The 288,358-nt window shown below is 42.3% G+C and overlaps 1 protein-coding gene across 1 annotated transcript; it reads left to right on the top strand.

Moving 5' to 3' along the window:
• Positions 1 to 117,264: 117,264 nt before the first annotated feature.
• Positions 117,265 to 283,056, top strand: SLC24A2 (solute carrier family 24 member 2). Its single transcript, XM_074994104.1, has 10 exons — positions 117,265 to 118,197; positions 200,035 to 200,073; positions 201,289 to 201,397; positions 219,909 to 219,959; positions 243,793 to 243,891; positions 246,860 to 246,966; positions 267,204 to 267,338; positions 277,923 to 278,012; positions 279,974 to 280,140; positions 282,807 to 283,056. Exons 1-10 carry the CDS (start codon positions 117,265 to 117,267, stop codon positions 283,054 to 283,056), a joined length of 1,980 nt encoding a protein of 659 aa, XP_074850205.1.
• The last annotated feature ends 5,302 nt before the right edge of the window (positions 283,057 to 288,358 follow it).

Here is a 288,358-nt window from a genome sequence, read left to right as displayed (position 1 = left end):
AACAATATGCTTTATTAGGTGATGAGCTTTTGTGGGAAAGACCCGCTTCTTCAGATCTGCAAAATTACCCAGCTATCCATGAAACAGCTATTCATGTAAGTTGTTCCACTGGAATCGGTGGGACCACTCATCAGTACAAGTTTGACTCGCAGTCTGGCCCCCAGGAGCACAAGCGGAAGAAACTGGAGTTATACAAGGGCTTAGTTTGAACTGCAAATCTTGAACATTGTGGCAATGATGGGGATGGGAAAGGAAAAACAGCCTGACTTTGAGATCCTAATTAGATTTTGCCAAGGTGGCAGTTAGTGGAAAATACATCCTTCTTGTGAACTGAGTACAGCTGATCTGGAATTCACTGAGACACTGTAAACCTGGATTTCTGAAAGCCCACAAGGACATTTTTACAGTCACTTTCCAGAATGAATTGCAGTAAGGTCTGTAGGAAGGAAATCAAACTCATTCTTACCCTTTTCCTTTTAGCATTGAACATAGCTGTTGGAGGTGAAAGTGGTCCCTTTGGGCATTAAAATCTATTTATCTGAAAAGATCAGATTCTGATGTTTAAGTCAATGTCAGCAGCAGCAGCAGCAGCAAAGTTTAAGATGGTTCTTCAAGTTTTTGGACCCTGGACTGGAAATGTAACAAATGGCTCCCCGTCATTACAAGCCTTTTGTTTCCAGAGCTTTTCAAGTATGTCCTTGGGGTGGACAGGCAGTCTGTAAAGCCTACTGAAGATGATCACTGTTTACTTCCACTGCCTTAGGGAAATTGAATATAAGGTGAGAAACCATTGTGTGATTCTTCCCCCCCGCCCCGCCCCCTGTGGAAAACCACAAAATTCAAGGTGGATTCCAGCATAAAGTGACATGCTCACTTGTCTTTCTAGCAACCCAGAATCCATGAGTCAGTAGCAGCATAGCAGGACTGCAGGAAGATGATTTTCCCCCAGTCAATTGTCTCTTAACTCTGTGTGTCTGATGGGCTAGTACAGGAGTAATCAACTGGCTGATCCTTGGGAGAGGCCCAGTTAATGGCAATTGGCACTTGGAAGTCTCCCTGTCTGCCCTGGACCTAGGCCACCAACCCATTCCCATGAGAGGCCAACTGCCCACAGTCCTGGGGGGATGGGGTGAGCAGGGGAAGGCAGGAGTCTTGGTACACTGCTTCTGCCTGCAAGCACTGGCCACCACAGCCCCCATAGGCTGGGAATGGGAAACTGTGGCCAATGGGAACTGACAGATAGATGTGATGCCAGCAGAGAGGGGTAACACATGGAGCCATGTGCCCCGCCAGCCCTACCCATAGGGACACAGGGGTTTGTTGGTCCCTTCCAGAAGTGGCACATAGAACCCTATGTGGGTACAAACGTCTATGAATGGATAGACATCAGTATCTACTGATCCACAGGGTTCTGCTCCCAGGAGCTGCTGTGACCTATGTAGAGGAGCATGGTGCAGCTGCTCCTGGCCATGTGGCTTGACCGCCCCCCAGCCCTGCCACCAACCACATCTGCTATCCAGGGTTGTACAGGCCCTCAGGTGGCAGGGCTGGGACCAGTACAGCCACATAGCTGAATGGAGTTGTTGGAGTTCACCATGCTCCCCTCCCTTGGCCACAGCATATCGCTGCAGCTCAGTGGATATGCATGTCTGTCCATAGGTAAATAGTCAGAGTGGTAGCCATGTTAGTCTGTATCTTCACAAAACAAAAAAGCAGTCCTGTAGCACTTTAAAGAGTTAACAATAAATTATTAGGTGATGAGGTAGTTCCATATCTGAAGAAGTGGGTCTGTCCCATGAAACCTCATCATCTAATAATGTATTTTGTGAGTTTTTAAAGTGCTATGTGACTGCTTTTTTTGTCCACAGGTGGACATTTCTATCTGTGCAGGACTCTAATGTTGGGCCAGGGCTGGAGCAGGCAGGGTCCCGTCCCAGTCCCACTGTGCCACCGACTGGATCTGCTGGCAGAAAGTGCTGTCCTGTAGGATCCCACACCATAGTACCCAGTCTCCTCCCAGAGCATAGTCCTAACCCCATTCCCAGAACCAGCACCTCCTTGAGCACTCCTGCCCCATCCCTGACCCTGTCCCCAGGGCCTGTGTTCCAAAACCCTTCCTGTCCCCCAAACACCATCCCTGGACCCCCTTCTAGAGCCAGCACCCCACACTTCCTACTGCACCCCAAAACCCTGCCCCATTTTTATTAGGAAATTGTTCAGTTTATGGCCATGCACATACAAATGTTGAGCTCACTCTTTAATTCATATACTTTTGTGTGACTCCATTCTCTTAAATCTTAGTTTGGTTGACATCAAAGAAGCTGAATCAGGCATGCATGTCGGAATTGTTAGGACATCTCTTCCTTATCCCCAACCTATTCAAACAGCATCAGATTGTTATTCACCAGCGAGAAATCTATTGACAAAATCCAGATGTGCATTTATATCACTGTGTGTTTCGGTATCTTTAGCCCTGGCAATCAGATTGCACTTAGCTCTTTCACAACTAGAGCTTGGATGTACAAGTTTCCTCTAGCCTGTAAGCAATTGTTTTAATTGGTATAGTTCAACAAGTTGGTAGTATTTTCTCATGAGCAGCAAAAAGAAATCCTGTGTGACAGCACATCATGTTATGAACTTGATCGCTGGAGTTGGTTAAATTTGCCTCTTGAGTCCAATCACCATTACAAATGCTTTTTAATTTTTTAGAATCCATTGTATGTTTTTACGTTGGCTTTTATCAAGTGTGAGGCTGAGCAAAGATAAACACAGAGTGGCACAGAGCCAGCCTTTTTCCTGCACACACAGATTACCTGTTTTTCAAGCTCCCTTTTAGTTTGGTTGGCAAGCAAAGTCAGAGCTGTTTCTATTCTTAAAGGGAGCGTCATGGAGGGAATTGAAATGTACAAAGTTTTGTTATTCCCAAGTACAGTATTTCTGGCGCTATTTTGGCTTCCCTCAATATTGGGCCAAACAAGGTTCCAACAGTGATTATTATTTTGTGTCCAAAATTAATAATAATATTTTATATAGCACTTTTAATCTGTAGCTCTCAGAATGCTTTCTAAACAGCTGGCTGAAACCACAGCACTGTGTAGTGTTGTCAGAAGGAAGCATGAGCTTGGAAGGATTGACTACAGATGCCTTCACTCTTGCTCCAGCCCAGCAATATTATTTTTAACAGATAAAAGTTCCTAGTAGACTATTTCCTAGGTGGTGTTCTGAGGCTATGTGAAATAATAATCATTAGTAAATGCTACTGGCATCAAGCACGTGTGCAGAGCTAAAAATTAGACGGCTTTCGACCCCTTTTGCCAATTTTTATAGCTGATATGGTAACAAATGGTAAGCCTTGGATCCAAATTCTTAATATTTTCAGAGGGAATTTAGGTTCCCTGGATCTGAACCCATCTCTTTGTCTTTGGTTCTGATTCAGAACCCAAACTGGAAAAAAGCCCTTTTCCTGATTCCAGCCTATCAAAATCATAAGAATGTGAAAAATTTTAGCCCACCACCCAATTGGATATGGCCCTTCATTTTAGGCTAGCACCTCAGGAAAATATCTCATTCTGACTGAGTGCTGAATCCAAGCTCTGAATCCAAATTTAAGCAACATATGGGTGCAGAATCAAACACCGTTTCCTCCTCCTCAATGAAAAGAAGTGTCTTTTTAATTTGTTTTAACCAAGTTTTTAATCTATGTAATACATATAATCTCCACAAAGTTTCTTTGAAAGAAGAAACAAGCCAATATTTTCCACTTTTCCCTAACCTTTCCCCCAGCTCACGTGAGATGGTGTGGATTTTATAATTTTCAGATAGGCTTGAGCTTTCCTAACGCCGCTTCATCAGCTCAACTCATTGTTAGACTATTGAACTGAAGAGATTTCTGGCATATAAAAGTTCCAGATGTTAAATCTGTTTTAATGCAGTTAAATAATATTAGGTTTTTCTATGAACAAAGAGTAAATCCTATACTTTCTCTGGACAGCCTTTTTTCCATTTTTTTTCTTTGATTTTTCCTTAATCTAAACTAAGCCTCTGTGAAACTGTATAGTGAGTGTCCCTCTTGCAACTGGCTACATTAATGACAGCATCCCCTTTGTTCAAACAGATGCATTGAAATTTAACAGTACAGCACACAGAGAAAAATAAAAACCACGTATACCACTATACCACTAATAGAAATATATATGGATCTAACTGTGGTGATAAAGAAAAACATAAAAACTAGTTTCATGAGTATCCATTCATAATACTGATGATGAGCCAAATGTTAGTCCTTAGTCAGTCAAACCCTCCATTGATTTCAGCAGGGTGTATGTGTGTGTGCGTGTGTGTATTAATATAGAAAGGCATGGTTTTTGATGGGCTGGTGAAGTAGTGTTTAATGGATGGGGGACTAGGCTACTAAATTATCATTCCTATATCAACTCTCTGATGGTATGGGTAGAGGAAGATACAGAAAAAGTCAAAACATGCAATGAAAGTAGTAGTTTCAACTCTTACATCTGTTAGACAATTGGAAGTAGTATAATTAGGGTAAAGCTGTCAGAAATGGAGTTTCCGGCCTCTAACATAGCTGTCAGAATATGTAGTTAAGAAAAAAACAAATAGCATTAATCATTGATGTGCTGCCAGTATTTTAACAAGGGACTCCCACAAGTATTTGCCCCTGCAGTGATCAATGCTGGGTGGTGTGAAAAACACATGCACTCATAAACTGAAGAATATCTTCATTTATTTCCCCATTTAAATAAAGCTGCTTTCTTATAACTAAGGAAGAGAGATGCATTAATTGGCCAGAAAGCTTGTGTGATGTGGATTTCTTAAGGACTGTCTGTATTTTGCACTTGAAAGCTCAGTGTAGTGTACTTAAACCTGCTTGATTTGCAATGAGGCCAGGGGATAGATACTTTGGATGACCAGGCTAGTGGATATCCACCCTTGAGAATATATTTGCAAATGCCTAAGCCCAAGTGCGTTTTTGGTACAGTGCCTTCCAAAGGCCAATAAACTGTCCCTAATTAGTATTTTATGAGCCTCGGAACTCTTATGGCACCTGACAAAAGGAATAAATCATCACAATCTTTACTTAGGTTACTGGCTATTTTTTTTTTAAACTTGTGTCATTGTGTGGGATACCTGGGACATCAGGAATACAGGTCCATGATAGTCCTTATAAGGGGACAACAGTTGCTTCAAACCACGGCTGCCAACTCCACTACTTTCTAGTGTACTTTAGAATCACTTACAGTACAGTGCACAAGTTTTGGATTTAGTTTGGCTGCTGTTTTGCATGGCCTCTCCAGATGAGAGAGGTCCCTTGCGTACCTGTGCAGGAGTAACATGGAATCCCAAACTAAAGATTTCATTCTGCTTGTTCTGATGTCAAGAGGACTTTGCAACTGATATCAGTGCAAGTACTAACAATCCCTAATGTGCCTATGTAAGAGAAGTAGAATGTTAATTATTGTTACTGTCCATTAGCCAAATCATGGGGTCTTTCGTTCCTACTTAGTTTTTCTCAGGTAAAGTTTTCGTTTCAACAGTACTTTGCTTTACCGTGGTGTAAACACTGAGTTAAGAATCTCTGAAATTTTGTTCAGTAATAAAACTTTAGACTTTTGTAGTACTTTTCATCTGAGCATGTCAAAGTGCTTTACAGTCACAACACCCCTGTTAGGCATATTTCATTAGCCTGATCAGGGAGGAAACATTTTTTGTTTCAAACTTAACCTGAGTTACTACAATCAAGGTCAAATTCTGCCTTTTACACCTTTCTGACCTTGATAAAATATAGAGGGTGAAGTTTACCTTTTACTCTGTGTAAGTGAGATTCATGTGATGCAAAGGCCTCACCCTGGCCCTCTGAATAGGGGTTGACTTTTCCTTGTGGAGTATGAATAACAGAACATGTTTACTTAAAAATACAGTAAAAATGCTTCTATAGCAATTAATGTTTAGATAAATATTGATGGATTTTTAAATGACTAAACACAATTTGACATACAGGTTGAACCTCTGTTGCTAGGCACCCTCGGAACCTGACCAGTGCCAGATGAGAGAATTTGCCAGACCACAGAAGGTCAATATTGTCTCGCATATTACCAACACTTCATTGCTTATTGGGCTCTTAGAATACATTTGGGGTAAATTAGAGCTAAATAACAGCACAGAACACTGCGAGCCAGAACTGGTGGCTGTAAACGAACTTTTTGGGTCCACAGGAAATTTGGCCACACCCTTGGAAGCAGTCATCCAACTGACTAAAATTGTTTGCTGGATAAGAGAGCTCCGGATTAGGGAGGTTCGGCCTGTACTGCAAGTCATTCTGGCATAGTGAGTAGGGTGAATGGTCTTACAGCCAAAGCACTGGATGATGCTTTAGACATCTAGCTTCAAAGTTTAGCTATCCCATGAATCGCCTGTGAGACATTAGGCAAGTCATTTGTTCTGTAGGTACCTGCTTAGATCTGCCTGAAACAGTCCTGGCAAATATAGTTTCACCTTACCCTAAATGTTTTCCAAAGATGTAATGCTTTGAACCAAGTTTTTGAGGAGAAAGGTTTCTGAGGTGCCAAGTGGAGTGGTTGGTCACTTTTGATTAGATAAAACCTAAAATTGAAAAATGACTTTTTTGCTAATACAATTTCAATACATTTCCACAAAAGCTTTTGAAAGGTGTTTTTTGCCTTTTAGTGTGGAATGAAACCTCAAAACCTTAAGATGATTATTCTGAAAGGCATATTTCTGGACATTCAATATCTGGAAAGGCTCTCAGAAAGGGGGAAGTATTAGATTCTTGAAATTCCAAATTTAAACAAGTATTGAAATTCTAGGCTAGACAAACAGTGTCCTTATTTCTTCAGCTTTTCTATATAAGCCTATAAGAGAGAGCGCTATTAGAAATTTTAAATAGGAAAATTCCACCAGGTGGATTGCTTTTCCACATCAGACCTTGGTGTCCCTAAGAGATGTAGTGGCTATACAAATAAACAAAGAAGTAATGGCAGTGAACACAGTTTGTGCTCATGTAAAAAAATTGGTTTACTGGCAATGGCTTGGGACTAAGAAGTTCCTGGTTCAAAGCTGCCTCTAATTTTTCTTTCTTTCTTCTTTACATTCCAGCTCTAGAAAATGGGCTGTTCGGTAAATGCTGCTGCCAATCAGTGATTAGGGTGGTAAAACTGTATCTGAACATCTTGCTTATCCACAATGGAAGCTTTGGGTTGATAAAATAAAAAATGCAGCATTTTGGCCCACTGATGCTTATGCTATTGTCCATCCAAGCACATCTTCAGAACCGGGTGTTTTATTTGATTCTTTTGAAGCTGAATTTCCAAAACTAGACGCCCAGGTTTTCCTGCAAAATTTCCATGGCTCCATTCTCCACACAAATTCCACATTGAGGGACACAAGCAGATATTCATTACTGGAGAAAAGGTAATTGCGTTTGTTCTTATCTAACACTAGTTTAAGTCTGAAGTAACTCTAATAAAGTCATGGCACATTAGTGGGGTTTTCTCTGATTTAGCAGATTGTTTTTTCAGGTTTTAGGAAGACTCTACCTATACCCCTTTTACCAGAGACTTACACACATTTTTTTTAAGGGTAACTCTTTCACCTAGTTTCAAGACATTGTCTATGTTTGAGTACATGTACAAAATGAAGCATACGACTTTGTACATTAAAACTTTGTAGATTCAGATCACACATAAAACTGCTCTTATACCATTTGCATTAATCTCTATCAGCCTGATATTCAGAGGTGTTGATGAGCATCTGCAAATCAGCATCTCTGAGCATCAGGTGAACGCCATCTACTTCTGCTGATGCATCTGTTGCATGAATAAAAATGAGTATGCCAAAATGGAAACTAGGGCTGAAGACGCATCCCTAAATCTATACGAACCATGACAGAATATCCGTAGTTGTTATAAAGAAACCGCCACTGGGGCAAATTGAGCTGCACTAGGTTATAACACTTTGGAATCTGGAAGATTATGGTTTTATGTTTGTGTGTGCCCTGGACACACTTTGAAATTCTATATGCCAATAATGGAATTAATTTAAAACTCCTATGTGCCCCTCACTTGTGAAAATCAAGTCACTTATTTACCCACATAAATCCATATAAAATATTCTAACTTTAGGCTCCCATTTCTCTTTTAAAAAGCCCCCTATGTACAATTACAAGCATATAAAATTACATTTATGCTTTCATAAATTTATAAAACATATCTCCTACCCGGAAGAGAGTACAATCTAAGACACAAGATGTCAGGGGGATGCACAATTTTACTGACACATTCCTGACAAAATATTAACACTTAAATATTTCCTGTGATCAGTTTCTGCATGAAATTAAATGCATTCCCAGTTTCCAGGCTTGGACAAAAAAAGACTATACTGGTTATTACGCTGTTGATGGGTATTTGATTTATGGTGCCTTAAATGTGTGAAATTCTCATATTAGTGGAGTCTAGACACGTGAAATTTCTGTACCATGTAATGTTTACTTAGAAGAGCAACTTCACTGCTGCTGGAATGAAGCTTAGGAAAGTATTATTTGCTTTATATACTTCTTTCTATTAATAATAATTTATAATAAATATAATTAAATCCATCTGTGTTCTGACTAGGAATGGCAAGTTGATTCTAGCTAGTCAGAGAGGCTGGCTGTAGCATAATACTGATTTTTGCCATTGTATGCAGTATTCCATGTAATAGAAGGGGAACTTAGCAGTAGATTAGCTGCTATTTGGGGTGTCCTCTGCTTCATTATTCCAGGCAGTAGTAGACAGGGATTTGATTTCCATGTGGCTCACCTACCCAAGTTTGACCTGGAGACTATGGAAGAATCCTGGTTTGTACAATGGCGGAAGTAAAGTGTAGGACACATACCAAGTGAGTTCAGTTACTTGGGTGGGGCCTCTGTCCAGCTCGTTGTTTAGTGTCTAGTCACTAATTGGCAAATATCCCAAATGAAGGGCGTTCTTTTAGAATATCACAATTCAGTGTTCAGCTTCCTCAGCCACTGTTGCCATTGTTTCATTGGAATGCATGCTAGGCACTTTCTAAACACTCCCTGCTCTGATAAGTTTTCAATGTAAGGACAGACCAGTAGCAGTAGGGGAAAAGATAACAGCAATGGGCAAATTATTCATAATTGACATATGTCTGCTCCATTCGCTTGAGGCAGCGTGGTGGAAGAGGGCCTTTAACAGGAGTTTACTATGTGGATAGGGAAGTGTAGCTCAGCCAGGTCACACCACACTTGGGAAGTTTTGTGGAAGAGGGCAAGGAGGTGATTTTGTGAGATGCTGATCATCAGGGTGGCGAGGGCAGGCTCTGCACTATATAGCATGAAATCTAATAAGCTTCCTTCATCTGAATTAATAGATTTTTAAATCTAGAAGGGATTACTATGGTGATCTAATCTGACCTCCTGTAGAACACAAGCCCCAGGACTTCCCTGAATTAACTTACTTTTTCCCCAAAGATATGCTCCAATTCAAACATTCGCTCTTCATTTTAAAATTTGTAAGTTTGTTTCCCCCATGGTTAATTCTCTCACTGGTATTAGTTCCTTATTTCCAGGCTGAATTTGTCTAGCTTCATCTTCCAGCAACTAGCTTTTGCTATACTTTGCTAAAGTGAAGAGCCCATTATCAAATTTTTGTGTAGGTGCTTACAGAATGTGAGAGCACTTCCTTTTAACCTTTCCTTTGGTAAGCTGAATAGATTGAGCTCTTTGAGCCTACTGCTCTAAGACATGTTTTCCAATCATTTACACATTCTTACTGCTCTTCTCTAAACCTCTTCAATTTATCAACACCCCTCTTTGAATATGGACACAAGATCTGCATGTGTCTCTGCATATGATGCAATGATCTGCTAGGATAACTAGTTTCCACACAGCATCCCCAGGAAAAGAGGGAAGAGAGGGTGGCTAGAACTTTATCTATGGCAGCTTGGTGACTTCTTATTCACAGATGGCCCCTCACAAAGGGGTTGTAAGGTGCTGTACAAAAGGCAAAATGCCAATTGAGATGAGCTTAGTAAAGCTCCTTTTTTGTTCATCAGAAAGTCTTGCTTATTGGACTTCTGAGGAAAAATCTCCAGGGTTTGTGTTTGAGTTTCAGTTGCATTAATGTGTACCTATGGCATTTCTAGTCATAGGCTAACAGATTAAGTCCCTTCCAGTGGTTTTCCAATGGTTAGCAAACACAATAAGATTTAATTGCAAAATTCCATCTTGATGCAAATGGAAATTATTGTGAGCCTAACAGGACCACCAAGAAGAGGATCTACAGTACTATTTATACAAATGGGCCTGTGAGCCAACATGCAATTGGAGTTGCTATTATGTATCCTTGACAGTTTAACAAAGCTGAGTTTTCATTTCCTATAGTAACATCATTTCTGCTAGAAGGGTGATTGGATGTGTTTGCTCATTATCTACAAAATCAGCCTGTAGAGCCATTAGGTAGCAGAGAAAGAGAGGAAATTACTTCTGCATCACAGCAAATATTTGAATAGTGTCACTCTCCTGAAGGAATACATCCACCCATTACCGGTACCTGAACAAAAACCTTCTGCATCAAATGGGAAGATAATGATAGTCTGAGCTACTCAATGCACAGATCTCAGTAGAATCCAAAATTAGTGAGAGCTAATTTATTTGATGCCTTAATGCACACTAAGGTGCTCCTAAATGAATAATTGCTAAAGGAACAATTGTGAACATTATCTTTTGCATAGTTAAATCTTATTTCTTCCCAGGCCATTGCATATGTGATCTTAATAATAATTTGAATAACCACCATGTTATAATAAAATCATCTAGATGTATCTAAATGGTATTTAAAATTATTTCCAGAAACTGGCAGACTGCACTGAACTACAATTTTGCTGTTAATGTATCTGTAATACCACACAAGACTGGGAATAATAGAAAAGGCAGCATGGATCAAAGTACTTCCAGGTACTATCTTCTTGAAAATTTTCATCCTATTTTTTTTTTGTCTGCTGCTGTCTATCAGAAGCTGTTAAGTTTGTAACAGTTTTGGTTGCCGGTTGATTTTTTTTCTTATGGGCCCATTCTTCTGACTTCCATGCTTTTGGATAGAGCTCCTCTGCCTTTGCACTTATTCATTGTATTTCTGATCCCTTTTAGTATCATCTCATATTCTGCATCCGTTGTGAAAGTCATTAGGTGCTCATGTTATAGGTGGAGGTAGTATGTGAGCTAAGTAGCAATATAACGTTGAAGAAAAGAGTAAGACAAAAACATTGTCTGTCAGAAAAACATAAAGGCAAGCAACAATGAGAAGGAGAAAAACATTTAAGATTCAGGGGGAAAGAAGAAATAATGAGTCTGTGACACCTTAACGACAGACAGATTTAACTGGGCATAAGCTTTTTTGGGTAAAAAACTCACCATCAGATGCATAGGGTGGAAATTACAGGGGCAGGCATAAAAATACTAGCACCTGAAAAGAAGGGAGTTACCTTAACAAGTAGAAGACCAGAGATAATGCAGCCAGTTCAGTCAAAATGGCTGTGGCCCACTCCCATGAATTGAGGAGGAAGAGTAATACCAAGAGGGAAAATTGCTTTTGTAGTGAGGCAGCCATTCCCAGTCCCTCTCCAAACCCAGATTAATAGTGTTACATTTACAAATGAACTGCAACTCTGCAGTTTCTCTTGGAAGTTTGCTTTGTGAAGGATGGCCACTTTAAAATACATTACTGAATGTCCAGAGAGACTGAAGTGCTTTCCTACTGGTTTCTGTGTTACCATTCTTGATGACTGATTTGTACCCATTCCTTCTTTTGTGCTGAGACTGTCTGGTTTGGTCAATGTACATTGCAGAGGAGCATTGGTGGAACAAGATGGCATCACATTCATAGGTGTGCAGGAGAATGAGACTCTGATGGTGTGGCTGACATGGTTAGGTCCTGTGATGGTGTTGCTTGAGCAGAAATGTGGGCAGTGAGCAACAGAGTTTGTTGCAGTAAGTGGCTCCTGAGTTAGGGCTTCTATTGCATGGTGTGTGGCTGCTGGTGAGGGACTGTCTGTCAGTGAGGACTGGCCTGCCTCCCAAGGTCTGTAAGAATGACGGATCATGTTCCAGGATAGGTTGTACTTCATTGATAATGTGCTGGAAGTTTTAGCTGGGAGCTCTCAGTGATGGCCAGTGGTGTTCTGTTATTTTCCTTGTTGGGCATGTCCTGTAAGAGGTGACTTCTGGGTTCCCATCTGGCTGTGTCAATCTGCTTCCTCTCTTCCATAGGTGAGTATTGTAGTTTTAAGAATGCTTGATAAAGGTGTTGTAGGTGTTTGTCAGAGGGATTAGAGCAAATGCAGTCATACTTTAATGTTTAGCTGTAGACACTGGATTTTGTGATGTGTCCTGCATGGAAGCTGGAGGCATGTGGGTAAGTATAGCTATACTTTCAGTATAGGGTGGTGTTCGTTACCATCATTTATGTGTACTATAGAGTCCAGGAAGTTTCTGTCTTGCGTAGACAATACCAGGCTGAAGTTGATGGTAGGGTAGAAATTGTTGACATTCCAGTGGAATTCTTCACAGGCCACTTTCTCTTGGACCCATATGAGCATGTCATCAATGTAGCTGAAGTACAGAAGAGGCACTAGGGGTGAAATGATTGTGGGTGAGGGTAAAGTCACAAAGCTCAGCCATCAGGTGTGCCATGGCATCATTAGAGAAGCTGGTCCTAACAGTTTGTAGTCCATCCTCATGTGGAACATTACTTTAGAGAGCTTCTACATCCATAGGGGCCAGGATGGTATTTTCAGAAGGATCACTAATGCATTTTCTTTTCCTCAGAAATTCCCTACTGTCTTGAAGGTATCTGGGAGTGCTCATAGCATAGGATCTGAGGAGCAAGTCCACATAGCCAGGCAGTCCTGCTGTAAGAATGCCAATGCCAGAGATGGTGGCGTGTCCAGGATTTCCAGGTTTATGGGTCTTGGGTAACAGGATACCCCTGGTTGAAGCCCTGGGCATGGGTCTACCTAAATTTGTTCCCATGCTTTTGTAGGATGTTTCCTGGGCAGTAGTTTATTTTGGTTCTCCTCAGTAGTATCAGAGGGCATTGGCCTGTAGAATGTTTTATTGGAGAGCTACCTGGCAGCTTCCTGTTTGCAATCTGATCTATTCGTAATGACTGTAGCACCTTCTTTGTCGGCATCTTTGATTTAATGTCAAAGTTGTTTCTGAGGTTGTGGATGGTGTTGCATTCTTTGGTCTAACCCATTGTGGACATTCTTCTGTTCTTAAAAATCTTGGTTATGGTTTATCCAAAGTTTCACAAACCTTGACAAGCCTGACCTTACTTGTGCATTTTAAGGAGAATTTCACATCCCCTGTGCTTCCCCACCACTATAGCAGAAGAATAAATGAATGTGTAAAATACAATGATTTGAATGTTCATATTGCAATCATATGCGACTTGGAGGTGCTCCAGAGAAAATGAGTGTTATGCCTGCAGAATGCTTCTAAATTACCTTAACATCTAACAAATCCTCTGACATGCCAGCAGATAGTTCAAAGGAAAAGTCATCATAGCTCCATTAAGGCTTTTATGTTAGAGATAAATGAATATTTGAAAGGAAAACATCTCGGACACCCATAACCTTCCTTTGGTTGTACTTCTTGACAGGAGTGAAGTGTAAGTGAATGGAATGAGATACACAGGAACCTGAATTGTGTTGTCAGTGGAGTTTTCAACAATTGACAGAAACAAGCTTGCAGACTCTTGTCTGAAGTGTGTACTTAGCCAAGTTTTCAAATGCAGCTCCTGACAATGCATTCTAACAAAATGCATTCTAACAAAATGCGTATTTCCAAATGTAAGCAAGCACTGTCAGTTTTGTGGGCAAAGCATGCAGACAGTGTTCAAGTACTTGATTTTGTAAAAGCAAATGCCTGTTCTTCCCAACAAAGCATTTGTGTGTATGTGTATGTTTTCTGTTGACAGACTCTTGGATGTTTGTGCGCACAAGTATGAAAATTTGTACCTGAGCTGTTCCTTTTACATTCTGTATGTGAATGTATATATGAGATTACAGTGCAATAGGCTTATTTCATCCCACACACCTGATAATCATCCAATGGATGGATTCACTTTTGAGCACAAGATTGTAAGTAGCAAAAATTCACAGCAGTTCTGTAACAAATTAACAAGCTGATGCACAGCTGCTGATAGGGCAAAAATACAGCACTTGAAAAACTACCAAGAGTAAATTATTTTGTGAATTAATTCTCATGGTTGAGAGGGAGATGTTGAAATAATCCAATTTAGTCTTGGGGGAGAGTACAAGATAAATATCTGTACCACATGAATCAGGGCTGCCAGCATGGGGAACAATTGCTACAAGGCCTGGTGATAACTCAGCTGCAGATGAAAACGTAGGCCCTTTAAATTGCTGCCAGAGCCCCTGGTGTCATGCACCTTGTGGTCCGGGCAGCACTGAAGGGGTGTCTGTGGGAGGCTAGTCCCTGTCTTTACCCCTTCTGCCCAAGGTCCCAACCCTTCCACCAGGGTCCAGCCAAGTCTCTTGTCAGCCATGCATATGACGCACATGAAAAACATATGAACCGCTAGCGAGTCTGAGGCAGTGGTCTTGTCATTATGGAAGAGGAGACAGAGACAAGGAGATATGTGAGGTTTCTCAGGTGTGTTGAAGTCTTCCCATGTAAGCTGAGGCAGATCACTTTACCCCACGTGAGTCTATTTCTGTAAAATGGGGCTGCTAATGCTTATTTACCTTGGAGGGGTATTGCTAGGTTAGATCTTTGTGCGTTGCTTAGGTAATATGTGACATGGCCTATACAGAAAAATAGTAAGTTTTGTGATAGAATAATGGCAGAAGAAAAGAGAGTGCTGTACAGAGCTCTCTTTGTGATTGAGCACTAAAGCTGCAATGATCTGTGGATGTATTTATGCAATCAGAGGGCTAGATGAAGCTGGATATCAGAATGTGGGCAAGTGAAACCAATGCCCCAAAGTGCACTCAATTGATCTAATTATTAATAGGGTAGGCATCGCCTAGTTAGTCCACCTTTCATTGTAGGATGCACTTATTGTATTATCAGATATCATCTTTGGGCATCTAGAGTTGGTGCACAAGCACTGATGATACCTGCCTGTTGGTTTTTATGAAGGATAAGTTCTGCACCCAACTGGACAGTGTCCTGAAAGACATACCCAAAGAAGACAAGATTATTTTCTAGCATGATTTCAATACCAGGTTTGGAAGAGATGTGGCGCTCTGGTCAGACTACCATTGGGAAAGGAGGAGTCAGCAACAGCAGCTCCAATGGCTTGTTCCTCCTTACAAAATGTGTGGAGCACAAGTCATCACAAACACCCTGTTCTGCCTGGAAAACAAATTTAAGACCTCAAGGCAACATCCTTGATCGAAGCACTGGCACCTCATAGACTATGTCATTGTCCTTGCTTAAAATCGGTGTGGTATCCTTCTCACATTCAATGACTAGTGCTGATGACTGCTGGACCGATCACCACGTTATTTGATCCACAATGGTGGTTAGGATTGTCACCAAAAGGAGAAGTTCGAGGAAACAGCTGATGAAAGATCAGTGTACAAGGCTTGAAGGACCCCATCGGACAAAGTGACTTCCAGATAGTGCACCAATGGAAGCTGCCGACAATACACCCTGAAAGTGTTGAAGAACACTGGTGTCAATTGAAAAGTGCCATCATTGGAGCTTGTGGAGAAACCATTGGCTACCAGACCAGGAAACATCAGGAGTGGTTTGATGAGAACTATGTGGAAGTTGAACACTTGACTGAGGCAAAAGGGAAAGCCTTTAGGGTCTGGCAAAGTGACATAAATTGCACAACAAAGAGAGAAACACAGGCAAAAGCCAAGACAGAAGTGCAACGTAAAACAAGGGCTCTGGAAAAAAAGTGGTGGACTGAGATGGCACGAGAACTCCAGCATCTCACAGACATCAACAGTACAAGAGGTTTCTTCAGTGCTACCAAAGCTTTTTGTGGACTGAGAAACCATGGAATCAATCCCCGGAGATCAAAGGATGGTATGCAACTCTTGAGAGACAATGAAACCATTGCTTCTCAGTGAAGGGAGCACAGTAATGAGCTCTTGAACTGCCCCGACACCATGGTCCTAGAATCAAATCCCTCAGCAACAGTTTAGAGACAATCTTGCAACGCTTCCTACCCTGAGTGAGATCCAAGCTGCCATCAAAGCAATGAAGTGCAACAGGGCAACTGGATTAGATGGAATCCCCACAAAAGTCTTCCAAGAAGGTGAGCCAAAACTCCACAAACGACTCCACCCCCTGTTTCTCAGAATCTTGGATAGGAAGCAGATGCCACAAGATTTCAGAGACACGTTGATCATCAGTCTTTTCAAGAAGGGCAACAAGTCAGACTGTGGAAACTATTGTGGCATCTCCCTCCTGGCAACAGCAGGAAAAATACTAGCTTGAATCCTTGCAAACCAACTCCTGCCACTCTCAGAAGAAATTCTCCTAGAATCCCACTGTGGCTTTCAACCATTCTGAGGAACAGCAGACATAATCTTCACTGACTGGCAACTGCAAGAAAAATGTCATGAACACAATCAAACTTTACATAAGCACTTCATCAACCTGGCCAAAGCATTACACTCAGTCAGTCGTAGCCCCCTGTGGACCGTCCTCTCCAAGATTGGCTGCCCCGAAAATTCATTAGCATTTTAAGGCTGCTTCACAACAACATTCCTGCCACAGTATTGAGCAACAGCAGATCCCAACGTGACCCCTTTGAGGTCAAAACAGGAGTCATGCAAGGCTGCATCATTGCCCCATCACTGTTCTGCATCTTCACTGCTGTGATCCTTCATGGCATTGATGGTCAGTTTCCAGATGGTGTGAAGATTGTCTATGGAATGAATGGGCAGCTTTTCAATCTCAAGAGACTGAGGGCTAAAAGCAAGGCCTTTACAACATCCATCATGGAGCTCCAGTACACAGATGACAATATGGTTGTTGCTCTTTCTCCCACAGCCCTTCAGACCATCTTAAGTGCCTTCACTGAAGCATATGGGAATCTCAGCCTCACACTGAACATCAAGAAGACCAAGGTGTTCCACTAACCTTCACCGATGGGACAGTCTTATGCACCTTATATTGAAGTCAATGGAGAACTGCTGGAAAATGTGAAGCACTTCCCATACCTTGGAAGTCATCTTTCCACTAAAGTCAACATTGATGTGGAAATCCAGCATTGTCTGAATCGTGTAAGCTCTGCTTTTGCACACCTGAGACAAAGGGCCTTTGAGAATCTATCCCAAGACAAAGCTCCTTGTGTACTGTGCAGTGGTTGTTCCAACACTACTATATGCATGTGAAAGCTGGACAATATACAAGCATTGTTTGAAGGCACTTGAACAATATCATCAACACTGCCTCAGAAGAATCCTACATATCTCTTGGTAGGATAGGTGTACGAACATTAGCATCCTGGAAAAGTCAAACATGACCAGCATTGAATCCATTATCATTCAACAACAGCTTTGTTGGACTGCTCACTTGGTTTGGATGTCTGATCAGCATCTCCCAAAACAGATTCTGTTTTTTGAATTAGGCAAAGGACAGAGGAGCATTGATGGCCAACTGAAGCAATATAAGGACATACTGAAGGCACGCGTGTGGCCAGACAAAATCTCCCCACTACAGATCAGCTTTTGCCTCCCCTCTAAGGAGCCTCAGAGCACACAGGGCACTGAACAGCAGTTAAACAGCACAGTCTTTGATGCCTTCCTAAAGGGGCCCAGATGTGCTGGCTCATCGTGACCCTGAGAAACAGAAAACACAGATAGAGGGCTAGCAGGCTAACCGTTAACGAAGTGCCTCAGAAAACTGCCCTTGGCTGGCATTAAAGGAGTGATGCGCCCACACAGCCATCCCAGAAGAGGAATCTCCACCCTTGCAAAAGAATGTCCTGTACTCCCAAAATTGCTTATCTCCTGTCTTACAAGTGCAAATTAAGTAAGAATTGTCCTTGTAAAAACTGGCATCACAAAAGACAGACCAGTACAATCTGGCACCATGGATAAGAAAGAGAATACATGACCCAAGGGGTACAAAGATGGGGCCAGCAGCACTCTGACTCTGAGTGCATTCCCACCAACTACCTGCTGGTCGGGTCAGGTGATTGCCTCCTGAGGTCCGCAACTGGGGACACCCAACCTCGTATTCGTCTTTCCGCAGAATTGAGTGACCGATCCTGGCTTGGCTACGCTGGTATCGAGAGACGCAAGGAGGGTAAGATATACCCATATTAAGGAGGGTAAGATGTACCCACATTAAGGTCTCCTTTTGGTGTGCACAGTTAAAGAATTAGAGCTCTATAGATAGATGCTGTTGCATTAAGACGTCGTGGTATTGAATTGTAATGTAACCTGTTAACACTTGTACTCTGCTAGCATATAAGAAGTAGACAATAGCCTTTTGTAACCGCACGCTTATAACTGTAGCTTAATAAACTTGTAACTAGTTAAGATCTAAGCCTGACTGCTGTTACTCTCTGTCACTGTAACACAGCCGGCACAACAAAAAGAACTTTAACCGTTTGGTTATCACAGCCTGGCCATAGGTAAGAGTGCTAGGAGCTCCCTGCTCTAGCAGTAAAAGACTCGGTGTTCAGGACCCTGGGGCATCCGTCAGTCTGGCCCCAAATGCCCGCTGCGAAGGAGCCCTGTGCTCTAGCAGTTAAAGACTCGGATGGTAACAAGGGCATAGTTGGTACCTCACTGCACATTACCCAGCCACCGGCTAACAACACGTGAAAAAATGCAGCATCGGTGTCGGCACTTGGGAGAACTTGCACAAGACTGTCCCCAGTGGAGAAAGGTAATCAATGAGGGGGTGGTGCAGTTTGAAAGGTCCTGCTACAGCGAAGATGAAGACAGGTGGAGAAGAAGAAAAGAGAGTCAAAAACTGCCTCGTGCCCCTCAAATAACTCTTAACACCTGCCCCTGCTGTGATAAGATCGGGGGCTCCAGAACTGGACTGATCAGCCGTCAATGGACTCACAAATAGGAGGGTGTCATGAAGACATCCTACTTGTTATTGAGTGACCGATGCCAAGATAATCAGACAGTCTGGGTGGTGTTACTGAATGATCTAACTCATCAAATGGCCAAGAACCCGAAGTAGTCCTTCAATAGGAATATTGCACTGATGTTTTTTACTGTTAATGATTTTAATTATGATCCAAGGTTTGACTCAGTGTTAACTGCAGTGGTTGTTTACTGTACCAGCAATACAAATCATCACAGTATATGCAATAAGTAGAAAATGACTTTAATTTGCATCTAAAGGCAGGTTATCTGAAGCTAGTTAAGAATACAATGTATTCAATTGCTTATAGTTGGACCATTCTGTTAATTAAAATCTGCAAATTAAGCTGGAATATCAAACCTTGTCCTGGTCAGAACAATGTTCTTCCAGTTGAGCAACATAGTGTTTAATGGGTAAATTACTTTATCCATAAGTATGTATGCAACTTAATTTTCAAGTGAAATAGCTTGTTAAATAAGACATGTCCTTTTGAGCACAGATCATTAGGGACTTGTATCACTCCAGCATCGCTTAACAGCGTTGAACCAACACGGGAGGTAACAGATACCAGTTATGAGCTCTTGCTCGATTGGCGTAGAGAACGAGCACCAGGGGTTGCCTTCGACAGTGGGAGAGATCATCGCATCTCACTGGACAGTCACCACCCACCTCAAGCTGGGCAGCCCCCAGCCAGTAGGGTACTGTCCCGCCACAGTTCACCTGCCTCACTGGGTGCGTGAGGCTTAAGGTTCCCAAACTTGACAAGTGACTGAAATTTGAGCACCAGGCAAATCAATAAGAAAATCAACAAGAAAAGGAAACCATCAAAGTTTTAAGCTTGCTTGCTGGAATGTGCAGACCATACTGACCGGTTTGACTGAAGATCTTCAGGACATCAGTGACACCCGAAAGACCGCTGTCATCAATGAGGAACTGAAGAGGCTCCAAGTTGACATTGCTGCTCTGCAAGAGAGACAACTCGCAGATTTGGGATCTCTAAAGGAAAAGGACTACACCTTTTTCTGGCAGGGTAAAGCCCAAGAAGGACCCAGGGCACATGGTGTAGGCTTTGCCATCAGAAACACCCTTCTACAAATGGTGGAATTAGTCATGGGCAGATCAGAAAGATTCCTTCAGGTCATACTTGTGCCGGTCCTGTCCACCTGATCAGCGCTTATGCTCCAACCCTGTACGCCACATCAGAAGTAAAAGACAAGTTCTGTGACATGCTTAGTGCTTCCATAGTACAAATACATGCTCGCGAACAACTGTACATTTTGGGTGACTTCTATGCAAGAGTTGGAGCCGATCGTGACTCATGGCCTTCCTGCTTAGGCCACTTCAGTGTGGGGAAAAATGAATGAAAATGGACAGTGTCTTCTTGAACTTTGCACGTGCCACAATCTGTGCATCACAAACACACTTTTCCAAACCAAGCCACAGCACAGAGTATCATGGAGACATCCATGCTCGAAAAACTGGCATCAACTAGACGTGGTCATCACTAGACATGATAACCTCAAAAACGTCCTTCTGACATGCAGCTATCATAGTGCCGACTGCGATACAGATCACTCGCTAGTTTGCTCCAAACTCAAGGTAACACCCAAGAAGCTGTACCACTCTAAATTAACTGGAAGGCCCTGCATTGATGCCAGAAAGAGAGCAAACTCAGAGAGAGCTGAAAAGTTCAGAGAGACCCTCGAGGAGAATCTGCGCAGGAGCCCTGGGGATGCCGATGTGACATCCAGATGGCAGCGTCTGAGGGATACAATTTACAACACAGCCTTGTCGGTGTTTGGAAGAAGAGCTAGAAACACAAATGGCTGGTTCGAAGCTAACTCCAATGAGATGATTCCAGCCATCGAAAAGAAGCATGCTGCACTCCTGGAGCACAAACGCTCACCAAGCCAGAGTACCCAGCAAGCACTCAGAGCCGCCAGAAAAACAGTACAGCAGACGGCCAGGCGCTGTGCCAACAACTACTGTCTCGAGCTATGCAGCAGCATCCAGACCAGTGCTGACTTTGGTAATCTCAGGGAATATACGAGGGCATCAAGAAGGCATTAGGACCCACCCCAGAACAAGATGGCACCTCTGAAATCCAAATCTGGTGAAGTCATCACTGACAAAGCCAAACAGATGGATCGCTGGGTTGAGCACTACTCCGAGCTGTACTCATGCGAGAACATTGTGGTTGCTACAGCCCTCGATGCCGTCGAGTTCCTACCAGTAATGGATGAACTGGATCAGGAACCAATTGTGGACGAACTGAAGAAAGGCATCGACAGCATTGCAGTAGGAAAAGCCCCAGGCCAGGATGGTATACCACCAGAGGTAATCAAGTGTGCCACGGACACACTCCTGGAACCCCTACATGAGCTACTGTGCCTGTGCTGGAGAGAGGGAGAGGTTCCACAGGATATGCGTGATGCTAACATTGTAACCTTGTATAAGAACAAAGGAGACAGAAGAGACTGCAACAATTACCGTGGAATCTCCCTCCTAAGCATCGCTGGTAAACTGTTCACTCGCGTCATCCTCGGCAGAGTCCGGAAGATTGCTGAGAGGGTGTATCCCAAATCACAGTGCGGATACCACGCAGAGAGATCTACCATTGACATGGTCTTCTCTCTCAGGCAGCTGCAGGAGAAATGCAGGGAGCAGAGGAAGCCACTCTATATTGCCTTCATCAACCTGACCAAGGCCTTTGACTTGGTCAGCAGGGATGGACTGTTCAAACTTCTCCACAAGATAGGCTGTCCGCCACGGTTACTCAAGATGATCCAGTTGTTCCACGAAGACATGAGAGGAACCATCCAATATGACAGCACATTATCGGATGTTTTCAGCATCAGGAGCGGCATCAAACAAGGATGCGTCCTTGCTCCGACATTGTTCGAGATCTTCGCACTCCTCCTGAAGCACGCATTTGGATCTTCAACAGAGGGCATCTTTTTGCACACAAGATCTGATGGGAAATTGTTTAATCTTGCAAGGCTGAAAGCTAAGACTAAGGTGTGGGAAGTCCTCATCAGACATACGCTGTTCACGGATGACGCTGCTGTAGTGTCACACACAGAAGACCAGCTTCAGAAACTGCTGTATCAGTTCTCCAAAGCATGCAAGGACTTTGGGCTTTCTATCAGCCTAAAGAAGACAAATGTACTTGGTCAGGACGTTGCTGAACCTCCATCAATCAGCATTGACAACTATACGTTAGAGGTCGTCCATGAGTTTGTTTACCTCAGGTCAACCATCACTGACACCCTGTCATTGGAGACTGAGCTAAATAGGAGGATTGGAAAAGCAGCCACAACTCTGTCCAGACTCAGCAAGAGAGTGTGGAAAAGCATCAAGTTGTACACCTACACCAAAATGCAAGTCTACAGAGCCTGCATCCTCAGCACCCTCCTTTACGGCAGCGAGTCTTGGACCCTGTACGCCCGCCAGGAAAAGAGGCTGAACATCTTCCACTTGCGCTGCCTCAGGCGCATCCTTGGAATATCATGGAAGGACAGAGTTACCAACACCGCCGTCCTCAAGCAAGCTGGAATCCCAACCATGCACACCCTCCTCAGGCAGCGTCAACTCCGCTGGCTTGGCCACGTCCACAGGATGGATGATGGAAGGATCCCAAAAGACATCCTGTATGGCGAGCTAGCCTCTGGCAAAAGACCTCCTGGATGCCCCCAGTTGCACTACAAAGATGTTTGCAAGAGGGACCTCAGGGAGGTAGACATCGAGCCGGACAGCTGGGAGCAGCTGGCAGACGATCGCAGCAGATGGAGGCAGGAACTACACAAGGGCCTTCAGAAGGGTGAGATGAGGATCAGACAGCTAGCAGAGGAGAAGTGAGCGCACAGTAAGGACCTTGCAGATACCCACTACACATGCAACAGATACAGCAAGGACTGTCACTCTCGTGTGGACCTTCACAGTCACAGTCAACGCCGCAAATGATGATCCCAAATGGAACTACGAAGGCCATGATCCATAGTCTACGTAGACTGAAGGATGCTACTACTACATCCTTCTATATGTTAATGCATTTTCACAGCAGATGAGAGAGACCCAAGTTCAGACGTCACACAGGCAAAGCAACGGGAGTGATTTGCAGATTTAAACTGTTGCTCAAAGGCAAGTTTCAACCAAACAATGAACAATGCCTCTGTGACTGTATCGAAATAGGTTGGAGTGCTCAAAGATCCTACTAGTGATTTACAAATGCAGAAGTCCTGAAACTTGCACTGAGTTACAGTGCAATCAGGTTCAGCCTCTGTATGATCTCATTATCTGATCTTGCAAGGATCTTTGTTCTAATTTATAAGGATGCACAGCCGTGTTTCTGTGGAAAAAACAGAATGAAAATGAATAGTCTTCAAATAAAAGGTAAGTTTATAAATAATTCATACTTCATGTATTTAGGAGATATTTTGTAGCATTTCTGATTTTTTTATCAATGTTCCTCTTATACTGTCTAGACTTTAAAAAGCTTAAGTTTTGCTGTTTATTTCAACATGCTTTACAGTCAGATGGATCCTGTTCTCTTTGAAGAAAGTATGATGTACCTAATTGGTCATAGGGTTGTTTAGAAGTCAGAACATGGGTATCAACTGATTAAAAACATAGTTGGATAGGGCAATGCATGATAATTTATATAAAATTAAGCTCTTCCTAGGATCATTCACCTATATGAGTCTCTAGCCATTTGCATTATATTGCTTCCTTAAGCAACTGTTGATCAGGGAAAACACTCACTGAAGCCAGTGGCTCTCAGCAAATGTCAAACTATCATACCCTATAAAATAATGGTCTTCACTCTCCTGACATTTGTCGCACCTATGTGTAGGGTCTTTTAAATTAAATTCATTACAATTATGCACTCAGTTGCTTAAAGGAAAACCTACTGCTACAATGTCCTCTAAATGTTCCACTTCTCTGTCCAGTAATTTACTTAATTAAAATATTCCTTAACAAGTAATTTGGTAACATTTTAAAATTCACATCTAATCATTATAGATGTAGCAGCTGTTATCCTGTTGAAATCAATGGGTACTTCATTAGAGTCCAGTCTTGAAAAGGCTTGCTTGCATGAGTAGTACTTACTCCCATGAGCAGTCCAACTGAATATAGATTACTCATGTGAGTAAAGGTTTGCAGTGTCAGATTTTTAAAGCAGATCTCATTGCAACTCTTTCTGCAAGTTTCTCTCTGTAAATGTAAGTTAAATAGTTAACATTTTCGACAGTCTGAGATGGTGCTCAGTTCTATCTGAAGCATAACTCCTATTGAGATTAATAGGATTATTTTCTGCAAAATCACACCGTAAGGGAAACTACAGCAGTGGGCATAAGGTAAATTTGAGCCTGTCAGTTGTTAGGTCTCTAAAATTTATACTTTTACATCAGTGGAAATTACCAGCATGAACATTACCAAAAAGATATAAAAAAATTTAGATAATATTGTTGCACTCAAAACTGCTAGGAACCAGTCCAACAAAACTTTCTTTTCTATGTCTGAAGTTTGTTTATTTTTGGATTGGCTGCCTAGAATCCCTTCTTTCTTGTGCTTTGTTTTCATGCGGCATGCTTTTCTATTAGCGGCGTGAGTCCTTGACAAGGCAGCAGACTTCTATTTATTAATTTTTTTAACCTCTCCAACACCTTGGTATGATTAGAATCTGCAGGCCTCTCACAGTGTTTGTTCAAATGCCATGTGCTAACAGTTTTTGAAACATCACTAGAGGCACAAACTATGCTTCTTTCTTTGAGCAGAAAGAAAAATATACACAGGCTGACAGAATTCCCTCAAACTGTGCTATGTTGAAGTGGGAGATGGGTAGAATAAAGAGTAGTTGGAAGGTCAAGTGTCACAACTAGTCTGTCATCTGTTTAACAGTGGAATACTTTAGAAGAATTATTCATATACTTTAAACAAACTTCTTCGTTTGTTCCCCCCTTTCCTCCCCTACGTACTCTTCCCTTTTAATCTTGCAACATGCCCTGGAAGGCCTTCACTGTAGAGATATGCACTGAAAAGCACATGGTCTTCCTTATATCTGTCACCATCTGCTGGTGGGAAATCAGCGATGAATGATGAACAGGAAATGGGAATGAAATGTACGTGGACCCCATCAGCACTTTTATTTAAACTATGTTTTTATTTTAAAATTTTTTCTTGATAAAATATTTCAGTGTAGTGATTCTTCTCATTTTATATTATTCTGTCTGTTTCTCCCCTCCCACCCTCTTTTTTTTCTATGTTATACTTGTTTGGGTCTTCCCCATGTCTCTCCTGTGGTCTCACCCAGTTGATAATGGAAGGTTGGAAAGTCACTACAGATTTTACACTTGGAGTCCAGTTATTCTAACAATTTTATCATTTGGGAGAGAGGAGGTTCATACCCCTTAATAACTAAAGTTTTAGTGCTGAAAGTGGTACTGTAGACAGATTTGTGAGCATCACAAGCATCTGTTAAAAGTTGTTGCTAAAGCTGACAATGCTAAGGCATATGCTTTTTATTCCAGGGGCAATGTGTTAATTCCCAATAGCATGTCCTCTCTCTCCCTGGTCTGTTGTTATCTCTTAAAAGAATATGGTTGACACAGCAAGCTATTGTGCTGTGTATGTCAACAGATTTTTGAATGTCAAAGGAGAGAAAGCAGTTTGTGCTCCTTGATGCTTTCACCCTTGGCACTGAAGATTTATCCATCCCAGTTATTGAGCAAATCTGTTTCACAGGGATGTCAGAGGCTGAATGAGAACAGAGCTCCATGCAGAGCCATGATCTCATATTGAAGAAAGCAGTGATGAATGGAGACTGTCCTGGTACTCCACTGATCATGGCTTGTGATGTGATTTGGATATATCCTTTAAGTTCTGCAACTGCTTGGAGCATTAAACGCTATTATTTTTGGCAGCAGCATCCCAAATGCCTTCAATGTATTAGGCTGTATTTTGGCACAAAATCACCACCCTACACATATGATGCTGATGCACACAACTGCTGCTGCCCAAGTAACAGTGATGGCAGCTGGAACTCTGGGCCCCTTTGAAATGCTGAGCCTGGGAACAAATGCCCCCTTTGCCCCTCCCAACCACTCCCCCCCCGCCCAGGCAGGTCTGGTCAAAACTGATCATGTAAATCACAGGTTGACATTTGGCACATCTTTATTTATTTAGCACCTTAATCAGTCTGAAACATCTCTGCTCACTTGCCTAGAAATATATGTAAATGAATACATGTGCAAGTATTACCTGTGCTAAGTAGTTTTTCCTAATATCCAACCTACACTTCTCCCTCTGTAACTTCAGACCTTTGCTCCTTGTTCTGCCATCTGACACCATTGAGAACGGTTTCTCACCATCCTCGTTAGAGCTCCCCTTCCCACCTTTGCTCTTAGCTGTATATGCAGAGGGAAAGCAGAGAGGGTTCAAGTAGTTCAGCTCCATGGCTTCCTGAGTAAAAATTGAGTCCCTAGTCTTTCGTCCTTTCAACTGCGGATATTTCAGACTGTAGAGAACTCAAGGCTGCTTTTGATATTTTTGCAATAGAAGATATTTCACTAACATGGGAACTCCCAAAGGAACTATACTAATTAGCAGAACATCAAAATAATAAGAGGATGAGAGAAACCCTTTTGAAGTTCTCTTGTTTTTATGAAGATGATATGATATAGCTGTGAAGTAGACACAAGTGGGCAAGAATGCTTCCTTAGGTGCAGGCCTGGTAAAAAGTAAATTCCATAACAACATAGAGATGGACTCACAACTGAAAAAATTGTTCAGGCCTACATTTTAAAGACCCAGAAGTTGGGAGATGTTTATTTCTAAGATTTTAGTTTGTCCCATAAGAGGTTTCTTACAAAATTCTGATCCAGCTCAGACATAGATTTTGAGCTTGTCCAGAACTCAAGGTTTGGTTCTGGGGTTTTGGTTCAGCTCCATCTTTTAGACTTTATGACAGGCATTTATACTGAGTGTAAATTAAGTCTTTAATTTCATGTGAATTTGTTCCAGTTTATGGTTTTTGGATGCGAGATGTGTAAATCAGTGATCTTCACTCAAAATAGGGAAAACATGGCAGATTCAGGTCAATTGTTCATGGAGTTTTATGGCCCTTTGAAACCCAAACTCAGGGTTCAAATGCACACAGCCTAACCAAAGGTCAGTAGGTGCCTCTATGATGTGCAACACCAAATCATAGAATCCTAGGCCTGGAAGGGATCTCAGGAAGTCTTGGAGTCCAGCCCCTTGCCTAAAGCAGGATCAACCCCAACTAAATCATCCCAGCCAGGAGTTTGTCAAGCTGGGACTTAAAAGCCTGTAGGGATGGAGATTCCACCACCTCTCTAGGCAACGCATTCCAGTGTTTCACCACTCTCCTGGTGAAATAGTTTTTCCTAATATCCAAATGTCAGAGGGCTCTCCAGCTTGAATTGTGGTTGTAGAATAGGGAGGTGGAGATAGAATTCCTGAGTTGCACTCTCATTGCTGACAACAACTCATTATATTGTCTTTAAGCACATCACTTCAGCCCATGTTCTGATCTCAGTCACTGAACAGACTTCTACTTTACATTAGAGTGACTTCCATGGAGCACATCCTGACCCACACATGGGAGTAGAATCAGTAGCATCTTCCTGTGACTTAGTCCATATCTTGTAAATTGAGGAGAAACAGTACTGACTCACTGAACAGGGATATTGAGACTTAATTCAGATTTGTAATGTGTTTTGAAATATTCATATGATACGTAATCCTGTGTGAACTGAAATCCATGTTAGTGCCCATATTGTATTCAATGGTGTAAGGTCAGGGCCATATAGAGTGCTCAACATGCGAAGGACTACTATGCACATAAAAAACTTACCAATGTGGGTTAGATGGCTATTATTTAACTTGTAAAGCACAAAATAATTTCTTGAACAATGCAATTGGCCAGGCAACATTTTACGATAGAAAATCATTATCCTGAAGTTTCTGGAAGGGGATCTGCTATAAAAAAAATGCACTCAGTTTTCTTTCCTACAATAGAGCATGATCTCTATGGATGTGCCCCATGAAGCAACAATGTTTATGCAAACTTAGATCTCAGTCACGGGTATATAGCAAAAGAAACTTCCTTGAAAGGGACCACTTCAAATTAGACCTGTAAATGAAATAGAATTTCTGATTAAAAATTTGCCGTTCCATAAAAAAAAAAAAGAGAGAAAGAAAGAAAAAAAAGAAAAAGAAAAATATGTAGTGGAAGGAAAAGTCAGATATGAGACTTTATCAGTGGGAGGCACGTTTTCAAAATATTCCATTTTGGAAGGAGCAAGAGGGAAAAGTGGGAACCCTGGCTTCCCAGCAGCCCTCTAGGTGAGATGCCAGAGAGCCTGGAAAAGTTCTCTGTCAGAAAATTTTCAAACACTTGCTTACCAAATATCAGTAGAGAACATAAGGTTGCAGTAAACTTTCATATCTGGGAGCCCTGGGACTGGGAGGTTGCTGGACAGTCAAATTGTCTGGATAGTAGAGAGTTATACCTAGAAATGCATAAAGCTAAAGAAAAATAAGATTAGATATTAAGTAACAAACAAAAATGTATGCAGAGTATTTTATTTACCAACAACAGTAGTATTGTACACTGTAAACTCACACTGTTTCCCAAATTGTCAACATCCCTATTTACATAAATATCCATAAATCCAAACATTTTCTCACTTTGTACTATTCATTCACTACTCCAGTTGTAACAAGCCTAAATCAAAAGTCTGACTCAATGGATTCGGACTCTAAACAGTTCTCGAACAGTTTTGCTCTTACTTTGCCTAACTACGGATTTCAGTTTTTATCACTGGAAATGTATTTTCCGTGGTACAGTGAATTTGATGGTTAATAACATTCACAGATAAAAGTCTAACCCTTCCAAGACTACTTAAGCTTTATTCACTGTCTCTTCAGGGCGTATCTGATAGGCTGCTGTCAATAGAAGTCAGGTAATAAAATGTCAGGGAGGGGAAAAAAAATTCTATTTTCAAAAGACATTGTTTAACACCAGGTATCGGCCCCCTAAAAAAAGAGCCTGCAGACCAACTCCTCATGGGCAGGTCTACACCAGACCCCTGCTTTGAAGGGGACATGTAAACGAGCCAGATCGGTGAATAGCAGAGGTGCTGTGCTGCATCTGCAGCACTTCATTAGCCCCATTCCTGCCGAGCGAACTTTGAAGTAAGCAACTTAGAGTGCCAGCAAGCCATGTAGCCACAGGCACTTTGAAGTGCCCTTACTCCCAAAATGTTTTCTATTCCCTGATCAGGCTCATTTACATGCCTCCTTCGAAGGAGGGGGTCCAGTGTAGACAAGCTCCTCGTGAGATACTGCAATAGATCCTTAGCTATGGCTGAGGAGTAAACAGCACCACTGAAGAGTGAAAGTTCAAAGGTGGCCCTGTCAATTGTGAGCCCACCCAGTTGCTCTAAATTACACCAAGGTGAATGCTATGAAACCCCATGCTTGGCCAGATATAAGTGTAGCCCTTCCTGTTCACTAGCTCAGTAGGAGATTACTCAACAGAGGGGAAGCCTTGCGACTTTTTACACAACTTTGGGAGATTAGGCCTGAGGCTCCTTTGTGTGCTCTGAGGTGTGTGTTGGTGTGTGTGTGCCTCTCAGACCTGGACCATTCTAACAAACCACCAGGAACAGGCTTTATTCTGTAAGGAACATAGAACAGGGTTACAGTTCAGCAGCCTACCTGCGCTCAGCCAGTGCTGAGACCCCCGCTGAGAAAGCAGAGCTTACTTTGTACCACACAGCCCGCCTTACAAACAGATTCTAATTCCCACAGTATCTAAGCCCCAGAACAATCAAGCCCATGTTCTCCCTTTGTGTCACTTAAACTCTTCTCAGGGGGTTCTCTACCACCTTTTGGGTCCTATGCGTAAAGAACATAGACCAGGATTACAGTTCAGCAGCCTCCTTTCTGCTTGCAGCCTACCATGCTTCCAGCTCTGGGTACATTCACACTTACCAGTAAATCAACCCAGTTAGGGTCCATCTTCTGGGGTTCGATTTCACATGTCCCCACTAGGCACACAAAATTGAACTATCAGGGTCAACTGTCGATCCCTGCACTCATTCTCTTGAGGAGTAAGGGAGGTCGACGGGAGAGTTTCTCATGTAGACCCCCCTCAGTGAGGATGGCCACTACTTGTAGTTCCCAGAAGCACACTGACCTTGGGCTACATAAGGCTCTTAAGCTGGCGTCAGAAAAGGAGACTTGTGGGAGCTGTTATCCTGTCTCTTTGTGGCCAAGACTTTCCCTGCACTGGGATGATTATCTCACTGGCTGATTCCCTTCCTTGGCCAGCGAAGACAGCTTTGCAGAGGGTGCATTATAAAATGGCTGCAGTGGAATACAGAATCTGGGCCACCACCTCTATTAATTAACATAAATAGAGGTCCTGATTCTTCCCATTCTTCTCTTTTTCATTGTCACTAATGTTAGGGTAGAGCTAACTATTTTTCTACAAATGTATGATCTGTTGCAGGATTTGAAATATTCACAAAAGTAAATATACTGGTAACCTATTCAGAGGTGTAGCCATGCTAGTCTGTTGCTTGAGTGGGTCTTGTCCATGGAAGCTCATTACCTAACAAATTTATTCATCTTTAAGGTGGTACAGGACTGATTGTGTCTTGTTAACATGTCAGAAGAGAAGAAGAGTCAGTCCTGGCAGCTGCTTTTGTGGTTCATTGTGATTCTGCTGTCCACAAGTGAGTGTATGTAAGAAAAGTTGGTGAGGAGACATTATGTCCTTGACTGCAGAGAGCGAAGAACATGAGCAATATGTCAGAATGCTAGACTGGAGGCTATATTTCCTTACTCCTGTCACTGCCTCAGCCAACACCACTGTGTTTCCCCCCGATAATTTGTGTGCCAAGGCCACCGGCCAGCAGTGAAACACTACAGCCCTATGTGAGGGCTCACAGGTGCCAGGACTATCATTAAGTGGTTTGATCCAGAAGATCAATTTTACAGCCTGGCTACAGCAGCCATTTCAGAACTACCAGGGTGACACAACTTCGGTATGGAGCAGAGACAATCACACAGCTGTTCTATCCCAAAATCTGCACGTAGAAAAGCAAAGGCCACCTCTGAGAATCAGATCTGTTGAGGTTATATACAGATCCAGTCACTGAAACACCACATGCAAAATTTAAAAAATCATGTCTGCATAGGAACCTTTTGGGAGGGAGCAAGATTCACAAGAAAAAACTTGGATTATTCTTTTGATGTAATTGTTGTTATTTCAAAGAAAACACAAAGTAAGCCTGACTTTCATTAAGTTCTCCATGAACATAGATGGAAGTCATGTACTCTGAAGCCCTTATTTTCATTTTTAATTCAATATTTCTGTAACTTTCAGTAGGTTTCTATTGTATTTATGAAACAACACAGCCTTTCTCCAGTTACTAATGTGGGACGATAACCTGTTCCACACATCTGTTGTATGTAATGGATATTTGATCAGTTCCCATAATGTTAGCAAATTCTCTTACTTTTAGGTGTGATGGATTCATTCCCTCAAAGCTGTAGTTTTATTGCTCAGTTAACTCTTAAATAGTGCTTTCCATTTGCAGATGACAAAACACTTTAAAAAAAAGATAATTATCCCCATTGTATAGATGTGTAAAATTGAAACGCAGAGAGATTAAATAATGTGTGCAAAATCATGTAAAGTCAGTAAGTCAGTGGCAGAGCCAGAGAGGGACCTGCATTTCCTGACTACCAGTAAAGTAACTATGTCCATCTGGCATTAACAAATACAGCTGTCTTGTTCAGTTGGCTTCATAGACTCATAGAGCACTAGAACTGGAAGGGACTTAGAGAGGTCGTTGTAGCCAGACAGAATTCCCCTGCTCTACTCCATCTTGCCCCTTTTAGGTGCCTCTGAGCACAAAGCACAAAGAAACAGCACAGTCTCAGAATGTTTGAAACCACAGATGCACTTATCTCAAGCCCAGTCTTTTGATGCTTCAAAACATAGATGTGCTGTGTCAGCATGACCCTGGACTGAAGAATACAGACAAGGGGGCTAACAGGCTGCTGTTGACCACAGGGCCTCAAACTGCACTTGGCTGGTACTGATAACTGATACGCCCGCACGTCATCCCACAAGAGGAATCTTCCACCCATATGAAAAGAATGTCCTGTTTTAATGATATAGTTCTCTCTATCTTACAAGTGTAAATTAAATTGCAACTGCCTTGTAAGAACTGGCATCACAAAGACGAATCAGCATAACTGGTACCTTTAGATAAGGAAAAATGTGCGTGACCCAAGGTGTATAAAGAAGGGCACAGCAGACCACTCTAACTGAACTCCAATTACCTATTCCTGCCAGTCGGGTAAGGTCTTTGCCTGCCAAGGACCCAGGGAATGCCCTCCTCATATTGTTTTTCCCGAGGGATTCAGTGAATGACGTTGGCTAAGCCAGACGTCGAAGGACGGAGGGGTGAGAATTATACCTGCAATGTATTTTGTGCACATTTAATAGTAAGAGCTCTTTAGGCTGAGGTGTCTGGTCCTCAAATGGGTAACTTTTCACTTGTAATCTAATTGGCATGTCATATGTATCATCCTACTAGTAGTTAAGAAGATAAACCAATAACCTTGTAACCATTAAGATTTTATTTCTGTCTTTTAATAAAAAGTAACCATTTAAGCTTCAGCCTGACTCCTCCTAATTACTGTAACTCAGCCGAACACAAACAAAGAACCTTAGCCGGTTTGGCTATATCAGCCTGGTCAGTGGTAAGGTGCAGTAAAAGCTGAGCGCTGAGTCATGTCGCCTCCACGGGACAGACTCCTGAGGCACCCGTCAGCCTCCCTGGCTGCCCGCTGCGAAGGGACAGTCTGTCCTAGCAGTTAAAGACTCAGGTGGAATAAGCTCTCTGCACCAACATTTGGGGCATCCGTCAGCCTCACTGGCTGCCCCCTGCGAAGGGACTGCCAGTCCTAGCAGTTAAAGACTCGGATGTGATAAGGCTCACAGACCACGCATTACCCGGCCATCGGCTAGCAGTCATCGAGTCTAGTTCCCTGCCCTCTCAGCAGAACCAAGCACTGTCTAGACCATCCCTGATAGGTATCCTTCTATCCTGTTCTTAAAAATTTTCAGTGATGGAGATTCCACAACCTCTCTTAAAATGGTACACTGTCTTCAGGATCCAAAAATATTCTGCACTTAGTGAAAACACCCAAGCATCTCTTTGTTGTTGATCTGTCTCTGGGATCAAGTCTATTAACTGTAAGAATTTGTATTTTAAACAGTTATTTTATGGCCTTTGTGTGACATGTTGCATGCTACAGGTCTGATTCATTCCACAATGAAGTCAAGGGAAAGTCTCCTTTTGACTTCAGCGTGTTTTGGAGATGGCCTTGCAAGGACAGAAGTCTGTTATGCAGTCCATACGTGCAGCTCCTATTCATTTCAGTGGCAATGGCACAGTTGTATTGGAGAGCAGAACTAGTCTCTAATGAATTGCCTCAAACCTGCTGTAAAGTTTATTTTTCAATGTCAGTTTATATTTCATTGCCCCGTGTAGTGAATGAAGTGGTCCTTTTTGAATGGCTGAGTTAAGCTCTACAATTCTGCCTAATTTTTGTTTTGTGTGGGGGGCATGAGATACATCATAGAGCCTGCTTACAAGAGGCAATCGACTTGAGCTTTGTCTTGAGATCCTTCTCCTGGGCTTAACGAGACAAAATAGCTCATTCATAATGGAGCATTCCATGTCCAGACAACGGGCTGGTGTTCAATGATGACAAATTGTCACTGAGCTTAATTAAAACCCACAACATCAACTGTATTGTAGTTTTACTCAATTAATCTGTATAAGCATGACAAAGCTGTTGTCTGTTGCTAGACTGAATCATTCCATTGGGTATATTTACACTAACAAGTTTTGTTGCCAAAAATGGCCTTTTGATGAGAAAACAGTGAGAGTATTCACACTTCAATATGGCTTTTGTTGGGAGAAACAACGATCTTGGTGACAAAAATCTTCCACACTTTTGAGACTTTGTTTTCTTTTCCCCTCCTTTTGTTGTCAACAAGGAGCCTGTGTAGACCCTGCTGTCTCTTTTATTGACAGCACTGGCCTCCACCAGTATCCCACAATGCCTGGCCTGCAGGTATGAGCCCCTTCCCTGTCAAAGCTCTAGGTCCTAGGAAATATCTACGCTACAAAATAAAGTCAAATTTGTAACACTGGATTTTATAAAGTTGAAGTTGAGGGTCCACACCTGCCCCCAAAGTTGATTTAGACTATGTCTACGTTACATGATAAAGTTGAATTTAAGGCAGTTAGCTCAATTTTACAATGTCGCTGTCTTCTCTGTAAATACCATTAGAGCGATTTTAGGCAGTGCTAAGGTCAGTATTATAAGACCATGGAAAACTATGCGATGTACCATCAAGGTCGAATTTAAAAGTTTGAGTTAAGGCTAGCGTGGAAGCACCATGTATTTTAATAGACTTCATTAGCCTCCAGAGATGTCCCATATCTATCGTGCTTGTATGAGAGGCTGAGAAACTTCTTTTCTGTGGTTTATATTTGTGCAGGGCCTCCCCTTCCCCCACAAGCGCCATGCAGTCGGGGTCTTTCCTGCGCCCAACCACATCACGTGGGTAGCCCCTGACCCTATAAAGGGACATGCCTGCTGTTCAGTGCGTACCATGCTGCCAGGCAGCACCATGTCCTGGCTTGCATGGTGAGGGCTCCAAAAGCAGGAAAGATTCATTGGGGCTTGCTGCCAGCAAGGGGGGAAGTGTCCCCTGGTGCCTAAGATTTTGGGGGAGATTGCCTCGCCACCCTGAGTAACACTGAAGGCACCACTTCAATGGGCCCTTCATCCTCTGATCCCCTGAAGCCCTTCATCACCAATGGGATGGGGGGGGGTCCATCCCCTAAATAGTCAGTCAGGGCTGGGTCCCCTACCTGAGCAACTGATTGATGAAATTTGGCAAGCCCCATCCTCTGTTTTGGAGAACTGTGTGGCATAGTGGGAAGCCAAAAATCTTTTCTATTCTTCTCTTTCTTCAAGCGTTGGTAAATTGCTTATCAAATGGCCTTCTTCAGACAGGGAAAAGTGGTTGGAGGGCCATTTGAGAAGACACAGACACCTGCTGCTTTTTATAAAATCTTTGATAATTTAGTTATAAAAGCAATTCAGTTATAGAATCAAGAGATTTATCTTGTAGCATAGACATAGTCTTAGTGTTTTTGTCCCCACTAACCACCATAGTTCGACTGTTGCAGCAGTGTATTGTGGGAACTTATCCCACAGTTCCCTGAGCCCCATTGCATTCTGGATTTTTTGTTGCCACTTTATGGGGGAAAAAATTCCCTGCAAATGGTTGTGGGAGTGTGATGTCATCTTCCAATACTGTCTTGCCCTCAAAACAAATGGCCATTTTTAGTCATCTCTTTCCCCAATGAGATATTGAGTCATATGCATCATGGACCTTTTAATCTAATGTGCCCTGAGAGCATCCACTGTCATCTTCCCAGACTCCATTGCTCTCATTCCCCTCCCTTTGAAACCAAACAATCAGTTTTCAGAAGGAAATTAGTAAAAGTGGTGTTCAGTGGTTAGCATCACCCAGGAGAAGAAGAGACGGAAAGACAGAGCGCCTCACTTTCTCACAGTTAGGCTCTCTAGCCCTGTGGAAATCTGTGTGAACAGGCACCCGGTGAAAGAATACCATCAATCCCACAGTGGAATAAAGCCAGATCATATAAAGCTAGGAAGGGTGGGAATGCCAGAGGGCTTAGGTGTATAATAAAGTAACTGCTTGTGTGCAAGAGGGAAGGAAGAGAGAGAGCACACAAGCTCCATTCACAGGGCAGCAAGTCAGGGAGCTGTCAGTCCCATGTATTTGGCCATCTCTTCTCCAGATGTCTGTGCCATGCTAACAGAAACCTCAGTGGTCCCCTGGGGAAAGAACACCTTCAGTGTGAGCCTCATTTTTGTATATATGTTTCCTTGCTTTCACCTGTAAATAATTCTTATTTCTTTTTCATAGTTAATAAACCTTTAGGTCATTTCATACAGTATTGGGCACAAGAGCTGAAATACAAATCAATCTAGTGGAAGTCACTGGTATCTTGGGTGTAGCCCATAGGCCTAGTTTGACTTTATTATATTCACTGCCTTGCCTTCATTATATTTAGCTGTTGTCATTATATTAAGCCATATACAATATATTTAAGTAATATTGACTATATTGAATATATCATGTTAATTGATAATTGAATATATAATACATTCAAGAAAACTACACACCTGTATCATGTAAGATGTTAGCTGAGTTACGAGTTGGCATAAATGTGGTTAAATGAGCTGTAACCCTTGGCATATTTTAAAAATTACCTTCAGAGTTTGGGAACTAAGAAGAGCTTGCTCAACAATAGAAATTAGCATGTCCCAGTAAGTGTGACCACAAGGAATAAGAACATGGAAATAATAACTGCAAATCTCCTTAAAGAAGGGATGATGGGTATGATCATGATTTGAAATTGTAGACCAACATTTAGACCAATGTTCTAAACTACTGAAAAAGGCACTTCAGTATGAGTGGATTGTGGAAATATATATATAAGGAAAAGTGGGAAAAAAAACCACAACCTACTGAATATGCATGAGATCACTTTAACCTCCCTGGACATTCAATAATGGATTTAAAGGTAACCATTCTACTACAAAAGAGTTTTATCACAGGATTACAGAGGGAGACATCTGAACTGGAATTCATTGACAAATTTGACAACCTTAAGTGTGGCCTGAATGGAGAGCTCAACTATCTTATGCATTACAAGGGTGACTTCCCCACCTCTGATATTCTCAGGAATGAGGCACACCTTGCTTCATTAACTGCACCTATTAGTGATAGGTAACCACCTGCTTTCTACCTCCTCTGCCATCCCTGCTATATAAACCCTAGATTCTGTTTTTCCCCTCTCCATTTTTCAACTGAAGAAGAGGGTTTTATCCACAAAATCTAATGATCAAATAAAAGCGATAGTCTTTATGGTGCTACAGGACTGCTTGTTATTTGTGACACTAGCATAATATAAAAGTTGCATTCCAGCCTGTAGAGTGGACAAGAAAGTTGTAGCTCTTGGGAGGTACCAGAGTGAAGACCACTGATGAGCAGGAGGAAGGTGATTGTGATGAGGAAAATAACGGCTAACATTTCAGCTTGTTGTGCAAGGGCTGATGTAAGCATGGATGTTTAAATTAACTTTCTGTGTTATTTTTATTTACCTTCCTGAGCTGGAGTGTTTGTGACTATGCTAAAGATATTACATTATTGTAAATATAGAAGAGTTCCCATAACATGTAACATATTGCATCTGTGCACATCAGGGTTCCCAGCAAGAATCTATTAACCCTCAAAGTTATAAGTGAGAATGCTTAAGAACTCAGTATAATTAATACAAAATAGATCAGGCTATATGGGATTGACTATTTTGTGATATTAGTATAAGCAACCTTTTATCACTAAGTCCAGCTTGCCTGGGTGTCAAGATAGACTAGAGAGCATAAGGTCATTGTCTGTGACTTCGTGGTGAGACTGTAACAGTGATCAAGAAGTTCATATTTGTTACAGGTTGGTGAAATCTAATGATAGACCTCACCAGCGGTTTGGGGTGTCCGTTCTGTTTCTGTCAGTTTGCCATGAGTAGGCCCTCATGGTCGTGAGCAATGTTCCCTCTATTTTTTTCCATTCATGGGTGAAATATTTTTTTCTGTGTGCCAAGCCATGTGCAGATGTGCACAGCCAGAAGAAAAACAGGCTGCCACCTGTAGGAAACTGTGGGTGCTCTGCTGGTCAGTTGGCAGTATCTGAATATGTCCTGTGAGGCCGCCCAAGCCCCCAGCTTACAGGAAACACTGGTCATGAGCCTTTGTCTACAAGGGGCAGGCAAGTTCATCAACTATTTGGTAAGTTGTGCCCTTAGTGGGGGCTTGTTGCAGACAAAGTGTGTGGTGGTGTTGGGTGCTACCCCCTGGTCACTCACTTTGCTGCTGAGCCTTCTGGTATTCTTCTCATTTCACATTGTGTCATGCATAATAGAAGCCAGGGGAATTCTGTGGCTTGAGTCAGACTTTTTAAAAATGTGGTGATAGTGCTCTCTCCATACTAGGTTTCTTCTTTCTGGGTGAGTTTCCACCCTTCTCAAATTGGTGTTGGCCATCATGCACTCAAAACCACTATGTGCCTCTGTGCTGATAGCTGCAAACGTGCTGAGACTACTTGGGCTTTATCTGAGCTCTTAAGGGAGAATAATTTGGGTTTTGGATTTCACATGCTGCACCAGTGAGCAGACGGTGTGTTTGCAGCAGTGGTTCTTGCTAGAGCAGCTTCAGCAGTGACAGAGCGGGGAGAATGAAGAAGAAAAGAATGATACCCAGCAACTGTTTCTGCAAGAGCTGTTTCTGGAGCATTTACAAATAGTGCTGTGACATTTTGGAGCCTAGGAAATTGGGCAGGGGGGCCAGGGAGAGATTTTTCTGCAAACCTGAGATGACCAAGAGAGGCAAGAGAATTTCAGGATGGAGAAGGCAAATTTTCTTGTGATTTGTGCTGATGTACATTCAGGGCTGCGGAGTACCAACATGCCTACTAGGATGTGGGTTGCCATTGCATATAGAAGGTGGCCACTCCTAAGTATTATGGATCCACTCCCAACTCTCTTTGTATAGGGAGGCTGACTGAAGGGGTCATTGTCACATGTGCTGCCATGTACAAGGTGCTGTTGTGCAAAGCTATAAAGCTCAGTAATGCTCAGGAGATCATTGATGGTTTTGCAACCTTAGGGTTTTAAACTGCATTTGGGCATTGAGGGGACTCGTGCCTATCATTTTCCCCCTCACCAGACTTCACCCCTAGCCCCGCTGCTCCCATTGGCTGTGATTCTGGTCAATGGGAGCAGTGGAGGGAAAAGCCTCCAGGATAGTCTTCTCTGGTGTTCCCCCAGCCCTGGTGTTCCCACAGCTTACAGAACTGCTTCCTCTCACCTCCTAGCAGAACCCACAAACCTGACCCAGCCTGAATTTGCCTGGATCTGGCTCACGAGGCTTAGGGCTCTTCACCCCTCCCCCTCCCATAGCAGGAAGCTAGTGCTCAAACTCCAGCCATGGGATAGGGCCATGAGGCAGGAGCACCAGAGAGGGCTCCCTACTGCATGTGTGTGTGATGGGGGATGGTTAACCCTGAGGTCTGTGGGCCAGATCCAGGCCAGCCACAGGCTGGGACTGCTCACAGGCCATAGGTTCCCCACTCCTGTGCTACAATGACTTGGAACTACAGGGAGGCAGGTCTGGGCAAGTTTTTCCTAATTGTCTTTCTTCTGACATCTTTGAGGAGGTACCAATTTTCTCTCTCATGACACTGGATTCACTGCTGATTCCCCCAATTATGGGCCATAGATCACATGACTAGCTTTAAGTTACAAATGTAATCTTTGCGGTCACAAAAGAACAGCATTGGTGCACTTAACCGAGAATAGATGAAAGTCACTATGTAAAAAGCAAATGCTTTCATCTCACCATCAACACAGATCAAGCACATGGAACATGAATTCTCAGGCATGAAGTGAAGAGAAAGGGACTTTTCATTCTGCCAGAAAACTTAAAGCAATGTGGCAAAGCAATTAGTGTAAATTAGCTCTGAAATAAAATGCAAAGTCTCACTTATCATTGAGGCTAGAGTATGTGATTTAACAATATGATGTTTTAATATATATCATCTGGTATATAGCATAATATATCCAAACACAAGAAGGTAGAAGTAAAGAGGTACTTTTTTGGCTCCGCTTCAAAAGCATCTAATCAATGCAATCCTTGTTGCACTAGATCAGTGGATCAGTTTCATGGTGGAGTATTTTTTCTACCAAAACAAAACCTCAGATAAGGAAAAATCTTGGAAACTAAGAAAAATGGTACCTACCGCACTCATCAGTTCAAAGTTTTCAAAGCACAGGGGGATCAAAACTCAATGAAAAGTAAGAAGGCCAAAGACCTAGACCCATTGGGTACAGACTCAAAGACGCCCACGGGATATTTATCCTCAACTTCAAAGGGAACAGTGGATTGCTTTAAGTATGTGTTTACATGTTGTCAGTGCAGATTAATAGGCGAGATAAGTGTGCAGTGCAGTGGGGAACCATTGTTTTATTTTAAATTCACAACAGTTTTGCCTGCCAATAACCTACTGCCTTGGAAACCCAGGTGTATATTCCACAGCTGCAGGAAAATGGCTCTTTCTCGATATTGTTTCAATGGGAAATTTGTGATGCAGATTTTGAAAATCACTCATAAAATACGGGAACATATTATGTGTCATTTACCTTTGTCTATGGTACCCTTTTTTTCTGATAAATTTCCTACCATAGCAGCTCCACCAGGGTAGCAATCAGAGTGTTAATGTAGACAAGGCTTTAGGTAGTCACTCATGTTTAAAACACTATGTTGTTGAAATTTGCTCATCAGAAAGGAGGATAGTCAAGTTGATAGAGGTACTAAGCTGGGACTTGGGACTTTCAGGGACAGGCTTCCTGGGTGGTCTTAGGGAAGCCACTTGGTCTCTGTGCCTTAGTTCCCCTTCTTTTAAGAGAGGGATATTAGAACTTCCCTATCTTATGGGGATGGTCTACTCACCTAACGAGTGTGATATAAGTACCTTAGGGCAGATCTACACTGGACCTGAAAATCAATCCTAGATATGCAATTCCACCTATGACAATTGCATGTCTGGAATCAACTTATTGAGGATCGACTTATCTGGCCAACCTCACTAAGAGAGGTCGATTGGAGAAAACTCTCCTGTAAACCTCGTTTACTCCTCATGATAATGAGGAGTACAGGGGCCCACTGTTGAGTCCTGATAGTTCTATTTCATGTGCCCCCATTAGGCACAAGAAACTGAACCCTGGAAGATCAACTCTGACTGGGTCAATCTCCCAGTAAGTGTAGATGTACCCTTTGTTAGGGAGAGAACAGCTCTAAATGACATGGGGCCTGACTTTCAGAAGTGCTTGGTGCCTGGGAGACACAGACAAGCCTTCTGGCACACAAATGCCTTGATTTACTCACTAAGGCCTAGTCTATATTGGGAGACTAAGACAAATTTAAGGGTCTAAGGCTGATTTTATAAGACACCAGTCTGTACCACAGAGCTTAACACATAGATTTTAAGGGGCTCTAAGGCCAACTTTTGTAATGCTGAATTCCCCATGAGTAACTCCTAAAAGTCAATTTTAGAATGTTGACCTATGCAAGTGCAGAAGGCAGTGTTGTTAAAATCGATTTTTATTAGCCTCCCACAGTCCCCCTCAATGTGTCCTTTCTGATCATCGCTTCACCTCTGCTGCTCTCCAGGGCTACGTCTACACGTGCAGCCAACATTGAAATAGTCTATTTCGATGAATAACGTCTACACGTCCTCCAGGGCCAGCAACGCCGATGTTCAACTTCGACGTTGCTCAGCCCAACATCGAAATAGGCTCAGCGAGGGAACGTCTACACGTCAAAGTAGCACACATCGAAATAGGGATGCCAGGCACAGCTGCAGACAGGGTCACAGGGCGGACTCAACAGCAAGCCGCTCCCTTAAAGGGCCCCTCCCAGACACAGTTGCACTAAACAACACAAGATACACAGAGCTGACAACTGGTTGCAGACCCTGTGCCTGCAGCATAGATCCCCAGCTGCCGCAGAAGCAGCCAGAAGCCCTGGGCTAAGGGCTGCTGCCCACGGTGACCATAGAGCCCCGCAGGGGCTGGAGAGAGAGCATCTCTCAACCCCCCAGCTGATGGCCGCCATGGAGGACCCAGCAATTTCGACGTTGCGGGACGCGGATCGTCTACACGGTCCCTACTTCGACGTTGAACGTCGAAGTAGGGCGCTATTCCTATCTCCTCATGAGGTTAGCGACTTCGACGTCTCGCCGCCTAACGTTGAAGTTAACTTCGAAATAGCGCCCGACGCGTGTAGACGCGACGGGCGCTATTTCGAAGTTGGTGCCGCTACTTCGAAGTAGCGTGCACGTGTAGACGCAGCTCAGTTGAGCAGGAAGTAAGTGATAAGAAGCAGTGGTCATCAGTTTAGGAATTTTGATTTTATTTCCTTTCCTCTCTGGCCAGCATGGTGAGCAGACATATGGAGCACACCTCTGCAGCACACCTAGTATCCATGAGTTCCTGGAAGCACAAAAGAGCCCCAGCATGGAGCCAACAGGAGATCTTGGACCTCATCACAGTGGGGGAGTAGGGGAAGGAAGCTGTCTTCCTTCAGCTTAAAGCCAGCAAAAGAAATGCAGATATTTCTGCCAAGCTATTGTAAGGCGTGATTCTGAAAGGATAGACCAGGGATGCTCAGCAGTGCCGCATTAAAATCAAGGAGGTGAAGCAAAACTACCAGAAGTGAAAAGAAGCTAATGGCTGGTCTGGAGCATATCCCCAGAAATGCCAATATTTTGATGAACTTCATGCTGTTCTGGGGACAGATGCAACCTCTTCCCCCCCGCCGAAGAAATCAGCATGAAGACTGGTCTGATTTAGCAGAACTGGATGACAGTGCAGTCCATTCGACTGCAGGAGCAGATCCTGCAACCCCAGGAGCTGTTTCTCAACTTGGAGCTTATCCCATTATCTCAGGAGGAGGCTTCGGAGGCAAAGCAGGATGCTGGAGAGGGCACTTCTGGTGAGTGTGTTTTTCTCCTACTGATAGTATGCTGAAGTCCTGGGGGCGGGAGGGTCTACATCTATTTCCCTTAGAACACATTGCTAATATTTCTGGGGCCAGAGCACTGATCCTGTTTGGATAGCTCACTGAAGGTCTTAGACAGGCACTTTTGGATTCTCCTCATTTGGGAGACCTGACTTTTCTTGCTTCCAGGATAAGACACCTTACCACAACAAGTCACCATTAAATAATCTGAAATCATGGCATTCTTGCAAATTTTCCAACGCTGTACCTGGACAGAACAAGCCAGCATTCCTTATCTCTTTTTCTTATTCTGAGGAGGCTGATGACAACAGCCCCCACTGTAGATTTGCACAGTCCAAATTGCTTTCCCACTGACGAATAGCTGTCTGGTGTTGCAAACTTCTACAGAGCAATTGCCACACACACTTCTGAACTGTCAAAGCAGGTCTCATTCTGGTAGCCCTACGCTTCAGGGCATGAGACAGCACTTCACCAAGTTCCATGAAAGTGGCCTTATGTATGCGGAAGTTTTGCAGCCACTGCTGATCATCCCATGACTGAAAAACGATGCGATCCCACCAGTCTGAGCTGGTTTTGCAGGTCCAGAACCTACTCTCCACACGGTGAAGTGACTCCAGTGCTGCCAACAAATCCACGGTGCTACTCTCCAGATCTTCATGTCCATCAGTACCCCCAGCATCAGCAAACCGCTAGTGCATGTTCAGAATATACTGCGTCACAGTGTAGAAAGTCATCACGAAATTACTGCACCAAACGTTAAAGCACCTCAGGATACATGTTACTGTCTCTAATGGTGTGTGGCAGTCAATGTAAAAGGAGTGAGAAAAGTCTCTTTTTCGTTTCTTTTTAGCAGGAAGTGGGGGATGACGACATCAGAAACCCAGAACCACTTGCAGTGACTTTTTTTCCTCACAAGACTCAAGCACAAAATTCCAAAATGCAGTGGGTCTGCAGGAACTATAGGATAGGTGCCCACAGTACACTGCTGCCACAGTCAAACTTAGGCAACCTTGTGGAGAAATACTAAATCAACTTTATGACCAATTTCAGACACTCAAATTTGACTTTATAAAATCGAGTGTCAAAAAAACGACTTTAACGCATTTGAGTTTATTCCCAAGTGGAGACATACCCTAAGTGCTACTCTGATCATCTTTGGAGACCCTGCTAGAGGGCCCTCGTTTTTCATTTGATCCAAGATTACCACAATAAAGTTGGGTCATTCATAGTTTTCCCAACCTTTTACAACAAACGTATCCAGTTATCTGAATGTATCCTACCACACACAACCCTGGAAGAGAGCCACTTTGGGCATATTTATGCCATTTACAACAGCACACCCACATGAACAAACTACCAATTGCCATTACAGAAAAATAGAAGAAGTGCCTAAGCCATGAATCCAGCCCTGGACCTTGAATAACATCAAATTTGAGAGTGTTTGATTTAGAAAGTTAGTTTGGGCCCAATGAAAATTGGACCATTTGTAAAATGTGGACCTGGAACAAGATTCAGATTATGAACCCTTCCCAAAGTTTGGGGTACAAGAGTTAGCATCAGTCGGTTGTGGTGGATCATCTTTAGAGAAAACCAGCAAGACCCCCTTCCCCTTATCTCTTACTTTAAAAAAAAAACGTGGCAAAGACCTGTTGTAAAGTGACTAAGAACAAAAATTCACTTAAAATCCCAATGCAAACAACCTCTCAGTGGGTACAGAGAAACCTGGAGGAGAAGAAAAATAGCCAAGAGTTATGAGGAGAGAATGACAGGCTGACTTCAGCACAGAGCTTTGTGTGCAGGTGTATTGTTGTTTTAGTGCTAAAGGACCCTTCCCTGCACTTGCTACAGCAGCTCCAGCATTTGTCAAGTTTATGTCAAAGAACTTTCTTGGTAGTGGCCACTGCTTCCAGTCTTTGAGAGGCAGCCCTTGCCAGTGACTAATTCATCTGGGGTTTATAAAAGGCATTTTCTCTTTGGAGTGAATGTGTTTGTACAATGTGATTAACTGCAGTTTTATTCCAGCTAAACTCACCAACGTGCAGCAGAAGACTCAAGGTTGGCACGTGAGTAGTATTTGGCATGTGATCAGTATCAGGAGTGTCACTGTTAGTGCTGGATTCATCCGGTAAACTGACAGGGCAGGGTGCTGGTTCCACCTGCACAGGATGACACAGCACCACAAGCTGCTGTGCCTGCCCTGGTGCCGTTGAGTTTGCCACTGTCAGTGAACCTTCGTATCTGACTTTAAGGGTGAGATTCACTGTGACTTCTGAAATCAGACCTAGGTGTGGTAACATTTTGTGGAGTACATGAGGTCAGAGCCATCTCATCCATAGGATAGTTTGGGGATGCTGCTCTGGGACCATGGCAATACCCTCAACCATTCTGTGGATGGAACCCCTCCCAATTATGCACTCCTGGCCAAGTGTGCCAAGCTTCTCCACAGCAGCAGGAAGCGGAGTGCACCAGCTTCAGGTTGCTCTGCTTCCAGTTGCCATGGAGAAGCGAGGTGCAGCAGTCTGGAAGGGAAACAGGGCAGGGCAGATTGGAGCAGGCAGCCAGACTAATCAGACTCCTGCCCCCATGGCAAGTGCAAGGAAGGGAGGAGTGACCTGTGCTGCCACCCTATGCCAGGCCCCCATAATTCCCTGGCTTTCATGGTGTGGGGCAGAGGGAAAGGGGGTGTAGTTGAGGCAGAAAAGTGCATAGTGAGGTCAGAATGGGAGGGTTGCGGGGAAAGGGTGGAGTGGAGGTTGGGTGAGGTGGATCTGATGCTGGGTGGGGCAGGCCTGCAGGGCTGATTGCTCCAGGCCCCACACCTGGGGCACTGGGGGAGAGGGGTTGTTCAAAGTTTCACCTCCCACTAAGGACAACTTTGTTTTAGGTCTTGTGTACACAGAACATGTATATCATTACAGGTTGAACCTCTCTAATCCAGGACCCTCGGGACCTGACCAGTGCCAGATGAGAGAATTTTCCGAATCATAGAAAGCTGACATTGTCTCACAATACTACCAGCACTTCCACTGCTTACTGGGCTCTTAGAAGACATCTAGGGGTAAGTTAAAGCTAAATAACAGCACAGAACCCTGAGAGTCGGAACTGGTGACTATAAACAAACTTCCTGGGATCATGGGAAGCTTGGCCACACACAGGATCAGTGGTCGTCTGGCTAATTAAAACCATGCTGGATTATGAATGTTGCTGAACGAGAGAGTTCTGGACTAGTGATGTTCAACTTGTACAGCTACAGCAATGCAGCTCCAACCCCACCCCTGACAAATGTAGACACAATTATATCATTGTAAAAGAGCTTATATTGGTGTTTTTAACTTACCTCTGCATAGGAAGGGAAATAACTGTACCCGTACAAACCACTTTTCTTCTAGTGTACCTGCATCCACATCAGGGCCGTAACGAGGGTGAGGCAATCGAGGCATTTGCCTCTGTTGCCACACCTAAGGGGGTGCAGTTATCCAGCTGCTCAGCTCAGTCTGAGTGGCACGTGGCTCTTTAAGAGCCATTTGCAGCTCATTATGCTGCTGGTAGCTGCTGCTGCTGTAGGGACTCAGGTGGCCGCAGCTCCAGCTCAGGGGGTTGAGCAGGGCTGCCTGCTGCAGCCACCTTTGTCCCTGCAGCATTAACAGCTGCAGCCAGCAGCATAGCAAGCTGCAAATGGCTCTTCCAGAGCCACATGCAGTTCAGACTGAGCTGTCCAGCTGGCTAACTGCACCCTCTGATGTGACCCAGCCCCAGCTGCAGCTGCTGTGAGTGCTCACAGTATCCCTCTCTTCCAGCCTGGGAACTCACCAGCTAGGTTTGTAGTGGTGCTGGGGAGCTGTAGGGCTTGGGGGAGGTGCTGGCTTTGTGGGGTGGGTCGGGGTGTGTTGGGGAGTGGGGCTTGTGGGAGAAGCTGGGTTTGGGGGGCTGGGGTGGACATAGAGGGGAGGAGCAGGCTGGGGTCAGTCTGCCACCTGCCACTCCTTCCCCTTTATATCCACTACCTGTTGCCCTGGCTACTTCTCCCCGCCCTGCTCCTTGGAGGGTGCAGCTTGTTCAGTAGGCCAGCTGCCTGGGTGCCAGTCTGTGCAGCAGGCATGAGGAGGAAGCAGGCACCAGTGTCACCTGAGCTGCCTCCTGCTGGGTGTGGCTGATGCGTCTTCCTGTGACTCAGTTTACCTCCCTGCCTCCTCATCTGTAGTACAGCTCAGCTGGGACTCTTGCCTGTGAAGGAACCACACCAGCACAGTGGGGTTCAAATAACTGTTTACTTACTGTGTCTCACATGTAAGGCCCAGTCACATATGCACACCATTGCTGTGGCTGCCAGTTCAACAGGGAATACACCGAGCCCCATTGGTGTGCTGATGTACTATTTACAGTGATACTACCCAATTTTTAACACCCCACTGCCTAATACTTATTCCCTTGGGTATTGCAAGTGTTTTGCAAAAAGCTACAAAAAAAAGAGAGCGCAGGACCATACCTGTCGTACCAGCTCTCCGCCTCTTTCCACATACAAGATAGCACAATGGCCTTGTAAACCCAGGTTGTGAATTCAGTCCTTGAGAGGGTCTTTCGAGGTGCTAGGGCTGGTTAGATTTAAAACAAAAAGTGTGTCAGGGATGGTGATAGATCCTGCTGTGAGTGCAGGGGACTGGACTTGATGACGTGTCAAGATCCTTTCCAGTTCTGAGATATGTGTATCTCCTGGATAGAGTTTTCTTTGGGAGTGAGGGAGGATGTGGCAACATCTGGATGGCTGAGCTACCAGCACATTCTCCCCTAAAACAGGAGAGACTGACAGAAGTACAGTTTGGCGTTATTTATGAAGGCCTGTTTCATGTTCACGTGCATTTCAGCACTTGAAATATTGATTTTGTAACTGAAAAAATGGCGCTTCTTGCTATTTCAGTTGCAGACCTCTGGTCTAGGCTTTGGGGTAGGTAATACCCCCTTAGATAACATTCTTACACCTGTCCCCAGGGTGTCACCTGGGAGCACAGCTCAATCCCTTCCTTGTCTGAATCCTTCAGACAAATTCTGTCCCAATAACTACTCCTGGCAGGGTCATCCTGGTAGGCAATGTGTCCAATTTGCTGTCTCCCCACCTGGATAATGCACTTTCTCTGCAACTGTATTCTGTGCCAGCCAGTTCACTTGGTGTTTTGTGAGCCTCCTGCCTACCCATTTCTCCTGGGCAGGCAAGGTGCTCTCCTCAATTGCATCTGCCTTGGCATGTTTTGCACCTACTCTTTGACCTCCAGACAGATTTTATACAGCTGGCGTCTTCAGGTCCTGAGCAGGCGTGAGGCCCTCATAACTATAATAAATACCCCTGTTTTATTATAATTTATTATTTATTTAGTATTTTCCCATTTTCTATGAAATAACTACTATGAATTTATAAACATGAGGGGGCTCAATTTCATATTCTTGCCTCAGGTGCAAAATTAGCTAGTTACAGCACTGATCCACGTTAAGACTTTTACCAGCATAACCATTTCAGTTTTAAAAAAAAAAACCACCCACCCACCCAACCAACAATAAAATGTTTAAGCATAGATGAGGCCTACAGTAGTTTTCTTATTATCACTCTAATTATATCACTTTGGATGTGTTTCTTTAAGAGAACTGATTTTTCTCTTTCTCTGTCAAAGCGTGTAAGAAAAGTAAACAAGTGCCAGCAGGTCACCATTTAAGGGGAGTTTAATTAATAATTATTAATATAATTATTATATCAAAAGCATTGAGTACAGATTTGCTTCCTTTACTGAAATGTCTGGAGGTGTTTTGCCTGACTTACATTGGAAAAAGGACAGCATGAAAATGTTGCACTCTTAGGGGTGAGGGAAGGCGATTTATTTTATTTTTTTCATTTTGTTTTTCACTTTCTGTTTAGGAACGATTTTATACTACAGGAGTGAAAAGCTTCTCAGTGGCAGCTATAAATGAAAAATCTGATTGCACTGTCAGTAATTTTCCATTAGCAATAGTACCGTATGGGAATTGAATTTTTTTCTTTCCCCTAAGGTGGGAAAATTCTCTGCAGACTATGCAAAGTCAGGATACTTTAGACTAATAAACACTGTAGGTAGTAATTTTATATGCTGAAACATAGCAGAGGGCCTTCCCAAGGGTGTGTACAATGTTATGTAAGCAGTACTTGCAGGAAACATCTATGTACAAATTTTGCACTGATCACACGGCACTTTCAATTTTAAATCTAGAGGATGTGGGTGTTGTTGTTTTTCTGGGAGTAACTGGCCCCTTGAATGTTGTTTTTTGTACTGTGTATGATGGCAGAGAGGTGAACTGTTCATTTAGATTCCTCAGGGGATTCAGCCTGATCTTTCTGACCAGGAATAAAATAGCCCCAAGAAGACCACCATCATTTCACTGTTCTTTGAAGCTTGCCTTCAGCGTATCACTCTTTTATTAAACCTACTCGCATATCTCTTCCTATTCAGCTCCAGTCGTCCCTTCCTTGTCTAATTCTTAGTCAAGCATGACATGGCCAGCTGGTCATAGCCTTGCTGCAAACAATGGTACCAGACTCTGCTTAATGATGTTCTGCCCGTGCCCGCCATGGTTCCTTGTATCTACTTAGTTGGTTTCAAGTTGAAGCCCTTCCTCCTACCCCTAATATAAATGTTGGGCATAATAAGGATTAAAATCTGTGAATTGGTGTACAAAAAGTCATTGTGAGTCTGAAAGGAATGATCAATATTGTCTTTCTGAAAATGTCAGTGTCCACTTCCCAGATTGACCATCTGGGACGCTACAGAGTACTAAATCAACCACAAAGGGAAAAGAATTAAATTAGTAAAAAAGAGAACTTTTCCAATAGCTGATTTCCTGGGTCATTCAGCAATCGAAAAAAGTGGTGGGGTTTGGAAAAGGGAAAGTTCTAGAACTCTTATGTGTGAATCACTTTGTTACCTCAGGTAGCACTCATTTTTTCTTTCTCTTTCTTAGTTTTTCCAAAAACAACCCAAATGACCACAGTATCAAGAAGAAGAAAACGTAAATTATAAAAATTAGTGGAATTCCCATGAGCTCAACAGCTATTCCATATTTCTTGGTACATTTGTAGCACTAGGAGGTAGTAATTTAAGTGGAACAGCAGCATTTCCTTAGATTTCAGGTTTAGTGTATGGCATAAGTGTGAGCTCCACAGCAAGACCGAGGGTTTGGTTGAGTGGGACACTCGGACTACGTATGAAACTCTGTGTTCTACAAGAGACGGTTAGTGATGTAGTCATATCTTACTAGCATAATGAAATACTGTCTATTCATACAGTAACCTGGAAGGATGTAAAACAGGGAACACTAAAACTATATCTGGAGGACTGGGGAGGTTTGTACCTATTAGTTTTAAAGAAATTAGAAGAAGAGTTCATTGAGCCATTAGCATGTTTAAGAAACCTTGGAACACAAGGAAAGTTTCAGAGATCTGGAAAACAGCTGATTGCTGCGATATTTAAGAGCATAAATAAGATGCCCTCGGTACCTATACGTCAATTAGCTTGACAATGATCCGGGGCAAAATCATGGACATAGTGCAAACAATAAACAAATAAAGGTTAGTAGCTGAATTAATGCCAATAAACATAGCCTTATGGAAAAATAGGTCTTGTCCAAGAAATTCAATATTAGTTTTTGATAGATTACTTGCTGTTTTGGCAAAGATTGATACAGTACACACAGACTTAGTGGAGGCATTGACTTAGTATCAAACAACATTTCAAAATCAATGCAGCCCCTTAAATAAATTACAAAGTGCTAGATCACAAAAATTAATGTAAATGGCAAAACATCATTCAGAGAAGTTTCTATTGGGGATCCACAGGGATTTGTTCTTGGCCCAAGGCTTTTTAGTCTCTTTCTAAATGAATGGAAGAAAATACAACATCAGTGCTGGTAAAGTTTGCAGATGACACAAATTGGTGGAGTGGTAAATAATGACAGATCAGTTCTCTAGAGTGACATCCAAATTGATCCCCCTCGAACAGCATGTGTATTTATATAGCCAGGCATAAGGCCATGCTTTTAGGAATGGAAAAAAAAAGTTGTACTTACAGGAAAGGTTACTATATTTTGGAAAACAGTGAATGAAAGGGAGTTAGATGTCATGGCAGATAATTAAATAAGGATAAGCTTCCAGTGCAATGTAGTGGCTGAGAGGAAAACAGGATTCTTGGTTGTATAAGCAGAGGAGTATCAGGTAAAATATGGAGATGACCAGCAACTGGTGTGTCTGCATTGGTTTGAATCTCAAATGTAGAATATTATGATGCTTGACACTGAAATAAGCTCACCAGTTGCAAATGACAGCTTTCTTTGTCTCTCTCTGTTGTTTATTCTGATGTTGCTGTACTGGTTGTGAGATACTAATGATTAACTAGAGGACTCATCCTAAATAAGAGCAGACAGAACTTAGTCTGAGACTGTAAAATGCTAACACAAACCCATGGATTTCTTCCTACAAGGTGATTCAATTCAAAAAGAAAACAAGTTCTACTAGTGACAAGGTTACTTATTAAAAATAGAAGAAATATTGAATAGCTGGGTTCTCAATAGTGCATTTCCTTTATCTGATGTGTGTGTGTGTCTAGCTGCAGTCATAATTGTGGGACACGTGATGCTCCATTCAGCTTGGTCCAATCATCGGACATGTAGTATAATTTGGCAAGGAGCCTAGACTATAGAATGGGGACATGAGGGACCTGAACAAACAGCTCCCATGAGGCACTATAGCAACATAACAAAACAAAATGGTTTGGTTCAGTTCAACGAATCTGAAAGTTTTGATTTGGCTCAAACCAAGTATTTAGCTTAGATATTTTTGGACAGAAAAATGAATCAAAAACAAAATTTTAGCAGGGAACATATCTATTTTGTGGAAGTAGTGTTTTCTTTCACAAAATCCTTGTGATGGAAATATCTTCCAGTATTCTCATTGCTCCTTCGCATTTGTTTTTTACTCTGCCTCCTCCCTGCTCTGTTTCACTCTAGTTTTTCATTGGATTTTTTATTACTCTTCATTTCTTTCTTCTATCGTAAGTGGTGCATGAACTCAAGAACATTTAAATCTGAGTAAATCTTTCATTTCATGGTATGCAAGAGACACTTTAATACACTGTTGGCATCAGCAACATGCCTTCAGGGGGTTGAAACAGAAACACGCTCTTCGTAAATAATTATGTTAATGGCACAGAGGAACCTGTAAGCCATGTGTTTTGGTTTGGGAGTATACAGTGATGTTGCATAGGACTGGCTAGAGAATGTGAAAGTGGCCTTGAGGGACAGGGGAGGACATCTTTAAATCTGATCTGCTTCCAAAGCTCAGTCGGAGAAGAGACTGCTCTCCTCCTCTGTGTGCGTTTATATGTGTGCCCCAAATATCGACTCCCTTGGCTGTGGAGGGGCCAGTCTAATCATGTTAAGTAAGTTTATCTGCTGGAGGGTTGCCACAGAGAAGAATGTTCCACTTCTACACCTGGATCAGTCTGTTAAATCCATGGTCTTCACAACTGTGTGGAGAAAAATAAATTGTTTATCACTTTGCCAGGTGTGAGGAAGAGTAGGTCAAATCTGGGTGTCCTTCCACCACACTTAATTAGTTATTCAGACAACTGCCACAGAAGTCAATTTGACCAGTTCTCTTCAGTGGGAATTTGCTTCTAGTGACAATTTAATAAATAGGGAGTAGGAACCTCGAGATTTATATTTAACATTTCACTGTCACTTCTCACCTCTGATTATATGGAAAATTCCAAGGGGACTTGAATCTCTCATCGGGTGAATTAATGAACCTCCTTCTGTGACTTTTCTCCCTACAATCAGCCACTGTAATGATCTGTCTCCAGCACTCAAGAACAAGATGATTTTGTTTCAAGTTTTATTAGTTTAGCAGTTTACAGTGACTTTCACTTTGTTTCACCTTATTGTCCCCACCTCACCAACTGAGAATAGAAGAACTTCAGTGCCATAGGGATGGAACAGAAGTTAAGCTTTTCTGTCTGTTTGCAAAATCAGTTAATCTTACATTTCTTGAAATATCCTGAAAATGATCATCTAATGATTCATTTTTTACCTAAAGTGTTGGTGGTTGCTTTATTTTCTGTAGTTTCTTGTTAAAGAAGAGGTTATTGGCCAAAGAGGAGAACGCTGGCTTGAAGACACTTCAGAAAAAAATTTACATTTGAATGTTGCTGGTTTGGGGGGCAGGGGTTGGCATGTCATTGTTCAGGAAGCAGCATTGTGTAGTACAGAGGTGACTGGTGAAGGGACTCCTGGGGAGATACCAGCCATCTGCCCCCACAGCCCAGGCAAGGAGCAGAACAACCCCCCTCCACCTCTAGCCCCACATCTCTCTGCCACTGCTTTGCCCCATTCCAGCCTTTGGTCTGCCTCTTATCCCTGCTGAGGCAGCCCAAGGGACTAGCGAAGTTAGAGGGCCAGTTTCAACAGCAGGGTCTGTGCCCTTCCCCCGCACTCCCTGGCAGCAGGGAAGAGAGAAGTGCAGCAAGGTGACCCCATTCACAATGCTCTCCAGCCATGACACTCCGCTTCCTGCTGAAGAGTTGGCGAGGGGGGTGGTTCCATTCCTCTGCTGGAGAGCAGCACAAGCTGGGGCCACCTTGGTGTGCCTTCCCTTCCGCTGCCAGGTAGTCTGAGATGGGGAGGAGAGGCAGAGTGGCCTCCTGCTGCCAACATTGGCCCTCTGGCTCCACTCGGTCCCCTGTTGGCTGGCCCTTCCAGTGTCCACAGCACCCACCAGCTATGGCAGGGAACGCACAGCAAGGTGGCTCATGCTGCTCTCCAGCTGCACCTCTCCAGGGTCAGGGTGGGGCCATCCCTGCACTCCCCTGAAGCAGTGGCCAGAGAGCAGAGCAAGCTGAAGCTGCTTTCTGTACTTTCCCACTCCTTGCTGCCAGTGAGTGTGGGGAGGAGCATGTTGGGGGTGCACATGAACCCTCACGCATCGCCCCAAAGTAGTACTTTGCTTCTTTGAATCTTGTCCAAGCTTCATGAATGCAAAGCGGCCTGGACATCTCATGAGAATATTTTTATGAGGTTTGTTTGAGGATTTGGCTGAAAGATCTGAATTGTCTGACCCAGTTCTAGATGTCATTCTGTTTAATTGTAGCAATTTGTTAAAAATTACTGAGTAATTCACTCTTATTGGACCAGTGTCCAAAACCTGAGGATTCTTCCAAATCTTCCAAATTCATCTGGGTATGCAAAGATCCCTCCACCATGGAACCAATATAAATCCTGCATTTTTTCCAGTTGCTGTCACATCCATTCCTATCTGAGCCTTGCCTGGGCTGAGCTTCAAGTAGCCATCCCTTATCTATACAATGTCAAGTCATAATATGAGTTGGATGAAATGGAGGAAATTTAGGCTCCCATCCAGTAAAACACTTATGCACCTTTTTCACTTGCAGCATGTGAATAGTTCTATTGTGCTGATTATAATTATTATGTACTTTGTTTTCAATAGGAACTAACTGCATTCTTGATGTTAAACGCATACTGAATTTGCTTTACTGATTCACTGACGAGAGATCTGTTTTAGCTTCATAGGCTACATCTACACTACCGGGCTCTTTGGAAAGAAACCCTTTTGAAAGATCTCTTCCAAAAGAACTTCTTTGGAAAGAGTGTGCCCACACACAAAAAAGCGGATCAAAAGAGTGATCTGCCCTTCCAAAAGAGAGCATTCACACAGCCCCTGCTCTTTTGAAAGAACAAACCAGAGATCGAAAAATCAGGCCCCATGAGTACTGCTGTTTTGGGGGTTGGGGGGAAAGGGCTTACAGAGCGTGTACACGTTTTCTTTCCAAAGAAGCTTTTGAAATGGGGGAATCTTCCTGAAATGGCAAAGGAAGAGCGATTTTGAAAGGATTTCCTCATTCTTTCTTTCGATTTACTTTCAAAAGAATGCTTTTTGTGTGTAGATGCTCTGTGGGATCTTTTGAAAGAACCCCCTTCTTGCTAGTGTAGACACAGCCATAGCATCATAGGATTAGAAGGGTCATCTCGTCTCACCTCCTACCAAGGTGCAGGATTTGTTGTGTGATTTCTCTAAATCATCCAAGACAGATGGCTTTCATGCTGAATACCTCACAGCTCACACCTCCTCACCTACCATCTTAACTGTCCATGTGCATATTGAGTAGGCTGCCTTAGGAAACTGAAGCTGGAGGAACACCAGAAAAAGGGCCACCTGGGGTAACCCAAGGACTGTCTAATAGGGTGTTCTTCCACACCAGTCCTGAAGGGCATTGTGGGGAATGAGTTACCTAGGGAGATGATGGAATCTACATCCTTAGAGGTTTTTAAGTCCCAGCTTGACAAAGCTGTGGCTGGGAAGTTTAGTTGGGATTGGTCCTGCTTGTAGCCAGGGTTTGGACTGGATGACTTCCTGGGGTCTCTTCCAACCCTATGATTCTATGGGCATACAGTAGACAACTGAGGCCAGTTAATTGCCCAGACTGCAGCTGAAGGTGAGATAAGGGGCAGTAATGTTTAATTCAGGATGAAGTTCAACTGAACAGGAAATATAAAGCTAAAAAGCCGAGAACAGAAGGTGTCTGCCAGGTGGGTCATCCCTTGGAGGTTGCAGGGCCTGCAACAAACCCCGTTTTGCCCCTGCCTCGCTCCTGCCCCACCTCTTCCCACCCTGGCTATGCCCCTTCCCACCTCCATTGCATCTCTACCTTCAAGCCCTCCCCCTCCAACGACATGACTCAGGAACAGGGGTCAGCCCCTCCCCCCACACACACTCACCACAGTTGTGGGAGCTACAGGAAATGGAGCAAAGCAGCAAACTGCTCTGTTCCCCTGCCCGTTTCCCAGCCACATTGCTCTGCTTCATTGCAGCAGCAGGAAGCAGAGCAGCATGGTCCCAGCTTACTCTGCTCCGCTCCCTCAAGCTGCTGTGAAGAACTGGAGCAACCTTGCCAGGAAATGGGTGGCAGAACAGATCTCCGTGGGCCCCGTGATCTGACCACCCCATCCGTAGGATGGCTGTTTGGCTGCTGTGGAGACCCCCAGAAAGAGAAAGTCAGAATGATTTGGGTGTTGGGCTGAGTCACAAGAAGAAACTACCCAAAGTGTTGGAATGTGAGATTGAGACAATGGGATGAATGACCACAGGAAGGGGCCTCCAAGCACTGGCAAACTAATGACCAGATGAGCCACAAGGAGGTACAACAGTGGTTAGTAGTGAATCCCATTACCACCCACAAAGTTCCAGTTGGCAAGGAGGCTACAAGAATGGCTTGATTCTGACGTGTATTGTAGTTTGCCCAAAAATGACACGTGAGCTCTTCAGAGGAAGCTGGGTCATGCTAGTCAGTAATGTTGTAGTGAAATGTGTGTACAAATACTACGTAAAGTGTTACATATAGAGACTGCAAATATGTTCTTGGATTCAGTTTCAAGCCCTGAGTCACCCACAAACATGAATAAACAGGTTTTCTGCTAGACAAGAGATGTTTATTTGTTCATCTCTGTCCTATGTAAATCAAGCATCGGAAACTAACACAATACATATCCATTTGCATACAAAATTAAAGAGAGAGAAGCAATACACCACAGAAGGAAAGCTATGGGGTGTTACCCTATCTCTGAGCACAGACTGTGAACGCTAGGGATACATGCAAAAAGCAAAGAAGTCATTCCCCTTATCCTGAACCTGTCTGAAATACTGCAGAGCACATTTGTGGGTGAGAACTTTCTTTAGATAGGTGATTAATCTAACAGACGAGTCTTGAGTAGGCATGTTACGATTTTGTATTATATGTAACAGTTTGTTTCCAGCATTCTTACTCACTGCTGCTTGCTTCTTGTGACGGAGAATCTTTGCTCGTAAATTTATCCTTGTTTTCACTACAACTATATCAAAGTGATACAATATTAATCTAGGCGTGGAGTTTAATTTGAATTATACAAACTGGTATTTACACTAGTCCTGTGGGGACAGCAATCCTGTTATTCCTGTGACTGGTCATGAACAAAAACCTGGATGCTTCGGGGACTTGGAGTCTGAGGCACAACTGTTGTTAACTTGCAAGGCCACCTGAAGAGCTGACACAGCCTAGAGGAGAGTGTCGGTAGGTGAACGGTTGCTGAAGCACAAGCAAAGCTCACTCTTGCACGCAGGGTGTAACAAGGCAACTCTCAGCCCTAGGGGTGGAAAATAACATCTTGAATGCTAACTTTTGGGATCTTTCAGAAAGACAGTAATGGATCCACTGTCTGCTTTTGCTACGGGGTGTCGGTGAGGCAACGGAACATCAGAACTGCTGACTTTGAAAGCAGCTGACCAATCTAAATTATATGTGCACCTGATTTTCATCTCTCACCAGAAAGAGTTTCTTTACCACAAGGTTCTAACCCAACTCATGGGGGTCAAAAAAGCTAAGGTCTTTAGATAGTCTGAGGAAAATCCAGCAATATCTTCCCCATAATCATCTTCAGAAAAGGGGGAGTCAGGACAGAGCAATAACCATTAACATTGTCAGTACTGTGACAAAGGCCGGGAGCTGCAATACAGTGGGGAAAAGGCAGCTCAAGAAGTGCTCTTATTAACTGCAGAAAGGTTTGCACTGAAAATATCTGAAAATTCATCACAGAAAATAAGTGAATTGGATCCACAGGTCAGACAGGATCAGCTGAAAAGGAGATGTCTCAGGCATATTATGATCAGCTGAAAAGGGGCTTAGTTCGATCAGCTGATTCCATTTCAGGGCTTCCTGAGACCTTTTGAAACCCTCCCCTCTTCACAGAAGGGAAAGGAGGAGAGAGAGAGAGAGAGAGAGACCCAAACAGGTACTAAGGGCATGTCTATACTTATGCGCAGATTGCCACTCCAGAGGTTGATTTAGCATGTCTAGTAGGGATGTGCTAAATCGAACATTCAGGGCATTTCCACTGACCCCGATACTTCTTGCAGCCTTGAGGACCAAGGGCAGTCACTGAGAGAATTTCTTCCATTACCCTCCCACTGTGAGGATGGTGCCAAAGTTTGAATCAAGATACTTTGACTCCAGCTACACAATTAACACAACTGCAGTTGCAGATCTTATTTGAATTTATCCCCTAGTGTGGACCTGACCTAAGCTGGAGACAGCAGCACAGTGAGTAGCTTCTGGAGCAGAGGCATGGCTCCCTACCCAAAGGGAAGGCAATGAGCCTAAACCCCTCACATGAAGGCTGACTGCTCAAACGTGGCAAATAGGTGTGCTTTACCCATGGCCCATCCTGCTGGGAGGAGGAGGAGAGGTGTGGAGGCTGGCAAGGGAAAAAAAGGCCCTCGCTACAGTACAGTAAACTCTTTCATATCCGGCATTCCATCATCTGGAACTCTCAAATAACCGGAATTTTAACTATAAGTAAATTGTAGTTACATTTCCATAAGTACAGTACAGTGAAAGTAAATACAAATAAATACAGCAAATACACTATAAGCTGACAGTGTACAGTCCTGATGTGGTTGGTAAATAAAGTACTCTGAATAAATTTTTATCTGTTTCTTAATATTTAATCTTATTTTTCTTTAGTGTTATGCATTGCTAGGTGCAGCTCTCTATTATCCAGAATATTGAATATCTGGCAAACTTCCGGTCCTGGGGCTGCCAGTTATGCAAGAGTTTAGTGTACCAAGTCACTGCTTCTTGTGCAAGAATTCAAAAATAATTTGAAAATCAATTCTGCAAATGAGCCCAACAGCTCTTTATTGATCTTCATTAGTCAAAGTAGGCACAATTTTATCTCAGTGGTTGAAGCCGTCTATCTCCTGAACCTCGCTCAATGACACAAGCGTAAACTCAAGAAGGGAATATTTTGTATTCATTCTCTTTGGGCACAGCTCAGCTACTACAGAGACAGACAGCTTAGTCCAGAGTGGAGAGATTTTTACCAGCAAAATAATTTGAAAATTCCTCACAGTGAGGAATAACAGAACTCCATTCCAGATGCAAACAGTGGTCCTGAGCCAGGCAGTGTTCAATCCACAACTACTACCACTGATTGCAAAAGCTATGGTGAAGGCAAAGCACTGTTTACAGAGTCACAGTGTGCTATTCAAAGTTGCCTTCTGCGACAACTGGTTGCTCAGAGATAGAGGTCTCTGCATGGTGAATAAACCATCTTCCCTCTTATTTTTACCATTGCAGCTCATCTGAACAAAAAGGTAGCCTTTTTCAATATGTTAACTATATACAGCATGACAGTCCTACCAGCAATTCCTGACTGGCTAGATTTAAAAGGGCTACTGAGAAACAAGTATTGATTAAATCTAAGGGGTTGTTACAATAGGTCATGTTATAGGCTGATGTTTTACTAAGCAGTTGATATATACATAGATGCAATACATGACTAGGAGTTGTCCTTGTTTTGTCTCTTGTAAAATTTTTGCATATGTGCATGCACAGACACATTTTGACTTCTTGTCACGTCTCCATCAGGTTGTTTACAGAGTTTTGACTCTAATTGCTCATCTCTAGAATCTCATCATTTAAATTATGACTCTACTTCAGAACATTTTGATTCCAGAGGAAGAAACTGTCTTAATATTACTGTCAGGTTCTTTGAGTGGGATACAAGTTGTTAACAGGGGGGCTGACAGACTTGCTAGGCCCCGCAGGAAATGCGGGGCAGGGGGCAGCTCTGTGCTCCGGGAAGGGCTGGTGCCTCAAGCACAAGGGGTGGGGTTGGGGGCAGCCAGTCCTTAGTGCTTTCTGGAGCAAACTGTAGCCCCCGCCAGCCCCCTGAACTGCCCAGAGCATGCCACTCAGCACTCCAGCAGCAATCTGTAGCACCTGGGGCTTTGGCCACCACCATTCCTGTGGCAATGGCAGCAGTGGCTGGGAGCCCCAGGGCCCTTTGGAATTACTGTGCCCTGAGCCAACTGGCCTCTGTACCTCCCCCCAACCTGTTGGCAAACCTGGCTGTTAAAAATCTCATTGAAAGGAACCCATTAACTTTAGACCAGCCATAACAGCCTGATGTGTGAGAAATTCACAGGTTGTCACACAACCCTGTCTTTTTTAAGATAGTCCATTACTGAAAGTTCACCACCAAAAGTAACTTATTTTCAATGCAAATTGTTTGTAATATTTCCCTCCTGCACATTTTACAATTCTAGTTACAAAAATTTAAAAGAACCTGTTCTCGTAGTCTTTTGTAATTAAATTTTTAAGAGGTCAACTGCATAGTTCAAGATACTGGAAACAGGATGTGTAGAGACTTTCATTTCTCAGTTGTTAGTTTGAATAAGTCCTGCAAGATAGTTGCTGTGTGATGCTTGTAAAATTACTTATGTGAAAGAAATATGGTTTCAGTTCACTGCCCAGTGTATGAATATCGTAATCTCTCTCTCTCTCTCTCTCTCTCTCTCTCTCTCACTCTCACACACACACACACACACACACAGAGAGAGAGAGGGGTCGGGGAAAGAAAAAGGAATTCTCATAATTGTAGCTAATTGGCCACTCTGCTGGCATTTTCAGCAGAGTGAACAATGATGGAATAAGCCCGGGTTAACTCTCCAGATCATGGCTGAGGTACAAGGAAAGTTATGGGAAGATTGGTATTTTTGTTTGTATCTGTTCTATGGCTATACAGAAAATGGCAGTCTCTGGAGATGTAGACTCAATATAATTTACAAAGGCAAAATTTACTTAGAACACTGTATATTCAGATGGGGTGAAAGTAATTCTACATTCTTGTCTAATTTCCCTTATAGAAACCTGTTCTGAACTCTTTGTTCACATAAAACCCTTAATGACGTCTATGAGAGTTTCATATGAGTAATGAGTAGACAAACTAAGTCTATGCCTACACTAGACATAGAAGTTGGCTGCAGATATGCAATTTTAGCTACCATACAGAATCAGACCCATAAATAGACACAAAAGTAATGCAAGGTACTCAGAAGGCATCAAATCATAGAGACTGTGGCCCATATTCTACCAGTTCTGAAGATAAACAGATGATCAGGCTCGAGGATAGGCTGTCACTTTTGAAAGCCTTTAATGCAGACAGGAAAAAGCATATTCATGTGTGGGTAGAGGGCTCCCATCCTTATAATATTAATGGGTCAAATGCATCCCCGGTATAGCTCCAACAGAGTTATACTAAGGATGATTCTTGTTTTCCTCTCATTAGCTACTACTACACGTGTATGCTACATCGAAATAGCTTATTTTGATGAATAGCATCTACATCTCCTCCAGAGCTGGTGCCGTCGACGTTCAACGTCGACATTGGGCAGCACCACATCAAAGTAGGTGCTGCAGGGGAGCGTCTACACGCCAAAGTGGCCCACATCGAAATAAGGGTGCCAGGAACAGCTGCAGACAGGGTCACAGGGCAGACTAGCAGTTCCGGGGCAACAGCTAGCCCCTCCCTTAAAGGGCCCCTCCCAGACACACACACCCTGCACAGCACGCGGTCTGCAGAGCCACAGGCACGCACACCCGTCAAAGCAGTATGGACCAGCAGCAGCAGCAGCCAGAGGTCCACACACCCGCCCCTGCAGGAGCAGTGCTCGCCCTGCTCAATGCTATGCAGGAGGCAGCTGACCACCTTTCATTCGCAGAAGAGGAGCTGCCCCCAGGGGATGAGGAAGCAGCCCCAGACCTTGCTGCCCTCCGACTGCCCCCACCGCCGCACACGCTGCCAGCTGTGGAGCTACCCCACAAGCACCAACTGGTGGGAGCGGCTGGTGCTTGGCAAGTAGGACAACAAGCGCTGGCTCCAGAGCCTCCGCATGAGCTGGCAGACAGTCCTGGAGCTCTGCCACTGGCTCACCCCCACACTGAGGCACCAGGACACCTCCATGCGGCATGCCCTCATGGTCGAGAAATGGGTCAGCATCGCTGTCTGGAAGCTGGCCACTCCAGACAGCTACCAATCCGCGGGGCAGCAGTTTGGCGTGGGCAAGGCCACCATTGGGGCTGTCCTCATGGAGGTAAGAGGACCCGGGGGGCGGGGCCTGGGGTGGAGGGCAGCCCTGGGGGAGGGAGCCCCGGGGTGGAGGGCCAGACACACCCTGCACACCCCTCACTGGTGCTCTCCCATGTCCTTCCCCTGCAGGCCATCCGCGCCATCAATGCCCTGCTCCTCCACAGGCTCGTGCGGCTTGGGGACCTGGATGCCGCCATCGTGGGGTTTGCCAGCCTGGGCTTCCCAAATTGCTTTGGGGCTCTGGATGGGACCCATATCCTCATCCGTGCTCCGGAGCACAGCGGAGGATGCTTCCTGAACAGGAAGGGCTACCATTCTGTGGTCCTCCAGGCCTTGGTGGACAGCCAGGGCCACTTCCTGGACATTTATGTTGGGTGGCCTGGCAGCACCCATGACGCCCGGGTGTTCAGGAATTCGGGACTGTGCCACTGGCTGGAGGCAGGGACCTACATCCCTCAGCGGGAGATCCCTGTGGGGGACACCACCATGCCCCTCTGCGTCATCGCAGATGCAGCGTACCCCCTCCGGCTCTGGCTCATGCACCCCTACATGGGCCATCTCTCAGCCAGCCAGGAGCGCTTCAATACGCGCTTGAACCATGCGCGCCAGGTGGTTGAGCGCACTTTTGGCTCCCTCAAAGGGTGCTGGAGGTGTTTCCTCACCCACTTGATGGGGGCCCCACCAACATCCCCCAGGTTGTGGGAGCGTGCAGCGCACTCCACAACCTGGTCGAGAGCAAGGGGGGAGGCATTCTTCCAGGGCTGGGCTGTGGAGGCTGGCAGGGCTGACGTGCAGCCACCCGCTGCCCCCAGTCTCCAAGTGGACCCCGAGGGGATCCAGGTCCGGGAGGCCCTGCGGGCCCATTTCGACCAGGCTGCGGGGTGAACACTGGTAGGCCCCCCACTGCACCCCCCCATCCTCCACAACACTCCCTGCCCCCACGCCCACACCACAGAGCACCCAAGAGCACACCCCCCCGACTTTTCTTGCAAATAAAAGTGGACCTGTTGTTTTTTAAACCACAAACCGGTGATTTCTTTTATTATTAATACTACAAATATATAGAGAGAGAGCAGAACAAAAGGGGGGAACTATTTACATGGGGGGGCAGGTACCATATAAAAGAACAGGGGTGTAACACAAACTATATACACAAAAATATGATGGGGGATATGTACAAAGGGGGGGGCACGTCCTGGGCCCCGCACCCCTCTACTGTCCAGCACCCGGGGTTGGCGGGCGCAACCCTCGCCTCGGCCTGAGCCCTGGCCAAGGCTGGGTGGGGGCTGGGCGAATTGGCGGGTGTCAGCAGGCCCCAGGTCCCCCTCAGCGGAAGGCCCCCAGGGTGGCGGACAGCGGTCGGAGCGGCGGGTGGAGCGGCTAGCAGGGTAGGCAGAGGGCGGGCGGCGCGGCATGGGGGGCCAGGTATTCCGCTATGTGCTTCAATGTGCGCATGAAGGCCCCCCATGCCTCCTGGCGCCAGGCCAGCGCTCACTCCTGGAGCTCCAGCTGCCACTCCAACACCCACAGGCGCTGCTCCAACACCTCCAGCTGACACCGGAGGGTCGCGAGCAGCTGGGGGTCCGTGGCCGTCCTTGGGTGGTGGCTCCGCCGTCGCCCCCGTCCTGGGGCTGGTTGGTGCTCCGCCGAGGGGCTGACCTGCAGCAATGTCCCCAGTGGGCTCTCCAGGCCCTCCGATGGCGCAGCTGCGGAACATGGGGGGGGAAGAAGAGTGGAGACAGCCGTTAGTGTAGGCCCCAAGCCGTGACCCTTGTCCCCCCAGCCCTCTGCTGCTGGTTCCCCATCCCCGTCCCCGGGAGATGCCGCTGCTGCTGATAGGTGTCCCACCCGCTCCCCCCCCCCCGGGGGACCCTAGGTTCCGCTCCCCCCGGGGATGGGGCATGGCGCTGTCCTGCTGGGGGGCAGGGGCTGATGCACTCTTCTGAGGGACATGCCACTGCTGTCCTTGGGTCCATGGTCATCTGGGCATGTGGAGGTCCCCGGTCATGTCTCTTGTCCCCGCCCCTTAACCCCGGGGGTGTGCACTGGGGGGTACATACCTGATGGTCCGCTCCCACGGTCGAGGGACACCCTCTGGGCAGACGCCCTGCTGGAGCTCTAGGATGGCGTGGCAATGTGGAGCCCCCCGTTGCTGGAGGAGGATTCCCCCTTCTCCTCCTCCTCCTCCTCCAGCATCCCAGGGGTGGGCTCCTGGGGGGGACCCTGGGGTGCGGGGCTTGCCTCCGGGGCGGACTCCACCTCCGGGGCCTGCTGGGGCTAATCGGCCAAGGTGTCAAGAGTGGCCGGCGGGCAGGAGGTGTACCGGGGGCCCAGGATGGACCTGAGCTCCCTGTAAAGGGGCAAGTGGTGGGTGCGGCCCCAGATCAGCTGGCCACATCCCGGGCCCGGGCGTAACCCTGCCGCAGCTCCTTAACCTTACTCCTGACGTGGTCAGGAGTGCAGGCAGGGTGACCCCGGGCAGCCAGGCCCTCGGCCAGCCGAGCGAACGCATCCGCGTTCCGCCTGTTGCTCCCCATTACCTGGAGCACCTCCTCCTCACCCCAGAGCCCCAGCAGGTCCCGGATCTTGGCCTCCATCCAGGAGGGGCCCCGCTGCCTTTTCTCAGGCTGGGAGCCCTGGCTCCCCTTGGGGGGGGTGCCCTGGGGGCGCTTTGGGGGCTGGCGGGCGGCCATCGCAGCGGGGGTGGTGGCTTGGGGCTGCAGGGAGGCGTGCAGGCTGGCCACGTGTCAGTGCTGCCACCTGCACGTGCTCTCAGCTTCCTGCACAGGAACGCAGGGGGCAGGGAGCTTTAAGGGGCCACTGCACGTGGTGACCATAGAGCTCAGGGGCTGGAAAGAGCATCTCTCGACCCCTCAGCTGATGGCCGCCATGGAGGACCCCGCTCTTTCGATGTTGCGGGACGCGGATCGGCTACATGTGCTCTACTTCGACGTTCAACATCGAAGTAGAGCGCTATTCCCATCTGCTGATGGGGATAGCAACTTCAACGTCTCGCCGCCTTACATCGATTTCAACTTCGAAATAGCGCCCGCCACATCTACACGTGGCGGGCACTATTTCAAAGTTGGCGCGCCTACTTCGAAGTAGCCGGCATGTGTAGACGCAGCTATTAACTGAAGGGCAGATAGTTGTCTAATAGTCATATTGCTTGTATATGAAGGAAATAGCTAAAAGTGGGGGGTATAAAAGGAGATCATCCCATTGAAATTCTTTATTTTAAAATCTTGGGAAAGTAGAGTGTGCTACTGAGGCTGAGTGGAAGCCCTAATGATTGCCATGGCAGCTGTTCTATTTAAGATTAAGTAGTGTCATCTGCTGGTCAAAGTAGGGAATGCTTTTTAGGGTTTTTGCAGTACATTAACTGTCTGGAAACAAAACAAAAAAACACTACATGACTGCTTTTTTGTTTTGATAGATTACAGACTAACACGGCTATCTCTTTGATACTATTCAACATGTCTGGAAACAGTAAGAATCCAGGATTACTCTGGCTGCTGATTCCCTGAAAGGTATGACACTTCCCCCCTCCCCACATATATATCAAGCTCCATGAAATGTGCATAGATATGTGAGAAAGGGTTGACTCAACTTTATTATTTTAAAATTTAAACTGCTATCAATAGGGTGGAACAAAAAAACTCGACTATGAGGCACGTGTCCTAGTTCAAGGAGAAAAGCAATGTGTATAATCACATATAGCTAGGAAGCAAAATTTCTACTAATTATTTGAGTTTGTAATTTTTGTTTGCTCTAGTGTTTGTGATAGTTTATGTCCAATACCATTTATCACTTTGCAACATTCCTAATATCTTGAGTAGGCCCACTGATTTCAACAATGTCATACAAATAATATATATTCAACGACTCTCTTTCACCATCAACCATTTCATTCACAAATATACTTAGCAACTATTCAGCCAGTTCTGCTACCGTTCTGTTTTTTTCTTGGTTTTCATTCCATACCATGTGGAACTAGTGAAAGGTTTGGCCAGCTTCAATCTATTTAAAAGAACAAGTATATTCAGATCCAAAATTTGGGTTCAGGTCAGTGTCTGGTTTGCACATTTTCATTGTATATCTGTGGGGGTTTTTTTTCTGAAATTATGAATTGGCTTAGCATGATCTTTAAGTAGACTCATATTTGTTTGTTGGTTATAAACCTAGGCCAGGGTTTGGAAGTTAAAAGAGCAAGAAGAGCCATTTTTTTCAAATTTGCTGAAAACTCAGTAATTCAGGAGCTGTAATGCATGTGAATCCAAGATGGTCCTTAATAAATAACATCAAACCATACTTTTTGTAACCCCTATTTTAAGAACAGTGCACACACAATGATTTGTCATGCAATATGTGTTACTGCAGGACGTTTAGAAATATTTTGCATACGCGACTTCTTCACACTTCACGTGTGTGTGTGTGTGTGTACCACAGTCTTCCTGACTTTCACCTGAACCCACTTTAGTTATTCCTATTTTGCTTCACATTTAATTTGTTTTCTTTCTTAAAATGTGTGTTGCCCGTCAGATCAGGAATGCTGCAAGTTTCCTTTTCCTTTTCAAAATCAAGACTCTTTTAGCAACGTGATCAAAACACAGATACAGTATGATATCCCACAATGCACTGCACATATTAAAGCGGGAGTTATCCAACATTTCAAGATTACATATTGATTGTTATTTAGGTATGAGTTGCTAATTTTTGGCCTTGTAGACATTCACTGTTTATTCAAAAAAAAAATCAGGAGTTTACTTTGCAATTATAGCTTTGGGAGCCAAAAAGAAGTCCTTAGAGAGTAGCATGTGGCTCCAGAGCCAAAGGTTGCAGATCCCTGACCTAGCCTACCCGGCATGAGTTTCTAGTGTGTTACAAAAACCAGAATCAGGCAAGTTTATCCTTGTTTTGTGCTTTTTTTGCAAAGGTTCCTCATTCTATTTGTTTGAAAAATAGCTGTCATGTAACTATCCCCTATAATTGTTTGGGTTTCTGTAAGCAGTCATCAAAATCCAGTTTTTGAAAGTGTAGTCCTATGATATTTGTGTTGACTTGTACAAGATAAAAAGCATACAACTTTTTAAAAATATAAATCCATGGCATTGCTTAATGCCATTTCTATAACACCCTTCCTAAAATCCACAGGTAAACACTTTCATTCACTTTTCGAAATCAAATTAGTTCTTCACTGTTCTGTGACTAGTGGGCCTATCTGTTTGAGGAGGAAGATGGATCAAGAACTATTCTGACAGCTCTTCTAACTTTCTCAGTCCTTGAATGCAGGCTCACAACTTGGAGGGGGAAGGGAGGGGGACAAATGAGGCAGATGCCACAGGGCCCGGTGATTTCCCACTGCCACTACCACTGCAGCAGCAATAGCAGTGCTTGGAGCCCCAGGCCCTTTAAATTGCATCTGAAGCCCTGGAGGCACATGTCAGGTGGCTCTGAAGGGCTGGCTGAGGGAGGCTAGCCCCCAGCCTCACCTCTTCTGCCTGGAGGTGCCCTCTCTGTTCCCCTCCCCTGCCACACACACACAATGTGCCTAGCGCCCAGCAAAGTCTGACTACTGCCCTGCTTGAATATCTTGGGTTGTGCAGCCTTCAAATGGTGGCTATTTGTAACTTTTGCACAAAAGAAATTGTTAGTGCTGCTGCACTTGCTGAATCATGGTGGTGGCCCTAAAATGTACAAGACCTTCATCAGGTTTCTATTACAAAAAGGATGCCAAAGCCTTCTGGGGGTCTTGTGCTCAATGTATCTTGGAGAGTTTGAACTGATGTATCTTGTTTGTTCAGAATTCAGACACCCTTAGGCTTGTCTCCACCTACAAACTTGGAACTTGAATGCTCAAGGATCTAGGGGAGTCAAAATTGGTGTTGCTCACATGAGGAGGTGTGGAAAGAGAGAGCAATACATAAAACAAAGCAACCAGCAATATTTTAATGACACGTATGGTAAAGAAATCCAACAAGTGTGACTCAATCTGATTACTCAACTTGTCTCTTAAAATACAGCCCTGCTGGATTCCCTGTTTAGATTCCAAAGCATGGGATCAAAACATTCGTTCACTGGCTATAGTTTACAATGCAGAAAGAATTCCGCTAACAGCAAGCCTCCAAGCCAACCTTAATGGCTTAGTGTTTTCCTAAAACACCACGTTTAGAGAAATATCAGTTCGCTGCAGTTTCAGGTTTTTCCTGTGACACAGGAGAGATATGTCATTAAGTGAAAAGGTCTTCCAGATAGATGAGTTTAACACTGCAAAAGAAAGCAATCAACAGTAAAAGTAATCATATGTTTTGAAATTTCTTAACACCCCTAACTTGGCCAGCCTGTATATTATTTGTATTTTAGGAAATAATTACAGCAGAGTTTAAAGTTACAGTATTAAAAGGAGAGGATGGAAAATATTACATGTCATATGGCCAGATTAATCATCACTATGGTCAAGTATTTTTCCAACAAATAATCAATTGCATGATTTCCATTATAGCAGAATAAACTTAGTGTTGCTGTAAGATTGCTCAGGAAATTATTTTCATTGTACATTTTCCAGTTATTTTTAATATAAAGACTCAGTATGCAATATTCAAAGGGGATGAGAAAGGGGAGTGGGAGACAGTGTAAATATAATATTAATAAGTGGGTGTGTCCCCAAAGGAGACTGAGCTGGTGTAATTTACTGGCTGAAAGGAATGGAAGAAAAGAGTAAATTACATTTAGTTACACTCCTAAGAGTCACCTCTGAATATGGCTCCTGTATTTAACATACAGATAGTTTAGCATCTGGAATCGTCATAAGAACTGGGAAGTTGTTCTTATTTGTGGACAATTCATTTTCAAAGAGGTGCTCCTGTTGTCAGAAGCTCTTTCTACTATTCTTCTAGAGGAGGAAGGGTCCTTTCATCTTTTCTTTCATAAAGCAAAGATATTTTGTCACCTATTCAGTGAAATTGCAAGCAAAATTGTTCTGTTCTGGCACTGCAATTTACGCTCCTTTTTGCTTATTTTGACAATTATTTGCTCTATTGAACGTAGTGTTCTTATGGTGGTGTTCTATTCTTTGAGTCAAAAAAAAAAGCAACTGGGCTGGAAGCATATAATTTTTCTTATCAAAATATTTCACATTTATGAAACCATTAGTAAGAAAACACATTCAGCACTACTAAGTCTGGCCTTTTGTGACTCCTACAAAACTGACATGAATATAGATCCTATATGTAGACATGTAAATATGTATTTGCAAAATTTAATTGAAAGTTTGACTTAACTAGCTTAATTTGGTGTCATATTTAACTAGAAAAAAAGTGAAGAATTGTCCTACATTTTGCCCAACTATATATTTGTTTGTAACTAGGGTAGTTAGCATGCTCAACAAACATACTTATATGTAGTTACAGATGAAAAGGATCTATGTTATAGTTTCTAATACTGGTGCAGTACAGGCAGATTTTCTACACATACGGAAATTTAAGAACATATTCAAAACCAGTCGCAAAATGTGTATGTAAATAGAAAAGCTGGTTGAATCCTCTCAAAAAGGAGCACAATTTTGGATAGGGATGCCAATTATTCACTAACGTTTGTAAAACGGAAGCTTTCTAGTCCATAACTCGTCAGTGGACTAGATCCTTGGGTCTGTCCCTGTGTGCAGGTGTTGTACCTGTTATCTTGGCCAATAGATCAAGCCAAGGGCTCCAAAGCTAAAAGGCTGAGTTTCTACAGCTTGAGCTATAGCTCTCATGGAAGAAAAGCAGCTGCAGCATACTCTCATCTTCTGCAGACTGGCACAGAGGGGAGCTTCTGTAACATCCTTGTTGTAGTAGGTTACCTCAGGTCTGGTGGAGAGGGATAAATAGTGTATTTTGCATTCATTCTTAGTTAGGTCTAGGTTCAGCCCTGAGTCCAAGTTATGGCAACTCAGCTACCATGCTCTGTTTTGGATGCTACAGATTATGGGAGTGCAGCAAGACACTGGACATACCCCTGTGCCATGGCTGGCAAGGCTGTGCTCGTGTTGCAGCGCTGACAGCTATCCCTTACCCACCTGCATATTCCCCTACAGGTGCAGAATCACCTATGCTTCAAGATAATTTTGTGCTGCGAAAGAGAAACAGTTCAGGGACCAGGAGTTGGCTCAGTGTGTCTAGATTATTACTGAAAAACCTGGTGAGTTGTAGTTATGTATTCTGCAAATAAGGTATAACAATAGACGGGATATTCGTGTATAAAGACGTGCTGCTGCTCTTCTTATATTAGCCAGTTTCTCCTTGTATTGGCCAGTTTCACACAAAAGGCACCAGAATACAGATCAATGCAGTGTATTTCGGTGTCACACATGGGCTAGATCCTAAGTACTCCTGGGCATCTCCTGAGATGTCAGTCCTTCATCTCTCGTTGATTATGACAGGGCTGTTCATGTGAGTAAAGATCACAGGACTAGCCTCCAAAAGGAGTATATGGGTGACGTAGCACCTTAGAGTGATTCAAACTGTGCTCTCTGGCCCTCACTGTGCACACAGCTCCCCTGTGGCACTAACTAGCTATAAGTATACAACAGTGGCCACACCCTGGTGAACTTCCTCCTCAGGTAACCTAAACCAGCTGAGGGTAACCAGAGTGTGAAAACTAATGGTGACGTAGGGATTGGCCTCCTAAGAAACTCTGGTAGCTAAGGTGGAAGAGAGCATATATTGATCCAATGTCTCGAAAAGTAGTGCAGCAACCTATTGTGGAAGGTGGAAGGCATGGTGGGATGCTACAGAAGTCATGGCTATCTACTGCAGCTAAAGAAGCCTCAGGTTGTAACAGCCTTTATGCCACTGGCCAAACTTGAACAGCTGAGAGAATGGAATTTGACTCTTCAATTTTAATCAACCACACATACACACACGTCATTCATGCACATCTTCAAAAGCCCTGTGTCAATGGGGGAGTGGTAAAGCAACGGGGACATTGATTACTGGCGGTCAGAGCCACAAGCCTGCACACAGGTGGCCTGGGACATTGGTCGCCCAGCCTTCATCCAAGGACAGGAGAGAAACATGGCAATGCCCAGGTGACAGACCTTTTCAGGATGGCACTGCTCTCCCTTTGTAAAGGAAGGGGCTAAGCAAGGTTCTTCAAATACTACCTGCCCTAATTAAACCCAGCCACTTTAGTTATGCTGGTGGATCATCGTCAATGTGGTTAAAAACCACTGATAACGAACAAAGCACTAAAGATTGCTGCTTGGAACATTATGGTAGACAAAGGCAATATCTTTGATTTGAAAGAAGTACAGCTCTCCTTTCAAAAGAGCCTGCCTGGTATTGACATTGCAGCACAATGAAAGACATAAAGGCAACTGTGCTTAACACAAGATAAATGGTGGGAGAAGGTAGCAGCAGACACTCAGATGTATGTCGAAACAAATGAAACAAAGGAGGTCTTTGATTCCTTGAAGCAAATCCATGGGCTTACAAAGGTGTGCACAGGTTTGCTCATGATGCCTGATGGCAGGACAGTCATCAAAGGCAACAATGTCATGGACCAGAGGTGGGATGACCTTTTCAGCCAACTACTGAACAGATCGTCTTCCATTGAAACAAGTGTTATTAACCAGAGATTATGAACTGGATACAAAAAGCTTCTCAGTCATTAGGAAAGCTACAAATCAACATCTTGAAATTCCACAACAGAGCCCTCTCAATAAAGTAACACTTCTTTGGTGCTCACATCTCTCCTCTACAGCTATGAGACCTAAAGACCTTACAAAGAGCATGTCAGACAGCTAAAGGCTTTCCACCAAAGGTCTCTGCATGCCATTATGGGGATCTGCTGGCAGGACAAAATTACCAACCTGGAAGTATTCCAAAAGTCAAATGCCATATCCATCAGCACTGGATTGGACACATCATTAGGAGGCCTGAACATTGATTCCACAGAAATATTTTCTGTAGAGAATTGGCACACACCCATCAGTATCAGGGCCACCCCCAAAAGCGAAACAAGACTAGCCTGCATTTTTAGTGCAATAAACCAAATGATCTAGAGAAGGCTGCATTTAATAGATCAGTATGAAAACATACAACACTCAGAGTTTTCCAAGCCTTTGAAGAGGAAAGAAATAAGCAATTGTTAACTGCAAGGAAAACGTGTCATATTATTGTTAGAGCTACCAAGACATTATCCAATGTCTTCGTCTGATCTGCTCATGAGCATGTGTGTCATGCTTTGGACTTGAGTCACTCCAGAACCCACAGAAAGCGAATGAGCACTTATCATCAAACAGACTGACTATACGCTCAGAGCTCATGAATGTAAGTTGTGTTCCGCAGCATAGACTAGCGCTCAACATTACCAACATCTCGTCAAAAGCAGCAAGAAAAGTGCTGTTTGGTGCTACGGAATTCCTTCAGGGTGAAAGGTAAGGATGAAAAAACTGAAAAAGAAATGTGCATTTGTTCTTGCTAATACTATAAGAGATGATGTATGAATATTACTTGAGCAATGATATACCTGCTACTTTTTGCCACCCCCCACCCCGCGCAATATCTGGGCACACGACAATATGACATTATTTAGTTTGTGCGTTGTGTTAAAATGCTATGCATATCTCACAAATGTGGTCCATAGAGGTGCATACCAACCACAGACCTGGTCCTCAGCTGGTATAAATTGGCACTAGTTCTTGTGACAGAGGAGGCTCTGGTTTGTTCTTTTAAAATTGGATTCTAATGGCGGGTTTAAACAGATGTCCTGATGGGCAAAATCAGAACTATTGGACAACATAATTTTGAATTAGCAAAAGATGTGGAGATTGACAAAGAGTATTTGTTTATTAATAAGCAGCCATCGCAAGGGGAGACCCCAAGAATAAAATCTTCACAAAAATCCCTTTAGAAAGTTCCTCTCTCTTAGTAGCAGGGATTGTCCTCCACAGATAAAGCTCTGGGCCTCAACCCCTAAATATGTTAGCTCCCCAATTCTGATACCAAGTTCCCTGCTTCCAATCACCCACTCCTCTATCATATCAAAGCTCCAGTTCAGGGACTTTGCTAAGATCTGCCACCCCTCTTCTCAGTACAAACACAGAGAGTCCTTCCTCTCCTTACATGATAATATCCATGTGTGGACCTCAGGAGGACTACAGAGGCCAAAATCATTAAAGCATGAGGCTCTGATTAGTGGTGAATGCAACTGATTCAGATTCTGAAGATCTAGATTTTGTTCCACACTCTCATTTCCTGCATAATTTTCAGGAAGTCTCTTAAACTGTCTGTTGCTCAGTTTTGCATCTGAAAAATGGGAAAAATTACTATCTGCCTTCATAAAATGCTTTGTGTCTTTGGATGAAAGGTAGCATGGGCCTGATCCAAAGCCCACTGACATCAGTGGCAAGCTTTTCATCTGTAGAGGTGCACAGTATTGCTGTTTTATTGTGTTATATCAATGACAAATAAGGCAGAGTCTATTAATATCATCTATAAAAGGAGGCACTTGATTTTACTCTTTGGCAATCTGTCCCTCTACTTAATCAACATAAAACATCATGGCTGGGTCTACACTTGCCCCCAGCTTCGAAGGGGGCATTTTAATCAGGGCGACAGGAGATTACTAATGAAGTGCTGCGGTGAATATGCAGCACTTCATTAGGCTAATTCTCCCCCGGGGCAACTTCAAAGCTTCAAAGTGCCAGCATGCGTGTAGGAGTAAAAAGGCACTTCCAAGTGCCTGTGGCTACACGCATGCCGGCACTTTGAAGTTTGGCACTTCGAAGTTGCCGCAAGGGAGAATGAGCCTAATGGAGTGCTGTGTATTCACTGCAGCACTTCATTAGTAATCTCCCATCGCCCTGATTAACATGTCCCCTTCGAAGTTGAGGGCGAGTGTAGACAAGCCCAAAATGTATAAAAATTAAGTTTATGGTGTTCCTATAGGTTGAGAATTTTGATTGGAATGATTTTCACAATTCACTAACTTTAATTGGATTCCAGCTTGGAGAGCTATGCATTTATTTTCTAGTAGTCTGAATATACATTTCCATGGCGTGGTGCCCAATTTTGACTTGGAAAAGTGTGGAAAGCAAGTGAATGGAGGTTTTGCATTACTGTCTCCATGACAAGCTGTCTGTTTTGAAAGTGCTGCATCAAAACAGGTGATGACAAAACACTGGAGGTGTGGAGAAGTAGAAAGAGCATATAAAGCTTCACTTTTGATTCCCAGAATAGGTGGACATTGCTGCTTTCATTTCAACTCTTATTTTATTTATTTACTTATTTGTCCCTGCTGCACAATACAGATTGGGCGAGCAAAATCTGTCCCATGTTGAGGAGGGAGTATAGCCAGTTGTACATTTTATATGAATGAGTATGCTGTTCTCTTTAATGGTGAGAGTAGTGTTTTATGCCTCCAATCTCTCCTTCTGCTCAGACCATGCACACCAGCCTCTAAATCCTCCCTCCCCACCTTTGAAAATTTATAGGTGACTTCAGACAGGCTAAGCTTAAAACCATTGACCTCTGTGGCCTATGTTATTGACCAGAACACAGCAATCTTCTGCCCAAATAATATATGTCTCTTCATCTCCCTGCAAGAAAAGGAAATGGCTTTCAGAATGACCAGAAACACAATAAAAACTGAAGCAACCTTCTCATTTTCCCCTGCACTGCTGGGCTTCACAAGAGGATGACATATGGGAGCAACATGCTCATTAGCCAACAATTTGAACCATGCAGCGCTTTACAATGCACTTGGGAATGAATCGTAGTATTTGTACTGAAGTTCTACCTGAACAAAACTGCCATTTGCAGAACATGTAACTTGAATATCATTGTAGTGAAGGGCACTGTTTCATGAGTAAGCAATATCACGCCACAGGTTATGTAGATCAGCAAGTAATATGCAGAATGCCTAAAAAGACATCACTTTGAAAATTAAGATTTACTGTGAAATGGATTCTAAAATACATTTGCAAAATGTTTAGAGCCCTACACACACTACAGCTGCAACAATTTAAACACGATACCCTCTACAACAGCATAAGTAGCTTTTTTCTTCCTCTTTCTTTCTCCTTTCCAGATATTCATCAGCACCCTCTAAAATCATGCAGTATATCAATCCTGCTTATATCTATAGGAGCTATTCTCAGTAAAATTATGCTTCTAGTACTCCAATCTGTACGAAACAGACAAACAACAGAATATATATAAGATCGTTATAGATTTAAGGATTTATCACAGGGTCCTCAAGAGGCTGGGCAGAAGAAAATCATGAGGAGGTTTGACTTTCAGCTCTTTGGAATATGGGGGTCTCTTAAGGGCTATGTCTACACTAGCCCCTTGTTTTCTGAAGGGGCATGGTAATGAGCAAGTTGGGAAGATGCTAATGAGGCACTTCCATGAATATGCAGCACCTCATTATCATAATGGCAGCTGCATGCTATTTGAAAGTGCCACTTTCAAATTGTGCACAACCTGTGCAGACGGGGGCCTTTTAAAAGGCCACCCTGGGACTTTGAAAGCCTCTTCTTCCTGTTTGGTTTTATGAAGAAGGGGCTTTTGAAGGCTGGGGGGGGGTCCTTTCAAAAGTACCCCATCTACACAGGCAGTGCGTGATTTGAAAGCTGCGCTTTCGAATCATGCACAGCCACCGTTATGCTAATGAGGTGCTGCATATTCATGGTAGCATCTCAGTAGCATCTTCCCAGCTCACTCATTACCATGCCCCTTCCAAAAGGAGGGGGCTAGTGTAGATGTGGCCAATAAGTATTTATACCGTACCTCTGCAACAAGGATCTGATTTAATTAAGGGCCTCTTGACACTGCTGCAGTACAAACAGATGAGAGAGTTTGTAATCTGTAACAAGTTAAAAGCCAAAACACATGATGCTCTTGCCATAACATATGGCACGTCCCACCCCAGAAAAATATTGCTTTTGTAGAGGATGAAAATGTGGATATAGAGGACAGTCTGGGGTGGAATCGTTCTGTCAACAGTGCAGTTTACAACATGAAAAACATGATGAAGTGAAAGCAAAATGAAAAAAAGACATGCTATTAAATTCTCATTAATATAGTGTGTAAGTGTGTTTATAATATGCACAGGGCTGATTTTGTTCTTATTTATACCACCATAAATAATGTGCTACTCCACTGAAGTCACTAGAGTTGCAACAATTTAAAACTGGTGGAAAAGAGAGCAAAATCCATTCTTACCTATCAATCTAAATATCTCCAAATCAATATATAGATAAAGGCCTAAATCAGTATTATGCATATATAGATAAAATACTATAAAATAGTCAAAATGGGGGATTCACAATTTTTCCATTTTTAACTTTTATTTTAATTGAACATTTGAAATTTGAAATTAAAAACATTTCAGCCAGCTCTGAAGTTGGCAGAAAAATATGTGAATTTTTGCAAAATTAGTCATTAGTCTCCATTTTTTAAATTTGGAAATGTCGGAATTTGCAGAATTTTGAACATCTCTAATACAGAAAGAAAATGAACATCTAATTTGCCACATACTAGCAGATGGGGACAAATTAGGCTAGTATATGAAAGGGTTTTTTTTTTTTTCTGTATTAGAGCTGCTCCAAATGTTTCAACTTCAGGAATATCACTGTGTGTCTGTAAGGCAAGAATGAAACTTAGTTTGTCTATATTGCTCTGTTCCAAATGGAATGCTTCCTCTCCCATAGCAGCTGCTGCTCTTTTTTGCCTCTTTAGATGCCTGAGTATCTTCTCTACCTGCATCACAACAGCACAGAGCGGATGGTATGCATATTAGTTTGTCAGGCTTCACACCTCTCCTGTGGCCCTCAAAAAGCAGGCATTTGCAGATGTTCCAACTGATGGTTCCAGGTGGCCTTCTAATACCTGGATAGTCCACAAAGAGAAGATGCGCAGAAGGTAATGGAACCTTTTTGCTTTTACTCTGGAACAAAAAAGCAGTGAAGTAGCACTTTAAAGACTAACAAAATAATTTATTAGGTGATGAGCTTTCGTGGGACAGACCCACTTCTTCAGACCATAGCAATACCAGAACAGACTCAATATTTAAGGCATACAGAACCAAAAATAGTAATCAAGGTTGACAAATCAGAAGAAAAAACTATCAAGGTGAGCAAATTAGAGAGCAGAGGGGCGGGGGCAGGGAGTCAAGAATTAGATTAAGCCAAGTATGCAAAAAAGCCCCTATAGTATCCCAGAAAATTTGCATCCCAGTTCAAACCACATGTTAATGTGTCGAATTTGAATATGAGAGAGAGTTCAGCAGTCTCTCTTTCCAAAGCAGAGTGAAAATTCTTCTTCAATAAGATGCAAACTCTTAAGTCATTAACAGAAAGGCCTACTCCGTTAAAATGTAGACTAACTGGTTTGTGGATCAGGAGTGTTTTGATGTCTGTTTTGTGCCCATTAACTCTTTGTCTGAGAGAGTTTGAAGTCTGTCCAATACACAAAGCATCTGGGCATTGCTGGCACATGATGGCATATGCGTTTCTCTGGAACATATAAGGTAAAAGACACACACTGACTAGCACATAATGCAGTTCAAGCCTGGCTTTAAGTGAACAATAAACCTGGTAGTTAACACAATTTCAGCAGTTCTAATCAGCAAAATCATTAACCTTTGCGCCTTCAGCCTAGACTAGTCTGCATAACCAGGAGCAAAACACAGACATATTAATGAGTCTTTCTCAAATACTCATTCTGTGATCAGTACAGTAAACCCTCCAGAACCTCAATTTCAATTTGCACAACTCGCATTAACAAGAGTTAAGTGCAAATCTAAACCAGCCCCCAAACCCTCTCAGCCTCCAGCTCCCCCAGCTGGGAGAACCCAGCAGGCACACAGCTGCTTGCAGTGCAGTTTCTCTCAGCTGGGAGAAACCATGCTGCAAACATCTGTTTGTGCAGTGGGCTCCCCAGCTGGGGAACTCGGCTGGCACACAGCTGCTTGTGGCACTGTTTCTCAAGCAGCTGTGTGCCCTCCAACTAGGAGAAGCTGGGGGTCATGTGGCTGCCCCTGCCATTTCATCTACCTGCCGACTCCCCCAGCCATGGGAATTCCAGGAATCTCCCTACTCCCCCCGACCCCCAACAAATTACATGATATTCAATTTACACAGAGGTTGTCTAAGATTCAGCCTCTGTGTAAATCAAGGAATTACTGTGACCTTATTTCTGAAAGGTGTGGCGGGGGGAAGTGATAACGTGTTAATGAGTGTTCTTGTTCTCTGCATCCAGTTATTTTAGTGATGGACATTCTGTGTATTAAATAGAGACCCATCTCATCCCATTCTCCCCTAGCAAGTGGAATGCTTGATCTCAGTACACAGATCCATGCATGTTCAGCAACTTTCAGTGGCATTGGAAGTGGCTTGTTGGCTCATTAATGATTATCCATTCACCTAGAGCAGTGGTTCCCAACCTTTTCACTAGTGCACACCCCCAATCACCCTCACAAACCATTTGTGACCTATCAGTCACCCCTCCAAAACATTTGCGGACCCCCATCAAAGCCAACTCTACCCGGTATGTACACTTCATTACATGAAAAAGGAAACAACATTATAGCTTTTTGGAAAACAACTAATAACATTATTGGAAGATACTTAATTTAAAAATATCAATTGATTGTAACTTTGCAATTTGTTTAAAACTTATTTTCTATGATCATTTTTATTTTTTTCATGGACCCCCCTGCAATAGCTTGGTCCACAGACCCCAAGGTGGGAACCATTGGCCTAGAACTTAGCTGCTTCCTCTCTTTTATTCTCCTGTGGAACAACTTATAAAAATCGGAGATGTGCTACAGAGTTCTGAACCTCCCAACTAATCAAAGGCAGCGAGATCAGATGTTTTAATTTAGTTAATTTTAGAGGTAAGAGCAAGCTGCAAAATTCAAATCTGAAATCATAGTTGGAGCTGAACTTCCATATATACAAGGCTGTTTAATTTTTCTTTAGATTCTGGACTATCTAATAAAACTGATTTGCTTGGAAGGCTCTACTCAAGGCATTTCATCATCAATTTGTGAACAATCCCCAGGATGCAGTGCAAAGCTACTGTATTCTGATTTTTGAAAGGATGCATCCTTTTGACATGTCTTCAAGAATTCCAGTGTGACAGGCTGGTAAAGTTTTGACTGAACTCTCCAAGGAAAATTACCTTTAAAAGAGTTAGAATAAGCAATTTTCTGGTCTTGGACTCAGTATTCATTTCATCTTCATAACACAGTGAGAGTTAGTTAGATCTGCTGTCATATTGACTGGTGACTAATACCTGTGGAGAACCACTCGTGATGGAATATTACTATGGTTTAGTATTTAGTTTGTAAAATCCCCAAATTCTGCTAGTTGCTTTCTGATCACAGAGAAACTCTGAAAGAAGCAGAGGACTTAGTCTGTACTGATACTTGTGCCAGCTTGAAATTCTCATTATATGGAGCTCTAGGAATAACTAAACCTAGTGGCATCCATTGTGATCCAAAAAATATCACTAGATCCCATTCCCTAACCCTAACCCTAACCCATTCCCTACTTCCTCTATATCATGTATTATTGTTTCTATTTGCAAACCACACACACACACACACACACACACACACACACGGCAAGGCTCCCATTCCAAAGAGTTTACAACTTTCTACTTCTCATCATTTAAAACACATTTTTTCATTTGGGTGATATGGGACAGAATGTATGGCAGATTGTTTTGGTAGAAATTTTACTGTATCTCAGGAAACCAAACTCAAAAGGCACTGGTTGTGATGAGGATTGTATTTCAGGTACAACCTCTGGACGCATGGCTAAAGCCTCTGACAGAATCAGCATACGCTCACCATTCCAAGCCACTGGCCTACCACAAACACTGGTGTAGGCACTATATTTTCAGTGTTTGGACTGTCCAGGCCTGGAAGACTGGCTAGGGTTGAACAGTCCCACTTGTCCTCCTGTAGTGCTGGCCACAATCAATCCTCACAGTAATTTAATGTAGTCTTAAAAAAAATCTTGCTTTCTTTCTGGAGAAACAGATGAAAGGACCTCTTTACAGAGACCTGTGGAAAGGAGTCAGCATTTCCGCATAGTTTCAATCCTTTTGAAAATGTATTTGTAGGGCGTACTCATTTTTTTAAAAATTACATTGAGTCTGTGAGGTAAGAGCTCTGATAATATATTGCCCTCATCTTGAAAATTCTGCCAGTTGAAATTGAGTGTGTATTAAATCAGAGCTACTCCTGACTTATGTGATGTTAAGGCAGCTTTGTTGTCTAACTTACTAATGGACTCTGATGTATGAAACAGCGCTTTGTAGTGGGGCTCATGTTTCTTCTTCGTTGCACTGTTTTGATTTCAACATAGTTTAAATATTTTTTCCCCCTTGCCATGAGCTAGCTGTTTGCTTTGACACCACTTAAAATCCTGTCAGTTTTGATGCTTCAGGCCTAAGTTGGTTTATTTGAACAGCATCCTAGAATAGGGAGTCATACTTAACTTGAATATATACTAGACGGGAGGCTTCACACGAAGATCCCACATGGAGCCCTTTGAGCTGCTCTTCATAGGTGTGAGAGAAGAAAATAATGATGTTCTGTACTACTAAACATTTCTCAGTGAAAAAATTATTGCTGATTGGATGCTGTAAAAGCCTTGCATCAAGTGGTAGCTTTTTGTCCAAGAGTGAGTAAATGGTGTTCCCTCTTGTGGCTGGCCAACAGAGGGGATAGAGAGCGTGCTATTGCTACTAGTTAATGCCCTGATTCTGGGAAGCATTGCTATTTACGACTGTACCTAAGCTCCTACTTAACATAAAGCAAGTTTGTAAAGCCAAAGTTAAGATGCTTAAGGTTCTTCTGAAGCAGGGCCCAAAACATCATTTTGTTAACTCACATGGTAGAGACCTTTGTGTTAGGAACAGAGAACCATAGTTCTGGCCTCTGTTCTCTGTAAATGTTTGATTATATAAAGAGTGTCCTTTGTACAGCACATATTTTTTTTAATATCCGAGAAGAACCACTTTCTACAGATGACACACATGTTCCAGATACATTCAGAGGGCACCTATAAGACGCCATCCATATTTGCCATGAAGAAATTTTTATCTACATATAGAACAACCCATATCAGTTAGTCAATCTGGAACTAAAGTTGTGCAGAATAGTGATAATCAAAAAAGTGTATTAAGTCAATATGCAGCTAAGAAACTGTTGAAAGAATAAGCATAATGCTTTGTTCAGGGTTATAAATGTTTCAGCATTACAAACAACCTCCATTTCTGCGGTGCTCATAACTTAAGTTTTACAGAGGATGACAGTTCTGCGGCAAATACTGGGTTCTGCCTGTATAAACATGCTCCAAAAACTTCTGTGAACCGGTCTGTATCTAATACCTTTGCATGACGATACGGCACCACACACTTGTGTATCATAGCCTGAGCTCACTATAAAAGTATCACCCCCTAAACATCGTTTTTCCCTCTGTATTTTACCTGCAAAATCCCCGTGAACCATAAATAGCTCAGAGTCCCAAATATGCCATATTGTATCTAAGGGCCATGTTCTGTGTTTCTTGTGAGCTACATTAAATGAAAAAGCAGAGGGGAGCTAATCCATCTTTATGCCTCCCATACGGTAAATCATTCTGGGTCCTGGTACTCAGAATAAGTTTAAGCATCCCTAGGGGTGTTCCAAAATACACTGGGCTGCAGCAACTCCTGGGCAATACCAAAGAACAGATGACGCGTACAGCATTCCCCTATCATGCCCCTTTTATCTTGGCAATGACAAACTCAGCCCCAATATACCTCCTGCTCCAGGAAGTACTCAGCAGGGCAATGTAGAGCAGTTCTGCTGGCACTGTGCGTTTGTGCAGTAAGATCCTGGTTAGCTTCACAGCATTGCATTTTAGGAAGAAAGGGTAAGATTTTGAGGGATATTCCACAAGCCATGGATTTACTGATGACGGTTTAAAGCATTTAAATAGGCCAGGAGAACTCCACTGTGCGCAACCTGTTGTAAGTTACAGAACTTATTGATGCAGTAGCGGAGAATCTGGTTTATAGAAAAGTTCTATAAAAAGTTCTATAAAAGTTCTATAAAAAAGTTTATAGAAACATTGTGCAGGATGGCTGTCTGAATCCATCACTGCTGTGCACTTTGCCATGGGGCAGATATCTGATCACACTGGCATTGTGATTGGGCACCAGGCCATTGTAAATAGATGAGTATGAGCACAACTACCAACAGACTATGGTAATGTTTGCGACAAGAGCTGGAATATGAGGATATGGCTCCCACACAGTGTACGTTTCCACAACTAGATGAAAAGGAATGGACGACTCCTAATTTAACTCAGTGCTGAACTGAAGCAGATTTGAGAAATCTAGACTAATGTCAATTTCCATAGCCCATGTAATTTTCCTGGAAATAAATTGTTATGCTGGCAGATCATGTGACACCTCATGCTAAGGCCATTAGTGATCACTGAGTTCTGACAAATGCAAAACTAGAAACCAATCTGGCTCACTTGTATGTTGACATTTTAAAATGGACATTAAATTGAAGATAATGTATTTAGACTCAATAAAATACTTGCCAGGTGCTTAAAGGTATTGAGCTCAATTACAACATCTATAGCCCACAGTTTTAAGTTACACACATCTCACAGAACTGGAAAGGACCTCGAGAGGTGAAGCCCAGTTCCCTGCACTCACAGCAGGACCTATTACCAGCCCTGACAGGTATTGTTTTTAAATTTATTAGTCCCAGATCACTAAATGGCTCCCTCAATGATTGCACTTGCAGCCCTGGGTTTACAAGCTCTAACCACCAAGCTATTTATATTATGTGTTTCCATTATAATGCTCTGTATCTTTGTAACTTAAATAAGAACAAAGTAATAAAAAATGCTTGCTCTGTACACAAGAAGGCCCATGGAAACTAAATGAGCCGTTATGAGTAAAAATTCCTGACCACAAGATACAGGATTACTATGCTGTTTGGAATTTGGAGAGGACAGTATATTTTTAATCTTAAATATATTTTAGGGTAAGACCTAAAGAAAATATAAAGTGTGCGTATTACAGTGGCTACTATTACATTTTGAAATCTAAAGACTAACTCATTTGTACATGTATGCTTACCTGCTTTAGCCTTGTAACAAACTCTCATGCCATTTCCATCATTAATAAACTAGCTACAAAGTAGTTATAGGATAGGCTAGAAGCCCTGTCTGTGGTGAGAGAGAGAGAGAGAAGGTACAACTGAGTTAGGGTAAGTGACTAGTCCTTTGGGATAAAGAATAATCTGAATATTGTTGGGATTTTGGGAGTAAGTGACCCCATTTATCAAAAAAGGCAATGTCGCCTAGATGGCAAGAAAGACCAGAGTACCCCAGGAGGCTGACTGTGACTCCAAGACCATAGCACTGCTTGAGTTCACACTTCACATTTGGCTGGTGAAATCTATGTATAGAACAGATCCCGTGCTCTGCGTCATAAGTCTTCCCTGAGTTTGGCAGTCACTTCACACAGTTTGACAAGGTTCATAAGCGATTTTGCTCCATTGCCTCTGCATGTGGAAAAGTAACGATCTATTCATTGTTCAATGTGAGCCTTATTGTCCTGTCAGTGAAAGTGTGTAAATCCTGTTACTTTCATAAGAAATTATATTCACACACAATACAGGGGAGAATAATTGCATAAAACTCGTGGAAAGTGAATCTCTACTTCTCCCCACTGGATGGCAGAAAAGCGCTACATGTACCAGCGGCTTAACTATCTCTGAACTGCATCTCATAAAAAAGAGAACAAAATTCTGTTGGGGCTTGTCTATACTTGCCTCCAACTTCGAAGGGGGCATGGTAATCAGGGCAATGGAAGATTACTAATGAAGTGCTTCGGTGAATATGCAGCACTTCATTAGGCTAATTCTACCCTGCAGCAACTTCAAAGCGTCAAACTTCAAAGTGCCGGTGTACATGTAGTCACAGGCACTTCGAAGTGCCTGTGCTACTTCAAAGTCCATTTACTCCCCAAGTAATGTTGGCACTTTGAAGTTTGACGCTTTGAAGTTGCTGCGGGGGAGAATTAGCTGAATGAAGTACTGCATACGCACCGCAGCACTTCATTAGCAATCTCCCGTCACCCTAATTACCACGCCCCCTTTGAAGTTGGGGCAAGTGCAGACCCAGCCTTGGTATAGTACATTTTCCCAGTGTGAGGTCTAGTTGGCAGTAGTCAGCTGATAGTTCTTTGATGAGAGGCTTAGGTGTACACTACTGCCTGTTTTGTGTATAGTAGACATATAGCCAACCCCAGTGGATTGCACTCAGTATAAATGGTTTGCAGGATTGCCTCTGCTTTGCGTCTTAGATTCCAAACCAAAACTGGCGAGTGGCAGTTACATTTGTTCCTTGCGCAATGAAGTTGTTCACTGGTGGTGCCATTTTGCATTCAAAGGAGAGCTGGCTTCCTACCGCAAATCTTTGTAAAGATGGGAATGACTGAGATATTGTCCAGTATAGTAGAAGATCTCCCCCAGCATTACTTCCAAGGAAAGGTTTTTAAAATGAGAGAGTTGGATACTGAGAGAGAATCATTTGGGAGGAAGGGGACATTGAAGGAATTTGAGCTGCTCTTAACAGCTATGCTGTCAGATGGAGAGACATTCAGGACATCTGTAGTTATGGTTGGTGTTGGACACCTCTCCCTCACTACAGCTCAGGTGCTCATCCCACCTTGGGTTTGGGCTTCAGTTGTCCCTTTCTCCACCCATTATTTTTGGTAAAAGTCAGACAGGTCAGGGACTTTGGTAAATTTTTGTTTACTAGCAGTGACCTGCATGTGACTTTTACTAAAAACAACCTTGATAATATCTGAACAATGATCCGGTGGAAGAAAGTTACATTGCCAGAGCATTGGCTGTAGCTGTTCCCTGCAGCCAAAGAGGTGGTTATCAGGATTAGAAGTGAACAGTGGATGTATATAAGGCTAAAATTCCATTTGAGGAAGCAAGAATGAAAACATGAAATCAGTGCAAATCTCATAGTTACTTTTGTGGTCAGAAGTCACCAATGTGGTGTCTTGACAGGTATCTTGCTCTCTCAAATATTGATAACTGTGGCTGTGTGTGTTAGATCGCTCTGTGTGCTGCCCTGGCTCTGCAGAGACGGACAACACAGACAATCTCCACTGACCACACAGTCACATAAGGTGGGAAGGCATCAGGACAGGTTTACTATCAACAAAGCACATTATGCGTCACTCCAGATATATCAGTTTGACACACACTGACGCACATGGTTGCCACTCTCAGATGGAGCACTGTCACAGAAGAGCCCTGGGGAATGTTCCCCCAGGTGCTGATCATGCCACTGACACCCGCCTTCTTGCTCTCTCAGGATCCCCCCGGTCCCGCTGGGCCAAATTCTCTGGCCTTCCCCTGCCAAGGCACAGAGTTGGGGTCACTGCCCCTTGCAGAGCAAAGCAAACACTGACTTATTTCAGCTCTGGGAAGACGCAGCTTTAGCGCATAGCATTGAGGAGACTCCCCTACCCCACCCCACAAAAAGGGATCAAACCCCCAAATAAACTAGTCTCTCTCTGTGCAAAAATCTTCCAGAGAGAAGACTCCTTAGGTAAGCCCTTTATCAATGAAAGGGAAATATGTACAGTGGTAGTCCTCCCCAGGTAATAATTATTTATACTTGATTATAAACTAAAGAATCTATGCTTAATAAAAACAGTAGGATTTAAGTGGTTGTAAGTGAACACAGAGAGCTCAAAACAACTTACTAAAATTAAACGAAAAGAAAACTCGTGTCTTGTGATAACTTCCCTAAGAGACTTATTGCATGCAGAGTCTTACCTTAAAGAGTTGTTCTCATGTCAGCTAAAATCTTCAAATCAGAGCTGCTGTTCTCCTCTGATTTGGGTCAAAAGCCTTTCATAGTTCTTTGCTCTTCTTTGGGTGTGTAAGACAGATCCCAAAGCAGCCTGAAGACAAAAAACTGGCAGCTTCCCATTACTTAAACAGACTTTTTATAGGGTGGGAAAACTCCTAATGCACAAACCCCTAAGCCAGCACTTCAAAGGAGTGGGCCATTCTGTTAATGACCTGAAAGTCTGTGTTTTACTGAAAAGGAACTTTAACAACTGTTTACAGAAATAATGCTCAGAACTGTCATTTACATTCAAATTTGACACATTAACACGTGGTTTCAACTGGGACAGCAATTACCTGGCCCATTATAAGGACTCTTGTACATACTTTGTTTTATCTAACTCCTAATTTCCCCACACCACACCACACCACACCACACCCCTCTCTCCTGCCACCCCTCTGCTCTTCTGATTTGCCAACTTTGATAACAATTTTTGGATCTCTGTGCTTTATACATTGAGTCTGTAAGGCTATGATCTGAAGAAGTGGGTCTGTTCCACGAAAGCTCATCACCTAAGAAATTATAGTCTTTAAAATGCTACATGACTGCTTTTTTGTTTTGATAGAATACAGACTAACACGGCTATCTCTCTGTCACTATTCAAAGGAGATGGGGGAGGAGAGAATATTTTTTCTTAATTTTCTCATCTTTACTGTGTTAATTTGACAGTCCTTTGGGATATCATTGAGATATAATGCCCATGAGACTTGATGGAGACATTTGAGGTAGAATCAGAATGGATCTTTCTGCTCTAAAAGAACTGAGGCCTGACCATTTCAGAAGTTCTACTTTTATCCAAACTCCACCATGAAGCCACTGAGAGCTCCATGCCAGTCCCAAGCCTGGATGAAGGAGGAGGGTTGGTCAGATGTGTGTCGATGCGCTGACCATCAAACAGCAATACGAATGAAATCTGATGCCAGTACAACCAAATGTTAAGAGATGCCGGCTCGGACGTCACCCGGATAAACAAGGTCCACGATACCAATCAAGTGATCGGGGTTGGGTTGATAAGTTGGCTACCAAAAGAAAATTACACCTAACACATATGCTATCCATTGGAACATGGAATGTCCAAACACTGTGGGCAACTGGAAAATTAGAGCTGCTTCGGAAGCAAATGGAGAGATATTGATGTGATATACTTGGAATGGCAGAGATGCATTGGACAGGATCAGGAGAGATATGCAGTTGCGAAGTCATTTGGTCAGGAAACAAAATGAAGCAGGAGTTGGATTCCTTCTTAGGAAAACAGCTAGAAGAGCATTATTAGGATACAAACTGGTGAGTGCAAGAATGATGGTCACGCGATTTGAAGCAAACCCGTTCAACATCTCTGTCATTCAGGTGTATGCACCCAGGTCGGACAGTATGGAGGAAGAAATTGAGCTATTTTATAAAGACTTGACAAAGATGGTGGAGGAGATACTGAAGAAAGATGTGTTGATCATCAGAGGAGATCAGAATGCGAAGGTTGGAACACATAATGAAGGTTGGGAGAGAGTCATGGGAAGGTTTGGATCTGGAGAAAGAAACAAACAAGGTGAGAAACTGTTAGAGTTTGCTACAGAGCATGAGATGGTGATTTGCAACACAAGATTGCAACAAAAGGACTGTAGGAAGTGGACATGGCGATTGAATGATGGGAAGTCCAAGAACACGATAGATATGATTTTGGTAAGAAGAAGATGGATAACATCAGTACAGCAGTGCCAAACTTTCCAAGGAGCGGATATAGACTCAGACCACAGTCTAGTGATTGCAAACATCAAGATAAAACTCAAAAGAAAATGTAAGACACAGTTTAAGAAAAGAAGAGATGTGGCGAGGCTATGTGAGGAAGAAACAGGGAATGCATACAGAGCAGCGCTCAAAGAGAAGATTAATAATATCGCTGCAGAGAAAGACCTAGATAAGAGAGTCACAGGGATAGCCATCTCTATAGAAGAGGCAATTGAGCAGACTGTTCCAGAAGAAAAGATCAATAAGAAGTGGATTACGAAGAAGGCACTGAAGTTGGTTCAAGAGAAAAGAGTGTTGAAGATCAGAAGAGATGTTTCTGAGATGGGAGAACAGCAATATAGGATGAAATGCAATGAGGTAAGGAAAGCAGCCAGAAAGGATAAGGAGAAATGGTTAGAGGAGCACTGTGAAGATACTGAGAGGTGTTACGGCGAATGTAAGACCAGGGAGGTGTATAAGACAATTAGGAATATTAATAGGAAATGGCAACCGAAGCAGATGGCAATCAAAGATGAGAACGAAGAAGTGCTCATGAACAGGGAGAAGATTGTGCAGTGATGGACGAGATATTGCACTGACCTATACAAAGCACAGGTGGACCCGAGTGTCTCAGAGAGACTGACTGAAGAACTGAAAGAGTTATCTCCCCTGAGCATTGAGAGCGAGACCGATATTTCAAAGGAGGAAGTAGAAAAAACAGTGAAATGACTGAAGAACAACAAGAGCCCTGGAAATAAGATCATGGGAGAGATGATCAAATATGGCGGAGAAAGCATGATTCAGGAAATACACCGACTATGTAATATAGCATGGAAAGAAGGGAAGGCACCTAAGGAATGGACAAGATCTGTGCTAGTGAAAATACCCAAGAAAGAAAGTACATTGGAATGCAAGAACTACAGATCAATTGCCCTAACAAGTCATCTAGGTAAGGTGCTTATGATGATACTGACTGAGAGCTTAAGATTGCAGATAGAAGAACATATAGCAGATGAGCACACAGGGTTCAGAAAAGATAGAAGTACCATACAGCAAATACTGGCACTAAGACTGATAGTGGAGAAAGCTCAACGAAAGAACAAAAATCAGAAAGTGACTTGGGCGGTGTTGGAGTCATATGGAGTGTATAGAAGACTAATACGGTTGTTGAAAGATACCAATGATAATGCGGAGGCAGCGGTAAGAACATGCGGGGAGTTGGGAAGTTGGTTTAAAACAAGTAGAGGTATGAGACAAGGAAATCCAATATCGCCAAGTATCTTCATCTCACATCTGGAGAGAGTGATGGACAAGATCCAGGAAGAGGTAGAAGGGATATCTGTGCACAGGAAAAGAATTAACAACTTGAGGTTCACGGATGATATAGTTATCATTGAGGAAGATGAGGAGAAGCTAGCAAAAACTGTGCGGGTGTTAAACGAAGAAGGGAAGCAGTACAGACTGATTATGAACATCGATAAAATGAAAACAATGGTATTTGGAGATAAGGAAATAGGAAGGAAGATCAATGTGGATGGTATTGAACTACAAAATGTAGAGAAGTTCACATATCTGGGGAGCAACATAACGTGATCTTGACTGTAAGAAGGAAATAGCGACTAGAATAGCGAGAGCAAGAGCAAGTTTGAAGGCGATGGATAAGATCTGGAAAAGCAAAGCAATTAGCTTAAGAACGAAGCTGGGAGTCTTGCAAATATGTGTATTCAGCAGCATGTTGTACGGATGTGAGACATGGGTGATAACAAAAGATTCAAAAAGAAGAATGTTGGTGTTTGAAAGGAGTTGTTATAGAAAGATCCTGAGAATAGGATGGATGCACAAAGTTACCGATGAGGAATTATATAGGAAGATACAGCCAAAAGAGAACCTGCTGCAGAAGGTTGTAAAATGGAAGCTACAACTATTTGGACATATTTGCAGAATGAACGACAAACGAAAAATCAAGACCCTAGTATTCAGCATAATGGATGATTCGAATAGGAGAGGCAGACCCCACAGAGAATGGATAGATGATGTAGTAGATTGCTGCGGAGCTAGTCTACAGAAACTAAGCCACTCTGCACCGGATAGGGAAAGATAGAAGGAAATAGTGAGAGAGGCATCAGACACCAACAGGCGCTGAGTACATGGTTATTGATGATGATGATGAGTTTTATTCAAGAAAGGAGGGACACACACAGTTTCACTGACTTCTTTATAGAATACAGAACCCTTTATACATAAGGGGTAGATACTCAGCTTGTGTAAATTGTAGCAACTCCATTAAAATCAGTGCTTTAAGTGATGCTTATTGACCTCAATGGAGCTATGTTAGCCGATGGCCAAGGATGTTTGGTGAGGTGCCAGCTATGCCCGTTTTATACCATCCGTGACTTTAACCGCTAGGACTCACTGTCCCTTCGCGGCGGGCAGCCCGGGCCAGGCTGACGGATGCCCCAAGGTCCTAAACACCCGTGACTTTAACTGCTAGAGCTCAGAGCCCCTTCGCAGTGGGCGGTCAACACTGACTGACAGGTGCCCCAATGGCAGCACTAAGAGCCTTTCCACACCCGTGACTTTAACCGCTAGGACGCACTGTCCCTTCGTGGTGGGCAGTCAGGATTGACTGACAGGCGCCCCAAGAGTTTGCTCCGTGGAGGCGGCACAACTCAACGCTAGGCTCTTAGTACTCTCACCTCATGGCCAGGCTTTATAGCCAAAATGGCTGAGGTTCTTTAATTGTGTTGGCTGCTTTATAGTAACCCAGGGAAACAAGTCAGGCTTATGCACAAACGGTTACCAAAATTTATTAAACTAGATTCTAATCACGTGGTTACAAAATTGCTAGTGCCTACTTATTTAAATGTATAGATGTTACACACACAAACAAGTTACAAAACTGAAGCCACGATCCCAAAGAAAGAAAACAAAGTATAGAGCTCTATTTCAAAATATGTGTACACTAAAGATAGGAGATCAGGTGTGGGTGCTTCTTACCCTCCTTGCATCTCTCGATTCCAGCGGTGCCAAGCCAGGATCGGTCACTCAATTCCGCGGAAAGACGAATAAGGGACAAGGCTTAGGGACCCCTTTAGCTGCAGAAGCCTTGGGAGGTTGTCACTTATCTGACCAGCAGATAGATAGTGAAAAGCACTCAAAAATCATGGTGCTGTAGGTCCCATACTTATACCTCTGTACTCCTTTATTATGCCAAATTGGGGCTGGTCTGTCTGGGTGATGCCAGCTCTCGCAAGAGTAGTTTACACTTGCAAGGAAGAGAAACAATAAGTTTCGACTACTGGACATTCCTTTTATTAGGGTAAATACTTTGCCACCTAGGATGTTGGTGTGTGTGCATCAAGTTATTTAGTAGGGGCTAAGAGCCATGTCTGTCACAGCTTCTCTGTCTGCTGTGAGCCTAATCGTTGTATATGTTCCCAGAGGCACATTGTAGCAGCACACCTGTGCTTTCTCACAGCTTCAAAGGCTGTGCTGGAATTTACGTTAAGTGCCCTGTTGTTTTGGCTCCCTTGTATTCCCAGCAATGCTGGTCTGAGAGGGGGCTGGCTGTCTGGCTACAAGCTATGACAACTTAAACTAGCTACTTCATTCTCTTTTTTGCATACAATGATTTTTTAAGCAGATAAATGCTCCTCTATGGCGCCATCGAGGTGTGCAGTGGAGTCAAGTCTCCCTTTCTCCTTTCTTTGTACTGGTGATCAGAGCAAGGGCTATTGAAGGGACAGAAGAACACCTGCAAGAAGGACAGGCTCCATATGGATATGCTGAGCACCGGGTTTCTCTCCCTACCCTGTGCCCCATAGAGACACTTATTTGGCATACATGTCTTGCTTATTGTTTTTTGTTTGACTTATGCATCTAAAGATTTGCTTTTGATGATGATTACAGCTGTTTTTATTTCTGCAGTCACCCCACCAGTTCATAATAAGGCAGGCAGGTAAGGAAGCAAATGATAAAACTATGATTTATTTGCAAATTTCTCAGACAAAAATGTTGACTTAAAATAGTCAGTTTAATGTCAGCTGGAGGAGCCAACATTTCACATCAGATTCTGATCATGATGGCTGGGTTGAATAACAATTGACATGCTACATGATCTTGGGCAAATCACTTAACTACTTTTTGCCTCAGTTAACTCATATTTAAAATGGGTGCTTCACAAGTTTCTTTTTAGTCTTAATCTTTATAAAGCACTTTGCCATCTCCAGGATCAAAGATGTGGAATGGAAAGCTTTATCAGGTAAGCTATTGGACCTCTTCAGAACAAACATTGCCATCTCATAACCCAAGAACTTTTATCTGAAATATTTGAAGCAATAAATCCTAGGGTTGACTTTTGCCCACAAAAAGCAGAATGTCATGAACTTGGAGCTAAGTGGATAAGCAGGATATCAGGGTAATGTGATCCCAGTATTCTGTGATACCCTAAAATTCATCAATTACCTTTCCGAGTTGATGAGGTTGTTTGTGAAAAAGAAAACATTCAGATGTACAGCCTATTGCTCCCAATATTCTCTTAAATTCAATTGCAGACGATGGTCCAGGAAAGTAGATTCAAAGTCATTTTTAGTTCAGGCTTGAATTATTGAACATGCTGTGTAAGTGCTTTAACAAGCAGCAAAAACAGTTAAGAAAATGCTTATAAATGAAAATATTAACTTTCAGTGGAGACGAGGGAAAGTACTCTTTTGTTATTTAAGGGCTGACATAGCCTCAAAATAAATAAGAATCTGCTTTCTCTTGCAATAATTTGTTTCAGAGTGGTGAGGAAAACGATCATAGGAATCTATCCCATCGACCTCCCTTACCCCTCACAATACTGAGTAGAAAGGTCAGCTGCCAACCCCAGATAGTTTGATTTTGTGTGTTTCTACCAGGCAAGGAAATTTGAATCCCTGTCGACCCCTGACCCGGTCAATCTTCTGCATAGTCTAGACATACCTTCCATTTGTCTCTTTCACCAACAGAAGTTGATCCAATAAAAGTTATTGTTGACCCAAGTTGCCTCTGTAATTTGTTTTAAAAAAAAAAAACTCATCTAAAATGTAAAGTTCATTAGTCTTTACCTCTCATCCCAAATACGGAAGAGATAATGGGCCTGATTCTTCTGTCAGTTAAACTTGTGACCTTGTTGACCATAGAGGAGTAATTCCAGATTTATCCTTATGTAGGAAAATGCTTGAACCCAATGCCTTAAAGAGCGTTAATTTCAGTAAACAGGTTTTAGATTTGTAAGCGGTGAAAAGTTTGAAAGTGTAACACCCTTCCCCCAGCTTTTAGAAACACCATGTTTCATAGTGTGGTCAACTAGTGATAGAACTAAGCAGGGAAGGCAAAAAGCTCCATGTTGTTCTCCACCTTCTGGAAACCGCAGCATCCTATGTGGCCCTTGAAAATAGTAAGGTGGCTCTATCTCTACCTACTCCCTCATTACTGGTATGGTCAGAGGAACAACATTCACACATTTACATGGTCAAATCGCAAAGCAATGGATATTCAGCCTTAATGGTGGTTCTGTTCAAATAGCGAAAGAGATTTTTAGTAGCTTTTGATGACTCATGGACAGTCCCTATGTGGTACTATAAGTAATCAACATTTTGATGTGCTTAGAAATCATTTAAAGGTTACTCATAATTCAAAACACAGTCCTGACTGCCAAGCTCACATTTAATTAACCTACAGTAACTTATGTAACTTCTTTTTAAAACTACTGTCTCACCTCAGTGTTGAGCTGTGCATGTGAGAGGGTCCATGAATTATACAAAGGCTTTGGGAATCCAGCTGTACAACAAAAGAGGAGTGATTATATAAGCTCCCTTTTTCTGAGAGAGAGAAAATTGCCTGTTCTCTCTCTTTTTAATAAAGTTCGCAGGAGGCAGTTTCCCAGGTGTTAGAAAATGTCATAGCTCCATTGTAGACATAATTTGTGCGAGCTGAGGGTTTGTTCCATGATTCTTTACATTTCCACAAAGGCCAAATCATATTTCCTGTGGTAAGCCTAAGTAAATAGGCTTCAGGCAAGGGCTTCCTGCAGATGAAGGAAACCCTTGAGGGCTGGGGAGTACCTGTGAAGCCACATTCCAGCTGCAGCTGCAGGGGGCTAGACCTAGACTAGCCTTTGCCGTCAGAGCTCCCTTATGCAGAGCAGAGAGTTTGATAGGTAGAAATGTATGTTGCAGGTCCAGGATTCACATTTGGATCCCTCTCAAGAGCATCCTCTGCACTGCAGCAGAGAGACTCCTGTGGAGTAAATAGCTGTGGTATGCAGGGCATGTAAACCACTATACATAGTGGCCACATCCCAAACATCTGTTTAGGTGAGCCTCTGTAGTTCTGTTGCCTGTCAAGCCTTCTGCATTCTCAGAAGTGTTGGGTTTGCTCTATGATGATAAAATTATAAGATGTGGAGGGCTTGAAAACAAATAAAATACATGTTAATGGCTAGTAATAAAGAAGCACTTCTCATTTTATGCTTTAGAGCACTTTTTGGTGGTCCAGGGAGAGCTGGCTACTTAGAGTTCTATCATTTTCTGTTTCCAGCTGTTTTTGAAGGTGTTAAATTAAGCTGGAAACAAGGGTGGAGGGGCCAAAGTACTTGTTTTTGTTGGGATTCTATTGAAGCACAGGAGGAGAGGTATTTTCAGAAATAGGAGCCACCCCTAGGGCCAACATCACTAAGGCGAGGGAATGTTCCTAAGGAAGGGCCAGGTGGCTAGACAGCATGTCCAGGAAAGAAGAATCCTAAACAGTGAAGAATAGTACTGTACAGATTGTACAAGCATATATATTCGGGTAAAAAAAATGTATGGAGAGACAGGAAAGTAAGAATTAAAGAGACTGAAGATACATAAATGCATATTGTCTTTCTATTTAAGCAATTGCTACAGCTATCGAGTGAAGTCAGGCTTCTGTGTTGGTTTGTCACCTTTGTTTAACAGGGAACCTCAGAAAATCTGGTTTAGTATGAAAAAACATCTAAAATTTGCCTGAGCTAGTTTAAATCTGCTTCCCTCCTAACTTGGAACTATAATATTTTCCAGCACAGGTATTCCATTAAACCAATGAGATTTTCCTCAAAATCTGTTGACACATATTTTGATCCAGATGAGTTACTGTTTTGCTTGAAGTGTATTTCTAGTTTTAAAGAAGCTGTTTTGTAAAAATAGCATCATCTTAATTCACAGTTATTTTTCTTGTGTAAACTAAGTATCAACTGATATTAGGGACAAAATTACTGTTTTTATAATACTTTTTAATCCCCCTTGGAAGTGCAGTGCCAATACAGCTACAAGAACATAACCAAGAGTCACTAGCGGAACATTTTGCCAAGTTCCAGTTGCAGGAATAATTTGTTACACTGGTGCAAATTCAGTGACACAATGCTGTTGCACAAGTGTAATGAAGGGCCTAATTTGGTGTGCAGACCTTCATTAGGAAAGAAGTGGGCTTGTTTCTTAGATCCCAGGATGAGGACTGGATCAATTAGGAATCAAAATGTCCAGTAACACCTAAATTTGTGAGCGTTTAAGTCACTTTTGTAAATCAAACATAACCTCACTTGGGTGCTTCTGAAAATTTAATGTGCAGTAGAAATAACTGCTTCTACTTAGCTATGAAGCCATTTTTAAAAACATACCCGATGCCAAACAAAATATGACCAGACAAAAATCTGGAAGTATTGACTGGACATTTCTAATGCAAGGCCTCTGTAACTCCTGCATTCTGAATCCATACCATTATTTATTCAACTATATGCGGTTAAAAGATGATGTTAAGACTATTGTAAGTATATCTTCTTTTTTATTGAACAAATCAGTAATAGGTACTAAATTTCAGGATTTGTGCCATAGGCTATTTAAAAATCAAGAGGTTCGATAGATCTTTGTGCTGTCTGTGTGCATTGCAGACAGACTCCAGTCACTGATCAGTTCCTGATAGCATGGTAAGTTTCACTCAGTGGAAGGGTAAGCAGTTCCATTAATATTTCATGGAAAGAAGCTGCTGCTTTTTCTTCGTTATTTTTACTATATAAAGCAAGCAGCAGCAGCCAATAAAAATTCCTGGTGAGGAAGTGAGGCATATACTACAGGTTGCATCTCTCTTGTACAGCAACATCTGTAATCTGGCATGATTTTAGTTAGCCAGACGACCACTTATCATGAGTGTAGCCAAGTTTCCCATGGTCCCATAAAGTTTGTTTGCAGCCACCAGTCCTGGCTCTCTGAGTTCTGTGCTGTTACAGGGTGTCCCTGTTATGTCGCCTTGTTATGTCATTTCACATATAAACTGTCAATTAATTGTGGGGGTCCCCGTTATAACTTGCCTCGTTATAAGTCGTTTCACATATAAGTTGTCAATTAAGGAAACTAAATTAAATTATACATTGCACAGATCTCCACTTAAGTCACTTTTCAAGGGAACACAGTCTTTTTGACCACTCATCAGTGGTGACTAGGAGCATTAGAGAGAATCTATCACTTGCTACTGAGAAATATTAAAAGCAAAACAAAATGTAGGAAAGCAGACAACCCTTGAGTCTTTAAAAAAATGAAGCAACCACTCCCTGATGAACTTGAAGCAGGACCCTCTGGGTTTTAAGGTTAAAATCCTTTAAAATGTATGTTTGAATTTATGATATTTTACATTAAATATCTTTTACTCTATGCTGCATGTAGTTTGTTCCAAACAGACATTAAAACAAGAAAACAACTTAAACGACTTGGTCCCTATCCCGGTGTATTTACATTTGTTCTTATTGAAGAAAATTCCCCTTTATAAGTCATCTGGGCGCTGTTTACTGCATGTGAGGTCCCTATCCCCCTGTACGTACATGTATTCTTATGGGGCAAAATTCACTTTTATACATCGTATCACTTTACATTGCGACTTCATGGTCCCTAGCCATGATGTATAAAGGGGACCAAATGTATTTAGCTCTAATTGACACCAAGTGTCTTCAAAGAGCCCAGTAAATATTCCAAGTGTTGGTAATGCTGCTAGACAATACTGACCTCTATTCTCTCATTTGGAACCAGTCAGATCCTGAGGGTGCCGGACTAGAGAGGTTCAACCTGTGATTCAAAAACAAAGGGCCAAAAAGACACAGTGTCAGCATCTGATTTTCATTTCTGCCATAAACTGATATCTGGGAGTGACATGGCTACAATTACACTGCATAAAATTCTTCTGCCTTTTTAATATTTGATTTATTAATGTTAATATAACATCAACATCTATCCCAGTGGGAACTGATCCTGATTGGGGCTGAATGCATTGCTACTGTAATATAAATGGTACAGAGAAGGATTCAGAAATGACTGTTACTGTCCACAGGCAGACTTGATCATGAGACGACACCCCAAGGGCCTTGAGACAACAAAAATTAGGGGATGGGGGCATACCCATAAACTTCTTAGCGTGGGCATGGTCTTAGGCAGACACAAATAGCAGCAGCATGTCAATGAATGCAGTCAAACATTTTCTCTCTGTTTGCAGCAAGAACCTGTTCGATCACTCAAGCTTCTGTTTCATTACAGAAAATCCTTCATCCTGCGCTAAAGTCTTCACCCATTTCATCAGGCTGAAACTATGGTTTGTTTAATAATAACTGCTATTGAATACCAAAGAGCATTTTAATGCCATGGTGCTCAACAGTACTCATCTCGTAATGAACAATTTACAGGCTGCATAGGTAATGTATTCCTTTTTTTTCCTGACAGTATTTTAAAATAATTGCACATTATTGTGGGTCATAAATTGCTCAACAAAATGAGAAATGATTAGTTTCTTATCTAAACTTAACGGCTGAAAATGGGACTGCAAGATAAGATAACTGATAAGATAATATTATTGCCAAATTTCCATATTATCCAAGTCATGCCAAAAGTTTTCACTTGCATTTTTCACAAATATTGTGATTTGTGTTTACTTTTTTGCTTCAAACACATATGAATCTAATTCTACTAGGAAAAAACTCAGAATGACTTCCTTCTATCTTTCTGTACTTTTGATCTAACATAGGTTTGCTTTCTTAGGGGCACTGTTGAAACTAAAATCTTACACAGCTTTCTGTATCTTGTGCTCTCAGGAAAGCTAGTTAGGGCATATGTAAATTGGACCAACCTATTGTCTTTAGGGAAAAGGCCAAAACATCATCCAGCTTTGTTTTCAGGAGTTGTGGTACTATTGATAAAGCAGAGACCTTGTTTCTGAAATCACTTCCCAATAATTACTACTTCCATTTCTTGATCATTTTCGCTTTTCTGTGCAAATCAGTCAGCCAGGAGAAAATAGGAAACTCACGCTTGGCTAGTATGTTGTCTTGATTAAAAGCAGCTTGGAGTAAGACCTGCTTCTGCCTTCCCATAGGGGCAATAGGCTGTGGAATGCATGAAAACTGATCATCTGCAGTATAATGCCAGGAGTTGCCATGTTCCTTTTGGCTGCCACATGAGCCTCTGACTGCTCTGAACAATACCGCAGGATGCACACTGCCCTGTCCCAAGAAAACATATGCTACTTTGACTAGCATCATATGCACTTATTTCCAAAGGACACGTGTCCCCATAATCCTCTCGTCCAGCTGGATCTGCTTCCTTTCTCCATTATAAAACAGGAGCAGCTAATAATTTTTATTTGGGGCCATTACAAGAGTTTAGTAAGTGCCTAAGGGCAGTACTTTTCTGTGGAGGGTTGGAGAGTGAGTGCTAAAACGAGCTTGGGGTAGGGGATTGGAGTGCAGGAAGAGGTGTGGCGTCTGGGAGGGAATTTGGGTGATGGAGGGGGGTTGCGACCTGGGGCAGGAGATTCGGATACAGGGGGGGAGTGCAGGCTCTGGGCAGAGCTATGGGTGCAGGAGAGGATTCTGACTTAGGGTGAGTGGTAGGAAGGGGTGCAGAGCCTGAGAGGGGGTTGTGATTGGGGCAGAGGTGTGTGCTGGGGTGAAGAGGGTTTGGGCTGTGAGCAGGGGCAGGTAATTGAGGGGAGGGAAGGAGAGGAAAGAGACGGGGGGCCAGAGGTAGGCTCTGGCTGGGAGGCACTCATATAGGCAGCTCCCAGCCAGCAGCCCAGGAGGACCCTCGGGCAGTTTCCCTGCCTCCCACTCCCCTTCATACCACTCAAAGTGGCCAGCTGCTGGGGCCATATGCATCTCTGCATGGCATGGCATGGCGGGGGGCACTCTGCGAGCTGCTCGCACCTGCATAGTTTCTAGCCAATGGGAGCTGTGCGGATCGTTCAGAGGGTGAATGCAGTCTCTTTCATGGTTCCACTGGACAATAGGATGTTGGTGCACCAGAGGATCATGGTGGTCCAGATGCAGGAAATATACGCACTTTTCCACTCCTTGCTCGCCCATTTGCTGTGGATTTTTGCTTACCTCTTTACTATGGGAAAGGGCTTTTGCAGAGCAGAGAGAAATAGTGAAGCTGAGCACTGAGCAGAGTTTTAACAAAAGACCGTGTTGATCTCTGTAACAAAAGACAGTGTTGATCTCTGTAACAAAGACTCTGGAAATAAAAGGTAAAGATGACTATTACTCAGCAGTTTAATAGAAACAGTGTATTTTTAAAAAATCTGACAAAATGGGAATTGTGTCTAAGCAAATCCAATAATTAGTGTTTCCATTAAGAAAACACTTTCAGTTTCTATAGCCAGATGAGGCCTTCTATTTCAAAAGCAGCATCCCAGCCAACAAAATCCCTGAAACAATAAAACACAAAGCTGGGATAAAGCTGCTAGTTCTAATCAGGCTGGAAGTACTTCGAACCCAGACAAAAACCAGGCAACTCATGCAAATCCCATGACTGCTTCATCCATTTGATCTCCTGGACTAAGCAGGCCACAAATTGAATAACATTTACACTATATCTCATGGGTCTCTTTGGATGTTATACAAATAATTCATAAATGGTTTTACCAAAAATATGTTTGGTTTGCACATTTTGCAAGCCCAAAGTAGCCATTTTAATAAACAAGACTTAGAGGGGTAGCTGTGTTAGTTGATATTCACAAAAGCAATGGAGAGTCATGCAGCACTTTAAAGGCTAACAGAATTTTTGGGCATGAGCTTTCACGGGTAAAATACCCACTTTGTCAGATATGGAATTTTGCCCATAAAAGTTTGTACTCAAATAAATCTGTTAGTCTTTAATGTGCCACAGGATGCCCAATCATCTTAACTGAATTTCCCCAGTCTTGTATGCCTGGCAATTTTTAAAAACTGTTCAATTTACTGTATTGGAGCCTATATTTATCTGATATGCTTGAATTTCAAGCCTGTGTAGAAGCAACAGGAGATGAATTTTCACAGCTAGTATCATCTACTTAAGTGTTCCTTTAGTTACAGGTTTTTATAAACAAGGCCTAAACCAGCAAATGGATGTTTATTTGTGGATGGACCAGAAACCACAAAGTTAACAGCTGGAGTAAACTAGCTTTATGTAGAGGATCTTCGTAGGAGTGACAGGAGCAGAATCCTCTCCAGTACTATGTAACGCCAGTGAAGTATATCTTGGTGGCTTGCCCCTTATATACTAGCTGTCTGTGTCCAACACACCCTAAACAGTAAGGAGGCATATCAGACCAGGAACCACCTGCTTTCCCTACAAGAGCAGTAGGATGCTCAGTTACTATAGAGAATTCTTTCCCAGTTATCTAACTGGTAGATCTCAGCCACTTGCTCAGGCTAGCACCCCTTCCACCAGAGCATCCCGTCCATAGCACAGTTTGGAGTGGCCGCCCTGGGATCTGCACTTTGGAGATGCCCCATGGTGGCCCTCTCAACCATCGTATGGATGCGACCAGTCATATTACTGGGGGGCATGGCACAGCGTGGCTGCAGAAGTCAGCCCTCTGATCTCACATTCACTGTGGTGGGGGGACCATTTCTCCAGTTTGTCCAGATCATCTGGAATTATGACCCTATCCTCCAAAACAGTTGCAACCCCTCCCATCTTGGTATAACCTGCAAACTTAATAAGTTTGGTGAAGATATTGAATAGAACCAGTCCCAAAACCAGACCCTGCAGAACTCCACTTGTTATGTCCTTCCAGCATGACTGCAAACCATTAATAATTACTCTCTGAGAACAGTTATCAGGACCAGTTATGCACCCACCTTACAGTAGCTCCATCTAAGTTGTATTTGCCTAGCTCATTGACAAGAAGATCATGCAAGACTGTACAAATACCTTACTAAAGTCTAGGTATACCACATCCACTGCTTCTTCTTTATCCACAAAATTAGTTATCCAGTCAAAGAAAGCTATCTGATTGGTCTTACGTGATTTGCTCTTTACAAATCCATGCTGGCTGTACCCTATTACCTTATTTTCTTCCAGATGTTTGCTGATGAATTCCTTAATTACTTGCTCCATTGTCTTTTCCAGCACAGAAGTTAAACTGACTGGTCTGTAGTTGCTGGGGTTGTTACTTTTCCCTTTTTATAGATGGGTGCTATATTTGCCCTTTTCCAATCTTCTGGACTCTCTCCCGTCTTCCAAGGCTTTTCAAAGATGATAGCCAAAGGTTCCGATACCTCCTCTATCAGCTCCTTGAGTGTTCTAGGATTCATTTCAAAAGGCCTTGTGACTTTTAGACATCTAACTTTTCTAAGTAATTTTTAAATTTTCTATTTTATTTTATCCTCTAAACCTAACCTCTTCCCATTAGCATTCACCATGTTAGGCATTTCTGCATCAGACTTCTTGGTGAAGACTGAAACAAAGAAGTCATTAAACACCTCTGCCATTTCCAAGTTTCCTGATAAATCCTCCTCTGAACCTCTCCCCACCCCCATGCATCTGATGAAGCAGGTCTTTGCCCATGTAAGCTTATGCTCCAAAATATCTGTTAGTCTATAAGGTGCCACAGAACTTCTTATGGTTTCCTGATATTGTTTCTCCCTCCTCACTGAGCAGTGGACCTACCCTTTCCTTGGTCTTCCTTTTGTTTCTAATATATTTATAGAATGTTTTCTTGTTACTTTTATGTCTCTAGCTTGTTTAAGCTTGTTTTGTGCCTTTGCCTTTCTAATCGTGCCCCTGAATACGTGTATTGTTTGCTTAAATTCATCATTTGTAATTTGTCCTAATTTCCCTTTTTATATGACTCCTTTTTGACACAAAACAGAGATCCTGATAATTAAAGATCACAGGAGTAACTGTCATCTCTGGCAAAATTCCAACTGTGGTAATTACATTCTGCCTTCATAAATTGCTCCTAATGTAATACACTTGCTACAGTGGGCTTTGGGGTATAAAATGAATGATGCACATGAGCTTTTGGACACGTTGGTTCCATGTTTGTTCATTCCTGTCTGAGCAAAAACACTGAGTTGCAATGTAATGAAGTTGGAATTAGTTGAAGTATGCAGGGATTAATTTATTGTATTTCCCCTGTAATTTCAACTGGAGAAGTTATTTTCACATTTTGTCTTGAATTCTAGTATAGCATTGCTTTGTTTTGTTAAAACGATTATTGTAATTCACCCCATGGACAGTGTATTTCAGTAGTGGGCAAAAATTTCTCTATGTAGAATATGTACACTATTAAAATGTTGAATGGCATTGGTTTATATTTGGATAAAAGGCACTGTGTAAATGCAAGATAACTGAATACCTCTACCTTTCCCTATAATTTGGTTTATTGTCTACAGAGACTCTGGGTATTCAACAGCTTGACATTTGACTATATCTTGTAAATATCCTTTTCTCTCTCTTTATATTCTGTTTGTGTGTACCATAGCGTTCCTATCACTAGTTTGCATTTGCTAGCTTTTGTGGTCTAGTTTTGTGGGATTAATTTCATGTGTCACATGTACTGTATGTATAATATTAAATATACCTTTTGTTGCCATTGATCAGTATTATGTCAGGGTCTGGCCCTGAAAATACTTATTACTGGGCATAGTATTTACCAATGTTAGTAGTTCGCAATAGCAAGTAATGTGCCTGATAGTTTTGTTGTAAGGTTTGGGGCCAAAGGAACTATTATCACAAGAAGTCATAAAATTCCCATCAAGAAATAATTACATTTATAGCAGGTTCTTTAATTTCTCTGCTTTGAGATTTCCTAGTTTTTTCCATTTACTAAGTAAAACTTTTGTGAACTCTGCTGAGAACCCAGGTTCTTGTTCCACGCGACTTCTGCATATGTCCACTTGTGGTTCACGAGTACAAGCTTAGGATCCAACTTTGCTTAGCTCCACCACACCTCCACTCCATCATGCAGAGTTATACAAATCTAAAAGGAGAGTGGTCCCAATCACCTTGACTGCTGTCATTCACGTTCACTCAGTGTCCACGATGCTTTGCTCAGCAGTTTTTCTTAATATCTGTCCCTTTGAGAACCATTTTTGTTTATAATTAATTAGCTAATCAGGATGACAAATAATCATGAGTTATACTATTACAGGGCAACAAGAAGTCTTGTGGCACCTTACAGACTAACAGATCTTTTGGAGCAACTTCTTGTTGTTCTTGAAGCTACAGACGAACACGGCTTCCTCTCTGATACTTATTACAGGGCAGTCTTTTTCAGATGAAACTGAAAGATGAATTGAAGAGCAGGATGTCAGGCGGACATAGTATAAAATACATTTAATATAAAGAATGCAAGAAATCTGCACAATTGAATGTGTTTGTTGGAGATCAACAAAGGAGAAAAGGACAATTAATGCGTAAGGGAACAGTGGTGAAGTTAAACATATTTGTCAGGGAGGTAGGGTTTGATCCAGTTTTGGTCTGCATGCTGACAAGGAAATGCCTTTTTCAGTCCAATGGTGATTTTTATGAGAAATCCAAATGTGGATATAAGTAAGATTGCAGTCTCTAATGAGGACCTGGCATTGTAAACACCAGCAATAAAAAAGAATTCCAAACAAGAGTTCTCAGTGAATTAAAATGTAAAGTAGCCAAACTATTGATGACAGTATTTCAATTTATCCATAAAAACAGCAAATGCTCCTGAAGACAGTTAACAAGTTTGCTCAATGACTGAAATCAAATGCAAAAGGAGCTCAGATGCAGATAAATCAAATTAACTTATAAATGTGAATTAATATTTGCAAAGTATTTTGCAGTATTTGCTCAGCTGTAATGACCTCTGTACTTAAAACTAAAGTTGATATGAACATGAATAATGTAACTACATTTCCACTCATATAGCCACAAAAGTGTCATTTTCAGAAGATTCTGGTCATGTGGCTTTATAGGGTGTGAAGACATAGGGTATTGCTAAACATATCCCTTTTCCTGAAAACACAGCTCCAATTCCTTAGCTTGTGTACAGTGATATCATTGTATGGATCTACATTGCTTTGCACCAGCTACAGATTAGGCAAACCAACTGACACAGTGGCAAGTTGCTCATTTAACAATGATATGATGTGAACACATCTTATCAGTGGTTTGCAAATTCTATTGGCACCCCATTCTCTTCACTGCAGAGTTCAAAGTATTGTTCCTGATCCGCAAGTAACTTAAACAGTGCTTTAGGGTGACTACGTTGCCCTCTGGCAAGTATGGGACACTGGCTGCCAGGGATGGGGGGCTGCTAATCCATGTCAGGGCTCATCAGCTATGGAGTGAGACACCAGGAATGGGGGCTCCACAGACTCCTGATGAGGGGGAGTGGAGGATGGGGGCTCTCCAATCTTCCAGCATGGGGCTGCCAGGAAATGAAGAGGCTGACCCTTGGCAGAGCTCACCAACAGTGAGGGTTGCTCTATAGGGTGCCAGGAAATGGGGCAGCTGCCCAGCGCAGGAGCTCCCTGGCAGCAAAGGCTGCCATCTTGAGACACCAAGTGTCACGTAACAGGAGCTTCACAAAAAATGGGACAATTTGCCCATTTTCTTAAAAAAGTTGGGATGCCTGTGAGACAGCATAAATAAGGGACTGTCCCAGAAAAAATGGTATATTCAAATAGTCATTTCTCTGGTCATTTCTTCTAGGTATTGAAACATATTTGTGATTGTGGAGGCATCCAGTAAACAAGATCAAAATTGGATTGTTGCATTGCATATTGTCAGCATCTGAGTCCGTGGCATATCTCTGAGCAGCCTCATGTAGATGCAGAGAAGGAGAGAAAAGAGTATTCAGCTGCTCACTAGTCTCTGGGCTCTGTCTGAACGGAAAGAGGGATTCCAACATAATAATATCTACTCACTCAAGAATCCATGTGTGTACCATTAGCGCTATATGATCTCCATCTCAGGGACAGTTCCTCCTTCTAATTCCCTTTACAAAACCACCTTATTTTAACATGCAGAAAGGGCTCAATATAACCCACAGAGATTAATAAGAGGGACAAAGATGTTAGCATTAAATGACTGCTGTTCCTTATGTAAGGATCCTTCCTTGGTGTGCTTAACTAGTTTGACGCACTGACTAGTAAACTATACAAAAACATAACTGCTAGCATTACACCCAATAATCAATTATAATAATTGACATAAAGTGGTGGTGCCCAGAGAGATAATTGTGATAGAAATTATCTGTTTATAATTTAAACCTGACATGTTAATGTGAGAATAGTGCTTAAACCCCACAATTGGATGCAACTTTTGGGTTGATCCTGCTGCTGCTGCCATGAAGGCAAAGTTGTCTAGTGGTTAGAGTACAGGACAGCTAAAATGACCTGGATTCTAATCTTGACAGTGACATTGTATGTCACTTCATATCTTTTCATCTTGGTTTTGTCACCAACAAAAGAGAAGTAATTTGTAGTGGGTGATAAGATTTACTCAGTATTTACGAACCATCATAGGATCTCTGGATGAAAAAGTTTCAATCCATTGCCATAAATCCAACATACAAATTTTAACAGTCTCTAGCATGTAGTCTATTGAAAACTATTAAATAAAATAATTGTAGATTATAAAATCCTTTTAACATCTTTGTATACCATCCTAGAATATAATTACCAGTTAATATGTGGCCTTTGTGTTATATGCCAATTTATTATTTTGATCAAGTAAATAGTCTAATATATCATTCTTTCTGTTTTATTTCAGTGTTTACATTTCTCCTCCATTTTAGGCCTTTCCTTACACTAAATGTAAGTTGTAAAGTATTGAAAAAGAGTTTGCCATTTTAGATGCCATCCATTCTCCAGTTACAATTAGCATTTAAAAGACTTAACATCAATTTTTATTCAAATATACCACCTTTGTAGCCATGGCAACCTCCACCATAAGCACCTTTCAGCTTCAGAATTTGCTGCCACAATACTTCTAGATGCTGCCATTTAGGTTTTTTCACTTGGTTCCCTCCTACCTTCTCCTCATGCACAAAAGACATACACTTTCCCTTGCAAAGTCTAAGCTGTGTAACAAGAAGAAAAGAGGGCAAAATAAAAATGTGAAACAAAACTAATAAGCACCACTTTGTGAATCTTTCTGGAGATAAATCATCCTCCTTCATTGCTTTCTGTCTTTTGCATGACTTAGTTGGTGTCTACACGTGGTACAGTAAACTAAATATAGCAAATCCTTTCTCTTCTGTTCTTATCTATATTTACACATACCAACGTGCAGACACATGATATAATATTTATCATCATGATTTAGCAGACTGCTGGTCAGGTCATTCATAAGTTATCTCTTGTCTTTTCACTTAAGAACAATGTTACATCAGACTCTAACCCAAGTGTATTTTATTTGCTGTGCATAACATCTTGGCTCTGCTTAGACACAGCAAATAAAATACGGATTAGTCAACAAAACTGGTGGAATGTCCACACATAAGCATTTTGTTGACCCTGTGTGGACAAAACTCAGCGCTTTCGCCCGCAGAGTTCTGCCTCAAGGCCATGAGACATAAAGCTGCTGTTGACAGATTCTGTTGACAAAAAAAAGCTGTGAGGATGCTCTGGGGTGCCCTTCTCTTGACAGCCCTGTCTGCTGTTCTTCGTGGTGCCTGTTTTGTCAAGAGAGTAGCTGTGCAGTCCAGCTGCTCTGTCGACAGAGCAGAGCGTTCTCCCAATTTGCTTTTAGGTGTAGCTGCACTCTGTCAACAGAAATTTTGTCAGGAAATCTCTTCCAATAGTGACTTCTGTCAACACAGCGCTGTAGTATAACCACAGCCTTTATGTTTTCTGACCATGTGTTTTGCTATTTTATACTGGGACTAGAAAAAAAATATAGAATTTTGTTAAAGATGTTTTCTTGAGAATATTTTTCTAATTATGTTACTTAACTATGTTCCTGTCGTTTATACGATGTTATAAATGTGTCAGAATGTAATGATTTGATTCAGTGTATTCAGGCTGCTAGCTCTAATTTCTCTGTAATTTGTGGGGTTAGTAAGAAGCAGAATTTTTACAAATCTAAGAATATAGTTAATGGCTACCATTCAGGTGTATTACTTTTGTTCACATAGCGCTAGCATTTTTCTTTTCCACAGCCTATTGGATAATATTGTAACAATGAGAGATTTTTTTTTCCCCTGGGGTATGCCTTTCTGATCAGTATACAAGACTTGCATTATTCCACCTTGTCTTTCAGGATTCACCTGTACTGGGACATTACATGAGCATTCAGGCTTGTTTCCAGTAGTTTATGAAGTCCAAGTGTCCTTCACACCTTCTTTACCCTATGTCAACATATACAAATTGTGGGCCTACTATACAATTGCATATATACTTGCATATCAGCTTCAGAGAATCCCCCATTCACTATAGAACCCCTGAAAAGTATCTGATCAAACCATGCCTTACACACTTGGATCTTGTTTCTAGCTCTGTATAAGCATTACTGACTATTGTAATTAGTTTTTATTTCTGAGGTGATTCTATACAGCCAATCAAAATGGTATACAAGTGTGCCTTTGTATCATGCTGAGCCTCTGGAAAATTTGGGTGATCAGCGAGGATTGTCAGTAATAGGTTTTCTGCCAATCAGAAGATCCCTGGAGTGTATTTTTCAATAGATTAAAATCTCAATACATGAGCAAACTAGCATCAAGGGTCCTATTTTTGGTATCTTTTGTAACATTCCTATTTTCTACATTGTTTATTATGTTGTATGAACAGTTCAAGCTCTGACTCTAACTTGAAATTATGAAGACTCCATAAATATATTATGAACTGCTTGCATGCCTACATACTCAAATATTCCTCCGTTGATTGGTGTACCAGCCTTGGCATATGCTAGCTATGTAGAAAAATATTCTATGGTCTTCCATAGTCTTTATATCCCACCTTGCTGTGAGCTAAGTATTCATGTGGACAGGCCCTCAGATTCACAGTACAGATCTTAAGTTTATAACTTTGGTCCCCCAACATAGATATCATCACTAATATTCTGATTTCTCTGCAATACAAGGGCCTGACTGAGCTCTACTCAAGTTAAGAGGTCCTTCCATTGATTTTACTGGGTACTGGAAATGATCCCAAATGAAGAAGTTAGAGGTTCTCCGCATTCTGCTCCCTTTTCGTTTTTTCAGCTCCAGACTCCCTGCCCTAAAAATACATACTTGGTAATGGTGTTAGTTTGGAATGCTGAAGATATTATGTGAATAATGTAATATTCTAATGTGTATGTTGGAAAAATATGAATTACTATATTTACATACTTTCATCTACCATCAAACATCTCAATTCTTTGCTCCTCCTCCTTCTCAAATCAGTATCTCCTCCCAGTCAAACTGATGGTTTCCTCATGTAAGTGTGGAAAAATCCTCTTCTGAGGTGATTTATATGTCCCTGTCCATGAGCCGTGGTGTCTGTGTGGTTGCCCTGCATCCTGACCAAACAGCCTTTAAGATGAGCATTTAAAATGTATAATCTGCTTTACCAGCAGTGGTGACATATTTCCCTCACAAACCACATCAAAATTAGATAAATTGTAAAATATATTTACTGTCAAAATGGTGTTTAGATACACAAAATGGCCGCTGGAAAATGACAGTTGCAATTAATATTCGGCAGGCTATGAATATGTATGAAGTTATGGTTTGAAAGGTTTCAAACTGATTGGTTAATTTAGAATCCTTATACATATGTAGTAGTCAAATGCCCCTTTGATACATTGTGGCACTAAGGAGGACCTAGCAGGCAGAGGTTGTCAAACAGGTCCACCCAGGCTGCATATATTCAGGAGAGCAGCCCTGCTTGCGGCATTCCGGACCAGACCTCGGAGGAGAGCAGACAAAGAAGAAAGAAGACTACAGAGAAGGACTGAGCTAAGAGCTGGACTGAGCCTGTAGCTGAACATCACTGGCGGAAAAGCCGAAGCTGACCTGCGTGTCAGTCATCACTCGCTAGCCGCCGTGGGCCGACGAAGAACAGAAGAGTTCCAGCCAGAAGACCAGAAGAGCTCCAGCCTATACAGAGCAAAAATCACTAGTAAGGCTCCGGTTCTTTTATCCAGAGGGTTTGCCCGGCAGACCGCACCGCCTAAACAACGGTGCCCTGCACGGGGAAACCGCAGCAGTGACCCTGCCCTTCCAGTCACCAACCTTAGCTCGGGCCGGTGTCTGAAATATCACGGTCGTTCCTGAAAAGACACAGGAGGCTTTGTTAACCAAGCTGGTTTTTCCTCCTGGCTCTCTTTTTCTTCCTTCCTCCTTTACTATCTGACCTGACGCGGCTGCCGTACAAGCGCGCCGTGAGGGTCATAACTTCCTAGCTCGAAGAGAACTACAGGCCCAGCGCCTGGATTACAGAGCAGGAATAAGGAGGTATTTGTGGTCTGGGTTTAAGGCTAATATAAGTAATTAGGTGAGCAGTTAATGTTTTTATATAGTTTTGTAACAGAAAGTGGATTGGGACTTCCCCAAGTCCATGATCTGCGTCTTAAATTTTGTATCCCTTGTCTCTTTGTAAAGGCACAGGAGGCCAATGCTATTGGTCTAGCCTAAAACTATTACATGCACACAGAAGAATAGTTAGGCAAACTGCTTTATAATTAAAATCCAGAGCTATAAGCTCCCCCCTATTTAGGAGGGTAGAGTGGTCAGGGATAACCCTATATAGGGAAAACCCTGGTGTTCTTAATAACCCTTTAAGGGTAATGAAGGTCTGTAATAAAGGGCTATCATAACAAGGTGGTCGAAATAGGCAGTACCTTTTTGAGGGGATAACCTTTAACTAGGAAAACCCCACCATTTAACTAAGGGGATAACCTCTCAGAAGGAAACCCCGCATATACTGGGCTCTCCCCTGCTTGGCCAGCAGGGCAACCCACTTAACTAGAGAATTGACCTACCTTAGCGCAGGCAAATTCTTATTCTAAGTGAGATCTGCTCCCCGCGGTAGTCGGCCAAGGGTTGAGCGACCTGGTGAACCTCAGGAAGATCCAGGAATAAATAAATACAATATTCAGCTCTGAAGTTATCCTTTCCATTTTACAGCACGCATCGAAGGCTGCACGGCCCGTCCCGGAAGCGCAGTAAGTAGCTAAGGGGTTAGATAGCAGTGCTGTTATAGCAGTTACCTATTGTTTAAGGCTATAAACCAATTAGTATTCAAATCCTGTGCTTATTTCAGAAAAACAAGGGTCCACATATTTTGTGTCACCTTGCTTATCATAATCCACACTTTTACTTTGTTAAATAAACCCTTTCTCCCTGTTTAAACCTAACACCTTGTCCGTATTTCTTCCTTGGGCAAACACACCACAGCAGCACAGTTCACACACCGTCAAACCCCATTGTGATTAGACCCACCGTAGATGGCGAGCAGGGTCGCGGGGTAAAATCCTGGGAGTATTGGAAAGGACTTAGTTTTAGTCCAGTCCATTGCTCTGGTGTGACTGACTTAGCCTAATCAATATTCAAATTTATTCTTACGTCACTCACATCCTCGATAGTAAGTTGATTCTCTGATATGCCCTTTGCATATCTGCCACATTTTGCTCTTCAAATTTCCATCCTTGTCTCATCTCCTTTCCTCAAAGTCCTCTCCCTCTCTGCATCTACCTCTACCACCATATCCCTCTATCTCTGACTCCCCACATCCTGTCCTTTGAGTTTCTCCCCTCTGTCTGGCTGTATACAGTTCCAATTCAGGATAATTAAACTATTGCTTAATGAGTCCAGGAGTCCCATAGAAATTGGAAGATTTAAGAGATCAAAAAATATGAATAGGCTGAATCTTGGCATTTCCAAATGAAACACACCCTTCCCTCCCGCCCCTCATTCTAACTCTTCCATACTCACTAGTCAATAATATGACTGGGCTGGGGAAAGCCTTGAAATAATGTGTCAGGGATTTTTTTTATTGTTTTGCTCATTCCAATGACATTCTGCCTTTACCATTCTCCACATACAGTAACAGTGCAAGAGGTATCTAAGAAGAGATTTGTGTGTATGTGTACAAATGACTGGCTGTATCTATTATTTAATTTGTAATAGGAACTATTTATAGTATAAAACTAAAGTGCTGTTAAATTTCATTTAGAGGTAATTTATTTTAATGTTGCATACATTTAGCAATTGCCTAATATTGCACAATAAGGTGTTAGAATTTCTTGGGAAAATATGTATATTAAAAGAAAGTGTTTCAAACTACACAATTGGATCTGGATCTGAACTTGCCATTGTTTGAGGGATCTGGAATTTTGGTTCACACCCATATCTGATTAGCATATGGGCAAATGTGTATTAGAGCCATTTCTGTTCTTAGATAAATGGTTAACAATTGATAAATTTTCACAAACGCATTTTTGTTCTAACACTTCATCCACAAACCTCAGATTTCACCATCAAGAAAGTAAATACCTTCCCAATGTGGCAAAAATTGAGAAAGGTTAGCAAATACAAAATCATGACCATTACTTTGGCCTACCTTCTTGATAACATGTTCTCTCTCAATGTGAATGGTAAAACTCATTTACTATCGGAATGCTTCCTAAATTATCTGAAGACAAGGATCAATTTTTTAACTTTAAAAAGTGGCTATTTTATGTCATATGCACTTCTCCAGCTTTGTCAGACTGTAGACGATTCAAGTCCTTGTCTGTGTGAAAAAAGTTATTATCAAGGAGATGACTGCCGAGATTGTCAAAAATAAATTGCCTGAAACTGAATCTTTAAGCCCTCATTTTGGCACTAAAATAAGTGATCCAATTTACAAAAGCGCTGAGCCACCTACAAACTCCCACTGGTTTTAAAGGGAGCAAGTGGATGCTCAGCACATGAGATGCCTAAATATGGATTTAAACACTTGGCTGAAGAAAATAAAACATTTTTATTGAAATGGGTATAGCTTCTTGGTTGAGGCTTTCTCACCTCTCTGTGCACTTTTCATTTTGTATCTGTGCTGTTTTTTTCCTGCCTCTCCCTGATTGTTGTTTATTTATGTAGAATACAAAATGTGGTAGGCACTTTGAAAAGGTCCCCCCACAAAGACTTTATAAACAAAATACCTGAATCCAGATAAAATCGTGCATCAAATGTAACTAATCACAATTTTGTCAAAAGACAAAAAGGTAACAAGGAAAATCCAATAATTTTACAAAAAAAAATTAAGTGAGCCCAATTTGGTAATCCTTATCGCATACTTTTTTATATTTTTCATCTTTGCATGGATAATTGCCAAGATATTTGTGTATCTAATAAACACACCTACTGATCTGGCTTCCTCATTTCATCTGAATCATTCAGCAACAACGCACAATTCCAAGTCTTTGAACAGCTGGGAAAAGAATGGCTTCCATGGCTGATAATGTGCTAGCCCAGACCACTGGAATATGGCATCCCTGAGTGAAACAGAAGACAGTTAAGTACAGTATGGGAGAGCTCGTAGTTCTAAAATAAAAAACCCAACCAATCAAAGACAAAAAAAAAAAATCTAGAATGACCTTAAGATATCTTTAATTTAAATTTGAGCCAGGGGGTTTTAAAATATCTTTAAAAATCTGCTTCTCAATTACATTGGCATGTCAATTTCACTGTTTTAGTAGCAAAAAAGAAAAAAAAAGTTACCAGTATTTAACTAGTGGTGCATATGAAATAAGGAAATGCTATGGTTTTTATCACGCATCCAGAACTCCAAATCACCCTTGCAATTTCCATTAAATAGGCCGTCTCAACAGACTGGTCAATGGGTTGCAGACAAACTTTTTTTTCCACCATGTTTCTCTCAGGTTGGAGCTGAGGCATGTTGATGGTGAGGGATAAATCCTGTTCCCACTGTGACAAAGTCCCTTGTCAGCCTCTGTGGGTCCCTGCACTTCCTGGCAGATCTGTGCTGCCTCAGAGACTCACGGAGGCCCCCCTTTTGCCCAGACCTTTCCAAAGGCAGGGGTCTCCACTTAGCAAGCCATCCTCATCATAGGCAGGACCAGTACAGGGAGAATAATACCAGTCCCCTTGCAGGCCCGAGCCTGCTCCAGTAAAGTGATCCCTCGGGGGAAGGGTGGGGGGGAGTCCAGACCCACCCTCTACCCTGGACTCCGGCCCAGGGTCCCCATGAGAACAAGAGGCAACCGGCAGGACCTTTACCCCTGCCCCAAAGTAGTAGCCTCACCCTGGGCCACTTCACCCATCACTTCCCCATGGTACCTTTTCACTCTGCTCCTCTGGTGCACCTCCCAAAACCTTCCCCCTTGCTCCCAGATGGGGAGCCTTTTATAAGGAGCACAGGGCCTATCTGACTAATGAAGAGTTGTGCCTAGACAGGGACCAGAAATGTATGGGCCCACCACCCAGTATACTGTCCTCCTCGAAGGCTCTGGAAGCTTCCACGTAAGGGTCTACCACCGGGTTTACCACACCACTATTTATGTTGGACCTGTTCTGTAGACAGAGATCTTTAGTCGAGGTGGCGGGGAATTTTTTCTCGGGCTGTTCTCATTCCCCCCCACTTCCCTTTTTCAGGCAAAAATGAAAAAACCAAAAATATTTATCAGATAAATTTATAAAGCAGTGGGTTTCAAAAAACCTCCAGATCCCCGCAAATGGCATATGTTGATTGTCAAAATGTCCTATTTTGACATTTTAAACTGGAGAGTTTGTTTTTCAAGTAAAATTACTTTTAGTTTTGAAATTTTAGGAAGTTTAGACAAAAACGGTGAAAGGGAGAAAGGTCAAAAACAAATGAAACTTTTCAAAATCATTAAGATATCTTTTGACTGATGTAAACTGAAATTTTCTTCATATTTTTGGGTCATGAAAATTTTTCCAATTCTGACTTTTACTCTCCCTTCAGGGTGGGAGGAAAATCTTCGCACGTTGAGAAAACCCATGGGCGCTATGGCTACACACAGCGCGAGGGCTGCCATGTTGCTCCCAGAATAGTAAAGAGAGAAGAAAGGTGAGGTGATATCTTTTAGTGGATTAACTTCTCCTGGTGAAAGAGGCAAAATTTGGAGCCACACAGAACTCTTGGCCTCTGGGAAAGTCTCCGGGGCCCCCAGTCTTTCCCCAGCCCTAACTTCCTTCCATGGAGCGGGAGGGAGGAGAGAAGAAAACAGGATGAGCTGGTGGCAAATCTCTCTCAGAGCAGAGAGGCAGATCATACCGGGAGGTGCTAGGCCTGGATTGCGGTGACTTTGTGTCACAACCTTCAGCTGGCACACACCGCTAGGCACATGTTCCTCTGGTTGCAGAGGAAGACGAATGTGGGAGGGGTAGCCTCCCGCTCCTTGCCTTGCGGTGTCCTCTGTGGGCGAGCGAGGGCGGCAGAGCGGGGGTGGGGGGAGGGAGGAGCGGCGGAGGCAGAGCAGGGTGGGGAGAGGGCCGGCCGGCAGTGGATGCTGTGCGGCTGGCACAGGTCAGTCTTCCCCGGAGCGCAGCCTCTCTCCTGGCCGGGTGCGAGGCGGCTGCCAGCAGCGTCCAGCACCAAGTAGTCTCCGCTTAGCCCGTCGCTTCCAGGCGGAGGGGCCGGTCCCGCTTGGAACAGCGGCGGCGCCGGTCGGGCTCCACTCATGCCAGCCACTTTCTGCCCCAGCCCGGCTAGGGAGAGCGCGGCACCCCGGTAAGTGCTGGGCCCCGGGCGCGGGCTGGGGCGGCGGCAGCGGGGGGAGGAAGGGGCCCAGTGGGGAGCTCCCGTTGGTCTTCGGGAGAGGCAGAGATTGTGGGGTGCAGGAAGGGGGTGTAACTCCCCCATACCAATAGTGCGGCATCTATTACTCCCCAGTCCTTTGCCCTGGTTTCTTTGTGGGAGACACACCCGTTCCTAATGGGAAATTGGGGTGCCCCACTCCCTGGGGGCGATAATGTTCTCCATTAGGGTACCTTTCGGAATGAACCACCCAGTTACAGGGGGGGGACACCTCCTGCTGGTAGAAGGCACATCCACCCCAGATGCTTTTCCTACCCTGGGGGGGTGCCCCCGCTCATGGGACAAGATATTTCCCAATACTCCATCCCCCCACCATGTCCCATGAGCTCTAAGGAGACAGTGCAGAAGTGTGAAGCTGAAGTGTGAAGAAATAGGAACATAGTTCCCCTTCCCCAAAGACCTCACCCTTTATAGGGAAGAGTGTTCTGAGGCTTGGCTTTGCTTTCCTTTCGGAGCAAGGCAAAGTTCTGCAAAGTTGGAACTGAATTACTGGCGCCTATTTGTGCGTCTGAGACGCCTTTGAAATGACCCAGAGGAAAGGTATATATTAGAAAAGAAAGTCAGGTGAATGGGCATTTTTGTAAGTATGTTTTATGTGCAGATATGGGTTATCGTATGGGCTCACATCTCTTAAGTGTGTGTTGGTTTATCAATTTATCTAAATAGTAGAGCTATCAAAGTTGGAGAGGTATAAGGTGTATTTTGTCCTTCTGTTCCTGCACCTAGAATTAAATTTCTGATTTCCCTTTATAAATATCTCAAGAGAGAGACATTGTGATCATTTGTTGTTTAAATTGCAAACGCTGCCACTAATAATGTTTTTTTTAATCTTCACTGTTTTCTGTAATTTTTGGCAATCTACAATAGAACCAATTTAGAATGGAAAATAAAATATTTCCCCTACGTTCTGTAGTCCAAAAATTGTATCTCTGGCATCATCTGGGAATGGAAATTTTGTTAATAAAATCAAGAGAAAGCAATCTGACTGTGCGACTGCTATATGCACAAATGTGATAATAGTGGAAATTCTTTATTTAACAAGACTGCAATTACTGGTTTTAAAAATTATTTCAAATTTATTTTCAACATTTCATATAGTCTGCAATAATCAAACATGCTAACATCTTAATGTCCTGGATAAGTGGTATGGAATAAGGTCTTTCACCGAGCATATTCAATATGCAGTAGAAGTATTAATTATTTTTATTGCTTACAGCATGACTGTATAATTTGTTTTCTGTGTTAAAATATACTTTTAAAAATGTTTAATTCACTCTAAACAGCCATTATTTACAGCACTTTTGAGTTATACTATACGCATAATACACGCTAATGGCCAATACTGCAAACTCTTATGTGGAGGAGTCCTTACACACATATAGTTCCATACACGTCAGTGGCAATATTTTAGTTTGCTTAAGACTTTGCAAGATTGGGCACTCTGTTTTTAGACTATGTGTGTCATATGTTCTTTTACGTTATCAACAAACAAACAAAAAAACAGAAAAATAATGTCTGGGATAATCCAAACACTTTAGGGTGTCTGAGCCTGATCCAAAGTAAATTAACATCAAAGGGAGCCTTTGTCTTTTATTCGGGGAACTTTAAATCCATCTCTTAATGGAACATATAGAAGCCGTAGATGTTTGATCTTTATTTTGATATTATTGTCATCAGTGTTACCTAAAATTCAATTATTGTTGTCTTTAATGTTTAAACCAAAACTACTTGAGCTGCATAGGTAGTTTGAATAGGGCCATATTTGCCCCGTGTTTGTTTGTGCACATGTGTATTCATTCCCACAATATTTGGGACTTAGGCGTTGTGTAATCAGAGTGACAGATAAGGATGAAAAGCAATACTTTTAGTAGTATCCACTGACACAATAGTTTATTCATGTTTGCCCTTGTTTTGTGGACAGATTTTAACCTCCCCTGGAATTATTTGTCATCTACTGAAAAGTGACATAGTTCTGAATGCCATGAAATGGTCTGGTTACTGATGAATGGATTTTCCTCCTATGCAGAATTTATTTTTGTACTAAAACAAACATTTATTGCTATGTCTGCTGGAAAGCTTAATTTTGATTGAATGCAACATAATACTACATTGGAATTTTTGTTTGAGGAGTTACAGCCATGTTGTTTCCAGGGTATAAGAGAGGCAAAATGGTGAGGTAATATCTTATATTGGACCATCTTCTGTTGGTAGAAGAGAGAGCCTTTCAAGCTTCACACAACTGTTCTTCAGGTTGGGAAAAGGTAACCAGAATGTTATAGATAAATAAAAGTTGGGACAGACAGAAAGGTGTAATGGGTTCACACATGTAGAAGGAGACTACTTAAAGAAAAGTAGGCAATTAAAACCTGTCGAATCATAGGGAAAGTGTTTAATATGCTGCGTGAGGCTCTTTGTTTAATGGTGTATAGTAAAACAGCTTTTAAAAAGTCAGGTTTCTAATCGTGTATTGTTATAATAATATTAATAAAAGTTATTTTTCTTTTTTAGCATGAATGACGGATATAATCCATCTGAAGCATAAAAATACTTGATTCTGGAAAAGCACATGAAAGCACCTTTAGCACTGAAATCAGGAAGAAGTATGAAAGAACAGTCCATCTGATTCTGAATTTCTGGGCCACATCATCTTGCAGAGAACAAAAAATGGCTCTTTCTAGAAATATTACTGCAAATATTCTTGAAGAATGGTGTTTGAAGGAACCACTCTTCGGGTGTAGGAGGCATCAGAATGTCAGGAAAAAACTGAGACTGATACGCATAATAGGTCTTTTCATAAGTATAATGGCCATTAGCACTTTCTCTCTTTCAATTAGTGCCTTTTTCAAGATGGAGCCGCATAGCACAGAGATGACCAGTATTCTAGATAGCCAAAAGTCAATGCATGCGCATCAAAGAACTCTTATGGATTTCAAAGAACAGAATCAAAATGATACTCGAGATTCACCTATTTCTATGAAATATGAAACTGAACAGAGTAACGCAACAGAACACTCCAAGGGCGAGTATCCAGAAGATCTTTTTTCTCTTGCAGAAAGAAGAAGAGGGGCAGTAATCCTCCATGTCATGGGAATGATTTACATGTTCATAGCCTTAGCCATAGTTTGTGATGAGTTCTTTGTTCCTTCATTGACTGTCATCACCGAAAAGCTAGTCATCTCTGATGATGTGGCTGGGGCAACGTTCATGGCTGCTGGTGGTTCAGCTCCAGAACTCTTCACGTCTTTGATAGGCGTCTTTATATCACACAGTAACGTTGGCATTGGAACAATAGTAGGATCTGCAGTATTCAATATCCTGTTTGTCATTGGAATGTGTGCTTTATTTTCTCGAGAGATCTTGAACCTTACCTGGTGGCCACTCTTTAGGGATGTGTCCTTTTACATCATAGACTTGATTTTGCTAATAATCTTTTTTCTGGATAATTTAATCATGTGGTGGGAGAGCTTAACACTGCTGACAGCTTATTTTTGTTATGTGACTTTTATGAAATTCAATGTTCAAGTAGAAGAATGTGTGAAAAAAATTTTAAACAGGAACAAAGTTGAGAAGGTAACAACCACAGATTCTGAACAAAAGGTTAGTTATTTTTTCATCTGTATATAATTCTGAAATGTTATTGTGTCTTAAGGGTTCTTGATGTGGTAAATACATGTGAAATGGAGGTTTCTAGGTTTTACCAAACATTTCTGTGATTACCATTACAGTCCACAATACCAATCAACTGGAACATAAGACACGGAATGTAGCTTTTTACTCTACAGTAGTCCAAGCCACATGGGTAGTCATTCAATAGCCAGCATTTCCCATATTATAGTGTTTGAGATACTACACCTTTCCCCCTATACTGTTAAACTTTTCATTTTTCTTTGCAACATATCAGTGGTATAGTATGAGTGGGCCCATAGTTTAAACAAAAGATATCTTTATTGCACATTATCTGTCTAGCTGAACATACTGCAGTTATAAGCCTCATACTTTGGCCCTGTGATGAAAGGTGGAGATGTCTGAAATGGTATTCAGTTGTTCTGGTTATCATCAACTTGATGGATGTAAATAGAAAGAGAGAGTTTCTTAAAATAGGAGATATTTGAAATAATTGCAAAGGAGAATTCATAAATAAATACTGCATATAGATTGTGCAATTTTGTCTCAGGCTTTCGAATACTTGTGCAAATTTGGCACGATGGCGTCGGGGGGTTAGAGCTTTTTTATACTGTGGACATGAGATGCTGGCATGGGAAGATTATTTATACATCGATGGTACAATCAGATTTTTTTGCATTAGTGAAAATTATGTTGTTCAGTAAATTATAATAGAATTAGCCACCATTTTGTATATGTCTACAGCAGTCACAAAATGGTGGTATAGAATAGAAAGAGCAATCTTGATCTCTTGGTAGCTCTGTGTGTGTGTATTATATGCACAAAGGGAGAAAGGGGAAAGTGCACAGTTTGCTGCATTTCTTACTCTGTCTGGGGAAAGCAGGAGGCAGCTGAGATGGGCACTTTGCTCTCACTCCCTGAGAGGGACAGGAAGAGGAAGAGCAAACAGCACTGGTTCAAATCTTGGGGAGGGTGGCTTTGACTCCCTTACGCTACCTGCATACCCCCTCCAACACACACACACACACTTGCTTTATCTACTAATCTGTTTATAAAAGACATATGCTGTTATAATTTGTCATCAACAAGCATGAACCATTTGAAGTTTTCTCTCATCCCAATAAAAATTGAATCTTTCCATTGATTTTAATTATCTAGGTTGTTCTATTTCAGGCCGTAAAGTAACAGAACCTATGCACATCATGATAAGGAGTTCAGCAGATTGGTATAGTGGACTATAATGGTAATCACAGAAATGTTTGCTAAAATCTAGAAACTTCCATGCCACGTATATTTACTGAACAGAAGAATAAAATATTTGAAAGCCAAATGAAATGTTCTGAATGCACACTAAAGTACTCTTATTAGACTTGACGAATTAGACAGCAGCCATTTTGCAAAATTCACTCGTACTATATTATAATAACTAAATCGTTTTCTTAAAGGTGACTCCATACCTATTTCAGCTTGTACATTCCAGTGGTTCACTTTTGTGTGTGTATAAGTAAAGTAAGAGGGATATTAACTAATGATAAAATCGTTCATTTTTGAGCAAAATTAGCTTTGCACCATTTTTGTAAAAATATTGGGAAAATGGATTCTGCTAGAATAGTGACATGGATATTTTTGAATGAGTCATGCTTTAAAAGATTTTGGAAATTTCTATTAAGACTTCGAAACAATCTATTCACTATCAATTCTTTTGGTATTCTTATTAAGAACAATAACATGGATGTAATATAGTACGTGCTTCAAGAGGAATCCTGCTGTAGTTTTGCATTCATTATTTTACCATTAAAAGTGTTAAATAACTGCTTTGTATTAATTATTAAATGAAAGAAAAAATGGTATATGCATATGTCTCTCCTATAGAAATGTTGAAGGGGTTCACTTCATGCAGTAATTTCTTAAAGCAGAGAATAAAAATGCTTCTGTACTGTACTCTGTATGCAGTATTCAGTGGTTAAGCTCCTGGCATAAGGATGATTACTGTCCAAATAAAGGAGATTAAAAGAGGTGCAGAGGTGGCAGTCTTGATCTTTGAAGGCAGAACTGCCTTATTTCTATTACTATCCCTCACTGACTGTAAATCCCTGCCAAGGAGGAAAGAGCCGTGGTATCCAAAGCAAAATAATATTGCACATTATAAAATTAGCATATTTATGTTCACAAGCAACAGATGTACTTGTTCCTAATACAAAATTGGCTTTTCTTTGATGTTTTTCTGTGGGGCATTGAATAGTGACACAGTTCTTTGAAATTTCTTCATTGTGAATCAGGATGTTTTCAGGGATTCTAGCTACAAAGTGGGTTTTTTGCTTTGGAGTTCTGCAAGATTCAGTAGATTATTCTCTTATTCCTCCTTGTTACTTCTTCCAATTGTGAAGTACCAGCTCTACCATGGGTAAGTTGGAAAGTGGTCAGCCAACAAAACTGTTGTTTGGGGTATTTATCTTTAAGACTTTGTTGTAATCTGACAGCAGGTCAACAGAGTTCTGAAAGGTCTAAATAAAGAATCATAAAGCTGGATGGGCAAAGGGTTAAGTGGTTTAGCAACAAATCTCAACTTCAAAGAGTAAAAAGTGTAGCTGATTATGGTGATACATGGAAAATGTTTGAAAAGGTTAGAAGTCGTGTTGAAGTAGATGACAATACTCTGATCATCAGTATCTTTCAGTAAAAGTCTTCAAGAAACTTGCTATGCTGTAAGAGGCAAAGTCACCCCATTACAGGAGCCTGCATAATTAAAGCTAAAGCAGGGCTTACATGGTGTATACTGCACAGTGAATTTCACCCTGTAAAAGAATGGTCTTCTGAGCCTTTTGATGTTTTTTTAGTCTTAAATCATTTTGTTTGTCCATTTAGCTTCTTGCAAAGAGATGGTATAGGTCACTTTGTCTATATTTAAATGTCAATCAGTAATATCTCCTATCAAATTAAAAATAGATCTTCATTACATATGAAATCATGTCTGCCTGCCTGCTAGTATTTCTCAGAATAGTTCTAATGTTTATGTCACCATTCTGTGTCTAAGTGCCTCTTGAATTTCACATAGTTCTGAGCAGTATAGTTGCTACCAGGAGATGGTTGGCACTGAAATGCAAACAGAAAGCCATTTTTGTGGTGCAGCCTTCTTTTATTTTATGAATTATCTATGTAAGTGCCTTTGCCTCTGGACAGGAACATCTGAATATTGAGCAGTTTAAATTTAATGAGGGTTTACCATGATCCTTTCTGGTTTTCTGAATCTTGTTCTTTAAATTTAAATATCCCTTTCCCCTTTAAGAAAATCTGGCAGAAGTAGAGATGGACCAAGGCATGCTAACAACAATTTAGTGAAATGGATGAGAGCGGTACAGACTGCCAGCTCCTTGGGGTACAGCCTATGCAGTCCTTGGTGTTTTCTATAGCATCAAACATGCCAACAGTGCGCAGTGAAAAACAGTACCGTAATCAATTCCATTTTGCCTTTAGGCAAGTGGTCATCTTCTGCTGGTGAACTCTGCAGGAATGTACAAACAGGATGGTAATGGAAAGAGGAAGATGCGGGGGGAGGTCATAGAAGAGACACAGAACAAAAGTGGATGGACAGATGGGGAGATGAAGGGGGGAAGAGTGAAATATTAACAGCACATTACAGTTCAACCTTTACAGTTCAACCAGACCCTGCGGCATGAAAGCTCGTTACCAAATAAATTATTTAGTCAGTCTTTAAAGTGCTACAATGACTGCTTGTTTATTTCATCCATATAAATGGATCTAGCATTAGCTGAGGTGCCATGGCTGCGTAGTCTGTCCTTGCCACTGAAAATGCTGAAACTTTTTTAAAGCTGAAAGTCTTCAATCTGTTCTTGAGATGGCAACTCCCATCCAGTTAAATACAATTATATTATTCATTACAGACTTCCCACAGCAGTGTTGGCTCATAAGGCAGAAACTAGTCTCACCCATTCCTCTCTGTCATTTGCTGCTGTTTCCATCAGCTCCATATTGTTGAAATCAAATGTTGTGCTCTCCCTGCTAAGGGTTCTTCTGAAAGTTTTTTCTGGGAAGCCTTGTTTCCTCAAATATGTTAGCTTCCACTTGACAACTTCATGTAAACGTCATTGTGTTGGCATCTGGAATAGATGTTCCAAAGGTGTCCAGCCTTTCCATCTGATTCTTCTGGAAATCGACTGCTGGTTGGTATTTTCTCAGATTTGTTCCTCAATGATGACATCTTTCTGAAGAATGCCCAGAATTTTCTATAGGCACTTGTTTTTGAAGTTTTCTATTTTTATAGTTTTAGTAGATCACTAGCTCATGAGCTCTGAGGTTATTTCTGAATTCACCATCATCAATAACCGTGGGCTCAGCGCCCGTTGGTGTCTGATACCTCTCTCACTATTTCCTTCCATCTTTCCCTATCCAGTGCAGAGCGGCTTAGTTTCTGTAGACTAGCTCCGCACCAATCTACTGCATCATCTATCCATTGTCTGCGGGATCTGCCTCTCCTATTCGAACCATCCATTATGCCAATTACTAGGGTCTTGATTTTTCGTTCATCATTCATTCTGCAAATATGTCCGAATAGTTGTAGCTTCCATTTTATAACCTTCTGCATCACGTTCTCTTTTGGCTGTATCTTCCGATATAATTCCTCATTGGTGACCTTTTGCATCCATCCTATTCTCAGAATCTTTCTCTAACAACTCCTTTCGAACTTTTTGTTATCACCCATGTCTCACATCCGTACAACATGCTGCTGTATACACACGTTTGCAAGACGCCCAGCTTCATTCTTAAGCTAATTGCTTTGCTTTTCCAGATCTTATCCATTGCCTTCAAACTCGCTCTTGCTTTTGCTATTCTAGTCACTGTTTCCTTCTTACAGTCTAGATCATATGTTATGTTGCTCCCCAGATATGTGAACTTCTCTACATTTTCTAATTCAATACCATCCACACTGATCTTCCTTCCTATTTCCTTATTTCCAAATACCATTGATTTTGTTTTATCGATGTTCATAATCAGTCCTTACCACTTCCCTTCTTTGTTTAACACACGCACCGTTTTCACTAGCTTCTCCTCATCTTTCTGAATTGAAAGTTCTCATTTTTTTCTGGTGCCAGCAGCTAACCTAATGATAGGTCTGCCAGAGGTTTCCCACCTCCGATCTAGTCAGGGGAGATGCTAAACAATATTGGGGGTAAAATGCAGTCCTGTTTCACACAAGTCTGTTGTCTGGTTATTCACCCTCAGCACATTGTCTTTTGTGCATAGCATTGGTAATGCTGATCACGTTAACTGGGAGTCAGTAGGACTGAAATATATTCCACAATGTACATCTGCATAGATTATCAAATGCCTTTTGAAAATCAGTGTAATTGATGTTGAGGGGAACTTGCCATTCTATATGTTCTTTTATGATGGTTCTTTGTGTGAATAACTGATCTACACAGGATCTCCTGGACCTGAATACACCTGGTTCTTTTCTAAATGTTGTATCCAATGCCAGATTCATCCTGTATGGTATCATGCTCTATTGAGCTTTTTTTTTTTTTCCCCTATAGAAGAGTTGTGTAACTGTTCTCCAGTTGTTCCAGTCAATACAATCACACATTTTTTGGTATTCTGACAATGATTCTGTGTTTCCTCTGATCCAGAGGGGTCTCTTTTTCCCAAACTTAATTGTGCATCTATGTCAGTTTCATTTGGGTGATAGTTTCAGGTGCTTTTAGCATTTCTGCTGTTATTTGATCTCCTTCTGCTGCTTTCTTATTTGTCAACTTCTTGATTTCAGCCCACTTATGACATATGCGTTGGACTCCTGTTAACAAATTGATCAGGTTCATATGTTTCAAAATCTGATATTAGAGTGCGCTGTGACTCTGGAGGACTTCTTTGAAATGCTTTTTCTTTCTGTTCTTCACTCCAAGCATTTTGCCATCTTTGCTTCTTTTTGGTCCATTTCCTGTTTTGAAATTTCCACAGTGTTTGGTCACTTGGTCAACAGTTCTATGGTTTCCTATTCGCCTTTGTTTTTTTTTCCAGTATGTAGTTGGTCTTAGAATTTGGGAATTTTTCTTTAAGTTCTTTGCTTTCCTTGATGAGACCGCAGGTCTTTTTCCACCTGTTTTGAAATCCAGCTGTGAAATCAAAACCATGCTATGCATGCTGTAGCTTGCATCACATTGTCTCTTAGCACTGCCTATTTTCTTCAGATACAGTCTGTGTCTCATCATCTTCTGCCTCAACTCTGCTTCTTAGTTCAAATTGGAGTGTCTTGCAGTATTCTCGTTTTCAATTTTAAGTCCACTTAAAACAGCATGGCTCTGGCTACGCTAGCCCCCACCTTTCAGAAGGGGGATGCTCATAAGCCACTTCAGCAAATGCTAACGAGGTGCTTCTGTGAATATGCAGCACCTCATTAGCATAAAGGCGACCGTACATTTTTCAAGAGTGCCACTTTCGAAATGCATGCTGCCCGTGTAGACAAGGGCCTTTTGAAAGGACCCACTTGGACTTCGAAAGCCTCTTTATCCCAAAACCAAATGGGAAGTAGGGGCTTTCGAAGTCCGGAGGGTCCTTTCAAAAGGCCCGTGTCTACATGGGCAGCGTGCTTTTCAAAAGCGGCACTTTTGAAAGGTACGCTGCTGCGATTATGCTAATGAGGTTCAGCATATTCGTGGCAGCAGCTCATTAGCATCTGCTGAAGTGGCTCATTAGCATACCCTTTCCAAAAGGCAGGAGCTAGTGTAGCCACGGCCCATGAGCAAAAACTCATTACTTTAGGTAATGGACCATTTGGCAGGCTGCAGTTCAAGTTTTTAGTACAAAATTTTGTGACAACTATATTCTTTGTTGCTGAAAGACTCAAATCTCATCTCTGGGTACATATCCAAAAAGAGCTCCATTTGGCAACTAAAACAATATATAAGTGGCACAAGAATGTTGTGAAAGGACAGAGGGAGGGTAACAGTGTTGAGAAACAGACTTAAAGTTATGTACTAGTCAATTTTAAGTCATCATCTGAATATTAAGATAAATTATGTTTAAAAATAAATTCTTATCAGTGAGACATGGTTTGAAATGATCTTATTGCTGACTTTCTAGTTTTGAAAAGTCTTAATAAATTACATTCGTTGTCACATATGCTGCTATAAGGCGTACTGATCCATACAGATTCAAAAGACTTGGCACATTAAAAGTGTGAGCCTTTAAGGTGCTACAGGTCTGCTTTTTGGTGAAGCTACAGACTAACAGGGCTACCCCTCTGAGACTATGCACTGTAAGTGACATACAATTGACAAGGGAAACTTTCAGATATCTTTAGGCAATGCCTAAAAATTATAAAAATTATCCAACTTAATATTATCCAGTATACAACTGTTTATAGTAAAATATCATGCACAGCCACAATAAATGTGGAACCTAGTACAGCCTTGCATTTGTAATAAATGTTGTGGCCTGTTGAGTTCACTTTACTCAGGACTTTCACCCATGAATCCACATAGTTTGCAGACCTTCTAACCATGAATCTATCCTATCCCTATCCCAGCATATTCTTTCTAGTGTAAGAATGGAGAGAGGAGAGTTTATGAAGTTTTATTTTGTGGTTCATAGGAAGTTTATCTCCTTCTTTAGCCTTTCCAGAGCTGGCCAGTCCGTTTCTCCCCCTCCACATATACCAGTCCTGCTTCATTTGGGATCTCAAATGCCTTCATAATGAGGAGAATGGATTTTCCACACAGTTTGCAAATATTATACAATTAAAATTAGCAGGGCCACATTCTGGCCCCATTAAGACATAATCATTGTGTTTAAACCTTGGCGGCGTCTACACTAGCAAGTTCTTTCAAAAAAGTTTTCTAAACAAGAGGGTCTTTTGAACAATCCCGTGGCGTATCTACACACAAAAAGAATTCTTTTGAAATTAATAGAAAAAATGTGGCGCTCCTTTTGAAAGCGCTCTCATTTCCAGAGAGCATCCCCTTTCCAAAGCTTCTTTCAAAAGAAAATGTGTAGATGCTCTGCAGGGCTCTTCTTTCGAAAGAGCAGTCCTCATGGCATCTGGTTTTTCGATCCCTGGCCCATTCTTTTGAAAGAGAAGAGGCTGTGTGGATGCTTTCTTTTGAAAAAGCAGATTGCTCTTTTGATACCGTTTTTGTGTGTGGATGCACTCTCTCGAAAGGGATTCTTTTGGAAGAGATATTCTAGAGGGACTTCTTTTGAAAGATCTCTGTAGTGTAGCGGTAGCCCTTATTTGCTTGTATTTGTCTTAAAAATGCTGAAACTTCTATGAGAGCTATTAAAGTTCTGCTAAGTCTTTGGAATGGTGCTAAACCTTAGGATTCTCATTGACATACATGATTTTTATTAGTGTTTGTAAGCAGTAGTTGGAACCATTATATAGGCATTATTTTCAGTTCTCTTCCTAGCATCTACTATTAATTGATCCTCAGAGAAGCAAAGATTATGAGGATTTTTACCCTCAGATTATCTTGTTTTTTTGTGTATTCCTTTGAGTTGGCAAGCTAAATGTGGCAGCGTGAAAATGTGAGACAAATTAAATGCTTGTACATCATGGCCACCCACAATTTTTTGATCATGTAGGCACTGTTAACTGGAAAGGGGAAAGCGAAACTAAAGATTTAACACCTTTAGTTACAACAGATCCATCATTTTATTAAAACAATCATGCATTAAAATCACCTCAGGTAATATTTCTTAAAGCTTGTATAATAATGATATTGCTACTTAATGTGGACACGTGTTGTTAAAAATTTGTTCATTTGATCTTTTGAAAACAACACATATCCTGCTGTGACTTCCTATTACAAAATGCTTTGCCCCTTATTGTATCATCTTTGCACAATCACAAATAACTTACGATGGTGGTGTCAGTTATATTACTGTAGCCTCCAGAGCCCCCAGGTTTGATCAAGACCCCATTATGTTAGGCTCTCTACAAAGTGCGGGATGTAATGTCTTTCATTGGCCCGTCTTCTGTTGGTGAGAGAGAGCAGCTTTTGAGCTTGTAAGGAGCTGTTCTTCAGGTTCTGTATGAACACACATGAAATCACTGTCTGTGCCCTAAAGAGCACTATAGTAGCAGAAGAAAAATGGCAAATGAAGGGTTTGAGAAATGAGATGTGATCCAATGTATACAATTTTCATATACTTCTATGTATGTACCTATTTTTATTATTATAGATAGTGACAACTGTGTGGCTGATTTTTTTTCCTTGTGGCAGAGGTACAGAAATTTGAAAGAATTGTTATGAATTTCTGTGTTATGTAGCAGTAAGCTGACATCCTCCTGTTCTTAATTTAATAAAAAATAATCTTCTCTTGTATAACAGGAACTAAAACTAGCAAGTGGAATGTGCATAGTTGTGCTTGGGAATAGACCAAGAGATTTTTTTTAAATGCTCATAGATTTTAATTCTTAACTCTAAATTTTAACTAAGAGTAATTTATTAGGGGTAGGTCACAGTTGGTCAGTCAGAATCAGACTGAAATATTCTTAATTACACCAGTATTAATTGGTTCTTTCATTTCTTGATAGGAAAAATACTGTTTGAGAGTATGAATAAATTGTACATGTGCCTGCTGTAAAACCAAACACAATCAACTAGTAGCTGTTCGTTGACCTCTGAAGATGTAGGATCTGATGGGATACTAGATGGGAACGGCTCTGGTGTTACTACAGAGAATTCTTTCCCAGGGGTCTTGCTGATGAGTCTCACACACATGGTTAGAGTGTAATTAAATGCAATATTTGGGGTCAGGGTGGGATTTTCCCCTGGGTAAGATCAGAAGAATCTCTGGGCATTTTTTGCTTTTTTCTGCAGCATGGGTATGTGTCAATTTCAAGTTTAAACTAGACTAAATCGTGTATTCTCTGTAATTTTAAGCCATGATTTGAGGAATTCAGTAATTCAGCCAGAGCTTAGGGTCTGTTACAAGAGTGGGGAGGTTCAGTGGCCTGCATTGTGCAGGTCAGACTAGATGTACAGGATGTTCCCTTTTGACTTTAATGACTGTGAATATATAATATCTGTTACTAACCAATGAGCAATTATTTTGCTGTCAATTATAGCTGGGCAGAGCACGGTAATGCTGTTTGTGATGGTTTGCCACGTCTAGGTTGCCAGGTGAGGTGATTAAGATACCACTGGACCCATCTTCTCAGTCAGGTTGGCCCTGGTCTTGCTGAGCTAGACTCTCAGGCCTCCTCCAGTGATATGCACAGGCAGGGCCACAACCAGCTGCTGATACAGACACTGAGCCTTAATCCACACTATCAAGTTTAAAGTGCTGCCATAGCAGCTCTTTATTGTGGTAGTGGGATCACGGCAACAGTGCTCTGGTAAACCACCTCTTTGAGAGGACTGGGGATGTGTGTGTTTTGTCTCACCCCTGAGAGAGGAAGGTACAGCTACGTAAAATGGCATTGTAGACAAGCCCTTAGACTCTGCTTCAGCGATGTACTCCAGCACCCGGCTGCTCATCTCTGCTTGGGGTACAAACCCAAAGTTCCATGAAGTTCACCTCCTTCCTCAGTGTGAAGGAAGGTATGCACAGTCTCTTGCTCTTCTTCCCAGTTAGAAATTACATGAACTGGGTTGTGTTATAAATCAAAAATAAGGTGATTAACTGTGAAAATGGGGTCAAAGAGGAAGCATGCAGAACAAAGCAGATTTACTAAGAAAACAGTACAAAGCACACAATCTAAGCTAGTTTCACTAAAAAACTGGTTACAAATAATAATCTCTCACCCTCATTATTGTTTCATGCAGAGTTCTTCACAGGCCAGGTAACTTGGTCTGACTGCAGCGGTTCTTCTCCTCACTCCTCAGATACAGTCCTTTTATTTCCAGGTGTTTTAAAGTTCCTCTTTGGGGTGAGGAGGCAGAGGTAACGCAAGCTGACAACCATCATTGTTTTCCTCTGCCACCTTATATAGAACTGCCTTAAGGTGGGACACTTGTCCAATTCCTCCCTCTACCCTGTGGTCCAAGATGCAGCTTAGTGTCAAGTGTCCTGGTCATCTAACTCTGCCATCCATGAGTTAGTGTCCACAGGAAATGCAAGCCTATTCACAGTCTATCATACTACCTGATGGGCCACCAGCTCTCTCTGACCTTATGCAATCCCTGAAATGTCAACAGCAGGTGGGATGCTGAAGAGCCAGGCAGGAAAGAGGGCAGGTGTTTTTTTATGGAATCTTGCATGGGTTCTGCCAGAACAGCAAATATGCAATACAAATATAGGGGGTTGATATTGTATTTCAGATAAAAAAAGGATGCATGCATACAAATAGGATAATCATGTTCAGTAAATCATAACTTTTTCAATGACATCTTAAATAAACCATTTTGCCTAAAATATATCTCATTTATGTCATTCATATCATAACCATATTTTCATAAAGAGTATGGAATATAATGTCATACTGTTGTGTGGATGGATTTTGATTTTTCAGAATTTGGTTTTGTGTCAGTTAGGAACAAAACCCAAACATTTCAGCATTCTCTACAAAGGAGAATGGCCCATCCCAAGGTAGCACACATGGCAGGGTGGTCATGGGACTGTGGACCCTGGAAGCAGTTCACATGCATGGCCACCCCAGAGCCACAGACCCTGAAAGGCTGGCGTCACCAGCAGCACACCAGGTAGTCATGTTTCACATGGAATCTTGTATGGGTTCCATCAGAACATAACTGGGCTATCACCATGAAACATTTTGATTTGGCCAAATCATAGAAATCCAAAGAAGCAATTTCCCTGCCAGCTCTACAGGCAATATAAAACAGTGCCTGTTTGAAGATAATTAAGGTTCTGTATTGGCAGTCCCACTGATGAGGGTGTGAGGAGAGGCAAAGGGGACAATTGCCCTACAGCCAAACAATGCAAAGGAGCCTGGGGCTCCCAGCTGCCACCACTATTACTGTGGCAGTGGCTGGAGCCCCGAGCCCTTTAAATTGCTGCCGGAATGCTGTATCAGGCTGCAGGCAAGGGGAAGCTAGCATGCACTCCAGATGGCACCAAGATTTAGATACTCCTGGCTCTGCTCCTTCCATCTGAGACTCCGCCCCTTCTGAGGTCATGGAGCCAAGCTCCTCCACACCTTGCCCAGGGTGCATGGAAGCTGTTGGTCCCCCTGTATATTGGGCGAGCCCTACATCCCTTGGTGGAGGAACAGGTGCTATGTCTTCACAGGTCAAAGGGGAGTTATCCTTTTTGATTCTGTTTGGTACCACTTCCAAAGCAGCTTTGAAAAAAAATCCACTAGTGCTCTGGAATCAAGTGTAACTGAAAGTTTACTCTGGCAATTTTGCAGTCCCACTGAATGCACAAAGAGAGACAGTTTTATCAATGCAATTTTGTCAATTACAATAGTGTGCTTTCATCTATAACTAATCTACTCTTCTCCACTCAGTTACAAATATATTCATATAGGTGCCAAACCATAAATACCTATGACCTTAGCTGACTTTTTTTTTAAAGGAGAGATGTGGGAATAGACTTAGGAGACATATGTTTGATGGTATTAATAGCTCTAAAAAGCACTAACACTTAAAGAAAAAATAGAACAGTGTGAAATTGTTTTATGTTGAAGGAGAAGTAAATACATCAGGAAATATTACTCAAGCTTCACTGGCAATTTAATCACAAATTATGCTCAGGAATTAAGCCTGCTTTATCACCTCTTAACTGCTTACTGCTGTGAGCTAGCCTAGAGTAAATGGTATTACCAGTGACATTTATTGCATAACCAACTAGTGTCAACATTTTACCCTTTTACATTGCTGTAGAACAGCTGTAGCTAATGTAGAACACCCTTTAAGGAAACAGGGCTTGCTAACAGACCTCGTCAAGTCCTATTTACTTGCACAGGCTTTTTCTTGAAGAAATGTTGAGGAGGAACGTTTTTGGGGGTTGATATTTGATATTATAATTTTAATTGTTTAATCAATCAACTGTGCAGGTGCTTAAAGATCAAATAAATAAGATGAAAGATCCAGCTCCTTTCAATTTCCAGTCCTATTCAGTTCTGTCGCAGTTGGTTAACATGATCAAGTTGCATGTTTAAAGCAAAGCTACTTTTTTACATATCTTGCAATGGATTTTGAAATTGCAATACCACTGAACAAAGTAGGGTGTAGAAATAATTCTTATTATCCAGATACACATCACAATATAAACCTCTCACATAATTTGAAATCATCATGTTATGCAATAACTAATTGATATATCTGGATGATTTTATTGCTATTACTCTAGGCCTCACTGTCCCTCTTAATATTGATTATAATCACTTGTTGTGTCATGTTTCAATTTAATGTACGTGCTCTTTACGGTAGAGAATATGTGTGTGTATATGTTTGTGTGGTGCCTGGCAAACTGAGACCTTGATTTGGCTGGAGTGGGTGCTATAGGAGTACAAACAGTAATTAATCATGAGAATATTGATCTGAAGAGCATGGATTAATTAAATAAATTATCGTATGCCTTCTGTGTTGGACACCAGAAAAAAATGTCTCTGTAGGATTTAAATTTACCAACTCAAGATGCAAATTCAAAGCAAGTTCTTTATGAGAATGAGGAATAATGGAGCTAGCCTGAGTGGCATTATTAGGTACAATGCCTGTACCTACTCCCGTTGAAATTAATGGTAAAATTCCTATGGCAAGGTAATAGGAGAATGGTCAAGGACCTTAGTGGAATGAGGGCACTGAGCAACAATGCACAATCAATTTTCAAAGATAAAAATAATGCCTAGAATCCCTTAGGATCAGGATCAATAACGTATAATAAATTCCATATATCATATAACTTTCACATTGTATTCAATCTGTTTATTAATTCTTATTCCGTGTTACTTCAAAAACATGATTCTAATGACTGTCACATGATTCCACAATTTCTCATGCAAATATCACCTGCTTCTATGCTGAGTAAGTGTGTATATATGTGTCCATGTGATAATTGGAGAGCCATGTGAAAATTGTATTTATCATGTATCTTTTATCAGTTCAGCTGCACTGTGCCCACTAATTCCTGGGAATTTTTCAAATATTTCAAATTCCTGAGCAGTCTCAAACTGTGTTTTTAAAATCAGCCTTCCTGTGAACATAAGAATGGCCACACTGGATCAGCTCAACACTCCTTTTAACTCAGTATACTGTCTCTGACAATGGCTAGTACCAGGTACTTCAGAGAAAAGGAACAGAATAGGACAACTTCAAATGGTCTAAATTCTGTTGTCTAGTTCTAAGTTCTAGCTGCATGATATGAAATATTGCCTTCTTTCCCCCACCCCCCAACACCTGGAATCCATCCAATCCACAAATGAGCCTCTCTGGCTGTGTCTACACTACAAAAATAACTTCAAAGTTGCTTACTTTGAAGTACAACTTCAAAGTAAGCAACTTCAAAGTAGAGCATCTACACATACCCTACTTCAAAGTTAAACTTCAAAGATGGGCACGACTCCATTCCCAGGAATGGAGTAAGGACTTCGAAGTTGGGCTCTCTGCTTTAAAGTTAACTTTGAAGTAAGGGAAAAATGTCTGTAGACTCTCTGCTGGCTACTTCGATGTAGTACCTAACTTTGAAGTTAGTTCCTAGTGTAGACACGCTCTCTAGCTACGTCTACATGGGTATGTAGCGAAATCGAAATAAGCTATTTCGATGAATAGCGTCTACACATCCTCCAGGGCTGGTGCCGTCGACGTTCAACGTTGACGTTGGGCAGCACTACATCGAAGTAGGTGCTGCAGGGGAGTGTCTACACACTACAGCGGCCCAAATTGAAATAAGGGTGCCAGGAACAGCTGCAGACAGGGTCACAGGGCGGACTAGCACTTCCGGGGCAACAGCAAGCTGCTCCCTTAAAGAGCCCCTCCCAGACACACACAGCCTCCACAGCACGCGGTCTGCAGAGCCACAAGCACGCACACCCCATGGAAGCAGCATGGACCCCCAGCAGCAGCAGCAGCAGCAGCAGGAGCCAGAGGTCCACACACCCGCCCCTGCAGGAGCAGTGCTTGCCCTGCTTAGTGCCATGCAGGAGGCAGCTGATCATCTTTTATTTGTGGAAGATGAGCTGGCCCCAGGGGATGAGGAAGCAGCCCCAGACCTTGCTGCCCTATGACACCCCCCCCCCCCGCCGCACACACCGCTGGCTGTGGAGCTACCCCACAAGCATGGACTGGTGGGAGCGGCTGGTGCTCGGCGAGTGGGACAATGACCGCTGCCTCCAGAATTTACGGATGAGCTGGCAGACATTCCTGGAGCTCTGCCAGTGGCTCACCCCTGCCTTACGGCACCAGGACACCTCCATGCGACGTGCCCTCACCGTCGAGAAACGGGTTGGCATCGCTGTCTGGAAGCTGGCCGCTCCAGACAGCTACCAATCCATAGGGCAGCTGTTCGGCATGGGCAAGGCCACCGTCGGGGCTGTCCTCTTGGAGGTAAGAGGACCTGGGGTGGGGGGGAGCCCTCGGGGGAGCCCAGGGGGGGGGCCAGACACACCCCACACACCCCTCACTGGTGCTCTCTCATGTCCTTCCCCTGCAGGTCGTCCGCGCAATCAATGCCCTGCTCCTCCACAGGCTCATGTGGCTTGGGAACCTGGATGCTGCCATCGTGGGGTTTGCCAGCCTGGGCTTCCCAAATTGCTCTGGGGCTCTGGATGGGACCCATATCCCCATCTGTGCCCCGGAGCACAGCAGAGGACGCTTCCTCAATAGGAAGGGATACCATTCCGTGGTCTTCCGGGCCTTGGTGGACAGCTGGGGCCGCTTCCTGGACATTTATGTTGGCTGGCCTAGCAGCACCCACGACACCCGGGTATTCAGAAATTTGGGCCTGTGCCACCGGCTGGAAGCGGGGACCTACATCCCCCAGTGGGAGATCCCTGTGGGGGACACCACCATGCCCCTCTGCCTCGTCGCAGACGCGGCGTACCCCCTCCAGCCCTGGCTCATGCACCCTTACACGGGCCATCTCACAGCCAGCCAGGAGCAGTTCAACACACGCTTGAACCATGCGCGCCAGGTGGTTGAGCGCACTTTTGGCTGCCTCAAAGGGCGCTGGAGGTGTCTCCTCACCCACCTGGATGCAGGCCTCACCAACATCCCCCAGGTTGTGGGCGTGTGCAGCGCACTCCACAACCTGGTGGAGAGCAAGGGAGAGGCCTTCCAGGGCTGGGCTGTGGAGGCGGGCAGGGCTGACATCCAGCCACCTGCTGCCCCCAGTCGCCAGGTCAACCCTGAGGGGATCCGGATCCAGGAGGCCCTGTGGGCCCATTTTGACCAGGCTGCGGGGTGAACGCTGGCAGGGCCAGCTGCGGGTGAGCCACCCACTGCACACCCCCATCCTCCACAACACTCCCTGCCCCCACGCCCACACCACAGAGCACCTGAGAGCACACCCCCCCCAACACTTTTCTTTGAAATAAATGGAAATGTTATTGCAAACCAAACAGTGCAACCTCTTATTAATAACATAGAAAAAAAGGGGGGAACTATTTACATGGGGGGGCAGCTAGCAAAACGGGGGTCTAACAAAAAGTATATACAAATGGGGGATATGTACAAAGGAGGGGGGGGCCAAGTCCTCGGCCCCGCACCCTAATGTCCAGCGCCCGGTGCTGGAGAGCACGACCCTTGCCTCGGCCGGAGCCCTGGGCGAGACTGGGTGAGGTCCGGGAGAACCGGCAAATACGGCCGGCCGGTGTCCGCAGGACCATGGTCCCCCTCGGTGGCAGGCCCCAGGGTTGCTGACAGTGGAGGGACGGCAGGCAGAGCGGCAGGTGGAGCGGCGGGCAGCGCGGCGGGGGGGGCCAGGTGTTGCGCTATGTGCTCAAAGGTGCGCATGAAGGCCCTCCAAGCCTCCTGGCACCAGGCCAGTGCTCGCTCTTGGAGCTCCAGCCACCACTCATCTACCCGCAGGTGCCGCTCCGACACCTCCAGCTGACGCCGGAGGGTTGCGAGCAGCTGGGGGTCCATGGCCGTCCGCGGGTGGCTCCGCCGTTGGCCTCGTCCTGGGGCTGGTCGGTGCTCTGCCACGGGGCTGGCCTGCTGGGATGGCCCCGGTGGGCTCTCTGGGACGACGGACACCCCGCCAGCGCTCTCCGGGCCCTCCGATGGTGCAGCTGCAGAACACGGGAGGGGCGGGGGAAGACGAGTGGAGACAGCCATTAGTGTGGGCCCTGACCTGTGGCCCTTGTCCCCCCACCCCCCTGCTGCTGGTTTCCCATCCCCATCCCCGGGAGTTGCTGCTGCTGCTAATGGGTGTCTCCCCACGGGGGACCCTACGTTCCGCTCCCCCCATCCCCAGGGATGGGGTATGGCGCTCTCCTGCTGGGGGGCAGGGGCTGATGCACTCTTCTGAGGGACATGCCACTGCTGTCCTTGGGTCCATGGTCATCTGGGCATGTGGAGGGCCCTGTTCATGTCTCTTGTCCCTGCCCCTTAACCCGGGGGGTGTGCACCGGGGTGGGTACATACCTGACAGTCCGCTCCCATGGTCGGGGGACACCCACTGGGCGGATGCCCTGCTGGAGCTCCGGGACGGGAGGGCAATGCGAAGCCCCCCGTCGCTGGAGGAGTCCCCCTCCCCCTCTTCTGGCATCCCAGGGGTGGACTCCTGGGGGTGCTCCTGGGGTGCAGGGCTTGCCACTGGGGCGGACTCTGTCTCCGGGGCCTGCTGGGCCTCGTCGGCCGATGTGTCAAGAGTGGGCACGTAGGAGGAGGTGTACCAGGGGCCCAGGATGGCCCTGAGCTCCCTGTAAAAGGGGCAAGTGGCAGGGGCGGCCCCAGATCAGCTGGCCGCATCCCGGGCCCGGGCGTAACCCTGCCACAGCTCCTTAACCTTACTCCTGACATGGTCAGGAGTGCGGGCAGGGTGACCCCGGGCAGCCAGGCCCTCGGCCAGCCAAGCGAACGCATCTGCGTTCCGCCTCTTGCTCCCCATTACCTGGCGCACCTCCTCCTCGCCCCAGAGCCCCAGCAGGTCCCGGATCTCGGCCTCTGTCCAGGAGGGGCCCCACTGCCTCTTCCCTGGCTGGCTGCCAGCCTGGGAGCTGGGGTCCCCTTGTTGGGGGGTGCCCTGGGGGCGCTTGGGGAGCTGGCTGGCTGCCATTGATGCGGGGTGTTGGGCTGCGGCTGCTGCGGGCGTGCAGGCTGAGCACGTGGCATTGCTGCTGCCTGCACGCGCTCTCAGCTTCCTGCACAGGAACGCAGGGGGTGGGGAGCTTTAAGGGGCTGCTGCACGCGGCAACCACAGAGCTCAGGGGCTGGAGAGAGCATCTCTCAACCCCTCAGCTGATGGCTGTCATGGCGGACCCCGCTATTTCGATGTTGCGGGATGCAGATCGTCTACACGTGCCCTACTTCAACGTTCAATGTCGAAGTAGGGCGCTATTCCCATCTCCTGTTGGGAATAGCGACTTCGACGTCTCACCGCCTTACGTTGATTTGAACTTCGAAATAGCGCTCGCCATGTGTAGACATGGTGGGCGCTATTTCGAAGTTGGCACAGCTACTTCGAAGTAGCCGGCTCGTGTAGACCCGGCTTCTGAGTCCCAAGATATGCTGTGCTAGTTCATTTTATTATACATAAATATAACTGCAAAAATCTCATACCCTACAGAGATAGAAATAAGAACTCCCCGTATCATTGGAAAGGAGAGATTCCAAGCTTCCCAATGAAAGACATTTAACACTTATTTCTAGCCAAGGAAAGGTCCAAGACCTGTGACATTTTATGCACAAAAAAGTCATTTTAGGTCACTTGTGGAGGTATGGCTCCTTCTGATGCAATGGGGTCTCATGGCAACTTAGGCACCTGGATTTATGGGTGGGGGATAGAAAAATTCCAACTCTGTAAAGTTTTATAAAACATTTTTCTGTAATATATGTGGCATGTTCCAAATATGTGGTGGTGCAAGAAGAGATGCAAGAGGGGTGGTCTGCATACAGCAACTTACTTATGACTTTTCCATGCATAAATTCCCTCCACAACAACATGAGAGCAACTGTCCACTTTGATGGATTCACTTCAGACAGCTTTGAGTTGAAAAGCCAAGTGAAGCAAGCATGTGATTTTTGCCCCTCTTTGGAATCATCCTCTCAGTATTCTTGAATTATGTATTTAAGGACATGAAAGATGGAATATATCTCCACACAGAATCAGACAAGAAAACGCTTCAACTTGGTCATGACTTAAGTTAAAGACCAAAGTCAAAAAGGTGCTGATCAGGGAACTTCTGTTTGTTGATGATGCTTCCCTCATAGTTCATGGTGAAGACCTACTGTAAGAACTCCTGGATCACCTTTCAAGACCTTGTCAAGCATTTGTTTTTACCATCAACATTAAGAAAATGGTTGTATCAGAATGCAGGTTCCACAAGATCTTTTAATCACCTTAAAGCAAACCAGCTAGAAGTACTTCAAAAGTTCAGTTATTTAGGTCCTACAGGGACCTATCTCTGGATGAAGAGCTAAAAGTTTGCACTGGGAAGGCTCTATTAAACTAAGAGAGTATGGAACGAAAAGCTTACTGCCAAGACAAAAATGCTAGTGTACCAAGCTTGCATCCTCAGCACTCTCACATATGGTGGGGAAACATAGACAACTTATGCTCATCAGGAGAAAAGGCTATATGGTTTCCATCTATGTTGTTTATGTCACAGACTCAACTCCAAATGGCAAGATAAAGTCACTAATGCAAAGGTTCTTCAAAGGACAAATTTTCCAAGCATGACAGCCCTGCTCAAGCAAAGATAACTGTGCTGACTGGGCCATCAGATAGTTTGGAAAATGGGCACGTACCCAAAGACAAGTTATACAGGGACCTATTGGGGAACAAGAACAGCAGGACATCCCAAGCTTCACTATAAAGACATATGCAGGTGAGATATGAAGGAGTTTGGAATTGATCATGACCAGTGGGAGATCTTGGCAAGTGATCCTAAGTAGTGCCACCATCTCCATCAGGGTATAAGAGCCTATGACAGAAGCTGGAGCCTACAGCTGGAAGAGAAAAAAACCTCTAAGAAGCAGGCAGCTCCCAGTCAAGATGCATACCTTCAAAATAATTGTTTTACAATAACTGCCATAGAGCATGAAATCTTGACTACTCAGTCACAGGAGACATTGCAAACCACCACCTCTCATTGATGAATGATTGCTAATGAATAATTGTAGATCCCTGGTGATATAACATTTGCACAATACCATCAAATGAGAAACAGACAATAGGTAAAAAAAAAAATTATAATGACCACATAAGGCGTCATTGTGGTCATTATGGTGCACACCACAACTGCGTCAGAAACTCTTGGCAACAGCAAGACTACAGCTCAGATCCTCCTGCTCCAAAAGTCATGGATCTTTACTAAGTGGCACTGGCATTAGTGCAAAGGGAAATGAGGGGAGTGCCACCTTCCTTCTTCTGCAAAAAGCAAGGGGAGCTCTGCCTGCAGGACTTGGCTTGCAAATGCAGTGCTCACACACAGCTTCTCTCCCTCCTCCTTGGCTCCCACTCACTGCTTGTGCTGAAGGAGAATTATTGAGCACAGTTATAGGATCTGAATGGAAGAACAACCAGAATTTTTTAAAGGGAGTTCAGAACCCTGTCCTGTCCTCCCCAGAGTTCACTCACTCTCTACATTTTCCCCTTCAACACAGCCCCATACATACTGTCTTTGCACCCAATTCCCTGTTCTCTCATATTGCCTCGCAGCTAATGCTTAGCTCTCCTTCCTGCACCCAGCACTGCAGTCTGCCTGCCTCATCCAATTTCTCTGAGCTCTTACCAGGGAGTTGGCTGAGCTGAAGAGTACCATCCTCACCAAGGGCCAGGCAGTTCTGGGAGCTCCAAGCTTCATCCTCTTCTTGAGTCACTGCTTCCTTAAGAAGCACCAAAAAAACTGAATCCAGTTCTTCCATTGTGCAGTTTCGCAGTGCCCCCTGCTCCATTTCGCTCCATTGCCAATAGAAGGACAGCAAATTGGCAGATAAGCAGGTTCATGGGTTTGCAACACCACTCAGGTTTGGCCTGGTTGTCCTTCTATCCCCAGTACGGTTGCCAGACATCCTGAAATGTGTGGGACAGTCCCGAATTTCCCTGACAAGTTCTGCATCCCACATTTATGCAAAAATATCCCACCAAAATTTTTTTTGCATAAATGCAGGTTGCGGGATTTGTCAGGGAAGTTCCCCACCCAGGGTTCCTGCAGTTGAGGCTGCATGGTTCACATAATTGCAATTTAGCAGGCAGCATGTGTCCAGTTAAAGGTACTTGTTCCATGAGGGGTCCAATTCTCTGACAAACAGGAATTGGCTGTGGATTAAGGGAAAAGGCATTCCCTGAAGAAGCTTGGTGAACCAAGCTAGGGCTCCCATTACCTGGTATGGTGAGTCCCAGATTGAGTACCCCAGAGATAAGAAATCCATTTTGTCTCATATCTTATCCAGTCTACAGCTGCATGTTTAAGAAGTGTGAGTTTGTTTGGCAAAAGCCATACAACCTTTTCTGCTACAGTGAAGACCATGATGAAAAAATATCCATGCATAAATACAAACATCAAGGTAGAGCTGAGAGCTTAAAAAAGCATATAACAGCAGACAAGTATGCACAGTATCAAGCAAGAAACAAATTGCAAACTCATGCTTCAGTTTAGGGTTTAAGAGTCTAGATGTGGTTATCTGTCATTTAATCTTCTTAGAAACCAGTAGCTTTCAAGCCTGGTAGAACATTTTACAGTAAGCTGTAGGAAGCTTTATTTCTGCTTGCCTGATTGGATTAATGTCTGAAAGTAAATCAATGGGCAGCATATTGACTGCAAAATAATCTTGACACGAGGTAGCAGCCAGGGCATTTCAAAGAAGGTGGGAGATGTTTGTTACGGTGCAGCATAGTGGGACTAACAAAGAAATGCCTACAAAAACAGAAGATGCTCATCTGAGTGAGAGGCCATTTTTCAAATGCTACTAATGTAGATTGACAAGATGGTGAGGTAATATCTTTTATTGGACCAACATCTCTTGGTCAGGCAGACAGGCTTTTGAAGTAGCTCAGAGTGTTCAGTTGTTTCCAAAGATACCAGTATATATCGGGAAGAACCTGGAAAAATTTCTTAATTCTCAATAATTTTCCCGTGTAAGAATATTTTTGTCATTAGCACCATTTTCTGCAAATAATATCTTTCAGAGTAGTAGATAATCAAACCAGAGACCACAATTCTTTTGTGCTTAAAAAAATTTAAATTACTGTTATGTGTTAATGACAAAAAAGGTTTATCTTGCACTTCCTGAAACAAGTCAGAATTTTGTCATTGATTCCAGTGGAAGCAGAATCAGCGAAAGGCCAAAAAGTCAGGTCATTCAGCATTATGATTCTAAATCCCTACCCCGCTCTGTCTCATAATTCACAAATGATTGGAATGATTTTCTGCAGACTCGTGCAAACAAAACCACAAATGCACCAAGACACCATTTCTGGACTGAGAATAAGCAAAAAGGATTTCATTCTGAACTTGCAGTAAGGGCGCTTTACATTGGACATTAGAAAAAATTTCCTACCTGTCAGGGTGGTTAATTACTGGAATAAATTGCCTAGGGTGATTGTCAAATCTCCATCAATGGAGATATTTAAGAATAGGTTATGTAAATACCTAACAGGGATGATAAAGATTGTGCTTGGTCCTGCTGTGAGGTCACAGAATTGGATGTGCAGGTGTATGAGCCCCTGCTCGTGTGGCTGATGCCCTTGGGTCCAGTGATGATGTCTCTAGTATAGGTATGTGGATGGAGCTGGCAACAGGGTTTGTTGCAGGGATAGGTTTCTGGGTTAGTAAACCCCTGGGTTAGCAAACCCCATTGATGGCTCTGCCATCATGTGCCAACAATGTCCCTTTGCCATGTACTGGACAGTCCCTGCATCAAAGGATTCATGGACATAAATCAGATATCAGGAACTGGAATACACATAAATCTGTGGGGAACACTTTAACCTCCCAGGCCATTCAATAAGGGATCTTAAAGTCGCTATTCTTTTACAAAAGAATTTTACCACAAGGTTACGAAGGGAGTCCTCTGAATTGGAATTCATTTGCAAGTTTGACACATTTAACCTGAAGCTTAAGAGAGATTTCAGTTATCTTATTCATGACAAGTGCCATTTCCCCACCTTTGATATTCACAGGAATGGCATCCATCCCACTTAATTTACTTCTTCCACCTGTCTTATTAATGACAGGTGACTTCCTCCCCTTTTTCCTCTGTCCTTCTCCACCCCCCCAGCCCTCCCCACTATATAAGCCCTGGATTCTTATTTCTGTTCCACATCTGAAGAAGTGGGTCTTTACCCGTGAAAGCTCATTACGTAATAAATAAATTTGTTGGTCTTTAAGGTGCTACAAGACTGCTTGTTTTTGTGACGCTACAGACTAACACAGCTACCCCTCTGAGACTAGTGTTGTTGTTATAGCCTTTAGAAACAGGAGGAGGGTATCAAAAAGGGACTCCCTTTGCCTGCTAGTTTTAGTCTGTTATCTTATTCTTAATATTAAGTTATTTCTTGGCCATCACTGATTGTGTAGATCACTTGAACCTCTGTGCTCTGGGTAATCCTAATCCAGGAACATCCATGGTGTGGAGGAAGAAGCAGTTCTGTGCACTCCTGCTCTCCCTACTCCACAGCTGGGGGATTGGCAGCACAGTGATGTGCTCTGCTAGATGCTTTCCCCTGCTACTCCCATGGTATCTGTGTGTTGCAGTGGAGAGTGTGCCTGGGAGCAGCAGGGGATGCAGAGCCACACGTCCACCCTAGATTCTGCTCCCAGGGAGTTCAGGGCTGCTCTGTTCCCTAGGTCTCCTCCCCTGCAGAGCCACCTCTATGGATGGGTTTGCTGTACTCTCAGCAGTCAGGTTCCCTGGGCCCTGGTGTTCAATGCATCCTTACGGCTTAACCCCTTCCTGACTGACAATAGTCAGCTAGGTTAAGTTGGTGACCAGCAGCAGTTTGGAGGTGTTAGCTACTTTTCTACACTGTACAAGTGGGAAGGGACAAGCTGCTTTTAGCCATAAGGAAGCGGGATGGTGGGAGAGAAGAGATGACCTCTGGAAAAACATTGGCCGTTTCATCCTTACCCCATTCAGCTGGAAGCAGCTCCTATCCCTTTCTTCCTGAACAGTGCCAAAAGGCTGCTACTTGTCATGTTCTGGTGTGGTCCCAACAGAAATCTGGGAATGGGGGCTGGTGACCCTGCACGCCCTCCACATGTTGCCTCGCAGATGCAACACCAGGTACCAGGAGAGGCAGGTCTATCCATAGGATCCAGCCAGGCATGGAGGGTTGTGTCAGGTCAGGTCAGGTCAGTCAGTCACCCCAATCCCCATGTCAGAGAGGTACAGGAAAGTGTGTGTGTGTCTGTCTCCATGCAAACCTTAATGGTAAAAATATATACAGTCATATTTTTAACAAAGGCTCAGTTGACTTGATGTAGATTTCAATGTTTGCACTGCATAGTTCTGACTGATCACCATTGAGCTTATTTGAGTACAAGTAATTTTACCATGTATCCCATGTTCAGCACAGGGAAATATGGTCAGTTTATATTAAGGTAACATCCAAGCTAATAAAATAATTTGTGACCACTGGCCTGTTCTGTAGAAGTTGACTGGTGTTGAGGGGGTGGGTTTCCAGGATGGGAGGTGTAAAACTTGGGGATGAGGGGGCAGGTTTGGGGGCTGAGGAGGATAAAACCTGGAAATGAGGGTCCACAAATTCTTTCAAGTTTAAAAGGGTTCCATGGCTAAATAAAATTGGGAAAACACTGTTTTGTAGATTTTTTTCCTAAAAGGTATTTATCTAGAATTTTCCATATAGCATGAAAGTAAATGGAAATTGTTTGTTTCTTCAAGTGTGTACAGGTGAACCTCTCTGATCCAGAACTCTCTCATCCAGCAAACTCTGTAATCTGACATGATTTTCGTTAACCAGATGACCACTTACCGTGGGTGTGTCCAAGTTTCCTGAGGTCCCATAAAGTTTGTTTACAGCCACCAGTCCAGGCTTTCAGGGTTATGTGCTGTTATTTAGCTATAATTTTCCCCTGACTGTCTTCTAAGAGCCCAGTAAGAAATGGAAGTGTTGGTAATGTGCTAAAAAAATATTGACCTCCTGTCATCTGGCAAATTCTTTCATCCGGCACTGGTCAGGTCCTGAGGGTGCTGGACAAGAGAGGTTCACCCTGTACTAAAATATCTGTGGCATCTTATAAGCTTTGTTTAGGTACACCTGGTTGTTATATACATTTGTGTTTGTATATTACCCTGACATGTACTTCATAAAATATGGCACCGTGCTTCTCAAACATATTGTTTTTGTGGGCAAAGATAACATATCTAACACACAAATTTACATCCTGCAAATATACAAGCTGCGTCAGAGAAATAAATATTTTAGAAAATGTGTGTTAGGAGTCTGTGTGGTATTAATAGGCATCATTAAAACTAACAGAAATATGATTCCTTTGATCTGTGATAGAGTTCCTGTTGGCATCCGTGGCAGTTATGTGTGTAAATCAAAGGAGGTGTGTCACCTTTAGAACATAATTTAGGAGAAATAAGATAAATTGATGCTCCTGCAATAAGATTAGCTGTGCAATTGCAATAGTCAAGCTCTGTTCTTATATGTCCTTTCCAATCACTTTCTCTAATGAGATTTGTTATATGTCAGAAGTAGTGTATGCAGATGATACATTTGTCATCATAAAAGAACTTTGTATTGAATGCTGTTTTTACATAAATCACATCCAAAATATTAGTAGTTCAAATCAGAGTTACTCTTGGCCATTCTAGCTTCCTCTGTGAACTAATGGGTAATTCACTGGAGTTGCAGCAATATACTATGTGCACAAGGGAGTTGGGAATCATATACTGTAGCGCTGATACCAAAGGATGCTGTGTTTTCTGAGCTATTCAGCACCTCTGAATATCACATTACATGAAGGCCTGGATTTATGATTGCACATGCTTGACTCTAAGGCTATATGTACACTTGGAGCTAGTTGTGTGATTCCCAGCTTACATGCACAGGCTCACGCTAGCTCTCATTGAGCTAGTATGCTCAAAGTTGTAGTGTGCATCGTCAGTGGCCAGAGGCATTACAGGCGAGTACAAATCTACTTGGGGTACATATTTGGGACAGCTAGTGCATGTTGCCACTTACCACTATTAGGCTACCACAGCTACATGACTATTTTTTGCACACTAGCTTGATGAGAGCTAGTGTGTCTGTCCACTCAAGCTGCGAATTGCACCTCAGTCTGATGGGATTTAAGAATATGATTAGCAAGGGGTGTCTAGACATAGCTGTAGGTGCCTAACTGTAGGTAGCTGAGTGTGAAAAGTTTGGGTTTATGCCCAGTTCCTGATCCCATTTAAGTAAATGTCAAGTTCCCACTTTTCTATCTACCTCACCTCAAGACTATGGCTAGGGTTGACAGGTGTCCAGTTTTTGACCAGAACACCCGATTGAAAAGGGGTCCTGGTGGCCCCAGCTGGCCCCCAGAAGCAGTTCCTTTACCTTCCCTGATACTCTGTGTTACTCCCAGAAGTGACTGCCAGGGCCCTGTAGCCCCAAGGAAGGCTCTGTGCACTGCCCCTGCCCTGAATGCCACCACCACAGCTCCCAGGAACTGCAACCAGTGGGAGCTTCAGAAGAAGGATGCAGAATATCTTTGTGTCTAGGGGCTGCAGGGACCTGGTGGCCACTTCCTGGATTCCATGGTTAGAGCCACCAGGACCCCGCTGCCTTTAGCTCCTCCTGCACCCCTGCCCCCATCACACCCCTGAGCCCCATCGTACATTCCAAGCACCTCATCCTTGGCCCCACCCCAAAGCCCATACTCCCAATCAGAGCACTCATCCCCACCGTCCTCTAAACCCTTGCTCCAGCTCAGGGGCCCCGCCTGTACCCAAACCTTCTCCCAGAGCCCTCAACACTCGCCAGGCCTGACCTGTCTTCTGCAGCCCAAACCCTTCATCCCTGGCCATCCCTCAGTCCACACCCCCAGCCAGACCCCTCACACACCCCCCACACGCCAGCCCTCTCCCTCACCCTGAACCTCTCATTTCTGGCTTCACCCAGAGCCTGTACCTCCAACCCAGAGCCCATAACTCCCCACATCCAACTCCCCCTTTATGCCATTTTAAAGATGGCAACCATATATCAGACACTTTGACATTTTACCCACTTTCTAAAGCAGTTTCAAGCCTGGTTGACAGAAAACTAAAATGTACATTGCTCGTATGATAAAATTTTGTGTGTTATTTCCAATAGTACATTTATCTTCATTTGTAAGGAGGAGAGAGAACATGTTCCTGACTGTGTAGCTAATTAGTTATCTGTCCTATTTTCATTCCTGAATATAAATGTCAGGACAGAGATCAGTCTTCATGTGTGCCCCCACTGAGTTTATTCAAATATGTGTGACTAGTTTTCAACAAGTTATACAACCTGGATATAGAAATACAAGGGTGCAGTTCAATAACTAATTTGAACACACAGTATTACTGGTGCGCATACATATTGGTTTATGTTCACAATTCAATTATTTGCATGTACAGGTAGAATAATTTCTGTATAAAGAGACGGAAGATTGCATGAACATTTCACATGTGCAGTTGAATACTGCACTGTTTAAAACTCAGGCTCATTAAGTATATTTAGAGATCTTGAAAGATGACTTTTAATTTTATTTTTCAGATTCTTTTATTGAGGGAACTTGGTGGTATATACAGTCTCCCTCTGTTCGTATAAGTCACAAAGAGACCCACAGAAGAGTTTATTCAAATGAATTCAAATCATTTTAATATATATATTTTAACAAAGTTCTACTCTTGGTATGTGTAGTTTATGCTCCCAGATGGCAGCTTGGTTTACTCCGGAACCAGAAGTTGCTGGTGACTTGCAGACGCCTTGTAGAATTGTAGAAATATGTGTGAATTTTAGAGTGTGGTATAGGTTTTGAGTTGTGAGCCCTGAGATTCTCTCTTGACATGCAGAACAGGCACAGTCAAGGTAGCAGCAGTACAAGCTGCATAACCCTTTAAGGTTAAAAGGCTAGTTTTAAAAGTCCATTCAGTATTTTAACATCTCTTTGGAGACTGCTCACAAGGTTGGCAGTTGTAGAGTGCTTTTTTTTTTGTTTGTTTGTTTGTTTTCCCTAAACTGGTTACTCATCTGTTGTGGCCTGCTCTAACCAGTGTTTCTCAGCCAGGGGTAGATTTACCCTTGGGGATACAGCAAGGTCTTCCAGGGGATGCATCAACTCATCTAGATATTTGCCTAGTTTTACGACAGGCAACATAAAAATCCTAGTAAAGTCAATACAATCTAAAAGGTCATTCAGACTTGTTTCTAATTCTTCATATGCCTTACACTAAAATGTAATTACGGTGTCTCTATTCCAATTCACTTATTTGATAATAAAATGTCAGAAAGTCAGCAAGTTTTCAGTAGTAGTCTTCTGTGATATTTTTGCATGATTTTGTAAGTAAGTAGTTTTTAAGTGAGGTGTAACTTAGTGGCAAGAAAAACAAATGTGACTCCTGCAAAGGGTACAGTAATCTGGAAAGGTTGAATGGCACTTGTCTCAAGACCTCAGATTACATTAGAACCATGTTTCTCAAATGGTGGTACATGTATGGGCATACAAGGGCTTGTGTACACGACCACCTTCCTTCGAAGGAAGGATGGTAATTAGGGTGTTGGGAGTTTACTAGTGAATGCTGCAGTGCATACACAGCACTTCATTAAGCAAATTCACCCCTGTGGCAACTTCGAAGTTTTAAACTTCAAAGAACTGGCACGCGTCTAGCCGCAGCTCACCTGGCGGTACTTTGAAGTTGCCCCAGCACTTTGAAGTACCGGAGTGTGAGCCACGGCTAGACGCGTGCCAGTACTTCAAAGTTTAAAACTTCAAAGTTGCCGCGGGGGGGGAATTTGCTTAATGAAGTGCTGCATATGCACAGCAGCATTTCATTAGTAAACTCCCAACACCCTAATTACCATCCTTCCTTCAAAGGAAGGTGATAGTGTAGACAAGCCCCAAGAGAAGTCTGGCAGAACCTATAATTTTTAAAGGGGTACTTTATTAAAAAAGTTGAGAAACACTGCTCTACCCTCACCATCCATCAGATGGGAATTGCATTTCAGTGCTTACCAACACAGCCTGGAGTTGAACCAATAACCCCAGTTTGAAACTTGTGTTCTACCACTGGTTCTCCAAAACACTCAGTCTCTTTGATCAGTTTTGTTTTTTAATTAACACTTAGAATATCGCCAATATAGAAATACTGATCACTGGTGCAGAATAAGTGGAAAGCTGTTTGACACAGGCATTTATAAATCATTATCTCTTGGATGGGAGATAGGAGCAAAGTAATTTCATAGGATTCGCTCATACAAACATAACTTTTAAAACTGTTTAAATACAGTAGGGTTTAACAAAATAGAATAAAATGGCTTTCCAATGCCAATAGCTAAATACCTTCTAGAAAAGGCTTTATACCCAAGTGCAAATGATATAGGCAGGTTCTAACAATTGACACTTTCCTTGTGCAATCACACCTTAGTACACAGAACACCGAGGCAAGAGAAGGAAGGGCTGAAATAAATACTTGCTTCCAGTATTAATTATATTTACATCATGGTTTATTTTGTGCTACCTTGATTCTGAAACATGCAGAGTGGCAAATTAATATCTGCTGAATTTTTGAACCTATGTAATGTAAAGCCAGCTGAAACAGTATGATTATTTTAAGGAATAATAATGAGTTGGCATCATTCATTTTTAACAATGGATACCAAATACAAACATTTCATGAGCAGCCTTTCTTTAACAAATATCAATTTAAGATTTTTGAATGAAGCTTTTTGCAAAGGAGTAACGTTACATTGAGTTCCAGGAATTCTAAGCTAATTATAACACAAATTGAAATTCTCTAATCTGGAACTTTCTTGTCAAGCAACATCCGTAATCCGGCATGATTTTAGTTAGCTGAATGACCACTTATCATGAGTGTAGCCACTTGCCTGGGATCCAATAAAGTTTGTTTGCAGCCACCAGTCCTGGCTCTCAGAGTTCCATGCTGTTACTTAGCTGTAATTTACCCCTAAATGTCTTCTAGAGCCCAGTAAGCAGTGGAAGTGTTGGTAATACTGCTAGATAATATTGATCTCCTGTAGTCCAGCAAATTCTCTCGTCCAGCACCGGTCATGCCCTGAGGGTGCCAGATTAGAGAGGTTCATCCTGTCGTTGCTGTTCTTGACCTGATCCTTTTGTTTTCCTAAGCCTCAGTTTTCTCCGTCCTAATCATTATAAGCTTTACTTAATGCTAGATAATGTCTAATTAATTTCTAGGCCTCATTTATTTTCATAATAATGAGGAGACTCAGACTTAATTTTATCATGCATGCTAAAATCCCCAGTCACCACATTGTGCTGCCTCAGTGAACAATGCTACATAATACTCTTCAGTTTGTTTCTTTGGCTTAACTTGAATTGTTATTCTTGTTTTACGAGGTACTTGCATCTCCACCCCACCTCTCCCCGCTATCCCATATATCTTCTGACAATTTTCCCTCAGTGGTGAGAAAACACTGAAACTCAGGTTTTTCTTCAGGCTGTAGTAGTACAGTATTTTTAATTGCATAGGACATGGCAGAGTATCTTAAATGACATGTCTGCCAATGGTCATTTACAATAAAGTCTTGTCTACATGGCAAAGCCATTATGAAATAAGATAGGAAGTGTATGTAAAGAGCAATGCCTATTCAATGCTAGCTCTCTGTGTGAGCACCCTCATCCTGCACTAACAACAGAAAAAGTTGAACTGCACAGTGGCAATTTTAGTCTGAAATCAGAATGTCGGCATGGGTGGGATAGCGCAGAGTAGGACAAGTCTCTATTTAGACTGACCAACCTGTTGAATTAATCTGGGATCTTCCTTCAGGCTACTTTTATTGTTCCTCTATATTTCAATAATTTTTAAACTGTTAAATGTTTTTTCTAAAGTGCAGAGGAATCTGCAAATTAGTGAACCTGAACATCAAGCTGTCATACCATACTTGTCATGCTTCTTGTCTTTTTTTCAGGAGAAAATATGCCCTGCCTGACCAGCCTATTGGAATTTAGAATTCTTGTAACTGAGTGAGACTACAGCATTTTTACAGTTGTATATAAATGGGTTCTATTGTAACCAATTGTGGAGAGTTAAGTTACATAAGCAGGTATCCTTTGACCATATAATTATTGAGCCATTGGGGTAAGCTTAAGAACAGAATTTTTCTTTGAGCATTTATAGGCTGTTAAAAAAACCCTGAAGCATAAACTGACAATTTATTTGTCCACTGAAAAAGTTTCTTTGATGCAAGCATAGTACAGGTTGCACCTCTCTGAACTGGCATGGTTGGGAACTGACCAGTCCTGAATTTGCCAGACCAGGGGAGGTCACCTACCACTGGCCTCCAAGTGCTTGCTTGGGGTCCCCCCACCCCGCCACCTCCTTGCACATCTGCTATGCCCTGGATGGCCTAGGCTTGCTTTGGGGCTCCAGCTAGGACCCTGTCCCTGTGCTGTTCTGGTCCCGCACTGCCATGGGGTTCCAGTCCTGCATTGCCACTGGGGCTCTGGCTCCAGCCCCCACAGAGATCTGGCTGCAGCTCCCATGGACCTCTGGCTCTGGCCTCAGCTCCTGTGGGGCTCTAACCCAGCCCCAGCTCCTGCGCTGCTGCTGTGGGTCTCCACTCTGATCTGCCCTGCCCTGCGTGCAGGACTCCAGCTCTGGCCACATGATCCTCAGGCTGCAGTGAGGCTCCACTCTGCCCCTCGTGTGATGTTCTAAGCCCAGCCCCAGGCTCCCCAAGGACTTCATTGGCCTTCCACTCCAGCCCTTGGCCCCAGCCCCCACTAGGGTCTGGCTTGCAGCCCTGGCCCCTCTGGGGCTTTGGCTTCCAGCCCCATGCTGCCATTGTGTGGCTCCATCCCTGACCCTTTGCTGCTGTGGGCTTCCATAAGGCTTTGGCCCTGGACTGCCCACCTCTTTGCATCTAGCAGCCTGCCCTTCTGTTCCTGGGCTGTCTGGTCCAGGAGCATCTATGGGCCTGTTGGACCATGGATTTTGCCAGACCAGAGAGTGCCAGTTTTCAGAGGTGCAACCTGTATAATACAAGTAGGTTCCACTTCCAGTCTGCTCTAAATGTGGCATCCATGTATGTGATCCCCTCCTGGGCTCTGCCCTTATTAATTTTTATTTTAAAAAAACAAAAACAAAAACCTAAGAAAACTTCAGCTTGAGCTTTCTCATGAGCCTATCTGTGTCTAGGATTTTTCATCATCCTTAGCTCCCTTTGCCTCACAGAGACGATCCAACCCTTCTTATGTGCTATGGTGTGGTTAATATGATCCACTGGCAGGAGAAATAACTCATCATATTTATATAGGTTTCTGTCGCCTGGCATTAAGGTCAACAAGCTCTAGAATCTGTCATTCTGTAATATGCAATATCAGTTTTATTTGGTTTACTGAGCTCACTCCTGAAGTTTTTAATGAGCCAATAATCAATCAAAGCTCTTAACTGGAAGCAAGTATTTAAAGCAGCCAGTGAGGCATAATGTCAGTTGTCTTTTCTACATCCTCTCTTCTTTTTGTTCTCCATGTAGTAACACCATCATAATTCTGTCCATGTGGCATCACAAATGGTTCTCATGAAAATGACTAATGTTAGTAATACAGGATTGACCTCGCTGACTTGGAGTGTTAAATCCTGCTATAGCTAGCAAGAGTGGCTAGGCAGGACAAGCTTTTCTCTCTAGTGCATGTCAGGTATTAAAAGAGCAAAGCTCTGTAGCCTCACAGCAAGTTTTGTTTTGGTTATTTAAAGAAGCCGTTGCTTACTTCTGCAATCCAGACCTATCCCCATGGCAGATGAAAACATATCGCAAGCATAGGAGCAGAATATCATAAAACAATCAAACTGCAGAAAAGTGACTGTCAAATGCATTGTATATTGTAAAGAAAAAATCCGTTATAAATCTTACTAGAAAAGGTGTGGCTTCATGAAGAGTTCAATTGGATGGTCAAGTTTAATTAATTATTGGCTTAATACATTCAAAATGAGGAGGCAGAAAAAGGCACATGACACACAAGAGCTTTATTGAAATACACATTTTCACAGATGTAGTTACCTGTTTTAAAAATGTTTCTGTCCCATGCTTCGTGCACATGTACAAATCACAAAGGCAAAGATCCATATGATAAACCCTTTTAATACCATGTATCCAGCACCACACTCTTCAAGCTGGAACTTGCCAGGGGAAAATGTTTCACTCAGTGCATCTATATTGATGTTCTATTCAGCAGCTTCTCTTCTGCTGAGTGCTGTGCATCTTTCCAGCCACCAGCATAATCAGAAAGAGTGTGGACATTCCAGCAGGCAAAGTTCATTGTTCTTTGAGTGTGACATTGCTTTTGCTGCCTAGTTGGATGACCAGTTGGTCACAGCATACCAGCGCGTCAAGGTTCATGCAGCCTTTTCTCCCCCCAAAAAAGCACTCTCCCTAAAGAGGGTTGCTCTCATGCTCTGGTGCGTGAGAATGATATGGATGCCAATGTTACTCTGAGTCAACAACAGATGGCCATCATTCTTGTACCATCTGAATGCAGGGTTGTGATGAAGGGACCCTCTTCCCCCCTGAAGCATCCTTCACCTGTCCCTCACCTCTTGCCCATTGCCACAGGGCTGTTGAAGAGCAGCACAAATGAATAGATAGCCCGGAATAAAGACTTTAGATCTGCCCAAAGATTTGCTTAAAGGAGTATGAGGTTGTGCATGACTAGTCACACACTCTTAGTTCTGTTGGCCATTTTGTCCACTGGTTCCATAGGCTGCGATGAACAAACAAAGGTACAGCGCAATACCAGGTGTAGGCAAAAGAACATGAGCCAATCATAAGTAGAACCTACTAAAGACCAAAGTAATCTCCTGCAGCATTGTTAAAGCTTGTAGACTGAAGCAGAAGGAGCAGCTCCAAAAAAGTCCATGGGCCATGACTGGCTATCGGGCCAAACAGCCCTGTTTGAATAGAGACCTTTCTTTGACCACCTGCCTACTGGGGCTAAGGAGTCTGGTCTACCCCAACAATGAGCTACTTTGTATCCGGTCCTTATTCTGCGATGGCAGCTGATATGCAGTTGTTCGTGTCTGACAATGGGCATGCGTATTGACTGATATGTAGTGGTATTTTGCCACATCTCTGTATCTGGGTAGTATCAGGTATATTGCTCCCACATTGCTTCTGATGTACAGGAGCAACAAGCACATGGCAATCCTGAAGATGGGGACCAAATGCTTTCATAATGCTGGGCATCACTCTGGTATAATTGCCTTTCTGATGTTTATCTTGGTGGGAAGTGTTTTCCTTCCATCTATCAAAGAGGATTGATGGATTTTCCTCTGACGTGAACCTCAAACCCTAACAGAAGATGGTGAGGGCACAACAATCGTTTGTGTATTTCCTGGATCAGCACCTAGAGTATATTTTTTCCAGGCTATGTCTATACCAGTGAGTTTTTTCGAAAAATCTGAGGCTCTTTCAAAAAATCTCACAGAGCATCTACACATAAAATGCAATCTTTCTGTATTAAATTGGAAGAATGCAGCACTACTTTCAGCGGCCCTCTTCCTCTCCCAGATGAGGAAGATCTCCTTTTTCTAAATGATTAGTTTGGAAACAAACATGTGTAGACACCCAAGGAGCCCTTTTATTGAAAGAGCAGTCCTCGTGGTGCTGGATTTGTCAATCACTGGCCCGTTCTTTTGAAAGAGTTGTGGCTGTGTGCACGCTGTCTATCAAAGGAGTGGATCAGTTTTTTGGATCTGCTTTTTTGTGTGTGGATACACTCTGTTGAAAGAAGTTTTTTTCAGAAGAGATCTTCCAGCAGAACTTCTTTTGAAGAATTGCTATACTACAGACATAGCCCGAGTGGGCATAATACTATCATCATGCAGAATACCTGCACTCTGACCAAGATCAGCCCTATTTTTTTCTAGCTCATGCATCCAAGAGCAATTTTCTCAGAAACAGGGATGAATAGTGCTTCTCTACCCTTATGGTAAATGTGATGTTGCACAGTGGAATTCAGTTAACCCCCATAGTGAAACCTGCCCTGAAGCAGTATGCTTTCAAATCACTTTGTATGCCTGTCTCACAAAGGCCAATACAAAAGAAGATGACGCTTTGTAACTAAGTAAAACATGACTGAAAACATTTGAAGAAAATGATTAGCATTCTTGAACAAGGGGTATTATCCTTCCTTCTGTGGAAATTTTTCAAAAGTTTTTTTGAAGGAGGTTGTTAAATGATTGACTGGATATTTAAAAGTCTTGTAGAGAAATTATAATTCCTTTCCTCCCCACATGCAGTGCACTATCACCGTCAGTACTGTATATGGGAAGATGATAATAAAATAGAGAAATCAAAGCAAGAGTACAATGGCATGTGTCAGTAGGCTTTAATCTTCCTCAGGTCCAGCAGTAAGTTGTGAACTGTGTCCAGTAAACTCATGCAATGCAAGAAGAGAAATCTAACAGCCATCTAACTTTACTTGCAAAGACAAAAGTCAGAATCTAGCCCTAACTGACTTTATTGCATCAAGAATAATCATCTCAGTGGATCTATGCAAAAATGTCCCATAAGTCAATGAACAGTGAATGCTTTTTAAACAAGCTAGGCACCTGTGACAATGCTTCCTGTATTCTCTTTAAAGCTTAGAAATCAGTAAGTACTTGAAGTGAGCAATCAGCCGGAGATCTGAAGAATATGTACAGCCAAACTGTTTTATTAGCAGGTGCTCAATTATCAATGTGAAGGGAGAGAAATCACTTTTCACACTGTGTTGTATGCTGAAAAGGTCAGTAAGGTCCTGCTGATTCAAATCAAAACCATCTCTTAACAATGTGGCCATGCTTTTTCAGTAAAAGTGCCATTTCTTATTATTTCTGCAGGAAGGCAATGGCTTTGTCTACTCTGGCAATTGAGCAACAAAGCTTTTGTGCTTCACAGTTGTTGAACCTGCCCCAGTAATATAGCAGGTTTCTGGGGGTGTTAGCCGGTGGCCAGGTAATGTGCGGTGAGGTACTCCCCTGGGTCCTAAGCAACCCAGTTTTTTACTGTTAGAGCAGGCAGCTCCTAGCACACTCACCCACGGCCAGGCTGTAGTAACCAAACGGTTAAAGTTCTTTTGTTGTGCCGGCTGTGTTGCAGTGACAAAAGGGTTAACAAAATAGTTAGGCTTGGATCTTAACTAGTTACAAGTTTATTTAAGCTACAGTTATAAGCATGCGGTTACAAAAGGCTATTGTTTACTTCTTATATGCTAGCAAAGTACAGGTGTTAACAAGTTACGTTACAATCCAATACAAAGATATCTGTTATCATCTAACACAATGATATCTTGATACTAGTTACAGAGCTCTAATTCTTTAGCTGTGCACAAAAAAAGTCAGAGACCTAGCATGGGTGTATCTTACCCTCTCTGCGTCTCTTGATACCAGCGTAGCCAAGCCGGATCGGTCACTCAATTCCGCGGAAAGACGAATACGAGGTTGGGCGTCCCCAGCTGTGGACCTCGGGAGGCAATCACCTGACCCGACCAGCAGGTAGTTGGTTGAATGCACTCAAAGTTAGAGTTCTGCTGGACCCATCTTTTATACCCCTTCTGGGTTACGTATTCTCTTTCTTATCTATGGTGCCAGATCATACTGGTCTGTCTTTGTGACTCCAGTTTGTTACAAGGGCATTTCTACTTAGTTTGCACTTGTAAGACAAGAGATAAACAATTTAGGAGTACAGGACATTCTTTTGTGCGGGCGGGGCACGTCCCCTTCTGGGTGATTGTGTGTGTGCATCATATTGATCAATGCCAGCTGGGGTGATTTCTGAGGGTCCCCCCCCCGCCCTCATGTTGACAGTCTGGCCTGTTAGCCTTCTAGCTGTACTTTCTGCTTCTCAGGGTCACGATAAGCTAGCATATCTGGGCCTCAATGAGGGCATCAAAGACTGTGCTGTCAGCAGCCGTTTCCGTGCCCTGTGTGCTCCTCAGTGGGGGGGTGGGCAACGAGCAAGCTGGCTTGTAAGGGGGAGACTTTGTCTGGCTACAGGGGGCACCCCTGAGAGGGTCAAATCAGGCAAATTGCTTAGAGACAAAGATACTTACAGTCCAAAACTGGGGTCCTCTGTTATAAGGCACACCAAACCAATCACAAAGAGCACTTCTGTTCACCACACCACCTAGCAAGAAGTCATACAAGCAGTCCCCTTAGACATGCCAGGTGTTCTGTGCCAAAACTAATACCACTCTATATACAGATAAGGGCTGTGTCTAGACTAGTCCCCAACTTCGAAGGGGGCATCATAATTAGGATGTTGGAAGATTACTAACAAAGTGCTGCGGTGCATATGCAGCACTTCATGAGGCTAAATCTCCCCCGCAGCAACTTCAAAGTGTCAGACTTCCAAGTGCTGGCTTCCATGTCAGTCACGGGTACTTCAAAGTGCCTGTACTACTTTGAAGTCCCTTTACTCCTTGAGGAGTAAATGCACCACAGCACTTCATTATTAATCTCCTAACATCCTAATTACCATGTTCCCTTCAAAGTTGGGGGCTGGTCTAGACACAGACAAGAGGTTATGAAAAACAGTCTCACCAAATCTGAACAGGTTCTTCTAATTCCAGAGTACCAGCCACATTCAGTGCTAACAGCTGGGTAACGTGGGCACAGCCAGTGAAGAAATATCTGATTTAGCTGCAATTCATGATAGGCAAAGAACGAATATCATTTTCAGGCAATGGGTTAATCCTACATGCCTTCAGTACAAAGCTCTCAAGGAGTCACCGGTATTATCAGTTTTAATATTTAATTTGTAAACTTTATCTTACAGAATTGATACCCCATGAAGGAGATCAGATTGCAGAGTTTTTTAGGTTTAATTTGAGGTTGTTGGCACTCAAGAGACAATGTTGTAGCTGTTTACGTTTGGAATGTTTTATTCACAACCCTAATGGCTGTATTTGTTTGTTTGTTGTTTATTTGGGTAAACAAATAGATAGATACTGGAAAACAAGTTTCTGGTAAGTTTGTTTCTTTATAAATTGCCCAGCTGTAAAATTATGAAACACACTGTTCCCTTAATATAACAATTCCAAGAAATTACAGAACAAACTTTCCTTTCATTAAAACTGGTAAAATACCAATGGTTTCAGTGGGGTTGGAATATGTCAATAAAGGGAGATTTTTGTCCCTGCTTATTCAGTACATGTGCTATTTAATCGTAGAATCACAGAAATGTAGGGCTGGATGGGACCTGGAACAGTGATCAAATCCAGCTTCTTGTGCTGAGGCAGGACCAAGGAAACTTAGATCGTTCCTGACAGATGTTTGTCCAACTTCTTGTAAAACAGATCTTAAAAAATGAGTCAATTCCCTACATTCAGTAAATGGTATAATATTTAAAGACAGATATATATTTTTATTAAATGTCCCTTGGGTACTATTTGACATGGGAATTATCTTGGAGAGAATTAAAACATAATAATCTGATTTAAAGTGAGACTATAGTAGAACCCCACTGAACCATGCATCACTAATCCTACAATTGGCAGTGCCTCCATACTTCTTAGCAAATATTTAACAGCAGATTGTAGTAGTCAGGACAATAGTCAGCCAGTATTTTAATGTGTCAGTTGTAGTGTAGTTAGTGCATTCTGAAGTATCATCATGAATGATTAGTGTTAAACTACGGTTGTCAAATAAGTAAAGGATATTTTAAATGTTTTATCCTTTTCCTTGCATTCTTTTAACTTGAACAGAGGCAACTCCTACACATGCTCCATGGCTGCAAATGCTCCCATGGATAAGGAATTGTTGCCATCTCTGTCAGCAGAGGATATATACTTCCTGTGTAGAGTGGAGTCCCATTGCATGGGGGTTGTACCAACCTGTATAGAACTTGGTGGGAAGTGCACAGGTGGCCTGAAGGAAGAATTTGAGAGATCTTGTACTGACCAAATAGAAACTCTCAGAGGAATCATAAAAGTCTCTTGAGTGGAACTCCCCACCCCGCCACACCCCGTGCATAACCTTCACAGACTTTGAAAAAGCCTTTTACAACATTGATAGAGACACTTAGTAGAAACAGCCGCAACACCATGGCATCCCATCCAAAATTATTAGCTTGATCCGTTCATCGTACAAACCTGCAACGTGCCAACTTGTTCACTGTGGTGTCTTGAGAGAATCCTTCAGCAACAGGAATGTCTATTGTCACATTTCCTGGTCTTGATCACAATGGACTGTATTATGAGCAGGACAACAGATGGCCGTCAATGGTGCATTCAGTGGACACTTTTCAAACAGCTAGAGCACATTGATTTGGCTGATGATTTTGCCCTCCTTTCACAGCAACATTAAAGCATGGAAGAAAAGGTTGCAACACTAAACAAAACTGCCTCAATGACTGGACTGAGCATTAACAAGGGAAAGACCAAGACAATGAGAATGAACCAGTCCAACAACACCACCATTACAGTGGGAGGGGATGGCCTGGAAGATGTGGAGCAGTTCACCTACTTGGGGAGTATTATGGGCAGAGACGGAGGAACAGAAAAGGATATTAATGCCTGGATAAGGAAAGCAACAGCTGCATTCAAGACTCATCATCCCATACGGAGTTAACAAATAATATCTGTGCAGATCTGCAACACAAATGTGAAGTGTGCTCTTGTATGGATGCAAGACCTGGAGTACTAAAAAGTCTTCAAATCAGAAGCTTCACACATTCATAAACACATGCCTGAGGTACAGCCTTTGCAAGGATGGCAAGACTTTGTCCCAGATGAGGCGTTTTAGAACAGGGCAGGAGAAGAACCACTTGAAGTTCAAAGCAAGAGAAGAAAGTGGGAATGGTTAGGGTGTTTTCTGAGAAAACCATCATCCAGCATAGTCTGTCAAGCTCGCAAATGGAACCCTCACAGAAAACGCACAAGTGGAAGACCTCGAACAACATGGAGATATACTGAAACTGAAGGACAACAGCTGGGGTACTCCTGGAGTCAACCAGAAGTTTTGTCCCAAGACAGAGTAAAATGGAGGAGACTTGTAGATTACCTGTGCTCCACTTGGAGTACCAGGGTTTAAGTGAAGTAGGTCAAGTCACCAGGAAATCAGTCTGAGTGCACAGAGCTAGAATGCTTGGTGCAGTTGCAGCACTTGTGTAAATAGTTATCAGAAAATAATAACTGCTACAATGGGCCAGACCAGGCTTTCTCTTGACCATTATTCTGTCTCTGACAGTGGCCCAATATCAGAGCTTCAGCAGGAGTGTGCAGAACAGTTATGGAGTGATCCATCTCTCTGTTTCTCTCCCAGCTTCTGGTATTCAGAGGGTTGGGGTGCCCCAGGCATGGGACTGCTCCTTGACCTTCTTGGCTAATAGGCATTGATGGGCCTATCTTCCATGGACTTATTCTTTTTTTTTTTGTAAAAAAATGGTACTTTGGCTATCATGACATCTCATGGCAATGCATTTCACGGGTAAGCCTTGAGTTGTGAGGAAAGTGCTTCCTCTTCCTTTTGTTAAATCTTCTACCTTGTTGACTCTTTCCCAAGAAATCATCTTTAGATACATGTCTGATAATTCTGTTCTTTACTATAGTTTCTACCAATTTGCCTGCTCCTGAGGTTAGGGTCACCAGTCTGCAACTGCCAGAATCTCCCCTGGAGCCCTTTTTAAAAATTAACATTACATTAGCTACCTTTGAGACACGTGATACAGAGTCTGATTTCAGAGATAAGTCACATAGCGCCATTTGGCCCTAGTGAGTTATTACTGTTTATCAATTTGTTCTAAAACACATTAGTTCAGTGCAGTATTTCATATTTGTCTCCTAAAAAGAGTAGCTCTATTGTGAATCTCTTCCCCTACATCCTCTGCAGTAAAGACTGGTGGAAAGAATTCATTTATGTTCTTTGAAGCTTATTTGCCTTCCGTGAGTGCTCCCTTAATACCTTTTGCCATTGAGTGGCCTGCTTGGCAATCTTCTTGCTTCTGATGAAATTTAAAACTATCGAGGATGTGAGTGACGTAAGAATAAATTTGAATATTGATTAGGCCAAGTCAATCACACCAGAGCAATGGACTGGACTAAAACCGAGTCCTTACCAATGCTCCCAGGATTTTACCCCGCGACCCTGCTCGCCATCTATGGTGGGTCTAATCACAACGGGGTTTCAGGGTGTGTGAACTGCGCTGCTGCGGTGTGTTTACCCAAGGAAGAAATACGGACAAGGTGTTAGGTTCAAACAGGGAGAAAGGGTTTATTTAACAAAGTAAAAGTGTGGATTATGGTAAGCTAGGTGACACAAAATATATGGACCCTTGTTTTTCCTGAAATAAGCACAGGATTTGAATACTAATTGGCTTATAGCCTCAAACGATAGGTAACTGCTATAACAGCACTGCTATCTAACCCCTCAGCTACTTACTGCGCCTCCGGGACGGGCCGTGCAGCCTTCGATGCGTGCTGTAAAATGGAAAGATTAACTTCAGAGCTGTATTGTATTTATTTATTCCTGGATCTTCCTGAGGTTCACCAGGTCGCTCAACCCTTGGCCGACTACCGCGGGGAGCAGATCTTACTAGAATAAGAATTTGCCTGCACTAAGCTAGGTCAATTCTCTAGTTAAGTGGGTTGCCCTGCTGGCCAAGCAGGGGAGAGCTCAGTATATGTGGGGTTTCCTTCTGAGAGGTTATCCCCTTAGTTAAATGGTGGGGTTTTCCTAGTTAAAGGTTATCCCCTCAAAAATGGTACTGCCTATTTCCACCACCTTGTTATGGTAGCCTTTTATTGCAGACCTTCATTACCCTTAAAGGGTTACTAAGAACATCAGGGTTTTCCCTTTATAGGGTTATCCCTGACCGCTCTACCCTCCTAAATAGAGGGGAGCTTATAGCTCTGGATTATAAAGCAGTTTGCCTAACTACCCTTCTGTGTGCATGTAATAGTTTTAGGCTAGACCAATAGCATTGGCCTCCTGTGCCTTTACAAAGAGACAAGGGGTACAAAATATAAGACGTAGATCATGGACTTGGGGAAGTCCCAATCCAGCCTCTATTACAAAACTATATAAAAACATTAACTGTTCACCTAATTATTTATATTAACCTTAAACCCAGACCATAAATACCTCCTTATTCCTGCTCTGTGATCCAGGCGCTGGGCCTGTAGTTCTCTTCGAGCTAGGAAGTTATGACCCTCACGGCGCGCTTGTACAGCAGCCGCCTCAGGTCAGATAGTAAAGGAGGAAGAAAAAGAGAGCCAGGAGGAAAAACCGGTTTGGTTAACAAAAACCTCCTGTGTTTTTAGGAACGACCGTGATATTTCAGACACCGGCCCGAGCTAAGGTCGGTGACTGGAAGGGCAGGGTCGCTGCTGCGGTTTCCCCGTGCAGGGCACCGTTGTTTGGGCGGTGCGGTCTGCCGGGCAAACCCTCCGGATAAAAGAACCGGAGCCTTACTAGTGATGTCTGCTCTGTATAGGCTGGAGCTCTTCTGGTCTTCTGGCTGGAACTCTTCTGTTCTTCGTTGGCCCACGGCGGCTAGCGAGCGATGACTGACACGCAGGTCAGCTTCGGCTCTTCCGCCAGCGATGTTCGGCTACAGGCTCAGTCCAGCTCTTAGCTCAGTCCTTCTCTGTAGTCTTCTTTCTTCTTCTTCTCTCCTCCGAGGTCTGGTCCGGAATGCCCCCAAGCAGGGCTGCTCTCCTGAATATATGCAGCCTGGGTGGACCTGTTTGACAACTTCTGCCTGCTAGGTCCTCCTCAGTGCCACAGTGTATCAAAGGGGTATTTGACTATTACATATGGATAAGGATTCTAAATTGACCAATCAGTTTGAAACATTTCAAACCATAACTTCATACATATTCATAGCCCGCCGAATATTAATTGCAACTGTCATTTTCTAACTGTCATTTTCCAGCGGCCATTTTGTGTATCTAAACACCATTTTAACAGTAAATATATTTTTTAATTTATCTAATTTTGATGTGGTTTGTGAGGGAAATATGTCACCACTGCTGATAAAGCAGATTATAAATTTTAAATGCTTAGCTTAAGAGCTGTTTGGTCAGGATGCAGGGCAACCACACAGACACCACGGCTCATGGACAGGGACATATAAATCACCTCAGAAGAGGATTTTTCTACAAAAACATTGTTAGTTTTAGCACCTTTAGCGATTTTTTTTCTCAAATTCTTTCTTGACCTGCCTTATACCTTTATGTTTTATTTGGAGGCATGTGTGTTTCTTCCTATTTTCCCTATTAGAAGTTGACTTCCAAATTTTAAAGAGTGCCTTTTTGCTTCTAGTAGCATCTGTTTCTCTGTGTTTAGCCATGCTGTCATTATTTTGGTCTTTCTGCTGACTCTTTTGGTTTTGATATACATTTAGGCTCTATTATGGTAGTTAAGTGGTCTCCTTGATGCTCGCAGAGATTGTACTCCTGTGGCTGCTTTTTTTACTTTCTATTATCCTCATTCCTGGGTACTTCGCCTTTCTGAAGTTAAACTTTATTATGATGGGTTTTTGTCATTTGGAATTTTTTTTGGAGTTACCTTCCTGCTAGGATGCTAAATTGAATTACATTACCGTCATTGTTGACAAATGGTTCGTCTGTATTTACCTCTTGGACCAGATCCTCTCTGTGCTCACTTTGCTGCAGGACTGTATGGGGGAGGGCAGACAAGGTCATCATTCGTGTTGCTGTTGATTCAAAGAGTAGGCGCTAAACTAGGATGGCCTTTGTTAAATAACATGAAAGTCATCGTGCACTGAAGCCTTTGACTACATAAAAAATAATGAGGGAATAATAGGAAGAATGCTGGAGTTCTGTCTGAAGAATACAAATTGTAAAAACAGTTATTGTGTATGTGCTTTAGCTAGTTTGAATCATTGGGAGAGTAAAGATGGAAATTTATGCAGCTGTAGAATAAAGTCTTGTATCAATAGTTTCACTGCAAAGTGGGGAGTTGGATTTGTTTCTCAAATTACTGTTTTAAAGAGAATTTACACTTAAAGCTCTTTCTAGTAATACTTAGTAATTTGTCTGCTAGATAGATCTTAATAAAACTAGCTGTCCACTTCAGAAAAATAAAGGCGCAAACTAAACAAAAAACAAACAGCATTGATTCGATAGGTGAATTAGCTATTTCCTTTCCATTGTACATCTGATGTTTTAACTTCTCATCAAAGCCACAGCAAAGTACCTGAACTTGCATAGATGATATCTTCTGTAAAAGCAGAATGTTTCAGATATATTTGAGGGAATTTGACCAGTGTTAGTGGAAGATGGACACATTCTGAAAGTTAGATGATATGACCATGTGCACGATAATGGAGCACCTTGGTATGCGCACATCTTAAACTTTGTAATCAAGTTATATAAACTGCCTGGGAATTGGTTTAAGATGGCTGCAGATGCTAAGGTATCTGAGGTTTCAAGTGTCTTCAGCAACCTGGATGCTTTCCTGAACTATCAGGATATACCATGTTTAACATATCAATTGGCTTCAATAGCACAATACTTGTCATAGACTGGGGGAGGCTTGTAGCAGAATGCTATGTTTCAATATTTTCCAGTGTTTGTGAAGTTTTGTAACTATAGAATCATAGAATCATAGAACAGTAGGACTGGAAGGGACCTCGAGAGGCCATCGAGTCCAGCCCCCTGCCCTCATGGCAGGACCAAGCACTTTCTAGACCATCCCTGAAAGCCACCTATCTAACCTCTTCTTAAATATCTCCAGTGATGGAGATTCTACCACCTCCCTTGGCAATTTGTTCCAGTGTTTGATCACCCTGACAGTTAGGAACTTTTTCCTAATGTCCAACCTGAACCTCCCCTGCTGCAATTTAAGTCCATTGCCTCTTGTTCTATCCTCAGAGGCAAGGAAGAACAAGTTCCCTCCCTCTGCCTTATGACACCCTTTTAGATAGCTGAAAACTGCTATCATGTCCCCCCTCAATCTTCTCTTTTCCAAACTAAACAAGCCCAGTTCTTTCAGCCTTTCTTCATAGGTCATGTTCTCAAGACCTTTGATCATTCTCGTTGCTCTCCTCTGGACCCTCTCCAATTTCTCCACATCCTTCCTGAAGTGTGGTGCCCAGAACTGGATACAATACTCCAGCTGAGGCCTAACCAGCGCAGAGTAGAGCGGGAGAATAACTTCTCATATCTTGATCACAACACACCTGTTAATGCATCCTAGAATCATGTTTGCTTTTTTTGCAACAGCATCACACTGTTGACTCATATTTAGCTTGTGGTCCACTATAACCCCTAGATCCCTTTCTGCTGTACTCATTCCTAGGCAGTCCTTTCCCATTCTGTATGTGTGACACTGATTGTTCCTTCCTAAGTGGAGCACTTTGCATTTGTCCTTATTAAACTTCATCCTGTTTACCTCAGCCCATTTCTCCAGTTTATCCAGATCCTTTTGAATTATGACCCTATCCTCCACAGCAGTTGCGACCCCTCCCAGCTTGGTATCATCTGCAAACTTAATAAGTGTACTTTCTTTGTCAATATCTAAATCGTTAATGAAGATATTGAACAGAACTGGTCCTAAAACAGACCCCTGCGGAACCCCACTAGTTATACTTTTCCAGCAGGATTGAAAACCATTGATAACTACTCTCTGGGTACGGTTATCCAGCCAGTTGTTCACCCACCTTATAGTAGCCCCATCTAAGTTGTATTTGCCTAGTTTATTGATAAGTATATTATGTGAGACCGTGTCAAATGCTTTACTGAAGTCTAGGTATACCACATCCACCACTTCTCCCTTATCCACAAGGCTCGTTATTCTATCAAAGAAAGCTATTAGATTGGTTTGACATGAACTGTTTTTAACAAAGCCATGCTGCCTGTTCCCTAGCACCTTACCACCTTCCAAATGCTTGCAGATGATTTCTTTAATTACCTTCTCCATTATCTTTCCTGGCACAGAAGTTAAGCTGACTGGCCTGTAGTTTCCTGGGTTATTCTTGTTCCCCTTTTTATAAATGGGTACTATATTTGCCCTTTTCCAGTCTTCTGGAATCTCTCCCGTCTCCCATGATTTTCCAAAAATGATTGCTAAAGGCTCAGATACCTCTTCTATCAGCTCCTTGAGGATTCTCGGATGCATTTCATCAGGCCCTGGTGATTTGCAGACATCTAATTTTTCTAAGTAAATTTTAATTTGTTCTTTTCTTATTTCAACTTCTAAATCTACCCCTTTTTCACTAGCATTCTCTATGTCAGGCATTCCTTCAGATTTGTCAGTGAAGACCAAAACAAAGAAATCATTAAACATCTCTGCCATTTCCAAATTCCCTGTTACTGTTTCTCCCTCCTCACTGACCAATGGCCCTATCCTCTCCTTGGTCTTCCTCTTGTTACCAATGTATTTGTAAAAAGCCTTCTTGTTTCCCTTTATGCTTGTAGCTAGTTTGAGCTCATTTTGTGCCTTAGCCTTTCTAATCTTGCTCCTGCATGCTCTTGTTGTTTGCCTATATTCGTCCTTTGTAATTTGTCCTAGTTTCCATTTTTATACGATTCCTTTTTTATTTTGAGATCATGCATGATCTCCTGGTTAAGCCAAGGCAGTCTTTTGCCATGTTTTCTATCTTTCCTATGCAGCAGGATAGCTTGCTTTTGGTCCCTTAATGTCCCTTTGAAAAACTGCCAACTCTGCTCAGCCATTTTTCCCCTCAGTTTAGCTTCCCATGGGACCTTACCTACCAGCTGTCTGAGTTTACCAAAATCTGCCTTCCTGAAATCCATTATCTCTATTGTACTGTTTTCCCTTCTACCCTTCCTTAGAATTGTGAACTCTATGATTTCATGATCACTCTCACCCAAGCATCCTTCCACTTTCAAATTCTCAATAATTTCCTCCCTATTTGTTAAACAGGGAGGACAGCTTCCCCCCGGTAGCTTTTTCAACCTTTTGGAATAAAAAGTTGTCTGCAATGCAATCCAAGAATTTATTGGACAGTCTGTCCCCTGCTGTATTAGTTTCCCAACATATACCTGGATAGTTGAAGTCCCCCATCACCGCCAAATTCTGGGCCCTGGATGATTTTGTGAGCTGTTTAAAGAAAGCCTCATCCACCTCTTGCACCTGGCTAGGGGGCCTGTAGTAGATTCCTAGTAGGACCTCATCCTTGTTTTTTACTCTTCTGAGTCTAACCCAGAGACTTTCAACCCGTCCATCTCCTACGTCCATCTCCACCTCTGTCCAAGTTTGCACATTTTTAATATACAAGGCAACAGCTCCTCCCTTCTTTCCCTGTCTGTCCTTCCTAAGCAGGCTGTACCCTTCAATACCAACATTCCAATCACGAGTATTATCCCACCAAGTTTCTGTGATGCCAACGATATCATACTTGTATTCATTTATTAGTACTTCCAATTCTTCTTGTTTATTTCCCATACTTCTTGCATTTGTATATAGGCATCTCAGACATTGATTTGGTCTTGCCTCCCAGTTTTGCCCTGGCCCTCTTTTTACTCTCCCAGTGTAGCCCATACTCCCTCCCATTTCAAGTTCATCTCCCAGGTATCCACGCTCTCCACTTACCTTCAGGCTTTGCTCCCCTGCCCCTGTTGAACCTAGTTTAAAGCCCCGCTCACTAGGTTAGCCAGCCTGTGTCCGAATATGGTCTTCCCCCTCCTCGAAAGGTGAACCCCATCTCTGCCTAGCAGTCCTTCCCAGAAAAGGATCCCGTGGTCAAAGAAACCAAAGCCTTCCTGGCGACACCATCTACGCAACCAAGCATTCACCTCTAGGACACACCTGTCTCTGCCTGGCCCCCTACCTCTGACAGGGAGTATCGAAGAGAATACCACCTGTGCCCCAAACTCCCTGACCCGTGCCCCCAGAGTCCTGAAGTCACTCTTGACCTGCTCAGCATCACACCTCGCAGTATCATTAGTGCCCACATGGATGAGAAGCGTGGGGTAGTAGTCAGAGGGCCGGATAATCCTCGACAATGCCTGCGTAACGTCTCAGCTACGGGCTCTCAGCAGGCAACACACCTCCCGAGATGAAATGTCAGGGTGACAGATGGGCGCCTCTGTCCCCCTCAGAAGAGAGTCTCCAACCACCACTACTCTACGTTTCCTTCTTGCAGGGGTGGCAGTAGACTTCCCAGCCTTGGGGGTACGAGGCTTCTCCTCTTCTGTACGGGGTAATTCTTGGTCTCCTGTATCGAGTACAGCATAAAGGTTTTCCAGTACCACGGTGGGAGGGTTCTGAGCAGGGGTGGGACACTGCCTGCTGTGAGAAGTAACCAGCTGCCAGTGTCCACCCTGGTCCACCTCCTCCAGTGGTTTATCAGCCATCCTGTGCACTGGGACAGTTACCTCCGCAGTCTTCACCTGAATACTATCCAGGAACTGCTCATGGACTCGGATACTCCTCAACCTGGCCACCTCCTCCTGTCGCTCCCCCACCTGCCACCTGACAGATTCCACCAGCAGGCACCTTTCACACTGAATATTCCCCTCAGCCTGGGTATCAGTAAGTGGGAACAGCAAGCCACAGTCCTTGCAGAACCACACCAGGATCTGGGTAGAAACATCCATGGTCAGGCAGTCTGTCTGGCTACAGGCACAAGTGGAGGAGAGAGCAGTAGTGCTGGCACAGGTGTTGCAGGTCTTCCTAACCATTATAGTCCTCTCTGTCACACTCCCTCCCAAACTCCCTCTTAAACTTCCCTGTCTGCAGCTCCCTGTCTGCTTTGCTCCCCTGGTCTCTCCTGCCTCTGGCTTTTAAGCCTGCTGGCCTCTCTCAGGCCCTCCCCCTATGAGTCACACAGGGGAAGGCTGATCAAGGGAGCAAAATGACCCTATGACTCTAACTATTTTGGGGGGTGCAGAATAGAGGGAGCAGAAGATTTAAAACAATTGAATTTTTGTATATTTTTGTTGGATTTTCCCCCATCATTGTAGTATCTGAACACATCCCATTTAATTAGATTCTCTTAGCAAGAATCTAGCAGACTTTATAACTGCCATATTCTAAGGATTTCTCCCTTAAATTATTGATACGTACTTACAATCTGAACTCCATTTGACCTAAGAGTTTCTCTTCTGGAATAATACTTTTAGGCCATTTCTAATACACGGAGTGAAAGATGCTAATGAGGCATGGGTGCAAATTCCCTGTACCTCATTAGCATAACATCATGTGATTTGGAGTCTGGAACACCGTATAGAAGTGCGGCCCCGGAAGGGCTTCCAGAAGGAAGTCCTCCTTCCGGAGGCCCCTTCTTCCCAAAAATTAGTCTGTATTCTATCAAAACAAAAAAAGCAGTCATGTAGCACTTTCAAGACTAACAAAATAATTTATTAGTTGATGAGCTTTCGTGGGACAGACCCACTTCTTCATCACCTAATAAATTATTTTGTTAGTCTTTAAAGTGCTACGTGGCTGCTTACCTTAGACAGTTGTTCGTATCTCAGGTAAATTGCTTCAAGTCAGTTGATCTTTATTCTGTCCTGGGTCTACAGCTTTTTTTCAGAGTTCTTTAAAGTCCTTTTCTCAGATTTCTTTATGTGTATTCTCTTAGAGTGGGTGAGGCAGTTCAAAGGCTGGCTGAAGGCAAAGACCTGATTGCTTTCCACTCCTTAAATAGACATTCCCCAGGGCAGGAGCCCTTTGTTCAGATTCCCCATCCCCATAGAAAAATGCAAGCTTCAAGATGGATTCCAGTACCAGATAGCATGGGCACATGGCTTTCTAGAACCAACCACAGTTTTGGCTTGCTGGGAAAAATAAAACCATTCATAGGTCATTAGTTTGAGCACCGAGACATTGAGTTCCTAGAGTAGCATATTTAGAATTAAAGCATTAGAATATTTAAAATTAAAACCAGTTTCACATTTCACCCTTCTAACTTCATATAAAAGAGTGATACATGCAGAAAAATAGGATATACATATTCAGCAGACTGTAATTTTAAAAGATACATTACATGATGCATTTTGCATAAAGCATCTTCAAGTTATGCACATTTATAAGTCATTTTTTGTAAAGCATAGGTGGGTTGAGACAATCTAGTTAAACATCTCTCCATTTCAAGCACAAATCTGTGGAGCCCAGTTCAGAACACATTGTGACAAAGTTATGCTAGATGGCTGCTGGGAAAAGGCATCTCTAGAAGACTAAAAGGCCCACCCCCCATTAACTAGGGCAGTGGAGCGCAAATTGGAGGGTGTGAAATTTTATAGCGGGGGCACAGCATGATCAACTCACTGCCAGTGGCTTACCCTGATGAGGTGCATACGGTCGTGAGTCTCAAGTTGCCCACCATTCACATAGATGCCTGCAAAGACCAGTAGCTTCAATACATAAATAGAACGTGTTCTGATGCTTTAGGTATCTAGCAACAGTCAGTATGTGTAGTACAGTCACATATTTTCCCAAAGTCCAGAGCACAGTGGTTAAATCAGAGACTGTTTTCTGAAGCATATTTCTGAGTCTTTTTTTATTTCACTTCATTAAACAGCCAATTAACTCCTTCTGTCTTTCATATTGATATGATACCAATCACCATAGTATCTGAGTACAGAACCTGGAATCCTCAAAGGTCTCCCTTCGCCTCTACTTTTAGAGTTCCTGCTTTTAGGTCATAGGCATATGGTACCTACATACAATATCAATAGAGAACAGACGGGGTGAGACAGGTAATATCTCTTATTGGACCATTCTCTGCTGGTGGAAGAAACAAGCTTTCGAGCTTCACAGAGCTATTTTTCAGATGTGAGAATGTTATTCACAATGTCATTGCTAAATACAGGGTTGGACAGTTTTAAGTACCAGAGGTTAACACATTGCAAGAAGCCAATTAAGTGAATGATTAACATCTTTGCATAGTATGAAGGAGTATTAGGTTAAAAATGTTATATGCAGCCATAAAAGCAGCATCTACTAAAGCAAAGATTTTTAGTCTATTATTAATGAATGTAAGCTCCCAGGCTTATTTTTTGAAGATGATGTGTACATTTAGAGGATGAGGACTGAGAGGTGAAATATGGAGTGATCGCTCTGTGAAAGGTGTTCTTCCACAGGTCATACAATGTGTTTGGCTTTTATCATTGTTACATATGACCTCTTTTGAGAATGTAATGAATGTCTGACTTCACCCACAGTCATTATTGGGGATTTTGTGCCCTGACTTAGGAACACCCCATTTTGTGGTGGATATTTTAGGACTCGTGAATCTTAAAAGGTGTGTTGTGGAGGTTGTTGATCACTCTAGCAGTGGAGATTTGTCTGCAGGTTTTGCATCTGTTGTTCTGACAGAGTGTGGTACCCCTTTGAGCTGGTGTGTCATGGTCTCTGGGGAACTTGTTTCTGATTAGCTTGGCAAGATCGAGGTGTTTGTTTAAAGGCCAGAAGAGGAGGTTCAGGAAAGATTTCTTTCAGGATGTCGTCTCTATCATTTATGGGTTGTAAGTTTGAGGATACCCTTCCCGATTCTAGTACGGGGTTGGAATATGATGACTATGAGTGTGCGTTTACATTTTTTCCTTGTATTGAGGCAGGTTCTCTCAGGTTATTTGGGTGGGACATTCAATGATGATATATACTTTTCTGGTGGAGTGTCTTTGCTTGGTCAGGGACATTTTCAGTGCGCTAATCTCAGTCTTGTTTTCCTTGCAGAGTACTCTGTGTTATCTGAAGGCTGTTGGTAAAAAACAGTTTTTGGTATGTCTGGCATGATTACTCAGTCAAGTGTGGTGAGACAGGGGTTTCTTGTATATAGTTGTCTGTTGGGGTCCATTATTGAAGCAGACTTTGGTAGGACAGGATGAATATGTGTTGGTTGATACTGTGGTGGAAGTCTATGAGGGATTTTAGGTCATCTGTCCAAAGGATGAAAATACCATTTATGTATTTCAGGTTTATCATTGGTTTTCAGGTGCATTTTTCCAGAAAGTCTTCTTCCAGGTGGCCCATGACCATATTATGGAGCTATCCTAGTATCTGTGGTTGTTCCCAGGGTTTTGGACAAAGTTTTTGTTGTTGAATGTAAAATTGTTATGAGTGAGCAAAAATGGATACATTTGTTCAGTGTTCAGGGTGAACAGCTAAATGTTGTCCACTGGTTGTAGATATCTGAGACAGACAAAGGTGCCATCATGATGAGGGATGTTGGTGTATAGGGAGGTGACATCCCTGGTGCTTAGGATAATGTTCTAAGGAAAGCTTTTAATGTTTCAGAGTTTTTGGAGGAAACCAGTTGTGTCCTGGAGGCAACTGCTCTGTGTAGTAGGGTCCATAGCTTCACAATGGTTTCTGTGAATCCTGATATACCTCCTTAGCAGTGCTCTGGTCAGAAATGATGGGTCTGATTAGTTTCCCTTGTTGTGTGTCTTGAAAAGCATGTGGAAAGTCCCTGGGATGATTTTGTGGGAGGTGAGGTTGTAGAGATTCTCTTGGAGTTGTTGGGGGAAACATTTGATGTCTTACAGTTTCTGAGTAAACTGGGGCTTGAGGGTCTATTTTGGCTACTTCACAGTAGATGGTGTTGGAAAGTTGTTTGCTCATCTCATTGGCGTGTTCATTACAACTCAGGATTACAATGGTGCCCTGTTTGTCTGCTGGTTTTATCATTGTCTAGTTATTGGATTTCAGGGACTGCATGGCAATCATCTTGGCAGTGGACAGATTTTGTTGAAACAATCATGAGAGAAGAACAGACTGCAGTGAATGTCAGACTGGCTGCCTCATCCACAGTCAGAGACATACTGTGTCTCATGCAGGCAGATATTCAGATTGATTTCCAATGCCCTGTTGATATGCAGAGATTCTCAGACAATCAGTGCACCAATATTGTCATCCATAGAATTGAGCCCTTGGTGTCCTGATGAAGCCCAGTTAAGCATACAAATTACAGGGAGAAGAGTGAGAAATCTGCAAATCAATGTCCTGTGCTACTTAAATAAGGGAAGAGCGTAATGTGGGAACTTAAAAAAAAACTCATTAATGTCACATTTAAATAAGGGTGCTACTGAGTCATTCAAAATCACTGTAAGAGGGTCTGAAGTCAGAGGGGAAGATACAACAGGCACATTTCATAACAATACCAAGACTACGACTCTTCTGAGTAAGTTTTCAACTTGTGAATTTGATGAGAATAAGGCAATTTAGTCAGCCACTAATGACTGTCAGAAAATAGACTCATAGAACCATATGGTTGGAAGAGACCTCTGGAGGTCATCCAGTCCAATCCCCCACTGAAAGCAGGATGGCAAATCATCCCCAAGTGTTTTATTCTGTTACGTGCAGTTCTGAATATCAATGATTGAAGGTAGTTACGGAATTTTAAAATATTTAGCACAATCAAGGTTTTATAGCCTGCACACTGCCCAGAGATAGCTATGAACTCAGAAATCTAGAAGGATAAATTCCTTCATCATGTATTTAGTATTATTGCAGTAGGACTACCATAGCCATGATTCTGATCTTAATGCAAGGGAACAGAGAAGACTTGTGATACTAATTACTGCTCTGTTTTACAAAGTCCACACCAATCTTGCCCTCTCCCCCGTACAAAGTGGAACTCACTAGGCTGAGTGAATAAATAAAATTGTAGCCTTTGTTTTCAGGGCAGAAAAGCAGACATAATGGATATGAATTCACACATATGAGTATTACAGCCACGATTGGCATTGAAAGACATACTGGCTCACTTCTCCAATTTTCAGAAACAAAATATATAGGGTACATAATAGAGAATGAAGGATTAGATCCTTATAGATATGCTGATCTGACAAATAATAGATATGCTGATCTGACAAATAAATAAAATTCTTTTGTATAGGCTGTAGTTTTCTTGCATAAAGGCCTATGTACTATCTTAGCTATAGGTTGAGGGCTGGAGTGGGTGCTATGTGCTATATTAGGCTGAATTTCACCTAGGAGTCAGAACAGCTCTTTATCCAAATAACAAACAAACAAAACTCTGGTGGAATAGTAACAAATTTAGGTATAAGGCATAACTGAAGCAGAAAGAGATTTCATTCATTTAGATATACAAAATGTGCTGATTAAACAATTTTCTCTACCTATGTACAAAAACAAAGAATTATTAAACAGTCCATTCCCAATTAGCACAATAACAACATAAGTCTACCTCAGACCTAAAAAATATTCCCCGCCCTGATGAAAAACAAACAGCCCTGCATAAGGACTGAGGATCACTTGCATATTTTACTATTTGGTTTTAATCACCAAAGGAGAGGCCTACCATAAAGCATTCCAAGGTATTGAAGCACTTCTTAGGATTCAAAAGAAGCTAAGTTTTTGTGATCATCATAATTCTTCACCCCATCTGTAAGACAAATTATGAGTGCAACATAAGGTAGCTAAGATGTATTTACTATGAATACATTTCACAGATTAACTCCGTGGGAAAATTGAGAACAAAAGCCCAATCTCTTGGCTACTGGGTTGTACTAAATCTCTTATTTGCAGAGCTTTGAAAACTCTTCTTTTAGCCTCTTGTAATTTCAGAATCTTCAGTGCTATGATATCTGATTAAAATTACTTCATTTTGGTTTTGCTGTGTATGTTGCTGTTTGTTGTTGTTTTGGTCTGACAACAGTTTTTTGAAGGAAATTCTCATAGGTGTTCTGCATTAAAAATGTTATTGTTTGGTGTGCCATGGTCTCAAAAGCTACGTCTACGCTAGAGAGTTTTGTCTACAAAACCTCAGTTTCGTCAACAAAGCCTCAGTTTTGTCAACAGAACTTGAGGTGTGTCCACACTAAAAATGAATTCTGTTGACATCCTGTTGATAGAACTCGGCACTTTTGTCAACAGCCTTCTGCCTCTCCCCCACAAGGTAGAACACTTTTCTCAACAGAATCTGTAAACAAAAAAGCTGTGTGGAAAAAAGCTGTGTGGATGCTCTGGGGGAATCCTCTGTCAATAGGCAGGGCTTCTGGGACACCGGGCAGCCCTGTCTCCTGTGCTTTTGTTTGCCCATTCTTCTGAGAGAGTGGACAGGCAGTCTGGCTGCTCTCTGTCGACACTGATCCACTTTCATGTGTTGCCGCAGTTTGTCAACAGAAGTGTTGTTGGACGATATCTTCCACAGTAACTTCTGTCAACAGTTTGCTGTAGTATAGGCATAGCCAAAACATTCAGGAAACACTGCTATAGAGAGTATTTTCACAACTCAAGCTCTTTATTAATGGTGTTTATTCCCAAATATTTTCATTAAAGTATTGAAAGGGAAGAGTTTAATTTTATGAAGCTAATATAATCAACAGAAAATAATTTCAGCATTTAAAATTTTGATAGATTCCAAAGATGTTTGGCATTTGGATGTGTTTAAGAATTTAAATAACAAACAGTAGCCTTGAGCATCTATAATAATAAGTACTTAAAATGGTGACACTTGAAATGTGCATGTATACAACATGTCAGAGAAAAGCCTCAAGAATGGATATACTATCATTAAAAAGAAATATAACATTTGACAGGAGGGTAGTAAAGGTACTGTGTGACTGGAGTAAATTAAATAATTTTTATTGCACTTTTCATCTCTGATTCTGAAAGCACTTTACGAAGATGGGTAAGCATCATTTCCCTCAATTTGTAAATGTGGAAATAGAGACAGAGAGAGCGAGTCTTTTTCTCCTGTAGGCTAGTGGTAGAGCCCAGAATACATCTTAGTCCTCCTGGTTTTCAGTCCTGTGCTGTTTCTGCTATATGAGACTAATTCCCAAAATGTTTGGCTGAAGTAATTCATTTATTTCAATGTTCATGGGCTTTGTTCATTTTGGTTGCAAGAAGCATCTAAGTGCAGGCCTTGCAAACCATCAATCATTTCACACTTTTTTATTTTATATCTAAGGATTCTACTAAATCCTCAGGTTTTGCCACATATACTGCACAGTGTTTTCAGTGAAAACTCTGCCTGTGGATGGGGAAAATTTTCCTCAATAGTGACTATATTTTGCAATCATTCAAAAAACAACAATTCTAAGTAGTCATCCTGTTTGTCAATTGTTCATGCTTTTCTGTGAGGGCAATTGAAATTGCTACATAGACAGCCCTATATGGGGCTGCATCTTTCTTGCATAATTAAAACATTACACTTCCACGTGGTAGGCGTGACAGAGTTGTTTAAATCTCAATTTTTTAAATGCGTAAACTCTAAAAAGAGCTTTAAGCAGTAAAGTCTAAGGCTCCCAACAGTCCAAAAAGTGCAGCTGTATTGCAGCCTTCTGTGGAAGATAAAAACAGGAAGAAAAGGGTAATCTCTTATTCTGAGGACCAACTGACTCCACCTGGAATTGTGAGTTCTAAAAGTCAGTCTGCAGGAGTCCGTAACTGAGACGTCTAAAAATGAAGCAAAAAAATGTAACTTTTGGAAATGTCATCCCAGGAACTGCAAGCCGTTCACCAAGACTGTTATCCACACTCCGCGGACATATTTGAAAGCCTGGGCCTGCTCCCTTTATATTTGACAGTCCTGTTTCAGGAAACCATTCAGGAATGCCCTTAAGTGCATACTTGTATATCAGTGAAGAAAATGGGACCTCCTCACATTCTTCAGATTTAGGGCATACTTATTACTGACTCCACGGCAAAGGGAGAAATTCTGCCCTATGCACACGTAACTTCCATTGACAGGCACACAACTTGCACAGACAGAATTTATCCCCAAAGAAATATTCTTGTCACAGTAATATGTTTTCTCTTTATTTGAATGTTGAAGCTTTCTCTATGTCTTCAGACCTCTGATATTACAGACATTGTTGTGTTATATCAAAAGTACTTGTAAGCTTCTTTGAGGTCCTTCCTCCCTCACCTCTGGTAGAACTTGCTAAGGTGATCAGCGTCTTAGCTGATTTAATGAAGCTAAGCACCTGATAATGTAGGACACCATTATCCTTGCAAAGACTGGACCAAGCTGTTTGAAAAAGTTGATAAACATGCAGTTTAGTGATTTATTGCAAATGGTGAAGAGTTAATATCCCATTATGTATTTGCTGTTTAATGATAGCATTTAATTGTAGCATTCATCATAAAAAAATCATCCACAGATTAACAAAGGTGCCCATTCAGCTATCAGTGAGAATCGGACCATTCTGAACAGAGCCCTGGAAGCTGTTTAACAGCACACAGTGGTACTGTCCATTTTCAGCATTTAAAGTTTCTGAGTTGCTGCAATTCACTTCAATGCTGCATAAATTTTAGCCTGAGTTTCATCCCTCCCTAGCTTGGTTTTTCCTGCAGTTTCCCAAAAAAGCTCCTCTGTCCTCATCACCTCTGGCTTAAAATGTTACCCCCATCATCCACTCCATAGCCTAGTTGAAGCCCCCCACCTGCTGGCCATCATGACCCAGCAGTATTACTAAGAAGTTTACTGTAGGGTTTCAATGCTGGAGCTGTTGTGACTCAGCAAGAAAGTGCTTCATTTTTCTAGATGGAGCCCTAACATTTGACACTCATTGCATACCGGTAGCTGAAAACTTCAGTTTTAATACACCAAATGTGAATCTCCTGAGGGTAGAAATGGAACACATGCCAGGGGATGCATGAACAGACTTTCCTAAGTTTGCTTTCAGGATGTTTTTTCTGAAGTAGCAATGCGGCAGCATCATGTGTGTCGGTTTGTTTTTCCTGTGGTGCTGGTTTGTTTTTTACTTAAAGAGAAAGAACACATGACTACATGACAGCAGAGGGCTCTCTTTCCTTATTAACTTGGTTAACTGGAGAAACACCTGACTCAAAATGTATTCTCCAACTGGGAGATGGATTAAATTTCACACCAGAATTTTCGTGACTCCACTAAGATACTGTTAACTAGGGCACTCAGTCTTTACTCACCCAGTAACCAAAGATTTCAACTTTGCCTGATAATTCTAGGCTAGATTGGTCTTTATTAGGCACTGCTCTGCCCTGAGAGTAGCATGAAGCTTCAGTGCCAAAGGGGGAGCTCTGGAATGCAGTGTGCCATGTGAGACACTCTAATTCTTGGAGCTCCCTTACATGCAGCAGGGTCAACAGCCACCCCGGGCCCTGGGGCAAACTGGGAGGGGAGGCCTAGCTCCATGTCCCCAGAAGGGGCAGGACCTAGGGCAGAAGGGGCAGGGCCTAGGGCAGTCAGCCCTAAGCACTGCTCAGACCACGGTGCTGTCCCCACTCATTCCCTCAGAGATCCATGGTACAGCACTACTGCAGCATTTCAAAGGGGCCCTGTGCAACTGCCCCCTTTGCTCCTTCCTTGTTGGCAGGCCTGCTTACACACGGGAGGGGAGTAGGCTATCTGCAGTTCCATTTAAGAGGGTACAACATGTATTCCTCTTTGGTTTGGGGTATTCAGCGCCACTTGGGGTGCTAGCAGCTAGCAGTCCTTGTGTTCAAGAAATCATGAAAACTAAGCATCTGCCTCGTTTGCAGTGGGTCACTTCTCATGTCCTAACCTTGTGTTTGTGCACAGTGGGATCTGACACTACTTGTCCTCTTTAACTAAGTCTCCTGAAACTGCCTTAAGATTGCGTGTTGTGGTTTCACCTATTATTTGATCTTTATTAACAGTTTACAGCTTGTTTTGAAGAAGTTAAATTCATGCCTTGTTTGGTGCCAAGGAAATCTGAATTCCTTAGAGCTCTCAAAATGAGGGCATATCTACACTGGCAGATATAAAGCACTATCAGTTACTGCTCTGCAGGGAAACGGCGGTTGTGTGGTCACACTGTTAGCTGCCAGCACGGTAGCTTGACCACACTTGTAGGATCATTTGGAGAGGTACACTCTAGGCAGCTATTCCACAGAGCCTCTCTTGCTCTTCTGATGCTGTGGCTTGTGGGAAGGTGGAGGGGGAGTCTCAAGGCATCCTGCTTCCTGTCCCAGTACTGTGTGATGCATCACATCACATCCCAGCAACCCCCGTACTTCTGTCTGCATTTGGTGCCGGCTTTCAATGGTTTTTGTGCTGTGTTGTTGAGATTATATGTGAGAGAAGGGTTACTCATGGGGTCGTGGGGCAGGACTGAACTCTCACCTATTGTATTTGGGTGCAATGTGTCAGTCAGATCCAGAAATTCTTAATCAGTCTTTAGTCAGGGAATTCACTATGGATGAGAAGACACTTTTAAAACATTTTCTTTATAAGAACCTAATAAGATCTGGTATAATAGGCCAAATTCTTGTCTTGCAGTGGAGTAACTCTGTTAATATGAATAGAGTTACTCTGAATATTTCTGAACACAGGAAGCAGAGTGCTGAATAAGACTCTGTAAAGTGGTGACTAGCTCACTTTTTAAGGTCTGGAAATCTGGGGCTTGGTAATTTAACCTGAATACAGAATGAGCAGCACCTAGGAGACATCATGGTGACTGCCTTAAAGCAGTATTTCTCAACCTTTTTTTTTTTTTATAAAGTATCCCTTTTTAAAATAAACATGTACCACCAGACTTCTCTTGCGTACCCCTAAAGGTACACATACCATCAGTCAAGAAACATGGTCCTAAAGGTAATCTGAGGTCTTGAAACAAGTGCCATTCAACCTATCCAGATTATGTACCCTTTTCAGGAGTCTGATTTATTTTTCATACCACCAAGTTATGCCTCAGGTAACAACGTACTTCAAAATATGCAAAAATATCACTAAAGACTATTGAAAACTTGCTGACTTTCTACCATCTCATTATCAAATAAATGAATTGGAATAGAATTATTATACTTACATTTCAGCATACGGCATATGGAGCAGTAGAAGCAAGTCATTGTCTGAATGAACTTTTAGATTGCACTGTCTTTAGTGGTATTTTTTGTGTTTTTAACCTGTTTTAAAACTAGGCAAATATCTAAATGAGTTGATGTACCCCCAGAAGACCTCAGTGTACCCCCCAAAGGTACACATGCCCCTGGTTGAGAAACGCTGCCCTAGAGCAGCCTCAGAGTTTAATGAAAATGTGGATACTCAGAGAGCTGTGGTACAGGGCTGTCTAGAGAGGCTGGTAAGTCTGAGAGAGAGACCTGTTCAAGCCATGGGTGGAACTGTAGAGTTCTTGAGGTGGTGGTGGGCAAGGAAGCTGGGAAAAGAAAGAACTTGAAGTGTGAAGTTATGAATGGACTTTGCTTGGCGGGTGGGGGTCTTGACTTTTATTTACAGTTTATTTTGTATTTGTAAATCTAATCCCTGTGCAGTGGTGCCTTTTCACTAAGAGAGAGCCTCAAGTGAAGTTTATGTGAACAGTGTGAGAAGGAGAAAGTAAGGCTGCCTGGCTGCTGTTGTGTGATCCAAGGCCAAGAGCGGGTGCATGGGAGGTAGCTGCCATGGCTACAGGCCCATGCTTTGTTTGAGAAAGAATATAATTTAAAAAAAATGATGTGTTATGAGGGAAGGGAATTCCCTTACTACACTGCTGCAATTAGGTTCCATCTAAAATAGGATTGCATGGTAGGTACAATATCATTCCTAGTGATATCATTTAGTGGTTCCAGATAGCTGTCACAAAACTGGATATAAGGGGATATTCTCTAAAGATGCGCTAAGAACCCCTCTGACATGGTTATTTGTGTCATTCCACATTGATTTCTTAAACTGCACAGTTAAAAAAAGAACCCCAATATCTTACTGTGAAGGTTTCCTTTTAATAAATTGGCCTAGATATGAAGTTCCCTCCCACTGTACTGCAAGCTCTACTTAGTAATAAACAAAGCTGTAGTTTAAAATGAAAACAAAATGTTTCCCTTGAGTACTATAGGAAGGCATTTAATTAATAATCATAACAGAGCTCTAAATCAACAAAGCTTTATGAGCAGATATTCACTTGCAGTCTGTAATCTCTGTTCCACAGGAAGAATACTCTGAGCCAAATCTGAAGCCAGGTAGAAAACAATATAAGGTCCTGCTGTGTGTATGAGGGGTGAGGATGCTCAAACAGCAGCAATAATCGATAAAAGAAAGTGGACAAGGAGTATTGTCTGGTCTTGCTCTGTTGTACTGTAAATGAAAGGTATGGTCCCAGCTGTGCAGCAGATCATGAGGAAGATCGAGATGTGGGTTTAGTCAGATTGCATGACAGATCCTGCTTATCTTTTTCATTTGCATAAGGAGAGCACAGCTGGTTTAAGATAGCTATAAAGCACCTTTGGTAAGAGTGATTTGGGCAGTTTAATGATCTTTTATTTAAATACAATTTGCATCTGGTTCTAGTTTTATTCCTTTTTAAAGCAGACAAATGTCTGCAAAATGACTTGGGTGTAATCAGAAAAATACATTTCTCTATGTGCAGGGGGTATATATTTAACTTTTATCTTCTTGAGTGCGTCCCTGGACATGAATATTTTGAGATTTTAAAAGAACACATGGAAACAAAACAAAGTAAACTTAAAAATACCAATGGAAGTTAAATTTGATCAATGTTGCCACTAATACTTTTGAAGCTGGATTGGCACTGCAACCTTTTCCAATAATACAGATAGAAAAGGATAGGAACCATGCAATAGTATTATAACAAAAGTACTAACAACATATTGGTGAAGGACCAATTTCAAACTGTCACTCATTTTTACTAGTGCCTAGTCATTCAAGTAACTTCATTGGTACCAGTGGAGTACCCACATTAAAAATATGACTCAGTGATGTGACTAAGGATTGACAAAACAGGTGCAGATAAAGGGCCCACAATAGCCATCCAGAGGAAACTGAATATGTGAGTTCTTAATATCTGCTGTCTCAGCCTGAGATTTAACTATCTATTGCTCATTTACTTGTCTGCATCTGATGTGGTTTATGGTGACTGAACATCACACAACATGAAAGCTGAAATCAAAGAATGAGAAAAAACAAAAATAAATCTGTCATACAGCATGTTTAAAGATCAATTCTGATCTGATGTTGACCTCTAAAGAAAGGTGCCTTCTTCTCAGTTTCTCTATATTCCTGCAGAGTCCCTTGTGCTGTAGGTATATTTTGCCATGGAAACAGACTCTTCCTTTCTGCTTCTTACTGGAACAAAGGTTATTTGGTTAGTTCGGTTGCAGTGCATTTCCAGTCTTAACCTGTGAATTATAATTAGAAATATGTTTCTGGGCTTGAGGAGAGGGGAAAGAAGGCTAAAATTAAAAAAAAAATACAATTAACAAAAATGGAGATTGTACATTCAAGGAACAAAAAGTGAATTAGGTTATGATTACATCTTTACCAGATAGGCACAGTGTCTTTTAAATGATATTTTTATTGCAATCAGATACTAAAAAAACTTAAACATTTCCACAGTGCAGTCTTGGACACATAGTATAAATTGTTACCTAGTGAGATAAATCCACGAGTGCTTTTGCTCATGATTGCATGGTAATGGATTTTTTCAAGATACATTTGTGGGTTGTCATATTTAAGGTTATGTCTTCACTATGCTGGGGATCAACCTGGCAAGGTTTGATCCATTGGGCATCAATTTATCATGTCATTGAAGACACAATAAATTGATATCTGAACATGTTCCCATTGAGACTCGTACTTCAGCACAACAAGAAGAGTAGGCGGCATCAACAGGAATGCAGCCCCCATCAACCTTACCATGGGGAAAATGCCATGTCGGCCAGCTAAGCAACCTGCATAGCTTAAGTAGATTGATGGTACTGGTAAGTGTAGGTAAGGTCTAGGTATCAGGGTAGTTGAAATCCCCCATTACTTTTGAGTTTTTTTATTTTGATAGCCTCTCTAATCTCCCTTAGCATTTCATAGTCACTACCACTGTCCTGGTCAAGTGGTCAGTAACACGTCCCTACAGATAGTAATCCCTATGGATAGGAATCCATAAAGATTCTAGTAAACATTTTGATTCCTTTAAGATGTTTACTTCATTTGATTCTATGTGTTCTTTCATGTATAATTACACTCCCCTACCAGCATGAGCTGTTCTATCATTCCAGCATATTTTGTACTCAGGTATAACTGTGTCCCATTGATTATCCTCATTCCATCAAGTTTCTGTGCTGCCTATTATATCAATATCCTCCTTTAATACGAGGCACTCTAGTTTGCTCATCTTATTATTTAAACTTCTAGTGTTTGTGTATAAGTACTTTAAAAATTTGTCCTTATGTGTCTGTGTGCCATTTCTTGATGTTAGAGTCTTTTTCATTTGCTTGTTTATCTGACCTTATCCATATTTTATCACATGCAATCCTCTCCTCCTTACTAGAACATAGAGAATCCCTCTGAATAGACCTTTCCCCAAAAGATGTCTCTGTCCAATCAATGTGCTCCTCTATACCCAACAGCTTTCGCCCAGCCTTTAGCTTAAAAACTGCTCTATCAGCTTTTTAATGTTAAGTGCCAACAGTCTGGTTCAATTTTGGTTAAGGTGGAGCCCATCCTTCCTGTATATGTTCCTCTTTCCCCCAAAGTTTTCTTAGTTACTGATGAATCTGAACTCCGCCTCCCTACACTATCATCTTATTCATACAGTGAGATTCTAAAGTTCTGCCTGTCTACCTGGCCCTGAATATGGAACTGGAAGCTTTTCAGAGATGACTACCAGAGAGGTCCTGGATTTGAATCTTTCTTAGCAGCCTAAATTTGGCTTCCAGAACCATTCTCCTACCCTTCCCTATGTCACTGGTACCTACATGTACTACGACCACAGGCTCTTCCCTAGCACTACACATAAGTCTTTCTAGATGACTGGAGAGATCCACAACGTTCACATTTGGCAGGCAAGTCACCATACCATTTTCCTAGATTTTCCCTCCGTTTCATCACAAACACAGCTGTCTATGTTTCTGACGATCAAAATCCCCATTATTAACATCTACCTTTTCCTAATGACTGGAGTTCCATCCCCTGGAGAGGTATCTTCAGTGCAAGAGGATACCACAACATCATCTGGAAGGAGGGTCTCAACTATGGGATGGTTTGCCTTTGCTCCAGCTGAATGTTCTCCTTCCCTGAGTCTATCACCCTCCTCAAAAACACAGGGCCTGTCTGAATGGAGGTGGGACGGTTCTACAGTATCACTGAAAGCCTTATCTGTATACCTCTCTGCCACCCGTAGCTCCTCCAATTCAGCCACCCTGGCGTCCAAAGCCCATATATGGTCTCTGAGGGCCAGGAGCTCCTTGCATCAAGTGCACACATATGCCACCCATCCATACATCTACATTGAGTGCAATAAACAGGATAACCTCCTCTCTGCTGCTGGGCTTCTGCCTGGATTTCCTCCTACAGATAATTAGATTCTTGATAGGGGTTTTAGTTAAATCAGGTAGTTTTGGTTTTAGTTTAGTTTAAAAGAGGTTTTAAAGAATGTCAGATGTATCTACCCCCCTCTAAACTCCCTGTTATCTGCTCTTGTTCACTAACCTCCCTGATCGCTCACTAGCCAGCTTTATACAATGCTGGCCTTCCTGATAGGTCCACTCCCTTATTAAGGCTTGACCAGTGAACAGAGGGTTATGGATTTCAAATCCTTGTTAAGAAGCTCAGAGCTTTCAACTGCTAGACTCAGCACATGCTCCCTCAAACAAACAGCTCAGAATATGGATCTCCAAACTGATAAACACAAACTCAGCACGCTATCTTTCAGGCAACCAACAAGTAACCCTGAAACACAGCCACTTACCTCAAGGATCCTTTAGGCACTCCTCGTTCACCTGGAAAACTCCTGCAAGAAAATCCCTGTTAGCTGCTCCTTCTGTTCACTCAATATGGGTACTAACATGAGTTTTATTGATTGTCATATTATTGACTCAAATCTTGTGGGCAATGCAGAACTGAGTCCTTAAATTGATCTTGAACTTAAGATAGGGCTGTGGACCTCCGAAGCATTTCCAGAATGTCTCTTCCAAGATGTCTAGGCATTGAGGATCCCTGCCTTGGCCTGGGCATAGTCCTGAGCCACTATGGGCTCCACCGCACAGCATATGGTCTGCGCAGCTCCAGTCAGATATGGGGCCAGCACAAGCTACCTGCTGAAACATTTTAAAAAAGTCTCTGTATCATCATCAGGCCCCATTTTGACAAGCTTGATGGGGCAGACACAGGTACTGGCAGCTCTGCTGGGGTTGTGAGTTACTGCATAGAGCCACCTGTTGCACCAGCTACTACTGTTGATTCACCAATTAGCTCTTGCTGAACCATTTGCTGTAAGAGCTGCTGCTACTGCTGCTGCTGGTGGCCATTTTGCTCTGCCATCCACTTCATCAGCATCTCCATCTCCCTTCTCAGCTGGGCTTATACCCTCTTCTCTGTTTATTTTCCTTTGGTAAATGCCTTCAGCAGGACAAAGTCTCTGCCCACTTTCTCCATCATGTGTGTCTGGGACCCCATTGGCTGGGGACCGCAGTGGTGAAGTCACTGAGTAAGTAGGCAGAAGTGAGTCCCTGGCCTCCTGAACTTGTACTGCTGGACCAGGAATACTGAACCACTTCCTAATAAAGTCCTTAACTTTGGGGTCTGACTCCAAGAGCCCAGATTCCCCTTACTTGGAGTTTCTCAGTAGGTTCCATCCTTTTCACCAAAGGGCAGGGGTGGGGGATTACTTGCTCTGCTTGGTGGACAGGCTCTGGTTTGTGTCCTTGGACTGCTGAACTGGGCTCCTGCCTCCTTTCAAGTCAGCCTCAGACTGCGCCAGGCTCCTTTCTTTTCTCCTCCCTCCAGGCATGGCATTGGTTCCAGATAAAGCAGGACAGGACTACCTGGGTCCCGAGGTTGCCTTTGACCCCTGGGGTGCCAGGCCCTCCTTTCTCCAGTCACTCACAGATATTCTTCAGATGAGTTAGAATTTGTATGTAACTTGTTTGTGTCAAAGTATAAATGGTGAAATCTTAAGAGGCACAACTTTGTATTAGCTTAAGGGACAGTATCATGGTGTGCTCATTTGTCCTTTACCTTGTGGTGGACTTAACTGTGTCAGTGCTCCTGTGACCCATGGGATGGGATACTAGTACTGTACTTTGCTGAACATAAACTTGGCTGAGCACCTTCACCACCACACCAGGTGTGTGGCCTTTCCTTATGAGTAACACAGAATCATAGAACTGGAAGCAATATCAAAAGGTCACCATGTGCAGTTTCCTGGACTCATGACAGGACCAAGAACCAACTAGGTCGGGGGTGAGGAACCTGTGGTTCTCAGGCTGGATTCAGTCCCCAGCTCACTTTCATCCAGTCTGTGATGGAGGCTCAGGGCTTCCGCCCACAGTGGGGCAAGCCCCACAGCAAATCCCCAAGCTTTAGCACCCCTCCCTGGGGCTGGAGCATGAGCACAGCCCCAGCAGCTGGAGCTGAGTTAAGTGAAGTGAGTGTCTTTTTATTCTTTTTTTTGCTTTTCAATTAGGGGTCAGGTCAGTGAGGTTCTTGTCACTTGTATGTGTTCCCCAACTGATTTTTCTGTGGGTCTGTGTTCCTGACCGAAAAAAGGTTCTCCACCCCTGACCTATGCCACCTCTAAGAGGTGTTTGTCTAATCTCTTAAAAAATCTCCCATGATGGAGATGCCACAGTGTCCGTAGGCAATTTATTCCAGTGGTTAACCACTCTCATAGGGAGTTTGTCCTGATGTCCAACTTAAATCTCCCTTGATGAAATGTACGCTTATCGCTTCTAGTCCTGTCATCACAGGTTAAGGAGAATAATTTTTCTTCCTTCTCCTTGTAGCAACCTGTTAGATACTTGAAAGCTGTTATTATACCCACTTCTCTTTTCCAGACTAAACAAACCCAGATCTTTCAATCTTCCCTCATAGGTCTGCTTCTTGCGTATTTTCTGTTACTGTTTTTACCTCTGCACTAAGGTCGACAAAAGATACGAGAGTAGCGTAGCTGGAGTCGAGGTACCTAAGGTCGACCTTCTCCTAAATGGGAGGTCAATGGGTCTTCCCTTATGTCTCACAACTGCAAGGAATACTGGGGTCAACAGAAATATCCTGAAAGCTCAATTTAGCGTTTAACTACTAGAGGCATTAAATTGAACCACAGAAGATTGACCTCCAGAGCACTGATCTTCCCATAAGTATAGACGTGCCTTGAGTAAGGGGACTACCCTGTACTTAGTCCTTCTTTTTCTTCTAATGTATTTTTAGGATGTTTTATTGATACCCTTTATGTCTCTAGCTAGTTTGAGCTCATTTTGTGCCTTGGCCTTTTTAATTTTGCCCCTACATACTTGTGTTATTTCTTTACATTTATCCTTTGTATTGGACCTAGTTTCCACTCTTTGTAAGGCTGCTTTTTGATTTTTTTGATCATTCAAGATCTCCTGGTTAAGTGAGGATAGTCTCTTGCCATACTTCCCCTCCTTCCTACGCAGTGGAGTCGTGTGCTCTTGTGCCCTTAATACTGTCTCTTTGGAAAACTGTCTTCAATTGTTTTTCCTCTTAAATTTGCTTCCCAAGATCTCTTACCTTCAAATTCCCTGAGTTTGCTAAACTCTGTCTTCTGGAAATCCAATGTCTTTGTTTTGCTGTTCCCCACCTACCCTTCTTAGAATCGTGAACTCTACCATTTCCTGATCACTTTTACCCCAGCTGCATTCCACTTTCAAATTCTCAACCACTTCCCTGTTTGACACAATCAAATCTAGAACAGCCTTTCCCCTACTAGCTTTCTCCACCTTCTGAATTAAAAAATATTTGTCTCCAGCACATTCTAAGAACTTGTTGGATAATTGCCCTGCTGTGTTATTTTCCCACAGACATCTGGGTAGTTGAAGTCCCCCATCACCACCAAGTCTGTGCTTTAGCTGATTGTGTTAGTCATTTTAAAAAGTCCTCATCCACCTTTTCTTCCTGTTTAAGTGCTCTGTAGTAGATCCCTGCCATGACCTCACCCTTGTATTTACCCCTTTTATCCTTACCCAGAAACTCTCAACAAGTTTGCCTCCAATTTCCATCTCAACCTCAGTCCAAGTGTATCCATTTCTAATATACAATGCTATATTAAGCGCCTGTCATGTTTTTCAATGAGGATCCTACAGCTCAACAGGGAAAGAAACTATGGAGTAGCAAGAGATAAGTGCTATTTTCTCTCCTGCCATGAAATAGCCAGCTTGCAAGGAAGAGACACCAGCTGCTGACAGCACACCCAGTAAATGTCATAGCTGCTCAAGGAGCTGCAGGAAAACAGATGCAGATGCAACACCTCCTACATCCTCCACGTAGCAAAGGTACTGATTCAAAAGACTTCAATTTAAAAACTGCAGACATAGAACAGGGAGCATATTTTCAGTTCACATTTAAGCATGTTGCTTCTTAAGAGTCACCTGCAAGAGCCATAATTCAGTGCCTTGAGGGCCACAAATTGAACACTGTTGCAAGCAGAGGGGGTGCAAAACTGTTTGCCTCTGATTTCTTAGGTTTTTACAGGAAGGGAGGTCACTCTTTAACACGTTCTGCTTTCCCTGTATGTCATCATGACTTTTTGCAAGTCACTGCATCAAGTGCTTCTGAAAAAACAGGTGGAGGATACTGTTGTCTGCACAGCTGCTGCATCATAACGTCTTCTAAACTGTACCTCTATTTTTAGTAGTAGGTGACTCATTTGTCTGGGTAGAGTCTGAGAGAAGAATTTCCCTGGTGACTTTTTAAACTCTTCCTAAACTGATTGTAATTCCAAGGGCTTAACTGCACATTTGATGATTGTTGTTTCAAAATATCCGGCCCGGAAATGTAGAATGGCCACTTCTGCATCCCCAGAATGCTGGGCATTCCAGTACTCCCCACCTGTGTGACCCTGCCCCCACTGACACCATCTCACTACCGCAGTGTGTAGTTTCAGCAAAACAAGCTCTGCATCAGTTCTTCCCAGCTAACACACAGGGGGTTGGAGGGTGCATTGCCATAAGAATTTATGATTCAGTTGTTTCTGGCTACATATCAGCCCCCAAGGGGCCTGTACAGCTTGGATCAGCAGGACATAATGGCAGACCCACAAGTCTAAAAACAAATAAAAGTTCTTAATGACAGGCAAAAAAAGAGACTATTAACAACATTATGATGCTGTAGGACAAGAAACTTCTTTTCCCTTCACTGTCTTGTTTGCAATAAACATGTTTTTAAAGAAATAAAATAGCAGCTGCAACCGAATGGATCTTAGATCAGTTGCCATTTTAATGTGAAAAGGACCTTTAAGTATTTTTGGATAGGTGCCCAGAGAAATTGTAAATGGTAGTTTTTCAATTCGGTTCTGAAAACTAACAATTAGGTTTCCCCATCCTTTAATTTTCTCCACAAAATGTTTGTAAGTGTAGAATGCATTCCTGCAAACTTTTCAGTTCCACTGGAACTGAATGTTTAAAGATTGCTCAGGTGAGTTTTACATTTGCTAGACCTGGGAACTGATCATATGTTGCAGATGTAGTTAATTACCACCTTATACTTTGCACCGGCTGGTTTGCAAAAACATCCTCATCCTATCATCCCATCTTGAACATACTAGGAGTTCCCCTTGTACTATCTCTGAGGAATTTGTTTGCATGGCTACTTAAGAAGGCTGCATGTGCCTGTACTATCCTCTCAGGTTAAGAAAGTCTTTACTTGTTTAGCTATTACCTAGTGCTATTAGTTTACAAAGCCTCATATGGTGCACTCATAGCCATGAATACACTTCCAGCAAGACCTTCAGTATTCTTGGTGCTATAATATTTATCATGGATGTGATAATTTTTATTACATGGGAGTGTTTGTTCATACCAATATATGTGAAATAATAGTGAAGGAATGATAGAAACATTCTGACTAAAAACTCTTTTTTTATTGGTGTTCTCAACTTTTATGTTCTCTCTGTTGGAAAGTATTTCTGTAAGTCAGCATTGATAGGTCTTTATGCAGACACAATTTGTGAGAAATATGACTTGTATTTCTGGCAATCAGGAGAAATTAGCCACATCTAAATCAAGCTATGCTCAAATTCAAAACAGTTCTATATAAAGATTCAAAACCTGACTAGAAGAGGTAAAATCTTGGAAGTTCTGAAGTTTGATCAGACTTACTTTTTGTTAGACATTCAAGCTGTAGGGTAATAGAACTATAAAAATATGAACATCTGTCATCTTTCACTCTCTGATAGTGATTTCTAAAAAGCAATCAACATTATGAAGTGTCAGTCTGATTGTCTAATCTGGAACCTGAACCTGATATCCTGGGACACATTTCAAGAGCAGTAGACAGAATTATATCTGAAAATTTTGCAGGTGCACCAATTACGTGGCTATCACATATGCACTTCAACATGATTTTTTCCTCATTCTCCTACATGTGTACCTACACTCCAAACATTACCAATTACTTTCCAGCATGTTCACACCACTTGGCTTCAGTCTGGATTGTCAGATTGTTCAATGTTTGTACAGTACTTAGTACAATGTAATTCTGGTCCACAACTATGGCTCTTAGTACCATCCCAATACAAATAATACACCTAAGGATTTTTGGGCAAAAGACAGTAGGGTGATTTTTGGGATACATGCTAAACTTAGCCAACTCATTTTACATTAGCATGATTGCAGGATGGGGGAAGATCTTTGGGTTCTCTTTTCTTCTTCCACAGTTCTGGTGCAGAGGTGAAGTCCAGCTGTTTGTTCTTTCTGAGCCTAGTGACTGGTTTACATCAATTTATATAAGCTTATGTTTTCAAGGCTATCCTCACAAGGAAAAGAGCTCAACATTTTTCTAAATAAATGAAAGTTGGACCACTACTTTGGTTCCCCAAAAATCAGATCATCCCGTTGCCATGGGTGTGATAAGCACAAGATGCAGATACTTGGTAGCATCTCGGTTGCCTGAGTGCTTAATTGGCCTGTATTTCAGAGAAAAGAGATAATCAGCAAGGTAAAATGATCTTTTGTCAGGTCGTCAGTGAGGCACAGCCAATATAGTTAAACTACAGAGAGACTGGATGTGTTTTGTTCATGAAAAAGAAAAATGCCTTAAGAGTCAAGGAAAAGGGACGGGCCTCCCAATGGGGAAGTGTGCGGGGGTGAAAGGGGAAAGCAGAGGTGGCCAAAGTGCCAGGCCCTTTACAAATGCCACTGGACCACCAGGCAACATAGTCTGGGCAGCTCTGAGGCATGCCTGTGGCCAGAGGTCAGTGTGGTGCACTGGGAGTGGCACAGCCCCACTCCATCTGCTGCTGGCGCCCGTGAGAGGGGATATGCTTATTCCCATCAAGAAGCCAGCCGACACAAATGTCAAAATAAACTGTGACGTCCTCAATGAAAAAGAATAAGGTCGAGATGATGCTAATGCTCTGTTCTGTTCAGAGGTTCACAGCATGATAAATAAAATTTGAGAAATAATTCAATTAAGTGGTATTGCAGTCCCCCCCTAGAATCAATACACTTGATAATGAAGCATTTCCTGTAAAGACTTTGAATTGTTTCATTTCAATTTCGTAATAATAACGAGAAGTCCCGTGGCGCTTTATAGACTGACAGATTTATTGGAGCATAAGCTTTCGTGGGCAAATACCCACTTCATCAGATACTTTTAGTAATAAACATGCTATCATGACAGTAAATTCCCCTGGAAGTGATAATGCCTGAGACATTTATTTTCTCTAACTAAACATTATGTAAGGTGATTCAGAAATATTACTATGTCAGTTTGCTAGATTATGTTCCACAAATTTGTGTATAATTAGAATCAGTTCAGCAGTATCTTTTACGCTTTGTTTTTATGTATGTTTTGCCTTCAGTATTTGGTTATCTTTTGTTTCTTTTGGATACTTCATTATTTTTGTCTTTTGTTCAGCTGATTTCCTCTATTTTCCATTTGCTTGTCAGACATGTAAGGATTCCATTTATTGACTCTTCCACTGTTTTCATTCTGTGGCTACTTCTACACTACAAGATAAATTCAGATTTAAGGCGGTTAGCTCGATATTACCATGTTACTGTCTTCACTGTAAATACCATTAGCTCGATTCAGGGGGCATTAATATCCATATCATAACATTGTTGGAACCAGCTGGTTATAGCATGAAGTTTGAATTTAAAAGTTTGAATGAAGGCCAGCGTGGAAGCGCCATGTCTTAAAATTGAATTGATTACCCTCCAGAGGCGTCCCATATGTCCTCCTCAATGACCCACAGTACTCCGCTCTGGTTGCTTCCATCTCTGCTGCTCTCCAGGTGCGTAGGAATTAGGTAACAGAAAGACTGAATTTCAATTCGGGACCAGGAAGCCCATGGCTGTGTGGTCATGTTTGTCTGAGAGACTGAGAAACGTCTTTCTTTCTTTGCTGTTAGTGCTATGAGTGCATCTACCCATCAGAAATAGCCCCAACGTGGTTCTGTCTCTACCTTTGCTAGCTGAGCACTTGGCATTTTTTTCTGCACTATCTGGCACCAGCCGCTGTCCTGATGCACTGTGTGGCAGCAAGGCTGTTGCGGGGCTCGTGCTTGTACAAGAGGCCAAGAAACTTCTCAGCAGTTTACATTTGTGCAGGCCCCAGCCCTCCCCCACAGGCACCACAGTCAGGGTTTTTCCTGCACCCAACCACATCATGTGGCTAGCCCCAATGTGCCTGCCGTTGGGTACTGACCATGCAGCCAGGCAGCACCACGTCCTGGCTTGTGCGCCTTGAGGGCTCCAAGGGTAGAAAAGATTTTTGGGGGCTTGCAGCCACCCAGGGGGTGTCTCCTCCCACTAGCTAAGAATTTTGGGGTCTTGCACCCACCCAGGGGATGGCTCCCCCAGCAGCTAAGACTTGCAGGGCTTGGCTGCCACCCAGGGGGAAATCTCCCCCAGCAGCTAAGATTTTTGGGGGCTTCAACTGGCTCCCCACCAAAAATATTTTTGGGGCCTTGCTATTGCTGGGAGGAAGTCTCCCCCAGTGGATAAGATTTTTGATGGCTTGCAGCCGCCCATGGCAACTGCTTCAACTGGCTCCCCACTCAAACCCCTCCATGCTCCCTGTGACAACAAGGACCCGGGGAGGCTAGCTGCAGCCAGGGGGGAAGTCTCACCTGGTGGCTATGAATTGCAGGGCCTGGCTGCTGCCTGGGGAGGGAAACCATTCAAGTGGCTCTTGAGCCACGGACCCCACACCCTACTGCCTAAAAGATTATCGGGGACCATGTCAACTGGCCAGTCAACCTCCCAAATACCAACCACCCCACAATGGCAATGAAATTTGGTGAACCCCATCCCCTGTGCTGGCAATGTCCATGTAGCAAAGAGGGAAGGCAAAAATCTTTTTTTCCAAGCCTTTTCTATCCTCTTTCTTCTAACTCTGGACCACTTCACACAGGGAGGAGTGTGTAGAGGGCCAGCTGAAAATAGAGACTGTTCACAGAAGCCGTATAATGGGCTGGGAAGCCAAATACCATCCCCTCAGCAGCTCTCTTTTTTTCAAAAACTTTACTACCTACTGTTTCTTCATACTTTGCATTGTCCCTGTATTATTTTCAAAGATCAGAGGTACTCAAGGGAGGGGGAACAGTGAGTGGAGGGCCAGTTGAGATGAGACACACCTGCTGATTTTTATAAAATCTTTCATAATTCAGTTACAGCTACAGTTTTAAAGAGGAATTCAGCTACAGAAGGAATAGATTTCAGTGAATTTGGTGATCTGTCTTGATGCACTAGTTTTCTTCTCTCCATGTGGGCAAATGGACATTTGCTTACCATGGGAGGGGAAAGAGGGCAGTGCACTGTGAGAAGATGATGTCCAATACCAACAATCAATAGTAGGGCATTTTTTTCCCATGCTGCACCAGTGAAAATACCCACAGTGTTATGAGGATGAGGGAACTGTGGGACAGATTCCTAAAATGCACAGCAGCACCAGTCACTGTTTGACAATTGAGTATGGCAGCAATAAGTCGACTTTGTGAGGGGCATGTGGGGAAGTGAGGATAGTCACATTCGAATTTTTAAAATCCAGTGTTACAAAATCAATATTAATAAATTTGAATTTATCTCGTAGTATCGAGAAAGCCTGTGTGATACTATGTCTGTGGGCCCCTTCTCTGAGCCAGAATGGCATGGCTGAGTGATTTTATCAATGTTTTATGAGCTCAAAGTTTTGCCTAGAGAAAAGACAGGGGTTCCAGGACCCGGGTCATCTCTTTCTTTGAAGTGACTGTTGCAAGAAGTTAGTCAAGACTTCTAAGTTTACCTTAGATGACAGAATTGCGCCTCCTGTTTCTGAGGTCTACATGGGAGAAGTTAGAGTGCATCCCACAGATTCTAATGACTGAGAGTTAGAATTCTAGCCACAGCTATGGCATTTTCTTGGACTAACAGGGGAAGTTTTAACAGATGAAATTTACTCTCTCTGCCCATACAATATGTCTGCCCATATTTGATAAAGGCTGTATTCTGGGGTTGTTTTTGCTTCTGTGGATACACTGTTTAGTTTGGGGGAGGCTGACAGACTTGCCAGTCCTCTGAGCAAGGTGGGGAGGGGCCTGGCTCCGCACTTGCAGAAGGGGCAGGACCTTGTGTGGAAGGGGCAGGGTTGGGGCAGACAGTCCTCAGCACTACCTGGAGCCCACCATGCTGCCCTCCTCCCCGTCCAGCCCTCAGAGCCACCCAGAGAACACTGCACAATGCTCCGGTGGCAATTTAAAGAGGCTGGGACTCCAGCTGCTGCTCCTGCAGTGGCAGCAGCCAGGAGCCCCAGTCCCTTTCAAATCCCCAGGCCTCAGGGCAACAGCCCCCTTTGCCCTCTCCTCCCTGCATCAACAGGCCTCCGTAGTCAGAGTGGAGAGATTTTGTTTTGTTTTTTCTGTGTTTAAAAGAAAATTCTAGTCCTGTCCCTTCAGTTCAGCATGACTCAGAGTGGAGAAAGTATTTTTTAAATGGTTGCAGTGTTGCACACAAATTGGTTTTATTCTGTTTTGAAATGTTTTGCAATAATGAGTTCCGGAAGTAGGTGCCTCTGTGCTGTTTGTGTCTTTATTATTTTAAAATATGTGTATACATATGATTTGCAGGTGAAACTGGAGACTGAGAACTGTTGTACAAAGGAAGGTGTGGAATGGATGCTACATCCTGAGCACTCTTCCAGACAGTATGTCTCTGTCCTGTTGGTGAGAGACCCACTCAGTCTCCTTGCTGGCTCAGTCTTATATCTTTTTGCTCCGATGCCAAATAAGGCCAGCTGCTATGTCCTTTGTTTTGAGGAACTGTATTCCCTAGGAATTAGAGAGAGGTCAGGTTGGAAATTAGAGCTGAAAGGTTTTGCATCCCCTTATTTATTTTGTTTTGTCCTCTTTTTAAAAGGGACTAGTTAGTTGCTTTTGTTTTATGTTTTGGATTTCGTTGTTTCTTTTTTAATTTCTTATCTTTGAGTCTGAATGCAGTGGAAGCCAGTGGGGAAAGAAACAAAGGCCCAATGTACAGCCCTTCAGTGTAGAAAAACCATCTTAAGCAGGTTTTGTTTTTAAACTGCTACAGGTTGAACCCTCTCTAATCCAGAACTCTCTCATCCGGCAATATCAGTAATCCAGCATATGGTTTTAGTTAGCTGGATGACCACTTATCATGGTTGTGGCCAAGTGTCCGGTGGCCCCATAAAGTTTGCTTACAGCCACCAATCCTGGCTCTCTGTGTTCTGTGCTGTTATTAGCTGTGATTTATCCCTAAATGTCTTCTAAGAGCCCAGTAAGCAGTGGAAGTGCTGGTAGTGCTGCTGGACAATATTGACCTACCATAGTTTAGCAAGTTCTCTTGTTTGTCACTGGTCAGGTCCTGAGGGTGCTGCACGAGAGCTGTTCAACCCGTATTGATAAGGCAGTTGGCTGGTATGGATGGGACATAATGTTAACTGTTTTTCTGAAAATGTTGTGGAGCTTGATCCTGTTAGAGCAACTGAGATAATCCAGTCTTGGATCCAGTTGGGTCTTGTTAAAGCAAGTGACTTGGGCCTAGATCCTCCAGTCCAGCTAAGCTGTACTTGGCACAAGACCACGAGGTGGGGAGACAAATGTGGCTTTAAGACATTTTAGGATTTCTGGGCCCTGAGTCTGCCAAGTGACAGGGACAACCTTGAGGCTTTCCAGAGCACTGACACGCCCTGACCACATCCTTTTCCCCAGGAATGGCCTCTGAGCCGAGGGAAAGCAGGGAGGGCTAGGAGCTCCGGGGTCAGTTCTGTTCCATCTGAGGTTTTCACTAGGCTAGGGCTGAGCAATAAGCCGCCCATGGTCAGACACAATCTGTCAGGATTAGCCCTGGTAGTCTGCTGGATGCTATCTTTATCTGAGATCTGCAGGTACAGTCACTCAGAGCTCCCATTTGCTGCAGTTCAGTGTTCGCAGCCAATGGGAGCTGCGGGAAGTGGCATGGGCTGAGACATCACTTCCCACAGCTCCCATTGTCTGGGAACAGTAAACTGTGGCCAACAGGAGCTATGAGTGGCCATAACTGTGGACCCACAGGTAAATAGTGTCTGATGGCCCACTGTGGGCTAATCCTGGCAAAGTGCATCTAGACTGCAGGCTGCTTATTGCCCACCCCTGCTCTAGGCATTTCCTCTGGGAAAACTGTAGATTACCAGGGCCAGTAACATCTAAAGAAAGATAAAAACCCAAGAATTGCCCAAATGTTAGTTGTTTTGTTTCAGTGACGCATGACTCATTAGCCTGTAATGTGTTGAAGATGTAAAAATAACATCTGTACAAAAACACAAACTACAAATAAAAATTATCTTTGATATAATTGTATTTGGCATTGTTTAAACATCAATTGCTGATTCTGATCTCACACTTAGTTTTGCATCACTGTAACCTTTCGAATGTCAATGAGGCTGCAGGGGTGTGAGGTCATAATCAGAGCTCAGATGCGTCTTTACCAAAACAGATTTTACCTGGCCTCCCTTACCTTTGTCATGTAATTGCTGAGCCTCTGGGACCTGGAAAGAACAGGTTCTGATAAATAATTTTCATTAACCAAAATGCTGAAAAATAATTGAAATTCTGAATGTGTATGACATGAGGAGGCAAGTTCCATAATTAGCTATAAAAGAGTTCAGATATGCAAAGGGGACACAATGAACACAAATTAGTCATCAGTAGTCATGGTGATTCTTTCCCATTTAATAAACCCAGTTGCTGATTATAAGACAAATAAATACAATAAAGCACTTGTCAGATATTGGCTGGTGTTCTGAGAAGTCCAAACAGAAACACAAATATAATTTTTTCCAATGTTTCCATAACATATATAAATAAAGGTATTTCCTATACAATTACCGATATGAAGCCCATGGTTGGAAACAGGACAGCATTTAATCTGCTTATTCTCCACATTAGCTACAGACTATTCTATACATAGATAGACAGTACTGCTCCAAAATGCCAAATGTCTTTGTTTCACGAAAACATGTGTTTGCTCAGCAGGGTTAGCAAAGACTCTGGTTAATGTAAAATCCCTGTGTCTAAAAACACTGTGATTTATACTTATCAAAACTGATTAGAGCCCCAGAAATTCTTACTTGAGAGTATGACTTTTCATGATAATTTAGCTAGATAGAAATTGCATCTTAAAGTATAGGTGAAGACTGTGAAAAGAACAGTCCTTGCTGTATGCATGAACAATGACTGCTTTTGCATGTTTATGGGGTGATTTGAGAGCTGGATGTATCATTAATAGCAATGGGAATACTATTTTATTTAATACAGTGAAAGACTTTTTCATGGAATACTTCCAGGCATATTAAAGTTGCAAAAAGCATAATGATTTCAGACTGCTTATCTTATACTTTTCTTTGAATGATTAATTCAACAAGGGCAAAAGATTTCTCTTAGCTAAAGAGAGGGATTTTTTTAACTGAACTGACCAGACTTTTGTAGGTGCAACAGTATGATACATTCAGCAGCTCAAGTAGGCTGGCACAGTCTGGTACACAGTTCATCTGTAGCTGGTGTAGCATACGGGAAAGACACTGTAATGCTCCCAGCCCCTCCACAGAGCTGCTTCTCCTCTGGCTCTATCTGTGTGGAGCCCCACAGGAGAACAGGGTGGGAGAGTGGGGGTACATTGCAAGAAATTGTAGACATTTGTACAGAAACAATGAGAAGTTATCAGAGCCAGTGACACACTCATCTAAAACAAGGCTGCAGAGGTCAGGGTTTGATTATTCAAACTGCAAAGAATTTGCTCATTCATAGTGCAAATTTAAAGGTATGATTTCTTTTATACTGCCCTCCCCATGTATTTCAGTGGGAGGTCTGGTCTGCTATTTAGATCTCAAGTTTGGTTTTGTACACTTCCCATCCCCATTACAGTGAACGAGAATCTGGATATGAGTCAACAATGTGCCCTGGTTGCCAAGAAGGCAAAGAGCATATTGGGCTGCATTAGTAGGAGCATTGCCAACAGATTGAGGGAAATGATTATTTCTCTCTGTTCTGCACTGGTGAGGCAATATATTTCTACATCCAGTTTGGCCCCCCACTACAGAAAGGGTGTGGACAAATTGGAGAGAGTCCATGGGAGGGCAGCAAAAATGATGAGGGGGCTGGGGTGCATGCATTAAGAGGACAGGTGGAGGGAACTGGGTTTATATAATCTGCAGAAGAGTGAGAGGGGATTTGATAGCAGCCTTCTACTATCTGAAGGGGGATTCCAAAAAGGATGGAGAGAGCCTGTTCTCAGTGTAGGTGCATGACTGAAGAAGGAGCAATGGTCTTAAGTTGCTATGGGGTAGGTCTAGGCTGGCTGTTAGGTAAAACTTTTTCACTAAGTGGATGGTGAAGCACTGGAATGGGTTGCCTAGGAATCCTTAGAGCAGCTATTCAGGGGCCAGGAAGGCCCTATAAAAAAGGCTGCAGCACCAGAGCTAGCTCAGTGTGGTGGAAGTTCTGCAGCTGTGAGGTGCTACAGGACTGGCTGCTGGCAGTGAAACAGCACCTTGGAGAGCTCACTGTGGAGAGGTGATGAGAGACTTTAATGCTATTGATGTATTTGTTGGACTGATGGTAGAGCGCTAATCTGAGGGTAAGGACTCTGCCTCCAGGAGGGGAAGCCCTTGAAGCACCACTCCCTCCTGAAATGAGGAGCAGACTGTGGTAGAACTTTGGTGAGAACACTATGGTAGGTCCCCGTTAAATGTGTACCCTGGAAGGGAATTGTTGTGGCTGAGTATCTGTATGACTCGGCCAGAGGGCTGAGTATTCTAATAGACTGGGACTGCATCAACGCTGATGTGCACATGTGTCCATACAGAGGTGGTCATGAGCACTTGAGTGCCACTCCATTACTGGACCCTGTTACAACTCAATTAAAAGGTTTTAAAATAATTGACCAAAATATCCGAGCTCAGTGGGAGTACTGATGTGAATAAAGTTAGTCGTGTGTAAGCATTTGCAGGTCAGCCCCAAAGGGTTCACTCAGTTTATATAAGATTTAGAGATAATGGATCCAACCCTGCAAGATATGAAATGTTCTACCGACCACTGTAGTCCATGCAAACTGACAGTGGTCAGTTTGTCAAATGTGGACTCACTGTCTGTATTGCTGCTGTAAGGTTTATGTGAACATCTTCATCCCAGACCTCTACTTAAATTTTTGTCATTAATTGTTCTTCTGAAGTTTCAGCTCAGGAACAAATATATTATTGACCACATTAAAAAGAGTTATTTAACAGTGTTATACTTTATATACGAGCCCAAGACCAATTCATAGCTTTTAAGCCCCCAGAATAGGCTGAGTTCACATGGGTAGCCCACCACATTCAGTGAGACTGTGTTGGGGAGTTATGAGTTATTTGTGTGGTCTTGGGCTGGTCCCTCTTCAGGTAAAAATTTCACCTCAAATGTTCTCTGGCATGAACAAAGATCAGGACAGGAAAGAAAAATACATGAACAGCTACTGAAAATATATATGATTAATATATACACATGTACAGTAAACTCTTTCATATCTGCCATTCCATCATCCAGAACTGTCAAAAAACAGCATTTTAACCATAAGTAAATTTTAGTTACATTTTCCATAAGTACAGTATAGTGAAAGTAAATAGAAATAAATACAGCAAATACAGTATAAGTTTAGAGTACAATACTACTGTTGGTAAATAAAATACTGTGCATACATTTTTGTTTGTTCTTTAATATCTAATCTTGTTTTTCTTTAGTGTGATGCATTGCTAGGTATACCTCTCTATTATCGAGAATACTTGAATAGTTGGCAACCTCCCAGTCCCAGGGCTGCCAGATATGAAAGCGTTTACTATATAATGTGCATACCATTGTTAAACAATACTCCATTAAAATACCATCTAAAGATAAATGAGCACATTTTATGAACCTTTCACAGCAGAAATTTTCTTATTTAAACTTCCAATAAAAATCTCTCTTCCAATGTGCCATTTCAAGTTATTCGCACTGAATCAGCCTGGCTTGAGAGAGAGCGTGGAACCAAAAGGTAGTCTTTTCTCACATAATCTGTTCTCCAAATTGATGTTCTCAGTTGGGGACATTTTGGACGTGACTCAAGTCCTGTTCTTCCTCTGCTCACTGTAGAACAAAAATGGACTACTTCAGTATCAGTATTTGCTCATAATTATTGCTCTTCTACTTAACCCCCAAGGTCAAAATCGCTAACTGGAAAGGAGGGTTGACAGTTAATCTCAGCATGTGTCAAAAGCTGAGCTCATTGCACTGGATAATTCCCCCTGGCAACTGTGCAATAGAACACAGCACTATTTATTGAGCTTCTTTGAAGGAAAGGAAGAAAGCTTGGTGTGGAGGAAGTGGTTGCAACACCATTTTTTAAGGGAATGGGCACCATAGTTCACTATTGCTTTTGTGGGTATTTTCTGGTAAATTAATCCTGTATTGAGGGCTTCGGCAAATTTAAGGAAGATTTTATGACTCTGTTTAATGTCAATTATCATAATGCTTCCCACAAAATATTTATGGAAACAGTTCTGTAGAACCACAAAACACAATCAGTTAGCCATCAGTGTATCAGTTGGACTGCAGAGAAGAGAAACTGGAAGTCTTTTTGCTTAGAAGACTGAAAGAAACAGCTGTGTGACACATTATCACCTCTTTTGTAGTTTGCACTGTCTTTAAATTCCACTTGGGAGTCTCATTCTGGTACAGGGCAAAGCAATACTCTGCTGCAGTTCCATCTCTTCTTAACTGTTAGGACCACATGGCATTCTGCTGAGTGCAATAAAGATGGGTGTGGTGTGGGGATTTTTTTAAAGTTTATATAATAACTCATAACACCTCTTTTTCAAAGATATCAGGATCATTATTTGGAATCATTATCAATAATGGTTTAACCTTACTGAGTTTATTAAGCTCAACATTCAGGCAAAATCCTGTCAAAGCCAATGTAACTAAAGACTATAAAAATGAGGACTTCAGGAGTCAGTCCACTGGCTGTATTTGAGGCCCTGAAATTCAGTGATATTTCCGTGGTAAATTATGTAGCCAACAATAATAGATTTCAGGAGTGTTTTAGCCTGAACCTTTCAAAAGAATCTGCTTTTGCCTACAGAATTTCAAGGCTCTTTAGCATCACATAGTTCTAGAGCTGTGAAATCACATTCTAGCCCTTAGAATCTATGTCATTCAGTTCACAAGTATGCGCTGTTTAACTATCTCTTCCACTGTTTGATAGTCTTTTCTGAACATGTATGTGTGCACCATGTGACATTTCTGGTTTGGTTTTGTTTTTTTCCCTGTGCATGCAGCCACCAAATGCTGGGGACAAGGATGACCAAACACTGACGGTAGGCAGCAGTTTGTATATTCATGTCTGGGCATGTATTTCTGGAAGATGTGAGACAAATCTTCCTTTGCTTTGGCACATTTACGCAATCTAACAATCATCTTTCCCCGTGCCAACCCCCAATGCTGCTATCCAATTAAAAATAATTAAGTTGCCGTGTTTAAGTGATGAATTAATTCTGATATTCAGTTTTTACCATTTTTTTTTTGTCACCCAAGATGAAGGTATTTGCCCGAGAGAGGCTTTCATTGTAAACAGCCATTTTGTGGAGCTGTTTTTTTTTTTTTTTTTTTGTAAATGATTCAGGTGGGCGTTGTTAGTTTTACTAATTATTGGCCTGGTTATTTTTTTAATCCAACTGAATGGAGAGATTTATGCACATTGCCATCTACAAAATGGCTGCATTCTCTAAGAAACATATGGCTTACAACTGCAGCTGCTGTTGTATAATTACTGGCACAGGAAGGCAAGTCTCTTCTCATTCTTTATAAGACTATTAAAATACATTAAAATCTTTTATTGTAGCTCCATTTGTGTGGGAGTGCACATTATTTATCACTACTCTGGGAGATTTTGTTTTTTTGACCTTACCAACAGTATTCGATGGAAAACCTGAGGCAGAGGCCCAAATCATTATTATAACTGACCTAAGGCCAATCTAAAATGCCATCGTATAAATGAGGTTTTAAAAAATCTCTTTCTCCATCATTTTGATGATGTCTAAAGATCTGTAGTGGACTGTAGGCATTTGAAACGAGAAGATTGTGTGTTCCAGAGACACAGATGGATGGTTCCACATTGAAACTAAAGATTGTCATGACTGTCAGATGCTCTCTCTCCCATAAAAGAATCCCCACAGGTTTTAACTTGAAAAATTTAGCACATAAAATCTACACTGACTTGTCTACACTAGACAATAAGAACATATGCTATATGTTCCAACACCAAACCCTTAAATCCTAGGTGGGACAAAGTCAGAGGGGTCAACTGATTTGTCCAATGTGTCAGAAGTCTGTTCAAAACCAGGAACTGAAGCCATATCTCCGGAGTCCCAGTCTACTGATGATGGATGAAAGGTGGGGGGCGGGGGTTGTATATGCCTAGTGCAAAATTTGACTGGTGAAAATCAGAAAAGTCACTGGGAGATGAATACAGCTCCCAATGTACCTGGTGCTGTTATTGAGAAAATGCTAAATTCTGTTCCTTTTTTATTCAGACCAAGCCACGTCTCCAGCGAGGCGGGAGTTCTGCATCTCTCCACAACAGTCTAATGAGGAACAGCATCTTTCAGCTTATGATTCACACACTTGACCCACTTGCCGAAGGTATCCCAATGATTTTTTTTCTTTCGCTGCTGTATGAAACCGAAAAAGATTTTCCGCTTTATTCACAAAAGTGTGGTTTGTACCTGAACAGTTTTCACCAGTGATGTTCTCTTTCGTTTTGGTTTTGCTTATTTGTGTGGGGGTGGAGGGGAGGTTGCATTCTTCAAGAGTGTTTGCACTCTAATGCCACAGTAAATACTATCTCAAAAATGATTGTGACATAAAGGGATTGTTTTCACTGTGGTATCAATAATAATCATGACTATCTGACGTATGTACTGTAAGTACTAACATGCTTTCTAGTTTTTTCTTCAACGGATTTCTTGTTGGGCACAGATGTAAAAGATTAGGTGTTCTTACTGCATAAAATTTTCTCTTCCCAGTTTTAATGCAGTATATCAAAGGAAAGCTAAACATGGAACTTACTTGTAATATGGAAAGTAGGCAACCTTGACACATTGCAATTTTGGCTTCAGATGGTTCTTCACTGAGACCAGATAGAATGTGATTATCCACAATCAACTCAGCCATTATTGTTTTGCAACCCTCTTTTCCCTGCTTATCCACCCTTATACACTCTCTCTCTCTCTCTCTCTCACGCACACACACACACACTTACTTTTGTTGCTGTTATCAAAGTGCTCAGTAAATGATTCTCTAGGTGGAAAACATACCTATATATTGGTTTGGGCTGAATCTGACTATCACCTTTTCAACCACTCCTTTCGGGTGGATTTGCAAAAATCCAAACCCACATATTTATTAGTGCTGTGTGTGTTCTGATGACATGACTTGTCCCTGCTGCATGAAGATATGTCTTCTGCAGTCATGTGTTTTTTCAAAGTGTAATTCCTCCTTAGAGACACAAAGGGCTGAAATGGTCCTAAATCTCTAAGAATACTGAAAGCCCTCACCACATCCAGACTTGAGTGATTATAAAATATATGTAGTACCTTAATACATTTGAATTGATCTTCACAGGTCACAGCAAGAAATCAGATTTCACTAGTTAGGTCTTTAAATTGCAAACATTTTTCACACAAGCTTCTCCAGTTCTGCATCTCTCTGAAGCAGTAAATCCCCCTTTCCATTTCAGTCTCCAGATGTGCAAGTTAACACTCATTATGCAATATGAAAGTGTCATATTTTTAGCTTCTGTGTTATTCACACATGAATACCTCACTCAAAAGGGTTTATAGAGCAGTACAAATCCAAATCCTTCATTTTGTTTCCTTCCAAAATATTCTTTTTCATGTTTGTTAGCATTATAGCATTACCACAAGGACACTGAGAACACAAATCACATAATCTTTCCACCTGAAAGCAGCCTCCGTTGCTTTTGGTCTGACCGAAGACCTGGGGTTTTCCCTGTTGATGCAGTTGAGGTGGCTGTACTTCTCAGTTTAACAGGCACTGTATTATGTAACTTCCAAAGCCAGCCCTTTTAAGTAGCATAGAGTCAGTCACATGCCTATGCAACGGGCTCATAGGAACCACATTGTGGCAACTCACTTGGCAGCCTCCATCTGAATAGCCATCCAAGAGGATACATAAGAATCTATTAATATCAAAGCAAGCAGATATTCTTCTCAGTGTTGTAACTCCTTTCCCAACTCAGGTCCCATTAGAATTGTCAATTGTCTAATTGCACAAACCCAAAGACCCTTGCCCTGCCAATACCGCTCCTTCTGTGAAGCCCCAGTTTCCTGCTCACTCCATCCCTCTTCCTGCATCGCTCACTCTCCCCCACCCTCACTCACTTTCACAAGGCTGGGCCAGAAGCTTGGGGCATGGGACAGGGTTTGGGTGTATTCTCTGGGCTGGAGCAGAGGTTCAGTGCACAGTATAGGCATGGGGTGCAGGCTCTAGGAGGAAGTTTGGGTGTAGGGTGCAGGCACTTAGCTGGAGTAAGGGGTTGGGTGCAGGAGTATTCAGGGATTGGGCTCTAGGAGGGAATTTGTGTGGTGGGTGTGCACTATGGGCTGGGGCAGGGTTTGGTGTATGGGAGGGAAGGTGATGTTTATCTTGGGCAGCTCCTGAAAGTGACCATCACATCTCTCTGGTAACAGCACATAAGTGGGGAGGCCAGAGGGTCTCTGTGCATGGCTGCCTGTAGGCATGGCCCCTACAGCCCCTACTGGCCACAGTTCAAAGTGCCTTAGCCCTACTACTGTTAGCACTCAAAATCTCCCAGAGATAGAGCATGAGTTCAGGAGGCTTCATGAGAAACCAGGAGGGTTGGCAACCCTAAGTCTCATTTCCACCCACCTATGAGGAAGGCCTCCCATCTTCCAGAAGCTGGATATATCACCTACCTCAACTGGTAAACTCTTTTCTTCCCCCACATAACCCCTCTATTTTTCTCTCCCATCCTTAGAGGTAAGCTTCAGGCCCATACGCAGGGGAACGTGCAAAGGGTGCAAACACACCTCCAATCAGGTCTGGTTTCTGCCCCTTCCTCCCTGCTCTGGTGCGCAGGGGGAGCCTGCAGGGCAGGATGGGGGAACCCAAGGCACTCTGGGAGCTGTACATGAATACAGCATGAGTTGGCAGATACCAATACAGGTACACTCCCACTCAGAGGTGTCCTCTTTTTTTTATATGGTAACCCTAGAAGTGCTCTGCTAAGTAAAATAGTTACTCTGACTTATGTGACCTAATATTTGATGCGCTTTGTCACAGTAATTCACAGATTGTGTGAGTTACTCCTCTGTCCCTACCCCTCAGCAGGCAGGAGTGAGAGGCATGCAAACCACTTACTTTCCCCTCACATCCTGATAGTAAGGGCTATGGGAAGGGCAAGCAGTGTCCTGGTACCAGGAATGCTTCCCCTCCTCCCCCCAACACCCTGGCACATTTGATGGGAGTATTATTATTCACAGCTACTCAGGTCTGTGAGAGATTTTGAGTGCTCTACTATGGATTTAAAAGCTCAGTTTAGGCTTCTGCTTTTGAAAATCTTGGTCACAGTGTGGATGTTCACTCTTATCAACCATTCTAACTGGCAAGGATACAGGACTTTCATTAGCTAAAAATCATCTCCGTGTAGCCATTGACATTGCATTACTAAAACAAAATTAATGTGCCATTGTATTTTTCCTATTTTTGTCTTATTATAGCAATAATGACCTTGCAGCAGGACATTTCCTGGGGATTAAGATTAATAATTGGCTGTGCTTCAGGCCTTCAGCTATTCCCAGCCAGTCTTTAATCTCCAGGATATGTCTTGTGCCAAATGTGTTACTGCTCAAGTGCTGACCTTGCATCACTTCCTCACTCAATAGTCCTGCTGAAATCAAATGAACTACTTATATTGGTATTATACATGACTTGCAGGAGCCCCAAAATCAGTCTCTGTGCACTGACTTGCATATAATTAGGTTCTGATCATAGAGGTCAATGGAAAAATTCCTATAAATATTAATGGACTTTGGATCAGGGCCTTACTGCTGGGTAGCTGCAGACAGTCATCAATTTATCTTTATTAGGAGCAACTTACAGCTCTGTGCATAGTCTACCCCTCCTCTTTACTTGTGTGCTAGACTCCTACTAATCACTGCTGTTAAATGATCACAGTGATTATGCAGCTCAAGCCATCTACCATGTTTATTGATTTTTGGGTGTTCTTATTGTACGTGCCATTGCAGCATGTAAGTGCTTCACAGATGAGCCATCTTTGTCTCCTGGACGCCATACTACCATGGCTTCTTCACTTTTCTGAGAAAGTGGGGGGCTATGTTTGCAAATAAAACCCTGCCATTCCTCTTTTCAAGATCTAACTGCAAAGACTTCTAATATTTTTCATATACACAAGTATATGCAAAATATGCACTTTTTCTTGCCTTTTGTACGTTATATTTAGAAATATAGGTCTGATGCTAAGGTAACTATAAGTATTTTAAATTCTGATCCTTCACCAATTTAACACAGAGATATGGGGGTATTCTTTGAATATCCAGTTTTAAAAACTAAGATTGTTGCTCTTTCCTCCAGAAAGAGATTAAAAACACTAAGCTCTATGGAAAAGCCAATAGGATTTAAAAGAGAATGTTTTGTTTCTATAGAAATTTTAAATGAACCTATAACATTTATAACAAAGATATAATTTTATATTTCATTCTACAATGGTTTTAAAATTCTGTAGAAGGGGTATCATCCGCTATTAAATCCTGCACCATGCTTAGTGATTTCAATACATTTTATTGGTTTCATCCCTACTAAATTCTGTAGAACATTTCTTGGAGTGTGGCTGCTTCAGATCTTTCAGTAAGAGCTAGCCTGCCAGCTTTATCTATTTTAACATCAAAAAGTCTGTTCAGGTGTTACATTTAATAACATCCAAGTGTATAATGTCTGCCCACCTACCAATTCACAGGATAATTTAGGTTGGCTCATAGTTATTCTGAAGGAGTCAGGAGCCTACACGCCCATCACCTTTCTGTTAGGACAATGAAGAATATAATCCCTACCTCTCATCTTTATTTCCTTATAAGAAAAGCTACCTTTTAAAACATGCTCTGTCATGGACTCTCACAACAAAAACAAAGAAGCGCGTAGTGGAATTTTGGTGGCAAGCCAAATGCAAGTGATACATAATTGTTCGCCTACATCATCCAGACATGTTCTAAAGGGTAAAAATGATTAACTATTTCTAATCAGCTCCACATGGAAAAAGAAAACCCCATTAAAATATGCACCAGTTGGTCTCCAGCAAACAACATGAGAATCTATGACCTTTGCTGACTTTTTCTCTTATGAATGTCAAACCTCAAGTTCTGTAAGGGTCTAGGTTTATCTAGAATGACACTTCAATGTCCAAAGCAGTGTTGATGAGGCAAAGAGTGGTTTCAAATAAGTATGGAATTAATCTCCTAACCTGCCGCTAATGGGCGTTATGTTACTGAGGGTATCATCGTTTGGGTGAGATCTCTTCTTTGTCAGTAAACTTGCTGGGTCCATTTGAAAGGATATAAGGCTGTTTGTCTCAATGGAAGATGAGAAGGAAATATCTGCACAGTTCTCCCTGTGAATATTTCTCACAAATTGTACTATTGAGATTCTGGGTCTACCCTCCCAAACTCTACAGGGAACAGGCTGTAGAACCTACCCACGATCTCACAGGTACCATGAGAGGCACACCCATCTGTGCAAAGGTCCTGTTCCTTATGGGCTCTGTGGCTTTCAGACCTATGTCCTATTCCTTGGCAGTGTAGATGTGTTGAAACCATGCAGCTGTGGTTTCTGCTGCTGTAGCTGCCCCAGGTGTTCAATTCAAAGTTAATAGAGCTTAAGGATATATTAATTTTTCTGCTCTTTGTGGGGGTACTTGGTGGACAAATCCTTCTTTTCTAGCTCATTCATTTCCAGTGTGTTGGCATTCCCAGACTAACAAAGGGTTCTGACTGGGGTCTGGACAAAGATAGAACTCTCCTACATAGATGGCTGACTCCCCCTTGCCGTGTGAGAAGGGTGTGACCCATACACAGCGGGAAATCTCTACCTGAAAATCACAGGGAACAGTTGCATCCAGCATCCAGTCCATCATTCCCAATCAGAGATTTATATCTTGCATCTTTTTATTTGGATGAGTTACTGTTTCCTTACATATTTCCAAAATATCATATTGGGTAATGTACTGCTGCTGGAAGGCTGCCATTTATTTTATTTGCTCTTTTTTAAAACTACAAAGGTATCTGCATTTTATTAGTTAGAGAGTTAATGGCAATGTATATGTAAAACTGAGTTGTGGGGAAATATTTGCAGTGTGAACCTTGCAGCTATTCCCTTCCCCTGCTGCCACTGAGAGAAACATTCTCTAGTGGCTTGACTCACTGCCACAATGCCTCTTTCTGGTTAGTCCTAGATATAAGCTTTTTGCAGCTCCAGAGTGCCCTCTTCTGGGTGGTATCCCCCTGCCATTCCCTGCCTCTCCTTCTCCGCCGCCTATAAGGATCTATGTACCTCTCAAGACTTGGTGCTCTTCTCCTGAGTATTGCCACATGGCAGCACCCATATTCTAGAGCTTCTCCTCCCAGGGAACCCTGTAACCCCAAAGCCCATGTGCCTCAGTGACTCACTGCCATCTTTTATCTAGCCCCTAACCTCAGGGATAAACTGCTGCCTGTTCTGATCCTTGCTGCCCCCTCTGCAGCTCTAGTGCCTCCTCAGGCCCTTAAATAAGGCTTCAGCCTGGGAGCTGGCCAGGTTGGAGCTTCGCTGTTCCTCCTGCTCTGTCCAAGATACCCCTATCTGCATAAGCAATAAGTTCTGTCCCCTAAGCTAGAGTGAGACTGACCTCCCACTGCTCTGCAGCCCTTTTTATATGGCCTAACCTGGCCCTGATTGGCTGCTTCCTACCCTTTCCTGTTTGGGTCCTGGGATAGCCTTATCCCTTTATGCTCCCGAGTAGGGCAACTGCCCCATCAAACACCCTTATAATTTTTAAAATGTACCAGGGGAATTGAAAAAAGAAAAGATCTCACTAAGTAAAGTATTCTGCCACTCTTTTGCAAAGATCTGAAGAGATCCCTAGCATCTGAAGCTAAGAAGCTGATGCAGGAAAATGCTTTCAGTGTTTCTAATGTCATCAGGACCACCAAAGCAGGGAGAAGGGCAAAGTGAGCAGTTGCCCTACGGCCCAGCACATTGAAAGGGCCAGGGACTCCCACCCACCACCACTGCAACTGCAGAAGCTGCAGTGGCAGGAGTCCCAGGCCTTTTAAATCACCATCACAGTGCAACAGGCTCCACATGACTCAGGGTGGAGGAGGAGGTGCAGGACACACCAGCACTGAGGGCCAGCTGCCCTCAGCCCCGTCTTTTCTACCCAAGATCCTGCCCTTTCTAAGGAGCATGGAGCTGGTTTTCTCCACCTTCCCCAAGGGCCTGACAAAGCTGTCAGCCCGGTGAATGTTATCAACTCTTGTAGACCAAACACAGAAGCCTCATGTCTTCTCAGGAAACCAAAGGAAAATGAAATTCTCAACATTTTACTTTAATAGGGGATTACTGGAAATTGTTGGCTCTAGAAATAATGTTACTGATTTAGGATCTCAGTCACTTTTTTAAAAAAACAAGTAAGATTTTGTGGGAAATGCTTGTAGTTATCTTAACCAAATGGTGAGCAACAGTCTAGCAAAAACAGAGGTCTTTGTGTGCAAATGTATTTGAATATCTAGAGATGGTATTTTAGATATGTATTAACAGGGCTATCCTAAAACAGAGAAGAAAACTAGCTAAATAGCTCATCCCCCGAAAGCTGATGCTCCAAAATATCTGTTAGTCTATAAGGGGCCACAGGACTTCTTGTTGTTCTCAGAGATACAGACTAACACAGCTTCCTCTCTGATACTCATCTCCTCAGGGAATCTCAAAGCATTACTGCTGATTTCAAAGCCAAAGATAATAGAAAATTGAATATCCAGGTTTCCGTGTGGTACACATCAGAAATCTGACAACAATTATCTAGATGGTGCTTGGTCTTACCATGAAGACTTGATAGCCTCTCAAGGTCCTTTCCAATTCTAGTATTCTGTGATCCTAATAAATCTCATTTGACAGTCGAGAGTTTGAACTTTCTGCAGAAATAATGCATTTGATGGAAGGCAAATGATATTTTAGACTAGCACAGAGATTTTTTGAAATAATATTTTGTGTTGATTTATCAATTTGTATTTTTGTATTTGTTCAGGTTTTTTTGTTTTGTTTTTAAAAGTATTTATGAAAGAAAATAGAATGTCAAAAATGTCATTGGTTACTTGTTTTAGCATAAAAGCAGGAGCCATATGAATGATGTGTCCTCAGGATTTTGGGTTCTGATTCTGTTTCCACTGAATACAGTGATAATATTCGCTTTGACTTCAGCATGAGCAGGATCACATCTGCAAGTTCAGAGTCTAGGAATAATGGGTTTGTATTTCGTGACCTGGCACAAGGAATAGACTATCTGATATCATTTGTAACTAAAAGAAAAAGAGGATTAGCGTATTGTTCTCAGTGCCCTTAAGTACTTTTGCTTAAATGTATTGCTAAGACGGCATTAACATTATCAGTGCAAAAAAGCTGTATTTACAATTATTTGTATTGAAATAGCACCTTCAGGTTTCAGTCATTAACCAGAACCCCCTCTCGTATTCGATGCTGCATAAACACAATAGGAAAGTCTGAAGTTTGCAAAAGAACATCATGGAAGCTTGGAAGTCTAACCAAAAATTTAGGCTTCTGTATCAAAAATTTCTTTTTTTTATTTTCAGTACTTCGGCAAATATAAAAAAAGTGTCCTTTTCTTCTCCATTGTATGGTCATCATGCATTCCAATCATACAGCAATATGAGAGTTATTGTGATTATGCCATCAGATGGGAAAATGAACAAACAAATAATGGAAGGTTTAAGATGTTCATAGAATATATAGAAGATGGGGAGTGGGATCATTTGGTATGAGGTCTGACAAACAAGAAATTCTTTCAAAATAATTCCCCTTTAAGTTCCAGAACGCCAAAGATCCCCTTTTTAGTAGAATATATTGGCTTTTTCATTGCCTCTATTTTTCAATATACAAAAGTATTATCTTTATTAAATCCCTAGTAGAGGTTTAGAACTCTCATTTTGCACTTGTGCTCTGATAATCTGTTCTGCTGCTAGATCTTTCACATTTTTTTCAGCAGTGTTGGTTCAATGTTCTAAATCTAACATCTGTGATGAGACTAAATCCAGCTTTGACTCGAATTTAGGTTGAATAGCTTCTAGAATTTCACCTGATAAAACTTTGAAGTGGCATCTATTACCATTTGTTCAGTGGTAGATCTCTGATCAGCTAATTGAATTTCCTCAAAAGCAGTAATGGCTAGCACACACTCCACAGGGGATTGGGAAGAGAGAGAGAGAACCCAATTCCCTTTGTAATCATGATATGGATTTTTCTGTCACTCCTCACTCTCTGATCTTCTGTCTTTTTTAGGAAGCATAAATAAAAGGTGAAGAAGACTGCATAAAGCATTTAAAAATAAAAAATCAGAAAACTTGCAAAATCAGAAAACTGTATGGTAGGCTGAGCTGGGAAATCCACCTCAAAACAGAACCATGAAAAATTTATTATTATAAAATCAGATCTTGATTACTAATCCATAAACAATGTGACGAAGGTAAAAAATAGTTATCTACTTCCTTGAAGTCACCTCCAAATATACAGTTAATCAAAATGCAGTTATATATTTTCTGTAAAAAAAATAATTATAGGACACTGACACACACACACAGATTTCCATTCAGGACAGACTTTTTTCAAAACTCATCACATTTCATGTGCCAAACTTACCATCTTCTCTCTATCGGACACGTGAATCCAAACCAAATTATCAAGCTAAATGGTTGAAAGTTGTCCATTCCAGTCTTTTGTTGTTCAGCTCTCTCAGTACATTTTCATTTCTATTATCAGTCATAGAGCTATAGTCATCTGAATCACACTGACATGAACCTGACTCTGCAGTCTATGAAGCCTAGGCTGGATTAGAAGAAAAGGTGCTTTTCAGTTAGCTCAACTGAGAGTTTGTCTCAATTTAAAATCCCAGTTAACACTAATATAGACAGTTTAACAGCTTTAGCCTAATTTCTATCAGGTCACATTAAAGCACAGGCAAGGTTCTAGCTAGTGGGACTATGTAGGTGCATAAATTTACTTGATGAATTGGCACCTTAGAGCTCAGAGCCCTAAGGATTTGTATGCACACAGATTTTACACCAGTATAACTGTTTAAGTTAGAGGCGTGATTTCCCCCTTCTCCCACTCAAAAATAGTTATACTGATACATTACCTGGTATGGATGCAATTAAAGGTGCCTTCCACAGATATAGCTTTTTCTTATTCTTCCATCACTTCTGGTGTGGCGTACAGGGTTGGAGCATAAGCGCTGATCAGGTGGACGGGACCGGCGCAAGTTTGAAGCGTGATCCGAAGAAGCCTTTCGGATCCGCCCATGACTAATTCCACCATTTGTAGAAGGGTGTTTCTGACAGCTAAGCCAGCACCAAGAAGTGAAAGACAAGTTCTATGACGTGCTTAGTGCTGCTGTAGTGCAAATACCTACTCGTGAACAACTGTACACCTTGGGTGACGTCAACGCAAGAGTTGGAGCTGATTGGGCCTCATGGCCTTCCTGCTTAGGACACGTCGGTGTGGGAAGAATGAATGACAATGGACAGCGTCTCCTTGAACTGTGCACGTACCACAATCTGTGCATCACAAACACATTCTTCCAAACGAAGCCCCAGCACAGAGTGTCGTGGAGACACCCACGCTCGAAGCACTGGCATCAACTAGACGTGGTCATCACAAGGTGTAATAACCTCAAAAACATCCTTCTGACATGCAGCTATCATAGTGCTGACTGTGATACAGATCACTCGCTAGTTTGCTCCAAGCTCAAGCTGAGACCCAAGAAGCTGTACCACTCTAAACCTACTGGAAGGCCCCGCATTGACTCCAGAAAGACGGCAAACTCAGAGAAAGCTGAAAAGTTCAGAGAGACCCTCCAGGAAAATCTGTGCAGCGGCCCTGGGGGCGCCGATGTGACATCCAAATGACAACATCTGAGGGATACAGTTTACAACACGGCCTTGTCGGTGTTTGGAAGAAGAGCTAGAAACACAAACGACTGGTTTGAAGCTAACTCTGATGAGATGATTCCAGTCATTGAACAGAAGCGTGCTGCACTCCTGGAGTACAAATGCTCACTGAGCCAGAGTACCCAGCAAGCACTTAGAGTGGCCAGAAAAACAGTACAGCAGACAGCCAGGCTCTGTGCCAACAACCACTGGCTCCAGCTCTGCAGCAGCATCCAGACCTGTGCCGACTTTGGTAATCTCAGAGGAATGTACGAGGGTATGAAGAAGGCATTAGGACCCACCCAGAACAAGATGGCACCTTTGAAATCCAAATCTGGTGAAGTCATCACTGACAAAGCCAAACAGATGGAGCACTGGGTTGAGCACTATTCCGAGCTGTACTCACACGAGAACGTTGTGGTTGACGCAGCCCTCGATGCCGTCGAGCTCCTGCCAGTAATGGACGAACTGGATCAGGAACCGACTGTGGATGAACTGAAGAGAGCCATTGACAGCATTGCAGCAGGAAAGGCCCCTGGCCAGGATGGTATACCACCAGAGGTAATCAAGTGTGCCGCGGACACGATCCTGGAATCCCTACATGAGCTACTGTGCCTGTGCTGGAAAGAGGGTGAGGTTCTACAGGATATGCACGACGCTAACATTGTAACCTTGTATAAGAACAAAGGAGACAGAAGCGACTGCAACAACTTCCATGGAATCTCCCTCCTAAGTGTCACTGGTAAACTGTTCGCTCGCGTCATCCTCGGCAGACTCCAGAAGATTGCTGAGAGGGTGTACCCTGAATCGCAGTGTGGATTCCGCGCAGAGAGGTCTACAGTTGACATGATCTTCTCTCTAAGGCAGCTGCAGGAGAAGTGCAGGGAGCAGAGGAAGCCACTCTACATAGCCTTCATTGACCTGACCAAGGCCTTTGACTTGGTCAGCAGGGATGGTCTGTTCAAACTTTCTCCACAAGATAGGCTGTCCTCCACGGTTACTCAAGATGATCCAGTCGTTCCACGAAGACATGAGAGGAACCATCCAATATGACGGCGCTTTATCGGATGCTTTTAGAATGAGGAGCAGCGTCAAACAAGGATGCGTGCTTGCTCTGACATTGTTCGGGATCTTCTTTTCATTCCTTGTGAAGCATGCCTTTGGATCTTCAACAGAGGGCATCTTGCTGCACACAAGATCTGATGGGAAACTGTTTAATCTTGCAAAGCTGAAAGCTAAGTCTAAGGTGCGGGAAGTCCTCATCAGAGACATGCTGTTCGCAGACGATGCTGCTGTAGTGTCTCACACAGAAGACCAGCTTCAAAAACTGCTGGATCGGTTCTCCAAAGCGTGCAAGGACTTTGGGCTTACCATCAGCCTAAAGAAGACGAACGTACTTGGTCAGGATGTTGCTGAATCCCCATCAATCAGCATTGACAACTATACGTTAAAGGTCATCCATGAGTTCGTTTACCTCGGGTCCACCATCACTGACACCCTGTCGTTGAACACTGAGCTAAATAGAAGGATCGGAAAAGTGGCCACAACTCTGTCCAGACTCAGCAAGAGTGTGTGGAATAACAACAAGCTGTACACTCACACCAAAATGCAAGTCTACAGAGCCTGCATCCTCAACACCCTCCTTTATGGCAGCGAGACTTGGACCCTGTATGCCCTCCAGGAAAAGAGGCTGAACGTCTTCCACTTGCGCTGCCTCAGGCGCATCCTTGGAATATCATGGAAGGACAGAGTGACCAACACCGCCGTCCTTGAGCAAGCTGGAATCCCAACCATGCACACCCTCCTCAGGCAGCGTCGGCTCCGCTGGCTTGGCCACGTCCACAGGATGAATGATGGAAGGATTCCAAAAGACATCCTGTATGGTGAGCTAGCCTCTGGCAAAAGACCTCCCGGACGCCCCCAGTTGCGCTACAAAGATGTCTGCAAGAGAGACCTCAGAGAGGTAGATATCGAGCTGGACAACGGGGAAGAACTAGCAGACGACTGCGGCAGATGGAGGCAGGGGTTACACAAGGGCCTTCAGAAGGGCGAGATGAGGATCAGACGGCTAGCAGAGGAGAAGCGAGCGCACAGAAAGCACACTAAGGACTTGCCAGACACCCACCACATCTGCAAGAGATGCAGCAAGGACTGTCACTCTCGTGTGGCTCTTCATAGGCACCGTAGACGCTGTAAATGAAGTCCTCAATTTAAACTTTAAAGGGCGCGATCCATAGTCTATGCAGACTGAAGGATGCCTACTACTATTCTTCCATTCTGGGATAGCTGAAACAAGGGGCACTTTTGTTTGTAAACAAGGCCTAGGAGCTCTAAAAGAATAGAAGGTGGACTTTCTTCTCAGTAGGATCAGAGCAATGGAATTCCCTTCCCCCCCAGCCTCTGTTCTGTCACTACTATCATAGCCCACTGCTGTGCCTTCAGTCCCTGCCTCTCCAATCTCCTTCCATATACATCAGGTAGTTTCAGTGTTAGATGTGTTTTGTCACTAAGCCTCCAGCCTTCCCATGGTGCACAACTCTGCAACATATAAAGGAAGCTGAACCTCTTATTTTAGTTCTCTGTGGCATCCCTTTTACACAGCTGAGCAACATCAAGACACTACAGAAAACGTCTTTGATGTTGAGAGGACCAGCATGATAAGAGAAAGTGTCTAGTGTTTAGGTATATTAGGTCTTCTCTATTTCTGTGGCTAGCTTTAAGCCACATACAGTCATGAGGGCACAGGAGAATACACGCAGGCTACCTCTGGCTTCTACTTCCTACTTATTGAGAAGGGCTGTCAGCTACTTGTTGATTCTCATACAGTGGAACTGCGGGTATATTCTATTGTATGAAAAATGTCTTCAGTTTCTAATACCAGACTGAGTTCCATTTTCTGAGGGGTATTTATTTGTTATTTGTGCATAATTCTCAATATCAGCAGGGAGGCCCAGAAACTGGAGATGGACATTTTTCATAAATGTTTATGTTCTCCAGGAAGTAGGAGCACAAAATTTTGAGAGGTAAAGGCCCATTAACTGCATGCTTATTTGCAATTTCACTAGCTGAGTCAGGTACCATTTTCCCATCACGTATCACTTTTCTTTCTGCATACTCCTTTCATCGCCTCCCTTCTTTCTTTCATTTCAGAATCTTGTAGTGCAAATGGCACAATGTTTTGGTTCAAAGATCAATTCTGCTGTAAGGATAATTAAGGCGAGATCTATGTTAATTATATTGGCAGGTGTGATCCTAAGCAAGTCAGTAGGGACTATAGGTCTCTGAGAACGAGGGTGCACCAGTCAGGAGTGCAGGTGATGTTTTTGTCCATTCTGTCAGTTGAGCATAAGGAACTAGGCAGAGACAGATGTAACATAGTGTTGACAGCAGGACTTTGGCTGCCTGGTATGCCTTCTGTGAAGGAGGACTGCTGAGAAGTGATGGTGGTCCACCTGATGAACAGGGGGGCAAGATCTTCAAATACTAATGTGCGAATCTAGTGAGAAGGGCTTTAGAACTAGGTTCAAAGGGGATAAGTTACAAAAGCCCACATATAAGAATAAAAAGCCCCTCGACAGAGGCCTGGATATTTTGCAGAAAATGGAAAATTACAGTAGCGTCATAGGATGTCCATACACAAAAGGGGAGTAAATAGAAAGAACCAGATGTCTCAGTACACAAGCAAAATTGTGAATTAAGTGGCATCACAGAGAATTGGTGGGTTAAATCTCATGACTGTAAGTGTATAGTGCTCATCTTTCTGAAAGGGAAAGAGGAGGATCCAGGTCTACATACTGATCAGCCGCACCTCAGTACCTGGAAAAACCATAAAACAGATTTTACTCAAGGGATTTTTTTGGAAACACTTGGAGGAGAGGAAAGTGGTCCAGAATAGTCAACATGGATTCACCAAGGACAAGTCATACTTGCCCAACCTAGGTGCCTTCTGTGATGAGTTAACTGGTGCTGTGGATATGAGGAGAAGGGTAATCATGATGTACCTGGACTTCAGCGATTCTTTAAATCTGGTCTCCACAGTATTTTTGGCTTAGATGAATGAACTGTTAAGTGGGTAGAAAGCTGGCTCACATTCAAAGGGAGAAAACTTGGGTGACCATTCAAGAGAGATTCAAATTCTGCCCAGCTGATTAGCCAAGTACCCATCCCATCCACAGCCAGCAACATGTGTTTCTACTGGTGTTGCACATCTGCACATGCCTTGGTGCACATAAAAATTTATTCTGCATGTGGATGGAACACTGTGCCACAGAAGGTGATCCCTGGGCTAGTTTTGTTCAACATCTTCGTTAGCCATCTGGATAAAGGGCTAGATTGTTCCCTCAGCAAGTTTACAGGTGACGCTGAGCTGCGGGAAGAGATAAGTCTGGTGGAGGATAGAGCTAGGGTCCAGAGTGAGCTAAGCAATTGGAGGATTGTGACTAAAGAAATAAGCTGGGGTGCAACAGGGACAAATGCGAAGTCATTAACTTAGGACTGAAGAATCCCAAGCAGTGCTATAGGTCAGCAAGTGACTGACTAAGCAGCAATTCTCTAGAAAAGGACTTGGGGATTACAGTGGACAAGAACCTGGATGTGAGTCCACAAGTTGCCCTTGTTGCCAAGAAAACTAACAAAATAATGGACTGCATTAGGAAGAGCACTGCCAGCAGATTGAGGGAAGTGATTATTTTTCATTTGGCCCTGGCAAGGCCACATCTGGCGTATTGTTCTCAGTTTGGGGGGGCTCCCACTACAAAAGGGATGTGGTCACATAGGAGTCCAGCAGAGGGCAACAAAAATGACTAGGGAGCTGGGGCACATGACTTATGGCAGAGGCTGAGGGAACTGGGCTTAATTTAGTCTGCAGAAGAGAAAAATGAGGTGGGATTTGATAGCAACCTTCAACTATCTGAGAAGGGGTTTCAAAGAGGATGGACCCAGGCTGTTATCAGTGGTGGCAGATGACAAAACAAGGCGCATGGGTCTCAGGTTGCAGTGGGGGAGGTTTAGGTTGCATGTTAGGGAAAACAGTTTCACTAAGAGGGTGGTGAAGCACTAGAATGGGTTACTAAGGGAGGTGGTGGAATCTCCATCCTTTAGATTTTTTTAATTCAGGCTTCACAAAGCCCTGGCTGGAATGATTTAGTTGAGGTTTGTCCTGCTTTGAGAAGGGGTTGGACTAGTTGACCTCCTGATGTCTTTTCCAATCCATATCTTCTATGATAAGCTAAATTCCATGATGTCTAGTATGCCTGCAACATGGGTTCTTATTGTGCGTGTTCCTTCTTTCCTTCTCTCTTATTTCTGTTGTTTGACTTTTTTTCTTCCTATGTCCCTCCTTTCAGTGGGGACATCAGCAAACACAGATCTAAACCTGAACCCCAGTGCTTCTCCTCTCTTGCCATTCTACTGTGATTTTGTTTTCTCCTGCCTGGGTATTTGGCTCTATGTTCTTTACCTTCCGATATAGGAAGTCTCTGATCTCATCCCATTCCCTACAGGTCCCCTGTGTTACACTGGGGCCTTTCCACTCTATTGTTTCATCAGTTCCTCGAACCACTTTTGGGTAGATGCCTTGTTTTGGGTAGATGCCTTCTTTCCCACATTGCTGTGTTTTCTTCCTAGCTTCTGCTCTATTTGTCCCATCTTACTGGTTCCTTCTTCCTGATTAGTATATCCATTTCTTTATCAGCTGTCTTGTTCCCGTGGGTCTACTTCCTGGTCCCCTTTCACTGCTCCTTTTTCTCTTGGGGCTTTGTTTTCACACTCTGTCCTGAACCGCCTTTGGCTTGTCTCCCAAGTCTTTGTTGCATCTGATTCTAAGGAAATTGGGAGAAACATCCGGGAGAGTAAGTTTGAAAGAGGAAGAATAGTTACAAATTAATGTGAACTCCATAGTTAAAAAAACAAATGTTGTAACTAAACAATATGTCCAGTCCCGAGCTCCTTACTCAAGGACAATCCACTACAAAGTCAGTGTGAATTTTGCCTGGGTAAGAAATTCAGGTACTAAACCAGGTACTACCTTTATTTTTTAGGATTAAAACCAGTATGTACAGACAAGAACATCCTTTGCTGTAGCTTTTTGCAAAATTCTGTAAAAATATTTTCTTTAGTAGACTGCTGTCTGTGCTCCAAATGAGATTAAGAATACTATTTCTGTATGCGTAAATATGTGTGTGCATTTACTTTCTCATGGGGAAGAGAAGAGACTGTACAAATATGACAATATATCATTACACATGATAAAATTTTAATATTTAGATTATGCATGTAACACAATCTTTTACAGTGAATAATTGTAGAACACTAAAAATCATAGTGATAAGGAAAAGGCTGTATGCTCCTTTTGTCATAAAGTTTTCCATTAGTCACGTAAGTGGACTCAGAAACGTTCATCTAGCTAACAGAATCAAGTGTTTGAAATTAACAGAAACGAAGGATCTTTTTAAATACCAGATTTGCATATCATCATGATGTCTTAGAATGAAAACTAAGAGTAAGATGTCTATTGAAATGTATCCAAATGAAGACAACCCTTTGAATGGAACATGCAATGCATCAGCTCCAAACAATGAGCCAAGAACAAAATAATGGGCGAGCATTTTTCTGATTCATTTCTTAAATGTTTTCATGAATATGAGAGAAAAATAATTGATCTGAAAAATCACATTATCAGCCTGTTAAATCTTAGCATTGCTATTGCTGCCAAGTGTTGGGTATTCAGAAGTGGAATTATTAAAGTTTTATGTTAAAGCTAGAACTGAGTGAAATTGATGAAAATGTCAGATTTGTGCAAAGTTTTTCTCTGGTATATTTTTGTATGATTTTGAGCCTGTCAGACTTCATTTTACATAACATTTTGGAAGACTGGAAATTATTTACAGTGAATAATAGAAAAAATTGGAAAGAAACAGTTTCACAGAAAAATGAACTTTGAAAAAACTTCTGAAGGTGATACCACACAAAAGCAGTATTATCTAGAGGAAAACATAAGCTTGAGTGTCAGGAGGGTCCTCCTAAGTTGTATACCTGCTTCTGACACTGACACTAAATCAATATTAAACACACTATGGAGTAGTAAAATATAAATTCTCTAGCTTCAGATGATAAAACTAAGGTTAAATTATGTGTCCACATTCAGACAGCAGGGCAGCATCAGTGCCACCAGCAGAATTTTTGTTTTAGATTCTAAGTCTACAGACACAGTCCCCTTCATTAGGTCATACATTTTCAAAAAGTGACTGGTCATTTGGAAGGCTTCAGTTTTTGGATGCCTAACTTGAAACACAAAAAAATACTTGATTTTCAAAAAGCAGGTTCTTAGCACTTCTGCAAATAAGGCCTTGTTAAAGTATCTAAAATAAACTAAGGTACCACAAATCACACATCTCTGAAAGTTAGGTGTGTCCCACTGGCACTTTTGAGGGCGAAACTTTTGTCAGTCAGCATGTGAAAAAGCACAGCCTGAACAATCAGAGTTTCATGGACAAAAGTGTCATTATGGACAGCACTATGGCAGCAGTAGATGCTCTCCCTTCGACATGAGTACTGGTGCTTATTGCTCTTGGCATCACAGAGTGTCTCCATAGAAGATCTTATGTCAGTACAACTGCAGCAATACGGCTGTGCTGCTGTAAGGTCTCCAATATCAACATGCTCTTAGACCTAAACTACAGTTCTCATCCGCAAGTCCTATCCAGTCCAGTCACTTAACCATAAAAAACAACTTCTGAAATTTGCAATGAAAAAAACTCACTCTGCACCTGTTCAGCCACCCGTGTATGCCTATAATTGTGGAGAAACTTTGCATAAGCCCACTGAACTTTATTAAGCATATGTGCAAACATTTCAATTTCTTAAGTGTCTGCTGGTTCCTTATCTTTGTGTCTTTTACTGTGATGTTGTAGAGCTTGGATCATATGGAAAACTAAAATATTATGACACAATGACTGAAGAAGGTAAGAAATATTTTAGAATTGTTTGTGTTAGCTTTTTACAGTCTTTTTAGTGCCTTTTGTGCATTTGCTTTTTTTTCTTCCTTCTTTGTGGGGATTATGTATTTTCTCTTTGCATGATTTCATTGGCAATAGTGTAATCTGTCATCATTCTTTTTTGTCATTTGCATTTGCAGTTTTGTTTCTTTCTAATGAAGAAATACAACACATTTTTGCTAAACAAAGTTATATATATGTACTAGTAAGTATATACTATTATGTAATGTATACTATATATATTTTATATTGTGATTTGGATATAATACATTCAATGGAATGTATGGAAGACATAGCCAAATGTCTGAAAAAAATTATTTAATGACCTCAGTCTTCTGAATTATTGAACAGCTATGAGTTAATCTGATTTTTTTAAAACATCTTCCAATTTTTCTAGCATAATTTTGAGGGCATAGCTAACTTCAACAGATGTTCACATTAAGAGCCATATCCTGCAAGCATTTATAAGCAGGAAGTACTTAGAATCACATTAATGCCTAGTGAAATCAATGAGAGCCTTGCAGTTAACTTCAAAACTCAGTTGATTATTGCCCTGACTCAGCAAAGCATGGAGGCACATGCCTAACTTTAATCACATGCTTGAGTCCTAATGCAGACCTTCATTGGGATGTTTCCCTCGACTGGAAGTAAATGTTTGCAGAATCAGGGTCTGTTGTTTAGTTAGCTGATTGGGTGGTTATAGTGGCATTTGGCCTTGTAAATTGATTGCACATTCAAAGTTGAAGACCAGCTCGAGGCTGCTGTAAAAATTGGTCCTTTGTTCTTACTCATGTCTGATGCTGCATATATGCAAATAGGTCATTTATAAAAATGACATATTTTTAGTATCTATAATCAAGCTGAATTTTAGGATTTTGTAAGAGAAGGCTTCAAAACTATTTGTTTTGTTATAATTTGTTTTTGTTTCATTTATGTGCATTAGTTCCTCAGAGAAGTAAAACAAGTAGCATCCCATAGCCAAAGGCCTGCTCCTGCAACTCATTGTCTACTTTCAGATTTCACTAGCTTCCCCTCCCAGGCAGCAAGATGCTGCCCTTTTTCTTACATGGGGATGTCTGCCAGCTTGTATGGAAGACCGTGAGAGTTAAAGCTTTGCTGGCCTTTGCATGGTTGCCCAGCTGGTATACTTAGAGCTAGTCTACACTGTAGTTACACAGTCATAACTGTGTCTCTCTGGGGGGTGAAAAATCCCCATCCTTGAGAGCTCTAATTAAGTTAGTTTAACCACTGATGTAGACAGTATTGGAATTTGTCTGTCACCCTAGCTGTGGCCTCTAACACAGGTTAATTATCTACAACAAAGGGAGAATCCTTCCTGCTGCTGTACTAAGTGTATGTCAGGGTTGATCTTCCAGGGTTCGATTCCACCTGTTTAGTAGGAATGCACAAAATCGAACTATCGGGGTTGACAGTGAACCCCCGTACTCCTTCTTCTTGCGAAGAGTAAGGGAGGTTGATGGGAGAAAATTTCCTGTTGACTTCCTTCAGTGAGGATGGCCAGGTAAATTGATTGTAGATAAGCCTATTCCATCTACACAATTGCTGTGGCTGGAATTGCATAACTACAATTGACTTTAAGGTCTAGAGTAGACCTGGCCTAAGTATCTACATTTCAGTGCATGACACAGCCTTATACAACGCATTGTATGAATTCAAATTACTTTCTTCACAATAGCATAGACCTATTTGAAATAAAATAATCTCTTAAATTAACCACGTAACTAACTACAGTTAGGAACATAAACGTTTGCTCACCAGGGTTAGCCCCTGACAAGCTGCCAGTCACTTTATTTACCTGCACGTCCACTGGTCACAGCTCCAGTTGGACACAGTTCACCATTCCCAGACAATGGGCGTTTCAGGAAGCAGTGCAAGCTGGTCGGAATTAAGATGTCAGATCCTGCCTCTGTTAGCACAAATATCCCACATGTACGAAAATGTGAAATGAGGAGAAAGGAACTTCATTTCTGACCTTTTGGCAGTCAACTTTAAGACCTGGAGCATAAGATTGGAGCATGCTTCTCATGCATGACTATAAATTTTAGTTTATTAATAGTCAGTACACTTTCTAACTGTCCCTCCATCCCTTGTGCCTCCGACAGTGAATAAAATACCCTTAAGAAATTGACAATGGCAAATATAGTTTTACTGTAGGACCATACTAATGGAAAGCTATCATACAGTTCTGTCTGAAAGGTATCCCAGTGAGTAAAGAAACATCTGATTTTTACTGTTACCCAACCAGCTGTGGTGTTGGATATAGTCAGAAAATGAGGGGGGGCGTTGAATTTAATGCAGAAAATTTTAAGTTTTCAGCAACAAAATCAAAACCTACAATATTTTGACTGAAATTGAAAATATTTGGATTCAGAAATGCCACTGTTGTATCTTATGGGTGTTGTTGTTCAAGTGCCTCATGTCCACATCCTCCTCGAGAGCGGGGTGAGCAATAAGTGGCCCACAGGCCTGACACAGTTCACACACACACAGGCTGCCAGTTGCTTTATTTACTTGAGTGTCCATAGGTACTGCCAGTCGCAGCTCCTGTTGGATGCAGTTCAATGTTCTTGGCAACAAGAGCTGCAGGAAGCATCACAGGCTGAGCCACCGCTTCCTGCAGCTCCCAGTGGGCAAGAACAGTGAACTGCAGCCAATGAGAGATGCAAGTGGCCATACCTAGGGACACTCAGGTAAACGAAAGTATTTGGCAACCCGCCAGTGGCCAAACCTGGTGAACCACATCCAGTCTGCGGGCTGCTTATTGCCCACCCCCAACTCTAGAAGCTGGGTTCTCTAATCAAATAACATATCCCATGTTGTACCATGGTCCCCCTCTTCTTGAGTAGTTGTGGTGCATCATGCGAGGTAAAGTCTAGCTGGGATCGATGGCCCATAGAGAAGAATGAGGCTGTTCAGGAGCTAAGAAACAGCTTCTGTGAGAGAACATTATCGCATTTGCAGAATAAAATATTTTGGGGTTTGATTTTTCTTTTCAGACTTCCTGATTTTTTCGGTTTTTGGTTTTTCAACACAAATTGGATAACCAAGTTTTGCATTGAAAAACAGAAACAGAAAAAGCATGAAGCTCATTACTGACCCAGACCAATCAAACAGTATCGTAATGCTCCACTTTAGAATAGTAAAAATGCTTTATCTATTTCTCTCAGAAAATGTCCAAGCTAAGGTGCTTCATGAATTCATCACCTACATGCTAATGTAGTGCTCTGTAACTGGGTCTAGGTAAGAAGTTCAAGAAGAAATTATGGCCATAGGTGGCCCATGAATTGCCCGGGCCATGGGGGAAGAGAAGGAACAGTCATGTACCTTGGGAGAGAGCACAGACAAGGCTATCCGCGGATGTTTGGGAAAGCTAAACTTCCCCTGGCCTGTGATACAGGTTGAACCTTTCTAGTCCAGCATTCTTATCCAGCAACATCCATAATGTGGCATGATGGAAGTTAGCCCAATGACCATTTACTATGGTTGTGGCCAAGTTTCCTGTTACCTCACAAAGTTTGTTTACAGCCACCAGTCCCGGCTCTGTGCTGTTATTTAGCCGTAATTTACCCCTAAGTGTGTATTAAGAGCCCAGTAAGCAGTGGAAGTGTTGGTAATGCTGCTACACAATATTGACTTCCCATGATTTGGCACATTCTCTCATTCAGCACTGCTCAGGTCCCGAGGGTGCTGGACTAGAGAGGTTCAACCTGTACCTGCCATCCATAACTATGGCTGTTACTGAATATGACAGCTTGACTCCTATAAAGGCTGAGTCAAAGACAACATATTATGGACCACAGTTTATAATGCCTCCCCAGTCAAGTTTCTGATTTACAAAGCTCTAAGTGAAATCTGCCCAAGTTATCTCAGAGACTTCCTCTCCTTCCTGTGGTCATTTGTACTACACTTAGTAGAGTCCAAATATATATTCAGTGAAACTGTAGGTCATACTTTCTCAACACCAGATACAAGGCTCTTCATTAGCCTCTAAAGAATATTGAGAAAAATCCTTCCTGTATCTCCAGGTCATATAGTAAAACATACTTCGTCGCTATACCATGCCTCAGAGAAGTGGAAGAATATTAAATAATTCTTCCAAGATTAATGATACTGTAGCGGGTGTAACGTGGCATCTCCTGCTGGTCACTCAGGAATTAAGTCAATCCACCCTTCGGAACACCCTCTTCAGGGCAATATCTGACCCACTGTTACCTGCTAGCCATTCTCCACCTTTTATGAGAACCCACATCCCTCCCAGGCTGCAGTGCCCTTTTCTGCAGATGCTGCCCCATGGCAGTGCCCAGCATTCTGGGTTCCTTCCCTCTACGGACCCCTAACCTCCTATAACCTCCTTGCCTCAGAGTCCCACTTCCAATCATCATCTAGCTCCTGCCTCAGTGGCAAACTGCAGTCTGAAATGGCCACTGATCATTGACGAGGGGTGTGGACCTTCTGCCTTGTCCTGCCCTGGCTGCCCCCTGTCAACCCTACTACCCTCAGGCCTTGTCTTAGGCTCTGCAGACTCAGTGTGAGATCAGGCCAGAGCTCTGCACCTCTGCCTGACTTTCCCCAGGCCTACTCTGTCTTGGGGAGCCTCTATAGCTTCCCTGGCAGCCAGCTCCATCCTACTCCACCACAGGAGCAAGAGTCTTCTGTCCTCTTCTCCTGGACCCCCTATTTATACTGCCCCATATTTATACTGCCCCTAATTGGCAGCTACTTACCTCAGATGCTGGCTCCACAGTCTTAATCCTCTCTCAGGGCTGGGTTTAGCACTTGTTCTTCCAGTGCAGGGCAGTCGCCCCATGACAGATACTTGATTCTTTGAGGACTTTGGACTTCATTTGTAGAAGAAACAGGAAAACTTAATTGTAACTAGCCACTCATTAATCTCTGTACCTCATTATGAAGTTAGATACAATAACATAAATTACCTAGCTTGTATTCCAGATAGACTGGGAAGGTAATATTGGTGACATTAAGACCAAACTGAATTCACCCATCTTATTCAGTGTTCCAATTATAAGAAAAATTCAACTGCCAATTTGGGGTGGGGGTAGGAGGGAAATGTCAATTTTTTAGCTGCATGTTGCCAGTGATGATGTGTGATTGTCATAAAATATTTGTTTTGATGCTTAGAAAAATCCAAGTCAATATATACACAGCATTGTAGTATGTGTAGGTTAGCATAAGAAGTAATATGATAGTTGACTGAAAGGTTTTTAACATTACATCTTCCCATAATACAGCTGTTTTAAAATCACAAATGTAAATTTTTAAAGTGTCTGCCAATTTATGTTAATTGTATTGCACTGCTGATCTTTCTCTTACCTTCTTTCCAGTGTTGGACCATATGACTTTCATATTTCTATATTTGTTAAATACTGACTCTCACTGGGTAAACGTGACTTGTATTCATTGAAAATGTTATTTGCTGTTTATTTTGGAGCTCCTCCCTTTACAGTAATGAAATTGTTTACAACAGCACTGAAATTAGTGGAAATAATCCAGTTGGAGAACCGAATCTACCCCAAATGACTATAAACCATCATTACAACAACATAAATGGATATACATTCCCTCCATCCCCACATTCTCTCCCTCACACATTCAAACATCCTTGAATGAATGATCTGTCCATTTCAAAATGAAGCTTATGCTTTTGTATATAAGGAAATTCCATTATCTCTTTTTCTGGAAGAAATTTCCCATTTTAATGTCTTGGCAGCTGATTCACGCTGATGTTTCTAATTCCGCACAGGCATGTTCTGATCTTCCTTTTTAAGGTTATATCAGGATATTACTGCATGTCAAAGGTGTTGTGCTAGTCACATCGGCCATTGTGCATCAGCCGCCTGAGGCGGCAAGCAAACTATTAAGGCACTTCCTATCCCTTTTTGTAGTGGTTTTTCTTGCAGTTGGAAGGAAAAGTAATAAGAATGATCCCTGGCTATTAGACTGCTCTCTACATAGCTGAATGGTGATGCTAAAGGGGCAGAGCAATTTAAACACTCTTCTCTGGTACCAGTTCAGATAAAGGGTGCCCTGAATTACCCAACTGATTTCCATGAAAGCAGCAATTTTGGAGGCCATTGAACTTCAGCAGGCAAAAACCCAAATCTGCTGTCGTAGCTAACTCAACTCCTTCCTGGGTGCTCAGCATTCTATTGTCTCATCACAACGTGTTTTAAAGCCCACAGAGAATATTTAAAGGATTCTGTAAATGTTTAAGCTCCACTAGCCTTTATTAATTTTCATGACATCTGGTAGGGTATATCCCTGCCTGCTTCTGCCTCAGATTCCATTTCCAGCTGCAGAGAACATATCTGCACTTGATAGCAGTTGTGTTTCCTCACTAGACATATGTTTATGCTGCTGAGTTTTGTCGAGGAACTAATGTTGACATGCAGAAATTGATGACAGCAAAGTCGCCAATGTACGTTCACACTCGCCCCCTCCGTTGACAGATCATGTTCACATTGGGAATTCCCCTGGTGACAGCAGAGTAATGCACTGTGGGTATGTGTCCCACAGGCCTGGCAACACCATCTGTGACTAGGTGTCGTTGGACTACAAAACAGAGAATGGGGCATCTTGGAGTCATGCAAAAGGTCCCATCAGGCACCACTTCAGGGGTTTCCAGCACCCTTTCATGCCTTTTTTCCAGCAGCGTTCTTTGCTGTGCACTCTGGAATCTTCAGTGAGAAAGAATGGATCCCACACTTCTTTTGCATGATCTGTTAACTCTCATGAGGACCTTGAACATGGCAGCAGTGGTCATTTTAATGTTACTGACAGAAAAAGAAGATTTGGAGGAGCCAGATAGCGTGTGTGATCTAGACAGCAACAACCTCTCATTGTGTTTGCCACTCACAGAGCAATGTACAGTGTAGAGCACTGTTATTCGACTAAGGAAACCAGCATTGTAGTGGGATCATATTGTCGTGCAGGTCTGGGATGAAGACCAGTGGCTACAGAAGTTTAGGATGCGTGAAGCCACCTCCCTGGAAATATGTGCTGAGCTGACTCCTGACCTGCAGTGCAAGGACACCAGAATGAGAACTGCCCTCTCGGTTGAGAAGCAGATGGTAATTGCTGTTTACAAGCTGTCAATCTCTGATTGCTACTGTTCAATTACAGATCAGTTCGGAGTGGGGAAGTTTACTGTTAGGGCAGCAAGTGTGCAGGGCACTAAATCGCATTTTGCTGCCTAGGGATGTAATTCTGGAAAATGTGGACAACCTAGTGGCTGGCTTTGCAGAAATGGGCTTTTCAGCCTGTGGAGGGTCAATCGATTACACACATTCCAAAGCGCTTGTGGATCACTGTGGGCATTTCAGAGACATCAACACAGGGTGATCTGGAAAGGTAAATGAGGCACACATCTTCAGGAGCACTGGCCTGTACAGACAACTGCAGGCAGAGACTTTCTTTCCAGACCACAAGATTACAGTGGGATATCTGGAAATGCCAATTGTGACCCTGGGAGAACCGGCTTACCTCTTGCAGCCCTGGCTCATGAAACCTTTCACAAGGCACCTGGACAGTTATAAAAGAGTGCCTTTATTCATCACCAAACAGTGCAATGAAATGCAATAAAGCATCCCGACAGCCGATAAGGGAGGGGCTGGCAAAAGGTTACACTCACAAAGGTATGTAGGTCTAGGTTTCATAATCCAAATTGGGAGACAAGGGCAGAATACATGGAGAAATGAGGACTCCCACAGAATGAAAAGGAACATGACAGCAAAGAGGGGGTTGCTGAACACAGATTTTTGAATCTGTTGCAGGGGAGGCAGAGGTTGAACCTGTGTTGATTCACACTGCTGCTTGACTCAACACTTGAGGATCCCCATCTGTTCCTCCATCGCCCTGATCATGTGTTCGGCGACCTGCGTGTCATGCAGTTTCGCAGCTCCCTTTCCAGTCAGTGTTCCCGACATCTGCACTCACTCACTGATCAATTTAGCACTTCACAAATATTATCCTCCCAGTTTCTTTTAGGGTGCTTCCTTATCTGTTGAAAACTCTTCAGCGTGATCCCTGTTCGGCACAAGGTACAAAAAGGAATCAGTTAACATTAAGTTCTACATTGTTACATTTCATTTACAAAACACTTTTCCAATATTTCTTCTCACTTCCCTGATGAATCTTGTGAAGAATCCATCTTGGCAAACACCATACTTATGGAGAGTCAGCATGTCCAGTGCTCAGGCACCGTGATTTGTAGTCATCCATTGACTCAAATGTCTCAGCAACCCTGTGGATGAAACCAGACGGTCAGTGTCCTCTCCACTGAACTCCCATAGAAAAGCCAGCTGGCAGGAAATGGAATTTAAAACCAGATTGACTGGTTGGGAATTGCGGACCACAGTCCAGAATCAGTGAAAAACACCTTAAGGTTTCTATGCCACGTGTCTGTCAACAATAGAGGAACAGAAAAAGAAGAAAGTCCCTCATGGAGATGACATTTTTGTGGATGGAAATGTCCATTTTTCCCCAAAAAAGTCACCTTGCAGCATGAATGCTCATGCAGTTTTGTCACCAAAAGACATCTTTCCTTGGCAAAACTGGCCAATGTAGACAAAGCTTATGTAGCAGAACTTGAGAGGCAATCTTTCCCAAAACATCTGATTCTCTCCTGTCTTTCATTTAAGGTTGTCGCTACACTACAGACCTCTGCCAGCGTAGTTGTAATGGTCAGGGAGGTGAACAAGTGTAATCCCTCACTGTCATGCTTTACCAGCAGAAGCTCCTATTGCAGACATATTCATAATGGCAAAACTCTGATTATTTTGTTTGTGTTTTTTACTATACCAGTGAATATTGCAGGTTCGCTGGGAGTTCTTCATTCACACCTGGAGTGCCTTGCTGGTGTCATAAACCAAAATTTCTATACCAGTAAAGCACTTCCAGTACAAGCATAGTCTGAGGAATTACCTCTGTTCTTTATAATCTCACATGAACCTGAGCCTGGAGTCTCAAGTTCATTTTCAAATCTATACCCAGTGACCAGAAAGAAATAATACTCAAGTGCCCAAACCCATAGACTGGAATTGAACTGTACTGTATTTCATTCATTTATCATTTCACTTCTTTAGCATGGAATGTGTGCCAATGGAAGTTCAGTTTAAAATTGGTCTCTACACAGAAATATGACCAGCATCACTAAAAGTGCAATTCTAGGCTTTTCAGGTTCCATTTCATCACAATTATCAACGATGCAAGCAACTGACAGCAAAATCTGTAGAAAGAGTATAAAATAACCAAAAAGCTAAGCATGACCTTTTTGCCTTAATGGGAACATATTCTGCTTGGTAACAGCCAGAGGTTGCTGTTGTAGTTGCCTTACCAATTCAGACTGTTTGGCACTTACCCTTTCTGCTGTTGCTCATAGTAAGTAGGCTGTTGCTATGTAATGTTCTTAGTGAGAGTGAAGAAATAGAGTTATTTCTAGACTACGCCTAGCACTGCAGCAGAGTAGCTAGTTCTCCACTTTTGGCTGCCTCCCTTTCACAGTAAATAGACCCCACAAATACTGTGGTATTTTCAGTGCTGAAAATGTTAGCTCACCATAAGGTCTCAACTTTAAGATCTACTTTCTGGCTCCTTGACCTGTCCTGCTGAGTCTCCACCTTTGGATAGCATGAGGATAGTCAGGGGTGATTGCTGTGATTAGGTTGCTCATTTGCTTTTTCCCTTCTGCTCTATTGGACATCCAGGGTATGTCTACGCAGCAAAGTTATTCCAGAATGGCTTATTCCAGAGTTATTATTCAAAAATAAACTGTTCCAGAATAATGTCTCTGCACTACTGGAAAGCCCTGGACTAAGCAAAACTTATTGGCTACATCTACACATGCCCCTCCTTTTTGGAAGGGGCATGTAAATGAAGTGAGTCAAAAATGCTAATGAGGTGCTTATATGAATATTCAGTGCCTCATTGGCACAATGGCAGCCATCCGGAGCATCAAAAGTGCTGCTTTTGAATTGCAAACTAGCCATGTAGATGGGGTTCCTTCAAAAGGAAACCCCGATTTTGAAAGTACCTTCTTCCCAAAAACTTTCATTTAGTTGAAAACCCCTTTTCTGTTCAATAAATGTTTGAGTCAAAAACTTTGACCAGTCCTTGGGTTGAGTAGCCAGCTGAAGAAGGGAAGGAGGGAGATGTAGGTATAGCTACTGCAATTGTTAAGGCAGGAGCACTCAAGTAATTATTCAGGCTGCTTCTACACTCTCTTTCCTGTCGCAGGTAGCATGGTAATGGGGCAATTGGAAGCAGGCTAATGAGGAGCTAACGTGCACGTTCAGAGCCTCATTAGCATAATGGTGGCCGCACAAATTTCAAAGTGCAGACTTCTAATTGCAGATTGACAGCGTAGATGGGGCCAGCTTCAAAATAAGTGCCCTAACTTTGACATTCTCTTACTCCCACAGAACTAGATCAGAGTAAGGGAATGTCAAAGTGGGGTGCTTATTTTGAAGCTGCCCCCATCTTCACTGGCAATCTGCAATTCAAAGTCTGCACTTTGAAATTCACGTGGCCGCCATTATGCTAATGAGGCACTGAATATTCACGTTAGCACCTCATTGGCCTGCTTCAAATTGCCTCATTACCATGCCACCTCCAACCAGAGAGTGAGAGTGTAGAAGCAGCCTCAGTGAGAATGCTGAGGGGAGCAGGAACTGAAAGGGGGTGCCAGAAGGTATGTGCACTAATTTACTGCAGGGAGAAATAAAATCAATATTTAAGAACAGCAAAAGAAAGAAAATTAATGTGTTGGGAGGAGTGAGAAAATTAATGAGGGGAAGGAGAGAATGGATGTACTTATGTGGAAGTATTTATGTATCCATATTCAAAATAAGTGATGGACTGAGGGGCAAGTATGTGAACAGTTTACCTACTTCAGAACTTTAAAATGTGCATAATACTTACATTTGTAATCGTTTTAAATGTTTTTGCAAGGCTTTCTGTTGCACTAATATACACAAGCTTGGTAATAGTTAATATTCTGTTTGGAGTGCCGCCTACCAAATTATTATCTTGTCATAGCTTCTGAGAAGCTAGGCTTCTGGAGAAAATTATTTCCTTTCTGGAAGAGAAATGAGCAGACAAAGAACTGGCATATGCCAGTACTTTTTATTTACAGTGTCTCATTGTATGTGAGTCTGGTCTCTGGGAACAAAGGTGAAAAATAGACACTGTGCCTCATGAGGTATGTCTCAAAGGCTGAGTCTACACTAGCAAGTTCTTTCAAAAGCTCCTACAGAGTGTCTACACACAAAAAGTGTTCTTTCGAAAGTAAATCGAAAGCATGCAGTGTTCCCTTTGAAATTGCTCTTCCTTTCCTGTTTCAGGAAGAGCACCTCTTTTCAAAAGCTTCTTTCCACAGAAAATGTGTGTAGACACTCCGTAGGCCCTTTTTTTCAAAAGAGCATCCTCATGGGGCCTGATTTTTTTGATTCCTGGCTTGTTCTTTCCAAATAATGGGGGGAGAGGGGGCTGTATGGACGCTCTCTATTGAAAGAGCAGATTGTTCTTTTGATCCACTTTTTTGTGTGTCAATGCACTCTCTCAAAAGAAGTGTTTTTGGAAGAAATCTTTTGGAAGGGTTTCTTTCGAAAGATCTCTGTAGTGTAGGTGTAGCCAAAGTGTGTTAACCAACGCCCCAAAGTGTTTGATTAGACTGGGATTTGTTTGACACAAGTTTGCTGCTCATGGCCAAAGCAGGCCTAGAGGAAACAATGACCAACTAATACATTTTTTTAAAATGTGGTTCTCTGTCTATACCAGGTGCAAAAGCTTGCTCAAATTGCTCTTAAGTAGAGTGTGTGTTAGTGTGTTTGCAAAGCTGATTTATTTTCTCAGACAAACCCAAGCACAGTAAACTCTGCTACTGAAGATACCAGTATAGCCCCATGTCTAGTCAAAGCTAGCATCAAGATGCAGTTAGTGTATATGAGATTGTCTAACTAACAAGGATTTATATTATAAACCACTTTGCTCTGAAAGAAGCTTTTACTTGATATAAACTGATGGCTAATTTGTTTAAATACACCACCCAATTTTCTTCAGTAACTCATTAACCCTGTCCACTCAGCTAAGGCCTTTACATTTAAGCCTTTTGCAGAAAATTTCACCATAGATACTTGTTTCAATAAAGTTATTTACTTCAGTTCTTTTTATGGCTGAGGGTTGAAGAGGTTGGTGGGATTTTTTAATCCTAAAGTGTTTATTAGCTGTATCTTTTGAAAAAAATACTACAATTAATTAATGATCTTCTGATTTTTCATGAGAGAAATTATTCCCCTGGAGTAAGTAACTGAAAACTATTATCATACATATGCTTCACATAGAGTTAAGGGTATTAAAAGAAACTGGAAATAATACTAATGAACTACATAATGAACGTTCCATCCCAAAACTTCAAGTAGATAATACAGACATAGATCCATAGTCTACATAGACTGAAGGATGCCTACTACTACTACTATTGTCTGAGACCATACTATTCATTTTCTACCAATAAAGTAATGAAATAAGGAAGTTTTTTTCACTATATCTATATTAATACTGATGAGATTCTACGTTCCGATTTTGCAAAGAGATGTCATCATCATTTCTGCATAACGTTCCCACCCCCCAAAAAAAATGCACACACAGACCAAACAGGACACAGTATTCTAGAAACTTAATTTAGATATAAGTATGTCATTTTAGAGCTTTTCACTTAGATTTTTCACAAAGTAGGATCTCCACTAATTCTATTTTATATCACCAGATCCAGAATAATTCTTCGGGGCCTGGAACTATTACTTTTTCTGGGGCTTTTACGCTCTTGGTGAGGCCAAAAAAGAGGGGTGAAGTGTGCAGGGCGGGGGTGTTGAACCAGGAGGATAGGAACAAGAGGAAGTGAGAGATCTGATTGGGGGTATGAGCTCTGTGGTGGGGCTGGGGATGAGGTTTTGGGGATGCAGCAGGGGCTCCAAGGGAACAGTGTGGGGTGCAGGATCTGGCTAGGACTTAGGGTGCTGGAGGGCTAAGGATTGGTGTCTGGAGTCTAGGATAGAGTTAAGGACTTAGGACAGGGGAGGGGGCTCAGGGCTGTGGCAAGAGGTTGGAGTGCAGGGTGTAGGAGGGACTTAGGGGGTTGGGGGAAACTTAAGGCTCAGGGAGGTTATTGAGGTCCAGATCACTTAGCTGGGAGAGCTTCTGTTTGTGATTCTTGTCCAATGGGAGATGGTGGTGGTGGTGGAACCTGCAGGCAAGAACATGACGGGAGCTGCAAGACTGCGTGATGTATGAATAAATTATAACACATCAGTCATGTCAGGCCGGAGCACCAGTGACTTAAAGGCTTTTACCCAGCGCTCCCAGGATTTTTACCCTGCAACCCTGCCCTGTATCACGATGGGTCTGATCTCAACGGGGTTATTCAGGTTGTGTGACTGGACCGTAATGCAATTAAGCGAGTTGCCCTGGAAAGAATGACAGACCAGTTTATTCTTGAACAAAAACAAGGAAATTTATTTGAGCCAAGAAAAGAGGGTATGTGGAACACTACTATCCTAGCTTACAAATCTAAGGTTACCCCTGCTATTCCAACACTAACACAGGACTTCTTATTCTTTTTCAGCGTTTAGCCCTTAGACAATGTGTAGTGATATTAATATGATCTATCTAACCCCTTCCTGTCGCTCACTAAAGTGAACCGAGGGGAATGGTCTTCTGGTTGTGCTAGAAAGGGCAGAGATTACAACAGAGCTAATACTTTATTTATTTAGTTATTCCCAGCTCTTCCTTAGGTTTGCTGGGTCGCTCAACCCTAGGCTGACTACCTCAGGGGAGCAGATCTTATTCTTATAAGAGAAATTTGCCTGCCTTTGGCTAAGCTATTTATCTCTCGTTTATTTAATTGGGTTGCCCTGCTGGCCTAGTAGGGGAGAGCCCTGAAAATAGTGCGGGGTTTCCTTCTGAGAGGTTGTCCCCTTAGGTGCTGCCTATTTCGACTGCCCTCTTATGAACAGCCCTTTATCGCAGACCTTTTTATCCCAAAACGGGATTAAAGTTTTACCAGGGTTTACCCTTTATTGGGTTATCCCTAGCCACTCAACCCTTCTATACAGAGGGGAGCTAATAGCTCTGTTATTTAATGTAGTTTAATAATAACAAGTCATGAACCTTTCTAGTCTTCTATTTGCATGAACTGTTCTTAGGCTAGGCCATTGAATTTGGCCTCCTGTGTTTTACATTAAGTATTAGAATACAGGGTTTACAGAATGTAAGCCGCAATGAGTAGAGTCTGGGGAAGTCCCAGCCCACTATACTATAGTCTGCTATACAAACACTTAGCACATATAACAACATGCAAAAATACAGCAGCAGCAATAAAAAATACACATTAGCTTACTCATATTCTACAACAACTTAATCACTTCTATTTCTAACCAGTATTTTTATACCTTTCTTCCCGCTCTGTGTCCAGGCGCTGGGCCTGCAGGTCTCTTGGCACAGGAGCTAGGAAGTGATGGCCAGCACAGGCGCGCTTGTACAGCGCCGCGCAAGGCCTGACAGAAAGAAGGAAAAAAGCCAAGGGGAAAAAGGCCAGCTTGGTTTAACAAAAAACCCCTTGGAAGAGAAAAACAGCCTTAAATTCAACCACCGGGCCAAACAAGGGTCGGTGGTTTAAAGGGCGGGGCTGCTGCCACAGTTCCCCCGTGCAGGGCACCGGAAGGTGCGATCTGCTGGGCGAACTCTCCAGGCGAACCACTGGAGCCTTCAGTGATTTTTAGCTCTCAATACTGGAACTCTTCCGGTCTTCTCTTCTTTTCTTCGGCTGCCCACAGCGGCTAGCGACCGATGACTGACACAACGGTTCAGCTTCAGCTCTTCCGCCCAATGGTTTGGCCACTGGCAAAGTCCGGCTCTCAACTCAGTCCTTTGCTGCAGTCTTCCTTCTTCTGTTCTTCTCTCCTCCAGGGTCAGCGTCGCACTGCCCCAAGCAAGGCTGCTCCCCAGAATATATGCAGCCTGGGTGGACCTGTTTGACAACTTCTGCCTGCTAGGTCCTCCTCAGTGCCACAATGTATCAAAGGGGCATTTGACTACTACATATGTATAAGGATTCTAAATTGACCAATCAGTTTGAAACATTTCAAACCATAACTTCATACATATTCATAGCCCGCCGAATATTAATTGTAACTGTCATTTTCTAACAGCTACCCTCTATGCTTTTGCCTATACAGTATTCTAAGGCCTATTGTAAACCTATTAACAAATGAACTTTGAATAAATTCTTTGATGATTTTATTGGAGTTTGTAGGGGAAGCATGTCACCACTGCTGACAAAGCAGATTTTTTAATTTAAATGCTCGGTTTCTTGGGCCATCTGGTCAGGGTGCAGAAGGACCACACAGACACCACAGCCCGTGTACAGGGACATATGAAGCACCTCAGAGAAGGATTTTTCCACAGAACAATGCAACAGCACTTCTGCCAGTGCTTATGGTGACATGGCTGCAGCCCAGCAGGGAGGAGGGGGGCTGGTGGGCAGAGGAACTGCAGCACAAAAAGCCACTCCCCTTACCCCTACCGTACAGGGCTGGATAACATGCAGGGGTTTTAGTGACTCCAGCCTAGGGTCTCTGATTAGGGGCCCTCACAGAAACATCTGGACTTCTGGTGAACAGATCTTTTTCCATTGTCCCACTCAACCCTGGGCTGCAGCCTCTAAAGTTCATTTGTTAATCCAGCTCTGTATATCGTATCTTTTTTTGTTGTTATACTTTCCTTTTTTTTTAAGCTGAGCCTGACATATCTAAATAAAACACAACAGAATGTGTATTATCACATTGCAGGATTCCTTTTGCAACCCACTACTGTGTGTAGTTTTAGCTGTTAATTTGGGAAATTTCTTGTGACTGTTTTATTGGCACCCAACCTGATAGAGGCTGTTAGAGCATCAGCTTTTGCTGTAGAGGACTCAGATAGCAACAGAGAGAGGTGAAATCCATTTTAATCCCACAGGTGTCAGAAAGGCACATGGTTTGTAAGTAGCTTTTTGTGCATCAGAATCTTTTCCCCACCACGCCCTTGGTATTAACCCTATTTTGGGTGTTTTGTATTGTTTTTTTTTCTGGGTTTTGTCTTTTGTGGTCACTTCTCCAGTGCATTTATGGCTAATTGCAGAAATATTTTTTTACTATATACAAAAAGCTTCCATTTCAGATGATGCAGAACAAATTTTGTAGATCTGTCCCAGATGTAGCTTCCCGATATTGAGACAAGTGTGACAGTTGGATATATTTTAGACATGTGCTGCAATTGGACTTACAAAAGAAGATCAGTTATGATTCAGTTGCAACTTTTGGATTGGATTCAATGAATATAAGGATTCCAGCACTTTGACTGTGATAGTAATAAATAAATATTTAGAGGTGGTTAAGGCTTTCTAATAAATTAAGAAATGAGTGAAAACAATCCTCAGTAGCAAATACATACCCTTGTTGCCTTTGGTAGTTAATGGTATTTTAATGATATCTGCCACAAACCTTTGGGAGAGTCTTGTAGAAGACATATGTTTTGTAATTTGTCTGAACCAAGATTCAAGGTCTGGATAGGCAAATAGCATACTGAGTATAAAACTGGGCAATAAATTTTCCCTCTGATAGCCCAGTAGCAGATGTCTAAAATATATTGCAAGCTTTTTAGTTATTTGGGGATGACCATGACCCACTCCCATGACAGCACAGTAAGATCTGCAGGACTGGTTCTCTCTGTGGAGAATGCCAAACTACATGACCAAACAAATCTTTGTGTAGTGTGCAATGACAATCGCCTCAAAATGTGTACTGCATGCCTGGAAGTAAAGAGGTATTACAGGTATCCAGAACAAAACAGGAAAAGCAGTCATGTAGCACTTTGAAGACTAATGAAATAAGTTATTAGGTGATGAGCTTTCATGGGGCAGACCCACTTCTTCAGATTTGGAAATAGTGCCGTACTGGAAATGGCATGACAGTTTTATAACACAGAGATACAAAAAAAAAATTAAATAAAAGCTGACAAATCAGGTACATAAGACAGAAGCTGGGTGGGGGACAACAAGGGGAGAGGATGTTTTGAAAAGGACCCCCATGTAGACAAGCCACGGGCAAGCAAAATGTGGCACTTCCAAAGTGCTGCAGCCGGCGGCATGCTACTGAGGCACTGAATATTCATTTCAGAGCCTTATTAGTATTCTTCGATTTGGCCATTAGCATGGCCATTTTGAAGTTTTTTGTGAGTGTAGATGTAGCCTAAGTGTCCTGCCTGACATCACTACAAATATCAAAGATGGGGAAGGTGTCCTTGTCATGTGTAAGGTAATTGCAATTTATGCTCAAATTTGATACACTGACACTTGGGCTACATCTATACGAGCACATATCTTCAAAATGGCCATGCAAAACCCACCAACTTCGAAATTCCCTTATTCCTTTCAGATCGTGGCTTTTCTGTCTAGGGTAGAATGTAGTTCTTTTTTCATGTCTGAATAAGGCATTGTGAGCTGCCATAATGAGAGTGGCCATTATTTAGATACAGAAAACCAGTCAGAAAACACTGAGACGTACGAATCCACATTACAAGAAGAAAAGTGTACATCAGCATGGCTGTGTCTACACTGAGCCCTAGTACTGACAGTTTGATGCAAAGAAGGAGTCTTGAAAATGCAAAACTGTGTCTCATTTGCATGTTTGAATGACTAATATGCATACTCATGATGCCAATTTGCATATTCACAGAAGAACTCAAGCAGTGTAGATATGGTCCTGCCACCAAAAATCCCCTTTGTCGACAGCCCCTTATGCCTCATAAAAATAAGGGGCTGCTGACAAAGGGTGTTTCTGCCGACAGAACTACGTCTACACCACTTGATTTGTGCCATAAATATGTAAATTAGCCTCATGTATGTGCATCTTAATCACTTTTGAGACTGGTCATTTGCATCAAACTGTTGGCACTAGGGCTCAGTGTAAACACAGCCTATAAGTACTTAGAAACACAGCACTCTGCTGGGGCACGTCTGACAAGGAGGTGCCATGTGAAAACCACATCAATCATGTGTCCCTGAATCTGGTTCTGAGTAAAATTGTAATGGTACCGAAAGTGATATAAAGCATAAGGTACCCCTTAGTGGTTAAATATTATTTATTTGTATTATGGTAGCACCCCAAGTCTCCAAACCCATTGTGCTAGGTGCTGTACTAACTATAAGATCTTCCCTGCCCCAAAGAATATAAAATCTTCATAATCCAAGAATTTGTCTGTTTGGGAGATTATTCTGGAAAAGGTATTCTTGTTTGATGCTATATGTGAATGCTCTTGTTATAGAATTCCATTGATTAAGATAATTCAGAATAAGGATCCTTAATTCAGAAAAGAGCATTTATACATGGTGTTAATCAGGAATAGTTAATCTTTTCAAATTCCAATTCTGTCCTATTCTGGATTAATTTTCATGTGTAGGCAAGCCCTCACTAAACTGTAATCTAAGCATAATGCTTCATTATAACACTTTTACCCCATGGCCCACAACTTAATGTCCTTGGTCAGCAACAGACCTCTGAGTAATGTCAGCTGAAGTTATTTGTACAGATTCAGGCTTGTTTGTATTATGTATTTATTACATATTTATTTGTACTTATTTATATTTATTAAAACATGTATGCAGTGCTCCAAACTGAACTTCTTTCCCTTCATCCTCCTTCCTTCTGTCTCCCTTTCCATTCTAATCAACATCCCTCACCCCATGGGAAAATGTCCAAAAGCTGACAAACCACTTCAGCTTTTCCGGTAGGTTATTATCTCTGGGCTGTATCAACCCAAAGAGTGGGGAATGATTCCTAGAGCCCCTTCTCCCAGGGGTCTGTGAACTTGTGCATTTCAGCTGATTTCAGCTGTCATAAAATGGCAGGAGGAGAGAGACAATGTCTTACATAGTTAGTCCCACAGCTCCTAGTTTTTTGTAGTGCAAACCTTATACCTTAAACTCTCCCAGAAATAATTTGGCAGCTAATGCAAATCATGGACCACAGGTATATATGAACCCCATTTGAAGAGTACTGCACTAATCCAGACAATGTGAAAACGGCATAATTAACTGTGATAAAATCCAGTTTTAAACATTTTGCCAATTGCAAATGGTTATACAGCTCTGGTTCAGTCAGGATTCCTTGTGGGGCTCTGTCTCCCTGTGTATATTGCATTCTTTCTGTACCCATCAATCTCTCTAGACTGGTGTGGGTGTGTGGGTGTGTGAGGGCATTGCCCCATCTTCCTCCCACCCATACTCAGGGCATGGGTGCTCATCTGAGATAATGTCTCTGCTATGTATTTACAGCCTGTGTCCTCCACAAAGACCTCACTCTTCCCCACTCCTTGGGCATCAGTGCAAGGCCAGTTATACTGTAGACCCAAGGACGGAGAAAAAGGAGGTAGAGTGATATAATGATGATAATTAGGATTACTGGGCAAAAAGTAAGAAAGACAATATTTTCTGATAACATTAAGAATCGTTTCCTTGACCATGATCTATGGCTGTAGAATAATCTTGCAAAGGGAATGCTGGATATTTTATCTCTTTGAACATTTAAAAGTAGGTTAGAAAATGGAGAGAGAAACCCAGCTCTGGAACACAGATGGGCCTAGTCTACAGAAGAAAGTTGCACTGACTTAATTTAAATCCATTTTTAAATTGGTATTTAGCTAGTGCAAATGTGTAGGCATCTTTAGTTCTGTTTAAGAGTGCCTTAATTTGGTTTGGTTTAAATCTATTCCTAACTGGCAAAACCCAAACCTCACAAAGCCATCCTTGCACTGAAATAAGAGGCCGCGGCTTGTGCTAGTTTAAAAACATACTTTAAATTAAATCAATTCAGCCTTCTTATGTAAATAAGCTCATGGGCTAGATGACCTAATAGGCTTTATCCACCACCAATTTCTGTGATTCTTGAGGAAGGAACAAGCATAACATAGCATGAACATCAGCAGGACCACTGGATCTTGGTACACAAGTAAAAATGCTAGTGAAAAATAAATCTTCCGCACAGTCCTTTTAAAAGGCCTCTACCTTTCATTCACCCATGTTGCCAGGAATGTAATAATCTACCTGCAACATTACGGGTCAGATTTTCAAAAACAATTATGCACCATCTTGGATGCTGTGACCCCCTTCCCCATTCATGTGTGCAATTGGCATGTCTCTGTAAGTGCAAGCACACACTCTGCCACCACTTGTGTGCACACCATGGTTTTTCACTCAAATCAGGAATGCACAAAACTGTGATGATGCCTTCAGTGTTGTAAATGGAAATACTTGACTTTTGCAGCTTTACGTTAACATGACTGCACACTCCTCTTTTTCTTTTCTTCCCCCCCACCTTCAATTCATCTCACACTCCAGGCTCTTTCCTTGCTATCTCCTTTTTCCTTTATTCAATATTCTGTCTCACCTTCCACTACATCTTTGAATTATGTTCTCTGGCATTGACCCCGCACAACAAAGTGGTGAGCTGAGCTCTCACTTTTCATTGCTGCTCTGTTCAGCAGCTGTTTCCATTTCACCTACTCCACTATCTAGTAAATAATTTCAAACTTCCAATACACATTTTTTCAGCAACTGAAAATGAAACTGCCTATGATATTTCCTATGGTTCTTCTGGCTGAACACTTATTATTTTGCCATGTGATGCTTCTGGAGTAGTACATCCAGCTAAGAGAGCAAAGTTCATGGCTTTTCATAGTATTCTTTTATTTTTCTTTTTTCATCAGGAGGATTGCAGTTTTGCAGCTGACCATTCCAGCCCTCCATAAATAGTAGATGCTGGCCTCTTGGTCTGTTAGCTTGTAATTTATTCCGTTATGGTATCCAGGTTTCTAAACAGTCCCAAGTTGTTTTGAAGTAACATTTATTTTGTTTTATTTTAGACCTGTGATTCATTTGGCCATTTCATTTAAACACCATGGCTGGACTTTAACTGTGACTTACATTTAGAAAAACTGGTATTGTTATCTAAATCAAAGTTTGTTTAGGAATGGCTGCTCTTAACTTTCTGTAGTTAATTGACAGAATGTATCCTTTGGGTAGTATTGTTTTATTTTAATTAAGTATGTTTTGTCCTATACCAGGCAAGTCTTTGCTTCCCCCAAAACTTCAATTGATTTCAATGGGAGGTTAGGGTGGTGAACAAGGAATGTAGAATAGGACATTCATGTTATAGGACTGCTTGGAATTAGGCCAGCATTCTACTTGATCAGTAATACTCGCAATGAGGCTATGTTTACACTTGCATTCCTCTTTCAAAAGCGGTGTGCAAGTGAGGTGCATTGAAAATGCAAACGAGGTACAAAGTTGCATATCTGACACCTCAGTTGCATATTCTTATTTTGAAATCGCTTCTTTTGAAAGAAGAAAACCAGTGTAGACACTGCTCTTTTGAAAGTAAACCCCATCTTCAAAAGAATCCTTCTTCCCATAAAAAAAAAGGGAAGAAGGATTCTTTCAAAGATGGGGTTTACTTTCAAAAGAGCAGTGTCTACACTGGTTTTGCACTTTTGAAAGAAGTTATTTTGAAATAAGAATATGCAAATGATATGTTGATATGCAAATTTGTGTCTCATTTGCATTTTCGATTTACCTCATTTGCATACCTCTTTCAAAAGAGGAATGCACGTGTAGACACAGCCTGAGAGAAGAAAACATCAGAAGAGAGAAATCATAAACACATATATTAGGATACAAGCTCCCTGGCTCTACTAGAGAGTTTTGTTGACAAAACTTGTGGGGCATCTACACACAAAGACTGTGTCTACACTTACATTCCTCTTTCGAAAGAGGCATGAACATGAGATACATCGAAAGTGCAAATGTGAACAAATTTGCATATCTTACACCTCGTTTGCATATTCTTATTTCGCAGTAGCTTCTTTCAAAAGAAGAAAACCAGTGTAGACACTGCTCTTTCGAAGATGAGGTTTCCTTTTGAAAGAGCAGTGTCTACACTGGTTTTCTTCTTTTGAAAGAAGCTATTTCAAAATCGGAATGTGCAAATGAGGTGTCAGATATGCAAATTTGTACCTTTTTTGCATTTTAGATTTACCTAATTTGCAATACCTCTTTCGAAAGAGGAATGCAAGTGTAGACACAGCCAAAATGTTCTTTGTTGACAGTCTGTTGACAAAACTCAGCATTTCTGCTGACAGCACTCTGCCTCTCCACAATGAGGAATGGTGGCTTTGTTGAGAGTCTCTGTCAAAAAAAAAAAATGCCACATGGACGCTCTGTGGGGGCCCTCTGTCAACAGACAGGGCTTCTGGTTCACCGGGCAGCCCTGTCTGCTGTGCTTGCAGTTGGCCCATCTGTTGAGAGAATGGCCAAGTGGTATGGCTGCTGTCTGTCGACAGAGCAGTTTTGATCCACTGATCTGGATGTGATCTGTTGACAGATGTTTTGCCGAAAGATCTCTTCCAACAGTTACTTCTGTGGGCAGATTGCTGTAGTGTAGAAGTAGCCACAAGGTATCCAGAGAACTGTTGTGCAAGATGGGAGCGAAGAATGTAGCACTAACTGGCAGAGGTTTAGAATGAAATTAGTCTATTTGAAGGTTACTTAGCCATTGTCCCTTATGGCAGAGGTTCTAAAATTGTGCTCTGCAGACCACTAGTGGTCCAGAGCTTCATTCAGATGGTCCATGAATAGTTCCTTCTAAGGTGCGCACCTTGGCAGCTGCACACAAAAGAATGAAGGACTACCTACCTAATTAGAGTAGCCGTGAAGAAGTGGCTCCACTCTTTAAGTGCCTGGACCCTGGAGAAGATGTACATGTAAGATGAGGTGGTGGCCTTGGGAGAAATAGGATGTATGTGGGAGGGGTCAGTGGGGTGAGATGAGGGAAATAGGAGGAAAATGCAGGGGGCAGAAAGGTGGAGAGAGAGGTTTGGGGGGAATTTGGGATGTGCAGAGCTGTGGTTGCCAAAGAAAGACAGCCCTCCTTCCCAGCCCCAGCTCTGTGGGTACTGTGGTGCGGGAGAGATCACCTTACTTCCCAGCTTGCGGGGTACTGTGGCCAGGGAGAGAGGCTACATCCATCACATTAGAAGTGCAAGAATACTGATGTTAAAATATGAGTTGTGTGCTTTTATTTTTACAATTAAAATATTACTTTTTAAATATATAGTGCTTTTATCCACTGTGCTTTACAATAGTTAGCTAGTGGTTCAAACAACGTTTTCAAAAATCAATAAGTGGGCTGTACAGACTCAGGAAAAAGCTTGTAAACCTTTGCATTATTGGGATTCTTACATGTTTTTTCTAAGTATCTGGTAGTGGCCGCTAGGACGACAAAATACTGTGCTAGATAGAATGCTGGTCTCATCTAGTGTGGCAGTTCCTGTGTTTCTACACCAGACCAGAAGGTGTGTATTTATTTATAGCATTTTTGTTTATTTGCTATTCATCTTGCACTTTTGTTATGTAAACTTGATTGACTGCATCACCAGAAAAAAATCTTCTCTTTGGGTTTTAGGGAACAAACATCTTTTAAATTTTTAACTCTGTGAGAAACAAAAATATGCATATGCATGAATGTTAAACAAAGTTTAATAATGAGTTAACTATTTGGGATGGATAGAAATTAATTAATGGCTTTGATTTATAGGACAAAATCTGGAAGCTACTGGAAAGAAATGTTATATCTCAGAACTGCTTCACTTGAACAATGACAATATTTTCTTTTAGGAAAGTTCAAAGAGAAGGCCTCAATTCTTCATAAGATTGCCAAAAAGAAGTGCCAGGTGGATGACAGTGAAAGACGTAATGGGGCTGCTAATCATGCTGGTAAGTATAGGAATGCGGAATTATTTTTATTTTTATTTTTTGGGGTCTGTTTGCTACGTTTTACTTTATTTATTCAAGAAAATAAATGAACCCTTATTTAGACCCAAAGTTAGACGTCTAAATCCGTATCTGGATTCCCAAATGGGAGTCTTATTTTCAGAGATGCCTTAGCACCTGCAATTGCAAATGGGTTGGATTGGTATAACCAAGTGAAAAATTTGTCTCATAGTTTGCTCAATTGACTATTTCATACAATGGGTCAGATTCAGCTCCAGATTACAAAAGTATTACCAGGGCCATTTGAGTATGGCATTGGGTTCCTCTGTGCATATGGAGACTAGTCAGAGAGGTCCACCAGGTGTGCAGTTTGGACACTTACATCTTTCATAGATCTGAAATAAATTTGCATTTTATGTGGGTCGTGTAGTTCCATACTTGCCAGGGGAAAAGAATATGGGATATGAAATCTACTATGTGGATCTAAGAGCAAAATGTTGCCTTCTAAGAGGTGTTACGATTGTTGTGGCAAGGAATTCAATCTGTCAGAGGCAAATCCTGCCTATCTTGCTTTGGCACACAAACCTATATAGTGATGGTTCTGTTGGGCAAAGGGGAGACCGCAATGAGAACATAAAAACAGCGGTACTGCTGCTCAAGGGTCCATGTAGCCCAGTATCCTGTCTCCTGACAGTGGGCAATAGCATCCCAGAGGGAATGAACAGAACATGTAATCATCAGGTGAGTCAAAGCTGTGCCCATTCCCAGCTTCTTTCAAGCAGAGTCTAGTGATGCCATCCCTGCCCATCCTGGTCATTGAGGGAATGTATCCTCCAGGAACTTATCTAGTTCATTTTTGAACCCTTTAGAACATCTTCTGGGAAGGAGTTCCACAGGTTCACTGTGTGTTGTGTGAAAAAATACTTCCTCTTTTTGTTTTAAACCAGCTGCCTATTAATTTCATTTGGTGACCCCTAGTTCTTGTATTGTGAGAAGTAAATAATATTTATGTACTTTTGCCATGCCAGTCATGATTTTATAGACCTCAATAGTATCCCCCACTTATCCAAGCAGAAAAGGGGTTCATGGACATAGCCTGCTGCAGTGCCCTTCTCCTAGGTAACTTTCTTATGTGGAATGGATTGGGCTGGGCCACCAGGAGGAGCAACTTTATGATCCATAGGTTTGCACACACTGCTGATCTACAGGCCAAAAGGCTTGTGCACCGGTTATGTAGTAAGCTACTGTTATCTTCTGTCTGCAATAGCAGTTGCAGACATATCCTAACCATGAATTGGAAATAGTCCATCCTTCCCAGACCAATATATTATCCGCTTACAAGCTCCTTTTTACTCTTTTTATTCAGCTCAAAACTTATACATTGTTAGAGCAATAGCAACTTATGTTACCTTCTCATTTCTTTCAGCCAGGGCTTTACCACCAACTGTTCATTGCAGTGGCGGAAAAAAAAACCCCAAAAGCTATTAAATACATCTGGTAAAAACAGGAATCAGTTTTATCAGTTTGACATTTGCCACAACCTTACTCTATATTCTCTGGTTCTATGATATCTAGATGCTCTTTGTCCACTAAGTTGAGCAATTGGATGGAATACTCTGTTAATAAAACTTAATGCTGAGGAAGAGAGTCCACAAACAGTTAAAGTGTCACATATATACTGCATTCTGCATTGCAAATACGATCTCAGATGTTAACTGAAGAAGAATCTGAGTGCAGCAGAAATGCAGCAGCACCACTGCATTTACTTCTTTGTACAGCAACATGAGATAAAAAGTGTCTCATTGTAATAGCTCTTGCTTTCTCCTGACTTCTGATTGTTCATGGGTTTCTGACCATTACCATGTCTATCTAATAATAACAGCTGAAATGCTGACACACTTATTATTTAGACATTTCGTAGGATGCTCATGGGGACAGAAATTCCATTACACAAAAGTAAGGACAGATCCTGGGTTCTCTCTCTAATCTCTCCCACTTACCTTACCAAGATTTTAACATGAACCACTGCAGAATCAGGTCTTAGCTTTATAAAATTATTGAAAGTCCTGGCCATTGTTCTGTAACTTGCTGGGGGGGAGGAGTTTTTCATTTTTAATACAAATAAAAATCCGATGATAAAAGTGAACACTTCTTGAAGTAGAAATTACCACTCCAGCAAAAGTCTTTTTAAACTGAACCCTGCATTCTCTATTTTGAAAAGTTATTTCTTTTTTTTAACCCAGGAACAAAATTATGTCCCACTAAGGAGACTATAGCTTTGCTTGATCATTGTTGCTGAGACAAGCCCAAAATTAACTTGGAAGCTTTGGTCTAGTAAAGTTGTACCATTCCTGTTTAGCTATTATTGACACAGAGAAATATATTTCAAAAACTACATGACAGTCATAAAATCTGTGACTTTCAGAACAGCTGTAACAGGACTTCAGTTTTCTTAATAACAGATGGAAAAAGTTCGTTAGTTAAATTTGTGTCTGTGTATGAGTTTGTCAATATGTCAATACAGAACCCTGTTTTGTTTTTGTTTTTGTTTTTTTACTTTCTGGTAGAATGGTTTAGTGTCAGTTTTGACTTAAAAGTTTTAAACTTCTCCTGAGATAGGTAAGGCTTTTGCATGAGTAAGAAGTCCATAAGTTGCAATTAAGAATGTAAGCATTAAAAAGAACATTTTAAAAACACAGCCACTTTTAAAATAAACTCAGCATTCCTTATTCAGAAGCAAAACTCTCAGTGGTCAAAATTTGGCTCTAAATTACATCTATGAAAATTCGTTGTTTCTATGGGTTTGCAGTACACCATTGTAAATGAAGCCAGGGTATGTCTTTCTCTCTAGCTGTGTAAACACTATTTACACCTGATAATTCAAATGGGCTGAAGTAGGAGTGGAATATGACTAACAGGTTTGTTATGTTTCTTTGTTCTATTTTTTTCCCACGTATGGGTGATGTTACAGAAAAAATTGAACTCCCAAATGCAGCAAAAGTGGAAGTTGAAGTGACACCACCAAATGATGGTTCAGGACCCATGCAAAATGGAAACATTGCCCACGGAATTGAAGAGGTTACTGTATTTTATTTTCTTTCTTTCTCTCTCTCTCTTTACCCTGATAAATGTATTCAAGCCTGGTTTTACTGTATTGGAAAGCTAGAGAGTTGGCTTTTACCAAGTAGAATCTTGCTCTCACATGCTCTTCAACCAGAACCTATAGCTCATGGCACTATGCAGAGAGAAAATGGTGTAAAAAGCAGTTTTTGGCATTGAAATTCATAACATGGTTAACTTTAAGTTTAAATTATACCGTCAAATCCTTATCATTTTCCTTAGATAAGCTCTAGCAAAAGTTGCTCCACATTGGCAAACTGAAGGTAAATACCCTCCTTCTTGTTATCCTTGTTTTGCTTTTAGTTATAAATTATCCATTAAATCTCTACTCTGCTACTGTTTCAGACCCTAACCACTTCAGCCTTAGTCTGGCAGCTATTTTGTGCATTTCTGTAATGCAAGCACACTGAAATTTAAATTCTTTCAATTTTGAAAGCATTATCCATTCTCTGACAAGTATGAAACATTTTATTTTTACAAAAAATAATTAAATTTTGAACATGGGACCATTTTGAGAAGAAGTTAAAATTATCTCTGAAGTGATAATTGGCAGCAGTTCACAATTTCCGTATGAAAATAGTGATTTTGATGAAAACCCAAATGTCAGGGGTACAAAATATCCTTAACAAATGCCAAATATTTTATGAAAAATTTAAAAAAAAAGTTTTAATGCACAGCACAACTCAAGAGTTTGTTTTTAAGAAGAATGCATACGTGGCCTCAGTCCTGCAAATACTTAACTTCACACATTTTGTAGTCCCATTAAAGTCAGTGAAAATGATGTATCTGGATAAAATGTATGTGATTGAGGCCATAGTCAGACCTCTTATTGCACAGAGTAGTACCCTTCCTAAAAGATTATTTCAGGGCTTGGAGACAGCTAATACATACCTATATGCTATTCCAACAACTCTCTGAAGGCATTATCATTTTTCCCAGAATCTCACTTTTTACCTCAAAAATGAAACAGTCTCTAGTTGTGATGGTGATGAAAACCTGAAGTACATGAATCTAGTGTTGCTCTTCAGCGCAACACTAACACCATGGTTAATTATTTCATCCCTCACGTTAAAAAAGGAGAGGGAAACTCACAGACATACACATTTTACTGGTCTGGGGGTGTGACTCAATTTGATACCCCAAATGGATGATATCATTTGGATTGCCATATAAAAAAGGTCATATATAGCAACCCTAGATGTTGTGTATAAAGATGCTTATCACCCCACTCCCCATCAAGGATATAGGAGTTCCCATAAGGGTAAAGTAACATCGCCACTGAGGGGAGCGAAGCTTAGAGAGCTGCACAATCGTATTTGAAATGCCTGCTCAATCTATTGTGAGAGACATTTCATTATGACAGTGCAGATGGGTGGAGCTTGTAATGTGGGTGGCTTTTGGAACAGTATCACCACCTGTTACTTCTGCTGTGAACTCTGTTGCTTATTTATAAATCGAAAACAAAGGCACCTTTTTAGTTTTTCATTAGGGGCTTCATCCAGCTCTCACTGATGACAAGGGCAGTTTTTTCAATAGGAGCTAGTGGAGGCCCTAAGTGAAACATTTTTAACAAAAGAAATAATTAAGTGACCAAAAAAATCCAATTTAGAAAAAAACAATCTCTTAAAGAGAAAAAAAAGTGTTGCTTATTGTCCGGGTTAGCTAGACTGTGGATGGTGGAAGTTGAATGTCATGTCAAAAGAAGAGGATGCTGGCAATTTGCACAGTAAATTGCAGTTTCTGTGAACTATGCCATCCCACTAATGGTCCCATATAGAATCAGCAGCAACCAAATAAAACATGCCTGGTAAGCAAAGTAGTTGTGTATCATGCTTCTTACAGGAGTCCTTGACAAACAACACATTAATTCATTGAGAACATCTAGCTTTCCTGTAGTAACTAGGATCGCTATTGTCTACACTTGAAACACTACAGCAACACAGCTGCACAGCCATAGCGCATCAGCATAGACCAGGGTTGGCCAACCTGCGGCTCTTAAGACGCATGCAGCTCTTTGAGCAATGAAACATGGCTCCTGCTCGGAGCTGCATGCCGGGAGTGCTTACTGCCACTCTGCACACACACCCCAGCACTTGGAGGGAGAAGCACTTGGTAGAGCCCTGGGGAGACCCAGGCCTTGGGTTAGAGTGGGGGAGGAGAGCTGGAGGTGCCTGGCTCTCGGGGAGGGCATTGTGTTAGAGCAGGGAAGCTGGGGGTGCCTGGCTCTGGGGGGATGGGGAGCACATTGAGCCGTGTCTTCTATATTTAGTTTTGTCTCTCTGTCTATATGCATATACAGATATATAATATATATCTATACATAGAGAAAAATAAATATGTAATTTGAGGCTTTTTGCACTCTATCCACAACCATTTTGGCTCTTTGGCTCTAGCAGGTTGGCCATCCCTGGTGTGGACACTATCTACATTGACAAGTGGGTTTCTCCTATTAGTGTAGGCCAGAGGTTGGCAACCAAAACAGCAAGAGCCCTTTTTCTGTTAAATTTGGTGAAAACTCAGTAATTCAAGAGTCTCAGTGCATGTGAATATGAGAAGGTCTTTAATAAATAATGTCAAACCATACTTTTTGTAACCGCTATTTAAGAACAGTGTACACCCAGTGGTTTGTAATGAGATACAAGTTGACTGCACAAACTTTTTGCATATTGTTTCCTCACACTTCTCATTGTTTGTACTACTCTCTTGCTGACTTTCACTTCCAAACCCACTTGAATTATGCCAATTTTACTTCACATTAATTTCAGTTTGCTTTCTTAAAATATATGTTACCCTTCACAGCAGGAATGCCATAAGCTTCCGTTTCCTTTTCAAAATCAAGACTGAATTAACAACACAGTCAAAACACAGATACAGTATTATACCCCACAAGGAACTGCAAATATTTAAGAGAGAGTTATCCAGAATTTTGTGATCACATATCATTTGCAATTTAGATATGAGTTGTTCACAGTTGGGCTTTTAGACGTTCACCATTTATGAAAAATAATCAGGAGGGGGTTTTTGTTTTGTTTTGTTTTTTTTATCCACTTTGCAATTATATTGTCAGGAGCCACAAAGAAGTTATTAAAGAGCTGCATGTGGCTCCGGAGCTGTGGATTACAGACTCTTGGTGTAGGTAATCCATCTCCCCAAGAGGTGGGAGCCTGGTCAATGGAAGAAATTTTCTGTTCACATAGCAATGACTGCACTAGGTCATTAGGCCATCCTAACTATAGCAGTCGGGTATATGAATGTTTCTCATTCCTGAGCTACATGGCTATGGCAATGTAATTTGCCAGTGTAAATCAGACTTATTCAGTGTCCACTTGAGACATGTTCTGAAAGTCTGAGTTCATTGTTGAACCAAAGTAAATGTTGAGGCTGGTTTTTACATAACGCAAAAATGTGTATAACAAGAGAAAGAATCCAGGTAATTACATTAATAATTTCATTCCAGTTGACTATTATAATCATTGGCACGCTGTTAGGTTTTATGATCCTGCTATAACTTTAGCACTGAATAACCTATTGCGGTGTGCATGAGTAATAATTTTGTGCAGTATATGAATATTCTAGAAGAACCAGTTTGCAATAGCTTAGTTAGGAAATCAATCCTGCCTATAATTCTGGGAAATTATTCTGGAAGAACAGTGAAGGAAGAGCAATGGTTATCCCGTAGAAGAGTTCACATGTACATTGTTTTGCATTATAATAAAGTAGATTTTAAGCCTATTCAAAAACAGCTTCCTCATCCAAGACAGAACATTCTGATGGTTTCATTTCAGATTACTGCAGCACAAGCAGATACAAGTACTGCAAAGTTACAGTATTGAAGAAAGCTTAGTTTGTTTGTTTTGATTTGATTTCATTTGTGTTCCTAAACATTTAAAACTTTCAGTGGTTCAGTGTTGGAGGCTTCCATTTAAGAGCCAGCAGACATTAGTATATTCTTAAAATGCACCGTGCAGTAGCAGTAGAGGTGGTATGTGTTATTTGTTCCAGTCAAAAGTAGAGAAGCTTACAACCTAGCGAATGCATGAGTAATTCTGCACCTTCATCCTGGAAGAAAATTTTTAAGGGTTCACTTGCACAGGCAGAGAGCAACTAGAGTGACCTGGCCTCAGTTATCCATGCCTTTGTCACCACTCAGCCTCTGTACTACCCCTGGAAGTTGAAGCAAAACAAACAAATTCAAGCTGGAAATAGGATGCAAAATTTAAACAGCAAGAGTAATTAACCTTTAGAACAATTTAGCAGGAGTTGTGGTGGATTCTGCATCACTGATGATTTTTAAATCAAGATGGGATGTTTTTTCTAAAAGATATGGGCATTGTATAAGGTTAAACGAGATGATAACAATGGTCTCCTCTGGCCCAGGAATTTGTGAATCTATAAATACTATCAAGTTACATTTTGAAGTAGTTTGAAGTAGCTTTCCATCCACAGTCTCTAATTTTCTTCTTTTCCAATGATTGCCTCATGATTGCTTGTAATGTAGCTGCTTCTACTTGAAGGCGTCACTGCTTAACTATTCCTATACATATGGTTCGATAAATATAAAATCTGTATATTGTGACAAAGTCAGACCGGCAGGCTGTAACAGAGTGGGAAAAGGCAGCTCTAGATGAGTACAAGGCCCATTCCTCTATCTCCAAGGGAATCAATTCTACTGCAGATCAAGCAGGATCAACTGAAAAGGAATTGTATGAGGCAAATTAGGATCAGCTCAGACAAGGCTACTTGGGACCAACTAAGATCAGCTGTTTCCATTTCAGGGATCCCTGAGATCTTTTTAAACCCTCCCCTCTTTGAAGAAGTAAGAGGAGGAGAGAAAGAGAGAGATCTACATACACACAAGTAACACAGAGATAGCTGTGCTAGTCTATATATTATCAAAACAAAAAAGAATCTTTAAAGTGCTACTGGACTGCTTTTTTGCTTTGATACACACAAGTGGCTACTAAGCTAGAGACAGCAGAGGAATGAGTAGCTACAGGAGCAGAGACTGAGCTCCCTACCCAAAGGGAAGGTGATGAGCTTAAACCTCTACACAGAGGAAGGCCAACAGCCTGGATATGTCAGGTGGAGCCGGGGGGGGGCAGGGGGGAGTTTCACCTCAGGCCATCCTACCAAGGGGGTGAGAAGTGAAGAGGCTGGCAAGCAGAAGAGGGGCCCTTGCCATAATAAGCTGAAATTTTAAAAAATTGTTCTGTTCCTCTAAGATAGTCAAAACATTATTTCTGTAAGACTCAGGGAAACACTAATTCTCTTTTTTCCACAGTGACACATATCCAACATACCCGTGCTTGTCTTGGGCTACAACTCTGTTGAAATATTTATCCTAGCTGGGCCTGACTGTCCCTGTGTCTACACATGCCCCTTCCTTTCGAAAGGGGCATGTTAATGAGCAGGTTCAAAAAATGCTAATGAGGCACTGCAATGAATATGCAGCACCTCATTAGCATAATGACGGCCACAGCTATTCAAAAGTGTGGCTTTTCGAATCATGTGTCGCCCATGGAGATGGGACCTTCTGAAAGGACACCCGCAGTTTTCAAAAGCCCTTCTTCCGATCACCAGGTAGGAAGAATGGCTTTCGAAAACTGGGGTGGAGTCCTTTTGGAAGGTCCCGTCTCCACAGGCAGCGCGCAATTCGAAAAGCTGCACTTTTGAATTGCTGCGGCCACCATTATGCTAATGAGGCGCTGCACATTCATTGCAGCGCCTCATTAGCATCTTTCGAACCCGCTCATTAACATGCCCCTTTCAAAAGGAAGGGGCATGTGTAGACCCAGCCTGTGGTACTACACTGAAACTAAAGAACAGGAAGAAGGAATAGGCCTCCCTGAAGTGCTTAATCAGTGTCAGGAAAAGTAGAGTAGACCAGGCAGGAGGAAGCAGGAGAGAGGCATGGCATAGAGTGGAAGGAAAACTCAGTGAAGAATAGGAAATGATGAAGAGGATAGGCAGAAATGTACTTGTAAAACCCACTTCCTCAGATGAGGAAGCTTCTATTGAAGCTCATGCCCTCGTAAATTCATTAATCCCGAAGGTGCTACTGGACTGCTTGTTATTTGTGAAGCTACAGCTACCCCTTCTGAGGCTGTATGGCTACGGCTACGCTGTAGCCATAACTTGAAATACTTTACTCAATTTGAATAGTAACAGAGAGGGAGCCGTGCTAGTCTATATACTATCAAAACAAAAAAGCAGTCAAGTAGCACTTTAAAGACTAACAAAATAATTTATTAGGCGAGCTTTCGTGGAACAAACCCACTTCTTCAGACCATAGCCATACCAGAACAGACTCAATATTTAAGGCACAGAGAACCAAAAACAGTAATCAAGGTGGACAAATCAGAAAAAAAAATGTCAAGGTGAGCAAATCAGAGAGTAGAGAGTTAATGGGCACAAAACAGACATAAAAGCACTTCTGATCCACAAACCTGTTAGTCAGCATTTTAATGGAGTGGGCCATTCTGTTAATGACTTCAGAGTTTGCATCTTACTGAAGAGAAATTTTCATAACACCCTTCAAAGAGAGGCTGCTGAACTATCTTTCATATTCAAATTCAACACATTGGCTACGTCTACACGTGAAGCCAACATCAAAATAGCTTATTTCGATGTAGCAACATCGAAATAGGCTATTTCGATGAATAACGTCTACACATCCTCCAGGGCTGGCAACGTCGATGTTCAACTTCGACGTTGCGTGGCACCACATCGAAATAGGTGCTGCGAGGGTACGTCTACACGCCAAAGTAGCACACATCGAAATAAGGGTGCCAGGCACAGCTGCAGACAAGGTCACAGGGTGGACTCAACAGCAAGCCGCTCCCTTAAAGGGCCCCTCCCAGACACAGTTGCACTAAACAACACAAGATCCACAGAGCCGACAACTGGTTGCAGACCCTGTGCATGCAGCATGGATCCCCAGCTGCCGCAGCAGCAGCCAGAAGCCCTGGGCTAAGGACTGCTGCCCACGGTGACCATAGAGCCCCGCAGGGGCTGGAGAGAGAGCATCTCTCAACCCCCCAGCTGATGGCCGCCATGGAGGACCCGGCAATTTCGACGTTGCGGGACGCGGATCGTCTACACGGTCCCTACTTCGACGTTGAACGTCGAAGTAGGGTGCTATTCCGATCCCCTCATGAGGTCAGCAACTTCGACGTCTCGCCGCCTAACGTCGAAGTTAACTTTGAAATAGCGCCCGACGTGTGTAGCCGCGACGGGTGCTATTTCGAAGTTAGTGCCGCTACTTCGAAGTAGCGTGCACGTGTAGACACAGCTATTAACGTGTTTGAACTGAGATTGGAATTTTCTGGGTCACTATAGGGGCTTGTTTGCATAAGTGACTTAATCTAATTCTTGACTTCCCCTGACCCCTTCTGCCCCTCTACTCCCTGATTTGCTCACCTTGATAATTTTTTTTCTGATTTGTCCACCTTGATTACTTAATCTAATTCTTGACTTCCCCTGACCCCTTCTGCCCCTCTACTCCCTGATTTGCTCACCTTGATAATTTTTTTTCTGATTTGTCCACCTTGATTACTGTTTTTGGTTCTCTGTGCCTTAAATATTGAGTCTGTTCTGGTCTGGCTATGGTCTGAAGAACTGGGTCTGTCCCACGAAAGCTCACCTAATAAATTATTTTGTTAGTCTTTAAAGTGCTACTTGACTGCTTTTTTTCTTACTCGATTTGTTATTTCAAGTTAGCTTATTTCAAACTTGGTGCAGTCCAAATGGCACCAAAGTTTGAAATAAGTGTCTATTTTGAAGTTTCAGCTACCCCTCTCAGGAGGAGGGGTAGCAGAAATGGAATACCATGCTCGAAATAGCACTGCTGTTTTGAGCGCACAGTTTAGCTGCAGGGTTGCTATGTCAGGATACAAATGTATCCCGAAATAGCAAGCACAGTGTACTCATTTTATTCAGTTCATATATCAAGAGCACACAGGTCCTATGTCTGACAGTTTTATCCTTCATTATTCCAAACTGTGGTAGTACAAGCTAAATCTCTAAGTCAGAAACATAATATTGTGAAGTTCTGTATTTGATGCACATTTGCCTGAAGTGAAATGCACCCTTAGTCTAACTACTGGAATTATCATTTTCTGTATAACAGTCCCAGAAGTGTGTATAGATGAATTCTTTCTTCTTGTTTATAAAGCCTTTTTTTAATTAAATGAGTGAACAAAGACTTCCTACAAAGGAGAGAAGGGGGGCTTCTTAGGGTGAGCTGAGGCTAAAGCTAATTTTGTTTATTTTATTAAATTTTGAAATTATACTTTGAACTGTAGCTCAGTTTGACACCTCTCTCTGTGTTTTTCCTTCTTTCCCTTTCCTTTTCCCTTCTCCTTTGTTTTTCGTTTCATTTTCGGTATTTTCATTATATTTCTCTTTTTTTTTTTTTCAGTGTTGTACTCTCAGGGCTGAAATTCACTTCTGCTTGTAAAAGGCTGGATGATTTACTCATTCCTTCTTTTGTACTAACACGGCTACCCCTCCGATACTTCATTCCTTCTTTATGTCTCGTGTCTTCCTCATTAATCTTTCTCGCTTCTCCATCCTCAGTACAGTAAAATCTGCATAATTCAGCAGTCCCAGGGAACTAGTAATCAAATGTGCCAGATATTGGAACAGGGCCAGTGGCCAGCTGGGTAACCAGCCTCATTCCAGCTGGCCCTGGGGCAGCTGGCCCCAGCCATGTAACCAGCTCTATGGCAGCCAGCCCCGGCCAGTCAGCCAGCCTGTGGCATTCTGGTTAACACAATGTGGCAATTATCCGGGTGCCAGATACTGCGGTTTTAGTGTGTCTTGATCCTTCCATTCTTCCCAGGCCCATTTTTAAGCTGTCACCTCTTGACCCCAGTTTTCTCCAGCAAAAGAGTCTAAGTTCTGCTGGACCTCTTGCCAGAGCAGAGATCCAGTCCCTGGGATAATCGACAACTCTGGTTACACTACCACTGCCTGCAGGAGACTAAAGAGGCCTTCCCTTGTAGCCCTGTCCACCAACCCAAGACAATTATGTTAATTTTGAGTCCAATCTAAGGTTACTGAAGTAAAAAGCAATGACTCCTATTGATTTTAGTGAGTGTTGGTTCAGCCCTCTTGAGAGTGAAAAAAATACCTTGGACTAAGTTTTTTTCCAGTCCAGTCTTTACAAGGTTCCATTTTTGTCCCAGACATCGTGTTTTCTCTTGACTTGCAATGCATTCCGTCTTATTTTGGATTTTGTCCTAGTTACTATATTTTTCCTCTTAACCTTTAATGGATTTCCATGAAGGAGAAAGTTCTATTATATAATCTGGTGTATTTATAGCTTTGTCCTGAGCATTTCTGACAAAAGGAGAAGGGGACTGGAAGGACAGTGATGGTGTCTCCTTAAATATTTTATGGGCTGCTAGCTAAGGAAATGATCTTTCTGAAAGTTCTCTCTCCCCACCCTTCTTAACAAGTACTTGATTAAGCAGCTTCAGATGTAATCATCCTAAGCGGTGGCTTCCTAAAAATAACATCCAATTTCAAGTTAACATCTTCTCCTCCCATCTCTCTCACACATATACACACACACACAGGCTCATGCACACACACTTTCTCTAGTTTCCATGGAAACCTAATTGGAAAACTTATATCTGCCAACCATTTCAAAGATAACTTTTACTGAAAAGAAAAGGCACCTTGGATGCAATGCGAACACATCTCTACACCTTGTTTTCAGTGTGATTATACTAAACAGCTTACTTGAACAACTGTGATAAAGTGGATTTAGCTTTCTTCACCAAAGAGCAGCACATGGTTAGTGCATTTCAGGACAAAGCACTTGTCTGATACATTTATCCCCTTCCAAAGAATGCCTGGTCCTTTACTCAAATGAGCGTGATTTGAACTTAAGCATAGTGTGGTCTCAGTCACTGGAAGCCTTTCCTGAAATATTTTAAATGCTTCAGTTTGGGAAAGAAAGGGAAAGAGATGACAAAAATATTTGTTGAAAGGTAATAATATATCCCAAAGTGTGTGATTCTTTTGATCAATGAGCATATTCTTCTGCTGGCTGAAAATCTTCTCCCTTAATATTTCATTGAGCCTGAAATAATTGTCCAGATTGTCAGCTCAACTTTTGTGTAACTTTGAGGTAGTTGCTCTGCCATGAAAATTGATTGATGACTGTATTCCCAAGTCTATTTACTGATGTGTGCTACGTTTTTTCTGGCATATACCTTTTACACTTGTTCTGAAAATAGGCCAGTGGGAAAAAAAGCTATGGGACAGCGTCTTACTCGTCAGTTGTATCTCTAGATCACAATGACTGTTATTTCCATTGGCAGGTTGGCTAAACATAGTGGCTATGTCTACACTTATGAAAAACTTTGAAATGGCCATGCTAATGGCCAAATCAAAGAATACTAATGAAGCACGGCAATGAATATTCGGTACCTGATTAGCATGCTGCTGGCCATGGCACTTCAAAAGTGCCATGGTCCACTCACCTGTGGCCTGTCTACACGGAGGAGTCCTTTTCGAAAGGACCCTGAAAACATCAAAATCCCCTTATTCCTATCAGCTGATGCATGCTAATGAGGTGCTGAATATTCATTTCAACACCTCATTAGTATTCTTCGATTTGGCCATTAGCATGACTATTTTGAAGTTTTTCATAAGTGTAGACACGGCCAGTTTGTTACAAAGCATTCTGCGTCTTTAGCCATCCCCATCAATGAATGCTGCAGCATAACTTTGAGGAAAATAAATGGACCCACATTCAGAATTTTCCAGGCTCCCAGGATTCTAGCAGTAGATTCAGAAGGTGTACAGATTGCAGCAGCTACAGATGGGTTGAAATCATCTCAGAATCATATAATTCTAGGGCTGGAAGGGACCTCAGGAGGTCATCTATTCCAGCCCCCTGCCTAAAGCAGGATCAACCCCAATTAAATCATTCCAGCCATGACTATATCAAGCCAGGACTTAAAACCTCTAGGGATGGGGATTCCACAACCTGTCTCACTAAAGCATTCCAGTGCTTCGCCACTCTCCTGGTGGAATAGTTTTTCCTAATATCCAACCTACACCTCTTCCTCTATAACTTCAGACCATTGCTCCTTCTTTTGCCATCTGTCACCACTGAGAACAGCCTCTCTCCATCCTCTTTAGAACCCCTTTTCAGAAAGTTGGAGGCTGCTATCAAACTGCCCCTCAGTCTTCTCTTTTGGAAACTAAATAAGCTCAAATCTCACAGCGTCTCCTCATAGCTCATGTGCTCCAGCCCCTTAATAATTTTTGTTGCCCTCCACTGAACCTGCTCCAGTGCATCCACATCCTTTCTGTACTGGGAGGCCCAGAACTGGATGCAGTTCTCCACATGTGGCCTCATCAGTGCCGAGTAGAGGGGAATTACAGCTTCTCTAGATCTGCTGGAAATGCTTCTCCTAATGCACCCCAATATGCTGTTAGCCTTCTTGGTTACAGGGGCACACTATTGACTCACCTACATGTTCCTTGTCAGCATAAAATTCAGACAGAGAACTCTAGCTTCTGATTGGTGATTTCACGCTGTATGGAGGAGTTACATAGAATCTCATCATTAATGTGAGTTGTCTGCTATGTAAATGGAATGTATCCTAAGAAGAGTGCTTCAAACAGGGGGTGTTAAGGGCTAATTGCCCCAGGACCCAGAGATACACAAGGGCCCTGAGCTCTTGGCTGCTGCTGCTGCAGTGATGCCTGGAACCCAAGGTCCTTTAAATTGCTGCTGGAGTGCCACACCTCACACTATGGGCAGCACTGAGAGCTGGCTGCCCAAACCCTGCCCCTTGCACTTGAGTCCCCGCCCCTCCTGGGGCACAGAGCAGGGCCCCCATCTGCCTTGCCCAGTGGGCCAGTGAAGCTGTTGGCTCTGCTGCCTGAGAAGAAATAGGCGTAGGGTAGTGTAACGTGGGTTTTTGTGACATAATTCCACATGGAAAGGCTGCTCTTCTCTTTGTCTTTGCTTAGGTATTTATATGGCCATTGTTACTGTAAGAGCTCAGCACCTCACAAATTTTAATTTATTCAGCCTTACTTCTAGTAAGTAGAGAGAAATCATTAATTATTATTAATCTCCCACTTTACACATGGGGAATTGGGGGGAAGGTTAAGAAACCTGCCCAAGGTCATCCAGAAAGTCTGACAATCCAGCACACTAATCCCACTTAACTGTCCTCCCGCTCTCTCTTACTGAGGACATAAAATAGTCTGAGATTTGCTTTTTCAAAGAACAAAAACAGATTTTAACACTGAACAATGAGATATGAATTTGAAGCTGGTGATCTTTTGAGATGTCATCCTATTTTGATCTTAATTCCCTCGTTCAGAAATGTCATAGTGATGAGTGTTATCCACTGGCTAGAAACAAATAGCCTCAACAGTCTTTTGGAACATTAAGAAACAGAAAATAGGTAGTAACACTCTTATATGTGGCGTGATATCTGTCCTTCAGCATGATCACATTGAATCATCATTGGTCCCTGTCTGTCTGTTTACCATTTTCACAGGAAACCTGATGCTAATTCTGTGCTGATTACCTATGTCAGGAATCAGTACAGGGAGAAAAACACAAACAGAAAAATACATAGTCCTTGTCTAATTTAGGACAATATAGTGAGCTTCAAGTTTAGTAGTTTAACTCATTTGACATATCTATTGTCAGTGCTTTTTCTGTTTAAAAAAAAAAAATAAAAGAGGAGCCCATACTCAGCTGGCTTCCTGACCCCCTCCCCCAGCCAGTCCCATGGCTGGGGCTGCCAAGGTGCTAGTACTCAGTTTCTGCAAGTAGTCACACGAAAGCACTGTCTATTATAAATGTAATCAATTTATTGTGAACAATCAATAAGTATATATCATATTTGGGAAAGCTGATAAATTTGGGGGTTGGCTATTTTGTTTGTTTTTCAGATTTTTTTACATCCAGAACAAAATGGATATAGTCCTAGATGAACAACTGTTTTTACTGAGCAATATATTTTGAGCATAAGCATCTAAACAGACAATTATTCTCTGCTGCTTGCCAGAAGCAGTGAAAACACTCTGACTTTGGCAGATGGGAATTGTTATAATCTGTTGGTTATAAACAAAAGAGTTACTGATGAAATGTCACCATCTGTTGGCATTGTTGAAATGATCTCAGTCATGCAGTCATTCCTTTTTTCTGTAAAGCTTTCTTAGAAATGGCCTGATTATGAGCCTCTCAGGTAAAGAAAGTTACTGAAGTTGGAGAAGAGTGTCATTTTCATGGATTGTAATGTGAAGCATGCAAGAGCTTCAGTGTAGAAGAATCAATGTGGCTTTATCCCAAGAGCTTATCTCAAAAGACAGTGTTGAAAGTAAATTTGTCATGGAAATTAAAACAGGAGATACAATCTAAAACTGTTTTTTCAACCTTCATTCCTGTAAGATAAAGACATGCTCGTTGTTGCAAAAATACCCTACTGACCCACAATGCAATATGTAAAGAGTATATCGATCTACAGTAATTCTTAGTATTTATTTATTTGTAGGTATGTACTGCAGTAGCACTTATAGCTGTGGTCCCCAAACTTTTCCTGGTGTGCCCCCTTCCATATTCATAATGGAACAAGGCTGGGTTCCTTTTCCCCAGGAGCTGTGGTTGGGTATCACATCCAAGAATGGGGCCAGAGCTGCAGTCGCAAGCCAAGGCTTAGAGCTGGTGCCCATGGTCAGGAGCCCAAGCTGGGGCTGGGGCTGGGGCTGGAGCAAAGCAGGTTGGCTGGCACTCCCACCCCACACCCTATGATGGATGGCCAGGGCCTTTCAATAACCCCCAAATTTTCCACTAGACCCCATGGTGTGGGAACCACGGATGCAGAGGCTCAGTCAAGGCTCTGGGCACCACTGTATTATGCACTTTTCATTCATGCATAAAAGAGATGGTTCCTGCTCTAAATAACTTACTGTGTGAGTTTAAGATGAGAGAAAGCAGGTGAATACAGCTCAAAGAAAAGGACAGAGAACATAGCACAAAGGAATAGTCAGAGGATTAAAATTAGTATAGCAAGTAAACCACACAAATTACCTTTCCATGTAATATCTTTGTTACAGTTACTGCATGAACAACTGTTGAGAGGTCACGTGTTTCTTAACAAAAAGCCCACTTTATACTTGTCGCAGTATAGCAACTTTAATGGGGGAGACTATAAAAATATTATGGGAAGTTATTATCTTCGCTGATACTAGACTGAGGCAGTCAGTCTGAAAAGAACAGTATTAAAATATTCGGATGGTTGTCTAGAACACTAAAGTATTAGTTCTATTTATAACATGAACAAAATGTGTAGTTGTGTTTTCCTTGGCAGATTGTGATCCACATTTTTAAATAAGGCCTCTAAAATACACCTTACAGAATAAATGTGCATTTCTGTGGACAGGTGGATACATACACGTGCTCTCATTTTCAACTTAACCATAATCTGACCTCTGCACAGCTGTTATGAGGGTGAGTTTAGGAATCCAGGCAATCGTACCTCTGTACTTTATAGTGTCCACAAATGTGTCCTTTTGACATTCTTCCTTGGCAGTGCCCTTGGTGCAAGATTGGTACCTGCTTAAATTTTTCTCACCCATATTGCACCAGAGAATGAACCTTTTTGCCCTACTTGGTTTGTTTTTGGTGTAAATTCACTAGAGAAACATATGTAGCTTTGTCAGAGTGGCACATTGACTTCTGATACAGAGGTATCCCAAAATAGCTTCTCCATGTCTTTGAAATGCACCCGTTATTTTGAAATAGTTTTCGAAATAGCAGGCACGCTATTTTGGCACCCTTGTAGTCCTCGTTGCTGGAGGAGTAAGGGATGCTTCAAAATAGCACATTATTTTGAGATTTGGCACTGTTTAGCTTATTTTAAAATAAACTCGATACAAGATATGCAATTTGATATAGTGCGTATTGCATATCTTACTTCAAGTTTAGGGTGCTGTGTAGATGTAGCCTGAATGTTAACGCTAATGCCTCTAATTTTTTCCTCCTCCTCCTCTCCAACCTCTTCTGAGTAACTCAGTATTGCCTTGAAATCCCCAAAGATGCTGAACTTCTTCAGCTTCTGTTCATTTTGTGACTTGTTGGAGCTCATTAACTCTGAAAACCAAGTGCTGATTCTGCATCCTAACATAAGAACTGTCATACTGAATCAAGCCAAAACTCCTTCCAGCCCAGTTATCTTTTCGTTCCACAGTGCCCAGTGCCATGTGCCCTAAAGTGAATGAACAGAGCTGACAATCATGACTTCCCTGCCCCCGACCCCTCTGCTCTCTGATTTCCTCACCTTGATAATTTTTTTCTGATTTCTCAACCTTGATTACTATTTTTTCTCCGTGCCTTAAATATTGAGTCTGTTATGGTCTGGCTATGGTCTGAAGAACTGGGTCTGTCCCACGAAAGCTCACCTAATAAACTATTTTGTTAGTCTTTAAAGTGCTACTTTACTGCGCTTTTGTTTTGACAGTCATGAAGTAATCCATCCCCTATCACCCATCCCCAGCTTCTTGCCAACAGAGGCTGGATACAGCATCCCTGCCCCTCTTAGCTAATAGCCATTGAAAGTCATATCCCCCATGAACTTAACTAGTTTCTATTAAAACCCTTTTATAGTCTTGGACTTCACAATGTATGCTGGCAAGGAGTGCCACAGATTGTGTGGTGTGTAAAAAATGCTTCCTTTTGCTTCTTTCAAATATGCTGTCTTTTAATTTCATTTAGTGACCTGCAGTTCTTGTGTTATGAGACTGAGTAAATAACACTTTCCCATTTACTTTCTCCACACCAGGCATGATTTTATAGACCTCTGTTACATCCGCCCAACCTTCTCCCCTGTTAGCAGTCTCTTTTCAAAGCTGAAAAAGGATTTACCAGTCTTACTCTTGTAAGTTAAAAATTGAGGATTAGAATCAAAAGACTAAATTGCGCCCTCTATAATGTCTGCACAGCTTCCATTGTTGCCATTGGAACTTCTGTGTATATGACTGAGGGCAGAATTCAACCTATTATAGTAATAATTACTTTTGATATGTACAGTACCCTCCAACTAAGTCTTTTGCCCAGAATAAGAGACCTGCACCCAATTGCACTGTTCTTTACTGCACTATCTGCAAAATCTCTGCTTAGAACCCAGAGTCACATGATGAATTACCGAAGCTGCGACCTGCTCAGAATTCCATAGCCATTTAGGCCTGGTCTATGCTAGGGATCAAAGTCGAACCCATATACTCAATTCTAGCCACACCATTAGTGTAGCTAGAATCGATGTATCTGGATTGACTTGTACCCTAGTGTAGATCAGGGCTCTTCAGGTTCGCACCGATGTCCCTTATTCCACACCACAGTGTGGAGTACCAGGGTCAACAGTCAAGCCCAGAGAGATTGATATTGCCATGTCTTCATTGACACAGCAAAATCAAACTCTGGCAGATCGATCACAGCATGTTGAACCGCACTCAGTATAGACATACTCTGTGTCATGTGGTTGCCTTGAGATTCTTTGTATTGTTTTATAAATGTCAGTTCTTCATTGTTTCTCACATAAACTGCAGACTTGTGTCTCAACTTGATGAAGAGGAGCCAGAGACTAAAATTATACTGTTTTCCCACTATATGCAAACAGTGAAAACTTTTGTTTTGTATTGAAGGGACTTTGATTTCATTCAGGTAACTCACGCTTCATGTCACCAGCTCCAAATTTGTCACTATAAGTAGCCTCCTTTCCATCCCTCTTTAGATTGATGTGGCAAGTTTCTGATGTTTCAGAGTTTGTGACATTTTATGCCCATGTAAAACACCATTGTGCCTGATTCTGAGTATATGAATATTCGGGTAAATTGGGAGCAATTCTGTTAAAAGCCAATGGAGTTAGTGCTGATTTACAAAGAAGAAAGATCAGGAACAAAAGTTCTATGATCAGAATGAACAGTGCTGCACATGGGAAATGTGTGTTTAACATCCACAGGTTCTACAAATGTATGTATGTCTAAATACAGATAAATATAAATACAGACTATAAATTCAAAGTTGTCATGATTAAAGAGAATTGTAAATTACAGATAATCTCTAAATATAATTCAGAAAATACTTAGTCATTCAGTGCTGATTTTAAAACTAGTGTTTCTGAAGGTTTAGTCCTGCTAAATCTGCTGCTTACAATATAAGCAGGCCACTCAGAAAGAGTTACCTTGGCAACCTTTCGATTACTTCTTCTCAGCTCATATTTTACCTCTGTAATCATTATTTCAAAGCTAGTATCTAGCCCTGCCTATTTCCCCTTGCCCCTAATATCTTTTTGCCACAGTCTGGAGATGGAGAGTGTAGATTTGGTTTGAAGGAAGTAGTCTTAGAAATCCTACACCCTGCACAGATTTTCTGAAGAAACAAACTGACATAGATTATGGAAATGGAGTGCAGAGCATCTGCGTGCTTTGGCAGTGTTCAGAAAAGTCAAAGGACATGCCAGTTCTCTTAAACTGTTCAGATACATGAAGTTCTGTAAAGAGCGTGTGCCCTAATCTGTGTTTGTAAAATCTTCTCATAATAAATACTTATGACTTTTCAGTTCACTCTAAATTTTTAACCACCAGATTAGTTTTAGTCTGTAGAGGTATAGAGACTAAGAAAATAAGGGCTTCTAAGGTGTGTATAATTGGTAAGGTAGCTGTAGTGATGAACAGATCAAAAGGAGACTCTGTTTATGGGCTTGATTGTATTTGTGTAAATCTGAAAAAAATGCTAGGGAAGTCAATGGAGTGATAGAAATATAAAACTGGGGAGAAAGAGATCAGAATCACGCTTTGTGTCTCTAAGTGTTGATAAGAACATTTTAAATTCTGGAGACTACAATATTGAGCTACTTGTAGAATAATCAAATTGATGATTTTTCTAGTCCTTCCAAACATTTGGACAATTAGGAAAGGATTTTGAAGCAGAATTATCAATGAGCCCCCAAAATTACAAAGCTGTGCAATTAACTAACCAAATCAAGTAGGCTCTGAAAAAAGACTCTTGAAGCACTTTTAAAAAACTTAGCCATGTCTACACTAGCCTAGAAAACTGACCTGCTCACGCTCAATTTTCCAGGGTTCGATTTTGCACATCTGGTAGGGATGTGCAAAGCAACCTCTCAGGGGTTGCAGTCGACCCCTGTACTCCTCGTGAGACACGAGGAATAAGGGAGGTCAACAAAAGAAACTCTCCTGTCAACCTTGTTCAGTAAGGATGGCCAAGTAAGCCGAGAGCAGATACGTCAATTCTAGCTATGCAATTCCCATTGCTAGAATTGTGTATCTGCAGTTGACTTACGTTGCCTAGTGTAGACATAGCCTCTGGTAACCACTTTTAACATGGGGTCTTAGCTCATAGAAAATTGCTGCTAATATTCCATAGCACTGGGTAGACTTATTGGAAGAACAGTAAGTAATTTGCAGAAAGGTCAGAATCTCCATTCTTATCTCTTTTTCATATAATCTTTAAAAGAGGGCACAATCTCTGCATGCTCTGAGGAAAATCTAACTTATACTATACATTGTTTTTGGATGTCTCTTAATGAATACAATGGGAGACTTTCCAGTGGATTCAGGAGGTTTGTATCATGGCCTTTATGAGGACAGTACCATTCAGGCTGAATGATGTGTTGTCTCACACCACAATGTAGGTTGACATAATCCCATGGACGTTAACTATTTGAGTTACATCAAGAATGAATTTGCTTTCTTGTGCAGATAGCTAGGGAACAAGTGTGAGTATCAAAGCAGTATAAGTCATGTCCATTACTGGCATTCTTTGATAGTCCTAAAGGGTCTGATGTTACCTGCATGCAGAGGAGTGAAAGGGGAGCAGAGAAACAGGAAAAGACTGAAGTGGCCAGCCACAAAGATCTTCTGTCATAGGAGAACTCTCTCCAAGCTTATCCTGTGGTAAAGTAAGTGGCTGAAAGCCAATTAGTAGTAGGTTGCAAAAATAAAAAAACCTTTATGTGTAGAACAACAAGCAGTCCTGTGGCACCATAGATAGTAACATATTTATTAGGTCATAAGCGTTCGTGGGTAAAATCTACTTCACCAGAGACTAAAATATAGGAGTGAAGATCTGTCATGTGGGTGAGAGAGTGTTTCCCTAAAGTTTTGCTGGTTAGTTGCTAAAAAAATTGATGTGCTACTGGCAGGTCAGAGGGCAAAACATTATGGGTGGTCTTGATTCAGGCCTGGGTTATTTTGTTGTTGGCCACAACCACCCAGGATAGAGGAAACAGTGGTTGAAATCTGCCTGGAGATGTTTCAGCCACATAAGATGAATACAATCCCCACTCTGCCATAACGCCTAAGGCTGGTCGGTGCAATCCCAAAGAACATCCAGCACTGGCAAGGGATGGGCTCTCAATTCATTGCATTTGCATGCAGTCTTTGCAAGAAGGATTCGTGTGATGCTCCACCTGCAGTTTAATGCTTCATGCCCTCATACCTCACCACTGTTGCTTACAGAATGGCAGCGTAAATGTAATCTGCCCTTGCTTGGGGGCAGAATCCATTGAAGGCACAGACTGGTGCAGCTTGCACATTCCTGCACCAACAGTGGCAATTCAAGGCCAATAGTTGTAATATAGTTGCATCCAATGAGTCTTTCTTTGGCTACGTCTACACGAGCCCCAAACTTCGAAATGGCCACGCAAATGGCCATTTTGAAGTTTACTAACGAAGCGCTGAAATGCATATTCAGCGCTTCATTAGCATGCGGGCGGCCGTGGCACTTCGAAATTGACACGCATCGCCGCCGCGCTTCTTGTCCCCACGGGGCTCCTTTTCGAAAGGACCCCGCCTACTTCGAAGTCCCCTTATTCCCATGAGCTGATGGGAATAAGGGGACTTCGAAGTAGGCGGGGTCCTTTCGAAAAGGAGCCCCATTGGGACGAGCTGCGCGGCGGCGAGACACGTCAATTTTGAAGTGCCACGGCCGCCCGCATGCTAATGAAGCACTGAATATGCATTTCAGCGCTTCGTTAGTAAACTTCGAAATGGCCATTTGCGTGGCCATTTCGAAGTTTGGGGCTCGTGTAGACACGGCCTTTGAGGCATGAAGTTTGCATGACTTTCTCCTAAGAGATCACCAACTTTATTCACCCAATTCATCATTCTGTTGTCTTACATTTTTACTATAGAATTCAGAAGATGACGATAACGAGCAGCCACTCAGCCTGGCATGGCCTGACACCCTACGCAAGCAGCTCACCTACCTTACTGTTTTCCCTATTGTTTTTCCATTGTGGATTACCCTGCCAGATGTTCGAAAGCCTGTGAGTAATACACTGTTGTTTTAAGTAGATGTATTTTACATGGTGGGATGGTTTACTTGAACGGATTCAAACTGCTCTGTCTTCTTGAACATTTTAAGACCCTTTGGCATAGTTTTAATATAATTTATGAGCCCTCTATTTTAAGGGCAGGTCTACACTACAGCAGAAGTTCGAGTTAAGGTACGCAGTAGTTTGGAGTCGACATGCCTTAATTCGGGATTCCGTGACCTCTCCACCAAGGGCGCTCAGTGGGAGCACACGCTCCCATTGACTTCTCTTACCTCTAATGAGGGACTGGACTACCGGTGCTATCACAGGCACCCTGTAAAATTAATTTAGCATGTCCCTACCAGGCACGCTAAATCGAACTCCAGAAGATTGACTGCAGCAGGGTCAGTCTTCCCTGTAGTGACAACATACCTTAAGGCAAAGGTGTGATGAAGAACTTTGTGGGGTTTACAGAACCTTGTAGATTAATGCAAAAGTAGAATTGTGATTTTTCAAGAACTTCTCTCGTGGAGAAAAAATAGCACCAGAATTCTGGGCTTGGGGTGCTTATCTGGTTCCACTTACAGAGGGGAATGGGTGGCTGCTCAAATAGAGTGATGGGGGTGGAGCCTGCTTGGGAGCTCTTACCTGCACTGATGTTCCACCAGCTGGAGGGAGGCAGGAACAGCAGCATACAAAACATTTCTCTCCCTCCCCTTACTGGGCAGAGCCAGCAATGCAGGGGCTTTAATGGCTGCATTCGAGGGCCCTGGGTTAAGGGTGTGGGGCTGCAGGCCCTAAAGTCTCTTTCATAATCCATCTCTGACAATGACAGCGTCTCACCCCTGAATGCCATGAGGAGATATTGGTTCAGTATTGATTCCAGGGAAAGATTGCCACCTATTGGATACCTAAAACCACTGCCTGCAGCACCTCGATACTCCCTCAAGTACAGACCTGGCCTGACCCTGCTTAGGTGATCTGACCCTACTTAGCTTGTGACATCTGACAGGGTCACTGCACAGCATGGGCTCACCACACAACACAGTACAGCTGAAGATTAAACACTTAAAGTTGAATTCAGTTCTGAGACCTGGGCAGGCAAGTTGTGCAGATCTAACTGAAAGGTGGATTTGGCCTCTACAAATCAACCTTTTATAAATAAAATCTTATTTTTAAGATATTTTAATGCCAGTAAAATTGAATTTTACTAATACCATGGTGTGGAATCTGAACAGTTACAAAAATGAGTTAAAAGTAGTTACAATCTGCCCCTGACTCAGCCCAGACAATTTGCAGCCCAGGTTTGCATTTTATTTTATTTTTGTTGTTTCAAAAATTTTATTTCAGTAAGAAATAGAAAAAACAATGCATACATTTCTTCATCATTTAGCATTTATGGCCCTGATTAAATGAGAGAGAGTTAAGTACATGCCATATGATAATTATCAGTCATCTCACCAAACTAAAGTGAAAAATATTTCAAAGTATATTGTTTTAGATGGTCTTTTACAGAAACAGTAATCTTAATCATGACTTATGAAACATTTTAAAACACAGCTTTGATTCCTAAATATAACTGTCCCTTGAGTGCAATTATGTTCATCCTTACTCAAGCAAGCCTTAATTAAGAAGGAGTTTGGCTTGAGTAAGGACTGAGTAAAAACTGAATAAGGTGGATTTAGAAGTTGGCCCAGTATTTACATTATTGGTTACTGGCATTTACACTATTAGTTATTAATTTAGCAGTGTTTTCGTATGTGGACCATCCATTAATTTCATCCTGAGCTTTGTGCTTGCAGTCACTGAAAGTTAGATATAAATAAAAATGACTGAACATAATGGTTTGTCATGTCCTAGCTTTCTCCTATTCACATATACCATCAGTAATAGCTGATAGACTTGTGAAAGCTAAAAAGTCAATAGCTGGATTAATACCTCAGTAAGTGTTCTAATATGTTCTTTTCAGTTCAAAAATAGATTTAAAACTGCAAAGAGAGGTTGCACAAATATATAAAGGTCTAAATTCTTCTTCCTAGTCACATTTCCCCTGCTGGTCACTGAAAATCTTCAGTCCAGAATGAAGAATACAAGCTAAAATAGGACTGTCAATTTGTTCTGTTAATAAATATTGCTCAAAAGGCATACATTTTCGGTTGTTTCTTTGAACTTTTGTGCTTTCATAGGTTTTTCTTTTTATTTTTAAACCACCATTTTACAATGTTTTGTTTAGTAACATATAATAGCATACAGTGTGAGATAAGTTTCAGTTTTGTATTGGTCAGGATCAGGATCTATAAAGTTATACACATAGGCTACGTCTACACTACAGAGATCTGTCAACTGAATTTCCTCTCGGAAGAGACCTTGTGGCAAAACTTCTGTCGACAGATCACATTCACGCACAAAAGTGGATCGAAAGAGCAATCCATTCCATCAATCCACTCCACACTGCCCAGCCAGTCTCTTTACAGAAGGGCCAACCAAAAGGTCAACAAAGCAGTGAACTGGAAGCTCTGTCCGTCAACACAGGGCCACCTGGAATGTCTACATGGTTTTTTTGTTGACGGAAACTATCGACAAAGGCGTTATTCCTCATCGCAGAGAGGCAGAATGCTGTCAGCAAAAGCACCAAGTATTGTTGACAGACTGAATTTTGTGACAAAACTTTCTAGTGTAGACATAGCCAAAGGGTTTAAAATTCCATTCTTAATTACACCAAGCCATTGGTAAATAGTGCAAAAAAAAAATGAGATACATTGTTTTGAATAAAAATCTCAAACTAACTGCAACTCTACTTGCAATCATTTTTAATTCAATTTGCTTAAATATTTATGTTATATAAGTGAGAACAGTCAACAGAAATGCTCTTTGAAAATCAAAAATCTCATTAATATTTAAGTGATTGCAAAAGTCCTGTGAAGGTTTTCATCAGAAGTGTTCATGACAGATGTAGCTCATTGACAAAAAAGATTTGATCCCAGAATGTCCAGCAGGATATGCCATAGCATAATATAGACAATGAAGTAGACACCTATATCCTGAAAGTCAGTGAGCACCAGAGTCTAAAGAATTTGATTCACAGAAAGGAAGGCTTGTCACATAGGAATAAGGGGAAAACACAGCTGAATATTGCATGCAGTTTGTAATTTTGTGTATTAGCAGGAGACATAACAGAATGTATCAATCTGACAAGTTGTTTACTGACTATTACTGTGAAATAATTAATCAGATGATTGAAGAAACATTTGGTGCCCAGCTGTCTAACTTGTCCTGGATGCTTCAGTAGTTTGTGTCTAAAACTCTCTTGCTTACTCCTGCCTGTCACACCCATCCCTACTAACCAAAGTGTGGTTGATTAGAACCATTGAAAGTGTGCTTCCAAAGTCAGATTACATGTACAGTGTGAATCAAAGATTTCAGCAAACCTAAAGAACTTAAAACGGACACAGTGGGTCAGACCAAAGTTCCTTCCAGCACAGCATTCTGTCTTCTGAGTGTGGGCAATGCCAGGTGCCCTAGAGGAAATGAACAGAAAAAGGTAATCATCAAATGATCCATCTCCTGTCCCCCATTCCCCAGTTTCTGATGAAGAGGCTAGAGACACCATCCTTGCTCACCCTATCTAATAGTCATTGATGGACCTATCCTGCATGAATTTATCTAGCTCTTTTTTGAACCCTGTTATAAAACAATATTCAAATTGATTTTGAAGGCAAGCTGAACACTTTGGGCATAATTTGCAAATGTGATCATTTTAAGAGGAGATTCAAATTCTGCCTTTGGAGGCTCATGTGAGCACTTGGGCACGTGTAACAAGGGCTTGTGTGCTAAATGAAGACATGAGAGTCCATGTGGAGCTTCGTGTGGGTGCCCACTTCTAAAAACTGTCCTCCCTACACCTTTCTTCTGAGCCTTTTTCCTTTTCTCCTTTTCCTTCCTTTGAAGTCTAGTTTAGCTGATCTAAAGGGTAGGGAGCATTAATAGTGTTTACCAGGACTGGAACAAACTATAGTCAGTTCTATAAATTTTTAAGGTTTAATGAATGCCAAGTTTAGCAAAAACTCTCTAAAATTAAACATGCAATTTTTAAATAAGTAGAGTTCCTGCCGCCCTTGTTTGTTATTTTTCCTGAATTTTATCCAATGTAGAGATAATGATTTATTAAAAATTAAAAACATCTATGGTCTCTATATTAGTTGAAAAGCAGCTCCATAATTAAATCAATAAATGACACATTTTAATAAGCATTTGCTACACTAATAAACTGTTTACTTAAGACAGCTGTCTAAGGAGCTAGACTCATCTTTATTGTTATGCTGTTGAAGTAACTTACAGTACACTAGGGATGGATTTACTCCATGGGGATTCACTGATTGGCTTTTTGTTCAAATTCCATTATTATTATTTGTATAGTGCTTTCAAACAATAGATCTCAAAGAGCTTTATAAAGGATGTAAATCTCATTTCCCCCATTTCACAGATGGGGAAATTGAAGGACTGAGTGGTGACTTCCTCAGGGTCCCTCACCAAACCAGAGAGAGGGACAGGAATAGGGTGACCATCCATCCCATTTTTACCAGGAGAGTCCCTTATTTAACCTGTCTTACGAATTGTCCTGTATTTTGCAGGGCTCCTGTTCCACAGCACCTGGTATGTTGGGACTGCAGCCCCCACTGCTAGAGAGCTCCTCCACAGGGCAGCTGTCCTGCTCCCAGATGCCCTGCACCTCAGGGCAGCAGTCCTTGCTGCAGGGGAGCTCCTCTCCGGGGCAGCTGCCCCACTCTCTGGCATCTCATGGCAGCAGCCTCTGCTGCTGATGCGCTCTGCCATGGGATGGCTGCTTCATCCCCTGGCATCCCACACCTAGGGGAGACAGCTCCCACTGCCAAGGAGTCCCTCCAAGGGGCAGCTGCTTCGGTCACCAGCGTCCCACACCTCAGGGTGGCAGCTCCTGCTATGTGGAAGCTTCTTTGCAAGGCAGCTGCCCTATTCCCTGGCACAGCAGCGCCTGCTGCCAGGAACCCCTATCTTTCATTCCTCCCTCACTGGAAGGCTGCAACAGCCCCCATCACTGAGGATACATGACATGGGACAGCAGCCCGCCTATCTCTGAAGGCCAGTGTCCTGTATTTGCCAAAGAGCAATGTGGTCACCCTTGACAGGAATCAAACCAGGGATCTTGAGTCCTAGTCCAGTGCTCAGGCTTCCAGACCCCTCCCCTGCCCCTGAATACTTCTCTGCTTTCCACTCACAACAAATAATAAGGCCAGTCACTGCAGGCCCTGGGATGAAGAGAGAAGGGGACCGGCTCTGCACCTCTGGAAGGGGCAGGGCCAAGGGTAGTCATCCTTAGTGCACCAGGACCAAAGCAGTGCCCCCTCCGCCAGCCAAAATAGCACTGGCCGGAGTTCTGGGCCCCCTTGAAAGGCCAGGCTCTAGGGCAACTGCCGCCTCTCTCTCTCTCTCTCTCTCTCTCTCTCTCACACACACACACACACACACACACACACACACACACACACACACACACACACACACACACACACACACACACACACACACACACACACACACACAGAGCAAATCATTGTGCCCATGCAGAGTCTCATTAACTTCAAGGAGACTCCATATAAGTGAACACTACCTTCCATGACAAGAACCTTTGTCATGTACAAGAGTCTAGAGGGACAAACTTCAGGATCAGAGCCTAAATGGTCAAAATATGTTGAATGGTAACCTATACAACATACCTAGAATATTAGAGAATTAAAAAAAAATCACACAAATAAACTTAAATGGTTTAAATACCCTTTATTGTTTGCCAAACAATTAACAGCTCAGTGCCTTGAAGCATTAGGCTTTAAGAAACAATGTCTTTGCTGAAAACCTTTTTGTGATCATATTCCTATTTATTTTAAACTCTGATGTTTTTCAAATACCATTACGATTTCTGTACCAGTGTGCCCCAGGAAAAATATGTAAGCACAGAAGGCACTTTGCATCAGCAGCTGTAGTCCAACAAATCTAGATTCATGTTACTAAATTCAGTGAACAGCTCTTAAGTGGAAGTGGTGTATGTACTGTTGGACCTGTGCTTTTTCATTTGGCCTGTTATCATGACCACAGCAGAACCACCTGATAATAAAATTGGATGTTTAGATTTTATTAAGCAACCCTTACAACAACTGTCCACTGGAAGGAAATGTTGAGGAGAAAAATTGCTGTCTGACAGCTCTGATTAATTCTTCCATGAAAATTTTTAGAACTAACAGCTCTGTTTGTTCCCATGAGCTTGTGAATTACTCATAGGGATGAATATCCAAAACTTTGACAATAATTACAATCTAATTTTTTAAAGATCCAGCCTCTGAAAAAACAGTACTCACTCTCTTTTCTATTTCAAATTTATCTGTATGCAAATTATTAAAATATTTGTTGGATTTGTATATGATTTCAGCTGCTGTAATTGGCACAGAATTTACAATTTGCACTTTTTCAGTTATAATGTTTTCTCTTTTAAAAATAGATAATTAAACTGTAAAATCTGTTAAAATATACATAGCCTTGACCTAGTGTTTATCAGCTGATTATACCGGAACAAAATTGGCTCAGACAGTCAGGGTACATGTACACTATAAAATTACTGACGTAAATCTCAGCTATTCAATTTCCTTGATTATGGCTGATTGTGGGTGTCTGATTTCCATAAATACTGTATCATTATTTTACAATACCCATATGGCATGGATAACCCTGTACTCTGGTTGACTGACGGCCATTTTTTGGCCAATAATTGGAAGATGAATAATCCAACGTATTGTTATTTCTTGAGAACAAGAATATGCAAATTTCTGTGCTCCAGTTGGCTCTCCTGTTTAGAATGTTAGAGCTAATTGCCAGCAACATACATACCAACTCATCGTCTCACTGCCTTCAGCTTGTGAAGGAAAGACCATAAATATATACAAAATAAGATGATGATACAATGAGTTGAAGCAAAAAGGACTGTGAAAATACTGAATAAGAAAAAGAAACTGATGTCTTTTAATAAAATCATGTTTTAACTTATTTGCCCCATTCAGGTTCAATCATACTACCATTGAAGTAAAGTCGCCTATACTAGTGTCAGCAGCCATCTTAAATTTGGCCTATTAGAGAAGCTGTTTGTTTGTTAATCAAGTTGGTCCCAGGATATTCGACTGAAAAGGAAGGTGAGGTAGTATATGGGGGGCATCATCCACCGGTGAAAGAAACAACTTCCAGTTTATGCAAAGCCCTCCTTCAGGTCTGGGAAAGACAGGCCTGGCCTGCACTGGAAATTTATTTTTGTACAGCTATATTTCTCAAGGTGTGAAAAATCCACACCTCTGAGAGATGGAGCTCTACTGACCTAACTCCAGGTATAGAACAATACTAGATCAATGGAAAAATTCTTCAGTCAATTAAGCTATCACCTCTTACGGTGAAAACTTACAACACTCTTGAAAGAGAGACTGCTGAACTCTCTTTTATATTCAAATTTGACACATTAACACATGGTTTGAACCGGGATGGGAATTTTCTGAGTCATTATAGGGGGTCGTTTGCATACTTGGCTTAATCTAATTCTTGATTCCCCCTCCCCATCCTTCTGCCCCTCTACTCTCTCATTTGCTCACCTTGATAATTTTTTTTCTGATTTGTTAACCTTGATTACTATTTTTGGTTCTCTGTGCCTTAAATATTGAGTCTGTTCTGGTCTGGCTATGGTCTGAAAAAGTGGGTCTGTCCCACAAAAGTTCACCTAATAAATAATTTTGTTAGTCTTTAAAGTGCTACTTGACTGTTTTTTGTTTTATTTATGCCAGTGATTTTCCGCCTGTGCTCTGTGGACCCCTAGGAGCCTGCAGACTATGTTTAAGGGGTCCATGAAAGGTAGTTATTACCATAGAACAGTTGTTTTCAGCCTCTGGTCCATGGATTGTGCAGGTCCACAGACTGTCTCAAATTTCCTGCCCACGCCTCCATATTCAAATATGTTTAGGAGGTCCACACATTCAAAAAAGGTTGGAAACCTTCCATTGATACAAGTAGTGTCAACAGGCACTCCATTTAGATTACAGTTATCCATGCAAAACAGTCCATGAACATTTTACTGCACCAAGAGAATGGCTGTTCTGCCTAGGATGGGTGGGTTGAATGGGTTCTGGTCTGTGAGGAGAACTGGTGTTGAAATTAATAGTGTAGCAGAACTGGCCTTGAATTTCTGTGAGCTCCCTGGAAAAAGAAGTCCTTCGACTGATTTGGGCATGCTGAATTGACAATATTCAAATAGCGCTTGCTCTTCAATTGCAGTCGTATTCAGGAAAAGCAGTGGGAACATTTGGTGCATTTCTGAGCCAAATTCTTTCCCTGAAGCTGGAAATTACTCATATGCCTATGTGGGGAGACCTGTCTGAATTCCACAGAAAGGAAGAACTGACAGAGGCTGCATGTATCCGATATTTTACATTTTGAAATGATAGTTCAAACAGAAGCTGCAGGATCACCTGGGATCTCATGCTTTGACCTTAGGAAGTTATTGTTGGAATAGTTTTGCTAAGCAGAATTACCTGTATTTAAGGCTAAGATTTCGTCCCAGTTATTTTTAGTAAGAGTCACAGGCCTCCCATCACGGCAAGGAGCACACTTTACCTGCAGTACCTACAGCAGGGGTGCAGCCACATGGGCACACATCCCTCACTCTGGAACTGGCTGCAGCTTCAGGGCTGGAGCACGTGGCCCTGGCTGTGGTATGGCCCCCACTCCATTCCATGGCAGAAGGCCACATGCTGGAGCTGGCTGCAGCTGTGAGATGGGGCTTAGTTGTCCGCCCCGGCCGAGCCCCAGCCATAGCCAGTGGGCACACATCCTGGGACACCATTCCCCAGCAAAGGCTACAGAGCCAGAACCCAGCAAGGGCCACAGCCCGGGACACAGCCCCGTGATTCAGAGCTGGCTGTAACCCTTGACCAGCCCCAGCCCCAGCCTCAGCTGTGGGAGGGGAGCACATGGACCTAAGAACCTGCACGGGCGTGCAGAGGCACCACTGCAGCCACCCACTGTGGGGCAGAGGTGTGCAGCCCTGGAAGCAACTCTTGCTGCAAATCACTGGGCAGGGGCTGCAGGTCTTCGTTCAGCCTCGCTTGCATGGTAGTGATGCACAGTCCCACCTCCAGCCACGGTTTCAACCCCTGACAGCTGAAGCCAAAGCAGTCACAGAGATCCAGCAAAGTCATGAGATCCGTGACTAAATCATAGCCTTACCTGTAGCTCACGGCTTCAAATGTTCAAAGTGAAGTTAACAGGAGTTTCACAGATGGAAGTGCTGTAGAGTCAAGCCCAATTACAGGCTAGACTGCATTCACAATGGAGAGTATTTACTCACACAAGCACTCCTGTGCATCATTCACATAAGCTTGTCAAACGTTAAAAATGATCTGAGGTCAATGAGAGCCAAAACAAGAAGTGACAAAGCATGTTTGCTCTTTGAAATTTGAAGCACTCACTCACAGTACAAATTTAGTTTTGAGGAATAGTTTGATTTATATTGTGATTATCGCAAACAGAAATCCTAATTAAAAATTAGTCTGCTTAGGTGTGATATTTTGGAATGCATTAGTGGGCTTCAATAAGATCTGTTTGTGTATGAATTTGCTTTTGTTTATTACCAACCTCTCTAAAAAACAAAGCGAGGAGGTTAACAGCACATCTTAACTGCATCCTACTGTTTCAGTGAAAATAAAAAAAGGGTTATTTTTCCAAGCAAAAGATGATGAGCTAAAACTTCAAAATGCATTCTTTTGTCATTCTGAACTCTGCAGCAGCCATTGTGGCACTGACTGTATAAAATGCATTCTCACTAGAGAGCTTGTTGGCAAAAGAATAACCTTGTATAGAACTTGTACCTGGCACATTCTGAGTGTGTGCAAAGCAGTGTGGCCTTGTGCGTGAGGTACTAGACTGGCATTCAGAAGACACAGTTTCAGTTCCCTCCACTAGCCTGCTGGATTACTTTGAGCAAACCGTGTCACCACCCTGTGTCTTAGTTTACCGCTTTGTAAATTAGGACTAATGATGGCTGGCTTTTAGCCCTCAAGATAAGGACTAGCTTAAATATTAATGCCTTTTATTCCCAAGGAATCACTTAAAAAGTGGAAAAATGTCTCTAAAGAAAATCAAAGTCTGCTACGGCTATCTTCCACTTTCAAACTGATTTCTTGTGAATAAAAGTTACTTAAGAAATTTGAAGCCAAGCTTCTGATTCAGTAAAGCAGTGAAGCAAATTTGGTTGTAAGAATATACAAAATTAATGGCTAACCAATATTTACTCTTCAGGATGACCCGGATCACTGCAATGGGTCCGATGTTCCACTTCTAACATAGGCTATTTTCCACTTGAAGTCAGCAGCTTTGCCTGTGTAAGAACTGGAGGTGCGGGCATGCGGCTACTTGACCATCTTCTAACTTTCTTAGATCATCTTATGTTTGTAATTCTGAGTTTGTTTAGGACTGTATGTGCTTAGTCAGTATTTAGCACAAATGCACACTATTGCTGTATTATTTCTCTTTCAGTCCTCCAGGAAATTTTTTCCCGTCACATTCTTTGGTGCGATCAGTTGGATAGCAGTTTTTTCTTATTTAATGGTCTGGTGGGCACATCAGGTAAGAGAATGATCAAGGTGTGTAATGTGTGTGTCTCAGTTTGTGACTAGTCATTTAGGGGCAAGTTCTGCAACTCCACCAGATGCTGAGCAGCCCTTTTTTCTGCACAACGGAATGATTCTCAGAGTAAGGTACTACGCGTGAGTGGAAAGGTGTGAGAAGCTGGCCCTTTAGGGGGTGGGTTGTTCATATGTTGCTGACAAATGTTTGATCTGTTAGCAAGAGAACCAGCACCAATCATGCACTGACAGTGATGGTAAATAATGCCTCTTTGAAAATCTTCTGTGAATCTTATAAAATCTTTTTAGCCTGGAACTATGAGGCATAGCACGTATAGTCCCTCCTCAGGCACACTGCCTGTGAGCCCTCTGACCTGATAGTAACACCATAGGAGTTAAGTGGAATAAAGAACCTTGCAAAGACCCTGCATACTTGCTCGCTAGAATTTCATCCCTGCCAGTCCCCCTCAGGCAAAACTCCCATTGAACTCAATGGAGATTTTTGTCTTTTTGCAGGATTCAGCCCTAATGGAAATACATTTGAGTGAGTTGAATCCTTGTAAAGGTGACCTACACAAGGAAATATCTTTTCCATAGTGATTATTTTTATTCATTTTTCCTGTCTTCTTGCCTGTTTCCACATTGTCTAATAATTTTAATGTCATTTTCCTTGTCCTCATATTTTTCCGAAGTGTTTATTCTTGTTTAAAACTAGAGCTGTGCATATCATGTAGTGTTCTGTTTCTGAGGGGTTCATCAGCTGAACCATGTCGCTTGACTCCCAGTGGTTCAGAAGGGTTCAACCTCTGCAAGCTCCTCATGAAATTCTATTGTAGAGCGTGATGCTGGAGTTAAGGAGTGCATTTGCCTTATCAGAACTACAGAGTTGGTCACACAAGTAATGTCTTATCTTTCATCTAGTGCAGTAGGTTTATATGTCACTGTACTTTAATAAACCTACACACAACTAAAAGCAAAGGGCAGGCCTGCACTAGACCTTAAAGTTGATTCTAGATATGCAGTTCCAGCTCAGGCAATCGCATAGCTGGAATAGACGTATCTACAATGAATTTATCTAGCCATCCTCACTGACGGAGGTCAACAGGAGAGTTTCTTACTCCTCCCTTACTCCTCATGATGATGAGGATTACAGGGGTCAACAGTCAACCCCGATAGTTTGATTTTGCGAGGCCCTACTAGTTGCACAGAATCAAACCCTGGAAAATTGACCCTGACTGGGTTGATCTTCTGGTAAGTGTAGATGTACCCAAAGTCTCTGCCTGTACAACTTTGCCACTAAGGGCTGCCCTTAGCTGCTGAAGCAATGCTTGTCGAGGAGGAGGTGGGTGCTAGAGCCATCTTGTCAGCACACGGTAGGAAGTCTTAGGGTAGAATAGGCAATGTGCCCTTAAAAACAACATTGTGCATATCCTGCTTGCACACCCAGCATGCTGCAAAACACATTAGCCATCTGAGGATCTAACTGCATCCCCATACTGGCAGAAAATGCTCATTTGGGGCGTCAGAGTACCAGCAGACACATTAGCAATGGAGTCTCATAGCATATAAGTCTCATGTCCTGCTACCAGATCCCTCCCCTCTTATCTCCCCAGAGTATACTCATGCAACACAGGGCACTGTTTGGCCTTTAAGAAGCAACCAGTCACTTCTCCTGTACCGGCCAATTCATTAACAATGAAAAACACATTCTTTTCCTCTCTACTAGCAATACGCATTAGAAAAGCCACCAAGTCAGTAGTGTCATATTTCATTCCAAAACTAAAAATGTCACGTCCCAAAGACATAGAAGCATATTCTAGTCTCTGTCCACTGGCATTTTACTCATGATTGGGATGAGAATATGTCCCTCAGCCATTTTCCATTTTAACCAAGTGTTCAGCAAAGAATGCCCATTCCTCTCATGACCTCTGCATTCTTTTGTATTTTCCCAATGCCTTTTAGGTTGGTGAGACCATTGGCATTAGTGAAGAAATCATGGGCTTGACTATTTTAGCTGCGGGCACCTCTATTCCTGATCTAATTACCAGCGTCATTGTGGCACGAAAAGGCCTAGGTGATATGGCTGTATCCAGCTCTGTTGGAAGCAACATCTTTGACATCACGGTGGGGTAAGTACTGCAGAAAGATAATTATAGTTAAGTTATACAGTGTTTTGCCAATGTTGGCTACTCTTATTTTCAGCTCTTTTGCATGTAACAGGAGAAGATGATTCCAAAATACAGCAGTTTACACACACAATGTGCTGTCGTTTTTCTTGATCTGTATCAAGGTTACAGTATAGCCAGGTCAAAAGTGAATGAGTATTTGTTAAATAAGCATGTTACAAATCAGTGGCATGAGCTTCCAATTTGCTCTGTTTGTTTTGTTTATTTAAGGAACCATTCAGTCAATATTTAAAAATATTGTTGCAGGTATAGCAGTTTGTTTTAGTTAGCAGTTTTGGACCTGGTCCCTCATATTCACAGTTTTATTCAGCTGTGTCTGTCATCAGTGATCATGAATGCTTTTTTATTCTTGTAGTACCTACCCAGCTCTACTCTACCTCACTGAGTGTTCCGCCTTCTAAATACATCCTGACAAAAGCAGGCATACAGGCATTGGTTCTGTTATTTTAAGGCCCCTTCACATAGTTCTTACAGTGAAAGGGGGCCTTCAGTTGGCCAGAAATGGCATCCTGAGAATACATTGGGTGCACGGGGCTTTGCTGCCAGCTACAGAGCAAAAGGGTTGTAACAAAAGCCCTGCTTTCAGCCCCTGGTATAATGGTGATCAGGGTTATGGACAGATGTAATGCATCAGTTGCCACACTGGGACCATGGGAAGCTGAGCACAAGTTAGAGGCTCCTTGGGGCTGTTTTAACTTACATTTAGGGCCAGTCAGTTTCCTGGCTGCCTCAGAACACAGAATGTGGGGGTTGAGCTGATGGGAATAAGGGGACTTCGAAGTAGGCGGGGTCCTTTTGAAAAGGAGCCCCGTCTGGATGAGACGCGCGGCGGCGAGCAGCGTCAATTTCAAAGCGCCGCGGCCGCCCGCATGCTAATGAAGCGCTGAATATGCATTTCAGCGCTTCATTAGTAAACTTCAAAATGGCCATTTGCGTGGCCATTTCGAAGTTTGGGGCATGTGTAGACCTAGCCCAGGTGAATCACTGATTATGTGGTTTGAATTATCTGAGCTGCTGACGTTTTTTTTCCTGTTCAAAGCTCTAGTAGACACCTGAGAATAGTTGAAATATTTATTTACTCTTGACTATGTCAAATAGAATGTTGCCTCAGGCAGTGGCAACAGAATCAGAAATGCAGGAACAGCCATCACAGAAACAGCAATTAAGCTTCAGGCCAGACATTTTCCTTAGAGTTATGCTGTTGGAGTGGCTCAGGAAGCTTTGAGGAAGCTTTGAGGGACAAAACACAAGGGCTGTTGCTTCCCCAGCTTGCCCAGACTCTGCTGCCTCAGGAGCTATCAGAAATTCTGCATCCTCTTCTTTTCCAGGTGCAGATTGGCCATGGTGCACTGATACTGTCTGTTTGGCAGTCATGCTGTTTGGGATGATGTCAGGGGCTAGGTTTCTCCCCACCTGATAGACATTCCAGAACAAATGGAATCAGCCACACTTCTTACAGACAGCTGCTCTCCTCCCTCTTCTCCCCTGACTCCCCAGCAGGTGGAAAGCAGACAGGAAACTCTCCATTAGGACAATGAGCTCTTTATGGCAACCAGTCGAGTTTGTCTGCTACACAAAATAACCTAGTTGATTAATTGCAAGTTATGAGTGCCTGGTCCTTCTCCCTTTGCACAGTTTTGTGTTCAGAACAGCCTGAGCGGGGATCCTTGGGGATGTATGAAAAGAGAGTCAGGAAAGCACAGGGATTCTTGGCAGCCTGGTGATCTGACCGAATTCCCTGTCCACTCATCAGCTCCTCACCTCCCAACAGTAGAGAGGCCAGCAGAAAAGTAGTAGTAAATACTGACATGTTGGAAGTGCCTGAGGGCTGCATGGTGCGAGAGGCTGTACGGACACAAAAGCTAGCCAATCATGTTCTACTCACTCCCTTGTCCAAGTCTTCTCCAGCCTGTCAGTCTGTGCTTTGACCTCTTCTGGAGGTTGTTGCTAAGAAACAGGCTGTATGTCAGCCTAACCCTGCTTAATCCATCCCTCAAGACCCAGTACAGAACTGGGATTTTTTTTAGTATATTATCTAAATCATTATTGTGTCCCTGCACTAGCCTATTACATGGGCTTCATTGGCTATGTCTACACTAGCAAGTGCTTTTGAAAAAACGGGCCTTTTCCAAAAGAATCCATGGAACGTCTACACACAAAATGCACTCTCTTGATCTGAAATCAAAAGCACGCAGCCCTTTTTCTGGCAGCCTCGGCCTTGCCCAGATGAGGCAGAGCACCTTTTTCTGAAGGATTCTTTCAGAAAAAAACGTGTGTAGACACCCCGGGGGCCCTTTTTTCATGGCGCCGGATTTTTTGATCCCCAGCCCATTCTTTCAAAAGAGTGGTGGCTGTGTGGACACTTTCTATCAAAAGAGCAGATCAGTTTTTAAATCCACTTTTTTTGCACTGTGTGGAAGTGCTCTTTCGAAAGAAGTTTTTTTCAGATGAGGTCTTCCAGAAGAACTTCCTTTGAAAGATCCCTGTAGTATAGACATAGCCATTGTGTTTAATCTACAGCTTTACACTGACGTGCTCCCTAGAGCATTCTTAATATCGATTTTTGTTTCTCTGTAGCATTTCCCATTTTTTTTTTTTGTATTTTTCAGTCTTCCTCTTCCATGGCTCCTGTATACTACAATTAACAGGTTCTCCCCGGTAACCATCAGCAGCAATGGATTGTTCTGTGCTGTCGTCCTACTCTTCATCATGCTACTCTTTGTCATCCTCTCCATTGCTCTCTGCAAGTGGAGGATGAATAAATTCTTGGGCTTCACCATGTTTGGTCTCTATTTCATATTCCTGATCGTCAGCGTCCTTTTGGAGGAGAAAGTGATCTTGTGTCCCGTCTCTATCTAGAAGGAAGCACCGTTTCGTAAACAAAGCAAATTATCTGCGATGGATATCATCCGCTGAGAATACTGAGTGAGTCTGTAACCTGTTTTATTACAAAAAATGAATAAAGAGGATATAAAGCAGGATTTGAAGTGGAAAATCTTGCTACTGAACAAAACTGTGACATATAAAAGGTGAGATCAACTACTTTGAAGCTTCTCTGCATGTCACTTGGAAGATCTCACTGACACTGTGTGTGTTATAACGATGCAAGTTATGAGTGCTTTTTTGGTGCCAGTGCTTGCCAATACCAAGTACAGCACCTCTGCCACCCAGCCATAGGATTGGCTTCAGGGGGAGGGTTGGGGAACCAGCTGAGTACCAGATGCTTGTTTTCTTGGGGTCTTTTCTTGTTTGTTTTTTTATAAGAAAGGCACTGAAAGTTACTATGTATACTCCACATATGTTTCCTTGTATCTCTTTCTCTATATTACTGCATGCCTACAAAAGGGCACAAAGAGTAATCGGTACATCACATACAACTTTGCAAGGAGAATGCTTGTATCCATTTTAGGAAAGCACAAATCTCTAATCTGGGATTCAGCTAGTTACCAGTTGAATGTCCTCAGTGTAAGATGCTAGCCAACAGTATCTGCATGAGTAGCAGACAGAAAAGGACTCTCACATCTTTTCACTCAGATGTACTTGTGCTCTGAGCTTGGAAGCATTTTGGACATCCACACTATGGACCTCAAGAAGCCCTTAGCAAAGTGCAGATGATGTTTCCATAGAATTCTGCTGAACCCTGCAACATCCAGAAGCCCTAGCTCCAGCACTGATGATGGACTGCAGCTTCACAGTTTCACAGTTTCTACTTGATACAAACACTTATGATAGTCAAAGATAAAACCCAAACTGAGGATGTGTGGCCACTCCTAGCATTATGTCAGCATGCAAGTAGAAAATAACAACTACTAAGTGAATTCACTACTTTTCTCTAGTGCAGCAATACTATTAATAGTACCAATGTCTTTCTGATGCTGTTACCGCTATAGGTTTGCCTTTTCATATAAGAAAGAAAGTTGGACTTGCTTATGTGTAGAATTTCATATAAAATTTAGATGCAGCTGCATGATGGGAAGCTGCCTAACAGCTGAAGCAAAAATTCTTTTATAGACAATTTTCCACCATTATTTGCCCTGAGTAAATCCTTCAGTGTTGCATACTTTATCAGCTTTGTGACAGATCCTCAGCTGATGTGAATTGTCACAGCTGCATAATGACAGCTGTGACGATTTATTCCAGCTGATTGTCTGCCCTTGCAAACCTGAGAATTTAGCAAGAAGGTCTAACAATTGTAATATGTTTGGGTTGGAAATTGAAATCCAGGCAAGAATCTTCTAGAGTCACTGAAGTGTTAGCATGTGTTAATTATAGAGGTCTAACGGGGCTCATGAAAGAAGATACCCCATTCCGGCTCATACTGAAGTCATGAGAGGAGAAGCAGGTTCAGAACTGAAATGAAAAAGGACCAGGGAAAGGGACAGAAATCAGCACTCCTACATAGAAATGTTTCCCATTTTGTACAGTTGGACATAAAATGGGACACCTGAAACCTTAGTACAAATTGTTTTAGGTATTGCCTGTTTGTTTTTTCAAGGCCTGTGTTTGGTTAGAATTCATGCAATTTCATTGTGTATATGGTTTCCAAAAGTGACCCATTTCAGAATTGTTTCTGGTTTAAACCCCACCTACAAGTGGAAATACTGTGTCCCAAGATTATGAACGATGGGTTCAGTACATTTTGTCCAGTTGATTTTTCTGATGGTATGGCTATGCTTCTCTTTCTGTGCCCTTTACTGTATTTCTTGTAGGTTTGTTTATATCGCTATACAACTACATCTGCATACAGCATAAAACCTAATAGTAGGTCAAATAATAAGAAATATATATTGAAAGCTAAGAAAAAAAGTTTAATAGTATAAAGTTAAGATGCTAATGAACAAAAGAAAGAAAATTAGGAGTTACATTTTCTAGGGGTGAAGTCTGTGGGCTGGGCTGACCTCCTCAAGCAGCTCCTGGATTCTGCTCTGAATTATACAGCTGCCATGCATTTTTAGTGAAGTTCAGTCTGTGTAACTGTGATCAGAAGTTATCCCCTTGTATGTGCTACAATCTTAATTATAGCAGTGCTGTGGGTACCACTGGTACCTAGATACAGGCCTGTGTGAAAACAGATCCACATACTTAACCGAGATCAAAGCTGAAAGAAGTGGAAGTCTTGTAAACAAAAAAATGCAGGGCCCAAATTCTGAGCTCAGTTATACCAATACCTCACACTGATCTCAGAGGGGCCAGCTGGATATAAGTGAGAATAGAACTGGCCCCAAATGTGCTAAGTATCCTGAGAGAACCACCACATCCTTTGTGATATCTTAGATGATAACGATCACAGTAGCTTTAGAAAAGAAAACAATGGTTTCAAGAGGCCCCAGAGATTCATCTCTTAGATGAGAGGAAGAAAAAAGCTGGTAACCACAGAGTGTGAACAGGGACTTCGTTGAGTCTGTTATACCTTTAAGAGAGAAAGAGAAGGAGTGTGTGTGTGTGTGTGTGTGAGAGAGAGAGAGAGAAATCACACACAATATACTGATATGCACAGGCTCACTGGAGTGCATATATTTCACTGAAATTACAATAAATAATTGAATAGTACCAGAAGCATCTTGCAAGGTGCATTGTGATGAAGAGTCCCTTATACAATGCTCTGAAACAACTCATAAGACTATACTATGAAGGAGACACATCACGCTTCAAATAAGATTTAAATTATTCTTACCCTGGAATAGGGGGGTCACTCCTTCAAGTGATTACACTTTCCTTGTTAGAAAATACTGACCTTGAATTGCTTGTCCAGGTGGACATATGCTAGGTTCAATGTTTGACATTTCCTGAAAATCCTTAAGTTTCCTGTAACTGTTTCTCCTTTTCACCCAGGAGGTCTTGATGCAGGCACAACACTGAAAGGAGAAAGCCAAGGAGGTAGGAAGGAGGGAGAAGAGAAATCTGATAAAGTAATGTGTTTCGAATTTTTAAAAAACCTAGAATTAACCATTATAACTGAACAAGTGAAATATATTAATTCAGGTGGATCTTCCAGGGATAGATTATTTCACATGTATGCAGATAAGGGGCTTTGCTGAATGTTTGCAGAGCCACCTTAGCCATGAATTAGATCTTGCAATGAAAACTGGAGAGAAAAAAAAACTAGCAAACTATAGCTACAGAGACAAAAGTAATGTTTCTGTAATAGTGGGTTTCTATTTAATAGGAGATGAGCTTTAAGACATGGTACAGAAATCATCTTATAAAGACAAGAAGCGTATAATATTCAGCTGGTGGTTTATCAGGCAGCCAGAAGAGCAGGTTTACAAAGGGATTTGGTGCTTAGTTTTTAAAAAAGGTTTAAACAAACCAGTTTGACATTTAAAATAATCGAACACACAGAACCAGATTCTGATCTCAGTTCAGTACACTAAAATGCTCAGAGTAATTACTCTCCATTTACACCATCAGAACCTTTTCCACACATTTTCATATCTATTGGCATTCCTGCACCCTATCACCCACCCAGACTCCACACCCCCACCCTGCTTCCTGGCAGGCCCCTGCCACGTACTAACCCCCTCACATTTGGCCCCACTCCAGAGCTTGGGGAGGCCCACAAAATCTACTGACCCCAGGCCGACGGAAGACTTAATCTGGCCCTTCTGAACAGCCCTGAGCCTTGGTGCCCCTCCCCCATGGGGATGGCGTGCAAGAGGGACCCCAGCGCATTGAGTTGCAAGAGCGAGACAAGTATCTCTTTTTTTTTTTTTTTTTTCCTGTTTATCATTTGGAGGCCTTGCCTGTGAGAATTAGCGATGAGGGGGCGGGGGCTTCCTTCTCACTTGAGTGTGGAGCCCAGCTGATTATTCTGTGAGTCAGTGGCTCCCACCCCCAATTTACAGCATATAGTCAACACTAATTATAGAGGGCCGTAATTCTGAGAAGTTACTTTCTTTCCCTTGTAAATAAGAGGAGGCCGTTAATAAAACTGATAATGTATGAGTTTTTTCTCTTTTCTTGGACTAATTGTTCCATATCTTCCCCTGCTTTCTGAGAAGCTTAATACGAATGAGATGGGTAGCTTGAGGAATCACAGATATGTTAACACTTTGCCCTAGAAGCTTTTGGTACTAATTTGAGCATGTACGGTTGATCCACCTTGTGCATAGGTTTGCGTTGGCCTTCTGCACAGGAGTTAATTTCACTTATCAAAACCAGCCTTCTGAGATTTGTTGTCCTAAGTATGTCAGTATATAGGTCTTAATCATGTCTTACATGAATGAAAGCAAGAAGCAGCTGAGCAAAACCTTCCAGGCCAAGTTATATAAATCATTGTACCTATGTGACATAAAAATCAGACATCAGAAACAATCCCGTATTTCTTCCGTAGACAAATCTTATACTAGGTGTACTGTGTGTTTATACTCATGAGTTCATGAAAACTAAATTGCCCTAAACAAGATGTCCTACAAAGTAAGACGCCTGTAAATATATACAGTCACATACTGTTAAGTTTACCCTAACTTTTATATATATATATATATATATATATGTATGTATGTATATGTATATGAATTAGGAGTGGGTAAATCTGTTGTACATTAGCATATGTTTCCCTAACATCAGAGTAACCCAAATAACATATCTAGGTATGTTTAAAAATCTTGCACTTTATAGTATTTTATGTTGTGTAATTTTCTTAATGTACCATAAAGCCATCTAAGAAAAAGCAGATCACTTTTGGACTTCTGAATAGGGGCATTAATTTTTAATTAATTAATCTATTATGTATCTTAGTTACAAAATATTTAATATAAAATACTGTTAAGTTTTATGTGATCAAAATGCTGATACTTTCTTACAAATATGAGACAATCCTCTCTTCTGAGAGACAACACAAATCAAATGTTAATGTGATAATTAACAAAATTACCTCAGGTAGAGTAACACGTATATGCTGGGGCATATTCTAGGTTCAGTTACACAAGCACAAACTTACTAAAGAAAATGAGGTAAGAGAACAGAATTTGCCCATATTCTTAATATTTAGAGTATGATTTTACAGCAAGGCATTTAATCCAGCAGCAATCCAGCAGGCTATCTGCATGCAAAACTGTGTGTTTGGAGTTTGCAGAGACTGAGGTCTCAGCTCCAATTTGGCAATTAATTCACATAACTACACTAAAATATTCCCCAAATGAAACCTTAGTAAAATAAG

Source organism: Carettochelys insculpta, chromosome 5 (genome assembly GCF_033958435.1).
Source record: "Carettochelys insculpta isolate YL-2023 chromosome 5, ASM3395843v1, whole genome shotgun sequence".
In the NCBI taxonomy this organism is placed as follows: domain Eukaryota; kingdom Metazoa; phylum Chordata; order Testudines; family Carettochelyidae; genus Carettochelys; species Carettochelys insculpta.
This window is presented reverse-complemented; position numbering and strand designations above follow the sequence as displayed.

Bases quoted from the DNA above. Each gene is read 5' to 3' on its own strand.
- SLC24A2 (XM_074994104.1), top strand. From the start codon at position 117,265: ATGGCTCTTTCTAGAAATATTACTGCAAATATTCTTGAAGAATGGTGT. The intron at 267,339-277,922 runs GTGAGTAATACA...TTTCTCTTTCAG, and splicing joins TGCCAGATGTTCGAAAGCCT to TCCTCCAGGAAATTTTTTCC. The intron at 280,141-282,806 runs GTAAGTACTGCA...TGTATTTTTCAG, and splicing joins ATCTTTGACATCACGGTGGG to TCTTCCTCTTCCATGGCTCC.